This window comes from Myxine glutinosa, chromosome 11 (assembly GCF_964187855.1).
Source record: "Myxine glutinosa chromosome 11, kmMyxGlut1.1, whole genome shotgun sequence".
Classification (NCBI taxonomy): Eukaryota; Metazoa; Chordata; class Myxini; order Myxiniformes; family Myxinidae; genus Myxine; species Myxine glutinosa.
The window spans coordinates 36,558,127-36,846,484 of record NC_136271.1 but is presented as its reverse complement, the minus strand read 5'-3'; the positions used below and the strand labels follow the sequence as shown (position 1 = coordinate 36,846,484).

General features: G+C 44.2%; 1 protein-coding gene and 1 long non-coding RNA gene across 10 annotated transcripts; one reads left to right on the top strand and one right to left on the bottom strand.

Moving 5' to 3' along the window:
• Nucleotides 1-70,754: 70,754 nt before the first annotated feature.
• LOC137436574 (zinc finger protein 704) lies at nt 70,755-229,627 on the bottom strand. Of its 9 annotated transcripts, none has more exons than XR_013624940.1 (11): nt 229,421-229,624; nt 202,814-203,019; nt 136,334-136,437; nt 133,872-134,332; nt 133,600-133,700; nt 117,886-118,159; nt 83,019-83,120; nt 81,184-81,287; nt 76,478-76,592; nt 73,197-73,257; nt 70,755-72,994 (listed from the first exon to the last, which is right to left on the bottom strand). XR_013624940.1 is itself a non-coding variant. In XM_068130487.2 (10 exons), exons 1-9 carry the CDS (start codon nt 229,469-229,471, stop codon nt 76,481-76,483), a joined length of 1,554 nt encoding a protein of 517 aa, XP_067986588.1. In that variant the 5' UTR covers nt 229,472-229,624; the 3' UTR covers nt 70,755-72,994; nt 76,478-76,480. The 9 variants fall into 9 exon arrangements, 7 of the variants coding, with proteins under 7 accessions (XP_067986588.1, XP_078642693.1, XP_078642695.1 ...); XR_010986310.2 differs by having other exon boundaries at nt 72,864-72,994; nt 133,600-133,739; XM_068130487.2 differs by lacking the exon at nt 73,197-73,257 and having other exon boundaries at nt 133,600-133,739.
• A 4,969-nt stretch (nt 229,628-234,596) lies between these two features.
• On the top strand, nt 234,597-247,892 carry LOC137436213 (uncharacterized). Its single transcript, XR_010986203.2, has 3 exons — nt 234,597-234,675; nt 246,792-246,877; nt 247,055-247,892. It is a non-coding gene; the product is annotated as an uncharacterized LOC137436213 (long non-coding RNA).
• The last annotated feature ends 40,466 nt before the right edge of the window (nt 247,893-288,358 follow it).

Genomic DNA, 288,358 nt, shown 5'->3' with positions numbered 1-288,358 from the left:
AAAGCATTCGATAGGGTTCCACGCAAAGTATTGACATGGGCATTGAGGAAGTTAGGAGTGGAGGAATGGTTGATCAGAGTAGTGATGGCAATGTACAAAAGAGCGCGCACAGCTGTAAGGATGAAGGACGGGAACAGTGGTGAGATTGAGGTGAAGGTGGGAGTGCATCAGGGGTCGGTACTAAGTCCACCACTATTTGTAGCTGTGATGGAGGTGCTGGCTCAGAACGTAAAGGAGGGTTGACCGTGGGAGTTGTTGTATGCAGATGATCTGGTGTTGATTGCAGAAAGTATGGATGGACTGAAGGAAAAGATAAACAAGTGGAAGGAATGTATTGGAGACAAAAGGTCTGAAGGTGAATATAGGAAAGACGAAGGTGATGGCAAGTGGTAAAGCATGTGGTGAGGTGGAAAGAACTGGGAAGTGGCCCTGTGCTGTGTGTAGGAAGGGTGTCGGAGTGAACTCCATTCAATGTACAATGTGTGCTGAGTGGGTTCATCAAAAATGTAGTGGTCTGAGAGGGTCATTAACCAGTGTGGCAGCTACATTCAAATGTAAGGTGTGCACAGAGGGTGCTGCAGATGGAGGAAATGTTGAGTTGGATCTTGGAGACGGCGTGAAGCTGGAAGGTGTGAAAACATTTTGCTACCTCGGAGACATGCTGAATGGAGAAGGTGGATCAGACTCGGCAACGGTTGCTCGAGTGAGATGTGCATGGAAGAAGTTTCGGGAACTGAGTGGTGTGCTGATGATGAGGGGAGTGTCGTTGAAGCTGAAGGGAAAGGTGTATGCTGCATGTGTGAGAAGTGTTATGATTTATGGGAGCGAGACATGGGTAATGAACGTAGAGCAGCAACGAAGGTTGGAAAGGGTGGAAATGCGAATGGTTCGATGGATGTGTGGAGTATCGTTGAGAGAGAGAGAGGAAGCCAAATGATGAATTGCGAAAGATGATGGGAATAGAGCCTGTGGTTGCTGCTGTGAAGATGGTTTGGTCATGTGTTGAGGAAGGATGAAAGTGACTGGTTGAGAAGAGTGATGGAAATGAATGTAGAAGGAAGTAGAGGACGGGGAAGACCGAGAAAGACTTGGCTAAAGATGGTCAAAGAAGAAATGCGGGCGAGGGGGTTAACAAGGAGAGATGCAGAAAATAGGGCAAAATGGAGAAAATTGTCATGGGGACCGAAGGCTAACCCCCACTCTAGTAGGGAATATGGCCTTTAAAATGCAAGTTGTTGTTGTTGTTGTGCGTCTGTTTATCCAGGCCATAATGTATTTTTTACTATTCGAGTTTTTGTCATCAAATTTTCAACAAACCTTTATTTTGAGAATATTGAGAACACTGATTAATAAAATTACATTTTTACCCTGCATGCGCGAAGCGAAAAGCACGGTTAAGCAATTGGCTCACGTTGTCTGTCTGTGTGTCTGTCACCAAACGTCAGATTATGATTGAGGAACTACTTATTTTCAATGAAATGTTATATTTTTAACACAAATTGGAACATTAACCTGAGGTTTAGCAGTTCTTCGGCCCTGAAATTGGCAAAATGCACAGAATCTCACCACGATTGCACTTGCGCACAGAGAATTAAGGTGACTAGAGAAATACCCGTGCGACGCACAGGTGGGAGGCCAGAAGCAAACAGGCAATGCAGATACGGCGAATGCTAAAGCATGAAACCAATAAATTCCACATTCCTGCAGCACCTTCAGTCGTACGTCAGACATGGACAGCAAGTTCATGAAGGACTTCCATGAAAAACGTACCCGTTCGCAAACAAACGGGCACGTTCACGTACAGAAACATCGATCGTGGGACCGTGGCGAATCTGCATATGGCGATGGCAAAATATCAGAAATTGAAGGATTTTTTTTATTTTAAACGATTCATACAAACACCCGTTGAATCATATCACACGCAAATCATCAAAATCTAAACAGTATCTTGAGAATTTCAATAAAAGCCACATCACTGTTCATATCGGTAAATATTATTTGATCGTGCTTCAAATCGTGATCGATACGTGATGTCTCTCCGAAAAGACCGACTGGACAACCCTCCCATCTACTTTCTGAATAATCCTCTCCAAGAAGTTCTGTCACTCAAGCTTTTGGGGCTCACTATCTGCCATGATCTTTCCTGGGAAAACCACATTTCCAAGCTGGCCTCCAAAGCCAGTCGCCGACTGGGCATCCTCCATCGTGCGAAGTCCTTCCTTGGCACACCCGAGCTCCTCACCACATACAAGGCTTTCATCCGCAGCTCAATGGAATACTGCTCTCCCCTCTGGGCTGGTGCTCCTGCCTCACACCTAGCTCGTCTTCACGCTGTTGAAACCAAAGCGTTCAGAATCATTGGAATCTCCCGCGATGACGCTATCTCCGAGGGCCTTTCACTTACTCACCGCAGGCAGGTTGGTGGTCTTTCAGTCTTCTACCGACTCCTCTCCGGCCTTGCTCCCCCAGCTCTCTCTGGGCTCTGTCCCCCAAATATTCCTACAGGTCGCACAAGATCTGCCTGCAACCCTCTTATGGTTAAACTGCCAAAATCAAGACTCTCTGCTCACCTTCACTCCTTCATTCCTCTTTTCTCCCGCCTCTGGAACAAACTCCCTCACTCTATTCAATCCCACTCCTCCTTCCAGGTCTTTAAAACGGCTGTTCACCACCATCTCTTATCTTCCCCAATCCAAAACCTTGATCTTTTCTACCCCCGCTAATTTCACCCCAAATCCACTTTTTTGAGGTGACTTTTGACTTCTTCCCTGGAAGTCCTTGGTGTCCTTGCGTTTTATACCTATCCTCCCTCCCCCCAGGCCCTCTCCCTCCTCCCACACATCTCCCGATGTCCCTGCTCTCAAATGTTGTGTTTGTGTGCTTCCTCCCCTTCTCTCCCCATCTAGTCGACCGCTCCCCTTTTTATATACTTTGGTTGCTTGTTTGTTTGATTTGTTTGTTTGATAAATGTTTTTTTTTTTTTTTGTTTGTTTTTTTTGTATACAAGATCGAGGCTCGTGAAAGAGCGAACATTAATCACACAGAAAGACAAACAGACACATAAAACAAATAACATCGGGAGCGGTAGACAAGATGGGGAGAGAGGGGGAAGGACACAAACACAACATTTGAGAGCAGGGACCGAGAGACATGGAGACATCGAGAGATCTGTGGGAGGGAGAGGGCTTTGGGGGGGAGGCATGTGAAGGGGGGGAGGCATGTGAAGGGGGGGGGGGTGGGAGAGGTATAAACATATGGACACTGCCAGGATTTCCAGGAAAGAAGTTGGAATTTCAAACAAGGTGGATCTGGGGTGAATTAGTGGGGGTAGAAAAGATCAAGGTTATGGATGGGGGAAGATAAGAGATGGTGGTGAACAGCTGTTTTAAAGACCTGGAGGGTGGAGAGGGATTGAAGGGAGTGTGGGAGTTTGTTCCACAGGCGGGAGAAAAGAGGAATGAAAGAGTGAAGGTGAGCAGAGAGCCGAGATTTCGGCAGTTTAACCATCAGAGGGTTGCTGGCAGATCTTGTGCGACCTGTAGGAATATTTGGGGGACAGAGCACAGAGAGAGCTGGGGGAGCAAGGCCGGAGAGGAGTCGGTAGAAGACAGAAAGGCCACCTACCTGCCTGCGGTGAGTGAGTGAAAGGCCCTCAGAGATAGCTTCATCGCGGGAGATTCCAATGATTTTGAAAGCTTTGGATTCAACAGCGTGAAGCCGAGCCAGGTGTGAGGCAGGAGCACCAGCCCATAGGGGAGAACAGTATTCCATTGAGCTGCGGATGAAAGCCTTGTATGTGGTGAGGAGCTCAGGTGTGCCGAGGAAGGACTTCGCACGACGGAGGATGCCCAGTCGGCGACTGGCTTTGGAGGCCAGCTTGGAAATGTGGTTTTCCCAAGAAAGATCATGGCAGATAGTGAGACCCAAAAGCTTGAGTGACAGAACTTCTTGGAGAGGATTGTTGAGAAAGTAGATGGGAGGGTTGTCCAGTCGATCTTTTCGGAGAGACATAGTAAGAGAGTGAGATTTGTCAGGATTGAAAGACATGTTCCACTTGTTTGACCAGTCTGTGATTTTGTCCAGGTCTTCAGAGAGTGAGGAGGCTGCAGACTGCCGATCTGAGGGAAGAGGAATGGAGCGGCAGAGAGTGGAGTCATCAGCAAAGAGATAGAGAGGATTTTCCAGAGAGTCGGAGAGATCATTGATAAAGACCAGAAAAAGCACAGGGCCCAGCACACTTCCTTGGGGAACTCCAGCCTGAACAGGAAGGGGAGATGAGAGAAATCCATTCAGGGCCACACGTTGACTACGACCAGAGAGGAAGTCCGCAAGCCATGCATGGAGATTTCCATGGATACCATAGGAGGAGAGTTTGGTGAGCAGAGCTGGGTGCCAGACCGTATCAAAGGCCCGTGATATGTCAAGGGAGACAGCTCTGATTTCCTGTTTGGCATTGAGGACCTCCATCCATTGTTGAGAAAGCAGAAGCAGCATGTCCAGAGTAGAGTGACCTGGTCTGAAACCAAATTGATGATCAGAGATCAAGCCATTGGAGAAGAGGAAAGATTTCATATCCGAAGCAATGATGGATTCCATGACTTTGCTGATAATTGGGAGCAGGCTGATTGGTCTGTAGTTGCAAGGATCTGTTTTTGCACCTTTTTTGTGTAAAGCGGTAATGTTAGCTGATTTCCAGGATGCTGGCAGATGACCTTGAGCAAAAGATAGGGTGAAAAGAACAGAGAGAGGGTGAGATAGAGCGGCAGAGCAGGATTTTAGGACCCGTGGGCTGATGCCGTCTGGTCCAGTTGCAGAATCAGAGTCGAGGTTTGACAAAAACTCCTCCACCTTGTCAGGAGAGAAGGACACAGAGTCCAGGAGCAATTGGGTTCGACTGGGAAAGGTGGGAACAGAGAGAGATGGGTTTGGGACTAAGGATTTTGAGGCGAACACAGAGTTGAGGCATTCGGCTTTGTCACGTGCGATGTCGACTGTGTGGCCATTTGAGGTAAGGGAGGGGATGGAGGGGGAACAAACACCAGAAACGGATTTGACCAGACGCCACCAGGATTTGGAGGAAGGAGACAGGTTTGAGAGTTCATTCTTGAGTGAGGAGAGATAGTGCTTCCTGGCACTCCTGAGGGTAGACACACACTTGTTCTGAGCTTGGTGGAAGGAACTGAGATTTCCTTCAGTTGGATTAGCCTTCCAAGAGGCAAAGGCAAGTTGTTAACTCTTTCACGAGCCTCGACTCTGTATACAAAAAAATAAAAAATGGGAATACCACTACGTTGACTGAAAAACACGGCAGCTGATAGAGAAATGTTGTATAATTTGTCTTTGATACAAAATCCAACGCTGAGAGAGAAAGTTGATAGGTTTATCGTGAAAAAATTGATAAGTGCTAAATTGAGGTTGGGACTTGGGGTTGGTATTCCAGGTGTTTCACCCTCAAAAAACTCTTAAGCTCTGATGATGACATCAAGACTGAGGAGCTTTTGGCTAATTAATTACATAGACCAGTAATCACAAAGTTTGAAAGAAGGAAGGTTTATTCTAAATACACCGACCATATCTGTTCTGCTGATTTAATTGAACTAAATAATGATAAGGGATACAAGTATGCTTTAACCGTTATTGATTTGAGGAGTAGATATGCTTGGGTTGTTCCTTTGAAAAACAAAAGGGGGTAATACTCTTATGTTAGCTTTCAGTGAAATATTTAGTAAAAGTAAAAGAAAACCAAAGAAGTTATGGCCTGATGAGGGAACAGAGTTCTATAACAAAATATTTATAAAATTTCTTGAAGATAATGGCATTAAATTATACAGCACCTTTAATGAAGGAAAGGCAGTTGTTATTGATCGTTTTAATCGCACTTTGAAAGAGAGACTATATAAAAAATTCACACAACTCAGTTCTCAACAATGGGTACCGATAATTCAGGACATTGTAGATAATTACAATAATGCGAGTATGTAGCGGTTACCGCTGGATGTACATAATCGCCTTGCACCGGCCAGAACACGGCCAGACGCGCCTCTCCCGGGCATGCCCGGACTCACTGTTCCCGGGCACGCCCGAACCTCCCGGGCACGCCCGGTCTCGTCTTTCCCGGGCATGCCCGCTCTCGCCTTTCCAGGGCTCGCCCAGAGCGTCCGGGCATGCCCGCTATCGCCTTTCCAGGGCTCGCCCAGAGCGTCCGGGCATGCCCGCTATCGCCTTTCCAGGGCTCGCCCAGAGCGTCCGGGCATGCCCGCTATCGCCTTTCCAGGGCTCGCCCAGAGCGTCCGGGCATGCCCGCTATCGCCTTTCCAGTGCTCGCCCAGAGCGCCCGGGCACGCCCAGCCTCGACTTGCCAGGCCGCAGCCAAACACGCCCGGACAGGTCCAGACTCGCCTTTCCAAGGCTCGCCCTTGATACCCGGGCATGCCCGGTATAGCTTTTGCCGGGCAAACTTCCCGACATAAATGTGTATATATATTGTTGCCCGAAAAACGGGCTTGTCAGAATACCTGAGCTGTTTTGTTTCAATAAAGCAACTCGGACGAATTCCGTCTTTGGTCGCGTCAATTCTTTCGACTCGCGTTGGAGCGCAGTTCCTTCATTGGTGACCTACCGATATGGATACGGCAGTGACGCTTAAACTGCCTACCTTCTGGGAGGCTCACGTGGCTGTTTGGTTCGCCCAGGCGGACTCCCAGTTCGCCCTGCGAGGCATCACCGCGGACGCCACCCGCTTCCACCATGTTGTGGCGGCGCTCGGTCCCGCCACCGCGGCCCGCACCTTGAGCCTCCTCCAGCACCCGCCGGCTGCTGACAAATACGACGCGCTGAAGACGCTCCTCCTCGGCGCTTTCGCCCTCTCACCGGCAGCACGCGCACGGCGCCTGCTTGACCTGCCCGAGCTCGGCGACACACGCCCGTCCGAGCGCATGGACTATATGCTCTCGTTGCTCGGCGAGCACTCTCCGGCATTCCTGTTCCGGGAGCTGTTCCTCCGTCAGCTGTGTGGAAGTGTAACTCAGTGTAACATATTGATTGGCCCTGGTAACTTATTAATTAACCTGGTAACAAAGCAGATACATTTTACATGCAAACTCTGTTAAAGACGAGTTTGTAAATGAGTGTCAGAATGTGTATGAACAATGTAATCTCTTGAAACACCTGGTCAAGGCCCCAGGCTAGAGCACCCCCCCCCCCTGCTGTGTAAATGGAAATCACAGCAGGAGGGGAGCGAGCTGATGCCAGGACTCGGTGCGATGCATGACCTCGGGACATTAGCGGAGAGGAGATTAAGTCCAGTTTGGCGATATAACGAGAGCAAACGTTGAGTAAAAGAGACTTGTCCTCAGAAGCCCTGCCCGACGGAACGATGGAATGAACGAGTACGGCGCTGCGGAAGAACATCAGCCGAACGAAAAGGACCATGGAAAAGAGTTAATCTCAGCCATTGAATAATGCGGTATTATTTGGTAAATGGAATGAAGTGAATAATAAACCAGACCTTTTGTAAACCTGAGTCCGGTCATTGGAGTCCTGTGAGTCATACACGAAATTCTTCCACAATATGGAGGCACCGCTGAAATCAATTGTACAAGCAAGTAAAAGGTGAGTGTGTCTTGTTTAGTCCAATATGATTTACGAACTTGGAAGTTATGTGTACATACATGGGGGAGCAGGTGGTCTGGGGCTTCTTTGCGCACCGATGCCGCGATATAGGTGGCGTGAGCCATCACGAATGGGATTTCGATAAACGACTGTAGCAATTTATTCGTTTTTTTTCTAAATGATTTCTGTAAATACGTATTTTTGCGCTGGTTATTAAAGGGCCTTACTGTGACCTGGAAGCAAACGGAGCAAGTGTGCACCTTGCGACCGCTTGCTTCCAGGACGTGTAAGGCCGGTACACTCGTTTACCCACCCGCACACGTATAAAGTACTACTTTTTTTTTTGCACTTGTTCGAAGCACTTGACTTGCTCGGCGCTCGGCGAGCGACAGGGAACCGGGAAACGGAATTATATTTATATATATATATATTTCCAATATGGTACACCGGCCACAACGATTTTAGCGATTATCCGAGTTTTTTTTAAACGATTTCTGTAAATACGTATTTTTCCTGCGCTGTGTAATTCTTCTGACACGCGCCACGAAGAAACGCACCACTGATGTGCATGAAGCGACTTGTTTGCCGGTTCGGTAAGGTCCGTCCGTACACGTGTACAATCGTGTACACCCGTTTTAAATAAATAATTTTTTTCAGTTTTCCCGCCATGCCTATAAATTCATGACAGACAACCCCCCCTCATGCCGGTCCAGAATTATGATGAAAGATGGCGATGGAGAAAAAAAATTGCATAAAATATAAAAATTGATCTGCTTGATGTTAGTTTAAGGGCTGTTCCAAATTTATCCTGATTATGAGAGATAATTACAGGAAATGTGTACTGTTCTTGTTTGGAGATTATAAGACAAAAACAGCAGAGTGGGAATCGGCAGACAATGGAACAGCTAGCGACGAGTGTTTTGTGAGTAGCAACCACTCTCTGGTCGAGGCTCATAGAAAAAAAATTGATACTTATTGATTTGGCACGCTTACAATAGATATTAATGGCGAGGGTTCTGTGGTCGTTCGCTTTGGCTCTGCGGATGGACCGAACCATTGCATGTAAATAGAAGGGGGGTTCTGTGGTCGTTCGCTTTGGCTTTGCGAATGGACCAAACCATTGCATGTAAATAGAAGGGGGGGTTCTGTGGTCGTTACTGCCACGTGGTTTCAAAGTTTTGTTGTTGTTGTTTGCACGCATGTTTTTTGCAAGCACGTACGGGCGAGCACGTACGTGCGGGCACGCCCTAGTATATATAAATTGAGGTAATATTAAGTTATGGAATTAATTGCTTTCAACAATGCAAAGGGTGACAAAATATGGGATTTTAATGGGATTTTTAAAATGGGATATTGGTTTAGGAATGTTTAGAGGTCATTGCAATGTGATAATGACTTGTGACCACTTGTTGTTGGAACTTGTTGTTGGAACTTGCTGTTGGAACTTGTTGTTGGAACTTGTTGTTGGAACTTGCTGTTGGAACTTGCTGTTGGAACTTGTTGGAACTTGTTGTTGGAACTTGCTGTTGGAACTTGCTGTTGGAACTTGTTGGAACTTGTTGTTGGAACTTGTTGTTGGAACTTGCTGTTGGCACTTGTTGGAACTTGTTGGAACTTGTTGTTGGAACTTGTTGTTGGAACTTGCTGTTGGAACTTGCTGTTGGAACTTGTTGTTGGAACTTGTTGTTGGAACTTGCTGTTGGAACTTGCTGTTGGAACTTGTTGTTGGAACTTGTTGTTGGAACTTGCTGTTGGAACTTGTTGTTGGAACTTGTTGGAACTTGTTGTTGGAACTTGCTGTTGGAACTTGCTGTTGGAACTTGCTGTTGGAACTTGTTGGAACTTGTTGTTGGAACTTGTTGTTGGAACTTGTTGTTGGAACTTGTTGTTGGAACTTGCTGTTGGAACTTGTTGTTGGAACTTGCTGTTGGAACTTGTTGTTGGAACTTGCTGTTGGAACTTGCTGTTGGAACTTGTTGTTGGAACTTGTTGTTGGAACTTGCTGTTGGAACTTGTTGTTGGAACTTGTTGGAACTTGTTGTTGGAACTTGCTGTTGGAACTTGCTGTTGGAACTTGTTGGAACTTGTTGTTGGAACTTGTTGTTGGAACTTGTTGTTGGAACTTGCTGTTGGAACTTGTTGTTGGAACTTGTTGGAACTTGTTGTTGGAACTTGTTGTTGGAACTTGTTGTTGGAACTTGTTGTTGGAACTTGCTGTTGGAACTTGTTGTTGGAACTTGTTGTTGGAACTTGTTGTTGGAACTTGCTGTTGGAACTTGTTGTTGGAACTTGCTGTTGGAACTTGTTGTTGGAACTTGCTGTTGGAACTTGCTGTTGGAACTTGTTGTTGGAACTTGTTGTTGGAACTTGCTGTTGGAACTTGTTGTTGGAACTTGTTGGAACTTGTTGTTGGAACTTGCTGTTGGAACTTGCTGTTGGAACTTGTTGGAACTTGTTGTTGGAACTTGTTGTTGGAACTTGTTGTTGGAACTTGTTGTTGGAACTTGTTGTTGGAACTTGTTGTTGGAACTTGTTGTTGGAACTTGTTGTTGGAACTTGTTGGAACTTGTTGTTGGAACTTGTTGTTGGAACTTGTTGTTGGAACTTGCTGTTGGAACTTGTTGTTGGAACTTGTTGTTGGAACTTGTTGTTGGAACTTGCTGTTGGAACTTGTTGTTGGAACTTGTTGGAACTTGTTGTTGGAACTTGTTGTTGGAACTTGTTGTTGGAACTTGCTGTTGGAACTTGTTGTTGGAACTTGTTGTTGGAACTTGTTGTTGGAACTTGTTGTTGGAACTTGCTGTTGGAACTTGTTGTTGGAACTTGTTGTTGGAACTTGTTGTTGGAACTTGCTGTTGGAACTTGTTGTTGGAACTTGCTGTTGGAACTTGTTGTTGGAACTTGCTGTTGGAACTTGCTGTTGGAACTTGTTGTTGGAACTTGTTGTTGGAACTTGCTGTTGGAACTTGTTGTTGGAACTTGTTGGAACTTGTTGTTGGAACTTGCTGTTGGAACTTGCTGTTGGAACTTGTTGGAACTTGTTGTTGGAACTTGTTGTTGGAACTTGTTGTTGGAACTTGCTGTTGGAACTTGTTGTTGGAACTTGTTGGAACTTGTTGTTGGAACTTGTTGTTGGAACTTGTTGTTGGAACTTGCTGTTGGAACTTGTTGTTGGAACTTGTTGTTGGAATGTTTTGGGAACATTCAAATGTTGGGTTTTGCTAACGTTTCCACAACGTCGCCACAATGTTTCACTTTCGTTGTTGCAACGTTTTGCTCCAACGTTTTGGGAACATTCAAATGTTGGGTTTTGCTAACGTTTCCACAACGTCGCCACAACGTTTCACTTTCGTTGTTGCAACGTTTTGCTCCAACGTTTTGGGAACATTCAAATGTTGGGTTTTGCTAACGTTTCCACAACGTCGCTACAACGTTTCACTTTCGTTGTTGCAACGTTTTGCTCCAACGTTTTGGGGACATTCGAATGTCAAGTGAATCGAATGAGAATTCAGGAATTATTTCATTATTAACGATTAATGAAGTACTTATTTAATTAATTACATTTCTTATTACATTACAGTAATTACATTACAGTAATTACCTGAGGTAATTACAGTAATTACAGTTCCGGTAATTACAGTAATTACAGTAATCATTACAGTAATTGCAGTAATCTTATTACAGTAATTACATTACATTAACTCAGGCACCTTTTGAGTAAGGAAGCTGATATTTGGACATGACACTGACCAAGTGATGTGGCTGTCAAGGAAAATATTGATTTATTGATTAATCATTTAATAAATTAACTCGTTGATTTATAAATGACTTATTTAATTAAAATTCCTGAGAGATACATCTTCGGATGAAATACTTGCAGATTGGTTATGCTATGAGCCAATTGATTAAGGAAAATATTTTGTGATGGCCATATTGGCAATTTCGTGGCCATATTCGTGGCAACTCAGTTAGTGCCACTGCACCTTTAAAATGCATCCCTGCGTTCATTTTTCGATCGATTGAGTTGAAATTTTGAACAATCGGATCTGGACTGTCGTTGTTAACGACTCTAGCACGCACTCGTCCAATCAGGATGGAGCGGTATGGTCCCCGGATCATCACTGCCCGCAGTTTTAATTAATTTTACTTTTTCTCTTGGGCATATAATTTTGAAGACATGCATGTCATGATAGAGGAAATGTTTGTTCTGTTAAACGGAATAAATGTTGTTTATTTGTGTGGGTGTGTATTTTTGTGTATTTGGATATATTTTCACGACTAATTCCAGTTATCGTCCTGCAAAAGGTCTGCTCGTTCTTTTCCTTTGAGTCGTAAATTCCTGTTGAATTCTCATTAAAAAGCGGAATTAAGTACGCTGTGTGATGATGGAGATCCTTGATGACGAATCAGGAATAGTGAATGAGCAGACAAATATCACGGATGGTACACCAGATAGGGAAAATGTAGATGAAACCCCTTTTTGCTCAGGTGCTGTGTAGCGCTGCACAAAGATCCATATGAGCGGGGCCTGGGTGCTGTGTAATTAGTACACAAAGAACCAATTACTAGGGTGCTGAATAAACACAAAGATCCATTTTTGGAGCTGGTTCTCCCGGTGCTGTGATTTATTCAAAGAACCAAAATCTTGTAAGAATTAAGATATGATTTGTCGACATCATAAATACTTTAATATATGTAACGATTTTTGTAACGATCATCCTGCAAAAGGTCTGCTCGTTCTTTTCCTTTGAGTCGTAAAATCCTGTTGAATTCTCATTAGAATGCGGAATTAAGTACGCTGTGTGATGATGGAGATCCTTGATGACGAATCAGGAATAGTGAATGAGCAAACAAATATCACGGATGCTGCGGCTGGAGCAGGGGAAGCGATTTTTGAATTGTTCAGTGATTATTCGATATTGTTATGACTTATTGTCAATAGGTATACTAAGTGGCCATGAGGTAGCCTGTTGCTATGTACAGTTTTATTCTATTGTTGATTATACCACATAGCTGTGGTGATAAAGGAAATGTTCGTTTTAAATAGATGATTATGATAGGACCATGACTATAAAATCATGATGATTATTATGAATGATATCAAAGGGTTCAAATGCAGAATGCTGCATGAACTTGGGAAAGAACTTTCAAGCCCTATGGGATAAATTGGGTATTACAAGCGATGGAGTTTCAAAATTTAGCATGATTGAAGAAATTGTACAGTCTTATTTCAGGAGTTTTACGAAATTTATATTGCCAAGAGATTTTGGATACTATTAAAAGAAAAATGATGAGATGTTTTTCCCAATGAACTTTAATATCTGCCATCCATTTTGGCTGTCTCACGAATGAAGGATGAGTTGCCTTTAGTGGTTGCAAAGAAAATTTGTGGAGACCAGGCAAAATGGGGAAATATGTCAGATATGACCCTAGGACAGGACGGTGATTCATCAATTAACATGAGGTACGAACCAGAGGTGACGGTCAATGGATGGACCTGTCCTGACATCATTGGGGAAAGGGCTTATGCAAGGAGTCATCCAAAATGATTAATTTGATTTATTGATGAATATTGATGAATTAATTGAAATTGAATAATTGATTGAATTGTTAATTGATTGAATCTAATTGATTGAATTTAATTGAATAAATTTAACTGAATAAATTGAACTGAATAAATTGAATTGAATATATTGATTGTTTGATTAATGAAAATGCGGTCTCAAGAAAGAAGCTTTGATATCTTTGCGAGATATTATCAATGTGGAGACAACCTGGGAAAATTGAGCAAGGTGGTGAGTTTATATACAGATATATATGTGCGGTTACCATTGTGTGATTTCCCCGTCAAACAGAGCGGACACCTGAGGATTCACCCATTTCATACTGACCCTCCGGCTCATCTGCAAATACTGATCTGTGAGATTGGATTGTGCAAAAGCCACAGCTGAGGGAGATTCTCTGGAAATCACCGTGTGAACAGGTGGAGAGACCCTTCCTGGAGGTACGAGTGAAGCTTTAGAGGAACAAACTACAACACATCCAACGCTACTTTGATAAAAGGCAGAATGGGAAATGGAGCCTACAAGAATACACAAGGACAACCAGAGATTCCACAAAAAGGTACTTGTACACATCATATGTACGACCGTTATGGTGCCGAAGCTATAAGGCAGGTCGAGAATTGGTATTTGTGGACAAAGGGACATGATGAGGAGTTTCCAAGAGATGGTACATTTGAGCGAAGTCGATTGGAAAGATTAGAACAAAGATTGAAAGCCAGAAAGAGACAGAATCTAACGGTAGACTGGCTTGCATTCCATCTTTGGGATGGTGAATCCAGACAACGGGAACAGCAAGAACAGATAACGGATGTAGAATTTAAAATAAAAAGGATACAGGATACAGTGGAGGAGACAAATGCACAACTGCCCTCGAAATTAGGAATGAAAGTGACAGTTGTCCCATCTGATTTCCAGTTGTCTCCCCAAAAAGGACGGTACAGAGAATTTTTTCGTGTTTCAGGAGATAACGAGAGATTGCAGTGGCAACTCAGGGATGTAGAGATGCAGCCCAGCAATACAAGTGCACAGGTGCACAGCCCAGGTAACGACAGAAGCCGGTGCTTCAACTGTGGAGAGATGGGACACTGGATAAGGAGATGCCCATATCTGAGCAGAAGACAATTTCGACAGGGAAACCAAGGACAAAGAAACCAAGGACAAAGAAACCAAGATCAAGGGTACCAGTGCTGACCGATACCTCAGACAATGATTAGGCCTTCATTGCGACAAATCCCAAATGACGATTGGCCTCAACAAATTAGATTACTGGACAAACATGAATAACTGTCGATGATTCTTGTGTCTGAAAAGTTTTCAGAGCAAGAATGATTCATTTTTCTTTTTGCTTGTTAACAAATTAATAATTAATTGATCAAATGCCAAAATTGGATCTTCTATTTTGGGCACAGCAATTTTAAATTTACAAAGTTTGGAACAATTGCGTTGCAATTGTTGGCAAACCAAGTAACAAGAGTCACATGATGATCAGGTGGGAATTTCGGACTATTGTTCCGCACAATTGATAGGTCAATGGTCGACTGACATGCAAATGGGTGTGTAGTCAAAATTTGGATAGATTATTGTGAAGGCAGAAAGGGTAATTTCAATTTGACATCATAAAGGTTTTCTAAGAATGGACTTTTGGTTCATTTGTCTATAAGCATTTTGAATTTGATTGACAAATTTTATGAAATTGAAATAAAATTGACACCCATCTGATCTGTAAATAATGGTTCCAACGCAAACAAATATGCATAATGCATGTGTGTGTGTGTTTTTGTGTATCAATCTTACAAGATTGTTGACACCGACAGTGTGCCTGTCTGGAAATGGATAGTTATATGTGGATGGGATTGGGATATGTGGATGGGATTGAATATCCAGAGAATCCGTAAAATAAAATAGAAATATAATTTGATTATGAACATTATCTCTTTTGTCAAGGGAAATGGAATATAAAAAATTTGATGTGCTGGGTTATGAGCAGCCATTAATTAATAGTAAAATTGTGAGTAATTTTGGGATTCCATTTTTGATAGAATGTATATGAGAATAACATCTATTTATGGATATGAGCTTCATAAAAGGAAATGAGGAAGTACAAAAACATCCAAATTTGGGAGAGGTCTTACACTGACTTCCCAGAATACTCTGCTCATGGATTTTATATATACTAGGGCATGCCCGTACTATATATAAGCTAGGACGTGCCCGTACGTGGGTGCCCGTTCCTTGCCCAAAAAAAAAAAAAAAAAAAATTTGTGTAGGGGTGTGTGTGTGTAAACATCCTAGGGCGTGCCCGTACGTGGGTGCAAAAAAACATGCGTGCAAACAACAACAACAAAAAAAAACTTTGAAACCACGTGGCAGTAACGACCACAGAACCCCCCCCCCCCTCTATTTACATGAATGGTTTGGTCCATTCGCAACGACCACAGAACCCCCCCCCCCCCTCTATTTACATGCAATGGTTTGGTCCAAAGCGAACGGCTTGCAGTGTTTGGTAAAGAAATCGCCATAGCTCGGTAACTACTTGTCCGATTAATATGAAACCTTGAAAAGGCACATCCTCGGGTCCCCAGCAATATACCTGGCAAGTTTAAAGTATATCGGACCGGTAGTTGTCGAGAAACAGCGGTCACAGACAAACATACACACATACACACATACACACATACACACATACACACATACAAACACACATACACACAGAGATTAATGGAATTATAGATAGATAAACTTGAATTTTATCAGCATATAAATTGTGCTGTATGTATGGATGTGTTTTAGGCATAGATGATATGGGAAAAGAGTAAAGAAAATTTTGCTGGTTTGAACTATTGTGGGTTTTCAGTTCTGGAGTTTAAACAAAGTCACTGGTTAACAGATGAGAAAGGATAGTAAATAAATTATTCCCTGCTGGGCAAATTAAGTACGATATTACTAAGACTTATGAGAGCTATTGTTCCGCCTTACAGCAGTGGAAAATTATTGGAAAAAATTAGATCCAACATAATGAATCTATAAAAGAATGTGATAGGGATAATATCCTCAATTTGTACTAATTATTTGATTGTGGGTAAAGGAATTAAGTCATCGTAGTGGATTGTTAACAGCAGCCTGAAAATGTCCTGAGAGTGTGCATCCATGTAATCAGAAATCCCAGATTTGTTTTTACAAACAACATTTTGGTAGAGGTCTTGTGTGGAACACTTCCTTGGTAGATAAAAAACGGTACTGCATGCTGGCAGCCACTTTTGCGGCCAGTTAGGCCAAACAAATTGAGAGGAAATTGTAGTTAAATACGTAAGTTACACATGGCTATTTGTAAAAAAGGAAATTTGTTGAGATGGGAAACATTTTTTCGAAGGTTTATTAAGGTGTTATAATATGACATGTGGCAAGGCAAACTATTGGATGGGAAAATTAGATCTGGCTATAGAATAAATTTATTGACCCCTTGAAGTTAATCCTTCGAATCATTGTTTCACTGGCATTTTTGTTCAAATTGGAAATAGTTTGGTAGAGCTTTGGTTAAAACCTTTGGTTGCGGTATCTTGGAACGAATTGATAAACCATAGGAGATTGATAAGAATAGAAACAAATATGGACCCAAAATAGAAAGTTGGATTCATGCCTCTCATTGCAAGCAAGCACATGGGGCTAAGGTGGACGATCCCACAGAAAATGAGGCTGCACCTAGCAGCCCAGCAGAACATTCAGTGGTAGAAAAATGATAGTCGTGATTTACAGTCATTTGAATTACATTTTAACACCCCTTGCATTGATAAACATTACATTTTCAACATGTGATATTCCTACTTGGAATAGTGACATTTATTTGCCTACATGACATACAATTATCTACTGATATTAATACAGCATGAGTGAAAAAAATGTATCACAACTACACTCATGATCAGGGGATTTAGTTCAACCCCGGGAGATAGGGGGATCAGGGTAAGACAAATAATCTGATTATGTTACATATTAAGGGATTTTCTTTATTTACCTTTTAGGAAGCTTGTTAGTTTGGTATATAATGTTAAATGTCATCGACATATAACTATGTCATCTATCTATAATTCCAGTAATCTCTGTCTGTACGTTTGTACGTTTGTCTGTCTGTGACCGCTGTTTCTCGACAACCACGGGTCCGATATACTTTTCACTTGCCAGGTATATTGCTGGGGACCCGAGGATGTGCCTTTTCAAGGTTTCATATTAATCGGACAATTACTTACCGAGCTATGTCCAAAAAACGATTCAACCAATCAGAGAGCAGCGAACGATCGCGTGTGCCGGCGTTGCGAATGGACCAAACCATTCCATGTAAATAGAGGGGGGGGTTCTGTGGTCGTTGCGAATGGACGAAACCATTTCATGTAAATAGAGGGGGGGGATTGTCACTGTACTCGCAAGCCGTTCGCCGTTCGCTTTGGCGTTGCGAATGGACCAAACCATTTCATGTAAATAGAGGGGGGGGGGATATAATTTTAGATAGATATATAGTACGGGCATATATATAGTACGGGCATGCCCTAGTAGGTATGAACATATACAAGGAGTAGCAGACTTGTTTGTTGGTTTAGTAGTTATATTGGCAATTGTTTTAGTGGTGGCTTGCTTGAAAGCCTTAGTGACGGTGTGTTTGAATAAGGTAACCAACAACACGATGATAACGCATGAAGTGACAAATGAGGAAAGAAATGTGGAACCAGAAAAGGAAGACTTTTATGGCAACATAAACAGTAGAATTAAGATAATGGCATAACGACAATGTTATGAGTTGTGTCAATTACAATATCAATGAACTCATATCACCACGAGTGACACACTGTTAAAAAAAAAAAAAAAAAAAGAGGGAAAAGAAAAAGTGGAGAGGAATTATGGTAATAATACATTATGCTTAATTTGTTGGTTTGGGAAAATTGTTGTTGGGAATTAGGTATTCCCGTTTGTGATTGTAATCATATACAATGCTATTCTTAGTTTAGTAATAAAATACATACCTGATTGAATATTATTTGTGTGACGCATATAAATGAATATAACTTTTTGAGTTAAGGAAAAACAACAAATTGTTGAATGTGAAACTGTCGGAAGATATACATGATTATGCTGATTTCATGGTAAGATGTACCCTATCTGATTCAGTGTGTGCGGAAAGCAGATTCAGATATGACTGAGCATAAAGATAAGACGAGATCACATTTTGGAGGGATTGCTAACGGAATTGGGAAGAAGTTCGAGAAAGAAAATTTGAGGCTAAAAAATGAAGTTAATCGTGGCATACACCCTCTTTCTCAAAGAATGATGAAGACATTCTCCCGTGTAACTTGGAGATGAATGCTTACCTTCACCAAGGAAATTTATGTGACCATTTGCCTGGATCACACTGCAACATATGAAAGAAAGGCGATCACTTACTCTTGTTCGAAGACTTCGAACATTCACCACATCAGAAGTTGCAGGACAACGACATTTTACCTGCAACCTCTGTGAAATGCGGGGACATATGTTATTACTTCACCAACGTCCGGGGAACCAGCATGGAGCTGCAAAAACGGCTGTGCCCTTGTCACAACAGCTGTGCACGATTCTGCTGGTTGCTCCTGGTAAGGACCATGAATGACCTGAACACCATGGTCCCAACATCAGTGTGGATGCATCCGGCATCCCTGTTCCACATCTTGCTGGCCAATCAACGTCACACCAATACTTGCTGCCCACTCACAATGAGGGAGGAGGCAAGTCGACTACAACTGGGTGAAGGCCTTGTTCAAGGAATCATTATGGTTCACAGCAAAAAGTGGCAAGAATGCTACATGGAGAGAAGGGTCAGTCTATGACTCCGCAGTGTTACCACAACAGCGAAATCCTACACGAAGTAGTGCAGGAGCTATGAAGACATTAGGAGAAAATGTTTCATACCTGGATTCAAACACAAGTGATCAGCCCTTCCTTTCAAACAAAGTCAACATTTGTGTGGAGGCAAACGTTTTTTGCCAGATGGTGCAGATGCTGTACAAAACTTGAAAATGAAGTGAAATTGTTGTATCTTGGTGATGGTGAAGTGTTGTTTTGAAAATATATTTGTGATGCAAATGCAATAGATTGAACGATATGGAAGAAGTCAATGACCAACGAAATGTTTTGTGATTCTTGCAGGATGACGGTGTATGCCTAAGGGAATTTGATTACCAAAGTGATTGATTATTTACTTATACTTGTAATGATGTTTACTAGTAGTGATTGATTGTTTACTTATATTGATGTTTAGATTAATGGTTAATATAAACAAAAACAAAAAGATGAGGGAATTGTGGAAGTGTAACTCAGTGTAACATATTGATTGGCCCTGGTAACTTATTAATTAACCTGGTAACAAAGCAGATACATTTTACATGCAAACTCTGTTAAAGACGAGTTTGTAAATGAGTGTCAGAATGTGTATGAACAATGTAATCTCTTGAAACACCTGGTCAAGGCCCCAGGCTAGAGCACCCCCCCCTGCTGTGTAAATGGAAATCACAGCAGGAGGGGAGCGAGCTGATGCCAGGACTCGGTGCGATGCATGACCTCGGGACATTAGCGGAGAGGAGATTAAGTCCAGTTTGGCGATATAACGAGAGCAAACGTTGAGTAAAAGAGACTTGTCCTCAGAAGCCCTGCCCGACGGAACGATGGAATGAACGAGTACGGCGCTGCGGAAGAACATCAGCCGAACGAAAAGGACCATGGAAAAGAGTTAATCTCAGCCATTGAATAATGCGGTATTATTTGGTAAATGGAATGAAGTGAATAATAAACCAGACCTTTTGTAAACCTGAGTCCGGTCATTGGAGTCCTGTGAGTCATACACGAAATTCTTCCACAGCTGCCTAACCCGGTACGCCTCGCCCTGGCTGGCACGTTGATCACGGATTCCCGCGCCCTCGCCAGGGAAGCCGATAAGATCTCCTCGGCGGGCCAGCACATCGGCGCGGTTACCTGGAGCCCGCCGCCATCCGAGGCGACGCCCACGACGCCCGAGCGCCCTGCGCGGTTGGAGGCCGAACTGCCGGTGCAACTGGCGGCCGCCACGCCGCACCGCCCGCTTCCGACACGACGGCCGGGGCCTCCACCTGACCGGGCGTGGTGTTATTACCACGCCAGGTTCGGACACAAGGCTCGGACGTGCCGGCCCCCGTGCACTTTCGGCAGGTCGGGAAACGGCCGGGCCGGCGTTCATTCCCAGCCATGAGCGCCGGCCACTCGGGCAACTTGCTGTTTATTCGGGACAAAGCGTCTGGACGGCGTTTCCTGTGCGACACCGGCGCCCAACTGAGCGTCATACCTGCCTCCGAGCAGGACAGGCTGGACGCAGTTTGCGGCCCCTCTTTGGTCGCTGCTAATGGCTCGGCCATACGCACTTTCGGCCCACGCGTCGTCACCCTCTGCTTCGGCAGCCAGCGCTTTCAATGGACTTTTGTTACCGCCAGCGTCCCCGTGGCTTTGCTGGGCGCCGACTTCCTCTGCGCGCACGGGCTGCTGGTCGACGTCAAACGACGTCGCCTTGTCCACGCCGAGACCTTCAGCTCCCTGGCGTGCACAATGAGCAGCTCCGCGCCGACCGAACTGGCGTGCGCCCTCCCGGCAACGAACGAGTTCGCTCGCCTGCTCGTGGAATTCCCGGCCCTCACGCGGCCGACGTTTTCGGCCGTCGCGGTGCGGCACGGGATCGAGCACCACATACCCACTACGGGCCCGCCGGTCTACGCCAGGGCCCGCCGCCTCGACCCAGCCAAGCTCGCCGTGGCAAAGGCCGAATTCGACGCGTTGGAGCACCTCGGCATCGTGCGGCGCTCCGATAGCGCGTGGGCCTCGCCACTGCACATCGTGCCAAAGCCGGGGGGTGGATGGCGCCCGTGTGGCGACTACCGCCGTCTCAATGACGCTACCACCCCCGACAGGTACCCGATCCCGCATATTCAGGACTTTTCCGCCCGTTTGGCGGGACGGGTCATCTTTTCAAAAATTGACCTGATACGGGGCTACCACCAGGTACCTGTCCGGGCGTCCGACGTCCCGAAGACGGCCGTCATCACGCCGTTCGGCCTGTTCGAATTTTTGCGGATGCCGTTTGGCCTCAAGAACGCGGCCCAGGCGTTCCAGCGCTTGATGGATGGCGTGCTGCGCGACCTGCCGTTTCTTTTCGTCTATCTGGACGACATCCTCGTCGCCAGCACGTCCCGTGCCGAGCACCTCCTCCACCTCCGAACACTGTTCGGTCGCCTCAGCGAGCACGGCTTAATTGTCAACCCGGTCAAATGCCACTTCGGCGCGACGACCGTTGACTTTTTGGGCCACCGCATCACCAAGACCGGGGCCGTGCCGCTGCCGACCAAGGTCGAGGCCATCACCACGTTCCCGCGTCCCCGTTCCATCAAGGCCCTCCAAGAGTTCCTCGGCATGGTGAATTTTTATCACCGATTCGTGCCCCGCGCTGCTCAGCTCATGCGGCCCCTTTACGAGGCCCTCCGGGGCAAGCCGGCCAAGCATGACATTGTTTGGTCCGCGGCCATGGACGCGGCCTTCGCCAGTTCCAAACAGGCCCTCGCCGACGCAACGCTGCTGGCTCACCCAGTGCAACGCGCCCAACGCCCTCACTACGGACGCCTCCAACTACGCGGTGGGCGCCGTCCATGAGCAATGGGTGGACGGGGTTTGGCAGCCACTCGCTTTTTTCAGCCGGCAACTCCGGCCGAACGAGTTAAACTACAGCACGTTCGACCACGAGCTGCTCGGGCTATTCCTGGCCGTTCGCCATTTCCGACACCTCCTGGAGGGCCGCCCGTTCACGGCTTTCGTCTACCACAAGCCGTTGGTCTATGCAATGGCTAAGGTCACGGAGCCGTGGTCGGCCCGCCAGCAGCGCCACCTCTCCGCCGTGTCGGAGTTCACCACGGACATCCAGCACGTCGCCGGCAAAGACAACGCCGTGGCCGACTGCCTTTCGCGGGCCAGCGCGAACGCGGTCCACCTCGGCGTGGACTTCACGCTCATGGCGGCCGACCAGACCACCGACGCCTCGGTGCAGGCACTCCGCGTGGCGGACACGGGCCTCCGCCTGGCCGACATCCCCTTCGCGGGCACCGTCCTGCTCTGCGACGTCTCCCAGGGCCAGCCTCGCCCCATCGTGCCCGTTTCCTGGCAGCGCCGCATCTTCGCCTCCATCCACGGCCTTTCTCACCCGGGCCGGAAAGCTTCTCAGAAGCTGGTGTCGGCGCGTTTCGTCTGGCACGGCCTTCGACGAAACATCCGCGACTGGGCCAACGCCTGCACGGCCTGCCAGCGAGCCAAGGTCCACCGCCACACCCAGGCCCCGCTGGCACCTTTCGCCGTGCCTGAACGGCGTTTCGACCACGTCCACGTGGACCTGGTGGGTCCCCTGCCCCCCTCGCGGGGGTTCACCCACCTGCTCACCATGGTGGACAGGACCACCAGGTGGCCGGAGGCCGTGCCCCTCACCTCCACCACCACCGCCGACGTGGCGCAGGCGTTCATCGCCACCTGGGTCGCGCGCTTCGGCGCACCAGCGGACATCTCGTCCGACCGCGGCCCACAGTTCACGTCTGAGCTTTGGGGCGCGGTCGCCCGTTCGTTGGGGGTCACGCTGCACCGCACCACGGCCTACCACCCCCAAGCCAATGGGTTGTGCGAGCGGTTTCACTGCTCCATGAAGGCCGCACTCATGGCCGGCCTTCAGGACGACGGTTGGGCCGACCGGCTGCCGTGGGTCCTTTTGGGCCTTCGCACGGCCCCCAAGGAAGACCTCCAGGCGTCAGCCGCCGAGCTCGTCTACGGCCAGCCACTCCGCGTCCCGGGCGAATTCGTGCCTGACGCTACCAGTCCCTGGTCCGCCGCTCGCCAGCGCTCGGACCTCCAGGAGGCCGCCCGACGATTTGCCCCCGTGCCGACGTCCCGCCATGGTGGCCCCCAGTCCTACGTCCCCCCGGCGCTTCGCACAGCGGAGTACGTCTTTGTGCGTCATGACGCGCACCGGGGGCCACTCCGGCCGCCGTACGACGGGCCCTTCCGGGTCCTGCGACGGGGCGACAAGTCTTTCATCGTCGACCGGCCAGACCGGATTTCTGTGGACCGCCTCAAACCGGCGCACATGGACGTCGACCAACCACCACGGTTGGCCCTTCCTCCGCGGCGAGGCCGCCCCCCGTCCACAGTTCCCCCCGCTCGACCACCCACCACCACGTCAGACCCCTCCCCACGACCCTCCAGGGGTCGCTTCGGCTGGGTCATCCGGACCCCCCTTAAATTGACCCTGCCGGTGCAGGTCGATTCTGGAGGGGCGTGTGTAGCGGTTACCGCTGGATGTACATAATCGCCTTGCACCGGCCAGAACACGGCCAGACGCGCCTCTCCCGGGCATGCCCGGACTCACTGTTCCCGGGCACGCCCGAACCTCCCGGGCACGCCCGGTCTCGTCTTTCCCGGGCATGCCCGCTCTCGCCTTTCCAGGGCTCGCCCAGAGCGTCCGGGCATGCCCGCTATCGCCTTTCCAGGGCTCGCCCAGAGCGTCCGGGCATGCCCGCTATCGCCTTTCCAGGGCTCGCCCAGAGCGTCCGGGCATGCCCGCTATCGCCTTTCCAGGGCTCGCCCAGAGCGTCCGGGCATGCCCGCTATCGCCTTTCCAGTGCTCGCCCAGAGCGCCCGGGCACGCCCAGCCTCGACTTGCCAGGCCGCAGCCAAACACGCCCGGGCAGGTCCAGACTCGCCTTTCCAAGGCTCGCTCTTGATACCCGGGCATGCCCGGTATAGCTTTTGCCGGGCAAACTTCCTGACATAAATGTGTATATATATTGTTGCCCGAAAAACGGGCTTATCAGAATACCTGAGCTGTTTTGTTTCAATAAAGCAACTCGGACGAATTCCGTCTTTGGTCGCGTCAATTCTTTCGACTCGCGTTGGAGCGCAGTTCCTTCAAGTATATGTATACGGTAGGTTCCAGGCCAGACCACCCTCCCCACCCTCCCCACATTCCCCTTGACCCCAAACCGAAACTGCCTCAACCCAAAAACAGGAAGTGACTCACCACAAACCGGAAGTGACCAAATTTTTTTTTTTTTTAAAGATTTCACAATTTTATCAAGTTTCTCCCAAATTTCCAAATTTCCATTTTTCATGATTTGTCGAATAGGGGTTCCAGGCCAGACCACCCTCCCCACATCCCCCTTACCCCCAAACCGAAACTGACTCAACCCAAAAACAGGAAGTGACTCACCACAAACCGGAAGTGACCAATTTTCCAAATTTTCAGATTTCACAATTTTCAAAAAATAAAAAGATTTTCAAAATTTCTGATTTGTCAGATTTCACGATTTTCTCGAATTTTTTTGTCAGGGTATATAAAATGGCCGAACCCATTTTCAAAATATTTCAAGATATTGTTGCGGATCTCAGACGTCGGTTCTCCCCTCATCAAGGGGGGGTTAATCCCCTTGTCCTTTTATCTGGCCGACCCGAGTCCTGGAAGCTATAACGTCCTTCCCGGCGCGGCGTTAGGTAGGGTTTGTTAGGCATAGGGGTTCACTACCTAATTAATAACACCGACCGGAAACGAGGGAATAACTCCCGCTCAAACCATGGATATGATGGAAAATGCCGAGCGGATAGCAATCCGCGATCCGAGCTGTTAACAAATGACTAAACCCGATTCTGAGCGGTTCCTAATCGTGCCACTTTTAACCAATGAGAGAAAAGACGGATGTGATCGGATAAGGAGGAAACCCAGAAAATAGGAAGAACAAAGATTGGTTTATTAACAATTTACAAGAAGGAGAAGCGGAAACGAAAGAATGTACAGGATAGGAAGAGGAAGAAGAAGAACACAGGCAGCCTTAAACAGTCTTATTCTGAATAACCAGGACAAACGTACACATTCACACGGGGATTGTAGATGGTTGATGGTCACCAGCAAGTCCAGGCTCCAGCCCGGCACCGGTCCAGGCTCCGATCCAGGCTCCGGTCCAATGGACGAAACCCGGCAGGCAGCTTCGCGTGTAGTTGGAACGCGACCGGACAATTATATAACGGGGGGAGGAGCTGGTGTCCTATGGCGTATGTAATAAATGCACACTCGTGCCAAATGCCCCCTCTCTCCAAGGTCCTTTCTCACAGCGCGTTTCCAACCAGTCCTTTACAACGCCAATCGTACGACACCGTCTTGGACCGTTCTCTCATCAAGCGCGCCGTATATCTCTTCACAAAGGTGCGCTCTCCCGATAAGTCCTCCTTTAATCAGCGCCACTGCCTCAGTCCTCCGGTAAGTTCTCTCATCAAGCGCGCCGTATATCTCATCAGTCCTTTTGCAACGCACGTTTCCCAGTAAGTCCTGTGAAAGGGCTTTGCGTTTGCTTTTATAACTCAACCAAGCAATCACTCTCCGAGCCCAAAGCCACGCCTGTCGGCGATCTTACCTCAGCCCTTATTGGCTGGGCATCGCTTACTAGCCACGCCCTGATCGTGGGTTGACGTGGCCACACCTTCTTCCTGGCGTTCCGCCCCCTTTCTCGGGCCTTGCCTCATGGCTTATGGTGGCGTTGAGCGAGTGCTAAGGCAGCTGCTTATGGCCGAGGTGCTTGGGAGGGGCCATGAGGCAGACTGGAGGGGTGCTCTTAATGGCGTGGCTTGGAGAGGGAGGCTGTTAAAATGGACAAAAGGGCCTACTCCTTATTTGATTGACAACGCAGATTCAAAAAAAACAAAAAACTATTGGAAACACAGCCTTACCTATACACATACTAATAATAATAATAATAATAATAATTCATTTATTTTGTATAGCGCTTTTCCAGAAGCCCAAAGGCGCTTTGACAGAGTGGAAAACATAATGCATAACAATACATGAAAACAACAATTGCAAAAAGACAAGAATCAAGAAAACAAACAGCAGCGATATACGGCATATATATAAGACAAGAATCAAAAAGACAAGACAAGAATCAATAGGGAAATATTTAAAGCAAAAGGAGGGAGAAGGAGAAGAGATAGTCAGGGGTTAAATGCTGTGGGTTGAATGTTGAATGCAGCGTTGAACAGGTGGGTCTTTAGTGATGTTTTGAATGTGGTGAGTGAGGAGGAGTCTCTGATGGTGTGAGGTAGTGAGTTCCAGAGGGTGGGAGCAGCGATGGAGAAGGCCCTGTCCCCCCAGGATCTGAATTTGGTCCGGATGGAGGGGGTCAGGAGGTTGGCACCAGCAGAGCGGAGGTTGCGGGTGGGAGTGTGTCTGGAGAGGAGGTCAGCCAGGTAGGATGGGGCCAGGTTATGGAGGGCTTTGTATGTCAAGAGGAGGATTTTGTACTGGATTCTCTGGGGGATGGGGAGCCAGTGAAGCTTGTAAAGGACGGGGGTGATGTGGTCACGGGTCCGGGAATGAGTGAGTAGACGGGCAGCGGAGTTCTGAATGTATTGGAGTTTATTGGTGATTTTTGAGGGTGAACCATAGAGGAGGCTATTGCAGTAGTCCAGACGGGAGGTGATGAAGGCGTGGATGAGGGTTTCTGCAGCCGTGGAGGAGAGGGATGAGCGGAGACGGGCAATGTTTTTCAGGTGAAAGAAGGCTGACTTTGTGATCTGTTTAGTGTATTTGTCGAAGGAAAGGGTTTGGTCAAAGATGACGCCAAGATTCCGGATGTGAGGGGAGGTGGATACTGGGATACCGTCGATGTTGAGGGCAAAGTTATGGGTGGATTTTGTGAGCGTTTTTGGGCCAATGATGATTATTTCAGATTTATCACAGTTAAGCTTGAGGAAGTTGATTTGAAGCCAGGATTTTATTTCAGTGATGCAGTTTGTCAGGATAGAGTGGGTGTCGGTGGAGACGGACTTGGTGGAGATGAAAAGCTGGATGTCATCGGCGAAGCAGTGGAATTGGAGACCATGACGGCGGATTAAGTGACCGAGCGGGGACAGGTAAAGGATGAAGAGGAGGGGGCCAAGAACTGAACCTTGGGGGACACCTTGGGGGAGGGGAGCAGTGGGGGATTTGCAGTTATTGATGGAGATGAACTGGCATCTGTCAGAGAGGTATGATTTAATCCAAGAGAGGGCAGTGCCGGTGACGTTAAAGGTGGATTCAAGTCGGGTGAGGAGGATAGTGTGATCGATGGTGTCAAAGGCAGCGCTGAGGTCGAGGAGGACGAGAATGTTGAGGTTGCCAGCGTCAGAGGAGAGGAGAAGGTCGTTGGTGATTTTGAGGAGAGCAGTTTCAGTACTGTGGTTGGAGCGGAATCCGGATTGGAATGTTTCATACAAGTTATTGGCAGAGAGATGATGTTTGAGTTGAGTGGCTACAGCGCGTTCCAAAACTTTTGACAGAAAGGGTAGGTTGGAGATGGGTCTGAAGTTGTTTAGGGTGTCAGGACCACACGTTTAGGGTCTAATGAAATAACTGAAGTCCTATGGTGGCCTACGTGTTGCTTGTGGCCTAACTATGGGGTGCAACCTTTAACCTTTTAATAATGTCATATTCACACGTGTGGGTTCTCAAAACCGCAACACTGCACCCCCCCCCCCCCCCCGCCTTTTTCCAGGCTCGTCCCAAGCCGAAACAATAGGACTATCTTTTAATTAGTGTGACACTTAGGTGTGGTTACCTTCTACATTTACCTACTACCCTGAGTGCGACAGTTTTAACACTAGATATGTCCCCCCTGCTGCGTTGCGTCCTACCTAACTCACTCACGCCCACAATTAACCAAATTACGGAATGGTTCTCAAACTACACATTTAAGCCGGTGGGGAGCATTATTTACAAGACGACTATTATTTACACTACAACCCAGGACGTGTCTATTGTGGGAAAAAGCTGAGAAAATTTGAAAAGAGGAAAATGCCATTGCAATGCACTGCACTGATACACTATACCCATATGTACCAAAATGCACCAATAAAAAAAAATGCACAAAAAGCACCAGCACCAAAATGCACAGGAAAAAACATTTCAGAAATAATCCATGATGTCTTCTTGTGCTTCTCTGCTGGGCCGATGTATCTTGGTTTGATCTTCTTGCTTGATGTTTATTTAATAAAAAGGGCACAAACCGCGTCTGCTTTTTATTCATAGCCAGCAGGGCCAACGTAGGTGGTCCGACTGCTGGGCATTGATGCCACTTAAAAACAGTGGTCCGCAAGCCAGATACTGCTGGCAGCAAAGGTTTGTCCCAGCAGAGGTGCCAGGCCACAGAACGTGTGGTCCAAAGGTGCCAGGCCACAGAACGTGTGGTCCATAGGGTGTACCGGTGCAGGCAGGCATGCAGACAGCAAGAGTGCAGGCAGCACAATTCAGGGCACCTGCACACTCCCCTCGGACACAAAAGACCATGGTCCATGAGTGGGGAAGGACGACAAAGCAGAGGTTAGCAGGGGGAAAGGGCGAAAGGGTACACATCAATACAAGGCAATGCGACATGAAGGGCGCGGGAGAGCGAGCTGAGAAAGCTCGTCCCTAGCGTTCGTCACCTCCCATGTCACCTACTCTACCCTTGCCCCTACCCCGTATTTACACAATTTACACATTTACCAATCCGTCTCTACCCGTCTTGTCCCCCATATCTCCCCTAAACCAAATTCGTTACCAATCCCTCCCAAGAAGGAAGGGATGGAATACATACAATGTCTCACCCACGTCAAGATGCGTCTTACATTCCAAATCGTTCACAAAACCTGGTGTGGAGTCCTGTCACCTCGGTGAGTGGATGCGGATGGTGCGAAGAGACTTTCATCCTAGCTATACTTCTAAATGACATTAACTCGTTAAACTACCCGGGGTCTTGCCCTGCTAATCCATTGGCCACTTTACTCTATGCGGTTCTAAAAACCAATTCCCATTGACCATCCCTGTGGTGCTCACCAATTTGGGGTCTCACTCCCCCTTTTTTTCTACCTGTGCCCTCGCACAATTTTGGGGCTGGGTCGTGTGGCTCTCCTAGCAGGTCCTACTTACCTGCGCATCTCCGCCACTGAACATCGCCACCCAAGCTTGCCTAGCTCCTCACCCTAACCTACCTGGGGAAGGCCCTCCCTGGCGCTTACCCCCTCGATGCCCTCTCTGGCATTGGGCTACCCGGGTCCTCTCCTGGGATCCTCGGGCCCCACTGAACTCTACTCAACACTACCTGGCTCCCAGAGCCTACCTGCGGCCTCACCTGGCCGACAGACTACCAGTGGCGGAGTGCTCAACCAACCATACGCACTGACAGGCTCACACGCCCAGCCATTCCATACACTTATGCACCGAACAAAACACTTCTTTACTACTACTCGCACCACAGATGTCAATATCCAACCAATTCACCTACTCCCTCTACCTACTTTTAAACTACCCACCCCGGGTATTCGTGAAGGGGTCCATCCTTCCCCCATCCACTCCTTTGCACCATGCACTCCACTCCACTCATCCCACAATACTCACTCCACACCATTTATTCCACACAACCCTTCTCCACTTGCATACCATGCAAGTCAATCACTCAACACAATGACACACATCCTCAATACTCCATTCATACACTTTTACACACACACACACATCATTCTCGAGCATTGCCTCATCCGCTCAGATTTTCCCATGCTCCAAATCTTCATTTCAACATGCTCACCAGCAAGACTCTCATTCAATTCCTCATTTCATCCTAAACTTCAAGCTCATACACACAGCATCATTTAAACTAACTACTCCCTTCTAATACTGGTGCTTCCCCTGTCATCCCTTATACTACGCACATCCCCCGTCGTTATCATCCAACTACTCTACTCTACGTCCCCACTACCTGTACAAAAGTCACTACTTAAATCTTAGTCACCTATGGTCATCTCTAGATCCTAACATTATCCTAACCCTCCCTGGCTAGTTTGCACCGCCAAACCCCATTAAACTATAGCTCCTCTGCCCCAACAACGATGTGAGGGATGGTAGAGCTACCATCCCTCTACACCGGATACCATTTCTCAACACTACCACTACCAGTCCACTACTCTGAGCCTCTCGGGGTGGAAATACATTCTCACAGCTCGGCTTCGCAAAGCCGAGCAATGTATACGGATGGTCAGTCTCCTGTTGGTTGGGTCCGTCCGGCATTTTCGATTCTGTGGAGGAGGCATACTCTGGCCGAGGTTCCAAGGTCCATCCCGGCGCGGAGCCCTTCATTCTCCGGTCCGATGACCCAACCTCCCCCGGTCGGAACACCGCGCCCGCCAGGGGGCGAAGGTCCGACCTGGCCTTTCTCCCCCGGAATCGTGCTGGTCGCCGCTACGACGCGGCACCGACCATACAGGGCGGGCCCCGGCCCGAATCATGCATGGCGCTCCTTGCAAGAGCGACGCGGCAACGATCCCCGCCGGCCCCCGCAGCACACAAAACGCACCATGCCCCGAAAGCTCGCGTCGGCTATCCATCAGCCTAACCGCTGCCCCGGTCAGCGTCGATGCTCGGATCGCATTTTCACATCCACACCTCGTGACCCTTTCTTTACTCACACATCCCATACACTCCATCAATTCCACCACCACACTCTCGCGTGCACACTCTTCTCTCTTTCCACACTCTCACGCACATCCTTGCGCACTCATTCTACTAGCACACTCCGTTACACACCTTTCTTCCACGCACTCCTCCCGTGCACTCTCCCCCATTACGTACTCCGTAACCACCCCGGGTGTGCACTCTTGCATCCACCCACTCAGCGCACACCTACCCATGGGTGTGCAATCTCCTGTCGCACACCCAATCACGCACTCCGGTGTGCATCCCCACACACGCTCCACAACCAACTCAGGTGTGCATCCTCGCACACTCTCACCATCCATCTCACTCTCTGTATCACACTCTCCCTCTCTATCACACTCTGTTTCACACTCACTCTTCGGCGCACACTCTTTCCTCACACGCACGCCATTCTCTTTCATACAGTGCACCACGGACCTTCCACAAGCGCCCGGGTTACGCCGGGATCCCAAGCACGCGAAAAATCCTTTCGCGCCAAACCTTTTCGCACCATATAAAGCCCGGCTTACCTTCGGGATCCTTTTCTCCTCTCGCACCTGCAAATCTTTATTTGAATTAGGCAGCACGACATCATGATGCGAATACGGACTTTGCACATATTCCATTTCTTTCTTCAACGAGTGCTTTTCTAAGTCCGCTGTCTCTTGAATCCCAATTTCGACTATTTCTTTCATTTCAATCTCTTTTTCCTCGACGACCGCTGGCGCTAATAAGATAAGATTCTCTAATTCAGTGGTCGTGGGCTTTCCCATACCCCGTGTCGCGATTTCTATACCCGTCCACTCGGTTGTGCTTTGCTCAGGCTCGCTTTCCCCGCGCTTCTCAAGCCGTGCTACCCCATCGCATACTAATGTGCCTTTCCCGCTTGACCTGCGGTCTATGTCTTCCCCCAATTTTTCCATATCACACCCGTATTCCTCCCTCATTTTTTAAATGTTCTTTTCTGACTCTGCTATAATTTTTTCCCTTTCACGGGTGGTTTTGTCCGCCCCTTTGTCCATGCGATAAAGTATTTTGTTCGTTTCCTCCTCAACAATTGCTGTTATTTGAGTCAAGAGTAACTGCAGGTCTTCAGCACTTATTTGCACAACGGGGTTGGCCCCCGCCGCCACGTGTGAGGTGCCGCCACCTCCTTTACCAGCTGCCGCACCCTTTTCTGCATCCCTTACCAATTATTGGATCTCTCGGTCCTGGGTCATTAAATTTTTCTCTATCATTACTCCCACCGGCATCCGACCGCCTTGGTTATCCATGGCACAATTTAATTTGGGTTTTCTATTAAAATTTCCCTGGTGTTGGGCTAGCGGCTAGGGTGCCGGCTTTAGGATCCTAGGATCCTGGGTTCGAATCCCGGTCAATCGCTGAATTAACGCCAGGGGGGGTTGACTCAGCCTGTCATCCTTCCGAGGTCGGCAAATTGAGTACCAGTTCACTGGTAATTCCCTGCTTGTCGTTAAAGGCGGCAAAAAGGGTTGGCGTCAGGAAGGGCATCCGGCCGTAAAACATTGCTTCAAAAAGGGGACCGAAAAACAACAACAACCACAGTTCCCGAAAAAGGCCAACCCCCGCTTGCGGGGAAAAATGGCCTCTAAAGGTGGTTTTTTTTTTTTTTTTATTAAAATTTCGGCCGCTCGTAATTTTGACCAAATTTGTTCAGATATAAAAAATTTGGTTCGGGTCCCAAATCCCACTCCCCGACACCAATTGTTGCGGCCAATAGCACAATTGGTGTCCAAAATTGTTTAAAAATTTTTGTCCCAGGTTCCAAATCCCACCTCCTGACTACCAATTGTTGCGGATCTCGGACGTCGGTTCTCCCCTCATCAAGGGGGGGTTTAATCCCCTTGTCCTTTTATCTGGCCGACCCGAGTCCTGGAAGTTATAACGTCCTTCCCGGCACGGCGTTAGGTCGGGTTTGTTAGGCCTAGGTGTTCACTACTACCTAATTACTAACGCCGACCGGAAACGAGGGAATAACTCCCGCTCGAACCATGGATATGATGGAAAATGCCGAGCGGATAGCAATCCGCGATCCGAGCTGTTAACAAATGACTAAACCCGATTCTGAGCGGTTCCTAATCGTGCCACGTTTACCCAATGAGAGAAAAGACGGATGCGATCGGATAAGGAGGAAACCCAGAAAATAGGAAGAACAAAGATTGGTTTATTAACAATTTACAAGAAGGAGAAGAGGAAACGAAAGAATGTACAGGATAGGAAGAGGAAGAAGAAGAACACAGGGCAGCCTTGAACAGTCTTATTCTTAATACCCAGGACAAACGTACACACTCACATGGGGATTGTAGATGGTTGATGGTCACCAGCGAGTCCAGGCTCCAGCCCGGCTCCGGTCCAGGCTCCGATCCAGGCTCCGATCCAACGGACGAAACCCGGCAGGCAGCTTCGCATGTAGTTGAAACGCGACCGGACAATTATATAACGGGGGGAAGCTGGTGTCCTATGGCATATGTAATAAATGCACACTCGTGCCAAACGCCCCCTCTCTCCAAGGTCCTTTCGCACAGCGCGTTTCCAACCAGTCCTTTACAACGCCAATCGTACAACACCGTCTTGGACAGTTCTCTCATCAAGCGCGCCGTATATCTCTTCACAAAGGTGCGCTCTCCCGATAAGTCCTCCTTTAATAAGGTCCTCCTTTAATCAGCGCCACTGCCTCAGTCCTCCGGTAAGTTCTCTCATCAAGCACGCCGTATATCTATCTCATCAGTCCTTTTCCAACGCGCGTTTCCCAGTAGGTCCTGTCAAAGGGCTTTGCGTTCGCTTTTATAACTCAACCAAGCGATCACTCCGCGAGCCCCAAAGCCACGCCTGTCGGCGATCTTACCTCAACCCTTGTTGGCTGGGCATCGCTTACCGGCCACGCCCTGATGGTGGGTTGACGTTGCCACACCTTCTTCCTGGCGCTCCACCCCCTTTCTCAGGCCTTGCCTCGTGGCTTATGGCGGCGTTGAGCGAGCGCTAAGGCAGCTGCTGCTGGCTGAGGCACGTAACACTTGGGAGGGGCCATGAGGCAGACTGGAGGGGCGCGCTTAATGGCGTGGCTTGGAGAGGGAGGCTGTTAAAATGGACGAAAGGGCCTACTCCTTATTTGATTGACACAACTCAGATTTAACTATTGGAAACATGGCCTTACCTATACACATACTAATGAAATAACTGAAGTCCTATGGTGGCCTACGTGTTGCTTGTGGCCTAACTATGGGGTGCAACCTTTAACCTTTTAATAATGTCATATTCACACATGTGGTTTCTCAAAACCGCAACAATATATTTAACACAATTAGATGGTTGGTTGAGACGCTTCTAATATGTATACATAATTATAATACAAACAGGGATAACAACACGCAGGATGAATGATTACCCGCCATATATTTTCAGCCTTATATAAAATGGATGATTTTTTACCCGTGTGGGAAAGTAAGATAAAATTTAATAATCATAAGAACCTCCCAAATTCATTAAGATGCCTAATAGTCGGGTCAAGTGGATGTGGAAAAACCTGTTTGCTTTTAAAGATGCTCCTTACTCCAAAATTTTTCGATTATGAAAATTTAATAATTTTTACAAAGTCAAGTTTTCAACCAGAGTACCAACTACTATCACAAGGTTTTAATGCGGGTCTTCAAAAAGAAGATATAATCGGGTTATTTAAGCTCCAACACGAGCTAAATGAACTCAACATTGAAGATGTAATACAACTATTTTGTGATACTCCACAAAAATGGAAAAAGAAATGAAAACCGTTACGGATTCGGCACTTCCGTTGTTGGGGTTTTCATCCACTGTAAACATTTTTGATTCCATGTACTATTATTGTTGTCGTTTAAGGGAAATAGATATTACTATTTTCAAAAGGTAAAAAAGTTAATGTTTTAAATGAAACCGAAACCGGACGACGACGAAGAGGAAGAGGAGGAGGAGAAGGCGGAGCGAGCGAGTCGGACAAGAAGCCGAGCTGCTTTGAGGTCTGGAGCGAACGTTGGTGAAAGCCGAATGTCACGAGAGAGTCACGAGTGAACTTTGGGTTTCCCAGGAAAGGGATTCCTGCGACAGAGTTGTTATCACTGTGACAGATCAACCTGCGTGTCAGGTTTTGCGGTTGATTCCGAGGAGAATCATCATAGTGCCGTTACGCCTTGAGAACGGGCCGTCGGCCATTTTGACTCGCGCGCTTTGCGCTTCGCTCAAGGTTTTTCACTTCGCTTTAACCATTGTCACCGCATTCAGACGTGAATCTGGGGTGTGTGTGTAACGTGGCTTTTGAGTGCAAAATCTGCGGTTCGCCGGTTGGGAGCCGTGGAGCGTTCATACCCGAGGGTGTGATTTCCCAGTCGCCTTGAGGGCACCTTTGCGCAGCTTTGGCAGCGGGACTGTGACTGTCATCCGAACGGGATTCTGGTCTCGATACGACATCGTACGGACGCTCCATCGTACGGACGCTCCACGTCCACTGGAGTGGATCGGCTTTGGCTTGAAGCCGGATTCAACTTTGGCTTGAAGCCGGGAAAGAGACATTGGGAGTGTTCTTCTTTTCGCTCACTTGGAGCACAGTGAGTTATATTGTACGAACCTGATGGTCCCATCATAGGAAATATATATTGGTTGTACAATTGATTACTATTGTTGTTGTACTGTTATTCTTGTGTGATTTTAATATAATACTTGGTTGTTGGTAACAATTGGTGTGGTTTCACCATTAATCTTTGACATACAGAATAACACATCTTTCTGCCGTGACTCCTCTCGGGGCTCGGAGGTACACCGTGACCGGGGTTTGGGGAGGAGCACGTAACAGAAATTGGGCACTCGTCTTTGCTGACAAAATTCCTACAATCCTCGTCTGGGATTAAATTCCCTAACACTCGTCCGGGATAGAATTCCCTAACATTCCCAAATTCCCAAAATTGGAATTTTTCTAACATTCCCAAATTTTTCAAAAAAAAAAAAAAATATATATATTTTGAATTTTTTTGTGTGAAAGTTAACAGGTGCTAACTAATAGTCACCATGGTGTTTGATGCAGAAAAATTTGTGGCGTCCCCTAATGAGGCACAGTTCCAAGCGTTAAAAAGATCGGAACTCTTGATATTGGCCAAACATTTCAACTTGGAGGTCCGAGCTCATATGAAGAAAGCAGAGATGCAGACATTGGTGGTAGAATCTCTGGTGGGACAAGAAACATGGAAAGAGGTAGCCTTGGATTGGTTACTCGAGGAAAAAGAAAATGTTGAGCTCTGGAAAATGGAGATGCACTGCAGAGCCAGGAAAGGTTAAAAGCAGAGGGAAGGAGAGCTGGAAAGGAACTCGAGGAAAGAAGAGCAGAACAGGAACGAGAACTCGAGGAGAGAAGAGCAGAGGAAAGGAGAGCTGAAGAAGAAAGAAGAGCAGAGGAAAGAGCAGAGGAAAGGAGAGCCGAAAGGGAGTTAAATGAACGTGACATGGAGTATCAGAAGGAACTTAAACTCAAGGAGCTGGAGTTAATGGGAGAACGGAGAGAAGTAGTATCCATGCCGGCTAGTTCGACAACTAGTCAGAACACTTGGGATGTTGGTAGGCATGTGAGGCTGGTTCCACCCTTCAATGAAAAGGACGTAGCCAAGTTTTTTTTACACTTTGAGAAAGTGGCTCAAATGCTAAAATGGCCTGTGGGGTCCTGGACTATGTTAGTGCAAAGTGTTCTGGTGGGTAAAGCTCAAGATATCTATTCGGCTTTACCGATTGACCAATGTGCAGATTATGAGATAGTGAAGAAAACCATTCTCAAAGCCTATGAATTGGTCCCTGAAGCTTACTGGCAAAAATTCAGGAATGCCAGGAAGAGGGAGAGTGAGACCCATGTGGAGTTTGCCAGAATGAAGGAAACTATGTTTGATCGGTGGTGTGACTCGAAGGGGATTGGGAAGGACTTCAACCTGTTGCGACAATTGATCTTGGTGGAGGAATTCAAACAGTGTGTCCACACGGACATTAAAGTACATCTGGATGAAAAGAAAGTACCAGAGTTGTATGAGGCAGCAACCATGGCAGATGACTATGCCTTGACACACAGGATGGGGTTCCACAAACCTAACTTCCCGCCTGGAGTTAGCCAGGGGAGTTATGGTAAATCAGGTGAGGAGAACAAATATTCATGGAGGCGGCCTAGAGATGACTATGGGGACAAATCTGATACCGCGAATTTTAGGGATCAGAAGACTACAGTTCCAAGACAGACTTATCTTCCGGGGGGCCCGAGGCAGACCACGAGTTTTTCCGCCGGGCCTACTTGCGCTTTTTGCAAGAAACCTGGGCATTTGATGTCCCAATGTTATGCCCTGAAAAGGAAAAATCAGGAGCGGAGTCAAACTAGTGCAACTCCGAATGCATTGGCAAATGCGAGAAATCGTCCTTGGAGGACAGTGCCTTGTGAAGGTTCCCATGCCAAAGTTAAGGCATCACAGAACGACCTTGTTCAAGAGGCAGAGGGGTTTGTGTCACTGGATGGAGACTTAACGAACCAGAGACCTGTTAGGGTATTGAGGGACACAGGAGCACATCAATCTTTGATGCTTGAGGGCATTTTGCCACTGTCAGAGAAGACGGCAACTGGTGTTAGTGTTCTTTTACAGGGGGTTGGTGGCTATGTTAAAGCTCCACTTCATGTCATCCATTTGAAGTCTGATTTGGTGTCAGGACCGGTCACCGTAGGTTTACAAGCCACTCTTCCTGTAGAGGGAATCTCTTTTATTATCGGGAATGATTTGGCCGGTGGTCGAGTTTCTGGTAATCCAATGTTGGTTGAAAAGCCCAGTATGGAAAATAACACCGCACAGTTAGAGCAGGAGATTCCGGGTATCTTTCCATCCTGTGCAGTGACTCATGCTATGGGTAGGAAGCGCTCTGAAGAGAAAGAGAAGCAAGGCGATGTGGATTTGGGTTCCTTAGAGGTATTGGAGGAAAATTCGGAAAGAGGTAAAAGGAAAGGGAGTGACATCAAGGAACTTAAGGAAAAGGTGGCATCTGGAACCAAAGAGGAAATGGAGTGTCCGTCGGAGACATTTGGGAGCGGGGTTGAGCAAACGGTGCTGGTCCGAAAGAGACTTGTTGAAGAACAACACGGATATTCGGAGATCCGGAGTTTAATTGGTAAAGCCGTTACAGAGGAAGAGGCTATGAAGATACCTGTTGCTTACTTCATGTAAGGGGAAATTCTCATGAGAAAATGGAGACCACCGGAGGTGCCAGCAAACAATGAGTGGAAAGTTCATCACCAAATTGTGGTGCCACCGCCGTACCGGAAGGAGATATTGAGTTTGGCGCATGAGGCACCTTTGGCCGGGCACCTTGGAGTGAACAAGACCTGTGACAGAATATTGGTACATTTTTTCTGGCCAGGATTGCGACGTGATGTGGCGGAGTTCTGTAAATCTTGCCATTCTTGCCAGCTGGTGGGAAAACCGAATCAGAAAGTCCCATCTGCACCTTTAAAACCCATTCCAGCTTTTGAAGAGCCATTCAGCCGTGCCATTATTGACTGTGTAAGCCCTTTACCTAAAACTAAGGTTGGACATCAGTATTTGTTGACCATCATGTGCGCTTCCACAAGGTTCCCAGAGGCAGTGCGTCTTAGAAAAATTACTGCAGCAGTTATTGCGAAGGCCTTGATTAAATTTTTCACTTTGGTTGTCCTAGCTAAGGTCATCCAGTTTGATCAGGGTTCCAATTTCATGTCAACACTTTTTCAGCAAGTGGTACACCTGTTGGGAGTGGAGCAAGTAAGATCAAGTACTTACCATCCCGAGAGCCAAGGGGCCTTGGAAAGGTTTCACCAGACATTGAAGAATATGATCAGAACGTATTGTTTTGAATGTGACAAGGATTGGGATGAGGGAATACCCTTATTGTTGTTTGCTGCGAGGGAATCCGTTCAGGAGTCATTGGGGTTCAGTCCTTTTGAACTTGTGTTTGGACACGCAGTGCGAGGACCGTTGAAATTGGTGAAAGAACAGTGGCTACAGGAGGAGTAACAGTCAACAGTGGTGGAGTATGTGGCAACGGTTAGGCACAGATTGGCGAAGGCTTGTGAAGTTGCGAGAAGAAACTTGAAAGTGACACAGGATAAAATGAAAGTGAGACATGACAAGAAATCTCAGATAAGAAATTTCAGTCCTGAGGACCAGGTGTTCGTGTTGCTTCCTGTTCCAGGTCAGCCACTCCAGGCTAGGTATTTTGGTCCCTATGCAATCGAAAGGTGGGTTAATGAAACAGATTACGTGGTGACAACTCCTGACCGACGGAAAAAGCGGCAGCTGTGTCATATCAACCGACTGAAGAAATATTATGAGAGGAAGCCTGTGGAAGAAATGGTTCCTGTCTCACCTGTCGTGCCTGTAGTCGGGGTGCAAGAGAATCCAGAGGTTGAGGCCGATGTGAAGTTTGATAACTTTGATGACCAGGCTTGTCCCAGATTGACGAACACGGAAGTGTTGAGTCATTTAGATGAGAAATTAGCTCATTTGACGAGGGAACAACAAGGACAACTATCCAGCCTAATTTGTGAGTTTGCACATTTGTTCACAGATGTACCTGGTCGTACTGACTTGGTATATCATGATATTGAGGTGGGGGGAGCCACTCCTGTGAAACAACACCCCTATCGGATGAACCCTGTGAAGATGGAGTATCTTCGGAAGGAGGTTCAGTATATGTTGGAGAACGACATCATCGAACCAAGCAGCAGTGAATGGAGCTCACCAGGTGTGTTGGTTCCAAAACCCGATGGCAGTTTTCGTTGTTGTACGGATTTAAAACGGGTTAATGCAGTGACCAAGACCGACTCATATCCCATCCCGAGGATTGATGACTGTATTGACAGAATAGGCCCAGCTAAATTTGTAACTAAGTTTGACTTGCTGAAAGGGTATTGGCAGATGCCACTTACGGATAGAGCCAAGGAAATCTCGGCTTTAGTCACACCAAATGGGTTGTATCAGTACAAGGTTCTTCCCTTTGGATTGAAAAACGGGCCTGCTACATTTCAACAGCTGATTAATAAGCTTATTGCAGACCTTGAGGGGGTGGCGGCTTATCTGAATGATGTCATCATCCACACTATGACCATGGAAGATCATATTAAACAAATTCAGGCATTTTTCAAGAAACTGACCGAGGCAGGGTTGACCATCAACTTATCTAAGAGTGAGTTTGTAAAGGCACAGGTGGTGTTCCTAGGCCATGTAGTAGGTCAGGGTCAGGTGCAACCGGTGACAGCCAAGATAGAAGCCATTGATCACTTCCAAGTTCCAAAAGGGAAGAAGGAGCTTATGAGATTCCTGGCTATGGCTGGTTGGTACCGGCGGTTCTGCAGGAATTTTTCGAATGTGGTAGCCCCTTTAACGAATTTGCTGAGGAAAGAGACCAAGTTTGTTTGGGATGACAAATGTCAGGCTGCCTTTGCTCACGTCAAAGCAATATTAATGAGCTCTCCTGTCCTAGCAGCCCCGGATCTCTCCGACTGTCTGGAAAATCCTCTCTATCTCTTTGCTGATGACTCCACTCTTTGCCGCTCCATTCCTCTTCCCTCAGATCGGCAGTCTGCAGCCTCCTCACTCTCTGAAGACCTGGACAAAATCACAGACTGGTCAAACAAGTGGAACATGTCTTTCAATCCTGACAAATCTCACACTCTTACTATGTCTCTCCGAAAAGACCGTCTGGACAACCCTCCCATCTACTTTCTCAACAATCCTCTCCAAGAAGTTCTGTCGCTCAAGCTTTTGGGTCTCACTATCTGCCATGATCTTTCTTGGGAAAACCACATTTCCAAGCTGGCCTCCAAAGCCAGTCGCCGACTGGGCATCCTCCGTCGTGCGAAGTCCTTCCTCGGCACACCTGAGCTCCTCACCACATACAAGGCTTTCATCCGCAGCTCAATGGAATACTGTTCTCCCCTATGGGCCGGTGCTCCTGCCTCACACCTAGCTCGGCTTCACGCTGTTGAAACCAAAGCTTTCGGAATTATTGGAATCTCCCGCGATGAAGCTATCTCCGAGGGCATTTCACTCACTCACCGCAGACAGGTAGGTGGTCTTTCTGTCTTCTACAGACTCCTCTCCGGCCTTGCTCCCCCAGCTCTCTCTGTGCTTTGTCCCCCAAATATTCCTACAGGTCACACAAGATCTGCCAGCGACCCTCTGATGGGTAAACTGCCGAAATCTCGGCTCTCTGCTCACCTTCACTCTTTCATTCCTCTTTTCTCCCGCCTCTGGAACAAACTCCCACACTCCCTTCAATCCCACTCCTCCCTCCAGGTCTTTAAAACAGCTGTTCACCACCATCTCTTATCTTTCCCCATCCAAAGCCTTGATCTTTTCTACCCCCGCTAATTCACCCCAGATCCACCTTGTTTGAAATTCCAACTTCTTTCCTGGAAGTCCCGGCAGTGTCCATATGTTTTATACCTCTCCCACCCCCCTTCCCATGCCTCCACCCCAAAGCCCTCTCCCTCCCACAGATCTCTCGATGTCCCTGCTCTCAGAGGTTGTGTTTGTGTCCTTCCTCCTCTCTCCCCATCTTGTCTTCCGCTCCCCATGTTATATGTTTTATGTGTCGGTTTGTCTTTCTGTGTGATTAATGTTCGCTCTTTCACGAGCCTCGATCTTGTATGCAAAAAAACAAACAAAAAAAAACCCAAAGGAATCACCTCGGACTCTGTATCCACTGGTGCACCGCGACCCAAAAGAATCACCTCGGTCTCTGTATCCACTGGTACACCGCGACGCTCAATGCGTGAGAGAAAAGCACCCGACCGGTTGAATATTTGAACATGCTCTGTTTTCACGTTGACATATGTTTTATTTTCACGATGACACATTACGCACGCTCTCCTCCAAGCTGCCTACCCTGGGTTTGAATCCCGAACCAGCTATAAACCGTCATCTTGGTGTTCCACAGGTCATGTGATTCATCAATGTGTGTGCCGGCCCTCGGATGGATGTTAAACTACAGTACCGTCTGCCGGCATGAGGTGGTGATTGGGCGAGTTATCGCCGGCACCATGAACAAATTACAAATTCCTGCTCCAACAAGCAGAGAGTATATATTGCATCAGCGACACAACCGCACCCTCAGCCAATAATGGTACTCTGTAGCCATGTGCTGCACATGACCGAAGAAGGACTGAAGGACCTTCAACATGGATGGTTCCCCCAGAATACTTTGTATTGTGTGCATTTGATGAGATTTCATTTACTTCACAAGGTGATGTTTTTCTTTTGCCATCTTGGTTTTTATGGATCACCAGAGATGGTTTTTATTGATTCATTTGCAATTACAGAAATACAATGTTCATTCAGTACAGAAAAATCATATGTTCATAAAGCTTTGCTGAATATTTTGAGAGAGGGGGTGGGGTGGTGGGATGTGTGGGGGTGTGTGTATGTGTGTGTTGGGGTGTGTGTGTGTGTGTGTGTGTGTGTGTTGGGGTGTGTGTGTGTGTGTGTGTGTGTGTGTGTGTGTGTCTGTGTGTGTGTGTGTGGAGGGTGTGTGTGTGTGGATATGTGTGGCTGTGTGGGAGTGTATGTGTGTGGAGGGTGTGTGTGTGTGGATATGTGTGGCTGTGTGGGGGTGAGTGTGTGTGGAGGGTGTGTGTGTGCGTGTGGGGGTGTGTGTGTGTGGGGGTGTGTGTGTGTGTGTGTGTGGAGGGTGTGTGTGTGTGGATATGTGTGGCTGTGTGGGAGTGTATGTGTGTGGAGGGTGTGTGTGTGTGGATATGTGTGGCTGTGTGGGAGTGTATGTGTGTGGAGGGTGTGTGTGTGTGGATATGTGTGGCTGTGTGGGGGTGAGTGTGTGTGGGGGGGTATGTGTGTGCGTGTGGGGGTGTGTGTGTGTGGGGGTGTTTGTGTATGAGGGTGTTTGTGTGTGGGGGTGTGTGTGTGGGGGAGTGTGTGTGTGGGGGCTGTGGGGGGGTGTTTGTGTGTGGGGGTGTGTGTGTGGGGGGGGGGTGTTTGTGTGTGGGGGTGTTTGTGTGTGGGTGTGTGTGTGTGTGGGGGTGTGTGTGTGTGTATCGGGGTTGTATGGAAGGGGAGTTGTATCAAAGCATGTCCAATGAAAGTGGGATTACATGAAGGTAGGAAGGCGGAGTAAACCGGTCATCACTGCCAGCAGTTATGAAGTGGCAGTTCTAGTTTATTTTAAAACAGACTTTTGTTTATTTTCGGAGGACCAGAAGTCTCAACATGAGTCGGTCAATGGAAAAGTCTGAAATCAGAGCAATAATCAATCATTGTAACTCCATACGAAAGGTCCAAAGGAAATCCATGAGGACATGTTGGCAACACTGGCAGATGATGCCCCTTCCTTCATTTGCCGATGTAAAACAACAACTGGGCAGCTGAATTTATTTGAGAGAGAAACAGCACTGAGTCTGAGCCAATATCTTGATGTCCCAAAGAAGCCGCCACACCAGAAGAGGTTGACGTAGTCCACAAGCTTTTGACCAATGACTGAAGATGAGCAGATACGTTGGTGAGACTCAGTAATGGATCAGTGCATCCTCACCGAGAATCGGATCCGGATACTAGAATTTTATCTGGCATGAGAAAGTTCTCAGTGAGATGGGTACCCAGGATATTGACCGCTGATTAGAAGAGAGCTGGACTTGACCTCCAGGAAATATTTTGAGCAGTTTCAAGCAAACAGAACAGGATTGTGATTCAGGAAGAGTTGAAATGAAAACCAAGGTGAGAGAAACATGGAAAGATGCTTACGGATGGATCCCCAATTTTTTTGAACGAACCTGCGGGGTTTTTTTCGTTTTTTTTTTAGTCCTGGTGCACTTCCACGGTGGAGTGATGAGAGGCCCATTGCCAAACATTGCATCTTCCTCTCCATTGGGTATTCCTATGATTTTTTCCTCTGCAACATCAACAAAAGCAAGTGAAAACCACTCAATGGCATTGTCATCATCATCTCCATCATCATCTCCATCATACGACAGTAGTAACGAAGTCACGCCTCATTTAGATTGATGAAGTGATGCATGATGTAGTCACAAAGTCATGCATGATGTACAGTAATTAAAACACACAACTAAAGTAATGAAGTCACACATAATGTACAGTACCGGTACGTAATGAAGTCGTCGATGAAATACAGTAACAGTCACACGTGATGTGCACAGTAACGACGTCATGCATGATCTACAGTAACAAAGTCATGCATGATGTACAGTAATTAAATCACACAAGTAAAGCAATGAAGTCACACATAATGTACGGTAATGAAGTCTTCGATGAAATACAGTAACAGTCACATGTGATATGCAGTAACAAAGTCATGTATGATGTACAGCAATGTCACGCATGATGTGCAGTAACGAAGTCACACATGATGTAGGCCTACAGTCATAAGTCACACATGATGTGCAGTCATAAGTCACACATGATGCACAGTAATGAAGTCACACACGATGTACAGTAATGAAGTCACACATGATGTACAGTAATGAAGTCACACATGATGTACAGTAATGAAGTCACACATGATGTACAGTAATTAAGTCACACATGATGTACCGTAAAATGGGGTGAATAGGGACACAAACTGAAAAAAAGTTCGGAAACTTTTTTCCCTGAAAATTGATAACCATACTGATTTGTTGATATTTGGGTTGAAAGTGTTCTCTTGTTTTTTTTAAAAGCAACTTATTGTCCCTATTAACCCCATATATGGGTTAAATAGGAATAAATAGGATTTTTATGGCTGTCCCTATTCACCCCGTTTTACGGGTGAATAGGGACAGTCACTAATACAAAAAAATAATAATCAAGAAACAATCCTGAGTTTCCAACTTATTGCTAAATTGATAGCTCAGATGGATGCACATAATATGCACCCATAATATAAACCACGGTGCCAATGAAAAAAAATATGGGGTAAAAAGTTTCTCCAAACTGTCCCTATTTCTTGATTATTATTTTTTTGTCTTAGTGACTGTCACTATTCACCCGTAAAACGGGGTGAATAGGGACAGCCATAAAAATCCTATTTATTCCTATTTAACCCATATATGGGGTTAATAGGGACTATAAGTTGCTTTAAAAAAAAAAAACAAGAGACACTTTCAACCCAAATATCAACAAATCAGCATAATTATCAATTTTCAGGGAAAAAAGTTTCCGAACTTTTTTTCAGTTTGTGTCCCTATTCACCTTGCTGTCCCTATTCACCCCATTTTATGGAACAGCAATGAAGTCACACATGATGTACAGTCATAAGTCACACATGATGTACAGTAATGAAGTCACACATGATGTACAGTAATGAAGTCACACATCATGTACAGTCATAAGTCACACATGATGTACAGTAATGAAGTCACACATGATGTACAGTAATGAAGTCACACATGATGTACAGTCATAAGTCACACATGATATACAGTAATGAAGTAACACATGATGTACAGTAATGAAGTCACACATGATGTACAGTCATAAGTCACACATGATGCACAGTAATGAAGTCACACACGATGTGCAGTAATGAAGTCACATGATGTACAGTAATGAAGTCACACATGATGTACAGTCATGAAGTCACACATCATGCACAGTAACAAAGTCACAAAAAGGACGCGAGTGATTAAGTAGAGTCCATCGTGTGTTTATCGTACCTTAGTTCTGGAGACTGATGTTCAATGAAAAAATTTTGAATTCGCCATCATCAACAACCTGGCATTTCTTTTTGTATTCTTGGAGCGCTTGCACTGCGGAAAGATGACAGAGTCACTGCCAAGCATTTCATCTTCGTCTCCAGCGGCCATTACGATGACTTCTTTCGCTGCACACACATCAGCAAAAGCAAGTCAAAAGCACTCAACAGCATCGTCACCATAATCTCCATCATCCTGCTGCCTCCCAACACAATCCTGGAATGAATATCTATCGATCTCTTTTTCTGTGCTTCCCCTCTCCCTCGTTTTCTGTATTTGAGTTCATGTTTTATTTCACTTTTCTCTGCAATTTCACGTCTGGATTTTCTTAATCAACAACTCCGACTGGACGAGGAAGAATGTTTAAGTTCTGTCACTTTACAAGGGAATTTAAGCGAGTTGATCCATCATTCCTGTGCCTCATGCTGAGCCCACACATCCCCACTTAGTGTACGAATTTTAAAATATTAAAACCTCATCTGATGGCCGAGAAGCGAACCATGATGAACTCCTCCGCAGAAGGCAGCTCGAGTCACCTGTCACTGATTGAAAGTGGAATTGTGAAAAAATAATTTTTCAAAAACTTAATTTTAATGATCATCCAGGTGTACACTTGACTTCTGTATGGATACATTAACACTCATGCCAGACTTCCACCACATTGGAAGATTTGTTTGGTGCTTGGATGGCTTTGAGTGCAGCAAAATATTCGTTTGTTTTCAACACTTATGAGGCACAGAGAAAATGGGACACGATGGAGGTGAAGAACGTGCAGCGTCGACAAAGTTTGGGATAATTGGTAATGTAAGGCAAGATTCTTGGCAACTTACGTTCTAACTTGTAAGATGGTTTCATGTAGGAGGGTGGTGGAGGAGGGAACGAGCGCCTCTTCTGAGGGGCCTTTGGAAAAACAAAATATGAATGATTAAATACATTGATGCCTTCATCAGTTTGATAACTTGTTCAGGAAAGGACACATGAGAAAATGCACTGATGGAACATGTAATCGATGAAAAGCTTGAATTAGCTGATCCAATCCAATCGAGGGGAGTTAAAATTCTTGGGAATGATCCTTCATGGGGAATGACTAAACCAATAAGTTACACTTTCCCAGCAAAATTATAATTAGGTTTACTGTCCATGAAACGGAGAGTAAACCTATTATTACTGCTAGAGTTTTCTTATTATTATTCTTCCGCCATATTTTGCACCTCCGAAAAATTCATAATTAATGTTCTCAGCATCCGCTGGTCGGATTGACAGGAAATTTTCATCAAATGATCGTATCGGCTTGTAGAATTTTTTAATGCTAATTATGACGTCATAGGTCACGTGATATGGGCGCCATCTTGTAAAACACATTCAAATCTGCCCCTCTGTATCTCCGAAACGGCTCAATGGAAAAATTTGAGGAATGGCTCATTCTAAAGAACTCTTCAATGGGAACAAAAGACACGTGTATCGAGTATATTAAAAATGCTAACGTTAAGAGGTTAGAATTCGTCAAACAAATTTTTTTCTCCCCCGAAAATGAGTTTTTTTTCCCCAGATGCTTAGTTAAAAAAAACTCAGAATGAAAAAAATTTCGAAGTCATACATTACATGGTTCGGCCGCCATCTTGTTTTCCGTGAAAAACCACAAAAAACCCTTTTTATCTGCAACGTCTGAACAGATCGATCCCAAACTTGGCAGGCATGTTCACACACCTATGTCGAACAAAAAAGCCTCCGAGCACGAGGTCATCCGACACATGGTTTCAGAGTTATGACATTTTAAAGCTCAAACTAGAAATGGTATCACCTCCATAATTTGTGAAGATATCAAGTGGAAACTTTACATAAATGTTGTTCATGGGGGGATGTTTCAATGTTACTTGAGACGTTTTGATAAGTCACATGGTTTGGCCACAATAAATAATGGAAGGTAAATTTTTAAAAGCTTCTAACTCTTGAACCACTGCATTAATCGACTTCAATTTTTAAGGCAATGTAGCTCTCATCAAGCGGAACATGTGTGCAAAATTTCAAAATTACTGAATGTACGGTCTCGGAGCTATAAGTCTTTATTGTTGAAAGAAGAAGAAACGCACCATTTTGTCCTGCCAGGACGTGATCACTATCACACGATCTCCCACAGTCATTTGAACCTCAAATAAAATTCCAATTGAAGATTTGTCAATAGGTGAGGTATATTAACAAACGAATAAAACAGATTTGGTCAAATTCTGACTTTTTTTTAACTCGATCGCATTTCACACAAAGTAGTGAGAAACTAAAGAAGAAGAAACCTCATTTCGCTTCTCAGATAAAATAAATAATTCTGTCTGCAATTTCAGGTTAATTTTATTTTAAAAATAGCTTTTTCTGCAAACAGTGCATAGATTGACATGTGTGGATGTGTGTGTGGGTGTGGGGTGGGGGAGGATGTGTGTGTGTGTGTGTGTGTGTGTGTGGGGGGGGGGGGGATGTGTGTGTGTGTGTGTGGGGGGGGGGGGGGGGGAGGAAGAATGTGTGTGTGTGTGTGTGTGTGTGGGGGGGGGGGATGTGTGTGTGTGTGTGTGTGGGGGGGGGGATGTGTGTGTGTGTGTGTGGGGGGGGGGGGAGGAAGAATGTGTGTGTGTGTGTGTGTGTGTGGGGGGGGGGGGATGTGTGTGTGTGTGTGGGGGGGGGGATGTGTGTGTGTGTGTGGGGGGGGGGGGAGGAAGAATGTGTGTGTGTGTGTGGGGGGGGGGGGGTTGGTGTGTGTGTGTGCGTGTGTGTGTGTGTGTGTGTGTGTGTTAGGGATGGGGGGTGTGTGTGTGTGGGTGTGGGGTGGGGGGATGTGTGGGTGGGTGTGGGGATGTGTGTGTGTGGGTGTGGGGTGGGGGGATGTTGTGTGTGTGTGTGGGGGGGGGGGAGGGATGTGTGTGTGTGTGTGTGCTTGTGTGTGTGTGTGTGTGTGTGTGTGCATTAGGGGTGGGGGATGTGTGTGTGTGTGTTTGTGTGTGTATGCATGTGGGGATGTTTGTGTGGATGTGCCTGTGTGTGGATGTGTGTGTGGGTGTGTTGGGTGGGGGGGTGGGGGGGGTGGATGTGTGTGTATGTTGGGGGGGGGTTGGGATGTGCATGTGGAGGAGGGGGGGGTTGGATGTGTGTGTGTGTGTGTGTGTGTGTGTGTGTGTGTGTGTGTGTGTGTATCTGTGGCTGTGCGTGAGTGTGGATGTCTGTATGTGTGTGTGGGTGGGGAGGGGGGGTGGCTATGTGTGTGTGTGTGTGGGGGGGGTGCATATGGAGGGGGGGGGTGGATGTGTGTATTTGTGGAGGTGGGAAGTGTGTGTGTGTGTGTGTGTATGTGTGGAGGGGTGTGTGTGGGGGGGGAGGGGTGTGGGGGTGTTTGTGTGTGGGTGTGGGGGGGAGGGGGTTGGGGTGTGTGTGTGGAGGAGGGGGGGGGTTGGATGTGTGTGTGTGTGTGTATGTGTGTGTGTGTATGTGTGTTTGTGTTGGGGGAGGAGGGGTGGGGGGATGTGTGTGTGTGTGTGTGTGTGTGTGTGTGTGTGTGTGTGTGTGTGTGTGTGTGTGTGTGTGGAGGGGTGGATGTGTGTGTGTGTGTGTGTGTGTGTTGGGGGTGCGGGAGGGGTGGGGGGATGTGTGCGTGTGTTTGTGTTGGGGTGTGCATGTGGGCGAGGGGTGTGGGGGTGTTTGTGTGTGGGTGGGGGTAGAGGGGATATGTGTGTGTGTGTGTGTGTGTGTGTGTGTGTGTGTGTGTGTGTGTGTGTGTGTGTATCGGGGTTGCATCCAAGGGGGTTGTGTCAAAGCATGTCCAATGAAAGTGGGGTTGTATCAAAAGTGGGGTTGTATCAAAAGTGGGGTTGTATCAAAAGTGGGTGCGAGTAAACCGGTCATCACTGCCAGCAGTTTTAAAGTGGCAGTTCTAGTTGTAATTATTTCCACAATTAAGGATATTCCTCTTCATCAAAGGAAGAATTAACAGCAATGTCTGTCAAAGACGAAGTGCCAAATTTATTTCAACTTATCATGTTCATCTTCGGTTGGCTGTGTTTATCACCTGTATGTTCACTCCAACTTCTCCAAAGTCCTGAAGAATGCTTACCTGTTGAAGGTCATGAATATGGTAGGGCACCTCAACACCATGCTGCTGCTGTTGCAGCCCATTATCATGGTGAGGCTTCCGTTCCTGCTGTTTTGGTTGTGTTTGCTGTCCATAATCATGGTGAGGCTTCCGTTCCTGCTGTTTTGGTTGTGTTTGCTGCCCATAATCATGGTGAGGCTTCTGTTCCTGCTGTTTTGGTTGTGTTTGCTGCCCATAATCATGGTGAGGCTTCCGTTCCTGCTGTTTTGGTTGTGTTTGCTGCCCATAATCATGGTGAGGCTTCCGTTCCTGCTGTTTTGGTTGTGTTTGCTGCCCATAATCATGGTGAGGCTTCCGTTCCTGCTGTTTTGGTTGTGTTTGCTGCCCATAATCATGGTGAGGCTTCCGTTCCTGCTGTTTTGGTTGCTGCTGTTGCAGCCCATCTTCACTGTGAGGCTTCTGTTGTGGCTGATGAGTCCTGCCAACACCATGGGGTTTCTGTTCAATTCCCACACTTTTCTTTGCTGCCTGCCTTTGCTTCTTTCTTTGTTTTTTCAACAAGAGTTTTTCCTTTGTTTTGACCAGCTGCACTTCTTCCTGCTTCAGTCGTTGATTCTCCTGCCAATTCCGCGACCACTCATTGGCATTCTCATTCCGTAGTTGCTGCCGACGCAGTTTCCATTCAGCATCCTTTTGCACAATCATTGCTTCTTCCTCCTCTACCCCAACACTTGATTCTTCTTCCTCCACACTAACACTTGCTCTACCTCCTCTACTCCAACACTTGCTTCTACCTCCTCTACACTAACACTTGCTTCTGCCTCTACACTAACACTTGCTTCTACCTCCTCTACACTAGCACTTGCTTCTGCCTCCTCTACACTAACACTTGCTTCTGCCTCTACACTAACACTTGCTTCTACCTCCTCTACACTAGCACTTGCTTCTGCCTCCTCTACACTAACACTTGCTTCTGCCTCTACACTAACACTTGCTTCTACCTCCTCTACACCAACACTTGCTTTTACCTCCTCTACACTAACACTTGCTTCTGCCTCTGCACTCACACTTGCTTCCACCTCCTCTACACCAACACTTGCTTCTACCTCCTCTACACCAACACTTGCTTCCACCTCCTCTTTCATCTCATTAAATTTCTCAAACGGTTTTTTTATTCCCTGATCCGTCACCCTGTGTTTTTCCTGTTCTCTTCGCTTTTGCTGCTTTTGCTCACTTTGCCAAACCTCATGTTCCCGTGCAAGCGCATCGTTTTCCATTTTACAAATCTCTTGCTCCAGTCGATGTGCCTCTTGCTCTCTGCACAACAACTCTTCCTCTTTTCTTGTCTTTGTCTCTACAAATTGTTCTTGCCGCACACGATCCTCTGCTACTCTTTGGTGTACCGCTTTCTCCCTTCTCTCAACTTCCCATTCTCGTTCGCTAACCTCTTCCTCTTGTCGGCGTGTCTCAAGCTCTCTATGCTTTATCTCCGGTTCTTTCAACGCCTTCATTTTTTCGAATTGAGCCTGCAGTTGTTCACACTCCATTCCCTTTTTCCAAATCTTTCTCTAATTCCTCCACCATGCACTCACTCTTTAGAACTTCTTGCTATTTTTGTCGGATCTCAAGCATTCTTCATGTGTGCTCCTGACATACCGATTCCTTTCATTGTACAAATTCCGCATGTTCTTTCTGATCTTCCAGTTGGATTTGCCTCCACTCTGCCACCTTTCTTTTCTTTAGCTTTTCATCATGCCTTTTCATCTGCTCTTCCTCATCTGTTTTCCTAATTTCCTCTTCCATTTTTCATGTTCCTTCTTTGTTCCTGTTTCCTGTTTCCTGTTTCCTTCTTCCATGTTCTTCCTCTATTTTCTTCTGCTTTTCTTTCTCTTTCATCCATACCTCTTCCTCATATCTATGTTGCACATCTTTTTCCTGCACCGCCTGCTCTCTGAGCTGAACTAATCGCTTTCTTTCTTTCAGTTCTTCTTCTTTTCGTGACAACTTTTCATGCCTTTCCTGCACTTTTTCTTTCTTCTCTCAGCCACAACTTTTTTGGCTCTAATTGTTGTTCCTGCAATTCTTGTTTAGCTAACAATGCATTTCTTTCTTTTATTATTCGATCCAGCTGTTTCTTTAATTCCTGCATCTCCATTACTTCCTTTTATTGAACCTCCTCAGGCAATGGCTGCTCTTTCTTCCCCATTTTTTTCTGCAAATGTCTCCGGCCACATCGAAAACTGCAAGAAACAAAGACGTTACTTGTCAGTTTGAGCTAAAATCAAGTGCGGTATCTATTATATTGTTACTGACGCGGCTAGGATGTTGTTTGCCGAGCAGATGGCCGCCGCGCCCGAACAGTTACCCCGACTAACCCGATTCCTGAACGTTGGCCAAAATCGCGCCACAGATATTCAATAGGGAAAAGACAAAGGCGACACGGATGTGAAGAAGAAGAAGAAGACAAAAAGGGTTTGCAATACGAATATAATTTATTTGCTATTTACAGGCCCAAAGAAACCAAGGAAGAAGGAAGGATAATAAAACAATTTACAGAAGAACTCAGAGACACAGTGAAAATACTAGCTTATCTAACAGGCTTAACTTATTCCCTGGACAGAACAAACAAAGACAGACTCACATGGGGAATTGCAGAGTGGATTGGCTGGAAGGAGGTGGGTAGCTGGAGGGGGAGGAAGGCACGGAGCTGGCTGGAGCTTGATCCCGCACGGGACGTCGGGCTGGACCTCGACGGCCGCCGATGCCACCGATCCTGTCGTGTGCGCGGGATCACGGGCCGGAGCTGCTTGGTGGAGCCGACGCGCTGGTGGGGGGTCTGGCGTGACGGGTTCTCTCCTCTCTCTTTCTTAGTCCAACCCAGTCCAACAACTTCCTCTCTTGCTTAGTCCAACAACAACTTCCAGGCTTTTCGGTGTTCTGTTCTCCTCCCTCCTCGACTCTCTCTGGGGGCCTCTGCCTCGGGTTATATAAGCCCCACCCTTGACCCTTTTGCGAACCTCCCCCAAACGTTCTCTCTCCGCCCTCTAAAGCCAACCCCTCGTTCTGGGTTGGTCGGCAAGGGCTGGTTCACTCCTCCCCTCTATGACGAGGTGGAGACACGCCCTTCTTCCCTGACCTTGCCTCGTGGCCAATGGTGGTTTTGGGGGCGATTCGCGCTAGCCCCAGCCAAAGGGCAGCAATGGCAATGAAGAAAACCGCCCAAAATGCAGTTGGCAATTGCATCAAAGTGGACGGCAGATGAAATGCAGCAAAGTGGACAGCAGATGAAATGCAGCAAAGTGGCTAAACCTGGCACTTGGAAGATGCCATGATGGAGGGATCTACTTTATTTAATGCAGTGCAATGGAGTGTCAAATTAATGGAAGACAAATCCTTAGCCTAATACACATAATAAGGATATAACTACTGAACATGGATATATGGTGTCCTTCGTGTATGCTTTATGGAATTAACTACGGGAACGCCCTTTGACCTTTATACAACACTGGAGTAAGGAGGGCGATATTTTTACAACTATTTACACAACAACAACAACAACAACAACAAAAAAAACCATTCTCATATCCACAACAATATAATGTGAAGTGTGGCGTCTGCCCATGTATTTATATGGTCGCATGTTCAACTGTCCCCCGTTTCCGGCGGGAGCATTCCACGCTGCGTTTGAAAAGCTCTGCATGCAGGTAAAGTTCAACATTCAACCAGAAGAAATGCATGATACCAAACGAGATACATTACCTTCAGAAAGTATTCACACGCCTTGACTTTTTTCACATTTTATGTTACAGCCTGAATTCAAAATGGATTAAATAGAGATTTTTTTGTCACTGATCGACACATAATACCCCATAATATCAGTCATTTTAAAAATAATTTAAAACGAAATATAGAAATATCTAATTTACATAATTTTCAACTGAGTCACTACTTAGTAGAAGCTCCTTTGGCAGTGAATACACATTCAAGTCTTCTTGCGTATGTCTGTATCAGCTTTGCACATCTGGATTTGTGGAGTTTCTCACATTCTTCCTTGAAGATTTGCTCAAGCTCTGCCAAGTGGGATGGAGAGCGTCGGTGAACAGCGATCTTCAAGTAATTCCACAGATTCTCAATGGGATTCATGCCTGGGCTTTGGCTGGGCCACTCAATGACTTTCATCAGCCACAATAGAAGCCTCACGGTGAAGATGGGCTGCAACAGCAGCACCCAAAACAGCAGGCACAGAAGCCTCACCATGATTATGGGCATCAAACACAACCAAAACAGCAGGAAGGGAAGCCTCACCTTGATTATGGGCAGCAAACACAACCAAAACAGCAGGAACAGAAGCCTCACCATGATTATGGGCATCAAACACAACCAAAACAGCAGGAAGGGAAGCCTCACCTTGATTATGGGCAGCAAACACAACCAAAACAGCAGGAACAGAAGCCTCACCATGATTATGGGCAGCAAACACAACCAAAACAGCAGGAACGGAAGCGTCACCATGATTATGGGCAGCAAACACAACCAAAACAGCAGGAACGGAAGCGTCACCATGATTATTGGCAGCAAACACAACCAAAACAGCAGGAACAGAAGCCTCACCATGATTATGGGCAGCAAACACAACCAAAACAGAAGGAACAGAAGCCTCACCATGATTATGGGCAGCAAACACAACCAAAACAGCAGGAACAGAAGCCTCACCATGATTATGGGCAGCAAACACAACCAAAACAGCAGGAACAGAAGCCTCACCTTGATTATGGGCAGCAAACACAACCAAAACAGCAGGAACAGAAGCCTCACCTTGATTATGGGCAGCAAACACAAGCAAAACAGCAGGAACAGAAGCCTCACCATGATTATGGGCAGCAAACACAACCAAAACAGCAGGAACAGAAGCCTCACCTTGATTATGGGCAGCAAACACAAGCAAAACAGCAGGAACAGAAGCCTCACCTTGATTATGGGCAGCAAATACAACCAAAACAGCAGGAACAGAAGCCTCACCATGATTATGGGCATCAAACACAACCAAAACAGCAGGAAGGGAAGCCTCACCTTGATTATGGGCAGCAAACACAACCAAAACAGCAGGAACAGAAGCCTCACCATGATTATGGGCATCAAACACAACCAAAACAGCAGGAAGGGAAGCCTCACCTTGATTATGGGCAGCAAACACAACCAAAACAGCAGGAACAGAAGCCTCACCATGATTATGGGCAGCAAACACAACCAAAACAGCAGGAACGGAAGCGTCACCATGATTATGGGCAGCAAACACAACCAAAACAGCAGGAACGGAAGCGTCACCATGATTATGGGCAGCCAACACAACCAAAACAGCAGGAACAGAAGCCTCACCATGATTATGGGCAGCAAACACAACCAAAACAGAAGGAACAGAAGCCTCACCATGATTATGGGCAGCAAACACAACCAAAACAGCAGGAACAGAAGCCTCACCATGATTATGGGCAGCAAACACAACCAAAACAGCAGGAACAGAAGCCTCACCTTGATTATGGGCAGCAAACACAAGCAAAACAGCAGGAACAGAAGCCTCACCATGATTATGGGCAGCAAACACAACCAAAACAGCAGGAACAGAAGCCTCACCTTGATTATGGGCAGCAAACACAAGCAAAACAGCAGGAACAGAAGCCTCACCTTGATTATGGGCAGCAAATACAACCAAAACAGCAGGAACAGAAGCCTCACCATGATTATGGGCAGCAAACACAAGCAAAACAGCAGGAACAGAAGCCTCACCTTGATTATGGGCAGCAAACACAACCAAAACAGCAGGAACAGAAGCCTCACCATGATTATGGGCAGCAAACACAACCAAAACAGCAGGAACGGAAGCCTCACCATGATTATGGGCAGCAAACACAACCAAAACAGCAGGAACAGAAGCCTCACCATGATTATGGGCAGCAAACACAACCAAAACAGCAGGAACAGAAGCCTCACCATGATTATGGGCAGCAAACACAACCAAAACAGCAGGAACAGAAGCCTCACCATGATTATGGGCAGCAAACACAACCAAAACAGCAGGAACGGAAGCCTCACCATGATTATGGGCAGCAAACACAACCAAAACAGCAGGAACAGAAGCCTCACCATGATTATGGGCAGCAAACACAACCAAAACAGCAGGAACAGAAGCCTCACCTTGATTATGGGCAGCAAACACAAGCAAAACAGCAGGAACAGAAGCCTCACCTTGATTATGGGCAGCAAACACAACCAAAACAGCAGGAACAGAAGCCTCACAATGATAATGGGCAGCAAACACAACCAAAACAGCAGGAACAGAAGCCTCACCATGATTATGGGCAGCAAACACAACCAAAACAGCAGGAACAGAAGCCTCACAATGATAATGGGCAGCAAACACAACCAAAACAGCAGGAACAGAAGCCTCACCATGATTATGGGCAGCAAACACAACCAAAACAGCAGGAACAGAAGCCTCACCTTGATTATGGGCAGCAAAGACAACCAAAACAGCAGGAACAGAAGCCTCACTATGATTATGGGCAGCAAACACAACCAAAACAGCAGGAACAGAAGCCTCACCATGATTATGGGCAGCAAACACAACCAAAACAGCAGGAACAGAAGCCTCACCATGATTATGGGCAGCAAACACAACCAAAACAGCAGGAACAGAAGCCTCACCATGATTATGGGCAGCAAACACAACCAAAACAGCAGGAACAGAAGCCTCACCATGATTATGGGCAGCAAACACAACCAAAACAGCAGGAACAGAAGCCTCACCATGATTATGGGCAGCAAACACAACCAAAACAGCAGGAACAGAAGCCTCACCATGATTATGGGCAGCAAACACAACCAAAACAGCAGGAACAGAAGCCTCACCTTGATTATGGGCAGCAAACACAAGCAAAACAGCAGGAACAGAAGCCTCACCTTGATTATGGGCAGCAAACACAACCAAAACAGCAGGAACAGAAGCCTCACCATGATAATGGGCAGCAAACACAACCAAAACAGCAGGAACAGAAGCCTCACCATGATTATGGGCAGCAAACACAACCAAAACAGCAGAAACAGAAGCCTCACCATGATTATGGGCAGCAAACACAACCAAAACAGCAGGAACAGAAGCCTCACCATGATTATGGGCAGCAAATACAACCAAAACAGCAGGAACGGAAGCCTCACCATGATTATGGGCAGCAAATACAACCAAAACAGCAGGAACAGAAGCCTCACCATGATTATGGGCAGCAAACACAATCAAAACAGCAGGAACAGAAGCCTCACCATGATTATGGGCAGCAAACACAACCAAAACAGCAGGAACAGAAGCCTCACCATGATTATGGGCAGCAAATACAACCAAAACAGCAGGAACAGAGGCCTCACCATGATTATTATGGGCAGCAAACACAACCAAAACAGCAGGAACAGAAGCCTCACCATGATTATGGGCAGCAAATACAACCAAAACAGCAGGAATAGAGGCCTCACCATGATTATGGGCAGCAAACACAACCAAAACAGCAGGAACAGAAGCCTCACCATGATTATGGGCAGCAAACACAACCAAAACAGCAGGAACAGAAGCTTCACCTTGATTATGGGCAGCAAATACAACCAAAACAGCAGGAACGGAAGCCTCACCATGATTATGGGCAGCAAACACAACCAAAACAGCAGGAACAGAAGCCTCACCATGATTATGGGCAGCAAATACAACCAAAACAGCAGGAACGGAAGCCTCACCATGATTATGGGCAGCAAACACAACCAAAACAGCAGGAACGGAAGCCTCACCATTATTATGGGCAGCAAACACAACCAAAACAGCAGGAACAGAAGCCTCACCTTGATTATGGGCAGCAAACACAACCAAAACAGCAGGAACAGAAGCCTCACCATGATTATGGGCAGCAAACACAACCAAAACAGCAGGAACGGAAGCGTCACCATGATTATGGGCAGCAAACACAACCAAAACAGCAGGAACGGAAGCCTCACCATGATTATGGGCAGCAAACACAACCAAAACAGCAGGAACAGAACCCTCACCATGATTATGGGCAGCAAACACAACCAAAACAGCAGGAACAGAAGCCTCACCATGATTATGGGCAGCAAACACAACCAAAACAGCAGGAACGGAAGCGTCACCATGATTATGGGCAGCAAACACAACCAAAACAGCAGGAACGGAAGCCTCACCATGATTATGGGCAGCAAACACAACCAAAACAGCAGGAACAGAAGCCTCACCATGATTATGGGCAGCAAACACAACCAAAACAGCAGGAACAGAAGCCTCACCATGATTATGGGCAGCAAACACAAGCAAAACAGCAGGAACAGAAGCCTCACCTTGATTATGGGCAGCAAACACAACCAAAACAGCAGGAACGGAAGCCTCACCATGATAATGGGCTGCAACAGCAGCAGCATGGTGTTGAGGTGCCCTACCATATTCATGACCTTCAACAGGTAAGCATTCTTCAGGACTTTGGAGAAGTTGGAGTGAACATACAGGTGATAAACACAGCCAACCGAAGATGAACATGATAAGTTGAAATAAATTTGGCACTTCGTCTTTGACAGACATTGCTGTTAATTCTTCCTTTGATGAAGAGGAATATCCTTAATTGTGGAAATAATTGCAACTAGAACTGCCACTTTAAAACTGCTGGCAGTGATGACCGGTTTACTCGCACCCACTTTTGATACAACCCCACTTTTGATACAACCCCACTTTTGATACAACCCCACTTTCATTGGACATGCTTTGCCACAACCCCCTTGGATACAACCCTGATAAACACACACACACACACACCCTTCACACACACACACACACACACACACACACACACACACACACACACACATATCCCCTCTACCCCCACCCACACATGCGCACCCACACACAAACACCCCCACACCCCTAGCCCCACATGCACACCCCAACACAAACACATGCACACATCCCCCCACCCCTCTCCCGCACCCCCAACACACACACACACACACACACACACACACACACACACACACACACACACACACACACACACACACACACACACACACACACATCCACACATACACCCCTCCACACACACACACACATATACACACACATACACACACACACACACACACACACACATCCAACCCCCCCTCCTCCACACGCACACCCAACCCCCCACATACACACATATCCACCCCCCCCCCCCCCCACACCCACACACACGCACATCCACACACACACACAAACACATCCCCACATGCATACACACACAAACACACACACACACACATACCTACACACACACACACATACACACATCCCCAGACCCCCCCCCCCCCAAACACACCCCCACCCCCACACAAACACATGCACACATCCCCCCACCCCTCCTCCCCCAACACAAACACAAACACACATACACACACACACACACACACATCCAACCCCCCCCTCCTTCACACGCACACCCCAACCTCCCCACACCCACACACAAACACCCCCACACCCCTCCCCCCACACGCACACCCCTCCACACATACACACACACACACACACACACACACACCTTCCACCTCCACACATACACACATCCACCCTCCCCCCCCCCTCCATATGCACACCGCAACCCCCCCCCCCCACACACACACACATAGCCACCCCCCCCTTCCCACCGTACACACATACATAGACATCCACACTCACGCACATCCACACATCCACAGATACACACACACACACACACTCCCCCTCCCCCAACACGCACACCCCTCCACACACACACACACACACTCACACACACACACACACACACACACACACACACACACCCAACCCCCCCTCCTCCACACGCACATCCCAACCCCCCCCCCCAACATACACATCCACCCCCCCCCCCCAACACACCCACACACACATCCACACAAACACATCCCCACATGCATACACACACAAACACACACACACACACACACATCCCCCCACCCCTAACACACACACACACACACGCGCACACACCAAACACCAACCCCCCCGCCCCCCACACACACACATCCCTCCCCCACACACACACACACACACATCCCCACACCCACACACACACATCCCCCCACCCCACACCCACACATCCCCCCACCCCACACCCACACCCACACACATCCCCCCCACCCCACACCCACACACACACCCCCATCCCTAACACACGCACACACACACACACACACAACCCCCCCCCCCCACACACACACACACACATTCCTCCTCCCCCCCCCCACACACACACATCCCCCCCCCCACACACACACACACACACACACACACACACACATCCCCCCCCACCCCACACCCACACACACATCCACACATGTCAATCTATGCACTGTTTGCAGAAAAAGCTATTTTTAAAATAAAATTAACCTGAAATTGCAGACAGAATTATTTATTTTATCTGAGAAGCGAAATGAGGTTTCTTCTTCTTTAGTTTCTCACTACTTTGTGTGAAATGCGATCGAGTTAAAAAAAAGTCAGAATTTGACCTTTGTTTAAATTAAATTTAAAATAACACACGTTTGTTAATATACCTCACCTATTGACAAATCTTCAATTGGAATTTTATTTGAGGTTCAAATGACTGTGGGAGATCGTGTGATAGTGATCACGTCCTGGCAGGACAAAATGGGGCATTTCTTCTTCTTTCAACAATAAAGACTTATAGCTTCGAGACCGTACATTCAGTAATTTTGAAATTTTGCACACTTGTTCCGCTTGATGAGAGCTACATTGCCTTAAAAATTCAAGTCGATCAATTCAGTGGTTCAAGAGTTAGAAACTTTTTAAAATTTACCTTCCATTATTTATTGCGGCCAAACCATGTGACTTATCAAAACGTCTCAAGTAACATTGAAACATCCCCTCATGAAGAACATTTATGTAAAGTTTCCACTCGATATCTTCACAAATTATGGAGGTGATACCATTTCTAGTTTGAGCTTTAAAATGTCATAACTCTGAAACCATGTGTCGGATGACCTCGTGCTCAGAGGCTTTTTTGTTCGACATGGGTGTGTGAATATGCCTGCCAAGTTTGGGCTCGATCCGTTCAGACGTTGCGGAGTAAAATGGGTTTTTGTGGTTTTTCACGAAAAAGAAGATGGCGGCCGAACCATGTGACGTATGACTTCGAAATTTTTTTCATTCTGAGTTTTTTTTAACTAAGCATCTGGGAAAAAAAAATCTCATTTTCGGGGGAGAAAAAAATTTGTTTGACGAATTCTAACCTCTTAACGTTAGCATTTTAAATATACTCGATACACATGTCTTTTGTTCCCATTGAAGAGTTCTTTAGAATGAGCCATTCCTCAAATTTTTCCATTGAGCCGTTTCGGAGATACAGAGGGGCAGAGTTGCATGTGTTTTACAAGATGGCGCCCATATCACGTGACCTATGACGTCATAATTAGCATTAAAAAATTCTACGAGCCGATACGACCATTTGATGAAAATTTCCTGTCAATCCGACCAGCGGATGCTGAGAACATTAATTATGAAGTTTTCGGAGGTGCAAAATATGGCGGAAGAATAATAATAATAAGAAAACTCTAGCAGTAATAATAGGTTTACTCTCCGTTTCATGGACAGTAAACCTAATTATAATTTTGCTGGGAAAGTGTAACTTATTGGTTTAGTCATTCCCCATGAAGGATCATTCCCAAGAATTTTAACTCCCCTCGATTGGATTGGATCAGCTAATTCAAGCTTTTCATCGATTACATGTTCCATCAGTGCATTTTCTCATGTGTCCTTTCCTGAACAAGTTATCAAACTGATGAAGGCATCAATGTATTTAATCATTCATATTTTGTTTTTCCAAAGGCCCCTCAGAAGAGGCGCTCGTTCCCTCCTCCACCACCCTCCGACATGAAACCATCTTACAAGTTAGAACGTAAGTTGCCAAGAATCTTGCCTTACATTACCAATTATCCCAAACTTTGTCGACGCTGCACGTTCTTCACCTCCATTGTGTCCCATTTTCTCTGTGCCTCATAAGTGTTGAAAACAAACGAATATTTTGCTGCACTCAAAGCCATCCAAGCACCAAACAAATCTTCCAATGTGGTGGAAGTCTGGCATGAGTGTTAATGTATCCATCCAGAAGTCAAGTGTGCACCTGGATGATCATTAAAATTAAGTTTTTGAAAAATTATTTTTTCACAATTCCACTTTCAATCAGTGACAGATGACTCGAGCTGCCTTCTGCGGAGGAGTTCATCATGGTTCGCTTCTCGGCCATCAGATGAGGTTTTAATATTTTAAAATTCGTACACTAAGTGGGGATGTGTGGGCTCAGCATGAGGCACAGGAATGATGGATCAACTCGCTTAAATTCCCTTGTAAAGTGACAGAACTTAAACATTCTTCCTCGTCCAGTCGGAGTTGTTGATTAAGAAAATCCAGACGTGAAATTGCAGAGAAAAGTGAAATAAAACATGAACTCAAATACAGAAAACGAGGGAGAGGGGAAGCACAGAAAAAGAGATCGATAGATATTCATTCCAGGATTGTGTTGGGAGGCAGCAGGATGATGGAGATTATGGTGACGATGCTGTTGAGTGCTTTTGACTTGCTTTTGCTGATGTGTGTGCAGCGAAAGAAGTCATCGTAATGGCCGCTGGAGACGAAGATGAAATGCTCGGCAGTGACTCTGTCATCTTTCCGCAGTGCAAGCGCTCCAAGAATACAAAAAGAAATGCCAGGTTGTTGATGATGGCGAATTCAAATTTTTTTAATTGAACATCAGTCTCCAGAACTAAGGTACGATAAACACACGATGGACTCTACTTAATCACTCGCGTCCTTTTTGTGACTTTGTTACTGTGCATGATGTGTGACTTCATGACTGTACATCATGTGTGACTTCATTACTGTACATCATGTGACTTCATTACTGCACATCGTGTGTGACTTCATGACTGTACATCATGTGTGACTTCATTACTGCACATCGTGTGTGACTTCATTACTGTGCATCATGTGTGACTTCATTACTGTACATCATGTGTGACTTCATTACTGTGCATCATGTGTGACTTCATTACTGTACATCATGTGTGACTTCATTACTGTGCATCATGTGTGACTTCATTACTGTACATCATGTGACTTCATTACTGCACATCGTGTGTGACTTCATGACTGTACATCATGTGTGACTTCATTACTGTACATCATGTGTGACTTCATTACTGTGCATCATGTGTGACTTCATTACTGTACATCATGTGTGACTTCATTACTGTGCATCATGTGTGACTTCATTACTGTACATCATGTGTGACTTCATTACTGTGCATCATGTGTGACTTCATTACTGTACATCATGTGTGACTTCATTACTGTACATCATGTGTGACTTCATTACTGTGCATCATGTGTGACTTCATTACTGTACATCATGTGTGACTTCATTACTGTACATCATGTGTGACTTCATTACTGTGCATCATGTGTGACTTCATTACTGTACATCATGTGTGACTTCATTACTGTACATCATGTGTGACTTCATTACTGTACATCATGTGTGACTTCATTACTGTACATCATGTGTGACTTCATTACTGTACATCATGTGTGACTTCATTACTGTACATCATGTGTGACTTCATTACTGTACATCATGTGTGACTTCATTACTGCACATCGTGTGACTTCATTACTGTGCATCATGTGTGACTTATGACTGTACATCGTGTGTGACTTCATTACTATGCATCATGTGTGACTTATGACTGTACATCATGTGTGACTTATGACTGTAGGCCTACATCATGTGTGACTTCGTTACTGCACATCATGCGTGACATTGCTGTACATCATGCATGACTTTCTGCATATCACATGTGACTTTTTTTTTTGTTTGTTTACTGAATCGAGGCTCGTGAAAGAGCTAACATTTACTTCACAAACAAATCGACCAGACAAACAAAATACACAAAAAGAGGGAGCGGTAGACAAGATGGGGCGAGAGGGGGAGGAACACAAACACAACCTCTGAGAGCAGGGACATCGAGAGATCTGTGGGAGGGAGAGGGCTTTGGGGGGGAGGGAGGCATGGGAAGGGGGGTGGGAGAGGTATAAAACATATGGACACTGCCGGGACTTCCAGGAAAGAAGTTGGAATTTCAAACAAGGTGGATCTGGGGTGAATTAGTGGGGGTAGAAAAGATCAAGGCTTTGGATGGGGAAAGATAAGAGATGGTGGTGAATAGCTGTTTTAAAGACCTCGAGGGAGGAGTGGGATTGAAGGGAGTGTGGGAGTTTGTTCCAGAGGCGGGAGAAAAGAGGAATGAAAGAGTGAAGGTGAGCAGAGAGCCGAGATTTCGGCAGTTTAAGCATCAGAGGGTCGCTGGCAGATCTTGTGCGACCTGTATGAATATTTGGGGGACAAAGCACAGAGAGAGCTGGGGGAGCAAGGCCGGAGAGGAGTCGGTAGAAGACAGAAAGACCACCTACCTGTCTGCGGTGAGTGAGTGAAATGCCCTCGGAGATAGCTTCATCACGGGAGATTCCAATGATTCCGAATGCTTTGGTTTCAACAGCGTGAAGCCGAGCTAGGTGTGAGGCAGGAGCACCGGCCCATAGGGGAGAACAGTATTCCATTGAGCTGCGGATGAAAGCCTTGTATGTGGTGAGGAGCTCAGGTGTGCCGAGGAAGGACTTCGCACGACAGAGGATGCCCAGTCGGCGACTGGCTTTGGAGGCCAGCTTGGAAATGTGGTTTTCCCAAGAAAGATCATGGCAGATAGTGAGACCCAAAAGCTTGAGCGACAGAACTTCTTGGAGAGGATTGTTGAGAAAGTAGATGGGAGGGTTGTCCAGTCAATCTTTTCGGAGAGACATAGTAAGAGTGTGAGATTTGTCAGGATTGAAAGACATGTTCCACTTGTTTGACCAGTCTGTGATTTTGTCCAGGTCTTCAGAGAGTGAGGAGGCTGCAGACTGCCGATCTGAGGGAAGAGGAATGGAGCGGCAGAGAGTGGAGTCATCAGCAAAGAGATAGAGAGGATTTTCCAGAGTCGGAGAGATCATTGATAAAGACCAGAAAAAGCACAGGGCCCAGAACACTGCCTTGGGGAACTCCAGCCTGAACAGGCAGGGGAGATGAGAGAAATCCATTCAGGGCCACACGCTGTCTACGACCAGAGAGGAAGTCCGCAAGCCATGCGTGGAGATTTCCATGGATACCATAGGAGAGTTTGGTGAGCAGAGCTGGGTGCCAGACCGTATCGAAGGCACGTGATATGTCAAGGGAGACAGCTCTGATTTCCTGTTTGGCATTGAGGACCTCCATCCATTGTTGAGACAGCAGAAGCAGCATGTCCAGAGTAGAATGACCTGGTCTGAATCCAAATTGATGATCGGAGATCAAGCCATTGGAGAAGAGGAAGGATTTGATATCCGAAGCAATGATGGATTCCATGACTTTGCTGATAATTTGGAGCAGGCTGATTGGTCTGTAGTTGCAAGGATCTGTTTTTGCACCTTTTTTGTGTAAAGCGGTAATGTTTGCTGATTTCCAGGATGCTGGCAGATGACCTTGAGCAAAAGAGAGGGTGAAAAGAACAGAGAGAGGGTGAGATAGAGTGGAAGAGCAGGATTTTAGGACCCGTGGGCTCATGCCGTCTGGTCCAGTTGCAGAATCAGAGTCGAGGTTTGACAAAAACTCCTCCACCTTGTCAGGAGAGAAGGACACAGAGTCCAGGAGCAGTTGGGTTCGACTGGGTAAGGTGGGAACAGAGAGAGATGGGTTTGGGACACAAGATTTTGAGGCAAACACAGAGTTGAGGCATTCGGCTTTGTCACGTGTGGTGTCAACTGTGTAGCCATTTGAGGTAAGGGAGGGGATGGAGGGGGAACAAACACCAGAAACGGATTTGACCAGACGCTACCAGGATTTGGAGGAAGGAGACAGGTTTGAGAGTTCATTCTTGAGTGTGGAGAGATAGTGCTTCCTGGCACTCCTGAGGGTAGACACCCACTTGTTCTGAGCTTGGTGGAAGGAACTAGGATTGCCTTCAGTTGGATTAGCCTTCCAAGAGGCAAAGACAAGTTTATTCAGGACAACTGCCTCACCACAAGATTCAGTGTACCATGGATGGCAGGAAGGGTAAGATAACTTAAGACGAAATGGGATAAATCTGTGCATGAGAGAGAGCAGTTTGCCAGCAGTTTGCCAGTTTGCCAGTAATCCTGCCAGCCCGGTGTGCCACACCATCAAATGGTTTTGCAAATTCAAGGTAAAGTATGTCATAGAAATGGCCTTCACCATGCAGCTTAGACCAGTGTTGCATGATCTGAATCCCGACTAGTTATCATTCAGGAGTTTGTTTGATTCCAGGTGCTTCACAACATGGACTCTGATGATATTCCATTATTTATACAGACACAAGATGCCAATCATACTGACCTGGAGTTTCCTGGTACACTGGTGCTCCCTTTCTTGTGGAAGGGGATATTTGCATCTTTCTAGTCTTGGGATACATATATCCTTCTTCCAAAGTCTGTAGTAACATCATTTGTCGTGGGATCGCAGTTTCATCCTTCACCTCCTGGAGCACTTTTGAATGCATACCATGTTGTCCACAAACCTTGCTCTTATTCAGATTTGGCAGCCTTTGGCAATGCCAACTGCACATTCAATGATATCGGTTAGTTGTGATTCAACAGCTGCACCGTGTTGGAATATTATATATTGGAATATTGGAATGTTGGAATATTGGTATCAAGGAATACACCTTTGTTTTCTATTTCCACTCACTCTGCTTTGAGTGCATGCAGCTAATTCCCTTCTGAAACCTGCTGATCCATGCTTTATCTTATTGTATTACACATTTACCCTTCAGGCTTGGTCAAAAACATTATTTTAGAGTGTGACTCGGTGTTTGATTTATTTTCACACTATCCTCTCTGCTTATCTAACATATGACAAGAAACAGGTGCTGTGAACCAAGACCTCCACATTCCAATGGAGTGACCCTCAAGTAACGAGTGCGGTGCATTGCGCACGAGACTCGCCCTTGAGGGGAACTACCTGCGGAGATAGTTATCTCTGCTGCGCTGGACTTTGCCTATAAAATGAAGCTCACTGAGTATTGTATTTTGAGAAGGGACCTGGCCAGTTTCGAGCTGATCCCTCTCTCCTGCATGTGTATTTACTCCACTATTAAACAGCTTGTATTATATCAGCCTTTATTCTCAGTGCAGTGTCTTTCGTGTCTCCAGACATCCTACATCGGACATCGTCAACCGTCAACATCTGGCATGTTCTGTGTCCTCTACTCCAAACACACTTGATGAAGTACCTGTTAGTCCATAAAGGTGCTCAACTTGTACGAATACAGCTCTCTACTTTGCACCGTAGGAGTTAATGTGTGAAGAATTCCTCCCTCCTATTTTGGTCTGCTCGCTCAGAAAGTCGATTTTACAATGTCAGAGTTTGTAAAACAGTACATACATGTTTAGAACGTCCGCTGTAACTCATGTACATGAAATTAGCTCCCCATTTCCATCAGCTACTTGTTATCTCCAACACGAATGTGGACGGAAGTTATGTTTTCACCTGTATTTGTCTCTCTGTGAACAGGATATCTCAAAAAGTTATGGACAGATTCTGACAAAACTTGGTGGATGAGTTGGGTAGGTGACAAGAACCAGCCGATTCGTTTTTGGTTCAGGTCCGAACCCAGGTCCGGCCTCTCAATGGGATACAACATGTACTGCTCAGCCTGGCAGAGGTACGTGCTCTATTGAGAGCTGTTCCAGTCTTACTGTTGATCATGTTTTGGATTTCAATCTGACATTTTCTAGAAATACACATATGGAATCCTTTTCCACATTCTCGGCCAGCTACACTTTCCTTGAATCTCCAACCATGTTTCTTACTCACTTATACAACAGCCAAGTCGAAGCACGAGGTCTTTCCTTGGATTTCCTCCATGCATTCTCCTTCACCTTCACAGGGCTGGAGGTTTTTACAGTCATCCAATTTGGTTTTGACCTTTGACTTATCTTGCTGCTGGAAACATTCTGACTGACCAATGAGAATGCTTTCTGATTGAACGTGATCCACTTCTCAGTTACACTGTTAGCATTGAGTGTAGCCTGCTCACGATGCTGATTGTAGACTATGCCCTGCTCACCATGCTGATTGTAGACCATGCCCTGCTCACCATGCTGATTGTAGACCATGCCCTGCTCACCATGGTGATTGTAGACCATGCCCTGCTCACCATGCTGATTGTAGACCATGCCCTGCTCACCATGCTGATTGTAGACCATGCCCTGCTCACCATGCTGATTGTAGACCATGCCCTGCTCACCATGCTGATTGTAGACCATGCCCTGCTCACCATGCTGATTGTAGACCATGCCCTGCTCACCATGCTGATTGTAGACCATGCCCTGCTCACCATGCTGATTGTAGACCATGCCCTGCTCACCATGCTGATTGTAGACCATGCCCTGCTCACCATGCTGATTGTAGACCATGCCCTGCTCACCATGCTGATTGGAGACCATGCCCTGCTCACCATGCTGATTGTAGACCATGCCCTGCTCACCATGCTGATTGTAGACCATGCCCTGCTCACCATGCTGATTGTAGACCATGCCCTGCTCACCATGCTGATTGGAGACCATGCCATGCTCACTATGCCTTTTTACTTGTCATACACCTGCTAAGTTTCAAATTTATGATTAACGTCTATCCTTTCACTCTGTATGAATAAAATTAAACTTTCAAAATTGTCACGAAAATGTTACTTACTGTAATCCAGGCAATAACCCTGAGGACTTCCTCCCTCAAATCTCCTTTGATGACCTCATGCATTGTGCGATTGTGTTGCCGTCGCCAGTAGGACCGAGTTAACATTTTGGTTAGTGCAATCCCAAACTCCCAATTAATTGTGTTAATAAGACTACCTTTAAGAATACAGATGCAGTGGCTCGTTTTTAGATCTGTGCGGAATTTAAACAAACTTTGGATCACCTTTCAAACTTCCTTTATGGACCCCCAGGAATGTGCGTGGAATCGGGCTTGAAACGTCACAAACATTTAAAATATGAGATTGTAAGGGTTTCAACCTGGGATCTCAGCTTCATGAGCCAAGTGCTCAGATGGGAATCACAAACAGGATATTTGTAAGATATTTTAAAAAGTTATTTGGCCACTAAACACTCTCATGATACTCGTCATATTAAGAGTAAAACAAAAGGAACAAGAAAGAGCAATCAGAGATTGCAGACCCTCGCCAGGATGTATTTTTCAGTGGTTTTTCAGGCTTTTGTGTTAAAACAAATATGGCGGCCGAACCACGTGACCGAGGACGTCATCATAATTTTTTTTCTCCACCAATTTATTCCAAGATTATGCTCAAGAAATTTCATCTTGATCGGATGAAGTTTTGTACTTGTCGAATTATGACGTCATAATGGAGAAACCTATGACATCATCATTAACATATTTGATTCCACATGGAGAGTTCTTTTCAATGAGCCATGTCTAAATTTTTTCTATTCAGCGCTTTCGGAGATATAGAGGTGCAAAGTTTTTCGATTTTTCCAAGATGGTGGCCAAACCACGTGACCTATGATGTCATAATTGTCATAAAAAATTATACAGGTGAAGTTGCACCTGTGGTGAAAATTTCCTGTCAATCGGACCAACGGTTGCAGAGAAAATCATACTTATTCTGTGCGAACAAACAAACAAACAGACAGACAGACAGACAAACGGACTCAAATGCAATACCCTCTCCTCAGGTGAGGGTAACTAGAACGGCACTCTTCGACATCGCCCGATATACCTCCGATCACACTAATACATCATTATAAATACTTGTACCAAGTTTGATTTAAATCCCATCAACTATTCTCAAGTATCACATTTTTACCTGACATGACCTCTGACCTTTGACCTCTGACGTCAAAATCGAATCAGTTCATCTTTACATCACAACATAATTATACTTATACCAAGTTTTAGTCCAAATCCCATTACTGGTTCACAAGTTAGTGCAGTAACAGAATTTTTACCGAACGGGACCTCTGACCTTTGACCCCATAACCTACTAAGTTTATCTTTACATCATACATACTTGTTCCAAGTTTGACTTAGTTCCCTTCAGCCGTTCTGAAGTTAACGCTGCAACAAAAACCTATCACAGACGGATGAACGGAAAGACAGACCGAAAACAATGGCTCCGGCGACTTCGTCGGCAGAGGCATAAAAACCTTTGAAGATCCGATAAGACTCCTTCAGAATTATGACATCATAGGTCACGTGGTTCGGGTTTTTTTTCCTACTGGGTTCCTTCGGACATTTTGGTAAGGGATCATCTACCAGCATAGCTGAACCTCCAATTTACACTTCCAGCAATCTAGAACAAGTTTTGCAAAATTAGTTAAGCATTAGCATTTTTGCACTTATTTTCATTGCTTTACTTCTCATTACTTATGTCAATCAATCAAATGCACACCACACTCTAGAGTCTAGACTGAGTGTCCATGCTGCCGATGGAGTTCCTAGCAGTCAATGAACCACCTTTAGAGGCCATTTTTCCCCGAAGAGCGGGGGTTGGCCTTTTTCGGGCACGTTGGTCCCCTTTTTTTGAAGCAATGTTTTATGGTCGGATGCCCTTCCTGCCGCCAACACTGTTAGTCGCCTCTTGCGACACACAGGGAATTACCAGTGAACTGGTACTCAATTTGCCGACCTCGGAAGGATGACAGGCTGAGTCAACCCCCCTGGTGTTAATTCAACGATCGCCCAGGATTCGAACCCAGGATCCTATGATCCCAAGCCGGCACCATAACTGCTAAGCCAACACCAGGCTCTCAGCAGTCAATCAGGTCAGGAATTTATCATTTGCTTCGGGTGCCGGCGATAACTCGGCTACCCTTCGTGAAAGACACCTTGGTATCTTTAATCTCCACCAACGAAGGGTCCTCTGGCTTAAAGTCTTTCCAATGGGCGGCACACACATTGATGCATCACTATACATGCAAAACACAAGGGTTTTGCTCACCAGAGTTTACACCTGAGAGTGGATTCAAACCCAGTGCAGTCAACTCAGAGCCCTCAATACCTGTATACTTTCATTTAAAAATGAAAAAGCACACAATTTCAGACTTCATTTTGTATTACATGGCACATACTTGCATGAAAAATAACATTTGGGGGGTGCGGAGGTCACAAAAAAGAATATAATGAGAATATGATGTAAAATACACAAATGCTTGCGCAGGAAAGCTGAAAATTGGTAAAAAGCGACAAAACAAATCAGCGAATGCTTTTTAAAAGCCATATCATCTCTGTGCTTGTACGCCCGCGTGTACAACGCACAAAGCAAGAGCAGTGCATACCCCCCACGTTCCTGCAAACCACAAACATTATTCTGCAGGCCTGTACAAATACAAAGATACAGTAGAAAGCTATTTACAACAGTTCTTATAAGGGAGTTTGGCAAGCGGACCACAGTACCCAGTCCGAGTTCGTACAGCCTCTGAGCATTGCATCGCTTGCTTCACAGTACAGGTACAAAGTCATGGACACATGAAGAAATAGGGTAATTATAACTTCAACGAATCTTTGCCAACGAGATCATTTCAAATCGCTCATCAACGAATCTCGGGCGCTCATCAATTGCTTACGCAGTACAAAAAGGTAAAAATCCGTGTGGTATCCGAACTTGGAGTTAAACCCAACAGCAAGTCATGTAATATTACTGGCAACAGGAAAAAGTCCATAAAACGATGGTCCCTGTACCCATAGGATCCGCAACAGAATGGAGGCAACAGGGTAAAAATCGTTAAAAATGTAGAAATTTCCTGTTATTCGACACATTACACATTAATGCAAGGCAGGTAACACTTTATGTTCACACCTTCCGAAACAGGTCTTCTTTAAAATGAGAAAAAAAAAAATCCCAAGATAGGTATGAAAAGAGGAAAATACACTTTAAAATGCAGAAAAACAGCACAAGTGAGAAACTACTTTTAGCTTCTTTTTTCGGTTGAGTGCTATTTATGCAAAATAGTGCCCTGCCAGGATAAAATGAACACCGCTGATTGTAAACAAACTTCACTTTATGGTGGTAATTATTTAAAAACACATTGCATTTACTGTGGGGAAGATGGAGCCACATAGCGTACGTCCAGAACCATCTTCCTGTAAGAGATGTAGTGGGGTGGGCACCATAGAGTCTTGACATGAAAGCCCTCAAACATGTTGGGGAAAATTCAGATCATGAGCTGCCAAAGGCCGACCTCGACCAAGTACTACCCTAGAGCTGCAACAAAATCTACCCTATATTTGGTAAAATATGGATCAGGCTGTCCTACGGAAAATCATTGATTCGAGGCCTACATGGACGGGTTCAAGCAACGTATGATACAAAAGGATATAATAATATGTGCAGTACTACCAGATACTAATATGTGTATTACTGCCAGATAATAATTTGTGAAGTACGACTAGATACTAATATGTGTATTACTGCCAGATACTAATATGTGTAGTATTACCAGATACTAATACGTGTAGTACTACCAGATACTAATATGTGTAGTACTACCAGATACCAATATGTGTATTACTACCAGATACTAATATGTGTAGTACTACCAGATACCAATATGTGTATTACTACCAGATACTAATATGTGTAGTACTACCAGATACTAATATGTGTAGTACTACCAGATACTAATATGTGTATTACGACCAGATACTGATATGTGTATTACTACCAGATACTAATATGTGTAGTACTACCAGATACCAATATGTGTATTACTACCAGATACTAATATGTGTAGTACTACCAGATACCAATATGTGTATTACTACCAGATACTAATATGTGTAGTACTACCAGATACTAATATGTGTAGTACTACCAGATACTAATATGTGAAGTACTACCAGATACCAATATGTATGTAATGTATTTGAATATTCCTCTTACAAATTGTTAAAATAAGGTATGTTTACAATCAGTAGTGTTCATTTTATCCTGGCAGGGTATTGCATTAATAAATGGGGGTTGGAGGATTTCAAATCACAGGGTTGACAACTCTTAATGGTTGTGCAAAATAATTCAAATGCAAAACATTTCAACTTTTACCCTTTTCTGGCGCAAACTCCAGACAATCACGTTTTAAAATTCGTTCCATTGGAACCTTCATTAAAAAATAAAAACTTCCAAGTTCCTCATGGATTTCACATTTACTTTTACGTCGACCCATTTACCCGCATTGATCGTCGAGTTTGCTCCGTTTGTTGTGCATTCACTTTTGCGCTCTGAATGCCACGACTCTCCATGGAAATGTCAGAATGCAGGAAAATGGATCCTTAGATGTTCTGAAGAAAAACCATAAAGTATAAAACACGATAATGCATATAAAGGATTAAGGATGATGAAAAGCATGCATTTATTTAATTGTACAAAAATACATCGAAAAAAAAAAAGCGCCGATTTTGAATTGCTATCTTTGGTGCTTTTAGAAATGCTGTAGTTCCTAAAAGCAGGATTAAAAATTCTGCATAGATGCAAGGCACTGACCTCGACCTCACAATCTCTCTCCATCATCCTGCCACCCCTGCCTCCTCCCTCCGCACCAAATCTAAAAATCATAAATCCACTCAAAATGCTTCTCAATCTTATGGCTAGTACGTAACAATCAGTTATTTAAAAGCCCGACAGTACTCATACCTCTCAAACCAAAATCCCTAAGAGCAGTCAGTGTACGTTTGCTGGTGATGCCAAATTTGAAGGCACATCGCTACAGGTTATCAGAACACAAGTGTAAGAGGACTGGAGTCCGAGAACCCCATATTTCTTGCCATTTGCAGGTTTTCACTATCGAGCAGAAAGTGAAATCCAACAATTCCCATAAATTCCCCTCCACACCTCGTTTTGTTAATTAAATGTGAATAAAGCAAACACCTAAATGATGTAGACTTCAGCATCATGTTGGCAAAACAAACAAACACGAGCAATTTAAAACGTCCAATGTTTTAGGCACAGGGCCCTTCATTGCGGATGAAGACCATTCATTATCTTTGTGACAACATCGATTTCAATCCGATTTCGCTTAACCTCACAATCTCTTTTTCAACAACTATGAGTCGATATTGAGGACGCAACAGCGCCAGGGCTGTGATACGGCCCAGGAGTCCTGGGAACCAATGGCCCCTTGCTGCTGTTTGTTATTATCTAGTAAGGATATCGATGTGCCCAGATACACAACATAACTATATAGTATCAGATGAGACATCCAAAATGAAGAAATCGCACTTTGTCTCCGACTGAGGCTAAACAGAGGCAGCTACCTGTGTAGGTCGCTTATCAAACAATCAATATGTTACGTTGCATTTAAAACATAAAGTAACGATGAAATCATGTATGTTAATCATCGATGGGGAGGCTTTAGAGATGTAAAATAATTTCCAGATTAACCACGATGAATTCTGCAGTGCTGGTGGTGTAAACAAAAAAAATACAGCTCATGAAAATCCACAACTCAAAGCCTGTGTGATATTAACACGACACCGAATGATGCCACCACCAAAAAATAATAATAATAAAATAAAATAACGAATGCATATGCCTTTACAAACCTAAAAAAAACCTTTACAAGCCTCAAAAAACATTATATCCCCAAACCGCAATCAAAGCACCAACCCCAAGGCCAAAAAGAAAAGAAAAGTCTGTTTCCAGTTACCTGGTCGAGTTTAAATAAATCATGCAACTCAATATTTCGATTTACGATGACATATAATTTTTTTCCAATTTTGTGACTGCCCTTAATACTTTTGAAATAACTGCAATTGATAGAAAATATGATAATCAATTTACATGGAAACCAATACACTGCTAAATTAACTAGAAAGATCATATTAATAAAGCAGAGCCTCAATGGGGGATAAAGATTACCCATCGAAGAATGGACAATTAATACTACAGTAGATCTGCGTACGAGCGGCCATGGACAAGCATGACAACAGCATCGGGTCAGTCACCGGGAATGGCTGAGAATTGCAAGATCTATCTGACCATGTGGGGTTACTTCCCCATGAGGAGACACAAACTAAAATCACCAATAGGACTGAGCAATGCAATGCTACAACGCTGCCAATCGGGGAAGTGTCGTTTTGATGGTGAGCAAAGAATGGTGGCTGGCTGTCGGTTGGAAACAAATACCGTATACTTGCCGTCCAGATGAGATTTCAATTTAGAAAAATGTCAAGTCAGTATAATTTAACGTGCGGAGGGAATGTGCGGAGTGCCTGCAAGAATAGAGTGCATAAAAGGTACTTGTGCAAGTTATCACATGCTTTTGGGATGGCAATTCTAACCTTCAAATGTTTTGCTCATGACAACAAAAGTTTGCATGATCTTCTGCTTCATTTGCTTGTATGACATCCTGTTCGGTTCAGTGTTCTAAAAGCGCATTTTGGTACATCATTCCGTTTTGACCAATCGCAAGCAAACTTCGTGAACATTTCCAAAGCGGCAAATTGATCAGAATGTTTTTGGACAATTTGTTTTTACCACATAACTTAAATTCCATCAATAAACAAAAATAGTCTTTGACTAATGACAAATGCCTATCTGTAGCCCTGCACATGATGCAACACTGACATGTAAGTACAAGCATTAGACAGACAAGCGGTACATTCATTACATCATGGGGAAAAAATTTGACAAAATATTTTTGCCCCCGACCCACCGTATTTAGTTATTTACTTCCTTTTTTTTTAGCACGTAACTGGAAACCGACTTTTTTTTGGGGCCCAATTTATATTCCCAGTGCGAGCGCATACTTTTATTCAAATTACCACAAAGAATGTTTTTTATAGTTCTTTGTACTGCGGAGTGTTACCCCCTAAAAGCAACACCAGACAATTAAAGGGGATACAATCATCAAAAGGGAAGTGCTCTAAAGCAAAGGTAGATTGCAAACTTGATTTGTTGACCATTTTTGTCAATATCGAAGTTTCAATAAACAGATAACAATCAAAAATCTCTTTGAAATAACAAAAGTTTTTGCAATTGCAGAATAAAAGAAAAACTACAATAAGCAGTGTTTGTCGAGGGAATGGTACCAGCCTGCATTATATATAAAAAAATAATTACCACCTATTGTTTGCAGTAACCAGCAAGTAACGGTACAAGATGTTGATAAATGAATCCCATTGCTTTCATACGAAGGCAGAACAAGAGAATCGGGGTAACTACGACAGTCACATTTGACACAATAAACGAACTTGTTGATGTTCATACAATATCTGCAGTTTGGCATAGGATGCGCAGAAAATTTGGGGATTGTCAAAAATACAAGGCCGATGCAGCTCGAGAAGCCTCAGTCCACCACGATATAAAAAGTTTACAAATGCGTCGAGCACTGTTTGAGCAAAAATCAAACAGAGGTGCTTTGTACTGTTATGGTATATAAAGTTAATAAACAGCAGTGCAAAAAAAATGTTTTTTTCTCTAAAATCAGATCCTCTTATAAAGGGTATCCGACTCAACCCGCACATAAGACGATGTTGAAGAACCTTTGTACAACGTGCAAAACGTTCCAAGAAGCATGATACGGATAAAGAAGAGGCATAATCGATGGCCAGCCACCCAAAAATATCTTCCGTTCAAAATGGGGAGCAGTCGAGTAGGTCCAACATAGGGGAGGCCATTCTAATGTGTCTACACTTAGCAAAGCAGACAGTAGGTGTCCACGGCCTCAAGCGTATCAGAATGTAGCATGAAAGCAGGCTCCGGAGAGATTCTAGAAATGTGTCATCATCCTCATTCTTGTCGAGGTATTCCATTATGGTCCTCACGATTCAATCGTTGAACCGCTGGCAGGCTTTCTTCCAACGGCAGGCTGTGCACCAGAGATCTTTGTTTTCCATCCCATAAACTTTACGGCACTTCTTGGCATCTCCTCGGCTCCTCCTATATAGGGGATGAACAAGATGACAGTATGGGACTACATAGAAAATAACGTGTAATAGGTTAAGCAGCAGGTTACCAGTTAATAATACCAGTAACAATATGTAATGTAACAATGTGTAACAGGGACTTGAGGTAAGATCAATCGCTCCATCTGTGTCCTTGAGAGCAATACATTCTGGATTCTTCCAGGACATATACACAGGGCATGCATTACCGCCAAGGTCATAAACAACAACAACAACAACAACAACAACAACAACAAATGTTTTAAAGATTGATCCGAGGCTCATTGTGGAGCATGTACAATGTACATATATCACATTCAGGAGGAAGATATTAGAAGACATCAACACCGAATGACCTGAATTACAAGGATATTAGTAGATCATGGGTAAACACATATGGTATAGGGGATTTTAACCTTTGTTCCACACATTATGAGGCTTGGGATCAGAATGGTACAAAAAGCATTGATTCAGATGTGGGCAGGACCCCTCTTCTCGTTGAAGCTGGAGTGGCCCATTCCTCATCTTCAATTTGGATCAGAGAAAGGAAGTCGATGTTGTTTTATAAAAGGAGATTTGATTGCACTTGGCCAGTGAGTGAATTTGTGTTACCCAATATATTGTTGAAGAAAATTCTTATGTTGCAGCTTCGAGAAATAAAGGCATGTCATTTTATAAAATTCGGTTGTCAACTTTGGTGATCTATCTTCTTTCTTCTTCTCCTCCTCTTCCCTTTATAAGGGTTGATGCACAATGGAAACAAGCATCTGCCCTGCCACACAATCCTCCCATTTCAACCGCTATCTACCTCTTCTCCTCCTACCTTGTTCCCTCAACCTATCCTCTCTCTTTGCCATTCTCTCTTCCCACATCCACACCAAGTGTCCAGAGCATCTCAACCACCATTTCACCAATCTCCCCATCAAGCTCATCCACATACCAATCCCCTCCCTCATTTCATCCATTCTCCTTCTATCCACCCTCTTCACTCCTGCAATTCTCCTGACCCAGTTGTTCTTGCAAACTTTCAGCCTCTGTTTTTGTCTCTGTCAGTGCCACCATTTGCAGACCGTAAAGGTAGGCCGGCATTATGTATTACATCACAATCTTTCCTTTCAATCTCCTTTAAATCTTTCTGGCTGCCTTTACTCCCTCCACCCTCTTCCAAGCATTCGCCCCCACCTGAATCCTCCTCCACATCTCTGCGTCTGACTTACCATCCCCGGTCACTGTTTCCCTTGGATACCCAAACCTATTTCTTCATCTGATCTCCTTCCCCTCTAATCTGATATTCATTTATTTTCTCTGCTGCCCAGCCCACATCACCTCCATCTTCTTCATGCTCATATTCAGCCCATGTTTCTCAAATGCCCTCTTCCACTCCACCAGTACTTCCTGCATCTCCCGTCCACTCTCCACTACAACAGCCAGATCAGCCATATACAATATCATCCCCAGCATACCTTTCATGTTCACCCTCCAACCCACCTCCTTCAAATTCCCCGTTTTCTTTCATGAAAGCCCCTGTAGTGTCCATCTTGTTTATCCCGTGTTCCCCACCCCAGCCCTCTCTCTCTTCCACAAATCTCCTGATGTCCCTGTTCCCTACTATTGTTGTGCTTCCCTTTCTCTCCTCCTCTTGTCTCCCACTCCCTTTAATATATGTTCTATGTGTTAGCTCTTATACGAGCCTCGACTAAGTATATATACACAAAAAAGCAAGAAAGAAAAAAAACAACCTTCCTGCTTACCAGCTCCATCGACATGATAAACATGAGTGGGCTGAGAGTGCTTCCCTGCCTCAAACCGATGTTCACACTAAACTTGTGACATCCCAGGACAAACCAAAACTCTCCCCTTCGTTCTCTTGTACATCCCTTCCACCAACCTAACTTCTGCTTCCAGCACTCCTATCCATCTCAGTGTCATAGGCCTTTTCAAGGTCCACAAATCCCAATGCCATTCCAACTTGCAGCTCAGGCCTGTTCTCCAATAGCTGTCTCAGCATGAACATCCCATCTGCCGTTCCCCTACCCTTTATAAAGCCCTGATGCTCTTGTCCGATCTACTTCTCCACACTCTTCCTTATTCTCCCATCCAGAACCCTCTCCAGCACCTTCATGACATGACAAAGGAGTGTAATGCCCCTGTACTTCCCTGGGTCCTTCTGGTGCAACTTCTGGTTTTCCCACTGTACTGTCAGTTGTGGTGGGAACATTGGATAACAGTATTTTGCTGCGATCGAGAACCAACCTGGGATGCTTGTTGCAAGGTGGAATCATTGGGAACATAAAAAGGAGGATATTACAGAAATTGATAGGGCAAAGAAATGTGCAGCAAATGTGCTTCCCTGGGCTACACTCGCCTCCACTGGTAAAGCAGATGAGAAAATTCCATTGAGTGATATGTACTGGTCATGGGTATGGAGTAAGTCTGGAATCCCTGATTTAGAGAGACTTGAATACCATAGGCAGAGAGAGGAGGAAGCAAGGCAGGATATCAAACAGGTTGAAGGGTCAGGGTATGTCTCGAGATACTGCCCTGACCACCTGATACAAGTTCAAGAACTCCATCCATCTTTGTGAGAGTAGCATATGCAGAGTTGAGTGACGAGGGGCAAATTCCAACGAGGTACTAAGTTGATGTTGGTGAAAATTATGGAATGCATGACCATGCACACAACTGGAAGCAGACTGACTGGTCTGAGTTTAGAAGATGGGTTTTGGTATCCTTGTGGCAGAGTCATGATAATGGCCAACTTCTAAGCAGATGTTAACCAGTCTAGCTGGGTTGAAGATGTAGCTCCCAAAATATAGTCACAGTCATAGAAACCTTATGTGATTGTTCAGGAAAGATTGGCAAGAAAGTTTGTTCTAACCAGGCCCTCAAGTGAAGATGTCCTCTTCATGAAGATCCAGGTTGGGAGAACTCACTGAGTGGGCCAGGTCTGCTGATTAACAGAAGGCATTGGCTGCTATCGTTCATTCATTTAGTATGCAGCACATGGCAGCTGGGTTGCACCATTGCAGGCGATGTGATGAGTCAGGAATGTCATGTGCGAGGATCAGGTTGAAGGCAGACAGTACCAGAAAAAATGGATGAAATCAATAGGACGTAGATCGAGGTATGCCAACCACCGCGGAAAGCAAAAAGAAACTGACATTTCGGTGTTTCGGTCGTTAATCCTTCGTTGGAGCAAAAACGTTTGCTGCTTTATTGCTCAGACGAAGGGTTAACGCTCAAAACACTGGCGTCTCCTTCCCCGTCCACCAAAGCAGATCGACACTCGTCTTCGCCAGCAAGACTACTTCTTCGTTCAAGCACCAGAAGCAATAGTGATCTGTATGAGGCAATATGGAAGGTTAGAGCATCATACGTTTTGGAAAGAAAGAGATTTTAGGAATGGGGAATATGACAGTACGAGGAAGGGTTGTTGCAGCACGAGGTAGGTGAGCAAGAGAACAGGGGAGGGATGATAAAGCTTAAGGTAAGAATGCAAGAGCACAAGGTGTGTGAGTGCCCAAAAGCCTCCCTCACGGGGGGATAAGAATGTGGAGTGGGTTGTAGGGTTGGAGGGGAGAGATGGATGAGGGAGAACAGGGGCAAGGCAAATGGGGGAGTGGAAAAAGCAAGTGAAGAGAGAGTATGAAGAGGAGCAAGAACCATGTACTGACCAATCTCTTATTTCTGAACATACAATTCCTCAAACAAATACACAAATATTGTAAAGGGGTGGGGGGGAAATGTTTCAAAGCGTGCAGAAAGACCACGCTATTTGTGCATGACACAATACTGTGCATGCTGGGGCATCAAGTAGCCAGAAAAGACAGAGGGTGATGAGGGAATGAACCACATCGGTGGAAGTAGGACATGAGGGAATGATGGAGGTGGGACAGAAAAGACAACACAGGTGGGCAATAAAAAAAACAAAGAAACAAAACGAGACATGTATGGACAGAGACGGGACATTATCAAAGCAGAATACGATAAACACAAGTAAATGTGAAAAGGAATCTCAGCTTTGGACGAGGATTGTCGACCGGAAACGGAAGCAGATGTAGCACATTCATTGTAGTAACCCACTAAGAATTCCCCAAGCCCCAGATTTTCACTCATCTCCCAGATGTCTGCCAAATCCTTCCCTTCCCAACTTTCAAAGTAGAATCAAAGGCTGTTCTCCATATCCATAACATCTTTATTCCAACAGACGTTCATATGCATCTGTTGCCTTCCAATCCACTGTCAGTGCATTATACTCCAATTCTCTGTTTAGCTCTTCCATGAGCCTTCGTTTATGTCCTAATTTGTTTTTTTTACGTTTCACCAACAGCTTAACTCGTGTCTTTACACATTACTAAGTTAACCTTTTATCATTTAGTAGTTCAATTCCCTTCTATAATCCAATCTTTAGTCATTTTGTATACATTATGCCAAAGTGATATCCTGGATGTGGCACAGGAATTACTGGCCAAATGGCCTTTTGAGGGCAAGTATTTTGATACACTTATGTGTGTCATTATGGATCTGTTACAGAATAGTACATAGTTTTTAATAGCTCTTGTTATCAAGGCGAGGCTTATACTCACCGCCCAGTGCTCAGTGACCTGGACACAGCTGCAGTCCCCCCGAGCGGTTTTCCCGAGGCACCTTGTATCCGAGCGTCCGGCACGCTGAACACACGAACTCGGGACTGAATAAGCAATGAGTAGGTATTATAACAGAGATGTGAATAGAAAGGAAGACAACAATGGGTTATATTAGTTCATCAGACTTAAGGTAGACTTCTTGGTAGAGCTAATTTAGACAATAACTCAGAAACTACGACACCTCGTAGAGCGCATACCCCCGCCAGGATGAAATGTTTACGTTTTGTATCCCACTGATAGGCCAGATCTGAGACCTGAACCAAAATCGAATCAGCTTCTTGTCACCTAACCAACGCATCTACCTAGTTTTGTTATAACTCATCCAAAACTTTGTGAGATGTCATGCTATATATCGATTTTGGCCCATCTCTCAATGGTCAAGAACCACTTTAATTTTTTTTAATTTCTCATATCTGTATCCTGATCTTCATTCACCTAACTCTAATCATTTCGTCCTTGCCACACAGCCAACATCTCCAATAAATTTTGTCCGAATCCATCCACAACCATTTGAGATATCCTGTTCACAGACAGACAAACAGACAGGGGTGAAATCATAACTTCAGTCCACCTTCGGGGGCAGAGATAAATATAAGGTATATTGTTTGGTGTAACATTTCCAAAACTGGTCTCATTGCAGTCATGGCATATTTACACTGAGCTTTTGAGTTTCATTAGGTATTTCAGAGTAATTGTGTCAAAAGAAAAGCAAAATAATAAAACAAGAAAGAGCAATCAGAGATTGCAGACTCTTGCCAGGACGTGCTTTTTAGTGGTTTTTAAGGCTTTTGTGTTAAAACAAATATGGTGGCCGAATTACATGACAGATGACGTCATCATTATTATTTTTTTCTCCACCAATTTAGCCCTAGATGACACTCAAGAAATTTCATCTTGATCGGATGAAGTTTTGTACTTGTCAAATTATGACGTCATAATGGAGGCACCTTATGACATCATTAACATATTTTATTCCCCATGGAGAGTTCTTTACAATGAGCCATGTCTCAATTTTTCCTATGCAGCCCTTTTGGAGATATGGAGGTGCAAAGATTTTCGGTTTTTCCAAGATGGTGCCCGTACCACGTGAGCAATGAAATCACAATTATCACTAAAAAAAAATTCTACAGGAGGAGGGGCACCAATGGTGAAAGTTTCCTGTCAATCGGACCAACAGTTGCAGAGAAAATCATAATTATTCTGTGAGGACAAACAAACAAACAAACAGACAGACAGACAGACAAACTGACTCAAATGCAATACCCTCTCCTCTGGTGAGGGTAATAAAAACAAATTCTGATTCAGCTTCCCATTAATTAAATCATTAATATTTTTGGTTTGTCTTCATGTGGCTCTAATTTCTTTTTTTTGTAAATTTGAGTGAATAAAAAAATGTTTAAATGTGGTCAATGTGATCACATTTACATGGTACAAGAACTTCCCACCTGCATATTGCAGTCAGGTGATGCACTACCTCCCAGCCTCTCCCCTTGGGAGGATGCAGTACATACGCCAAAACATTTAACAATCTCATTTAAGAATATATATTCCCTATTAATTAATTTCCTCATATCATATCGAAAGTCAAAATATCAAACAGATTGGCTGTGTTTAGTGAATAATGAAAGTCACCTGATTTCAGGGAAGAAAAATAGACAGTACCGGGACAAAAAACAACCATATCTCATTCACTGACAACATCTTCCCTCTGAAAGTCAAAAGAGTAACTGTGACTCGTATTAAAGAGTAATGCTTGCATCACGTGTCTTACTCACCGGAGTTGTAGTGATAGGCTGGCACTGCATTAAAGGATAACTGCAATGATCGTCTGAGCTGGGAGGACTCGGAGAGAGAGGGACACTGTTTTGAGGGGAGGCCTGGTGTGTCAAATGAGTATGTTTGAGGATTGGGGAGGGGTGAGGGTGTGAAAAGAGAAAGTAAATGAGCAAAATTCATAGCTTACTCCTTTTGGATAACAGCAACATCCTGGAAAAACAACATCATAAACAGAGTTTATTCGATAATAAAAATCTGGTATTATTTTATTAAAGTAACAAGACCAAAAGTCTAACAGCAGTGGAGCCGGGCTTGGAAAATATTACAAACCACAAACATATATGATTAGCTTTTCAAACCGTCACTAATGCTGTTTATAACATTAAACAAAGAAATTTGGAGGAATCTCAACATCCATGAGATAGGTTTTACTTGCAGAACTGAGCGAAGATCTACTGTAATCTAGATTATACCCCACAAGGGTTGGAGGTGTGCTCATTTACCAAGCAGCTAGCTAGTGCTTGCCAAGCCAGCCGTTCCTTAAGGGTTTTGAAGGGAGTGCTTGCTCGAATGCTTAAACAACTTGGCGATCTCTCCACAAGAAACTTGGTAAATGAACGCACACCCAATGTTCTTGAGACCCGACCATAGATCGACTGTAATCTATATACCCCAAAGATGAATGACCCTTCCTGCCACTCCCGTAGTGAGTGGGTGTACTTGTAAATTCAAATGTCAGTCGGTGGAGTCAGCCGTCATAATGACATCATACACGTAATGACGTAACAGACACAAAACTGATATATTTTAACTTCCAGTAACTTTGCAGTCACTACGAAGGGATTAGTGTTATGATTAGATTTACTAGATTAGATTAGATTAGATTTATTTGTGTGATTAATGTTAGCTCTTTCATGAGCCTCGATCTTGTATACAAAAATAAATAAATAAATAAATAACGATATTAATGTTACGTTATCATTATTTCGAAAATGATATTACTATCAAAAATCCAAGGTGAATTCCTTACTTCGTCAGTTATTAATATTAGTGCCGAACAACGCTCATCACTGATCATGAACCAAACACCGCTTCAATCCATAAACCTTCAATTCACGACATTGGGATTAAAGTATTATGGTTATATTTACTATATTATTATTATTACTATTACGAAAACGATACTACTGAAACGATACAAACGTATTAAGAAACCTGGGCTTAATTTGTCTGAAGCAGTCCGAAGATGAGGCATAGCACCTAAGGCCTATATGTACCGTATTGTTGGAAGAGACATAATGCCGATGCTTTCGATATATTTGATGATCATTTTAACAATCGGTTTGGTTGTGTTTCACACAGAATGAAAAACGTAAAGGTAGAGCATGGCGATTGTGATATATGACAGGTTCGGCATGAACGGCATATAAATCAAAATGGCAGTGCGTGGAGAGTCAGCAGCCACACCGCTGTAATGACATCAGACGTAAACACATCACCCTGTCATGTGACTAGATTCTCAACTCTGATTGGCATACGTTTGAGGGGACATACATACATACATACATACAGACATACATACATACAGACGGACGGACAAACATTGTTGTAGACGGCACTGCCCGATGGGCTACGCCATAAAAAGGATTGCTACAACTATGTACAATATATATATATTTTTTTATAAACAGGAATCAAATTCCTGCGTGGGGCTAAGTGTTAAAAATTCTGGCTCAATACGGGACTCGAACCACAGACCTCCATTGATTACGCGTCAACAGCCCACTGTGCTATTGAGCCAGCCGTAATCTCCTCAGAATTGGCATTGGCATCCTCAGAATTGGCCCATCTGGCATATATATATATATATATATATATATATATATATATATATATATATATATATATATATATATGTACAGTGAAACCTTGACTTACGAGTGCACCAACTTACGAGTTTTCCGAGATACGAGCCGTCGCTCGGTCGATTTTTTGCTTTGTGATGCGAGCCGAGATCTGAGTTACGAGCGAGCGAGCTTACGCCACCCGCCACTAGGTGGCCCAGCGAGCGTTCAGTTCACGTGGTTATCTTGCCGTGCAAGCATCTCTGCCGTATCGCTGTTGCTTTTTTTTCGCATTTTGTTTATTTTGGAAAAATTCTTAGTTTTAACCATGGGTCCTAAGAAATTGAGTGCCAAGGGCAGTGCTGAGAAGAAGAAGAGGATGATGTGCTTGGATATAAAACATGTAATCGTCGAAAAACATGAGCGAGGTGTGCGTGTTGTCGACTTGGCGAGGCAGTACGATCGTAGTACTTCTACGATATGTACGATTTTGAAGCAGAAGGAGTCGATAAAGGCTATAATGCCAGCCAAGGGCGTCAAGATTATTTCAAAGCTCCGGACCTTTGTCCATGAAGAGATGGAGAAGTTGTTGTTTGTGTGGTTGACAGTGTCAGTAAATACAGTGAGTAAATACAGTGAGGAGTGTGAGTAAATACACTTAATAAAACCAGTTTATTTCTTTACATTCTCTTTTATTATGTACAGTATATACGAGGTCGTGCTTGTTTATGCATTATTTGTTATTTATAAAGTACATTTTTTCTTATTTAAAAACACGTAACAAAAAAATTGGTGTGGTTTTTGGGGGGCTGGAACGGATTAATAGCATTTCAATTCATTTTAATGGGGAAATTTAATTTGAGAAACGAGCAAATTGAGTTACGAGCTCGGTCACAGAACGAATTAAACTCGTAAGTCAAGCTTTCACTGTATGTATGTATATATATATATATATATATATATATATATATATATATATATATATATATATATATATATATATATATATATATATATATATATATATATATATATATGCCAGCACTACTGATTCTACCTGGAGAATCAGGTTTTGAGAAATTGTCTCCGTCACAAGTTAACTCTAAAATTCACCACGTTTAGATTCATGACCTATTTTTCTTTGTAAGTGAATTTTGACCGGAGTTGGCTTTTAGCTTTAAAATGCCGGCAAGCATTCATAATATAATCATTGAGTAAAAATCACTTAATTTGTTACGACATCGTTTTTAATTGGATGAAAACAACCAATTACAATCGTTCGTACTTGAAGATGAACCACATTTTTGTAGACCCGTGTGTGGTTAGAATTGTACGTTGAACCAACGATGTCGTCTGTGACAAAAAGCCCAATTTTTTTTGTATTTTTTCATCTAGCTTGACATAACAGTACTGACCCATATGTGATCATTGGTGCAAATGACCTTTGTTAAACAACTGTTTGCAAATTATTTCTGTGGTTCCAGTGTGAAAATTCAGTCAGAGCAGACTGCAAATCTCTTCTTTTTTTTTTTTTAGAAATCCAATGTTGGGATGTATGACTATGGTAAATTACTTACTGGTTCTACACGACACCGATTCTACAACACCTTTTGTGCTCAGATCAAGTCAAATTTGTATTTTACTTTACATTGAGCAATCATAGTATGTTTCAAGGCAAAAGAGGGCGCTGCTCCCTATTTAAAGAGTGATATTTAAGACGCCATTTTGAAAAGAGCAGTTTCTGTGGCTTCAACAATAACATCCAACATCAAATTTCCATTACGGAAATAAACATCACAGGCTAAATGAAAGGCAATATTCGATGCACTTCTGATTTTAAAAAGGTACATTTGAACTACTTCATATATATATAAACTTTTAGTAAGTAAACAAACTTTTACATACTCTTCCCGTTTGTGTAAGTTTTAATCTACTGTCCAAGAACAATAATTTATAAAGTTACACCAAGAGCGGAGATGTTTGAAAACTAACAATAAAGCAAACTTTTACAAACTTTTCACGTTTGTCCAAACTTTTATAAAGTGTACTTGAAGCTTCACCAAGAGAAATGTTTGGAAACTCGAACCATAAAGCAAATATTTACAAATCCTCGTCAAGTAAGAAAATGTTTACCAACCGTTACCAAGAGAGCAAGCTTTTTAAAAACATTAAAAAGCGTGCAAGCTCTTGCAAAGTTTTACCACAAGCAAGTAAACCGTTACTAACTTTCCCTAAGAGAACATTATCACACTCTCACCGAGTGAGTTAACTTTTTACAAATGTTTTCCAAGTGTGCAGATCATTACTGAAGTGTGCAAACATTTACCGACCAAACAATACTTCATGTACACTCCAGGAGGGGACAGCTAAAGGAGGGCAATTACCCTATTGACACAGACAGAACTCAGTAATGATGAGAAGAAATGCAAGGCCCAACTCAGTATACACTTAATCTTAAAACTTTTAAATCACCAGCCTCGATAATTTAGTACTTTTATGGCCTTGCTTGCAGCTTTACGCCACCCCCTCTTGCTTCCCTCATTGCCCACAAAGCCTTTTCTGTGACCGAACCATAGGGTACAGGCAGCATGGCTCTTCAGCTCTTGGTATTGCAGATAATGCGGCCATTTCCCTACAACACAAATCGATTGAAAAAAAAACAAAAAACTTTATCACATCTTCAGAGCAAACAAATTGCTCCATCGTAACAGGCGGCACACCCACGTCAGCATTTGGCCCAACATTGTAAAGTCTGCAGACAAGTTAGAAGCACCACACAAATGCAGCTTTGGCCAACCAGTCCTGCTGCAGGGTTTCTGACATCACAAGCCAGAATTGTATGCACAATACTTCCTAACGGGCCCGGGAGGGTGATTACCGATTACGTTGGAGCCTTTTTACATCTCATGTGCCAGAATAACTCATAGCCACTTCCATAATTTCAGGAATTGCTGCCGAGATCATTTTTGGTTCCCTCCTCCCCACCCCCATTACTGATTGCAACTGCAGCAACAGCCTGCACAGATGCACAAATCCCCACTGGTAAAACAAGCAACTGGCATTTCTTGAGGATAAAGTCCTGGTCCTGCTCCTGGCTCTTTCATGAAAACCTCAAGAGATACACACGACATTACCAAAAGTATGCGGACACCCCTTCTAATTAGTGGATTCGGCTGTTTCAGCCACACCCATTGCTGACACGTATATATAATCAAGCACACAGCCATACAATCTCCATAGACAAACATTGGCAATAGAATGGGCTGCACTGAAAGCTCAGTGACATTCAATATGGCACCGTCACAGGATGCCACCTCTCCAATAAGTCAGTTTGTAAAATTTCTGCCCTGTGAGAGCTGCCCCGGTCAACTGTAATTGCTGTTATTGTGAAGTGGAAACATCTAGGAGCAACAACAGCTCAGCCGCGAAGTGGTAGGCCACACAAGCTCACAAAATGGGACCGCCGAGTGCTGAAGCACGCGGCGCGTTAAAATCATCTGTCCTCGGTTGCAACACTCACTACCGAGTTCAAAACTGCCTCTGGAAGCAACGTCAGCATAACAACTGTTCGTCGGGAGCTTCATGAAATAGGTTTCCATGGCCGAGCAGCCGCACACAAGCCTAAGATCACCATGCACAATGCCAAGCGTCGGCTGGAGTGGTGTAAAACTCGCCGCCATTGGACTCTGAAGCAGTGGAAACATGTTCTCTGGAGTGATGAATCACGCTACACCATCTGGCAGTCTGATGGACAAATCTGGGTTTAGCGGATGCCAGTAGAACGCTACCTGCCCAAATGCATAGTGCCAACTGTAAAGTTTGGTGGAGGAGGAATAATGGTCTGGGGCTGTTTTTCATGGTTCGGCCTCGGCCCCTTAGTTCCAGTGAAGGGAAATCTTAATGCTGCAGCATACAATGACATTCTAGACGATTGTGTGCTTCCAACTTTGTGGCAACAGTTTGGGGAAGGCCCTTTCCTGTTTCAGCATTACAATGGCCCCGTGTACAAAGTGAGGTCCATACAGAAATGGTTTGTCAAGATCGGTGTGGAAGAACTTGACTGACCTACACAGAGCCCTGACCTCAACCCCATCAAACACCTTTGGGATGACTTGGAACGCCGATGGCAAGCCAAGCCTAATCGCCCAACATCAGTGCCCGACCTCACCAATGATCTTGTGGCTGAATGGAAGCAAATCCCCGCAGCAATGTTCCAACATCTTGTGGAGAGCCTTCCCAGAAGAGTGGAGGCTGTTATAGCAGCAAAGGGGAGACCATCTCCATATTAAGGCCCATGATTTTGGAATGAGATATGTGATGTTCGGGTGTCCACATACTTTTGGTCATGTAGTGTACATGGTAAGGTAAGAGTGAGTTATGGATAAAGGTTGTGAAGGTAAACTTTATTTATTCCAATAGATCCCAGTGATATGTTGGATATATATATTGTTGCGGATATGGGATTTGGCCTCCATCCATATCCGCTTGTAAATATTCCCCTATTTCCCCAATACTCCCCAACTATCCCCAATCCCCCATTCCCTAGACCCATTGTCTGTAAACAACACTCTGTAGCCCCGACCTTCCCCTTTTTCCCCCATTAAATGTCGTGCCCAGGTTCACCGCATCTCACATAGACAACTATAGGACATCTTGCTAGTTATTCTTAGTCTATGTCAGTTAAGGACTCGTTTCCATTAATTCTGACTCTTCGTTGCACCAGAATGTGATTGTATGGCACCGTTAGTAAGTTTAGGACCTCCCAATACCTCCCCGCATCTCTTCCTCATGAAACAACAACACCAACAACAACAACAGCGGCGCGGGGAGTGCGCGTCCTCACTCCGGCTTGGTTAGCCGCCATTGACCATGTGCTCCGACGGGGTTACCACGCAGGGGCTGACTGTCAGCTCCTCGTCAAGGGCGGAGCCCGGTAACCCCCCGCACCCAATAAGAAGCGGCGGACCGATTCCATCTGGGGCGGAGCTAACGAGCCGAGGGCGTGTCACTCCCCGCTGGACATGCGCAGGAAGACGGAGGTGACGTCAGATGCGCCTCAGCTACGAAGAAGAAAGGACGCCACCTCCTAGTGCTGAGAGATACCTCCCGCATCTCTGGACCGGACCGAGTCGATTCTGCCCCTGAGCCAAGGTGCACCTTGAGCCATCGACTACCTGCCCTTCCTTGCCATCAATCCCTGTGTGAGTCAGTCTTGTCCCGTTTGTCTGTGGTCTGTCGGGGCTAAGATAAGACCGTGTCTAAGTGCCCACCTTTCTGTGCTGTACCTCTTGTGCCGTGTAATCTAAACGTTCTGCATACCCAATATTATATCCTCCTCCGGAGGTCTTGAGAACTGTACCCCTGGTGTCGTGTCATTTAATCCCAGCCGTTGTGTCATTTCCTTCATTGATTTAGCATAGCGCGATTTGGCCAACGTTCGAGTGTAATCGGGTAAACTGTGTGAACACGGCGGCCATTCCGCTCGGCCCAGCATAACATCTTAATAAGTCGTGTCCGTAACAATTGGCGTCGGGAAGTGGGATCGGTCCCGGAGCGCGTTTCACGCGCTCAAAATTATAACGGCGAAATTTAATTGTGTTTTACAAAAAAAAATAAAAACCCGAATTTTGAAAGTCGCGCTATGGCAGACCAAGACGGCTGGGTTCCGGTAGAGGAGAGTGAGGCAGGGTCGATCCAGGACCAAATTGAGGGACATGAGGAGAGCGAAGCAGTGAGGGTAGCAGGGTCGCAAAATGGCGTCGTCGCGCACGAGGTTGCGGGCGCGCAAAATGGCGCCTCGCACATAGCCACGGCGACCGCGCCCGTAGTAGCGCCACCGGTGGTTTTGAACCTTTTTCTTATGCAAATGAAGGCCCTTATGGACAAGAATAATGAAGAAATGAAAAACAGTATGGGGGCAATGAGGGACGAATTGGGGGTAATGGGAAACCAAATGGGGGTAATGGGGAACCGGATGGATGCTCAGGGTGAGCGATTGGAAGGCCAAATGGGGGTAATGAGGGACGAAGCGAGGGGTACCGGTGAGGGATTAGACAAGAAATTAGAGGGGTTAGACAATGGGATAGAAGGGGTGAAACATGGGTTAATGGGGGTGGAAAATAGAATGGCTGCCCAGGAGAATCAGATAGAGGGAGTGAAAAATGGGTTAGAGGGGTTAGAAAACAGTATGGAAGGCAAATTGAGGGACATGAGGGACCAAGCGGAAAGGGAAGTTAAACAAATGGGGCAGCAGATAGAGGGGGTCAGAATGGGGGTAGAAACTAAACTGGATGCTCACAGGGAGGAAATGGAGCAGATGAGGGTGGCATCTGGGCAGGAGATGCAAGTGATGGGAGAAGAGATCAGAAGAGGTGTGAGTGAGGAGATCGGAGGAGTGCGCGAGGAGGTGAGGCACTGTAAGGAGCGCATGGAGAAGGAGGTGAGAAAGGGGACTGTAAAATTGCAAGGGGGTATAGAGGAGTTGACGCTGGGAGTAGAACAACTGACAGTGGGACAAAAGGAGTTGGGGGACCAGGTAAAGAAGAACACAGCGGTAATAGAGGGTTTAAAATCGACACAGAAGGAGATGAAAAAGGACGTAGGGGTAATTAAAAAAGAGTGTCAGACGGTACATGAGGACCTGACGAGGAAAATGGACAAGGTGGTAGAGGTGATGGAGGTTAAAGAGCGGGAGGTGCGGGAGCACATAGAAAAAAATAAAGTGGAGTTAGAGGAAGAACTTAAAGGGGCGCACGAGGAGATGAAGGAGGTGAAGCAGAAATTAGAAGAAGTGGAAGAAGGGGTGAGCGAAATTAAGAAGCGACGGAGAGAGGATCAGAAAGAGATAAAGGAGGAAGTAAAAGAATTGGTCCAAAGTCTGTGTTCGGATCGTGATGATGTGCTCATTAACCGGATGAGGGATTCGCAGGTGATGGAGGAGAAGCAAAGAGAAAGAGGACCCGGTGTAAGTGGTGACCAATATGGTCGTGCGTATGATGCGCCAGGTGATTTAATAAGCTTGGGGGTCGAGATAGACCCGGATGTTCGTGAGAGGCCAAGAGTGAGGTGTATGGCTGGTCCGGAGGGTATGGAACGAGAGGTGCGAGGTGTGGGTGAGCAAGGTTGTGGTGGTATGGAATGGGTAGCGGGTTGCGGAGGTGTGACCCATGCATCGACACCAACAGGGGTAGTTGTTGGAGGGACCGGGGAGGCACGAGAGCCCCTTGGGGGTAATGTACTGTGGGGGCCCGGCCGGTTCGGCCCCGCGCTGACCCCGCAAGGGGCGACGCACGGGGTCCGGCAGGCGGGCAACGACTCGCATACGAGGTGGTCCCACAAGGTCCCACTCGCGCCGTATGACGGCAAGAGTGATCTACGCGCGTACCTGGCGCAGTTTGACTGTGTGTGTAAGGGCAACGGTTGGGGTGAGGACGAAGGTGGAGTACACCTGGTGGCCGCATTGCGCGGCGCGGCGGCGGAGGTGCTGACGGCATTACCAGCGGGTGCTCTCACCCTGCCAGCCCTCCGCGACGCCCTAATTAATCGATTCGGCATTGAACAGCAGAGCGAGCTTGTTAAAGCTCAGCTCGCGCTGCGAAAACGCAAGCCCCAGGAAGCCATCGGGGAACTTGCCCACGACATTCGCCGCGCAGTGGGGATCGCACATGCTAGCATGGCAGCGGATTCCCGGGAAAGCCTGGCGCTGGACCATTTTATCCAGGCCCTCCCGGATATTGAGCTCCGGCAACAGCTCGCCATGTGGCGCCCGCAGACTCTGAGCCAGGCGGCTGACGCTGCGGCCCGTTGGGAAGCAGCGAGGCCCCTGGCCCGGGGGGGCGAGCGTCTCGCAATGGCGGTCCGCCAGGTGGGACCCCCGATGGAGGGCGGACCCCTTAGGGCCCGCCCCCGACGTGAGTCCTGACCTGGCGGGCATGGTCCGGAGGCTGGTGGACCAGCGCCTGGCGGGACCTGGACCATGGCAGGCGGCCCCGGAGGTGGCCCGCAGTGGACCACGAGCGGGTAATCCAATTCGGACCTACAGGGGGGGAAATTTGGAATTCCGGAGACAAGCACCTTATCAGGTGAGGTGCTATACTTGCAACCGTCTGGGTCACCTGGCGCGGCACTGTCGAGCCACGCGCCGGGATGATCCCCGGCGGTTGAGGTCCTCAACTCCGCCCAGAGGGGAGCGGGTTAGCCGACCCCAGACACCCCCCCGCCAGACCCCGGGAAACTAGAAGGTGTCGGGCACGTAGGGCGGTGTTCGGCAGAAGAGGATGGAGGAGAGCCCTCATTGACGCGACAGGTCATTTATTGTGGCCAAATTGGAACCGGTAGCTTGACAATCAGATGCAAAATTGCCGGCGTGGGGGTAGACGCCGTAGTGGACACAGGAGCTAGCGCCACGATCATCAGCCCTGTGGTCCTTGATTCGAGCGCAGGTGGCTGGGATAAGATCCAGCGCCTGCAAAATTATAGTTTGCAACTTGCTACCGGGGTAACGGCCCCGATCATAGGGCGTGGTTCTGTGACCCTCAAGTTAGGGTCGGTAAGGAGGGAGATAGATGTTTGGGTGGCGGAGGTGTGCGACCCATGTTTAATAGGGTTGGATTTGTTGACTGCCAGCGGTTGTAAAATCGACTTGTGCCGGGGGATCCTGCAGGTGGGAGTAGAAGAGCTGCCGTTAGGGGGAGTGAGCACGGCCGAGAGAGCGGAGCTGGAGTCTTCCGAGGCCGTGACCATCCCCCCAAGGGCCGAGGCGATAGTGCCGGCCCGGTGGGCAGCTCGCCCAACGTGGCAGGAGTCCTGCGGCCTGGTCGAACCGGTGGCAGCGCAGTCCATACCGGGTTTAATCGTGGGCCGCACCCTTGTGAAAACGGACGGACCGGTAGTGGCCGTCCGAGTAATAAATATGAGTACAGAACCACACACTATAGTAAGGGGCACGAGGGTAGCTGGCTGCACCCCAGTTGAGGAAGTCGCGACAGTGAGGGGCGAGAACGTCCAGCCGAGCCGACCCCGGGGGGAGCCTTCAATAAGGAGTAGGAATTGGCGCGATCCCATTTGCGAGATGGTAAATCGTAGTAGCGTAGAGTTGGGAGGTACCCAGAGGGAGGCCTTACACAAACTGGTTGGGTCCCATTTGGACCTCTTCTCCCTGTCCACCGAGGATATTGGACGTACGGGCCTGGTGAAACATCAGATCCACACCGGTGAGGCCCGGCCTATTCGTCAGGCCGCCCGACGGCTCCCTTGGAGCAAGAGGGCGGAAGCTGACGAGCAGGTTGAAAAAATGCTCGACGCAGGCGTGATCGAGCCCTCGGGAAGTCCTTGGATGTCACCTGTTGTGCTGGTCAAAAAGAAGGATGGGACCACGCGGTTCTGCGTGGACTATCGCCAGCTAAACAACGTGACACTCAAGGACTCATATCCCCTGCCAAGGATTGATGACACCCTCGATGCCGTTGCGGGCTCAAATTGGTTCTCAACTTTGGACCTCAAGAGTGGGTATTGGCAGGTGGAGATGGATAGGGCAGGGAAGGAGAAAACGGCATTCTCCACAGGTAAGGGACTGTATCAGTTTACTGTGATGCCGTTTGGTTTGTGTAACGCCCCCGCCACCTTTGAAAGATTGATGGAACATGTACTAGGCGGCATGCCATGGCAATCATGCCTGGTGTACCTGGATGACGTCCTAGTACATGCCAAAACGTTCCCCCAGGCAGTAGCTAATTTGGACCAGGTGTTCGGGTGCCTCAGACAGGCAGGGTTGAAGCTGAACCCGAGTAAGTGCACTTTGTTTGCAAGAGAGGTGGCCTATCTAGGTCACGTGATCGGCCGCGAGGGGGTAAAAACGGACCCAGACAAAATTAAAGCGGTAGAGGAGTGGCCCGCACCACGTACCATCAAGGAGGTGCGGGGATTTTTGGGACTCTGCTCCTACTACCGGCGCTTTGTGGCGAAATTTGCGGAGTTGGCCCGTCCCCTCCACCGGCTTACGGAGAAGGGGACGCGATTTAATTGGACACGGGAGTGCCACGAGGCCTTCCAAAAATTGAAGGGGTGTCTAACATCCGCACCCCTTCTAGCTTACCCCACTAGTAACGGGGCATTTACCCTGGACACGGATGCGAGCCAGGAAGGATTGGGCGCAGTTTTGTCTCAGACACAGGAGGGCGTGGAGAGAGTGATTGGTTACTATAGTCGGGCCTTAAGTAGGCCCGAGCGAAATTATTGCGTCACTCGCAAAGAGTTATTGGCTATGCTGGCTGCCATGAACCATTTCCACCCGTACCTGTAATACGGGCGGAAATTTTTGGTTAGAACTGACCATTCCTCCTTGCAATGGCTCCTTCGGTTCAAGGAACCGGAGGGCCAAATTGCAAGGTGGTTGGAAAAGTTGCAGCAGTACGATTTTGATGTGGCCCATAGGGCCGGGAAGGCCCATGGTAATGCGGACGCACTCTCTCGGCGTCCTTGTCTGGGGGAAAACTGTAAATTTTGTGCGAGACACGAGGAGAGGGAGCAATTGGGCGATTCTGCCCCGATTCTCGTCGTCCGGGCAACCCGGGTGAGAGGGCCAATTTTGCCACTAACCGCGGACGAGGAATTTGGAGATTTGGCATGGAGCACGGCCCAGCAGGAGGATCCTGTCCTGGGGCCAGTGTTCAATTGGGTCAAATTGGGGCAAAGACCAAAGGGGGAAGAGGTCACCCCCCTCGGGGCGCAAACAAAGGCGTATTGGGCTCAGTGGCAGACCCTGGAATTGAAGGATAACATCTTGTATCGCAAGTGGGTGGAGGTTCCCTCTGATAAAACTTCCTGGCTGGTGGTTGTCCCAAATAAATTTAAGACCGATATATTGCAACAGGTGCATGGTACCCGCCCCGGCGGCCATTTGGGCAGGACAAAGACGACATCGCAGGTACGCCGGAGGTTTTATTGGGTGAATATGGGGCGCGACATACAGGACTGGTGTCGGAGATGCGACGCCTGTACTGCCAAAAAGGGACCAGCACGGAGGATGAGGGCCCCCCTTCAATTACACCAGGTGGGGGCCCCCCTAGAGCGGGTGGCCATGGATATCCTAGGCCCACTACCCCGCACCCGCCTAGGTAATAAGTACATCCTCGTTGTGATGGACTACTTCACCAAGTGGCCGGAGGCCTACGCCCTCCCCAACCAAGAAGCAGGGGTGGTAGCGCAGGCCTTCGTGGAAGGATTTGTGTGCCGGCATGGGATTCCACAGGAGTTGCACACCGACCAGGGACGAAATTTTGAGAGCAAATTGCTAAAAGATGTGTGCAGTCTCCTGTCAATTCGGAAAACCAGAACAACGCCTTTAAGACCTCAATCTGACGGGATGGTGGAAAGATTCAACCGAACTTTAATCCAACAACTGGCACTGTTCACCGCCACCCGTCAGGATGACTGGGACGAACATCTCCCTTATTTGCTCATGGCCTACCGAACCAGCCAGCACGGGGCCACCGCATGCAGTCCAGCGTTGCTTATGTATGGGCGGGAGTTACGGGCTCCCGCCGACTTGCTATGCGGTCCCGTGCCAGACACAGTGGTTAACCCGCCGAGGGAGGGGTACGCACGTCACCTAGAGGAAGGCATGGAGCTAGTCCATGCCTTCGCCCGCCGCCAACTCCATCTGGCGGGGGAGAAGATGAAGCGCAGGTACGACCACCGGAGCCAGGGGAGTCAGTACACTCCGGGGATGAAGATTTGGTTCTTCAATCCCCGGAGGAGGAAGGGTAGGTACCCGAAACTCACCTCTCCCTGGCAAGGCCCGGGGGTCGTCCTGTCGCAAGTCTGTGACGTGGTAGTAAAAATCAAAATGGGGCCACGAGCCCTCCCTCGGATCGTCCACGCCGACCGGATAAGGCCTTACACCGGCGAGCAGGCGCCCCCGTGGATTGCCTCGGCTTTAGATGCCGAGGCGGGACCCAGTACCTCTGAATAAGGGGGGCTTATTAGTGCCAGAGGACTGGGGAATTGATGAGCGATGGGCCCGGTGGGTAAGGGTGGCATCCCTGCCACCCTTCCCATGTGGGGGCAAATGCGCAATAGATTATGGGGTGTATGGCAGTGAAAACTAGCCCGGGTGGGTGAGGTTATATTGTTAGGGATCTAGCGAAGATGACACTAGGTGATGTTAAGGTTAGTTAGTGACTGATACCTGTAGTGGGGACGCAGGTAGATTAGTGTGGATTATAATGACGAGGGAGCGCAATAGTTTAAAGGGACGACTGGGAAGCGCAAGTTTCAGAAGGGAGTAGTTAGCTGAGATGATGCCGTGTGTTTGAGAATTGAACAGGTGTGATTGCACAGGTGTGCAACTGGACAGGTGTGTGGAGCAGTGTATGAGTAGTGAGTGTTGTGGATCAGCGCGAATGCGCTTGGGGAGAGAAGGGTGCAGGTGGCACCAGGTGTGAGAGCACAGGTGTGCAAGTACAGGTGTGTGGAATACATGGAGTAAGTGGTACGGAGTGGTGTGCATGGTGCGAAGGTGTGAATGGGGGAAGAGTGGACCCCCATCACGGATACCCGGGGCGGGTAGTGTAAGTGTTAGGTAGAGGGTATAGGTAAATTGTGGTTGGATATTGGCATTTGTGGTGCGGTTGCAGAATGGTAATTGGATGGGTGCATTAGTGTTGTGGAAATGGCTGGGCGTGTAGCCTGTTAGTGTGTGTAGTTGGTTTGGGCACTCCACCACTGTGAGGATGTCGGCCAGGTGAGGCCGCAGGTGGGCTCTGGGAGCCGTTAGTGTCAGTGGGGCCCGAGGATCCGGAGGACGGACGCGGGTAGCCCAGTGCCAGAGAGGGCACCGAGTGGGGAGAGCGCCAGAGGGCCTTCCCCAGGTAGTTAGGTTAGGGTAAGGAGCAGGTAAGCTCGGAGGCAACTGCAGTGGTGGAGGTGTGCAGGTGGGTAGACCTGCTGGGAGAGCTACACGTCGCAGCCCAGAAATTGTGCGAGGCACCGGGAGATGAATCGGGGGAGTGAGACCCCAAATTGAAAAGCACCACAGTTTGGTCAATGGGAATTGGTTTTTAGAACCCATAGTGTAAGAGGGCCAATGGTTTGGCAGGAGAAAGACCCCGGGTAATGTAAAGTTGTTAAAGTCATTTAGGAAATAGTTAGGATTGATGAACCTGTCGCACCATACGCAGCCACTTACCTGAGGTGATGATGATGACCACACCTGTGTTCCTTTATTCTGTGTTGCAGGAAATAAGAATTGCTGGTTGGATTGGTGAGACGCATCACGACGTGGATGAGACATTGGGGTGATTCCATCTCTCCCTCCTTAGGAGGGACTGATGATGAATTGGTGATGGCAAATTTGGATGTTGAATTGGAGATGGCAAATTTTGATGTTGAGTTGGAAATGGCAAATTTGATTGGTTAGGAGGGAGAGAAGACGAATTTGGTTTATGGGAGGAACGGGGAAGACAGTAGGGACGTTTGTTGATTTGTAAAGTAGATGTTTATGGGTAGTGTTGTGTTTTGTGGATACAGTAAGGGGTAAGGGAGGGGCAATGTAGGTTACCTGGTTGGGGGGGGGGGGCGTACGGTAGGAACGTACCTGTCTCACCTGGTTCCCATGTGCCCCCAGTGTGCATCATCTTGTATTGCGTGCACTTTTGCGCCCTTACCACCTTACTCACTTGTCTTCTTCTTTTGTCTCCCACCTCCGAGGATCTGGCTTTGGGGCAGAGAGAGAGGAGAGAGAGGTGCTGGCTCCGCAGTTGTGGGCCTGCACTTTCGCTGCTTGCTGCCTGGATCGATACACCATATGGACCGCAATTTTTGTGGCCGCCCACCATGGACCGCAGTTCTCTTGCGGGCAAGCACCACCCGTTGATGGACCTATGGGTCAACGTGGCACCTATGCCATACAGGTGAACCACTTTTAGTTGGCCCCCTGACGGCCACAATAAAGAAATGGACGCGGTTGGCGCCTTTCTTTATTTTTGAAAGAAGCCAGAAGGCCAAGTGCACCACATGAAGGCAAGACCAGCGGCAGAACATCGGCCGGCTGCGACACCACCGGTGATTATTGAACACTTTATTGGTGCACCGGATGGTGCTGACTGTGTTATGGGGTGGTGCTTTTGGTGCTTGGATGGGGTGCTCTGCACATTATTAAAGGCCGTAGGGCCACAGGGCACTCGTGGGTTGGTGTATCGATGCTGGCATGCGTGCTCTCTCTATGCATAACATCTGCATGTGTTCCTCCAAAAACAGGTCCTGGATCGTAGTGTAAATATCAGTGTAGTCTTGTGTAAATAATGCTCCCTACCGGCTGTATGTTTAGTTTGAGGATTCTTTCCGCGATTCGGTTATCCTGTGGGTGTGTTTCTGTGAGGAGAAGGGTGCAACGTCGCAGGGGGACATATTTACTCATTTGTGAACATCTGTAAAACTGTCGCACTCAGGGTAGAGTTAATAGTAGAGGGAACTACATCTGAGTGCCACACTAAAGTAGGTAAAAATTTATCGGGTCGGGACGCCCCGAGGTAGAGAAGGGTGCAATGTTGCGGATATGGGATTTGGCCTCCATCCATATCCGCTTGTAAATATTCCCCTATTTCCCCAATACTCCCCAACTATCCCCAATCCCCCATTCCCTAGTCCCATTGTCTGTAAACAACACTCTGTAGCCCCGACCTTCCCCTTTTTCCCCCATTAAATGTCGTGCCCAGGTTCACCGCATCTCACGTAGACAACTATAGGACATCTTGCTAGTTATTCTTAGTCTATGTCAGTTAAGGACTCGTTTCCATTAATTCTGACTCTTCGTTGCACCAGAATGTGATTGTATGGCACCGTTAGTAAGTTTAGGACCTCCCAATACCTCCCCGCATCTCTTCCTCATGAAACAACAACACCAACAACAACAACAGCGGCGCGGGGAGTGCGCGTCCTCACTCCGGCTTGGTTAGCCGCCATTGACCATGTGCTCCGACGGGGTTACCACGCAGGGGCTGACTGTCAGCTCCTCGTCAAGGGCGGAGCCCGGTAACCCCCCGCACCCAATAAGAAGCGGCGGACCGATTCCATCTGGGGCGGAGCTAACGAGCCGAGGGCGTGTCACTCCCCGCTGGACATGCGCAGGAAGACGGAGGTGACGTCAGATGCGCCTCAGCTACGAAGAAGAAAGGACGCCACCTCCTAGCGCTGAGAGATACCTCCCGCATCTCTGGACCGGACCGAGTCGATTCTGCCCCTGAGCCAAGGTGCACCTTGAGCCATCGACTACCTGCCCTTCCTTGCCATCAATCCCTGTGTGAGTCAGTCTTGTCCCGTTTGTCTGTGGTCTGTCAGGGCTAAGATAAGACCGTGTCTAAGTGCCCACCTTTCTGTGCTGTACCTCTTGTGCCGTGTAATCTAAACGTTCTGCATACCCAATATTATATCCTCCTCCGGAGGTCTTGAGAACTGTACCCCTGGTGTCGTGTCATTTAATCCCAACCGTTGTGTCCTTTCCTTCATTGATTTAGCATAGCGCGATTTGGCCAACGTTCGAGTGTAATCGGGTAAACTGTGCGAACACGGCGGCCATTCCGCTCGGCCCAGCATAACATCTTAATAAGTCGTGTCCGTAACAATATATATTTTTTCCCCATTTATTGGGAGGGGGGTTAGAGATTACCTTAGAAGATATAGAGCTGTATAGATTAGGATGATCTGTGTGCAAGTAGGAAGCAAATCTCAATGTAAGGAAGTAGGTACCTGTCTCCTTAAGGATTGTGTTTGAATGTGCATGATATGAGGGTCGTGCTTGCGATAAGATAGAGAGGGATTAAAGTTAATTAAACTTGTGTAACACCTCTTGTAAACATCCACCGGACGTGCCAGGTTACAGCTCTGCAGAGCAGATGAAGAACAAGGCAGAAAGCAAAGGGTTTCTGCCAGGAAAGGGAAGAGAGGGGGCGGAGCTACAATCGTCCCCTGGAAGGGGTGGAGCCCAACACCTGGAGGGGTGGAGGATTGTCAAGGGAGACAAGGGGGGAGCCGACAAAAAGGCACAAGAGGATTTGCACTGGTCCTGAGGAGAAGGGGGAGGAGCCTGGAGGAGGGGAAACAGTGTGCTGAGGATCTTACGAGTCCCGTGAGAAAACTACATGAGATGTGAGGAGAGCTTGTTTGTTGTGAGGATAACTGAGAGGTCTGAGGGGATTGGTGGTGTTAAGAAGGTGAGCTAAAAGTAGGTCGTCCTGCCTGCCTGCCTGCTTTGGCACTATTCTCATCTCCCTCTCGTGCCTGTTAATTGTCCTGTTTGTCTCATCACACTGCCCATCATCTCATCGCCTGATCCATGCCCATCTCCCTCCCTTCCCCACTTTAGAGATAAGTCGCCCGGTTTTGTCCCTCTTTGTCCTCTTCCCCATCTGTGACTGTGACTGGAGTAAGGTGCCTTAGTTTTTATTTACCTCATTGTATATAGTTATTATCTATATAATAATAGCGTAAGGACTCGACTTTGTTATCCCTTTTACGCCGCACCCAGTGACCCGATGCCCACAGCACTAATGGATTTACGATCTACGAACCGCGCTCTTTGTTTATCACCTACAGCCACACTCGAAAAATCTGAATTAGCCGACGTTGGGGCCCAAAAGCATCCGATTAACTGCCGATACGACGCCATCTTATGACGCCATCATATTGGCGTCTGCTGGGCGAAGGCGAAGCAAGCCGTCCGCTGATTGGACAGGCGAAGGCGAAAGCAAGCCGTCCACTGAGTGGACAATCCAGAGCATGCATTTGTGCCGGTGTCAGCGATCGTTGTTCATATACGCACTCTTCATTCTCATCTTGCTTCCTAACTCTTACTCGGACAAGCAAATCCCCTATGCCATCCATAATGGTACACTCTATCCATACACCACATCCTCCCTTCCGTGGATGTTCCACGGGTTTCGGCTAGTTCAATTTGATTTATCTGCTTGTGTTTCAGGGAATAAACGCATTTGGTTATAAAAGCTATAAGGTCCTCGTGATTCTCCTCAGGTCCGCGTGTGCAATGTGCATATACCGCCAATAATTGAACAGAGCCTCGGAGATAAGTCCGTTTCGGTCCATCTGTTCAGGAGCGGTGTTAACCGGCCTGTGAACAAGCCAATTGTGCGCAACACGATATATCGTGCAGGAGAGCGCAATATATCGCGTTGGAAATTTAAAAGAGATTTTGCTGTTAATAAACCAAGCTCGTGTGGGAAAAGGCCGCTGCACATAATGGCAGATGTGCATGACCTGACTCATATCGTGGCGCGAGGAAGGAAATGAGCCAGGCTTGGGAGTTAATGAAGAAACTAGTATAGGAACCGCCCCCCCCCCCCCCCTTCCCTACCTCATTCCTAAGCGATCAACACAGGAACCGGGCACGATGTCCAACCAGGTCCTGTTTCAATTATTATTAATGGAACAATTAATAAAAATAAAGGCAAATTGAAACACTAATTGAAAAACAACAGAAATGAAATGGATGAACAAAGGAATAATGGATGAACAAAGGAATGATATTAATAAAATCATTGAACGAATGGAGGGTAAAATTGATAGTGAACAAATGAGTATTCAACTCCCTGAGTCAATACATCGTAGAAGCGCCTTGCGGCAATTACACTTTCGAGTCTTCTTGTGTATGTCTGTATCAGCTTTTTGGATTTGGGGAGGTCCTCCCATTCTTCCTTGCACATTTCCTCAAGCTCTGTCAAGTTGTATGGGGATAGTCGGTGAACAGCAATCTTCAAGTCTTTCCACAGATTCTCAATTGGATTCAAGTCTGGGCTTTGGCTGGGCCACTGAATGACTTTCATGTTCTTGTTCTGAAGCTATTCCAGTGTTGCTTTGACTGTATGCTTTGGGTCATTGTCCTGTTGGAACGTGAGTTTTCGCCGCAGTCTAATGCCTTCTGTGTTCTGAAGCAGGTTCTCCTCAAGGATTTGCCTGTATTTGGTTCCATTCATTGTTCCCTCTATCCTTACAAGTCTCCCAGTCCCAGCCACTGAAAAGCATCCCCATAGCATTATGGTGCCACCACCATGCTTCACGGTAGGGATGGTGTTAGATGGGTGATGAGTTGTGCTCGGTTTCTGCTAGATGTAGCGCTTTGCATTCAGGCCAAAGAGTTAAATTTTCGTCTCACCAGACCACAGAATCTTTTGCTCTCTCAGTCTTTCACATGCCTTTTTGCCAACTGCAGGCATGCTGTCATGTGCCTTTTTCTCAGGAGGGGCTTCCATCTGGCCACTCTCCCATAAAGCTTATATTTGTGATGTGCTGCAGAGACTATTGTCCTTCCGGCAGATTCTCTCATCTCAGGCAAGGAAGTTTGTAGTTCTGTCAGAGCGGTCATTGTGTTCTTCGTCACCTCCCTGACTAAAGTCCCTCTTGCCCGGTTGCTCAGTTTGGTTGTACGGCCAGCTCTAGGAAGAGTTTAGGTCGCTCCATATTTTTCCCATTTCCTAATGATGGAGCTTTTTTTTCTTTTTTTTTTGTTGTATACTGAATCGAGGCTCGTGAAAGAGCTAACATTTATTTCACAAACAAATCAACCAGACAAACAAAATATACAAAAAGAGGGAGCGGAAGACAAGATGGGGAGAGAAGGGGAAGCACACAACCACAACATTTGAGAGCAGGGAGAAGTGTGGGAGGGAGAGGGCTTGGGGGCAGGAGGCGTGGGAAGGGGAGGGGGGAGAGGTATAAAACACAAGGGGACCGAAATTAGCGGGGGTAGAAAAGATCAAGGTTTTGGATGGGGGAGGATAAGAGATGGTGGTGAACAGCTGTTTTAAAGACCTGGAGGGTGGAGTGGGATTTAAGAGAGTGAGGGAGTTTGTTCCAGAGGTGGGAGAAAAGAGGAATGAAGGAGTGAAGGTGAGCAGAAAGTCTTGATTTTGGCAGTTTAACCATAAGAGGGTTGCAGGCAGATCTTGTGCGACCTGTAAGAATATTTGGGGGACAGAGCCCAGAGAGGGCTGGGGGGGCAAGGCCAGAGAGGGGTCGGTAGAAGACTGAAAGACCACCAACCTGCCTGCGGTGAGTGAGTGAAAGGCCCTTGGAGTTAGCTTCATCGTGGGAGATTCCAATGATTCTGAACGCTTTGGTTTCAACAGCGTGAAGACGGGCTAGGTGTGAGGCAGGAGCACCAGACCAGAGGGGAGAGCAGTATTCCATAGAGCTGCGGATGAAAGCCTTGTATGTGGTGAGGAGCTCAGGTGTGCCAAGTAAGGACTTCGCACGACGGAGGATGCTCAGTCGGCGACTGGCTTTGGAGGCCAGATTTGAAATGTGGTTTTCCCAGGAAAGATCATGGCAAATAGTGAGACCCAAAAGCTTGAGTGACAGAACTTCTTGGAGAGGATTATTCAGAAAGTGGATGGGAGTGTTGTCCAGTCGGTCTTTTCGGAGAGACATCGTAAGAGTGTGAGATTTATCAGGATTGAAAGACATGTTCCATTTGTTTGCCCAGTCTGTGATTTTGTCCAGGTCTGCAGAGAGTGAGGAGGCTGCAGACTGCCGATCTGAGGGATGAGGAATGGAGCGACAGAGAGTAGAGTCATCAGCAAAGAGATAGAGAGGATTTTCAAGAGAGTCAGAGAGATCATTGATACAACATGCATTTTAACAACAACATGCATTTTAAGGCCATGTTCCCTGCTAGAGCGGGGGTTAGCCTTGCGGTCCCCATGACAATCTTCTCCATTTTGCCCTATTTTCTGCATCTCTCCTTGTTAACCCCCTTGCCCGCATTTCTTCTTCCACCATCTTTAGCCAAGTCTTTCTCGGTCTTCCCCGTCCTCTACTTCCTTCTACATTAACTTCCATCACTCTTCTCAACCAGTCACTTTCATCCTTCCTCAATACATGACCAAACCATCTCAACCTGTTCCTCTTCACAGCATCAATCACAGGCAATATTCCCATCATCTTTCGCAATTCATCATTTGTCTTCCTCTCTCTCAACGATACTCCGCACATCCATCGAACCATTCGCATTTCCACCCTTTCCAGCCTTCGTTGCTGCTCTACGTTCATTACCCATGTCTCGCTCCCATAAATCATAACACTTCTCACACATGCAGCATACACCTTTCCCTTCAGCTTCAGCGACACTCTCCTCCTCATCAGCACGCCACTCAGTTCCCGAAACTTCTTCCATGCACATCTCACTCGAGCAACCGTTGCCGAGTCTGATCCACCTTCTCCATTCAGCATGTCTCCGAGGTAGCAAAATGTTTTCACACCTTCCAGCTTCACGCCGTCTCCAAGATCCAACTCAACATTTCCTCCATCTGCAGCTCCCTCTGTGCACACCTTACATTTGAATGTAGCTGCCACACTGGTTAATGACCCTCTCAGACCACTACATTTTTGATGAACCCACTCAGCACACATTGTACATTGAATGGAGTTCACTCCGACACCCTTCCTGCACACAGCACACGGCCACTTCCCAGTTCCTTCCACCTCACCACATGCTTTACCACTTGCCATCACCTTTGTCTTTCCGATATTCACCTTCAGACCTTTTGTCTCCATACATTCCTTCCACTTGTTCATCTTTTCCTTCAGTCCATCCATACTTTCCGCAATCAACACCAGATCATCTGCATACAACAACTCCCACGGTAAACCCTCCTTTACGGTCTGAGCCAGCACCTCCATCACAGCTACAAATAGTAGTGGACTTAGTACCGACCCCTGATGCACTCCCACCTTCACCTCAAACTCACCACTGTTCCCGTCCTTCGTCCTTACAGCTGTGCGTGCTCTTTTGTACATTGCCATCACTACTCTGATCAATCATTCCTCCACTCCTAACTTCCTCAATGCCCATGTCAATACTTTGCGTGGAACCCTATCGAATGCTTTCTCCAGATCAACAAACCCAAAAAACAACTTCTTCCTCTTATCCATGTACTTCTCCTGCAACTGCCTCACAATGAAAAGCGCATCTGTCGTTCCTCTTCCTGGCATAAATCCAAACTGCATTTCGTCGATCTTCACTTTCTTCCTTATCCTCCTCTCCAACACCCTTTCCAATACCTTCATTCCATGCTCCAATAACTTTATCGCTCGGTACGAGCCACACTCCATAGGGTCACCTTTCCCCTTGTATAGAGGGACGAGGGTACTCAGTTCCCAATCCACTGGAATGCGGCCTTCTTTCACCACCAGATTACAGATCTCTGTCATTCTCTTCACACCCCAACTTCCTGCTGCCTTCAACATATCTCCCACAACTCCCGTCGGCCCTCCCGCTTTTCCACTCTTCATTGCTTTTATCGCTTCCTCAACTTCCTTCTCAGTTATCTTCTCTGCCGGTCCTAAAACTGGGTTACTCTCTATGTTGCCATCCCATTCATTCTCTGTATTCAACAGCATTTCCATATATCTTTTCCATCTTCCTTTAATTCCATCTGGGTCGACAACGATTTGTCCCACTTCATCCTTCAAGCAACTCACCCCCATCACATCACACCTCTCTTTCGCTATGTGCTTTGCAATCCTGAATACTGCTTTCTGACCCTCTTCCGAATCCAAGCGTTCTCCGAACATTTTCCTACATGCCTCCTGCGCCTTTGCTACCTCTTTCTTTGCAGCCTTCCTGGCTGCCTTATAACTTTCATGCTCTGCTGTTTCTGCTCCCGTACCCTTCGCCTTCTGCCACACTTTGAACTTCTTCCTCTTCTCGTCAATCCTCTTTCCAACCTCAACATCCCACCACCATGTTTCCGAGTGCCTCGGTGGTCCTTTTGTCCATCCACATACCTCACCAACGGCTCCCAACAGACTAGCTTTCATTGACATCCAACCACTTTCAAGCTCAACCACATCATCCTCTATCCTACTCAGCCTCTCTTTTAATGCCTCCATTACTGTCACCTCTTTCAACCTCCACACCTTCATTCTCGGTTGGTACTTCACCCGCCGAGCTCTCCTCGCACTCGAGGCTCTCCTCGCAAGAGAGATCATTGATGAAGACCAGAAAAAGCACAGGGCCCAGAACACTACCTTGGGGAACTCCAGCCTGAACAGGAAGAGGAGATGAGAGAAACCCATTCAGGGCCACATGTTGACTACGACCAGAGAGGAAGTCCGCCAGCCATGCGTGGAGATTTCCATGGATACCAAAGGAGGAGAGTTTGGTGAGCAGAGCAGGGTGCTAGACCGTATCGAAGGCACGTGAAATGTCAAGGGAGACAGCTCTAATTTCCTGTTTGGCGTTGAGGACCTCCATCCATTGTTGAGAAAGCAGAAGCAGCATGTCCAGAGTAGAGTGACCAGGTCTGAAACCAAATTGATGATCAGAGATCAAGCCATTGGAGAAGAGGAAAGATTTAATATCTGAAGCAATGATGGATTCCATGACTTTGCTGATAATTGGGAGAAGGCTGATTGGTCTGTAGTTGCTGGGATCTGTTTTTGCACCTTTTTTGTGCAAAGCGGTGATGTTGGCTGATTTCCAAGCAGATGGCAGATGACCTTGAGCAAAAGAGAGGGTGAAGAGAACAGAAAGAGGGAGTGAAAGAGCGGAAGAACATGATTTTAGGACCCGTGGGCTGATGCCGTCAGGACCAGTTGCAGAATCAGAGTCGAGGGTTGACAGAAACTTTTCCACCTTGTCAGGAGGAAAGGACACAGAGTCCAGGAGCAGCTGGGTACGACTGGGTACGGTGGGTACAGAGAGGGATGGGTTTGGGACACAAGATTTAGAGGCAAACACAGAGTTGAGGCATTCAGCTTTTTCACGTGCGGAGTCAGCCGTTAAGCCGTTTGAGGTGAGGGAGGGGATGGAGGGGGAACAAACACCAGAAACAGATTTGACCAGACGCCACCAGGATTTGGAAGAGGGAGACAGATAAGAGAGTTCGGTCTTGAGAACGGTGAGATATTGTTTCCTGGCTCTCCTGAGGGTGGACACACACTTGTTTCAGGCTTTGTGAAAGGAAATGAGATTTCCTTCCGTTGGATTTGCTTTCCAGGAGACGAAAGCAAGTTGTTTCAGGGCAACAGCCTCACCACAAGATTCCGTGTACCATGGACGGGAGGAAGGGTATGACAACTGAAGACGAGATGGGATAAATCTGTGCGTGAGAGAGAGCAATTTACTTTGAAAGAATTCCCAGGATGAGTTGATGTCAGAGGCGGTAGAGATGGGAGACCAGTCCAGATGATTGATGGCTGCTTGAAGCCCGTGCCAGTTGGCCTGAGTGAAATGCCAGACTCGTCGACGCTGAGGAGGCTCTCTGAGAATGGTCAGAGAGATGTCCACTTTGACAAGCACATGATCAGATGAGCCGATTGGAGCAGAAGAAGAGCAGCAGACATTTTCAGGGAAGTTTGTCATAACCAAATCCAGAAGAGAAGATGCTCCGTTGACTGAGATCCGGGTCGGGAAATTGACAGATTGTGTCAGTCCCAGTGAGTCGCAGAAGTCCTTTGCTGAAGAGCCATGGCTGGTGAGAGGGGTACCCACACCCAGCCAACTGGCATGGTGACAATTGAAATCACCACATATGAGGAAGAGAGAGTTGGGATGGGTAGATAGAAGTTGGTCCATATTATCAGACAGCGAGATGTAGATGGAGTCATCGCTGTTTGGTGGACGGTACAACACACATATGAACAAAAGGTGGGAGCGAAGGGGAAGCCGTAGCCAAAGGTATTCCTGGGGGTGAAGTGGAGAGAGGGCAGTGGAGGGCGAGTGAGGAAGAGTTTTTTTATAAAGATAGCAACCCCACCTCCAGGACGAAGCTCAGGTCTATCATACCGGAGGAGGGAGTAACCTGGGAGAGATACCAAGGCATCAGAGACATCATGAAGGATGAAAGTTTCTGTTAAGCAGATCACATCTGGTTTGTCAGAAGCAACCTGTATGGAGAGATCAGTCAAGTTTGAGCGAAGGCCCCGGATGTTTGAGGTCCATACCGTTAATGAAGAGGAAGGGGGAGCATCGGGTCCAGAACAGGGGGGGGGGGAGGGGTAGGGTAAGATGTGGAAGAGGAGGAAGAGGTAGGGAGAGCTGTTCAAGGTGTGTCAGAGATTTCAGAGATTTCAGAATAGCTTGGAGAAAGGGAAGAATGGGGCGGACAAAAGGTTTGATGGAGATTGGGTGAGGCACAGTGAGGTGTTATTTGAGGAGGGGGAAGAGCGAGGCAGAAGGTTGGGGGAGATGAATGTGAAAGTTGGAAGGGGGAAGAAGCAGGGAGGATGCTTTGAGGAGGAGGGGTGAGAGGGGAGTCTAGGAGGGGAGGAGCGAGGGAGAGTCTCGGAGGGGAGGGGTGTGGGGGGAGTTTAGGAGGGAGGGGAGGGAAGGGGCAAGGGGGGAGATTTGAAGGGGATGGGTGATGGGGAGGATTTGGGAGGGGGAGGGGTGAGATTGGATTTTGAAAAGTGTACGATTCATGGGAAACGAACATTTTTTGCAAAATGAGTTTGAGACCTTCGAGTCAAAAATACGTTTGAGGACACTGAAGGAGGGGTGGAGTTCTGGATAGTTTAGGGAATGTAGAAAGGAGGAACTGTAAGAGATGGTATTATATATATTTTTTGGAATGAATAGATTTGGTGAGCAAGACGAAAGCATCCTTTTGTAGGAAAAGAAGAAAAGGGTGTTATAATATATGAGAGAAAATAGTTGTTCAGGGGAGAGATTATGCATTTCTAACCACGTGATCGCGTGATCGCGAACGAAGAACGATTGAACAAATAAGAACAAATAAACGAACAAGAGCTGACTGTGCTCTTGGGAGATTTCAACACTCTAGAAATTGTTTTATACCCTTCCCCAGATCTATGCCTCCTCACAATTATATCTCAGAGTTCTACGGACAGTTCCTTGAACTTTATGATGGAGTTTCTGCTGGACTTCATGATGGAAAAAGGCATGTTTCTTTCTAAATCATGTCCAATCAATTGAATTAGCTACAGGTGGACTCCAATCAAGCTGTAGAGATATCTCAACGATGATCAAAGGAAATTGGATACACCTGAGCTCAATTTGGAGTGGCATAGCCAAAGTGGTTGAATACTTATTGACTCAAGACATTTCATCTTTTCATTTTTAATTATTTTGCAAAAGTTTGTAAAAAAAAAAAAAAAAAAAAAATTCCACTTTGACATTATGGGGTATTATGTGTAGATCACTGGAAAAAATCACAATTTAATCCATTTTAAATTCAGGCTGTAACACAACAAAATGTGAAAAAAGTAAAAGGGTGTGAATACTTTCTGAGGGCACTGTATGTTTACTGCTGTAGGTCATGGGGAATGAGGTGCAAGTGACTAATATGAGTGCTCACCCCTTGGCGGAGAAATTATTTAATGCTATGAAAACACTCGTTCCTTCCGGGAGCGACTGGAGGGGATAAGGGGATGGGGCAAATATATTTTGTGCCGTGGGTAGTAATCCCCCCCTCTATCCTGCAGTGGTCAGTAAACATTCAGAGGAATGAAAAGCATTTTACTGATGAAGAAACCATCAATGGATATGATCGATCTATGTTGCCAGAACAAGAATGACTGCACTGTGGTCACAACCTGTGACACAAAATGTATATTTTTTGCCTCCACTGTCCACTCGACTCCCTCATCCTTGCTGTTGAAGTTCGTGTACAATTAGTCTCTGTGGGGTTTCATGGCTTGTTTCAATATCAATTAAGAAACTGACAGACTGCTGGGTCTGGTTTCAGACCCCATAATATATTACATAACACTTGAAGACACTGCCCCCCACCCCCTTTCCAATAAACACTCGACCCAAACAAAGCCAGTGGAAATATGATGCAACAAACCCGGGCAGTGTATAATCAGCAGAGGCCTACAGGACTGATGTCTTCGGCCCACCAAAAAACCAACGATGTCCGCCATATTTTGTCTGGGTGCCATGGTGGGTAGAGTCGAGCGACAAATGTGAGCGGGGTCCGGCAGTTGTCCAACCAATGGGAGCACATTTCAAAAATCGATCCCCAACAAGAACCACAACAACAACAACAACAACAATGCAGAGCTCTTTTTACCTGCGACATGTCACAGGTAAAAAGAGGCAGCTCAAGAGTGCATTCATAAGGGTGATGCAGTTTAAAGTCATCAGCAAACAGAAAGGGATTTTTAAGAGAAAAGGACAGATAATTAATGTAAACAAGAAAAAAGTAATTGGAAGAAGAGGGAAGGAGCAACCATGAAGCACAATTTTCTGTTGGCATTTGGAAACAAAGAAGGAAAGTCAATGATGACGATGAACACAGATTTCCATAAAGAGAAGTTTACAGAAAAAGGGCAGGAATCCAGACAGATAGAGAGGTGCAAGCAGAGAAGAGCATATTTTGAGAAGTCAGCCATTTATACAATCAGGACCAGGAGTGGAAGAAAGATGAAGAATAGATGATGGAGATAGTCGAGACACACCTCTTACTGACAACGAGGTTGGAAGCAAAAAAACACCTCTTGAAGGAAAAAGAGGTTGTCAAAACATTCATGAAGATGACTGGAAGATGTTGCCATTGCGCACAAGGAAAAGAAAAGCAGAGGATGATATGCTAGAAATAGTACAGACAATACATCACCATGTATCAGTGTATCACCATGTTTCAGCTGAGCGATGGAATTATGGTAATCAGAGAGGAAGTTGCCAGGAATAGGACTTGTGAGTCATGCAATGAACGCTTGTATTTTGTCGCAAAACTGATACCACATGCTTCAATATACCAGCAGCATGGAGTTGGATTAGATACAATTAGACGGGCTGCAACAAAACCAGAGAGCAAGCTGAAGAGGATGACGTGAAGAAGACAACGCCTTTGAAATAGAAGAAATAGAAAGTAGGGAGCAAACAGCGGCAGATGGCCGAATGCAAACCAGATCAATTGATTCAGTAATAAAGCCAGACTTTGCACTGCATTGGAGGTTCACAGAAGGAGACGACAGATATTGTAATGGTGAGCCGGGTGGACACGGGATCAAATCTCAACCCGGAAGGTCACCAATCTAGCAACGGGTTGTCCTTGAGACTGTACATCATCCATCAGGAAAGCCCAAAAGACCTTTACTTCGGTTTCCAAAAAACAGTAACTCCAACTCGATATCTGCGATCACAAAGTGATAGCCAATGGTAAGCCTCCCCATGATCCAATGATGGCCATATTTTTTTCAGCCTACCATAAGACCTTGACCTTCAACATTTAGGGATAGAATGTGAATTAAGAAAATGTGTTCCAGCTACAATGTTTCCATAAATCTCAATATTATGAAAGTTGGAGGAAAATTATTCAAGTTATGATCAAAAATACGTTTATTTTGTTAATTACGTCACAATCCAAAAAAGTAGGTCAAGGACACAAATTAATATCAGGTACTTCAATGCAGACTAACATGATCCAATAACATATTTTTGGGATCTTAACGCTTAACGAGCCGGCCGCCTCCAATGCGTTCGTCGATTTGAAAGGATGGGGGCTAAGCAAAGACCCATGACAAACCACCACATTTGTACCCTCCTAACGAGGGGTTTTGGCACCAACTTCCAATGGCCGTGGATTTACTCACACTGCAGTTACTTGTCCCAAATCCTGACTGCACGCCATACCAACACGTCAATCAATGGTGAAAATGGGGTTTATTAAAAGAAGGAAGGGACAACAGAGGAGCAACTCTACAACAGAGTCAATTCTGTATGGACTATAACTCTCGTATCCACAAATAATCCTGTAGGCTGATATGATGTCTTATGGCCCACGCACTCACAAATAAGAGACAGCAAGAGAAGGACAAGACTGAAATAAACCTGTATTTGTGCTATATGGTGAGATGCTTTACAGCTCATGGTGGTTGTGGTTACGACGGGAGTGGTGGGCTCAGTTTGGACGTGACGCACCAGCTTCTGCTGGGTCTTTTGCCAGGTTGCGCGTCGCTCCGGTCCGGTTAGGTTCGCCCTTGCAGGGCTGATGCTCCTCTTTTGACTTGTGTCCACCCACTGACTCGCTCCATCACTCACTCGTTTGACTCACTCACAAGCAGCTCTATGTCACAACTCAATTCGCGCACTGACTCCGTACGGCTGTTATACTGTTATACTGTTATAGTCTCTTGCGACCGTGACTAGTTGGGCCCACTCACAGGCTGCGAGCTGGCCCTCGAGGTTTTGAACCCATGAGGACATTCCCCCACCTCTGGCACAGCCACTGAGGTGCCATCCTCCTCTCCCCCTTTTCTTTGTGATCTTCTCACCTACTTGAGTTGAGGGGAGGGTGGTTCTCACACAGTTGCTGCTTACCTTTCCAAAATAACACATTTAGACAGACAGAGACGATTTAGAGGATTAAGGTGGGGGAATGGTACGTGCTTGGAGACATACATAATGGTGGGAGGACTTTGGATTCCTTCAAAGACACTCTTCGACACGTGACCTACCATTTCACACAGAAACCAAGCACTTATGCCATACGTTTATAAATGAAATATCTTACTCTATCTTACTCCCATTAGGCCCACTAGTGAGATACCCGTGGTACGCAAGGGTGGGAGGCCAGGAGCAAACAGGCAATGCAGATACGGCGAATGCTAAAGCATGAAAACAATAAATTCTACATTCCTGTAGCACCCTCAGTCGCACGTCAGACATGGACAGCAAGTTCGTGAAGGACTTCCATGAAAAACGTAACCGTTCGCAAATAAACGGGTACATTCACATATAGAAACATCGATCGTGGGTCCGTGGCGAATCTGCATATGGCGATCCGCAAAGTTCACGATTAGAAAGTAGAAACCATCGCGGATTGTCGTCATTTACTTGAACTCGATATCTCTTTTTTCATTCCAAACAACATAACTCCAATCACAAAATAAACTTTTAACAACATTGTTAATGTTTCCTTCATTGTAAAAACTACCAAGTCAACAGTTAAAAGGATTTTGAGCCGATAGGTGTTACGGCCTTGGCAAGATCGATGGAGACAGCGATCTGTTAGCGTATACACCGCCCAAATAGCTATGTGGAATTCTCTCATGTTGAGATTAAACTCACGTCCTTTGAACTTTGGCAGAGGTCATTATTTACTTTTAATGATGGTTTATATACGAATCAAAAAGAAGATAATTGGTTTTGGGTCATCCTTTCCGCATATCTCGTGGGATTGTGAGTTGGAGAGACGACCGAGATGGCGGGGAGGGGGTTGTCATTATCTCAAGCAGGGATTCAACCCTTGTCCTTATAAAAGGTCTTTGTCCGAGGTCACCGAGTCCGATCAGTACTGCCGATCGGTACAGCCGTGCAGCGATCGGTGCAGCCGTTTGTGCGGCACCCGGGAAAGTAACGTTATGTGGGAGTCCAAACCTGAAAATGCTGGAGGCCAAAGCTGAAATTGGAAAAACAATATAGCCTATTTTACTCCAGGAGATCCCAGGATTACCCACCCAAAATATCGTTGCGATGGGTTCAGCCGTTTTTGCGGTACCTTCGAATGGACGGACGGACAGACAGACAGACGGACGGACGGACATTTGGTGAATTATAGTAAGATGGCCATCTCCACAACACTATTATGAATGTTTCAGAAGGTGATCATAAGTTCATAGTTTGAGAGCAAGAACAAACCCACGAGCAAGAACAAGCACGGATATCTCACTAGTGGGCCTAATGGGAGTAAGATAGAGTAGATTTTTCATTTATAAACGTATGGCATAAGTGCTTGGTTTCTGTGTGAAATGGTAGGTCACGTGTCGAAGAATGTGGAACTCTTCCTTATCCCAAGGTCAATCATCCCACCAACTTTCATCCAAATCCGTTCCCTACGCACAAACACCAGCACAAACAAAGCCCCAAAATGGAAAAGTTAGAAGACAAAGGCCAAACTACAAGTTCATCAGCTGCTTAAGTCAGGGATGTCAGTTTCTGAGTGAGATTATGAAAAAGGGCTTTTGCGGGCTCATTGTCTATCCGTCATACATGCATGGATGTGCAGCTTGATCGATACAATGACACACACCCCATTTCACAAATAATTAGGGGGCCATTATTAACTGCAGTACTAAGACCACAGTTACATAAACAGCAAAGAAAGCAAGAGCAAGCTGAAAGCAGAAAAACGTTGTGCAGCCACAACACCACCTTCGAGCAACACATTCGTGCACCACCTTCGTGTATCACATTCGTGCACCACCTTCGTGCATCACATTCGTGCACCACCTTCATGCAATACCCCAACACAACATCTGATCCCCACCTCATTCACCCACTCCCAAAAGCACCACTACATTCCTCGATTCCAAGAACCACCACCCAATCACCATCAACATGAAGTGTTGATGCTTCTGAAAGAAGTTGGTAAAAGTGTTTTCATTTTTATTCCAAACTACAACAAAGAAGATAGCTTTTGAGAGCTCTACTTAAATTCTGAGATCTGAAGATATCATGTGTGTTCTGGCATCACGAATGATTTTGAGGGAAGACTGTAAATAGGCAGGCTGATGGGAATGACAGTTAGAATAAGAGAGGGACTATAGAGAGACATTTTAAAATAACGCACGGAGTTTGAATTATTTTCATCAATTGGTGGACTTTAGGATAGCTGCCTCCGTCCTTCTTCTTCTTCTTCCTGTCTTGATGGGATTAGGAATGGGTGAGGAAGGAATAAGGAGTTGATAAGGTGAATGAGGCGAGTGAGTCAAATTTGTTGAATCATATTGAGATTAAGTGAATGGAGCAAAGAAGGTGTGTGTATATGTGAAGAGGAGGAAGCACACCCCCATGTGGAGAAGAATCCCTGCTCTGGTTAGCATTAGGTAGATAGAGGGGATTCAGCTGTTTCAAAACGGGATGTCATTCCGGTGCTGGGTGAGGAAAGTTAATTTAGAGTTGGTGCAAAAGTGAATTTATGGGCTGCGGGTGTGGCTCATTGGGTGTAGGTACTGTATTTGGGGAAGGACATGCAGGGTGCTGGGTGTGCACTGGCCCAGAGTCTGCCATGGGCCTTGAGGTGCGACTCAAATTTTTGCGGTAAGCCAGAGTACCCGGGGAGATGACTCGTGGCGCTTTGTGCCAGGAAGGGCACTTGGGGGTAGCCAGAGAGAGCTCCTCAGAATTCGGTACGGAGCGGGTAAGCTCGGCGGTGACACCAGCGGCCCAGTTTGCCACATTTGAAGAAGGCATAGGCCTGCAGAAGCAGCCACATCGCCCAGCCATGAGATTGTGCAAAGGCACAGGGTGAAAATTTCAAGGCCAGGCCCACACGTGACGGAGCACCAGCACGTGGGACGGCGGGTAAATTGGTTACATAGAACCACAGTAGAGGGGAGTTAATGGTAAAGAAGAGAAATGTGTTTTGATGATGTTAGGTCAGTTAGATATGCTTCCCCATCACACCATTTTTGATGTCTGGGGCTGCTGGATAAATGGAGAAGGGTAATTGGATTATGTGAGTACCCATTTCGTCCCAAATTGTTAGTATAAAGGAAGGCTCCCCTGATGTTGTAAAGCCCATATGGGCATGGGTGAAACTGCAGAAGTTTAGAAAAAAGGAAAAGTACTTGTTTGTAGGTTGTCCGGGGGCATATTCCCCAGGAATTTTTTAAAATATCGATGTCAAAATATGCATTTTGGGGGTGATCTTGTCAAAATTGTAAAGAAAAAAAATGCAAATAAAAAGGTGATATTTGGGGGAATTTTTTTTATTTCACCTCAACATTCATTGCTGGGAAGATTATCTTCAGTTAATACAGCATTTAATTATCATAAAATAAATGAATACTGCATACTACATACCTTTCCACGAATTTTGATACACTAGCGGGCACGTTGGTCCAAATTTTCATTGGTCTTCACTGTCTTGTGGCATACCTGCCTGCTGTACTGCTTGAGCATTAACTTACCTTTCATCAAGCCCCTATGTATTTGTATTTGGGCCAGGGGAGGGGGGGAATTATACGTTCATTAATATTATTGCCAAATAATGTTACTCTTATTATTGTTGTTAATATTATTAATATTAATTAATAAATGCTTTGTTACAATGTTATCACTCTGTTATTTATTTTGTAATTGTAATGCCATGCAGTGGAAGGACACATTAAACTGCTCTATACACCTTAACATGGTGTGCGTTTAAAGCATGGGAATTCTTCCGGATTATTTGTCATTTTGGTGTATCACATTCCACATCAGAAAGCTCCAGTAGAACTCCACAAAAACATGACATTCACACACTCACACCTCCTTTTATACCATATATACATACACACCATTCATTTCATGCTGTGTGGCGCATAGGGCTGCTGAGGGAGTTTCATTGGCTAATGAGTACAATCCTGAACGGGTCGCCACTCCAACACAGAATACCCGAGTGACTTACTATCCCAGTAAGCTGGTACTCATTTTGCTGACCTCAGAAGGACGACAGGCTGTGTTAACTCACCTGGTGTTATTTCAAAAGCAACAACCGGGACTCTAACTCAAGATCCTGAGATCTTAAACTAGCCACCTTAACCGTTAAACCAACATCAGCTCTATAAATATATTCAGTATATATCAAATGGAAAAAGTACACAGATCCGAACAAGACAGACAACAAAGAAAGGAACATGACACCTTTCCTCTCCAATTCAAAAAGAGCGTTCAAAATGCACATCGGCACATTCTTTACAATGCATAATGGGATGCATTCGAGAGGAGCACACACTGTATGCAAAACCTCTGTGAGATCATTTGAGATATTTATCACTTGTTATCAACACTGTAGAAATGGTGTTGAAGGAAGCAGTGCAAATCCGAAGACTGGAGTACAGCAGTAAATACCATGGAGTAAAGTCATTCAAGGAAATATTTTTTAAATACCATTAAAAATATAAATTCAGCAGTGATAAGTGAACATTTCAAGCTGCGTCTGTAATAATGCCCGTGTTCAACACAAAGTGAAGTTAAAACCGCAAGGGTCACCTCATTGCTTTCACTCAGATGTAAAGAAGCAAATAAACAGCAAAGAATAAAGGAATGAGATAGTAATACCTGGTAAGCATGGTCAGACTGTACGGAATTCCAGAAGGCAGTAGGAGCCGAGCGGCTAAGTAACAGCGGAGGGGGTGCTGACCGCCGGCCGGCCAGGCTGTGGGACCGACAAACGCCTGCATGACGACGAGTGGGAAGGCCAGGAAAAGTGACCGTCGTCGGTGACACTGGAGCCAAGCTGCTGAGGCCATCAGTGACCGAATCAACATTGACCTCAATCTCAGTGTAGTAAAAGTCCTCCTCACCATCGCTCAGATCAGAGTCACTGTTACGCCTGCGGCGCACAAACACACTGTTGTTCGACATTTGTTTTTCTCACGTACTCCCCTGACAGTCTTTATTCTTTTAGATGGCAAGTGAATTAAATATCCGCTCCCTGGAGGAGTGAATTATGGTGTCAGTGAAATATCTGGCACAATGCCAGGTGTACAATCCTCCTTTATAAAAAAATTGTTGCACACCTTCTCTACCTTTATAAACATTATTGTTGCTCATCTTCTCTACTTTCATTAAAAAAAAAATCTGGATTCCATCCCCCCTTCTGCCTTTATAAAAATGGTGGATATGCCTCCACACGCCCATCCCCCCACGCATTATAAAAATGTACTTATGCATCCTCTCTCCCTTTATAAAAATTCTAGTTGCACACATTCTATCCCTATATAAAAAATTATTGATGCATACATTCTATCCCTATACAAAAAATTCTAGTTGCACACATTCTCTCCCTTTATAAAAAATTATTGTTGCACACCTTCTCTCCCTATATAAAAATTCTACTTGCACACATTCTCTCCCTTTATAAAAAATTATTGTTGCACACCTTCTCTCCCTATATAAAAATTCTACTTGCACACATTCTCTCCCTTTATAAAAAATTCCAGCTGCACACATTCTATCCCTTTATAAAAATTTGGTTGCACACCTTCTCTCCCTTTATAAAAAATTTGGTTGCACACCTTTTCTCCCTTTATAAAAATTATTGATGCGTACATTCTCTCCCTTTATAAAAAAAAATTTGGTTGCACACCTTCTCTCACTTTAGAAAAATTCTAGTTGCACACATTCTCTCCCTTTATAAAAAAAATGGTTGCACACCTTCTCTCCCTTTATAAAAAAAATTTGGTTGCACACCTTTTCTCCCTTTATAAAAATTATAGATGCACACCTTCTCTCCCTTTATAAAAATTCTAGTTGAACACATTCTCTCCCTTTATAAAAATTGTAGTTTCACACCTTCTCTCCCTTTATAAAAATCCTAGTTGCACACCTTCTCTCCCTTTATAAAAATTCTAGTTGCACACCTTCTCTCCCTTTATAAAATATTTGGTTGCACACTTCTCTCCCTTTATAAAAAAATTAGTTGCACACCTTCTCTCCCAATATAAAATTTATAGCTGCACACCTTCTCTCCCTTTATAAAAATTCTAGTTGCACACATTCTCTCCCTTTATAAATATTCTAGTTGCACACGTTCTCTCACTTTATTAAAATTATAGATACACATGTTCTCTCCCTTTATAAAAATGTAGGTGCACATCCTCTCTCCCTTTATAAAAATTCAAGTTACACACATTCTCTCCCTTTATAAAAAAATTGGTTGCACACCTTCTCTCCCTTTATAAAAATTCTGGTTGCACACCTTTTCTCCCTTTATAAAAAAATTTGGTTGGGCACCTTCTGTCCTTTTATAAAAATTCTGGTTGCACACCTTCTCTCTCTCTTAACAAAAATTCTGGTTGCACATATTCTCTCCCTTTATAAAAATTATAGTTGCACACCTCTCTCAACAAAAATTCTGGTTGCACATCTTCAATCCCTCTCTAAAACTTCTGGTTGCACACATTCTCTCCCTTTATACAAAATTTGGTTGCGCACCTTCTATCCCTATATAAAAATTCTGGTTGTGCACTTTCTATCCCTATATAAAAATTCTGGTTGCGCACCTTCTTTATTTCTAATAATGTACTGTATTTATATAAATATGACATGACTAATATTTTTACTATTCATATTGTATTTTACCAATTCGATTTGGTGTCGTTTTGTGATATTAAAGAAAATTTGTTTTAATCTGCCATCTGTAGCTCCCTGTGCTAGCATACGTCTGACTAATTGTTTTAATTTATTGATAAATACAAACTAACAAAATATACACACACACACACACACACACACACACACACACACACACACACACACACACACACACACACACACACACACACACACACACACACAAGGAAAATGGGGGTTCTGAAGCACAAAAAATTGAACGTTGAAGTCAATGGAGAAAATTAAGGTTAATTATTGACTCACTGGATTTTCAAATAGATTTTATCCCCGAGATTTCAAGATGTTCAACAGACATTCACTGATGCTCATTCTCACTCACTATGTTTGTTTGCTGTTAGTCGGCACATTCAAGACACCCCATTCTCCGACTACTTGTGGTAGAAGGGAAAATTTGGAAGGGGACTGCATTTGATTATACTCACTAAGTGGACCAATTAATATTTGCTTATGTTTTATTTTAGTGAATAATTTAATTTTCTTACAACACTCATCACCATCAAGGTTCTTGGTACAAGTATCTTTGTTGAGCAGAGTGGCTAAATGAATGGCTAAATCATCAAGAAAATTTTATTTCAAACAAAGAAGCATCTATAAATATTACCTTATAAATGGAGCACTGTTATAATATGGAGAAACCCCTAACAATTATGAAGTCAAAAAAGTTTGTTAATAAACCTAAATCTATTCAGGAGCATGTGGAACAATGTGATAGATACTTTAAAACAGCTCTAAATAACTCCTTTAAGAAATCAACGCCACTAACTATTCGACTTGGGTGCTCAATACAAGGTGAAAAGAAGAACCCATTTCTAAGAACAACTCTTAGACTTCTAAATAATTATGAAGAGTTTCTTCTTGAGAGCGGTCTCATAAAAGAGCTACTCAGGATTGAGGAGGATTGTAGTCCAATAATAAGGTATATTTTTATATTCCTAACCCCCAAACAACAACATTAATCCTCCCATCCCCGTATAGTAGTGGATTGTGAAGTGTCTACCTATTGCTTTCAAGGATATTAACTGCATACCTGTGTCTTTTGTAATTCCTGTGAATAAAATGAACCTAAAATCTCTTCTCCTTTTAAATCATATAATTTGTAAGTCCAAGGAATTGTATTCATTACATCAACAATTTTAGAGTTCATTAGTCCATCTCTTTGTATAACCTTTTTCAAAATGGCTTTTCCAACTATATATTCTTACAATATCACCAACTTTGAACTTTGGCTTTCTCGGTTTAATCTCCTTTTCGTATTCTAATTTTGTAAATGTTTCCGATGGTTTTGATTTTGTTGATGATTGAACGGTATTATTGTAATTATCTACAATGTCTTGAATTATAGATACCCATTGTTGAGAACCGAGTTGTGTGAATTTTTTATATAGTCTCTGTTTCAAAGTGTGATTAAAACGCTCAATAACAACTGCCTTTCCTTCATTAAAGGTGCTGTATAATGTAATACCATTATCTTTAAGAAATTTCATAAATGTTTTGTTCTAGAACTCTGTTCCATCATCAGTCCATAACTTCTTTGGTTTCCTATTGCTTTTACTAAATATTCCACTGAAAGCTAACATACGAGTATTACCCCTTTTGTTTTTCAAAGGAACAACCCATGCAAATTACTCCTCAAATCAATAACGGTTAAAGCACACTTGTATCCCTTATCATTATTTAGTTCAATTAAATCAGCGGACCAGATGTAATCAACACCTTTAGAATAAACCTTCCTTCTTTTGAACTTTGTGATTACTGGTCTATGTAATTCATTAGCCAAAAGCTCCTCAGTCTTGATGACATCATTAGAGTTTAATAGGTTTTTTTTGATAACCAAGCCCAAGTCCCAATTTAGCACTTATCAATTTTTTCACAATAAACCTATCAACTTTCTCTCTCAATGTTGGATTTCGTATCAAAGACAAATTATACATTTCTCTGTCGGCTTTGTGTTTTTCATCCAACGTAGTGCTATTCCCATAATCAATATCATGCTTCATACACACTTCATTAACCCTATTTAGAGGTTGAGACCAAGGTTTAGGATTGTCAGCCTCATCTAATCTTTTATCCAAGTTTGTTCCTGGGCCACAGAAAGAATACCCTGGAAGGTGTAATTCCCCTGGAATTCCAGTTGTTGTAAATTTACTCCCTGACAACTTTTGTACATCTCCCCTACCTTTATGTTTAGAAATGAATTGACACTTTTTAGAGCCACACACTAAACATATCCCCTTTTGATAAACTCTATTATTTTTTACTTTTAACATAAGGGATATTTTTAGTTTTAGTTTTCTTTTTACACTTAACACAATAACTCATTTATTTATGAGAAAAATTCATACAGAGTGTGAAACCCTTTTTGGTTTCCAACATATACATTTCTATCTTGATTTCTAAAACATAAAGAATCCTTAGGAATGTCTTCACTCTCTGCTCCATTTATTTAGGGAAAAAATATATATGTTAAACTTTAAATATATAACTTTAAACTTTAAAAACTTAAAAACTTAAACCTTTAAAAAATAAACTTTAAAGTTAAACTTTAAAAATATATATATGTTAAACTTTAACTTAAGTCAATAACACAAACATCATCAACTCCCTGAAATGTCGGTTATGTCAAACTCTTAAAGCTAATATTTTCATTAGACTTTTAATTTCTTTATTTTCCTCCTCAGTGCGTTGAGTTTGATTTATTTTCTGTAATACCTACAATTTTTATTAATCTCACTGGTTTCCATATTTTTATATTTTCCTCCCTCTCTCTTTCCTCCCTTTACTCCCTCTCTTTTTTCTCCCTTTCCTCCCTCTCTTCCTTAAACCTTCTCACTCTTTCTTCTTCAACTCCTTCCTCATCCCTTACTATCCCTGATCCATCTCCCCATAGAATATCAAACATATATTCATCAGCATTTCTTGATATTCCTGTATCCAAAATATATATATATTTACAACAGGAAATCAATAAAATTTCTTCTGAATTTTTAAAAGAGCTTTGTATTTTATCAACTTTAAAACCTTTTCATTATTTAACATTTTAATTAAATCTACATTTGTAGGTTTATTAGCATTAGTATAAAGCCAATCTTTTATTGAAAAACTCCCCTTCTTATGTTGAATAACGTATTTATTAAAATACTGAATACCCCTTTCTTGTAGGTATGTTTGGATACAGAAATTATAATTTTGGATACAGAAAAAGTCTTCTTGTTGTCATTTATGTATCAGAAATATATGACAGGATAATAGTTTTTTGAATACAAGATAATAGTTTATTAAGATCGATTTCATTAATATATACTCAAGTTGTTTCTCTACTACTCATTTATTTATTAGAAAAATCTATGTGATATTAATCATAACACCATTATCTGTATTAATCTGCAATTCTGTTTCTTCCAAAAGCAAACAATAAGCATCAACTTCTTCATTCTCCACTCTTTCAATGTAGAGGGAAGTATCCACTCTATTAGACTTTATAGTTTCCTTTTGAGAACTCACGTCAATTGCATAGATCGTATAAAGTGTTTGAAACGCAACCATATCCAAAATAGGATCATTATTACCGTTACTTTCACACACCTTTTGGTAAGACTTGTAGGCTTTCGCATAATCGTTTTTTCCCAATCAATTTCCAATCTATCGCGCGGATAAAATGTGCCATCAAGAGAAACCCGAAGTTGTTTCACCTTAGCGTTATCACTCAGCGCATTATTCTTATCAGTACCTTCATCTCCATCTGGTTTCTTAAAAATGAGCCTTAGGTATCGTGGCTTTCCTTGAAGAACACCTAAATTCCAAGTGTAGGTAGTGTGTTCCAGTTTAACGTGTTGACATCTTCTTTTAAGGTATGATACATTTAGCTGTTTCTTTGAGTTAAGTCTTCTATTCAACATCTCTTCCGTTTTAAGATTAGGAGTATATTCACTAGTATACCAACACATTTCATCAATAACAAATATAATTTATCACCAAAAGCATTAGCAACACCAAAAAGCAACCTATTTACATTATCATTCCTTTGTAGTTGAAATCTAATTTGAAGTTCATACAAAACTTTATCATAATCACAAAATCCAAATATACCCTTAAGGGGAACTGCTACGGTAAAACTATTGTCTGTTTTTGTATCATCGTTGTACATTGACTTTTGACTTTCATTGTGTATAACCAGGGTCTATGTTTGTTCCCGTTGACATATCAGGAATAAAACCTTCAACAGCTCCCTTACTCATTCTATCACTAAACGAATATAGTGTAAATTTCATCATTTCAGATGTAGCAGAGACATAATCAACCGCTTCAACCTCTTGTGTTCCAATATACAGGCGAACACTATCAAACATTTTCCAGAAGAAATCATCTACGAGTGTAGCATTAGTGTTATTCGCAGCCTTAGTGAATTTAAATTTACACAGCAAGAAACTATCAGCTATATTCAAGTAAGTTTGTTGATTATTTATTTCAAAACTTTTTGTTCCGTTTGAATTCCAGGCTGTTCCTGTTGTAGCATTTACTTTAAAATAGTCTTCCTTTTTAGTAGAGTTTGAGATGATAATCAACAACACACAACAACAGGCATTTTAAGGCCATTTTCCCTGCTAGAGTGGGGGTTAGCCTTCACACATACACACACAGACACACACACTCACATATGTTCCTCACAATTCTATCACACACATCCAGACACACACCCAGACACACACCTGTTCCTCACAATTCTATCACTCTCTTACACACACACACACACACACACACACACACACACACACACACACACACACACACACACACACACACACGATCGAATGCATTACTCCCTAGCGGGAGTAATAAAGACTTCCCATATGCCACTGACAAGATGAAACCAAAGAACGAATGGTTTGGTGATTATCAAAAATCATTTTCTACTCAAGGAAAGCCTACAGAGAAACTACTTACGATGTTATATGATAAAGAAAATTATGCTCTACATCAAAGGAATTTGAGACAATATTTGGCTGCTGGTTTGAGAATAAAGAAGATTCATAGAGTTCTACAGTTTAGCAAAGTCAATGGTTGAAAACATATATCGATTTTAATACAAAGAGAAGAACAGAGGCAAAGACAGATTTTGAGAAGGACTTTTATAAAGCGATGAACAATGCTGTGTTTGGAAAGACAATGGAGAATGTTAGAAACACAAAATATAAGACTTGCTACATCTTGGAAGCAAACATCTAAATTAATTAATACACCCAGTTTTCAAAGAGTAGAGGTGTTTCAGAGAACTTTTGTGCGATTCATATGATTAAAGAGAGTATTGAAATGGATAAGCCTATTTATATAGGAACAACAATTCTTGACTTGTCAAATTATTAATGTATGCCTACAACAACAACAACAACAGGCATTTTAAGGCCATTTTCCCTGTTAGAGGAGGAGGTTAGCCTTGCGGGCCCCATGACAATCTTCTCCATTTTGCCCTATTTTCTGCATCTCCCCTTGTTAACCCCCTTGTCCTCATTTCTTCTTCCACAATCTTTAGCCAAGTCTTTCTCGGTCTTTCACATCCTCTACTTCCTTCCACATTCATTTCCATCATTCTTCTCAACCAGTCATTTTCATCCTTCCTCAACACATGACCAAACCATCTCAACCTGTTTCTCTTCACAGCATCCATCACAGGCTCTATTCCCATCATCTTTCGCAATTCATCATTTGTCTTCCTCTCTCTCAACGATACTCCACACATCCACCGAACCATTCGCATTTCCACCCTTTCCAGCCTTCGTTGCTGCTCTACGTTCATTACCCATGTCTCACTCCCATAAATCATAACACTTCTCACACTTGCAGCATACACCTTTCCCTTCAGCTTCAACGACACTCCCCTCCTCGTCAGCACGCCAATCAGTTCCCGAAACTTCTTCCATGCACATCTCACTCGAGCAACTGTTGCCGAGTCTGATCCACCTTCTCCATTCAGCACGTCTCCGAGGTAGCAAAATGTTTTCACACCTTCCAGCTTCACGCCGTCTCCAAGATCCAACTCAACATTTCCCCCATCAGCAGCTCCCTCTGTGCACACCTTACACTTGAATGTAGCTGCCACACTGGTTAATGACCCTCTCAAACCACTACATTTTTGATGAACCCACTCGGCGCACATTGTACATTGAATGGAGTTCACTCCGACACCATTCCTGCACACAACACACGGCCACTTCCCAGTTCTTTCCACCTCACCACATGCTTTACCACTTGCCATCACCTTCGCCTTTCCGATATTCACCTTCAGACCTTTTGTCTCCATACATTCCTTCCACTTGTTCATCTTCTCCTTCAGTCCACCCATACTTTCTGCAATCAACACCGGATCATCTGCATACAACAACCCCCACGGTAAACCCTCCTTTACGTTCCGAGCCAGCACCTCCATCACAGCTACAAATAGTAGTGGACTTAGTACCGACCCCTGATGCACTCCCACCTTCACCTCAAACTCACCACTGTTCCCCTCCTTCGTCTTTACAGCTGTGCGCCCTCTCGTACATTGCCATCACTACTCTGATCAACCATTCCTCCACTCCTAACTTCCTCAATGCCCATGTCACTACTTCGTGTGGAACCCTATCAAATGCTTTCTCCAGATCAACAAACCCAAGAAACAACTTCTTCCTCTTCTCCATGTACTTCTCCTGCAACTGCCTTACAATAAAAAGCGCATCTGTCGTTCCTCTTCCTGGCATAAATCCAAACTGCATTTCGTCAATCTTCACTTTCTTCCTTATCCTCCTCTCCAACACCCTTTCCAATACCTTCATTCCATGCTCCAATAACTTTATCGCTCGATACGAGCCACAGTCCAGAGAGTCACCTTTCCCTTGTATAGAGGGACGAGGGTACTCAGTTCCCAATCCACTGGAATGTGGCCTTCTTTCACCACCAGATTACAGATCTCTGTCATTCTCTTCACACCCCAACTTCCTGCTGCCTTCAACATATCTCCCACAACTCCCGTTGGCCCTCCCACTTTTCTACTCTTCATTGCTTTTATCGCTTCCTCAACTTCCTTCTCAGTTAAAACTTATGACTACTACTACAACAACTTAAAAAGGAAATATGTGGATGATATTAATTTACATTTTGTGGATACAGACAGTTTTATTTTGAAAATCAATACGGAAGATATTTATAATATATGTCTCAAGATGTTAATACTTACGATACAAGCAATTATAACCAAAACAACAAGTTGTTTTCTACAAAGAATAAAAAGGTTATTGGAAAGTTTAAAGATGAATTGGGTGGAAAGCTTATGAGTGAATTTGTGGGATTGAGAGCAAAGGCTTATGCGTATAAATATATTGATGGGGATGTTAAAAAGAGTGATAAAAAGTTGAAGGGAATAAAGAAGAATGTAATTCAAGAAACTATAAATTTTGAGCATTATTATGATTGTTTGATGTTGAGAAGGGAAGAGTATAGACAGATGAATACAATAAGAAGTTATAAACATCAATTATATACAGAGGAGATAAATAAAAAAGCATTAGGGGCTTTTGATGATAGGTTTATTTTAGATAATGGAATTCATAGCATCCCTTATGGATATAAGTGTTAAGCAATAAGATAAATATAAGTGTTAAGCAATAAGATAAGTGTTTAGATAAACACAAGAATTAAGATATACATAAGTGTTAAGATATTTAAAATAAGTACAAGTGTTAAGATATACATAATAATTAATATTTAAAAAAGGGAATGGGGGGGGGGGGGGGGGAGGTTAATGGGCTACCGCCGCCTTTTTTTTTACTGGGATATAAATGATAGAACCAAGCAATAACCAAACCAAAGAGTGGAGAAAAACACAGCCTTGGTATTTTAATGGAAAGCATAACGAATGTGAAAAATATCAAATGTCTTAATGAAGAAATAACCAAAAGAAAAGTAAATAAAACAAATAAGCGAATAAATTTAAGTACAAATAAGTTAGAGGCTCCTCCCAGAGGAGTCAACATCCTTGAATGGACAGAAAATTTTGATGGTTGCCAAGAAATCAATGGGAAAATAATTTACTACAATCTTAAAATGATATGTGGCTCAGGAGGTGCTCAAACAAGAACATTAAGAGAGGTCTATCATTTCATCTCTGCTCAACAAAGATACTTGTACCAAGAACCAAGTTCCATCATATTGTTTGTTAATATACTTGATGGTGATGAGTGTTGTAAGAAATTTAAATTATTCCCTAAAATAAAACATAAGCAAATATTAATTGGTCCACTTAGTGAGTATAATCAAATGCAGTCCCCTTCCCAATTTTCCCTTCCACCACAAGTAGTCGGAGAATGGGGTGTCTTGAATGCGCCGACTAACAGCGAACAAACGTAGTGAGTGAGAATGAGCGTCAGCGAATGTCTGTTGAACATCTTGAAATCTTGGGGATAAAATCTAGTTGAAAATCCAGTGAGTCAATAATTAACCTTAATTTTCTCCATTGACTTCAATGTTAAATCTTTTGTGCTTCAGAACCTATGAGTAGTCGTTAGGTCTATTGAGGATTTAATATTTGTCAATAGGTTGTCCCAAAAGAGGATGAAATCTGGTTGAAAATCCAGTGAGTCAATAAGTTTTTCCCTTTTTCCCCATTGACTTCAATGTTACATTTTTTGTGCTTCAGAACCCCCATTTTCCTACTACACACACACCTAACCAAATAGAATCTAACGTTCTAACTAAACCACAGAATGTTCACATCAATTCACCAACACACAAATCAATACACAGGCCCTCTATTTATAATGAAATTCCCCTTTTCTGTAAACACAAATGACACACTTCCAGTTTAATTAATTATTTACAAAAAGCTAATGAAAGGTGTAGAAGAGAAATAAATACAGATCAAAGACAAAGGAGAATAACGCAGGACCTAGCCTTCAGCAGTTATACTCCACCAATCTCAAATGCTGCAACAGGTAAGAGCTACCAGAGGTTTGTGAGACATTTATAAACTGAAAAATAAGTGGCTGACGGCAAATCAAAACAATGTACAGGTGAGGAGAAAGTAAAGACTGTGGTATCAGGTATGGCAATAAATGGCATTGAGCTGATAAAGTGTTAAAAAGTTACTGGAAAAGTTTAGATATAGACACCTTCCAGTGACAGGAAATAAAGGGGTCAAAGAAATGGAGGTTTGAAGAAAGCTTGAAAGCATTAGAACACAGGCTCTGTGCATGGGCCTCCTGATGAGCAATCCCAATGATTCCCAGTAAATTAGCCTACACACCATCCAGTAATGCAGAGCAAGATGAAAATCGCCTTTGTCCCAAAAGGAGAAATACTCCATTGAGGTTGAGTACAAAGTAAGTAGTGAGAAGTTGAGAAAAAAATGCTTGACCTGATGTAGTATATAGAGCTTGTATGAGGCTTTGATGGCCAGCTTGAAACATTGTCTGCTGAATGTCATGTCTGACTTCCAGTCCCAATAGCTCATATAGTTAAGTTATTCTTACCCTCTCCATACCCTCTCAATCTCCACCCATAACTTTGCCCTCAACATCGACGGTTTCCCAGTATCCACCTCCTCTCACATCCGGAATCTTGGCATCATCTTTGACCAAACCCTCTCCTTCGACAAATACACTAAACAGATCACAAAGACAGCCTTCTTTCACCTGAAAAACATCGCCCGTCTCCGTCCATCCCTCTCCTCCTCTCCTCCTCCATCACTTCCCGTCTGGACTACTGCAATAGCCTCCTTTATGGTTCACCCTCAACAATCACCAATAAACTCCAATACATTCAGAACTCCGCTGCCTGTCTACTCACCCATTCCCGGACCCGTGACCACATCACCCCCGTCCTTTACAAGCTTCACTGGCTCCCCATCTCCCAGAGAATCCAGTACAAAATCCTCCTCTTGACCTACAAAGCCCTCCATAACCTGGCCCCATCCTACCTGGCTGACCTCCTCTCCAGACACACTCCCACCCGCAACCTCCGCTCTGCTGGTACCAACCTCCTGACCCCCCCCCCCCCCCCCATCCGGACCAAATTTAGATCCTGGGGGGACAGGGCCTTCTCCATCGCTGCTCCCACCCTCTGGAACTCGCTACCTCACACCATCAGAGACTCCTCCTCACTCACCACATTCAAAACATCACTCAAGACCCACCTGTTCAACACTGCATTCAACATTTAACCCACAGCATCTAACCCCTGACTATCTCCTCTCCTTCTCCCTCCTTTGTGCTTTGAATATTTCCCTATTGATTCTTCTTTTTTGCAATTGTCTTTATGTTTTGCTATGCATTATGTTTTGCACTCTGTCAAAGCGTCTTTGGGCTTCCTGAAAAGCGCTATATAAAATAAATGCATTATTATTATTATTATTATTATTCTGGAGGCTAATCTCAGAAGAATATAGGAGAATAACAATAGTCTCTCTGGAATGGAGGATTAATGACTTGAATTTTCCAGGATGGAATACCATGCTACAAGTGACAAGCAAGCTTCTGTACTCTCTAAAGCTTGAAAGGGCTACAGGATGTGTTGCAGAAATTAGGAACTTATTGACAAAAGATGATGCGTTTTCCTTTGTGTATTATTACCTCCGCCACTGAAGGTGGATGGAGGTTATGTTTTCACCCCTGTCTGTCTGTTTGTCTGTCTGTTTATAAACAAGATATCTCAAGAAGGCGTGGACGGATTCGAACAAAATTTGGCGGAGAGGTTGGGTCGACATCACGGATGAGAAAGACATCACGGTCAAACTTCCTCCCGAATGTTTTGTTCCCAAACTCTTCTGCATATCTCCAGAGGGAGAGGTTGAAATCTGTTGTTTTGGATCATTGTGTTGCAAAGATTAGAGCCAGTAATTTTCCATTGAAAAAGTGCCTTTCCCGTTTCCAAAAAAACTAAATTCAGTTTTGCGTTAATGATGGGGAAAGAAGCATTTATTTGTGCACTTGTATTGAAAAAAAGAATTTTCCTCAAGCCTCCACCCTTCAAATCCTCCACAGTGCCCCTTAGTGGTGTAATTTGTCACTAGGGTGACGTGTAAACACAAGGGATAATAAAATCAAAATCAAATTGTAAACATCAGGTGGGAAAAATATGGAAACTGGATACGTGAGACGTGGCACTCTCAACTAAATTCATCTTAATTACGATGTCTATGTATGCTCATCTGCCAATGACGTGCGCAGACATCCAGAATAAGAGTTCATTTTTAACTCAACTGGATGGTCGTCCAGTTGAGTTCATCACAAACTGAACCCTCCGGCGTCTATTAACTTTTCGACGTTAACACTCCAGCGTCCACAAATATCAACCGATTCTGATCAAACTTGACATGCAGCATCCTTACTCCAAGGACCAGGTTGGTATTACATTTCAGCCCGATCCGTTGAAAAATGGCGGACTTAGGCGACCATTTTGTTTTTGGTCATGAAAACGATGTCAACACTCTAGCGTCCACAAATATTAACAGATTTTGATCAAACTTAGAATGTTTAACCCTCACCACACAAGGTAGGATGATATTGCATTCCAACCCGATCTGTCACAAAATGGCCGCCATAGGCCGCCATATTGTTTTCAGCTCCGAAACGACGTTAAGACTTTAACGTCCACAAATATTTATGGATTTTGATCAAACTTGGTGTGTGAGTTCAGTTGAGTTCTGCTTCCCTGGAAGCTCTAGCTATTTACCGTACCATGAACCAGCCTTTCTGATCTGCCAGAGATTTACACCTAAGATTACACTTTAATCGTGTGCAGACCAAAGGAATCATGAGACTTAAAACTGAATAATGGATATATAATTAAATAATCACTTGCTGCTCCAGATGAAAAATATATGATAACATAATTATGCACCATGTGGAGGGTTTGTGACTGTCTCTGTGAGCTAGTGTTTTTCCTTAAACAGAAAATACCAACAATGTTGGGGGTCCATGGGTGGGTGGGGATGGTTTATGCCATGAAAAACCACGAATAGCCAGAGCAGCGGGGCCGCAAATGTAGTAGCAGGTCACATTTTATAAACCGCGAATGCATGGGGTCCGTGAATGTCGAATCCACAAATGTAGGGGTTTCACAGATACTGAAAAAACAACAGGAAATATTGAGCTTCGATGACACCATCAGCCTAATATTTGACACCATCACCATCAGCCATCAGCCATCAGCCCAATATAAAACCAATTTAATGTAGGAGATCCCTCAGGATGAATAGGATGAAATCATACATTTATAAATTTTCTAGATTTATTTGAGAGGATCAGGAAATATTGAGCTTCGATGACACCATCAGCCTAATATTTGACACCATCACCATCAGCCATCAGCCATCAGCCCAATATAAAACCAATTTAATGTAGGAGATCCCTCAGGATGAATAGGATGAAATCATACATTTATAAATGTTCTAGATTTATTTGAGAGGATCATTAAATGATGCAGAATTGAATTATTTTTCTTTAGCAACCATATAATACAACTGAAAATTTTAAAGCAACGTCGATAACAATACTTCAGTTATTACCTCCGCCACCAAACGTGGATGGAGGTTACATTTTCACCTCTATCTGTCTACCTGTCTGTCTATGAACAAGATATCTCAAAAAGTTGAGGACGGATTCGGACGAAATCTGACAGAGCTAGTGTATGTGACCCGGACGAAACGATTAGATTTTGGTGAAGATTCTGATTCGGATCCGGCGACTAGAATTTTTAAAGTGATTCTTCACCATTGGGAGATAAGGCCAAAAACGATACATAGCAGGATATCTCAAAAAGTTAGGGACTGATTTGGACGAAACTTGGTGGAGAGGTTGTGTGTGTGACAATGACTAATCAATTCGACTTTGGTGAATATCTGAATATGGATTCAGATACAAGCGTTATTATTTTTAAGTGATTCTTCACCATTGAGAGATAGGGCTAAAATCAATACAGAGCACAATATCTCAAAAAGTTAGAGACGAATTTGGACGAAACTTGGTGGACTGGTTTGGTGTGTGACACGGACTAATTAATTATATTCTGGTGAAGATCTGAGTATGGATTCGGATACGAGAATTATTTAATTTTTAAGTGATTCTTTAACATTGAGAGATCGGGCGAAAAGCAATATATAACATGATATTTAAAAAAGTTATGGATGAGTTATGAATAAACTTAGTGAATGAGTTGGTTGGGTGACAAGAACAAGCCGATTAGATTTTGGTCCAGGTCCGAATCCAAATCCGGCCTATCAGTTGGCTACAAAACGTAAACTGTTCAGCCTGGCGGAGGTATGCGATCTACTGAGTGGCGTTCTAGTTTAACTCTATAATCGACCAATTTTGCAATGAGACTCAGAAATCTGCTAATTTGTGGAAACTTAAAGTACACCAGAAAACTGGAATGTCTGCAATATCTGCAATATCAACACTGTTGGTTTGATTTGTTTGTACGAATGTACAGTATACATGTATGTATGTATGTATGTATGTATGTATGTATGTATGTATGTATGTATGTATGTATGTATGTATAACCAGTGTACAATTTTAAGTATGGCTGCCAATATTTAGCCCAACACTTTGATATCGTTGCATGCAGGACCAAGTTGGTCCTGCCATATTCTAGTGCTTGCACCATGCTCACCCAAGGTGGAATGTCCGAATATGCCGCTGCATTCCTGAAGCCGTGCTCAGTACTTTATCGCAGTTAGGCCACATGCACTTGAACATCAGCTTCAGGGAATTCTGTGCAGTGCAAGAAGTTTGTGTATGAACAATCTTCAACTGATTTCCGCATGTGTAGGAAAAGGAGACGCCATAAAAGTGATAAATAACAATGACTGTTTACGCAGAAAGTGTAAACGAATGATTATTAAAATTGGTGAACTAAATTAGCCTGTAGCACCAAGATCATACCTTTCTCTTCCTCGGTGAAGGCTCTTCTACCAAAGCACCGTTGGTATCTTTGCCTTCTATTGATTGCTCCATTGTGCAGCCACTAAAATTTGGCAGGATGGGATGTGTGGAGGGCAGGGCCTTTCCTGACTCAGCCAAAGCAGAACTTCCATTCAACATCAACAGTCCCTTTTGAGCTCTACAAGAAGCACCAAGAACTACCAATCCATTTGGGGGAGGTGCATCTCCTTTTGTTATTGGCTCATGGAGAACATCACAATCGGTGCTGTCCATGAGTGTCAGAGGGTTCATAGTTGTGTTATTAGCAGAACACAAGGTGTCAGGTATTGGTGGTGTTGTGGAACCGCCGGTCAAAGGTGAGGGTGGTGTTGGGGGGCTCCAGCAATCCTTTTGGGTATTCCTTCTCCAACCGTTATCACCGTTGCATGCAGGCACATCAGGCCATGAGCCGCGGCAAGGAACTGAAAGTTAAATGACAAAAGTCACACCAAGGTCTACAAAACATGTGACTTCCAATCACTGCTCAATAATAAGGGCAAAAAAGGCCCAAAATGAAAGCACTAAAACCTAAAGATAACGGATCCATGATTGAAACTTGTACTAGGAAAACCTTTGCCGTTCAAAAGTCATTCTTCTCACAAATGGGATATTGAGGAAATACACACATACACTACATGACCAAAGGTATATGGACACCCAAACATCACACATCTCATTCCAAAATCATGGGCATTAATATGGAGTTGGTCCCCCCCCTTTGCTGCTATAACAGCCTCCACTCTTCTGGGAAGGCTCTCCACTACATGTTGAAACATTGCTGCGGGGATTTGCTTCCATTCAGCCACAAGAGCATTAATGAGGTCGGGCACTGATGTTGGGCGATAAGGCCTGGCTCGCAGTCGGCGTTCTAATTCATCCCAAAGATGTTTGATGGGGTTGAGGTCAGGGCTCTGTGCAGGTCAGTCAAGTTCTTCCACACCGATCTCAACAAACCATTTCTGTATGGACCTCGCTTTGTGCATGGGGGCATTGTCATGCTGAAACAGGAAAGAAAGGTCCTTCCCCAAACTGTTGCCACAAGGTTGGAAGCACACAATCGTCTAGAATGTCATTGTATGCTGTAGCGTTAAGATTTCCCTTCACTGGACCTAAGGGGCGAGCCCGAACCATGAAAAACAGCCCCAGACCATTATTCCACCTCCACCAAACTTTACAGTTGGCACTATGCATTCGGGCAGGTAGCGTTTTACTGGCATCCGCCAAACCTAGATTTGTCCGTCGGACTGCCAGATGGTGAAGCGTGATTCATCACTCCAGAGAACGTGTTTCCAATGTTCCAGAGTCCAATGGGGACGAGCTTTACATCACTCCAAGCAACGCTTGGCATTGCACATGGTGATCTTAGGCTTGTGTGTGGCTGCTCAGCCATGGAAACCCATTTCATGAAGCTCCCAACGAACAGTTGTTGTGCAGACGTTGCTTCCAGAGGCAGTTTTGAACTCGGTAGTGAGTGTTGCAACCGAGGACAGACGATTTTTACGCGCTACGTGCTTCGGCACTCGGTGGTCCCGTTCTGTGAGCTTATATGGCCTACCACTTCGTGGTTGAGCTGTTGTTGCTCCTAGACGTTTCCACTTCACAATAACAGCACTTACAGTTGACCAGGACAGCTCAAGCAGGGCAGAAATTTGACAAACTGACTTGTTGGAAGGTGGCATCCTATGGTGGTGCCACGTTGAAAGTCACTGAGCTCTTCAGTACGGCCCATCCTACTGCCAATGTCTGTCTCTCGAGATTGCATGGCTGTGTGCTTGATTATATATAACTGTCAGCAATGGGTGTGGTTTAAATAATCAAATCCACTAATTAGAAGGGGTGTCTGCATACTTTTGGTCATGTCGTGTAAATATATATATATAATATTTTTATGGTCATAATGTGAAAGATCCCATGACCTTCCCTTATTCTAAACATGCAGGTCTGCCAATGGTGTCTGTGGGAAGAATCCATCGCTGCTAGCAATTATCTTGGGGTCGGTAATGGCCCCGATTATCTACAATGATAGATTTGTGACTGACTGGGCCTAAACTAAAGGGATAATTTTCACTGGCTTTTCTCCCAGCCATATAATAAATTGTGTTCTGTGTGAATGTGCTTGGTGGTTCGTGATTGGAGTAATACAATCCCACATTTCCTTTCACAAATGTAGGCCTGAGAGTCATGTGTGAGGATTATGTAAACCATACTTTTCAGCCCATTATAGTCTATTGCCTGCGTAGTTTTCAGCAATGTGACATTTGTAACGAGGAATCAAGATACATTAATTGATTGTACTTCATTTATTTGTCACAGGACTCTGTTATGGTCATAGCTGGATGAGATGCCCGACATACATTGTCACATGCGTACAAAATGGTCAAAGTACAAATTGAACAAAAAACAAATTCAGCCTGTGTATGTACCGTTGTCCAGCGTTGGGCTACTGGGAGGACGGAGTACATTGGCAGGGCTGGTGGAGAGACTGGTCAGCACCATCGCAGCTGCTACGTCATCCATACCAGAGTCCCTGGAGAAGGAAGATAATTTGAGAACAATAAATCAGCAAGTTGGTGTGATATTCTCACCATGTTATTAATGACAAAACCTGCCATTTTCCGATCAACATGTCATACTTAATGACATTGTCATTTATCATTAGTTTAAAATGTATAGTGACTTTAATTGCCCATCACCCCAGTCCGCTCTCCCCTTCCACGATATAATAAGCTTCCTGCTCATCTCCACTTCTTTTGTCCCCAGTCTTATCTCATCTATGGAATAGCCTCGCCGAGTTGGTCCAGTCTTTTCATGCAGTCTTCCAAGATGGCTGCCAAAAACATCTTGTTGTTGTCTCCCAAACCTACCCACGACCTTTTCTATTTTCATTCAAGGTATTCATATATCCACAATTGTCTGTACATCCCATGTCGACCTCTTCCCCTTTACCCCCATCATCACTGCATTCGTCATTTACCTTCCATCGCACAGCTCTTGCCTGAGCCCCGGCCTCTGTATATTTAAAGAAAAAGAAAAAACAAAAAGCAGCTGCCTGTCTCTGTAACCAAATAGGTGTCCACATTAGACTAGGACTGCACTCAACCTCTTAACAGAGTGTACGTGTGCACAAACTGCTCACTACATCACACCTCATGTTTACAAATCAAATCTTAATTTCCTCGTGCGTACACCTGCATGGATGAATCGCTCTCGACCTCTTAATCATGTGAACATCTGACTATCTCTTCAGTAGAATCACTGGTGTTTTAACCCTCAATGTTGGCAATGCCTTACAAATAAGTCCAAATTATACAACCTGAAGCCTCACTGAAGCCTTCCCAATGCATTTCACTACTGGCTTGCTTACTTGGTATTCAATTTTACCTGTGACATGTCACAGGTCTACAAGTTGTTGCGTTGTTGTTGTGGGTAGATTTTTGAAAAGTGCACCCAATGGTCAAACAACTGCCGGACAAAATTAAATGGCCGCCATCTTGTTTCCTGGTATGGCCTAACACATTAGGCCTGTATATGCCTCTGATGAATATACACTCTCTGGCTTTGTTGCGTTCGATTTCCATTGGCTATGTTTGGGTCCTGTGTTAAATTATTAGTAAGGTTTAATCAGGCCTGTACACGCCTCCCTAAAAAATAGCATTATGTAATTTTTGAACGGCGCCACATCCGCCTTTCCCAATCAACCCATTACCGGATTGTTAAAGCCTATTCATTTTTAATTTTTTTTGTATACAGAATCGACACCCGTGTAAGAGCTAACACATTGAACATGAAAACATGCACAGACACATAAAACATGCAATGAAGGGAGCGGGACACAAGATGGGGAGAGAGGGGGAAGCACACAAGTACAACATTTGAGAGCAGAGACATCGGGAGATCTGTGGGAGGTAGAGGACTTGGGGGGAGGAGGCACGGGAAGGGGGTTGAGGGGTGGGTGAGATAAAAAAAAAAAAACACACGGACACTGCTAGGACTTCCAGGAAAGAAGTCGGTATTTCAGAAAAGTGGATCTGGGGTGAATTAACAGGGGTAGAAAAGATCAAGGTTTTGGATGGGGGAAGACAAGAGATGGTGGTGAACAGCTGTTTTAAAGTTGTGCGTAATGGCAAAGTTCCATACCACGAATGACCACATACAGGTTTTTATAAACAAAAGGTTTATTGCCACAAGGAGAGCAGGAGGGCTGAAACCTGGTAACTGAATACACCTCTGGCATTTGAGGCCCAAGCCTAGATCTACTGTAATCTATATATCCCATAGAGGACAAATAATAACATAACCCTTACTGCCGCTCCTGTTAGGAGTGGGTGCACTAGTTGCGTGAAACCAGACCCAGCTGTCCGTCAGATTCGTAATTGATATTGAACCAAACCATGAAGGCCCTCGAAGATCAATTGTATCATACCTTCAACAGGAAGCATGGGGTACTCGGGTAGTTAAGTGGACAGAGGAGGCGAAAAATATATATTGTGTGTCGCAGGATGTGACCACAGTGCGGTCATTCTTGTTATTGTACACATTGATATAAGGCTTCTTTTTTTTTAGTATACAGGATCGAGGCTCGTGAAAGATCTAACATTTATCACACAAAAAATCAAACAGACACACAAAACATATAAGGGGAGTGGTAGACAAGATGGGGAAAGAAGGGGAAGCACAAACACAACATTTGAGAGCAGGGACATCGGGAGATCTGTGAGAGGGAGAGGGCTTGGGGGGAGGAGGCATAGGAAGGGGGGGGGGGGGGGGGAGAAGTATAAAACACAAGGACACTGCAAGGACTTCCAGGAAAGAAGTTGGAATTTCAAAAAAGTGGATCTGGGGTGAAATTAGCGGGGGTACAAAAGATCAAGGTATTGGATGGGGGAAGATAAGAGATGGTGGTGAACAGCTGTTTTAAAGACCTGGAGGGAGGAGTGACATTGAATAAATTGTATTGGGATTTGATTTAGTGGGATTTAAAGGCTCATAGTGAATGGAGCTTTAAATAAATTGCATACAGGACAAAGTTACAGTATTCGGAGACATCGTTGTACTTTAATGGGAGTTACAAGGGCATTAGCAGACAATGGACAAATACATGATACAGTATTTGGGATTTGAACCTGAGTTCCCTGCATCATGATCCATCAGTTTAGATTAGAACGTTAAACAGGCCAAGCCAATCCAGGTTGATACACGATATTTCGTTTTCATTTTTAAAACCTTCATGATTCCCAAAAAAAATTCTGCCAGGTTCTGTCTCTTCAAAACCAGGTCCTGTGGAAAGCGAACATCATCAATTGAACAAGACTTCACAGGTCAGGATGACATTTCCAAAGTGGATATGTATGTCTTCCACTCATAAATGTGAAAATTTGTATAAAGCCAAAATTCCATCTTTGAAGATCAGAGTGAAGTTCACCATTTTTGGGAGGTGGTTGGGGGAATTCAACTGTAGCTGTCAGGTTTTTTGACAAATCTGATTTGTGGAGCACTCAAGGTACAGTGCAATACGTGTAACGCATAATTGACACGTGGTTGTTTGAATTTAGATCAAATAATTCTCATAAACCTCAACAAGTTTATTTTAAAAAGTTTTAACGTTTTAGTTTAAAAAAAAAAATTAATTTATTTTTATTTTTATTATTTTTAATTAATTTTTTTAAATTTTAATTTATTAAATTAAATTTTAATTAAATTTTAATTAAATTTTAATTTAAATTTAAATTTAATTTTTAAAGACAACAAGTTAAAAAAAAAAATTCCAGAAAAAAAAATTAACATTCCGACCACAGCTTTACTCAATTAGGTTTGGACGTCACAGAATAATCACCGAATCAAGATTGTGGAGCAATCAAGGTACAGTATGTGCAACTCACGAGGGCTAACAAGCCCAAAACACGTGTTCGTGGATGTTTCTTCTCTGGGGTGGACTGGTCTATAAAATTGGGAATGAAATTCGCTCCCGGTATTGGCTACAGTTCAAACCTACTGAGATGTAGGGGGCTGCAGCTCTGCTAAGCTCGTGCCTAGTAGGAGGAGCCTACGCAACAGTTTAGCCAAACAAGCCTTTTTAAAACACACACCCAAACACACACACACAGGCCAAGTGAAAGTTCTTGAGTGGCCCAACCAAAGCCCAGACTTGAATCCCGTTGAGAATCTGTGGAAAGACTTGAAGATTGCTGTTCACCGACGCTCCCCATCCAACCTGACAGAGCTTGAGCAAATCTGCAAGGAAGAATGGGAGAAACTCCCCAAATCCAGATGTGCAAAGCTGATACAGACATACCCAAGAAGACTCGAAGCTGTAATCGCTGCCCAAAAGCACTTCCACGAGTTATTCACTCAGGCGTTGTATGTTTGCGTAAATTAGATATTACTGTATTTAGTTTTAAATAAATTTGTAAAAATTTCTAAGAAAAAATAATTCCACTTTGTCATTATGTGTAGATCAGTGACAAAAAAAATCTCAATTCAATCTATTTAAAATTCAGGCTGTAACACACCAAAATGTGAAAAAAGTCAAGGGGTGTGAATACTTTCTGAAGGCAATCATGTGGAGAATGTACATCACATAAAAAGCAAGTGGCATAATAACTCTGGTATGCCATGCATGTGTGCGCATACATGACGTACTTGCATGCCCGGTTTTAATGAGAGCTGCAAAAATGAGCAAACCGTCTTATCTTTTCTTACAATTCAAGTAAAGCACTGAAGCAAATACAGGAGCGTTTAACACCGGACGTGGTTCGAAGAGTGGAATAAAGGCGACTTGAGGAAACTTTCAGTATGGCTTTGTATCGGGATTGCACCAGCAACATGAACCTCATGTAGTGTTCTCAAAGCTATATCCCATGCCTCGGCAAGGTATGTCAAGCATGTACAACCAGGCCTTGGGTCATGCTCCTGCTTTTCATGGCTATACTGAACAGAAGCTTCTCCCCAAAACACTCATTTGGTTTTTATAGATTAAGTTTATTTTCCTCTTCTTCGCTGCACCGTTCAACATCACATCCGATGTTTCCTCCCACCCCATCATCGAGCCCACGATCATCTCACGCAGCCCATCTTTCTTACCTCTCTCCTCCCTGTGCATTTCCCGAGACGGTACATAGCACGCACACTCCGATTCGGCATCACTCTGCGATGCAGACAATATCACACTTCACCAAACAAATCAACACACCCAGTCACATGTGACGCTCAATGAAAAATAAATAAATAACTCGAGCGAAGTCAATGGTAGGCCATCGCAAATCCCCACACTTCCCACCAAAAGCAAAGATTAAGGTTTGCAAAAAGTTCCACCAAGAATGACCCGATATCAAATTTTGACCCCTGTGACCCCCACGTCCACACTTCCTGGGGCACGAACCGAAGGTCAAATCCAAAACTTTGTTACATATTTCATGTATCCCCCAATGTTAATTGCATACACAAAGTTTTAATTTCAAAATGTTTAAAATTCATGTGCCCATAATTGCACTTTTTTTTATATATTTGACCTTTTGACCCCGCTGGAAGGGGCAGGGGCAAATATGTTACTGCGGTCGCATCTTCATGACATGTGGTGATCATAAGTACCAAGCTCAGTTAGGATGTGCGCCCATCCCCCCACACCCGTTTTTTTACCAAAAAGTATGAGAATAACAGCATTGCTCTGACAACAAGCATTCTGAGTATTGCGCTGCAATACATGTCCCCTACCAAAGTTCAAAGTGCCATAACTTTGTCAAAAATGATCGAATATGCAAATGTGTGCACGGCTGATGCTGGTTTTCAAACTTGATCTGAGGTATGCTGAGACACGTGTGTGTCACGCCTCACCTCGTTTATAAGCCCGCAAGGTCGCTCCGTGCAGCGGCCTGCACGTATTGCACTGTGTGAATTATATATACTAGGGCATGCCCGTACTATATCTATATCTAAAATTATATCCCCCCCCTCTATTTACATGAAATGGTTTGGTCCAAAGCGAACGGCTTGCGAGTACGGTGACAATCCCCCCCCTCTATTTACATGAAATGGTTTGGTCCAAAGCGAACGGCTTGCGAGTACGGTGACAATCCCCCCCCTCTATTTACATGAAATGGTTTGGTCCAAAGCTAACGGCTTGCGGAGTTTGGTAAAGAAATCGGCAATCGCAAATCGCATCGCAAAGCGAAAGAATCGCAAATTAGTTTTAATTAGTTTTAAAACATAGTTTAACGCCAACATAGCGCCAACATAGTTTGCCGACGGGAAATAAATGAATACGCTCTCAAATGTGCCATCCGAGGCAGAGTCTGTTCGCCACGTTCGGCACACGTGATAGCTCGCTGCTCTCTGATTGGTTGAATCGTTTTTTGGACATAGCTCGGTAACTACTTCTGCGATTAATTTAAAACCTTGAAAAGGCACATCCTCGGGTCCCCAGCAATATACCTGGCAAGTTTCAAGTATATCGGACCGGTAGTTGTCGAGAAACAGCGGTCACAGACAGACAAACATACAAACATACATACAAACATACATACATACAAACATACACACAGAGATTAGTGGAATTATAGATAGATTACTAGCAGAAGTACACGGCATTGCCGGGCGGGGGAGGGGAGGGGGAGGAGGGAGGGGAGGGGAGGGGGAGGAGGGAGGGGAGGGGAGGGGGAGGAGGGAGGGGAGGGGAGGGGGAGGAGGGAGGGGGGAGGGGAGGGGAGGGGAGGAGGGGGAGGGGAGGGGAGGAGGGGGAGGGGAGAAGAGGGGGAGGGGGAGGGGAGAAGAGGGGGAGGGGGAGGGGAGAAGAGGGGGAGGGGGAGGGGAGAAGAGGGGGAGGGGGAGGGGGGGAGAAGAGGGGGAGGGGGAGGGGGGAGAAGAGGGGGAGGGGGAGGGGAGAAGAGGGGGAGGGGGAGGGGAGAAGAGGGGGAGGGGGAGGGGGGAGAAGAGGGGGAGGGGGAGGGGGAGGGGGGGAGAAGAGGGGGAGGGGGAGGGAGAAGAGGGGGAGGGGGAGGGGAGAAGAGGGGAGGGGAGGGGAGAAGAGGGGGAGGGGAGGGGAAGAGGGGGGAGGGAGAAAGAGGGGGAGGGGAGGGGAGAAGAGGGGGAGGGGAGGGAGAAGAGGGAGGGGAGGGAGAAGAGGGGGAGGGGAGAAGAGGGGGAGGGGGAGGGGAGAAGAGGGGGAGGGGGAGGGGAGAAGAGGGGGAAGGGGAGGGGAGAAGAGGGGGAGGGGGAGGGGAGAAGAGGGGAGGGGAGGGGAGAAGAGGGGGAGGGGAGGGGAGAAGAGGGGGAGGGGGAGGGGAGAAGAGGGGGAGGGGGAGGGGAGAAGAGGAGGAGGGGGAGGGGAGAAGAGGGGGAGGGGGAGGGGAGAAGAGGGGAGAAGAGGGGGAGGGGGAGGGGAGAAGAGGGGGAGGGGGAGGGGAGAAGAGGGGGAGGGGGAGGGGAGAAGAGGAGAGAAGAGGGGGAGGTTTGTGACGCATGACGCATGACGTCATGCTCGCTGACGTTTTTGTTCGTCATGGGTATGCGATTCTGCCTGAAAAGTTTGGCCTCGATCTGTTCAGTCGTTGCAGAGAAAAAGGGGTTTTCGTGTTTCCACGAAAAACAATATGGCGCCCGAACCACGTGACCTGTGACGTCATAATTACCATTAAAATATTCTACAGACCGAGTTCCTCCTACGGTGAAAATTTTATCTCAATCGGTCCAATTATTGCAGAGAAAATCTTTTTTAAAGGAAATTAAAACTTAAATGGCACTGAGTTAAGGATCATCAGAATTATCAGAATTCCCAAAGTTCAAAGTGCCATAACTTTGTCAAAAATGATCGAAACCTCATGAAGTTCGAACTTGATCTGTAACTTATCATGAGAAACCATGTGCCAAGTTTGAAATCATTAGCATTAAGCGTTTAGAAAAAAGGTCCGGAAAACTGTTCTTTGTGTGACGGACTGACGGACTGACAGACTGACAGACTGACGGACTGACAGACTGACAGACTGACGGACTGACGGACGGAGGGACGGCGTGCAAACCTATAGTCCCCTCCGGTGTACACCGGTAGGGGACTAATAAGCAGGTCAGGGGATTTGGGGGTGGCGGTGTTAAATGTTACAGGATACCTTCATCACAAAACTCTTTAAAACAACCTGACAGGTGAAAATATACCATTACACAAGCTATCAGGCACTTCGATGCATCTACTCGGTCAGACAATGTTCTGGATGCGTCAGTACATGTCAGTCAGACACGCGTCAGTACATGTCAGCACAAATCACAAGCACATGCAGATGGAGGTGTGGCACTTCGACCGTGACAGCACAAAATGATTGCGGTTGAAAACTTTACAAGAGAGCAAATTGCTCCTGAAAAGGCAGAGAATGCAGCGCTCTGTATGTCTCTCTGCTGGCAAAATGTGCTGATGGTGCAGAATGATGAACGTACTGAAGAGGGACCAGTACTCAGCCAGAAAACTGCAACGCTCAGAGGTCGTGACCTTTAAAATGGAGGCAGGTCATTTTCGTTTGTTAAGTGAAGTTAGGGTTGGCGACAAACGACAAACAGGGTTGGCGGCAGGAAGGGCATCCGGCCGTAAAACATTGCTTCAAAAAGGGGACCAAAAAAACAACAACAACCACGGTGCCCGAAAAAGGCCAACCCCCGCTTTGCGGGGAAAAATGGCCTCTAAAGGTGGTTATTTTTTATATTTTTAAGTGAAGTGATGGAATGTTGTGACCATAGAAATGGTGAAAGAAAAAAAAAATCTTCACATAAAGCTCTTCCTCACAATAATTATATATCGAATTTATTTAACAATAACAGCTATTCCTGATGCACGAAATTGATATTTGAAAGACTGGTACACCCGCTCACTACGGGAGCAGAAAAAGGGTCATTCCTCTTTGCCCTTTGGGGTATGTAAATTACAGTCGATTTATGGTCGGATCTCAAGAACATTGGGTGTGTGTTCATTTACCAAGTTTCTTGTGGAGAGATCGCCAAGTGGTTTAAGCATTCGAGCAAGCACTCCATTCAAATCCCTTAAGGAACGGCTGGCTTGGCAAGCGCAAGCTAACTGCTTGGAAAATGAGCACACCCCGGTCTTCCTCCCCTTCCAGTTTCGTGTCAAACAGCAGGAGCGAGTTTCAAAAGTTCGCTACGAAAAATGCCATGGTAGCGGCAGAAAGGGCCATGTTATTAACCCAACATCTGTGGGTTATATATAGAGTACAGTAGATCTTCGCTCAGTTCTGTAAGTAAACAGTACTTCACGGATGTCGGGATTCCTCCAAATTTCTTAATTTAGTGCTATAAAGAGCATTAGCGACTGTTTAAAAAGCTAAGCATACATGTTTGTGGTTTATAATATTTTTACTTCCTGTAGAAGCCGTTGCTCACACGGAAACGCCATTATAAGCTATTTAAACACGTTATCACTGCAGGAAAAACGCCTTGGGGAAGTGGGACATTATTAGTATTAATATTGTTTTGTAATAACATTAACAATATGCGATTATCATTAATTTTGTTATTAAAAGCGTCTTTGGAAAAACACCACGATAAATCTTCTTTGGACAAACGCCACGATAAAGCTAATTTAACATTGATATACACCTCAACACGCAATGCCATTGATGGCAATGGCGGGGAAAACCCACTCGGGAAAGAAAACCCCGTTGGGGAGGGGGGCAAATGAATGCGCTACAACATTCATTATGTAACCCTTCGTCATCCCGTCAAGTTTGGTTGAGATTGGATAAGTAACGACGGAATGTATTGGCATCAAAAATTCATCAGACAGATGGACAGACACACGAAATGGCATATTTTAGTATGATATAAATTATACCGATTGTACAATATCCGGGGGTACTTGTTACGTATTACCTCCACAAACTCCGGTTATGGTGCACCTCAGAGTCTGGAGCGGGAACACGGCAGAAACATTTGTTATTTTGAGTGTTCTAATATACCATGGTAAAACCACACCAATGCACTTGTAGAACAAAACAAGTAATTGTATTAAGAACTCTCACATACACAATAATAACACTATTAAAGAAAGTACAATGAAAATGTCACTTGCATCAAAAAAAAAAAAAAAAAGAATTTTTTAAAATCATATGATTGTGATGGTACCATCATTCCCCAATGCTCTCAAAGCAATGAAGTCACGATACGCCAAACGTGAGTGGATTGTAACATTTCCCCAAAGTCCGTGCACGGATCCCCACGCTAGTTGGAGATCGAGGTCGTGCAGAACGACAAATCAATAGGCAAGTATTGGCGCGACTGTGGATAAGGAGTTACGAGGTGAGAGGTCGATATGGGAATTGAGCCGATAGGTAAACCAACGGCAATCAACATGATGAGGTCGATATGGAAATCCCAACGACAAAACAAGATGCACCAAGCTGACAGCCTCTTCTTCTTCGATGACAAAATGGCATATCGGCCTGTAATGGAGGCGCTTGATTTCTCTCCAACAATACCTCCCACTTGGTGATAAAACCTGAGACGCAGGTTTAATTGCACTCGCAATAGATGACGATGTCGCAGGCAATCCCTTTCACGGGAAGCCTCAACTCCTTCGCAACCGATATCAAAAAAGTCCGCTTCCAGCCTCAACGCGATTCACGGCTGTATCTCTATCATGGCCGTACTCCTCCTCCTCCTCCACCTCCACCTTCAGGTTCTTTGCCGCATTTTTATTTTTCCTTCACAAACATTTATTTTTACCCTTTACTAAAGTCATCTCCATTTCACAGAAAAAATCTTAACAACAAAATTACCTGACACTAAAAATCCTACAAGTATATAATAACAACAAAGGCGGAAGTGACGAATCCGTAACAGTACTTCACTTAACTTTGCTTGAAAGCAAACCTCAAAACAGTTAATGGAGGCCAAAAGTAAGGACCTTAGTAAGCTGTAAGCGATTGACTAATTTGCTTTCTGGATCATCATCCGGGATCCGTTCTTCATCGAGGTTTTCACCCATTCTGCACAAAACCTTTCCAAAATGTGGGTCCACAACCTCGGTCGTGGGACCACATCAGTCGGTTGTGTCCTTTATTGCACAATCCATTATCTAAACACACACACATACATCAAAACACACACACATACGTACATACAACCACACACACACATACACATACATACAAGCACACACACACACACACACACACACACACACACACACACACACACACATACAAGCACACATACAAGCACACATACAAGCACACATACAAGCACACACACACACACACACACATACAAGCACACACACACACACACACACACATATACATATACAAACAAGCACACACACATATACAAACAAGCACACACACATATACAAGCACACACACGCATACACACATACATACAAGCATACAAGCACACACACACATACCTACAAGCACACACACACATACCTACAAGCACACACACACATACCTACAAGCACACACACACATACCTACAGGCACACACACACACATACAAACAAGCACACACACACACACACACACACACACACACACACACACACACACACACACACACACACACACACACACACACACCAGCCTATAACCATACCACCCTGAATACGCCCGATCTCATACAATCTCGGAAGCTAATAAGTTTCAGGCCCGGTTCGTACCTGGATTCGTACCTGGATGAGAGACTGCCTGAGAACACCGGGTGTTGTTGGCTTGCGGCGACGAAGGAGGCGGCATGACTCCCTCTCGCCTGGGATCGAGAGGATCAGGAGCAGTAAGGAATAAATCCGTTTCAAAGAGAGTAAAAACTTACCTGAGAATGGCAGCTTTAATGGGACGAGATGTTGGTGAGTGCCGCGCTGTTCGACGTGTTTGGGCGGCCTGGGTCTGGGGCTTGGTGGGACTTGTGGGACCCGTGCTGACAGGTGGGAAGGCCCAGGCTTTGACGGACATCCTCCTATAGAGCTCCGTCCATTGCAGATGTGAGAGTGAGGTGAGTTTGAGGATTTGTGCCGTGTGCGGCGGCTTTGGAGTGCACGGTGGCTTTGGTGGGGCGGAGGACCATGCACGTGGCGCCCGGCATCACACGGATCCTCTGGGACGTGGCCTGGCAGCTTGCTGGGTTTCTCCAACCTCATCAATCTGGGAGTGAGGGCCCGGGACCTGGCGACTCCCTTTTGCCTGTTTTGTCTGCAGGGAACCGAGCTCCGTGAGATCCAGTAACATGCCGAATACAACAGCTTCCTAGGTGACTTTGGTGGAGGGGGTTGGAGGGGGGATGGGGAGATGGAGGGGAGGTGGGGGTGGAGGGGGTTTGGGGGGTGGAGGGTGAGGGAGAGAGAGGGAGAGGGAGGTCTTAATGGGTTTTGCCGACTCTAACCCATCGAGGACACTCACGCACAGGGAGGGGGGCTGAGATTTGGCGGACTTGGGTGGAAGGGGACCCTGAGAAAGATGAGTACTGGTGGCTATGACACACACACACACACACACACACACACACACACACACACACACACACACACACACACACACACACACACACACACACACACACACACACACACGGCATGATTTGCATGTACACATGGACGATTAGGGTTTATACACATGTTCGGCTTTGGTTTTGCTTTGGCATGTTCTGTTTGTATTTTGTATTGTATGCGAATGCTGTGTATTGTATGCACACATATTTTTTTATTGCAAATGCTGTGTATTGCATGCACACATATTAGTATTGCATGCACACATATTAGTATTGCATGCACACATATTAGTATTGCATGCACACATATTAGTATTGCATGCACACATATTAGTATTGCATGCACACATATTAGTATTGCATGCACACATATTAGTATTGTATGCACACATATTAGTATTGTATGCACACATATTAGTATTGCAAATGCTGTGTATTGCATGCACACATATTAGTATTGCATGCACACATATTAGTATTGTATGCACACATATTAGTATTGCATGCACACATATTATTTTTGCAAATGCTGTGTATTGCATGCACACATATTAGTATTGTATGTACACATATTATTATTGCAAATGCTGTGTATTTCATGCACACATATTAGTATTGCATGCACACATATTAGTATTGCATGCACACATATTAGTATTGCATGCACACATATTAGTATTGCATGCACACATATTAGTATTGTATGCACACATATTAGTATTGTATGCACACATATTAGTATTGCAAATGCTGTGTATTGCATGCACACATATTAGTATTGCATGCACACATATTAGTATTGTATGCACACATATTAGTATTGCATGCACACATATTATTTTTGCAAATGCTGTGTATTGCATGCACACATATTAGTATTGTATGTACACATATTATTATTGCAAATGCTGTGTATTTCATGCACACATATTAGTATTGCATGCACACATATTAGTTTTGCATGCACACATATTGGTATTGCATGCACACATATTAGTATTGCATGCACACATATTGGTATTGCATGCACACATATTAGTATTGCAAATGCTGTGTATTGCATGCACACATATTAGTATTGCATGCACACATATTCGTATTGCATGCACACATGTTCGTATTGCATGCACACATGTTCGTATTGCATGCACACATGTTCGTATTGCATGCACACATGTTCGTATTGCATGCACACATGTTCGTATTGCATGCACACATGTTCGTATTGCATGCACACATATTAGTATTGCATGCACACATATTAGTATTGCATGCACACATATTGGTATTGCATGCACACATATTGGTATTGCATGCACACATATTAGTATTGCATGCCCACATATTGGTATTGCATGCCCACATATTGGTATTGCATGCACACATATTAGTATTGCATGCACACATATTAGTATTGCATGCCCACATATTAGTATTGCATGCCCACATATTGGTATTGCATGCACACATATTAGTATTGCATGCACACATATTAGTATTGCATGCACACATATTAGTATTGCATGCCCACATATTGGTATTGCATGCCCACATATTGGTATTGCATGCCCACATATTAGTATTGCATGCACACATATTATTTGTATGCGTTATCTACCCATACGCATATTATGCACATGTTGTGTTGTATACACTACACACACGTTATGTTGTATACACTACACACACGTTATGTTGTATACACTACACACACGTTATGTGTGACATGGTGTACAGTGCTATGTTGTGTACACACGTCTTGTACATGACATTTTGCACATATTTTGTGTGCACACACACGTACATACGTGCGCAATCATAAACACGCTAACAGACGTGGATACTTTTGAGACCGGGGAGATGTCCATGCCATCTCCTGAGACCCACCCACGTGTGTGGATATCAGGCAAAAACAACTTACATACATAAACACTTACACACGTACCGGTACACACACAAGATGGCGTCGATGATGGCACGGACTTGTGCTGCTGCACCGCGTCACACCGATTTCCATGCTTGGCTCTACCTACCTACCGATGTGAATCTGAAGAGTCAAATTTAACGCCAAGAGGAGGGAGATACTCCTGGCTCTGGGGGGTTGCTTGTGTACATCTCTCTTCTACGGCAAAACTTTTGATTTTCCTGTTCTATATGTTGAGACCCTTGGAAAAAATCTGGGTAACACTCCCAGATCAAGTACGTTTTTTCTGCACACCCCAATACGTGATTATGACTTGAGGCCAATTAGCCGAAATAGCAAAATTCCGTTTTCATGGAATAATTCAAGAGTAGGCAGCTTTAGATTCAAATGTAACATTTATTTATCATGTTTAGACATAACTAACACATTTTTAGCATGGTTCAATACTATAAACTGTCTTTTTTAGAAAAAAAAACCGTCATTTAGCTTTTTTTTCTCCAAAAATCACTTTCAGTTTGAAAGGCGCTCAAAATCCGATCACCTCTCATACACCCAATTATGTAGATAAAGCAACCAAAATTTGTCAGAAGCTTCCTTATGAAGCCCTTTAATAGGGATAAACATGGGTTTCTTTGTGGCTTATCAGTCTTTCACATTTTATATTTTCAGCATATGGTCCGACCTTGCCGATTTTTACAGCCGTACAAACGTAACTAATATCCATTTTTTGTTTTTCAGGCGTGGCCGCTGACGATGGAGTCTGTTACTCTCTCAGGACCGCCCGAAGACAGTTCGTTTGATGCGACTAACTGCATCATCTGCCAGAAAAGCGCGGGGGATAAAACTGTGAGCACAACTAATGGTTGCAAAAGGATACGAGAAGCAAGTTACATCCACAATGATCAAGTTTCCAAACGGCTTAAGCTGGTTAAAGGAGATGGGTTTGTTTATCATGTGACCAATGACTGTTACAAAAAATACACCATGACTTCAGTTCTCAATAGGAAAAGGAAGAGTCTCGCTGTATGCCAAGACCTGTCCCGTTCTGAGCAGGAAGAAGATAGAAGTACTCGTTCTAAGGCCGTCCGACATCCACCGAATACAGAGACGTCCACAACAGCCTTACGTCAAGTGAAGTGTATTATCTGTGACAGTAAATCACACAAACAACAGTACACGAAATATCGCATTAGTGAATCAGGCCGTGCTTCAGCCTTTCTGGCTGCGACAAACTTCTTTCAAGATGATGTGTTCACCCGAACGTGCGACCTTCAAGATGCGCATTCTGTGTTTGGAGCAGATCTGTACTACCACAGGGACTGCATGACTAAATACTTGTATAAGTATGACTCTCGTGATAAAGCTTCCATACCAAAAGTGTCTGAGAAACAGCTTGCTTGGAATCAGGTTGTTAAAGAGTTAGAGCAAGGCCTAAAAGAAGGGAGGGGTTATGAACTTAGTGCTATCAGAGACTCTTTGAACAATATTGATGACAAATGTAACTTTCGTAATAGAGATGTAAAAGTTTTCTTGTTGAACACTTTTGGTAATGAGATTGATTTTACATATCCCAGTTCGTTCAAAAACTCAATGATGGTATTCAGTGTTCCAAAGAAAGTGTTAGCTGAGCGCATTCGTTCCCTTGATCCTGTTCAGGTATGCGCTGGTGTGATTAGGAAGGCTCTAGATGAGTATGATTTTGGCCTTGACGATAGCTTTTGTGATGCGCATGATCTAAAGCATTCCTTGAGCGAGATGAATATCCCTGAACCTGTACTACGTTTTTTCAGTCATTTGTACAATTTCAATCCTGACACATATGCAAAAGCAGCCGAAGCTGTCATGACAGAAAGTGATGAACCAGTTGATGAGGATGAAGAAGATGATGATGACTACGATACCGGTAGCAAGCCATCAGGTAACAGCCTCTCCACACAGCGTTGCAGAAAGATACAATCTGTCTTCCAAGTCATGTACTATATCCATCACTGCGGTAGAAAGAGAACTCCAATGCATATTATGAATGCGGAATCAGTTCATGGTCTTGGGCGTGGTGGCAAAATTGTAACTACAGTTCTAAACCACGGAGGACTAGCAATCAGCTACCCGGAGCTGCGTAGGTACCAACATGACCTTGCCACGTTTACAGCACAGCACAACAACGATCGCGTTTCACTGCCGTCACACTTTGATCCTGGGCAATTCACCTCCGGTGCAATTGACAACTGGGACCATGAGGGGGCAAATGTATCTGAACATGACACTGTGACTGTTCTCTACCAAGACAAACCCCCGTCGTCGACCAGTAAACCAAAGATATCTGACACGCAGGTCACACATGGTCCACAGTCATTCAGTTTAATATTAAAATGCCAGGTACTGTCCGACTTTCACAAGCCTGCATGCCGTGCTGACATCCCAGCAACTTACAAAGTGGCCAAACTGCCTTACACTTCCTCCGAAGCCGATGCAGCAAAACTGAAGGATATTTCTTGGTCCCTCGCACGCTTGAACGTCATGCATGATGAAGTGTCCATCTACCCCGAGTCACAAACAATGCCATCTTGGAGTGCTAGCAACTCTGTTTGGACGGAGGAGGCCATCCCATTAAAGAATCTTGCATTTGTGCCTGTTCTGCCGCATCCAGTTACAGAGTACGCGACAGTTTATACGGCTATGAAGAACTTTATGGACATTGGTTCTCAGCTGACTCAAAATGAGATACCAATGTATTGTGATGAAGGTGTTTATTGCATCGTCCGTGATATACAACTGCTGAGACCAGAGGAATTCAGGACCCTGGTTCCATGCCTGGGAACGTTTCACTTAGTGAAAACTGTTTTGAAATGTATTGGCAAACTCCTGGATGGAAGTGGCGCGGACATCACATGGTTGCAGGCTGGTGTTTTTGGTCCAACTGTCATCGATAATTCTGTTCTACATGGAGGTCACTACAGCCGCTGTCTTGAGGGTATGCAGCTCCTTGCTGAAGCCTTTGAACGCCTCCAGTACAAAGAATTCTTCTCCGAGAAAGGCATCGACCAATATACACATGAGCTTGCCATCCTGACGAACCTCCAGTCTAGTGTCAAGGAGAAATGCATCACAGATAGTCAGAAGTATATGGTTCAGTTTGCTGATGCATCAAAAACGTTGGTCGAAGATTTGAACAGATTCATCCAAACACGGTCTGATACCAATGAAAACTTCAAGTTCTGGACTCAGTTCTTGCAAATGATGGATATTGTCCGTGATCTGTTGAGAGCTGATCGTGAAGGGATTTGGGAACTGCATCTTGACGCTGTCCAGCGTGCATTGAACCTGTTTGCGGCATTCGATTCGACCAACTACTTGCGATGGTGTTCTCTCTACCTTGAAGACATGCGACGTCTACCTGAGACCGCACCATCAGTTCATGAACAATTTGCCAAAGGCAATTTTTCAATCAGAGAGATACCCGGCCGATTCACCGCTGTTGGAGGAGACCAGAAATTAGAGCAAAGCATTAACCTTTCATCTAAGTGCAGCAATGGAGTCATTGGACATGCAAAGCAAAAACAGTATGTCGCCCAGTGGGACCTAATATACCATGAAATGATGGCAGTGAAGAACCTACATCGGCAATACAGTGATGTGATTGACAGGACACATGAGACTTACAGCCACCACGAATCATCTCAAGCCACAATGAACCGCAAAGAAGGACATATTCAGGAGATGATGAGATTCATTGAAGAGAAGGGGTCCCCTCTGTCTCTAGACGCTTCCAAAACACTACAAAACTTTGTGACAAAAGAGGTTATGTCCGATGATATAAAAACTGACATGCTCAATGCCTTTTCAAAAGGAAAAGAGAAGTACCTGAAATTCAGAAAGGAAAGGTTTGTCACCAAGACTGAACGAATAAGCAGTACCATTCACCGCACAAACTTGAAGACGATGAAAACTCTTCGAAAGAAGCCACAGAAGACTACCAAGATGACAGTGAAGGAGATGAACATCGCTGAGAGAAACATAGAAATAGCTCGGGAGCGTGGCCTCACCACTGATGATCTCTTAAAGTACGATGTTGTTCCCTCCCCAGTGTTGTTTGATGATGCAGGAATGATGACTAAACCAGCAAAGAGCCAGCTACTGAAGGAGTTGGAGACGCACCTAAAACCGGAAGAATTTACATATAGTCATCGGAAAGACGCATCATTTGTAGTTGACATCATGGCCACAATCCGAAAGGTTAATGTTACGAAACTCTCCAAATTCAATGACCTTCTATCAAATTTCACGTCATTTTCGGCCATATATCATCGGTTTGGGCGGACTGACTATGTCTTTGACATGTATTCTGATGACCCATCAGTGAAGGACAGCGAGAGGAAAAGGCGAAGTGACACTCTACCCATCGAATATACTTCAATAGAGCCATCAACACCACTACCTAAGGATATGAACACATTCTGGCCTTCCAACAACAACAAACTTCTCCTTGAAAAACTGATCTACAGCCATGTTCGTTCAAATATTGCAAATACCGGTCAGTACCCAACTGTACTCGGACAGGTGACCAGAGAGAACGAGGATTGGAAATGTATGAAAATGCACAACGGAGATGAGAGCGCACTGGTACACCTTCAATCCACATTTGAAGAGGCGGATCTTCGCATACTCCTTCATGTTTTGGACGCGCTCAAAGAAGGACACAAAATATGTGTTGTCATCTCCAATGATACTGATGTAGTTGTTGCCTTGCTCCACCACATGCCTGTCTTTCTCCAACATGACCTAGAGGAGCTGTGGGTACGAGCTGGAGTTGGAGATAGCACTCGGTATGTGCCCCTTCATACCTTGTTCGAGCGCATCGGATGTCAACTCTGTGCTGTTCTTCCTGCCGTACACAGTCTTACAGGATGTGATATCACTAGCAAAGTTGGGACCAAGAAAGCCGCCTTGAATGCCGAGCCAGAAAAGTTATTGAAGCACTTTGGAGGGTTGCCGACCCTTTCTCAGCCTTTGATCAAGAATGCAGAATCCTACTTGGTCAAAGTACTGAAACCAAAAAGCGATGCGAAGAAATTTTCGAACTTGCGTGCGGAGATCTTCCATCATGTCAAAGGGAGTTCTCATCACAACCTGCCACCAACCAGCCAAGGTCTCCTGCCACATATGAAGCGTAGCTTTTTCAATGTCTACAATATCATGCATGCTTTGGAGCTTCATCAAGATTCTGAAAATGTGATCGCACTTAAGCCAGAGGATTGTGGTTATACGCATGACAAGGAACAGCTGATACCTGAGACAACGTGGAAAACTCTAGAATCACATTGGACAGTTGTCTGTTCATGCACTAAGTGTGCCAGGTCAACATGCCCCTGTAGGACCGCCATAGTCAAATGTGTAAATTTTTGTCATTGCAAAAAGGCTTCCCCTGATGCCTGCAAGAATCCTGTCGCTTGATAAAGAGTACATGTATTGAAGTTGCACGGGTGGTAAATGGTGGTAATTGACAGCATGCGCTTCCTTGTTATGACAGTTATATTGGGTTTGTGGACATGTTATGATTTTAATTCATGAATCCTTAAGCTATGTAAGTGTAATAGTTTTGCTTAAGCTGAATTTTGAGCGAAATTTAGTCAACATCATTGCCAGGAGGTGTTTGGCGGCCATTTTGAAATTATGCAAATTAGGTATATTCAAAAGGGGTTGATTATGGTTCCAATGAATAGCTTGCTATCAAAAACCCATACATAGACACCAAAATCAGCCGAATATCACACTTACTTCTAAAGTTAGACCAATTTAACCAATTTTGGTTTACACCGCTTTTTGGGGTAGGGGTAACCTTTGTTAACATTTGACCCCACTGTCACTATTAGCCCAGCAGATATGTGAAAAAATTGTGCTTTTGGTGATACAAGCATGAAATTTTGAACACTGATAGAGCATACTACTAGGAAGATTTTTGGATATAGGTATAGGGGCATTCAAATCTTTTCCTAGGGACAAAATGGCGGCCATTTTAAAAATGGCCGTTTACGGATAATAACATACACAGTACCGATGTCTATAAAACTAGATTTACTTATTGCTCAAGCACACCTATGATGTTTTTTTCATGTAAACAGGTTGTAAGATCATAATTAAATGTCAACAAACTCACATAACATTTATTTGGTCCTTATTCTTTACAAAAATAATTACTTTTTGAGCTATTTTGAGCAAACTCCAGAAACACAATGGAAATGAAGTGAAAATGCCACATTAACGCTGTGGAAGTGACTTTCACTATAAAACAGTCTACAAAACAGGCTTCCACATGTTTGTGTATATGTAACAGGTGTGTTATTCCTCCTGTATACTATCGTGTGCACTCCCCTGCACAGTGACACAGAGCTGAGCACTGGAGTGCGGCCTTAACACACTTGCACTGTTTCCTGCAACCCTTCTTGCATCCACATCTAATCAATTGTCGGCATGCCTCAGTTGCCTCTGTGAGGGTTGTCCAATATATCCCCCAGCCGTTATTACTCTGTTTCCAACCCCATTCACTTGGCGATGGGAGCTCAGGTGCGCAAATCATCATCTGGCCCCAACAAAAGCCGGCTTGGTAGGCAGCTCTCTTGATGTGTTGTCTGAGGGCTTCTTGCGTTGGTGGGATAGCCTCTATTGATCTACCAGTCTGGGTGAAGAGATGCTTGCGGGCATCGTTAACATGTTCCTGGCTGCTTGTTCGATCGTAGAGCAGAACAACAAAACGCTCCAGTGGATCCATGTTGTCATTTGCAGTTGAAATGGTTGGTGTGGCAGCCAGTGCGCAGAAAGCTGAGGTGACCTCATCATAGGCTTTCCATGTTTCCCATGCTGTTTTCTTCCCCCTTCCGCCGAAGCAGGACACGGTGTCACACCCAGTGAAGGCGTGGAAGAATGGCAACCCTCGGCACTTGTTTGGTCCCAGTGCCACAGCCATCTCGTGAGCTGCCAAGTGCCTGAAATTCTTCCCTGTGCCAAAAGCAACCCAGAGTTCATCGATGTCAAGATATCCAGTTGCTGCCACTGCAAGGATCAAAACATCTGTGTCCACTGTGCGGATTGACACCTTGGTATAGCCCTGTCTGACTGCATCTTGGACATGGAGTAGTATCCTTGTATCTGCCTCCTCGTGACTACACGGGGAAAGACCAGTAACATCTCGTGGCTGTGTACAAAAAACTTATTTGTGGTTTGTGGTGACGATTTGCTTGTCAGTCTCAATGTTTGCTATCCTCGTTGCTAGAAAGTCAAACAACTCCACCTTGTTCTCGTCTATGCGAAGGAAGGCCTGCCAGTTTCGAGGGATGGAACTAGATGGCTCAACTCGTCTCCTGGTGCCTTTACCCCTCGTCTTCCTGGTGTCGGCTTTCAAACTGTCTGGGAAATATTCATCCCAGATAATATCAACCCTGCTCTTATTTTGTATCTGAGATGTGATGTATGGCAAGAATACTAGTGATGCATACTCAGAGAAGGTCTTCGCATTACGAGGTGCCAGCATGTTCACGATGGCTGCTCCATCCAGGATCATGACTTCAACAGGGGGGCTTACATCATCATTTTCCCGTGAGGTGATCAGATCTTCTAAGCACCCAACCAGATCAGACTTGGTTCCAAGCCGGATTTTGCCCATTTGTGACAATGCAGGGGGACAAGCTTGGTTTTCATGTGCAAAGAATTCATCAAGATCTCCATTCCGTGTCTGGGATGCAATAAACAGCCTGGAGAACAGAACGCAGTCATTCTTCAGAGATACCACCTTCAACTCTGTTCTTGACTTCTCTCTGACTGGGGGTCGGCTGAAGAGAGGGAGATTGTTTCTTTTTATTGGGTCAGTGATAGGCTTTGTCTGATGTACAAGCCTCTCGTTCACATATGTGTCATACTGTTCTTTTCCCAGCTTCTCGATCTGGTAAAGGGTGTTGATGACTGCTGGGTCTGCCAGGTCTCTGCTGTCTAGCACCAAGAGATCTTTGCTGTCGTCACAGAATGGGTTCCCCATCTCTCCTATGACACGGGTGAGTGCTCTCACATCTCGAGCAAAGGCTACCTGCGTGTGCTTTGTCTGTTCATGGTGTTTTAGTTCAGTTTTCCTAATTCTTTTTTCTGTTGTGGCCTCGAACTTATAGATCAGTTTGGCCATCTCTGGACCAGACACCATCCATCCACCACAGATTTTGCCTGGTCATAGAAGAGAGGCAGCAATGAAGTTAAGGCCACACTACACTCTGGTTCTTCTGGAATAGACTGCTTGCTGGCATGGTATCCAGCCCATGATACTGTCTCGTCTCCCTTAAGTGGTGTGTCAGATAGCACTGTCTTCTCTATCTGCTCCAGCCACCTGTCAAAATGCAAGATAATGAACACAATTAAGAACAAACAAGTCCACACAAGTTAACAAGTCTTGGTTATTTAGGTACACATATAACTGTCCACAGTTCAAACACAATAATCAGTTACCTGTACTCAATCTGCATTGCTTCAGGGATGAGTTGGCAGTTGCTTTTGTTGGGACCCGCTAGCTTGGGTACAGGTGGGTCACATTTACCCAGAACAACAGGAGGTACGATGGTGTATGACTGTGGCAGGTGTGCATCTGTTGTTGATGTGTCATCTGGGTTTACCCGTTGAACTCCACGGCTATCGCTATTTGGGTGCTGGAAAAGTGAAATGCCAGTGCCATGGAAGGAGTCGTGGGCACTTGTTGAACTGGGGTTATGATCAATGTTATCCACTGCCCCAGTTGTGAAGAGGTCACTTTTTAGCTCAGGGGGGCAAACTGTACCCTCATTTTGGAAGAAACGGCAGATTCTGTTCCCCAAGTCCGTGGAGATGCTAAGCACCCTGTCATAGGAGATCGAGAGACCCAGGTTGAACATAGTATCAACCAGGTCTCTTTTTCGAGTCTTTGTGTGGATAAGGGTGCCCAGGTACACAGGCAGGGGAGTCTCCCGATTGTGACTGTGCCTCGTGGACGTGGTAGTACTGCTACTCTCTCTGCGGCGTGAGTAACTGTTGAACATAAGGAGTTGTGAGATTGTGAGAGTAGGTGTTGATACCGACGAGTGGCTTGACTGCTCTTGGATGTTAGGACCATTCAAGATCATAGAAACTAGTGATACAAGCGAATTAGGTACCGAATGTTCTTGGCAGTGGGCTTCAAATGAACCACTAAATGTTGAGTTCATTTTCAACATGTCTCTACGAACTATATTTGCGGCTCTAGCAAGACAAACTCCATCACTGTCAGTGTCGTGATCACATGCCTTCTGAAGGGCTGAGCCAACATCCTGGTTGAAAGCAAGCAGAATATCTCGACCGGACATGTGCTCCTCTAGGTCTGGAAAATATGTCATGATTCGATCTTTGAGTTTGGTGGAGTGGACACGCCTGGTCAAGACTGTTCCAAGCTGTTCCAGCCTGGTGGTGTATAGTCTTGCTAGGGCTACCAGCTTGAACACTGGTGTCACAAGAGCATCTGTGCGGGCATCATCGATGTAGGACACTAGCTCTCCAAGTGCTATACCGTGATTGATATCATCTTGTTCATTCAGTGTTGTGCTTGTGGCCCTTGCTTTGTTATAAAGTGACACCAGACACTTCACGTGGTACTGTGCATCTTGTGCTATAAGGTCACCTGCACTCAGTTTAGCAAGAAGTGCCTGATCTCCTAGTTTCAGGGCAGCTGTCCTGACATGTTTATCGAGGTCGAAGGTGGAAGCTTTTCGCAGAGAATTAGTACCCGCTGGTTTGTCACAAAAGAAACACTTTTCAGGCTGTGGCTGTGTGTGGTCTACATGTACTCTGTGACGGGTGTACTTTCTTGAGACACTTGCGGTTTCTTCACTAGACGTTTCTCTTTTTGTGCCCGATGCAGTTCAGTTTTGTTGTATTTCAGTCTGCATGAATCATGCCACTTAGCCTTGTGGCTCTGGAAGGTTGACTGGATACCTTCACCATCGTCCAGGCGGGACAGTTCTAGAGATTTTGGCAGGCAGCCCATCTGGCTGAAGGTGAGGAGATAATCTGCAAGAGTTTGGTATCCGGACCCTGTGGTTCGCTTGGAATCAGCTGGACAGGCAAGGGCCTCATCGGTGACCTCCTGACATAACACACACTTCTCCCAATCTGTCAGATAAGGCATGTTTGTTCCAGATGTACTAGGGCTTTGGGGGTCTAATAGCTTGAAATTTTTGTTGGCCATTGTCAATTAAGCATTATCCACCACCACCATTCAATCAATATACAAATTGGGAACCAAATCTAGGTAGCTACTACAGTCAATGAGCGAAGGTGCAGTGCAGTCGAGTTATCATCTGAAAAAGAAATACATACATTATTATCATAAATATAGTAATTCGCTTTCGTAACTTTTCACTAGCCTTGCATTGTTCCTTATAGTCACCTTGTCTATGATAGGAAAGTTCATAAAGCTACATCAAAGTTGTTCATATAAAGGTATTGAACCAAAATTACACCCAGGAGAAATCAGATAGTCATGCAAAGTTAAATAATTAAACCGCTAGACCAGTCCTGTCTATTGCAATGGTAAACCATTTGTTCTGCCCCTTATAGGCCACCGTAGATTCCAATTTTGAACCCAGTATGAAGGTATTGCATAGCATGTACATGACAATTTATAATATGCTCATTACATTGTGTTTCAATAGCAGCACAAATGACAAGTCTGAAATAATAGGTAAATATGTCCTTCTTAGCCGCCATTTTGGGCCAAGGAGAAATCTGGAATGCCCCTACATCCAAATTTCACTGTAAGGGTATGCCCTAACTGTGTGCCAAGTTTCATGCTTGTATCATCAAAGGCACAATTCTACCACAATTCTTCACATATCTGCCGGACTATATACAATATAATGAATCATAAATATGATGCATGGAATTATTAAAGGGCTTCATAAGGAAGCTTTGGTTGCTTTATCTACATAATTGGGTGTATGAGAGGTGATCGGATTTTGAGCGCCTTTCAAACTGAAAGTGATTTTTGGAGAAAAAGAAGCTAAATGACGTGTTTTTTTCCTAAAAAAGACAGTTTATAGTATTGAACCATGCTAAAAATGTGTTAGTTATGTCTAAACATGATAAATAAATGTTACATTTGAATCTAAAGCTGCCTACTCTTGAATTATTCCATGAAAACTGAATTTTGCTATTTCGGCTAATTGGCCTCAAGTCATAATCACGTATTGGGGTGTGCAGAAAAAACGTACTTGATCTGGGAGTGTTACCCAGATTTTTTCCAAGGGTCTCAACATATAGAACAGGAAAATCAAAAGTTTTGCCGTAGAAGAGAGATGTACACAAGCAACCCCCCAGAGCCTATACGAAGAGGGGTAAGAGGGCAATATCGACGGAAGATTGGCGACCTAGCCAAGGTGGTGAGGCTTCTACGGCTCGTTTCTCACATGGTACTTGTGAGGATCTCTAAGGGAGCAGAACTGAACGTTTAGACCCCACTGATGATTACGTATTGTGCGTATGTAGATTGTGCGATTACGTATGTAGATTAGTGATTGATATCGCCTTGAATGCTTTATGTAGATTACTGTATGTAGATTAGTGATTGATATATGCTTGGGTGCTCTATGTAGATGTGTGTAGATTACTGTATGTAGATTTATTGATTGAGATATGTTTGGTGCTTTATGTAGATGCATGTAGATTACTGTATCTAGAAGAGTGAGTGATATATGATTGAGTGCTTTATGTCGATGTATGTAGATTACTGTATGTGGATTAGTGATTGATTATATGCTTGAGTTATGGATGTAGATGTGTGTAGATTACTGTATGTAGATTAGTGATTGATATATGATCGAGTGCTTTATGTAGATGCATGTAGATTACTGTAGGCCTATGTAGATTAGCGATTGATATATGTTTGAGTGCTTTATGTAGATGTGTGTAGATTACTGTATGTAGATTAGTGATTGATATATGCTTGAGTGCTCTATGTAGATGTGTGTAGATTACTGTATGCAGATGAGTGAGTGATATTTGATTGAGTGCTTTATGTTGATGTATGTCGATTACTGTATGTATATTAGTGATTGATATATTCTTGAGTTATGGAGGTAGATGTGTGTAGATTACTGTATGTAGATTAGTGATTGATATATGATTGAGTGCTTTATGTAGATGCATGTAGATTACTGTAGGCCTATGTGGATTAGCAATTGATATATGTTTGAGTGCTTTATGTAGATGTGTGTAGATTACTGTATGTAGATTAGTGATTGATATATGATTGAGTGCTTTATGTAGATGTATGTAGATTACTCTATGTAGATTAGTGATCAATATATACGATTGAGTGCTTTATGTAGATGTATGTAGATTACTGTATCTAGATTAGTGATTTATATATGATTGAGTTATGTATGTAGATTCCTGTATGTAAATTAGCAATTGATATATGATTGAGTGCTTTATGTAGACATGTGTAGATTACTGCATGTAGATTAGTGATTGATTATTATATATGCCTGAGTTGTGTATGTAGATGTATGTAGATTACTGTATGTAGATTAGTGATTGATATATGATTGAGTGCTGTATGTAGATGTATGTAGGTTACTGTATGTAGATTAGTGATTGATATATGATTGAGTGCTGTATGTAGATGTATGTAGATTACTGTATGTAGATTAGTGATTGATATATGCTTGAGTTATGTATGTAGATGTGTGTTGATTACTGTATGTAGATTAGTGATTGATATATGATTGAGTGCTGTATGTATATTACTGTATGTAGATTAGTGATTGATATATGCTTGAATGCTCTAAGTAGATGTATGTAGATTTATGTAGATTACCGTACATCGATAAATACACTTACGTTTGTGGGGGTAGGTTATGAAATACCTTAGTCCAGGTAGAATTGTATAGATTAGCGTGCTCCGTATGCCGTGTAGACACCTCGATGTAACTGAGTAGGGCCGGATGTCGTGTTAGTGTATATTTGTCTCCATGCAAGGGGTGGAGGTATGCTAATTAGTGAGGGTATAAGGGTAGATTCCCTGTGTGTAGTCGCCTCTGTATTTTTCCCTTTGTCCTTATGACACGTACACCACCAGCCATGCGATCAGCGCCTAAATTAAATAAAGCGATCGCCGACCGGATCCGAACACTACCACTGACGCCACCCAGCCGTGTCATCTCAAGGGGCGTCAAGAAGGGCCATGAGGCCCCGCCCCGAAAAAAATGATTGGTCATGGCCATGGAATGAAGCGACTGCGCTCGGTGATTGGAGCGCGGGTGACGTCAGAGAGAACATTACAGAGCCATTGTCTCTCTCTCTCCTTGGACCGGCTGGCAACGGACGTGGCTGTGCGCCATCCTGAGTATTCCCACGCAAGGACTCGGGGACCCAATCGACGACCGCCGGGGTTCGAGGGCCGTTTGAGGAGACCAGAGCTGGGTGAGCTAACGCTACACACCACATTTTTTACTTTCGTTTATTTCTCCCTGTGTCTGTATATGAGTCAGTGCGTAGGGTCCCTCGGTGAGGAATTTTAGGTTACTGTGCGTTAATTTCTTTGTTGCCTGCATTATTTTTATTAAACCTATTACTTGTTGCATTCCCAATCTCTTGTCCTGTACGTTTATTTGTTTGTGGTTCGCAAAAACCCTCGTCACGTCCTCCTGTACAGGTAAGCACCTCGCTGCCCTCCACTACCCCCCGCTGCCCTCCACTACCCCCCCCCCCCCCCCCCCCCCCGCGCGTGCACAAGGTACCGCCATAGTTTGGGTAAACGCCTCGGAGTTAAAAGCTCATTTGGTCATCTGTCGCCCTGAGGTCTTCACCACAGGGTGGACATTTTGACAGTCGATGTACTCAGAAACTAAGCCATATAGAGCACAATAATGGATAACTGCCCAATATGAATGGTACTTAAAGCTTACAGAGAAACTATTTTCAAGGTCGTCAGTGACCATATGGTAACATAATGGCTGAAAGTGACCTGTTATTCACCTTGATAGTACTGTAGCGACATGCTTGCGACTTTCAAGCATGTGCAAATCTTTCCTGTCCGTACATCACGTGACCATCTGATGGTCAGTGCGTATTGGTTACACTTCACAACCAATGAGGTAGTTCCTTCTTGGGCACTCTCGCTGAGAGAAGTTTCTGGAGGTCGCCGCCATTTTGAGAAAGGCTCAATGGGATTTCCTCCAGATTCCATGTATCGTTGAGTTGTTCTTATGAAGCGAACAATGCCTGAACTTCATGTGCCTGGTTTTAACATTCCGCTCTACCTATAACCAAACTAACATTTCGCACATATTTGTTTTCTCGAACACTCGGCGGTTCTGGTTTGACTTTTCCCCCGCCTTTTGACATCGAGGATACGCTAAAAAGAACCATTACGTACTTTGACTTATTTTTGCCGCCTGCTTTCGGCGACCTGGACGTCATATTTGCGTATCGAGATCCTTTTTATCTCACCTGGAACGTAGTTCTGCTTTTGGGATGGTGCATAGTCAGTCCGTAAATACTTGTCACTTCTTCTCTGATACTGCTGATGGGATTGTGACCAAACTTGGCACTAATGATATTTGGTATGTTGCAACTCAAGCATGTTCCCGGCATTAAAAAAAATCTGGGTCTAAAGGAGTCTACGGAGGGAGAGGGGGGGGGGGGGGGTCAAAGTGGGTCCAGGTTTGACCTCCAAAAATAGGAATTTGCTTCCTTCTCTGAAATATTCAAACCTACACACAAGATTCCGATGAAACTTGATCACAACCTTCATCACCTATGATGTACAAAACGTTTGTTCACGGCATTAGAAAATATATTTATACAACCCATGGGTATTGCCCCAATTTTTATGCCTCCATCCCCGAAGGTGGCCGGAGGCATTAATTATGTTTACGGGTTGTCCGTCCGTCCGTACGGGCTAAACCTCGTTTTTCTCAGCAACCACATGTCCGATAGAGACAAAACTTTCAGGGTAGGCGTGACACCTATGCAGAATGTTTCTATTCTAATTGTGACGTCATAGGTCACGTGGTATGGATTCAACGCAAATAATTAAAAACTTATTTCTCGGAAACCACTGAATGGAAAAATGTGAAAATTGGCACATTGTGAAGTCCTCCCAATGGGGAACAAAAGCATGATAATGATATCATAGGTGAAGTGGTATACCAGCCAAAAATGTTTTAATCGAATTCCTTATTCTAAAAATCTGAAATTGCATGCACATGATCTACGACGCATTTGTATTGAAATATTAAATTTATGACATCATAGGTCACATGGTTTGGCAGCCATGTTGGATTTAACCTAAAACGTTAAAAAAACACCTCCTCCCAAACCACCAAATCGATTGACTCAAAACTTTAAGTGTGTGATTGACTTGGCATTGAGATTAAAAGATGATCACGTTGGTCACATGGTGTGGCAGCCATATTGAATTGAAGGAAAATATGAAATAATTATATCCCTTAAACCGCTTACCCTATCGATGCTAAATTTTACAAATATCATCGAACACCATTGTTGCATATCGTTTGAAAATGATGATGTCGTAGGTCACGTGGTTTGGCAACCATCTTGAATAGAAAAACGAACCTTATCCGATCAACAAGAAACTTCACAAAAGTGAACCCTACTCATTCATATGCAGAGTGTACATTTTTAAGGTCATATGTCACGTGGTGTGGCAGACATATTACCTTGAAAGCCGATATTTAAAAAAATCCCTTCTCTGAAACCACTTCACCGATTGATGTGAAACCTGTCATGGCTGGTGAAAATGTGATAATTGAAAACAGATGAAGGGATTTAAATCAAACTTGTTTATTTTTAGGACAGTGAACGAGGGCATCTACCCATTGTGGGACTATGCAAAGGCACATTGGCGACACAGTCGCATTGCTCTAGTTTGTATGTCGACGAGTGCCACGCAGACAGAACTCAACTCATTGAAGTACCTCTGTTGGATATCAGCGGCTCTGTGCTTCTCTCATGCTTGGGCGCAATCTTAGGCTATCGGCTAGCTGCACTACTGAGTTATGATGAGTTGAAATATTTGGGCCGGATTTACAAAAGGCGTTTAAGAGTTAGACAAGTGTAGAATTGCTAGTAGTGCGATGATTGCCCGTTCAAAGTTAATCACGTATCACCGAAGAGTGTTTATCTAATGCGCGATCAAAACCCAATCGCAAGCTTTTAAATAACAAAGAAACTTTTACACATGGGCGAGGGCATGTTTAAAAGTGAATTTAAGGCCTTGAAGAAGAATTAGGCAAAAATGGTAGAGTTAGAACTGCAGTTGTACTCTCATATACTTCTTGGCAGTTTAAGTTAACTTTAGAATCACTACAAGGGTCTGGAAGGAGTGGCAAAATGTCACCAGATCTGAATACATAATAAATAGAGAGCCAATAATTAATTTTATACTGTGTATACAACCCAAACATAAAACATGATAGGTGTTTCAATAACCATCATGTATCGCTTCAATCCAGATTACCCAGAGTGGCATACATGTGGGAATCATAGCTCGGGTACAGAGATTGGACACATTCACAGATTGTCTTTTCCGTGATCAACAATTGGAGGGATGGATGGATGAGTAGAAGGAGGGTTGGATGAGTGGAAGGAGGGTTGGATGAGTGGAAGGAGGGTTGGATGAGTGGAAGGAGGGTTGGATGAGTGGAAGGAGGGTTGGATGAGTGGAAGGAGGGATGGATGAGTGGAAGGAGGGATGGATGAGTGGAAGGAGGGATGGATGAGTGGAAGGAGGGATGGATGAGTGGAAGGAGGGATGGATGAGTGGAAGGAGGGATGGATGAGTGGAAGGAGGGATGGATGAGTGGAAGGAGGGATGGATGAGTGGAAGGAGGGTTGGATGAGTGGAAGGAGGGATGGATGAGTGGAAGGAGGGATGGATGAGTGGAAGGAGGGATGGATGAGTGGAAGGAGGGATGGATGAGTGGAAGGAGGGATGGATGAGTGGAAGAAGGGTTGGATGATTGGAAGGAGGGATGGATAATCTCGAAGGAATCATTCATTTTCTTGGCTGCTGAATCTAATGCAAGATGAGCTGGATCAACTTACGATGAGGATCGAGCTATGTGCCGAATCCCCTCCAACAATTGTCCGTGGTGCTTTGATTGTTTATGCAAATGCATCATTTCAATTGGATGTTGGAGATATGGGCGGAGTTTCACAGGCTAATCGACTGTTTAGACGCGCACAACGAAATGTCCGTTTATCTCCCTTCGTAAATTGCTGTTTAGACGTGCATTTTGCTGTGCGCTTACAACGATGTTTTTGTCAGGGTTTAAAGATTAGATATGTGTTAGCAAGACGCTCCTCGCTAAATGCCTTTCCTAAGAGTACAACAATTCGCACAATCAAATTCCTACAGTACAAAAGCATGACATCAAGAGTCGATTTACATAGAAACTAAACCAGTTAGAGCAAACTAATGTATTACCGACTAATATGAACCAGGTACCTAAGGTTTAGAGAAACTATTTTCAGGGTCATGAGTGACCATGTGATGACTGATGATGTCATTGGTTGTATTATGTCATCCAAAGGGGCATTTTGAATTTTTCTCGAACATAGGCGAGTGAGGTGTCGGATGAAAGCCAACGAAGAAAGAAGGTCAATAACTACAAGTAGTTTCATTGATTCAAACAATGCTTTCTTCTTCTTTGCTGCAATCACGATCCTCGCTCCATGCGTTGTCTGAATCACCATATTCCGTAGTGGTCGCTTTGACACTGTTCTCGTCTTCCTTCGGAACTGAGATTGTGAGGGACTCCTGGACTGAATTGCCCAAGTACCATTTTATTCCCAGTCCATTTCCTGTTTCCTTCCAACCGTACTCTGCTGGGCTTGCCCCACCAGTAAGATCCATTTGGTCGGCCCTCTTCCACGTTCGCTTCATAAATATGGCCCGTTTGAGGTGATTTTCAAGCGTTGTGGGGCAAGGAGCTAGGGATGATCTTTTTATTCTGTCCAGTGGCTTTTCCCTTTTCCGCCACTCATGCACATGAACGTCTGGTATCGCGCTTCATTTATGTCGGAGGTTTTGAAGCCATACATCGAACATGCGTATGACGTGACAGCTAGAACATCCATCTCATTGGACATGAGTAATGACAATGCCATAACATGAACTGCTTCGGCCACAAGATGCTCCAAGGACTTCACCTTGCCTTTTTTAAAGAATGACGATGTGAATTCACATCCAGTCAAGGCATGAAGCCTAATCAGGGCTTCAGTGAAACGGGGTTGTTTCTCCTCGAGACGGGCAGCAAGGTGACACACATCAATGTATCTTCGGTTGTAGCCAAAGCCATAGTCCATGATTATAGACAGATCATCCGACCTTCCTACGAGGCCAAGAAGTATGATGAGAACGTCAGTATCGGAGGATCTCACCAGAATGTTGCCACCAGTAATGTTGCTTACGTGGAAAGCAATGAGACTATCGGCTTCCTCACGCCGAACTTGAAAGCGATCTGGTTCTTCGAATTGCAGCACGTCATTCTCATCCTTCTTCATCTCAATACAATTTCCACCATTAGTGTAGCAGCATAGCAAACCTGTTGTGCATTTTGTGATACAAGCACCAAATTTGGTACACTAGTAGACTATCATATTATGAAAAGATCTGGATATTGGGCCATCTCAGATTCAGAGATTTGATTTTTGCAAGATTTCGATTCGATTGGGATCGAAGAGAACACCTTCTTCGTCTTCTGTACAGTGAAGTTGCCAGCCCTGAATTCTCTGGCTACATCTGGGTGCTTCATTGGGAGTGCAACCGTGTCCCTCAGGTGAACAGGGACCCACCTCGCATAGTGTGTGTGGTCTAAGGCATGGAACCATGGGACCAGTTCCGTCAGGGCATCAAGGTACGTCGTGAATGAAGCCTGCCGCAGAGAACGCACGTAGACCAGTACCAACATCTCTAGTTCCAGCACAGTTGCCCAGTACTGAAAGTTGGGAATGTCTTCTCCTCTCTGGTGACACCAGTCTTCGAACTCAGGCAGGTCTTCTGCATCATCAGCATATGTCATACAGTGGCGTTCATACGCACGGTGTTGCAGGATGTGCAGTGCCGCTGCAGTGATTTGATGAGCTCTTCTTGTGCGGGTGACGTGGGCAGCTCGTAGGAAGGAGTCGGCCGTCCCTGGCGTTGCAATCTCAGCTTGCAAAATCTGCAAATCTTGCAAAAATCAAATCTCTGAATCTGAGATGGCCCAATATCCAGATCTTTTCATAATATGATAGTCTACTAGTGTGCCAAATTTGGTGCTTGTATCACAAAATGCACAATTCTTTTGAATATTTGGGCTAAGCCGCCCCACTACATGTGAAACGTACACACTTTTATCTCCAACAAGCGTTACGCCTAGGTCCCCCGTCGGTGAAGTGATGCGAGTTGACAAAGTGGAAGACGCAAGGTGGCCATCTTGGATTTTGACGTGGCGACCCAATTTTCAATAGTGTTCTCCCTTATGCGTAGATACACCCACACACCAGATTAGAAGTTGGTACTTGGCTTATTTTTCAAGATATTCCGCTCACAAGGTTCAGTCATACATGGTGGTGGCCATCTTGGATTTTAACGTGGCGACCCAATTTTCAATAGCGTTCTTCCGTATGCGTAGATACACCCACACACCAGATCAGACGTTAGTAGTTCGTTTATTTTTCAAGATATATCGCTCACAATGTTCAGACATACATGGCGGCGGCCATCTTGAATTTTGACGTGGCGACCCAATTTTCAATAGGGTTCTTCGTTATCCCTAGATACACCCACACACCAGATTAGAAGTTGGTACTTCACTTATTTTTCAAGATATTCCGCTCACAAGGTTCAGACATACATGGCGTCAGACATACATGGCGGCGGCCATCTTGGATTTTGACGTGGGTTGCACCCACACACCAAATTCGAATGCGGTCCTTCGCTTACACATGCACGCACGGACGGACAGACACACGGGCGGAGGGGAAAACCATAGTCCCCCTTTCGCTCCGTGGTGCGACTGGGGACAATAACTGACCCGTATTGTGGGTTCCTCCATTCCTGCATGAGGAAATAGGCAAACTCTTCCTTGAAGGCACCGTTCTTGAGGAGCTCTGTTCCACTCTGACGTTGAGTCTCACCTTGCCCAGTGATGACGAATACCCGCAATACATAGAGGAAATTCCCCCAATTATAATTGGAGGAAAAATTTTAAAAAAAAACTTGCAAAAATGCCAAACTTTAATAGTGCAGGACTGGATGGAATTCCAAACCTCTGGCTAAAGCAACTAGATGCTCTCCATGTTCACTACACTCAAACTATCAACAAACTTATCCAATGGGAGGAAGTAATAGATGAATGGCTCACAGAGGATAACACCTTCCTCATCCCAAAATCTGTAGAAATGCGACTACCTCACAAGTATAGACCAATAACACGTCGACCAACAACATAAAAACTTCTGATGGAAATCATCACAGAAATGATGTACCACCAACTAACACAAGAAGGACACCGAGAGGCAGAACAGAAGGGATGCAAGAGAGGTTGTTATGGAACAATGGACCACTTAATACTAAACAAGGCCATACTCAAAAACTGCAAACCAATTGTCCATAGTCTGGATAGACTATGAAAAAACTTTTGATAGTGTCCCACATTCATGGATGATAAAATGCATGTGATTGTACAACATCAATCCCCAAATAATCAAACTGATTGACCAAGCAATGGAACTATGGAACACCACATTGATACTACAGCACTCATAAAGAATCATCAAAATACTAGGAGTGAAGATACATTGCAGGATCTTCCAGGTTAACAGTCTTTTGGCCCTCCTGTTTGCCAGGCCCTCATCCCACTGAACAACCTCATTAATGAGCAAAGCCATGGATACACCATAACATCCGACAAGAAAACTTCCAAAGAGACAGGAAAGGTGATACATCTACTGGACATGGATGATCTAAAACTCTTAACAAAAAACGACAAAAAATTGACAGAACAACTGAAATTAGTGAAAAGGTAATCCGCCGACATTCAAATACAATTTGGCCTAGATAATTGTGCCAAGTGCACATTTATACAGGGTCAATCAACAAAAACGGATTACATAAAAATCGACCTAGATACAACAATACAGGAACTAGGCAACAAAGTATCATACAAATACCTTGGAGTAGATGAGGGCCACCAAATACATCACAAACAAAATGTGCAAAACAATTGGCAAAGAATACCTGTGTAGAACGATGCTGATCCGGACAACATATATCACCACGAGAAACAAAATCAAAGCCATAGACCAACTAGTAATACCAGTATTTCAATACACCTGCAGAATAATAAACTGGCCACAAATGGAAATCAACAAACGAGATACCAAAACAAGGAAACTCCTCACTATCCACAAAATGTCCTACAAAAATCAATGCGTCCTGAGAATGTAGCTACCAAGATGAGAAGGAGGTAGCAGCCTGATGGAGCTCAACCAAGTGCACAGAATGACAACTGTCGGACTGACTGAATACATGGAAAGTTCAACACACTACAAAATCCCATTTGTATGCAAACACAAAGACATCAAGCCAGAGAAGGTATCCCTAACACACCTAGCAAAATTCTTCCAAAGGCAGATGTGAATGGAAGATGTCACACAAGAAACTGAAACAACAATGAATACAGCCCCATCAATTGCAAAAAAGTCGAAACAAAAATATAAAGCAAAATATCAACAGATATACACTGACAACTGGGAAAACGATAAAAGAGCAGGAAGATACGAAAAAAGAGTTGAACAGATTGGGCATAGACAAAGAAGGCTCATTGGAATGGCTAATAATGGTCAGCACAACTGGGATGGAGAATGAATCATTATATTAATGTCCAAGACCAGGTGTACTATACGGATGAAAAGAAGAACCACCTTTAGAGGCCATTTTTCCCTGCAGAGCAGGGGTTGGCCTTTTTCTGGCACCATGGTCCCCTTTTTGAAGCAATGTTTTACGGCCGAATGCCCTTCCTGCCACCAACCCTGTTAGTCGACTCTTGCGACACACAGGGAATTACCAGTGAACTGGCGCTCGATTTGCCGACCTCGGAAGGATGACAGGCTGAGTCAACCCCCCTGGTGTTAATTCAGCGATCGACCGGGATTCAAACCCAGGATCCTAGGATCCCGAGCCGGCACCCTAACCACTAAGCCAACACCAGGCTAGTATACTATACGAATGGCTGAAATATACTATACGAATGGCTGAAACAAAATGGCAGGACTGAGTCAATTGGACAAGTTTAGGTTTTGTAAGGAAGAAACAGAAATCACGAGCCACCTCCTATCGGGATGTAAAAAAAACTCATGTCAGAACAGCTGTACACACAAAGGCACAACAAGGATTGTGGAGTACATCTGGAAAAAACTTCAATATCCCAGTCCCAGGAAACTCATGGAAACATGAACCAGAAGCAATAATTGCGCACAAGGAAGTAACTAACGCTCATGTATGACCTAATGATCCCATCAAGTGTGAACATAGAAAACAAAGCATTGCGACCGGATATAGTACTGAGGTACAAAAAAGAAAAGATGGCTTTGCTAACTGAGGTGTCATCGCCCAGCGATTTTGGCATATACAACGCAGAAATCAAGAAATGACCAAATATGAAGACCTCAAAAATGAAGTGAAAAGATCCTGGAATCTGAAGAGCACTGAAATTGTACCAGTGATGATAGGAGCAATGGGAATGATGAAGACGAACCTTAGAGAGATCTTAAAAATAATTCCTGCGAATATTAATACAAACATATTTTATTTGGAAGTTGGCCGGGGCTTTGTGACGATCCTGAAAAGAGCCCTTGGAACAAACTTTGAGAATACGAAAACTTCACAGTTTGTTCATGAATCATGATTCCCCCACCTTTACCGAAATGGAGGTGGATACTTTGAGACCTGGGAGGACGCTGTCCCACCTCCTGAAACCCGCATATGGAGATAACAACCAACGACACACACTCCATGCATGTGGTGTAATTCACACCCCCAGATTTGTCAGAAATTGTAATCCCATCTTTTAATTGGGTAATGATGCTGTGAATTGTGTGTAGATGTTTAGATTCCACACGAAGAAATATTCTCGCAATTCTTTCTGAACGGTACGTATAATATGGAAGCACACACCACCTGATCGTGTCCACCACCCTTAGTTGTTTGTTTGTTTTAGTCCCCCGTCGCACCGCAGAGCGAAAGGGGGACTATGGTTTTCCCCTACGTCCGTGTGTGCGTCCGTCCGTCCGTCCGGGCGTGCCTGTGTGCATGCGTGCGGACATGCATGAGTGTGTAAGCGAAGGACCGAATTCTAATTTGGTGTGTGGGTGCAACCCACGTCAAAATCCAAGATGGCCGCCGCCGTGTGTCTGACGCCATGTATGTCTGAACCTTGTGAGCGGAATATCTTGAAAAATAAGCGAAGTACCAACTTCTAATCTGGTGTGTGGGTGTATCTAGCATAAGGAAGAATGCTATTGAAAATTGGGTCGCCACGTCAAAATCCAAGATGGCCGCCACCATATATATATATGTCTGAACATTGTGAGCAGAATATCTTGAAAAATAAGCGAAGTACCAACTTCTAATCTGGTGTGTGGGTGTATCTAGACATAATGAAGAACACTATTGAAAATTGGGTCGCCACGTCAAAATCCAAGATGGCCGCCACCATATGTATGTCTGAACCTTGTGAGCGGAATATCTTGAAAAATAAACGAACAACTAACTTGTAATCTGGTGTGTGGGTGTGTCTCCAACCCACTCGCAAATATTATCGACTCTTCCATGTCTTCTGCGTCTTCCACTTTGTCAAATCACATCACTTCACCGACGGGGGACCTCGGCGTAACGCTTGTTGTACCCCGTCGCACCGCGGAGCGAAATGGGGACGATGGTTTTCCCCTCCGTCCGTGTGTGCGTACGTGCGTCCGTGCGGGCGTGTGTAAGCGACGGACCGAATTCTAATTTGGTGTGTGGGTGCAACCCACGTCAAAATCCAAGATTTCCACCGCCATGTATGTCTGACGCCATGTATGTCTGAACCTTGTGAGCGGAATATCTTGAAAAATAAGCGAAGTACCAACTTCTAATCTGGTGTGTGGGTGTATCTACACATAAGGAAGAACACTATTGAAAAATACCATATATATGTCTGAACCTTGTGAGCAACCCACGTCAAAATCCAAGATGACCGCCGCCATGTATGTCTGACGCCATGTATGTCTAAACCTTGCGAGCGGAATATCTTGAAAAATAAGCGAAGTACCAACTTCTAATCTGGTGTGTGGGTGTATCTAGGCATAAGAAAGGACGCTATTGAAAATTGGGTCGCCACGTCAAAACCCAAGATGGCTGCCACCATATATATATATATATATGTCTGAACCTTGTGAGCGAAATATCCTGAAAAATAAACGAACTACTAACTTCTAATCTGGTGTGTGGGTGTATCTACTCATAACGGAGAATGCTATTGAAAATTGGGTCGCCACGTCAAAATCCAAGATGGCCGCCTTGCGTCTTCGACTTTGTCAACTCACATCACTTCACCGACGGGGGACCAAGGCATAACGCTTGTTAGCCTTGGGATTAGGCTGCTGCACATATCCATTCTCAAGCAAAATATCCTGCATTTTTATTTCATAAAAGTATCAGCCTGAAATTCCTGTATGACAACACAATCCACACCCGGGAAGTGTGCTAGCAATACTTTCAATAGAATCCTGATCAAAAGCAAATGTGTCATCAACATCCTATCTTTTCCAACTAAATACCGTTGCAGCCAATACTCTTTCGTCTCAAAAACCTTGCATTCCGTTACTTCCTTGACCGTGTCAGCTACAACTGCGGAAGCCAAGGATCCAACAGCCGTACCAAAGGTCTGTTGATGGTGTGCTCCGTTTTATGTGACGGTTGTGCAACTGAGACATATCTCCAGCAGATTTGAGACATCAGATGGTGTTCTTGCAACACATTTTCCGTTCCCTAGACTACTTGCGATTTTGACTTCAAATCAACCGAAATGTTTACGAGTGAAACCACATCGGAAGATACTTTGACTTCCATCATGTCAGATTTTACTTCCTTTTAGCCTTTCTACAAATTCACCACTGTTTTCAACTCCTTTCAGTTGTTCCCTTCAATCTGACACGTGTATCACAAAGAGAACCCACTTCCTCTAGCAAAGTCTATATTTATTGGCAGGAAATCAATTTCTCCATTGCTGCCACTACTCGAGTCTTTTCTGCTGGAGCAAAGACCAAATCATATCTATCCTTTAGATTATTATTAATGACTTTGCATTCTGGTTGGTTTTTGCTTAAGAATTGCTGGTTGGTTTTGCTTGTTGGTACACTCACCTTTGGACCATCTAACCGTGGGTTTGAATCCTGACCCAGCTGAAAGAAAGTCATCCCCAGTGTTTAACGAGCAGTGTGATTAGTCAATGCGTGTGCTGTAACCTCAGATGGATGTTAAACTGGGAGTCCCATCTGCTGCCATCAGTTGGTGTCTTTGGAACCCACGGTGTCCTTCGCGAAAAGTAGGCGATCGATCGCCGGCATCCCGAACAAATTCCAAATTCCTGTCCTAACCTACAAAGGGTGTTGCATCGGCAACACAGCCACGTCCACAGCCAATGATGTTATTCGTAGCCATGTGCTGCAAACAAAATAAGTTGTTTTTTTCCATTGCCCCAATTGCCTGAGACACATGGTTGTTAGTAATGTTGATTTTATCCTCAACTAGCAGCTGCACCCGGCATTGCCCGGTGCTGTTCTAATCCTGTTGGCATTTTCAAAAAATCGAATTTTGTTTTTTTTTTGTTCTATTTATTTTGTGTGGGCCTAAAACACTTCCCTACCCCCACTAAGGAATAGGGTTGGGGATTATTTGATATCACCTTTGACGCAGCTACAAAGAAGCACGATTTAAAAAAAAAATTCACTCACTGAAAAACACAATACACAATAGCACTCACTGATAAAACTCTGAACATTTCACGAAGATCCATTTGGCCATCTTTGAGAAACATGGCGACACACAGACAAACGGCTCTATTATAGTACAGACAGGCAGATTAGTAACAGCAGACTCGACATTGGCTACAAATCTAGCTACAGGTATGAACCCTAGAAGTACAGAGCACAATTCTTATACAACTGCTCATGCACATCCGTATATAACAACAGGTCACGCTGATTGCAAACGTGGATTGAGCAGACAATAATGATTGTGTTTATGGTTTAATGGAATTCTAAATAAAAAGGCATTGCACTGAAGACTGTTGAGAAAGAGGAAACAAAATATGGCCATGTGCCAGAGTGCAGGGACTAAAGGTGTGAGGAAGTTCGTGCGTTATGGATGAAACATTGCCCGAGTCTAGGTCTGATCTATCCTGTTTGTCACAACATTGGTGGAGTGGTAGTTACCTAGTGCAATTCTTGGTTGGTGGCATCTTTCTTTTTACTTATTTCATTAATGGTCACAACTTAATGTCTGACATATACATACGTATGTACGCATGCACACACAAATATGTGACATTCAAAAGCCATGGGAAAATAGAGAAAGTAGGGGCAGGCCGACTAAATGGGAAAATAGAGAAAGTAGGGGCAGGCCGACTAAATGGGAAAATAGAGAAAGTAGGGGCAGGCAGACTAAATGGGAAAATAGAGAAAGTAGGGGCAGGCCGACTAAATGGGAAAATAGAGAAAGTAGGGGCAGGCCGACTAAATGGGAAAATAGAGAAAGTAGGGGCAGGCAGACTAAATGGGAAAATAGAGAAAGTAGGGGCAGGCAGACTAAATGGGAAAATAGAGAAAGTAGGGACAGGCCGACTAAATGGGAAAATAGAGAAAGTAGGGACAGGCCGACTAAATGGGAAAATAGAGAAAGTAGGGGCAGGCCGACTAAATGGGAAAATAGAGAAAGTAGGGGCAGGCCGACTAAATGGGAAAATAGAGAAAGTAGGGGCAGGCCGACTAAATGGGAAAATAGAGAAAGTAGGGGCAGGCCGACTAAATGGGAAAATAGAGAAAGTAGGGGCAGGCCGACTAAATGGGAAAATAGAGAAAGTAGGGGCAGGCCGACTAAATGGAGAAATAGAGAAAGTAGGGGCAGGCCGACTTAATGGGAAAATAGAGAAAGTAGGGGCAGGCAGACTAAATGGGAAAATAGAGAAAGTAGGGGCAGGCCGACTAAATGGGAAAATAGAGAAAGTAGGGGCAGGCCGACTAAATGGGAAAATAGAGAAAGTAGGGGCAGGCCGACTAAATGGGAAAATAGAGAAAGTAGGGGCAGGCCGACTAAATGGGAAAATAGAGAAAGTAGGGGCAGGCCGACTAAATGGGGAAATAGAGAAAGTAGGGGCAGGCCGACTAAATGGGAAAATAGAGAAAGTAGGGGCAGGCCGACTAAATGGGAAAATAGAGAAAGTAGGGGCAGGCCGACTAAATGGAGAAATAGAGAAAGTAGGGGCAGGCCGACTTAATGGGAAAATAGAGAAAGTAGGGGCAGGCAGACTAAATGGGAAATTAGAGAAAGTAGGGGCAGGCAGACTAAATGGGAAAATAGAGAAAGTAGGGGCAGGCCGACTAAATGGGAAAATAGAGAAAGTAGGGGCAGGCAGACTAAATGGGAAAATAGAGAAAGTAGGGGCAGGCAGACTAAATGGGAAAATAGAGAAAGTAGGGGCAGGCCGACTAAATGGGAAAATAGAGAAAGTAGGGGCAGGCCGACTAAATGGGAAAATAGAGAAAGTAGGGGCAGGCCGACTAAATGGGAAAATAGAGAAATGCAAGATACGTGCTTGGAGCAGATATGGGGGAAGTTATGTGGCTGTCAATATTTCTGCTGTATTGGTGGAACTAATGAATAAGTACATGGCTGCTTACATGCCACAAACTCAAAAATGCTTCTACTGGGCCTCTCAATTGGAACTAGACCGGCACTCGTTAGAGCGCATTCCTCCGCCAGGCTGAACAGTTTACGTTTTGTATCCCACTGATAGGCCGGATCTGGATCCGTAACTTAACCAAAAAATTGGCTTGTTCTTGTCACCTACCAAACTCATCCACCAAGTTTCGTCTGAACCTGTCTAACTTTGAGATATTGTGCTATATATCGGTTTTGGCCCTATCAATGGTGAAAAATCACTTTAAAATTGTCATATCCAGATCTTCACCAAAATCGGACTAATTCTTCCATGTCACACACTTAACATGTCCACTAAGTTTCGTCTGAATCCGTCAATAAAGTGTTGAGATATCCTGCTCACAGACAGACAGAGACAGACAGGCAGGGGATGAAAAGATAACGTCCGGGTCCAACGTCGGTGGTGGAGGTAAACGTCTCGTTTTATAGGGCGGAGCGTGGTACCAAAGACACGTTCTAAAAATGTTGTTGGTGCAAAGATGTATTTGCTCATGTTTACACAAACTCAAATTATCCGAATATTTGCCTCAGACCATGAAAACCTACTGAAGGGGCATGTGGAGGTTATGTACACAAAGACTGCAGATTTTAACCACACACCCATAAACCCAAACCTTATCCTTATGCACTGTCACTTATTAAGATATAGAAAGGTTGTCAGTTATTTCACCGAAGCATGATTGCTTTTTTTGTGGAGAGAACATTTGTTGCCCACCATGTGGGGTTGGGGAGGGAGCTAAAGCCATTTGCATAATTCACCTGCATTTTCACAAATCCTCTTGCTCAGTGTTGCGAAGGACAAATGGCGATGTTTTCCCCATATGGCGATGCTATACTGAACAATGCAATCGCAAGTGCAGTTTGCCAATTATTTAAACTCTGAAATGGATTTTTTATTTTTTGTATACAAGATCGAGGCTCGTGTAAGAGCTAACATTAATGACAAAAAAAAAACCGGACACATAAGACATAATAAAGGAAGCGGGACAGAAGATGGGGAGACAGGGGGAAGCACACAAGTACAACATTTGAGAGCAGTGACATCGGGAGATCTGTGGGAGGGAGAGGGCTTGGGGGCAGGAGGCGAGGGAATGGGGGGGGGGGGCGGGGGGGGAGGAGAGGTAAAAAAAAAAAAACACATGGACACAGCTAGAACTCCCAGGAAAGAGATCGGTACAGTCGGTCCAGGAAAGAACATACGAATGAACCTTCTAACAAACCCCAACGCGCAGAGTGTTGGAGCTGCCGAAGTAGTTTCTTGGCAAGGGTTATACTGGGCGGTTTGCCATTGCATTCCCCGTTTAATGTTCATCCGAGGGACGGCACACACATTGACCAATCACCTTGCCAGTGAAACACCGGGACGACAGTTTATATAGCTTGGTCGGGTTTATATAGTTTATAGTTTATATAGTTAGACAGGTTAAAGGTGAATGTGGGTACCTCTAGGTCTGCCAGCCCAGCCCTTTAATACAGCAAATCAATTGCTGAGCCTTTTCAAGTCGGAAATACAGGAGAATGGGAAGACACATAGTCATGCAGAACAACCTCCTGTAACAAGGAGATGGAATTGAAGTCAACCACGCTCATTGGACGAGCATCGATCCATGTAGAGAACACCAGGTGGTGGCAGGCAGACTGTTTCCACCCTAAATCTTACTATAATTCACCAAATGTCCGTCCGTCAGACAGACGGACAGACAGACGGACAGACAATCTGTCCGTCCGTTCGAAGGTACCACAAAAACTCCTGAACCGATCGCAACGATATTTTGGGTGGGTAATCCTGGGATCTCCAGGAGTAAAATAGGCTATTTCGTTTTTCCAATTTCAGCTTTGATCTCCAGCATTCTCAGGTTTGGACTCCCGCATAACATTCGCGTTCGCATAACGTTCATTGTGATGATATTTTCATTGTGACGATGTTGTTCTCCCGGGTGCCGCACAAACGGCTGCACCGATCGCTGCACGGCTGCACCGATCGGACTCGGTGACCTTGGACAAAGACCTTTTATAAGGACACGGGTTGAATCCCTGCTTGAGAGAATTCCAAACCCTCTCCCCGCCATCACGGCCGTCTTTCCAACTCGCAATCCCACGAGATATGCGTAAAGGACGACCGAAAACCAATATAAACATCATTAAACATCATTCTTATATAAACATCATTAAAAGTAAATAATGACCTCGGCCAAAGTTCAAACAACGTTTAATCTCTACATGAGAGAATTCCACATAGCTATTTGGGCGGTGTATACGCTAACAGATCGCTGTCTCCATCGATCTTGCCAAGGCCGTAACACCTATCGGCTCAAAATCCTTTTAACTGTTGATTTGGTAGTTTTTACAATGAAGGAAACACGTATCGGGAGTACATACGACATCGGGAGTACTAACTGCACGCGTCTTCAGTATCAAGCTTAAATCTCTCATGGCGGATCTGAAGAGCGGAATGCTTGGAGAAGTGGTGGGCTACTTCGGCATGAAGGAGGATCAGAAACGTGGACTCCCACACTGCCACATCCTGCTGATACTTGCTCCCGCATAACGTTATTTTCCCGGGTGCCGCACAAACGGCTGCACCGATCAAGATTTAACGGATGTTTATATAAATCTTTTAAAAGAAAAAAAAAGCCTTCAATTTCTGATATTTAGCCTTTTCATTTGGGCCTCCCAATTGAAGCCCCGCCCATAGGGCGGGTACCGTTGCTAGTGTATTTAATTCATGAGCCTACATACCAAGAAGGTAGTTGCGTTTTTTACCAACAATTCAAAAGTGATATAAAAGTTCTGAAATTAACACAACTTACTGAAACTACAAATACCTAATACTGCTGTCTTCAGCTGGATTTAAACCCACAACCTGTAGGTTGCCAGTCAAGTGCACGCCCCAACAGGCTACTGCAGTACTACAATTAATGAAAGTGTATACTATACGATATCGATCCGTGGTTAATAATAACAACTTGACCATATCACACGTCCATGACCATTATTCTCATCTGAGGGCAGCTCAAGGTTAACATGCATTAATTTGTCTACTTTTAAACCTCTTGCACCACTTAAACATACGTAAGTGCCAAAAAAAAAACCCTGTACAGCTCATGGGTAAATTTCTGCTTGTTTGACATTTACATTCACCAAAACCTCATTACACAATGCTGACACCCATGACAGTTTGGCACCATCTTGGAAATACCCAGCATGCTTTGCACAATTGTGCCATCACTTCACACATGAATTGGCAGATGTTGCCACTTCCACTCTGCAAACCTTTATCAATCCGTCCTCCTTTTAACGTTGATCAAGGTTACTTTTCAACTTCTGATACGCAAAATCACCTGAAAAGGGTCGACATCATGGGATTTGTAATCGACATGGTGTGAGAGCAATGTGTGTGCAGGAGTACAAAACGTGAATGGGGTCAAAGAAGAGTATCACATAGATAATTCATAGGAAAGTTGCTTTTAACTTTGTTCAAAGAAAAGAAGAAGAAAAGAAGAAGAAAAAACAACTTATTGAAACTATTCCCAAAAGGGCTTGCAAGTCATAACTTGAATCTCAATGGAAGCAGCCAGTGCTGTGTGTGGCACAAAATGTCATCCAGAATGGAGTTTGGGCTTCGTGATGTAACAGCTGCGGCACAACCCTAGGCAATGGCCAAATAACATTGCTCCACCGTAGATCGGCATGCGCGGCGGTTGTGCATTTGCGGGTAGTGCAACTGTTGCATTCTTGGCAGCATACCATCATGCCAACGATGAAATGCGTTGTGCAATCGAGTAAGGAGGTGAAGGTAAAAGCTCAAAACTTTTGACGTCATAACAACACAAATCATTCTCACAAACATGGCAGCCACGGGGATAGCCCCGTAGTGCATTACTAAGCTGGTATGTAAAAAGTTGGACATGAAAATTCAAAGCAGATTTGTTTGTTCAACTTAACAACCTGAAACGAGGTTCACAAAAGAGTAAAAATCAAATCGACGAACAGGTTGTAAAAGCCACCTTGAATCTTCAGCTCATGCGACACAAATGGTTAGCATGCCATTAAATGGGGCTGGTTTGTCCAATATTTCCAACCACAAATTGGAACCATATTTATGACTCGAATAAAGTTGTACAAAGTTCACAATAGGCACAAAATGTAATATAACTTCAATCTTCTGCCTTCCCGGCCTGACCGTTCAACCTCGGTAATTTACTTTGTGGCATGAAACAAAACTCAGAATATTCCATTAAAGGAGCTCTAAAACCTACTCTAAGACTGGCAGGTTAGCTTTGAGGTATGCACACTTGCTGTTTGAGGTATGCACACTTGTTGAGCTGTTTGCACTGGGTTTGATTCCTGACACGGCCACAAACTGCCGAACGGCAAGGTGCTTCACAGACGGGGCTTTGCATCACAAAGTGCCCTGTCCCTCGGACAAACGTGAGCAGGATGTCCCGTCTGCTGGCATTACTTTGTGGACGGCACCCTCGATGAATTAATAATTCCAGCTCTGAAAGATTCCATGGAAAGGCAATGGCAAACCACCCACCATAACCCTAAGCTTAACTCATGCCAAACTGGCAAGAGGCTGGCAAGATAGCCTCGATGTATATGTACACTTGCCATTGAGCGGTCTCGCCTGGGTTCCAATCTTGAACCAGCTATAAACTGCCACCCTGGCATTTAGCATCAATGTGTGTGTCATCCAGTGGGAGGATGTTAAACCAGAGGACTCGTCTGCCAGCACTGGTCCTTGGTGGACGTTAAAGATCCCACGGTGTCTTTTGCAAAAAGCAGGCAAGTTATCACCAGTACCTGAAACAAACTCAAAATTGCTACCCTGACTGATTGCTGAGAAAGCAAAGGGAAACCACCCAGAATAACATTTGCCAAGAAACTGCTTTGGTAGCACTGACATGGTACATATAGTGCCCTCAAAAAGTATTCACACCCCTTGACTTTTTCACATTTTGCTGTGTTAAAGCCTGAATTTAAAATGGATTAAATTGAGATTTTTTTTGTCACCGTCTCACAATCCCTGTTGCTGAAAAGCATCCCCATAGCATGATGCTGCCACCACCATATGGATGGTGTTAGATGGGTGATGAGCTGTGCTCGGTTTCCACCAGACATAGCGCTTTGCATTCAGCTCCAGATGTATGCCTCACAATTCTATCTCGGATTGTTCCTTGGACTTAATGGTGGAGTTTCTGCTCTGAATAGCCAAATTGAATTGGCTACAGGTGCACTCCAATAATGTTGTAATAATAATAATAATACATTTATTTTATATAGCGCTTTTCAAGAAGCCCAAAGACGCTTAGACAGCTCAAGGATGATCAAAGGAAATTGGATGCACCTGAGCTCATTTTGAAGCGTTATATCAAAGGGGTTGAATACTTATTGACTCGAGACATTTCAGCTTTTCATTTTTATGTTTTATTCTGTAAAAAAAAAATTCTGGAAAAAGATTCCACTGACAGAAGAATGGAGTATTTTGTGCAGATCAGTGCCAACAAATTCTCAACCTAATCCATTTTAAATTTAGGCTGTAACACAAAAAAATGTGAAAAAGGTAAGGAATGTGAATACTTTCTGAAGGCACTGTACTTTGAGTATCGTACATATATTGGTGGATTGATTGATGATGTACTGCACTCTCATATTGGGTAACGTAAAATGCAAAACTCAAAATACCTCCACGGATTGGTTTCAGTTCACAATTTATATTTTTGAAATCCAAAAACAGGATTTGTTTTAACTGCAGACTTCAACTCACTAAGGTTTAAAAAAAATTAAGAGCAAAGACCTTTAAAAAGAGAATTTGACTTTTTAGATTTGGTGATGGGAACACACCAGAATGGAAAGCCTTCCATGCTTTGCTGTGGAATTTTGCACTGGACAAACAGTAACACACATCAGTTCAAATTTTCTCAATTCCGCTACAATAAGAAACCTGTGAAAAGATGACCTATCCATTTTTAGGTTAATCTCTATCCTCTGTAAGGAATTTATCAACCTCTGGCCCTCAAACCACCACCCTTCATTACCCACCCCATTCCCTGCACCACAGCCCACTCTACATTGAACTCAAACGTCCAATTCATTCACCATTCCTTCTCTCCGCTCCTTAATTATCTCACTCTCATACCACACTCAAAGTGCTGCACATAAGTTATGTAATATGTTCTTTATTATTCGGTTCTTCAGTTTCATATAATCATCGGTTCTTTCCCATAAAGACCAAAAAAGAAAGATGTCAAAAACTGTTCTGGAATAACGGTAAGTAAATAGGAAAGTGATAAAAATGAAACTCTCCTCGTGGTTATGTTTACCTGTGCCACCGAAGGTGGGTGGAGGTTATATTTTCACCCCTGTGAAACGGAAGCCAAACAGTTCAATCTTGGTTTCATCAGACCACAGAATCTTGTTTCTCACAGTCTGAGAGTCCTTTAGGTGCTTTTTTGCAAACACCAAGCGGGCTTTCGTGTGTCTTTCACTGAGGAGAGGCTTCCCTCTGGCCACTCTGCCGTAAAGCCCAGATCGGTGGAGTGTTGTAGTGATGGTTGTCCTGAAAGTTTCTCCCATCTCCACACAGGATCTCTGGAGCTCAGCCAGAGTGACCATCGGGTTCTTGGTCACCTCTCTTATCAAGGCCCATCTCCCCCGATTGCTCAGTTTGGCCAGGCGGCCAGCTCTAGGAAGAGTCCTGGTTGTTCCAAACTTCTTCCATTTAAGAATTATGGAGGCCACTGTGCTCTTGGGAACCTTCAATGCAGCAGAAATTTTTTTGTAGCTTTCCCAGATCTGTGCCTCGACACAATCCTGTCTCTGAGCTCTGCAGGCAGTTCCTTCGACCTCATGGCTTGGTTTTTGCTCTGATATGCATTGTCAGCTGTGATACCTTATACAGACAGGTGTGTGCCTTTCCAAATCATGTCCAATCAATTGAATTTACCACAGGTGGACTCCAATCAAGGTGCAGAAACATCTCAAAGACGATCAAGAGAAATGGGAGGCACCTGAGCTAAATTTCAAGTGTCATAGCAAAGGGTATGAATACTTATGTCAACGTGATATTTCAGTTTTTTATTTTTAATAAATTTGCAAAACTTTCTAAAATCCTGTTTTCTCTTTGTCATTATGGGGTATTGAGTGGAGATTGATGAGGGAAAAATGAATTTAAACGATTTCAGCAGAAGGCTGCAACACAACAAAATGTGAAAAAAGTGAAGGGGTCTGAATACTTTTTGAATGCACTATATATATATATATACATATATACAGTCACGTGAAAAAGTATGTACACCCCATGTAAAGTTTTGACTTTTTCAACATATTTCAATATACAGCTATTTGATCTTCACTTCAACAATATTTACAGATAAAGGTGATATAATATAACAAATATCATGAAACATTTACATTTTGTAGTCCATTGTATAATTTAAATAAACATAAATGCAAATTTCGCATGTGGAAAAGGTAAGTACACCCTTGGCTCTAATAGGTGGTATTGCCCCCTTTGGCAGAAACAACCTCAAGTAGGCGTTTCTTATAACTGTCTACCAGTCTCTGACATCGACTGGGAGAAATTTTTGCCCACTCCTCCATGCAGAATTCTTTCAGCTGTGCGATGTTTGAGGGGTTTCTTGCATGCACAGCTCGTTTCAAATCCCGCCCACAACATCTCGATGGGATTTAGATCCGGGCTTTGACTTGGCCATTCCAGAACCCTCCATTTCTTTCTTTTCAGCCATTCCTTGGTGGATTTACTGGTGTGTTAGGGTCATTGTCATGTTGCAAGGTCCACCTTCGGTTGAGCTTCAACTTTCCGACAGATGGCCTCAAATTATCCTCAAGCACCCTCTGGTACAATGAAGAATTCATAGTGGATTCTATGATGGTGAGCTGCCCAGGCCCTGATGCAGCATAGCTGCCCCAAACCATAATATTTCAACCACCATCCTTTACAGTTGGTATCAGGTTCTTGTGGTCAAATGCTGTCTTTGGTTTTCGCCAAACATGTCTTCTGGTACTGTGGCCAAATAGCTCTACCTTTGACTCATCTGTCCAGAGCACATTGTTCCAGAAGTGCTGGTCTTTGCCTAGGTGTTCATTGGCAAACGTTAGTCTTGCCCTGATGTTCTTCCTGGACAGCAAAGGTTTCCTCCTGGCACACCTCCCATGTAGATCAAATTTGTACAGCCTCTTTCTAATGGTATACTCGTGCACTTTGACATCAACAGTGGCAAGAGCTTCCTGTAGGTCCCGTGATGACATTCTGGGGGTTCTTAGAGACCTATTTCAGCATCTTGCGGTCTTCTCTCGGGCTGAACTTGCTGGGGCGGCCTGGCCTGAACAAGTTGGCAGTTGTTTGGAATCTTATCCACTTGTAGATGATCTTCCGGACAGTCGAATGATCGATTTCAAATTGTTTGGAGATCTTTTAAAATCCCTTCCCAGACTCGTAGGCATCTATAACCTTCTTTCTGAAGGCCTCAGAGAGCTCTTTTGATCTAGGCATGGTGACGCCGCACACTTGAACAACAAAGAGTAAACCAAACTAAATGTCTGAGGTTTAAATAAGACAGGTTCCTCCAAGATCCTCTCTAACGATGTTCTAATCATTTGCACCTGAGCTGGTGCACCTGATTCTAATTTTAGGTATTTGAAGTAGTGATAAATGTAGGGGTGTACTTACTTTTTCCACATGCGAAATTTGCATTTATGTTTATTTAAATTATACAATGGACTACAAAATGTAAATTTTTCATGATATTTGTTATATTATATCACCTTTATCTATCAATATTGTTTAAATGAAGATCAAATAGCTGTATGTTGAAATATGTTGAAAAAGTCAAAACTTTACATGGGGTGTACTTACCTTTTCACATGACTGTACATACATATATATATACTGTATAATCCAATGTCAAAGCATGGCAAAAAAATTTCTCTATTTAATCTGGTTATTATTTGATTACATAGATCAAAAAGTAAGAAAAGAGTATTGCTTAGAGCTTTACAGCAAATGTTGTGGTTTAAATGTGCAAAGCCACTGGGCAGACCACAACACTGTGGATGCAAATCGTTTCCTCAAAACCTTATGAGGTAAACTCTTAAGTAAGGTTAAACACAATTTCCACTGACTCCATCTCTATCTGTATCACGAACAAAGCAATTTGCTGATGCATTTCAGGATAACATACGTGTTTGCAGGAACCTTAGCAAACATGCCCTGGATGCTGCACCACCTTACACACCTCCTCTTACACATCTACTACCTCCTCCTCATTGGATCACTTCTTACCTGTCTGACAAGATGCATTCCAAGCAATCACATATGAGAAAAGGACATCTCTACTTGATCCGGTTCTATCATATTCGGTTGTTTCCTTATTTATTAGATATCTCTCCACTTGTGACAAAAATCGTCAATAACTCCAATCTACAGCTCCATCCTTATTTATACAAGACAAAAATAATTTTCATCTTGGAAAAAAAATTCACTGGATATAAACGACCTTTAAATATCACCTCTTTCTCCCTTACCTTTTATTTCAAAGATTCTAGAATATGGAATTGACAATCAGCTTCTGAAATACCTGCACCAGTCTTATCTTTTGGAATCCTCTCAGTTTGGATTCAAACGGTTACCTGGTGACGAGATTGCCCTCCTGAAGGTCAGAAATTATTTTTTTGACAAAGTGAGCCGGCGATCATTTACAATCCCAATACTTGTAGACCTATCAGGTGCTTTTGACACCGTTGACCAAAATATATCACTTGACAATCTTCAATCCTGCTTTGGCATCTCTGGATCTGGTTCTTCAATGGTTTGAGACTTTAAGTCTTAACTTATAGATCATAAGTCTACTGTAAACATTGTTGATATTCATCAGACCCAACTAATTGATGTTTTGGTGTCCCCCAAGGATCTGTTATTGCTCCACTGTTTATTTTCTTTTAACTGCATCCACTTGGTGAAAATCTTAAGGCACTGCGATATCAGCTTACCTAGCCTGGTGTTGGCTTAGCGGTTAGGGTGCAGGCTTGGGATCCTAGGATCCTGGGTTCGAATCCCGGTCGATCGCTGAATTAACCTCGCGGGGTCCCTCTGTTAACCTGACCTCGCGGTCCCTCTGTGCTGTCTTTCCCTCGTGGTCCCCCTGTGCTGTCTTTCCCTCATGGTCCCTCTGTGCTGTCTTTCCCTCGTGGTCCCTCTGTGCTGTCTTTCCCTCGTGGTCCCTCTGTGCTGTCTTTCCCTCGCGGTCCCCCTGTGCTGTCTTTCCCTCGCGGCCCCCCTGTGCTGTCTTTCCCTCGCGGTCCCTCTGTGCTGTCTTTCCCTCGTGGTCCCCCTGTGCTGTCTTTCCCTCGGGGTCCCTCTGTGCTGTCTTTCCCTCGCGGTCCCTCTGTGCTGTCTTTCCCTCATGGTCCCACTGTGCTGTCTTTCCCTCACGGTCCCTCTGTGCTGTCTTTCCCTCGCGGTCCCTCTGTGCTGTCTTTCCCTCGCGGTCCCTCTGTGCTGTCTTTCCCTCGTGGTCCCAGGCTGTGCTGTCTTTCCCTCGCGGTCCCACTGTGCTGTCTTTCCCTCGCGGTCGTCAGCTCTTTCACGAGCCTCGATTCAGTATATTTAATAAATAAATAAATAAATTAAAAAATGCCAGGGGGGTTGACTCAGCCTGTCATCCATCCGAGGTCGGCACATTGAGTACCAGTTCACTGGTAATTCCCTGTGTGTCGCAAGAGGCGATTAACAGGGTTGGCGGCAGGAAGGGCATCCGGCCATAAAACATTGCTTCAAAAAGGGGACCACGGTGCCCAAAAAAGGCCAACCCCCGCTCTGCAGGGAAAAATGCCCTCCAAAGGTGGTTCTTCTACTGCAATATAAGCTTTAAATGTTGCGATGGTGATTACGCAGATCCACCTGTCCAATTAACATGATGATAATAAGGTGTTCTCTTCTACAACTCTGAATTCCTGCCCCTCTGAAATTCAAGCACGGATGTCCATGAACTTTCTCAAACTAAATGCTGTTAAGACTGACATGCCGGTTTGTGACCCCTTATCCATTCTTTAAAATAAATCTTCAATCCCAGAAAGTTTAACTTGGGGATCACCACCTGACCTCTTCGACCTCTTCTTTCACCGTTTTCAATCTCGGTGTCACCATGGACCTATTTCTTTCCTACATTCCACGCGTTGCTAAAATCTGAAATCTATTTTCTTCCATTAGCAAGTTTCCGGAATTGAAGAACATGACTGTTGAGAAAATAATTTGCTTTCTAGCTTTGGACACAAAAAGGCTCCCTTATGGTGGTAAATGCAAAATAAACAGATGTGCCACAAAGATACAAGCAGCTGATTGGCCAAATTATCACAAGCATTCCACCAAGAGAATACATGTAACATCACCTGGGTTTTGAGTCTTGAATAATGATCCCAGACAGCATCAGTATCACGACTTAAAAAATAAATAAAACATTGTTTGAAGAAGCTAGAGCATGCGTGTGGTTTTAATTACCGGCACAAGAATCCTTGAGCATACGCTAGTAATTTACTAGCAGTTCGAAAGACCTGCAGAACCTGACCAATACAAAGTGACTCGCCAACTTCCTGATTTTTAAGTTTCTGCCCAAGGATTTAGAAAATAACCATTTCACGTAAACCAATGGCCTTTGGTGACATCAACACTACATCCATTGTCAAAAGGCGAGAAACAAAACTGCATTCCAGCTTGATAGATTTCCAGACAATTACGATTCTCAAAATAAAATTAATTCCATGATAAAGTTGTGGCTTTCTTTCATAAAACTCTAACCATTGATTGCAACTCTGTTCGAGAGGCTGTGGGATTTCTATCTGATAAAGTAAATTCTTCTCTGCCAAATTGTAGAGCCATTCTTGCCTGATGTGCCGCTTTCTCTTCCTTTACCAGCATCCGTCTTTAATCGCCTTACTTGCTAGTCAATAAGAATGTCTAGAATGATACACCTAACATCTGTTACATCGTTTCTAAAGTTATTTTGGGAAGCATAGCCCAGTGCTATTGGTTTCCGATTACAAGTTTATTGTTTTGTGGTTATTTTAGAATCTGCTGAATGCCATGGTGGCCAAGTGAAGGATTGGAATTTTGTTGTTTTACTGTGCAAGATGTGTGTATATATATATATATACAGTCACGTGAAAAAGTAAGTACACCCCATGTAAAGTTTTGACTTTTTCAACATATTTCAACATACAGCTATTTGATCTTCATTTCAACAATATTGATAGATAAAGGTGATATAATATAACAAATATCATGAAACATTTACATTTTGTAGTCCATTGTATCTATCTATAATTCCAGTAATCTCTGTCTGTCTGTCTGTACGTCTGTACGTTTGTCTGTGACCGCTGTTTCTCGACAACCACGGGTCCGATATACTTTTAACTTGCCAGGTATATTGCTGGGGACCCGAGGATGTGCCTTTTCAAGGTTTCATATTAATCGGACAATTACTTACCGAGCTATGTCCAAAAAACGATTCAACCAATCAGAGAGCAGCGAACGATCGCGTGTGCCGAACGTGGCGGGCACACTCTGCCTCGGATGGCACATTTGAGAGCGTATTCATTTATTTCACGTTTGCAAACTATGTTGGCGTTAAACTATGTTTTACAACTAATAAAAACGAATTTGCGATTCATTCGCTTTCCTGCGCGTTTGTGCACGCGATGGCGATTTCTTTACCAAACTCCGGAAGCCGTTCGCTTTGGACCAAACCATTGCATGTAAATAGAGGGGGGGGATTGTCACCACTCGCAAGCCGTTCGCTTTGGACCAAACCATTTCATGTAAATAGAGGGGGGGGATATAATTTTAGATATAGATATAGTACGGGCATGCCCTAGTAATTTAAATAAACATAAATGCAAATTTCGCATGTGAAAAAGTAAGTACACCCCTACATTTATCACTACTTCAAATACCTAAAATTAGAATCAGGTGCAGCAGCTCAGGTGCAAATGATGAGAACATCATTAGAGAGGATCTTGGAGGAACCTGTCTTATTTAAACCTCAGACATTTAGTTTGGTTTGCTCTTTGTTGTTGAAGTGTGCGGCGCGGCGTCACCATGCCTAGATCAAAAGAGCTCTCTGAGGCCTTCAGAAAGAAGGTTATAGATGCCTACGAGTCTGGGAAGGGATTTAAAAAGATCTCCAAACAATTTGAAATCAATCATTCGACGGTCCGGAAGATCATCTACAAGTGGAGAAGATTCCAAACAACTGCCAACTTGTTCAGGCCAGGCCGCCCCAGCAAGTTCAGCCCGAGAGCAGACCACAAGATGCTGAAAGAAGTCTCTAAGAGCGCCAGAATGTCATCACGGGACCTACAGGTAGCTCTTGCCACTGTTGATGTCAAAGTGCACGAGTCTACCATTAGAAAGAGGCTGCACAAATTTGATCCACATGGGAGGTGTGCCAGGAGGAAACCTTTGCTGTCCAGAAAGAACATCAGGGCAAGACTAAAGTTTGCCAATGAACACCTAGGCAAAGATCAGCACTTCTGGAACAATGTGCTCTGGACAGATGAGTCAAAGGTAGAGCTATTTAGCCACAGTACCAGGAGACATGTTTGGCGAAAACCAAAGACAGCATTTGACCACAAGAACCTGATACCAACTACAAAGCATGGTGGTGGAAATATTATGCTTTGGGGCAGCTTTGCTGCATCAGGGCCTGGGCAGCTCACCGTCATAGAATCCACTATGAATTCTTCATTGTACCAGAGGGTGCTTGAGGATAATGTGAGGCCATCTGTCAGAAAGTTGAAGCTCAACCGAAGGTGGACCTTGCAACATGCCAATGACCCTAAACATACCAGTAAATCCACCAAGGAATGGCTGAAAAGAAAGAAATGGAGGGTTCTGGAATGGCCAAGTCAAAGCCCAGATCTAAATCCCATTGAGATGTTGTGGGCGGGATTTGAAACGAGCTGTGCATACAAGAAACCCCTCAAACATCGCACAGCTGAAAGAATTCTGCATGGAGGAGTGGGCAAAAATTTCTCCCAGTCGATGTCAGAGACTGGTAGACAGTTATAAGAAACGCCTACTTGAGGTTGTTTCTGCCAAAGGGGGCAATACCACATATTAGAGCCAGGGGTGTACTTACTTTTTCCACATGCAAGATTTGCATTGATGTTTATTTAAATTATACAATGGACTACAAAATGTAAATGTTTCATGATATTTGTTATATTATATCACCTTTATCGATCAATATTGTTGAAATGAAGATCAAATAGCTGTATGCTGAAATATGTTGAAAAAGTCAAAACTTTACATGGGTTGCACTTACTTTTCCACATGACTGTATATGAATGTATATGAATATATATATATATATATATAATAACTATGCACCATGTTAAAAGTGAAAAGTGTTTGCGTTTTCTGCCCATTTTCTACCCTCGGGTTACAAATGGCAAATTAAGGAAGATCCTGTGACATTACATTGATGTGTAAATGCTTTCAAAGAAGTATAAAATGTTTTCACACAAAAAATAGCAATAGCAAAAATAGCCATGTACATAGTTGCAGGCCACGTCAGGCCTATCATGAGGATGAAAAGATGTAGAATTTTTTTTTTAAATCACACCACAGACTTGGTTTGCATACTTTGATAATGACTGAAGCAACGTTACAAGATGGACGACAATCTTTCAATTTTTTTGTGGTGTTCGTGAAGAAAAGTATAATTATGTGAAAAAGAGTACATCAGTGAAGTGACGCTGCCACATGTTACAATGGCCGTGAAGGAGTTCATTAAAAGAAAAACCCAGGCCTGTTAGAGTGCTCACAGCTTGGGGCAGGCTGAAACACATTCACTCGTCTCTCGTAAAGGCAGCCTGCGGCCTCTTTGTGCATCTGGCAAGCATGGTGCAAGCGGTTTTCCCTCTCCAAGGCAAAGCCACCAGGAAAGATCATATCAAAACGAGTTCAGTAAGCCGAGCAAGCTTGCGTCCCGAGTCAGGTGCTCCATTATTAAGCTTCGGAAAGTGAGATGTTCACATATGTTCACAGTGCAAGCGACACATCCCGCACAATTATACCCAAGCACCAACTTGGCAATGCAATGCTCTCTTTGTGATGCTATTCATGTGGAAAGGTCACTGTTATTGTCAATCGAAACCAAACCATGTCATGTCATTACCCTCGCCAAAGGAGAGGGTAATATGTACAATTGGGTCCATTTGTCTGTTTCTTTGTCTGCACATCATGTGCAACATGTGCCAACGTAGACCACAAATTTTACACGTTATCTTTTTGCAACCGAGTACCTCTATAAAACCTGTACAATTAGAATACGAGTACGTCTATAAAGTATGTACAATTAGAATGTCAATACGTCTATAAAGTATTGTTACGTTTATTGGGGGTAGGTATACCTTAGTCCAGGTCGATTGCATAGGCAGTGTGTGTGCTCCAACTGTTGTGAAGAAGAAGAAACCTCGATGTATCATAAGTAGGAAATTTGTGTAGACCGGATGTCGGGTAAGCTTGTATCTTCGTCCCCATCAGAGGAGTGCGGCTTGTTAATTAGCGAGGGATAATGGGTAATTCATTCCCTGTTTGTAATTGCCTCTGTAATCTTTTCCTGTGTTCCTTATGACACTGCATGACACGCATTTAGCCACATATCGGCCATTAACCACACTAATTAAAAACCAACTGGAAACCAGTACCGTACAATTTGAATATGAGTTCCTCGATAATTTACAATTAGAATGTAACTACGTCCATAAAGTATGTACAATTATAATGTGAGTACATCATAATGTATGTACAATTAGAATGTAACTACGTCCATAAAGTATGTACAATTATAATGTGAGTACATCTATAAAGTATGTATAATTAGAATGTGAGTATGTCGATAAAGTTTCTACAATTATAATGTGAGTACGCCCATAAAGTATGGACACTTAGAATGTGAGTACATCTATAAAGTATGCACAATTATAATGTGAGTACATCCATAAAGTATGTACAATTATAATGTGAGGACGTCTATAAAGTATGTGCAATTATTATGTGAGTTTGTCTTTTGAGTATGTACAATTATAATGTGAGTTAATTGAGAAAGTATGCACAATTATAATGTGAGTACATCATAATGTATGTACAATTAGAATGTGAGTACATCATAATGTATGTACAATTAGAATGTGAGTACATCATAATGTATGTACAATTAGAATGTGAGTACATCATAATGTATGTACAATTAGAATGTGAGTACATCATAAAGTATGTACAATTAGAATGTGAGTACATCATAATGTATGTACAATTAGAATGTGAGTACATCATAATGTATGTACAATTAGAATGTGAGTATGTCCATAAAGTATGTACAATTAGAATGTGAGTACATCATAATGTATGTACAATTAGAATGTGAGTACATCATAATGTATGTACAATTAGAATGTGAGTACATCATAATGTATGTACAATTAGAATGTGAGTACATCATAAAGTATGTACAATTAGAATGTGAGTACATCATAATGTATGTACAATTAGAATGTGAGTACGTCCATAAAGTATGTACAATTAGAATGTGAGTACATCATAATGTATGTACAATTAGAATGTGAGTACGTCCATAAAGTATGTACAATTAGAATGTGAGTACATCATAATGTATGTACAATTAGAATGTGAGTACATCATAATGTATGTACAATTAGAATGTGAGTACATCATAATGTATGTACAATTAGAATGTGAGTACATCATAATGTATGTACAATTAGAATGTGAGTACGTCCATAAAGTATGTACAATTAGAATGTGAGTACGTCTATAAAGTATGTACAATTATAATGTGAGTACATGTATAAAGTATGTACAATACGTATGGATAATCAAGTACATCTATAAAACCACACAAACACCACATAAAACAAGTCCTGACGAGGGCCCGCAATCTTTCATTGCCCTTTCTAGTTTGACTGTGTATGGGCGTGGGGTTATGACAGAGGAAGGGCAAACTCAGTCTTTGTACACAAAGCATTGCTCGCTCATCCAGTCGGACAAGAGCTGTCGTTTACCGACAGGGATAAAGCAGCAAAAGTGTGCGCTCATGTGTTGTAATTATCGACCACCCCCCGCGGCCCCAGAGGCACCAGAGGCACCAGGGGCACCAGAGGCACCAGACCCCTTTTTCTGTTAAGAAGATATGAATGAATCAATGAGAGGATTATGAATCAAAGAAAATTCATTCATGTCAAACTTACACTTATGCTTCATGTCAAACCCAAATCGTTATGCTTGCTCTACCGAATTAAGCGAACATAACCATTATACGATACATGGACATTCATGTCAGTGGTGCCTCACAGATCAATGGTGAAAAAAAGTGCATTTCAGCCTGAAAATTTAATGACTTGTCATTGCACAAATGATAGTACTTTCAAATATAGCAAGACCGATGATGGCCCAAATTAAAAGTTAGAAATAGTCGCAATGAAATGTTAGTTGCTTTTATTAAACTAGAAACACCCACTCGCCTATGGGAGCGGCCAGGAGCAGGGAGAGGGGGGATGGTGGTGACGGTGTGTCGTGCGTGTCATGTGGATGGCGATAGGTTAATATCCTTTGACTTTAATGGTCACAATTATTCCCACGTTCTTGCCGAGTTGGCCGTAGGAAGTCTTTCAAGAACTTTCCCAAGTCTTTCACGAACCAGCTGCCCAGGCTTCACGTTCGGCTAAGATTTGAGCAGGAATTTGGAATATGTTCATAGGTCGCCTACTCTTCAAGAAGGATACGGTGAGATCTGTAATGTCTACCAACTTATGCTGGCAGATGGGACGCCCATTTTAATGTCTATCCAAGGGATGGCACACACATTGATGAATCATCCTGCCTGTGAAACACCGGAATGACAGTTTATAGCTGGGTCGGGATTCAAAACCAGGCTGGACAGCTTATAGAGGTTATGAATTTGTGAGTGGGGCTTACGAATTGGTCATGCGTTGAATAAATGTCAAAATTGGGCTGTAAGGCGTCAGGGGCAATATTGCACATCATACTTGAAGCCATAACTTGAAGCCACTAGGAAGTGGTGTGAGAATGGTGAAGGGTAGGCAGGGACAGAAATAGAAGTTTGTGTGGCAAGGGTGCCCGGGGGGCGTGAATGGTGTTGGTGTCCTGTTTTCTGAGGAGTTTGTGGACAGTGTGGTGAGTGTGAGTAGAGTGAGTGATAGGTTGATGATGGTGAAAATGATGATTGGCAAGCTCTTGGTGAACGTCATCTCAGGATATGCTCCGCAGGTTGGTCGGAGCGATGGAGAAGGACAAGTTCTGGTGTGCGACAGAGAAGCTGATGGAAAACGTGAAAGATGAGGAAGTTGTTGTGGTAGGAGGAGACCTAAATGGACATGTGGGAAGGAGTATGGACGGTTTTGAGGGAGTTCATGTGGGTTACGGATATGGCGTGAGAAATGGAGAAGGTGAAAGGATTTTGGAGTATGCTGATGGAGCTGATTTGTTGATTTGTAATACTCAGTTCCAGAAAGAGGATAATAAGCTTGTTACATACACGTCAGGTGGGTCGACGACAACCGTTGACTACCTGATGGTCGACGACAACCGTTGACTACCTGATGGTGCGTAGGCGAGATAGGGGGCACCTCCGGGACACAAAGGTGATCCCGGGGGAGGAGGCTGTTTCACAGCACCACTTGGTTGTCTGCGACATAACGGTGAAAGGTGCAAGGAGAGCTCGGCGGGTGAAGTACCAACTGAGAATGAAGGTGTGGAGGTTGAAAGAGGTGACAGTGAGGGAGGCATTAAAAGAGAGGCTGAGTAGGGTAGAGGATGATGTGGTTGAGCTTGAAAGTGGTTGGATGTCAATGAAAGATAGTCTGTTGGGAGCCGTTGGTGAGGTATGTGGATGGACAAAAGGACCACCGAGGCACTCGGAAACATGGTGGTGGGATGATGAAGTTGGAAAGAGGATTGACGAGAAGAGGAAGAAGTTCAAGGAGTGGCAGAAGGCGAAGGGTACGGGAGCAGAAAAAGCAGAGCATGAAAGTTATAAGGCAGCCAAGAAGGCTGCAAAGAAAGAGGTAGCAAAGGCGCAGAAGGCATGGAGGAAAATGTTCGGAGAACGCTTGGATTCGGAAGAGGGTCAGAGAGGGGTATTCAGGATTGCAAAGCAGATAGCGAAAGAGAGGTGTGATGTGATGGGGGTGAGTTGCTTGAAGGATGAAGTGGGACAAATCGTTGTGGACCCAGATGGAATTAAAGGAAGATGGAAAAGATATATGGAAATGCTGTTGAATACAGAGAATGAATGGGATGGCAACATAGAGAGTAACCCAATTTTAGGACCGGCAGAGAAGATAACTGAGAAGGAAGCTAAGGAAGCGATAAAAGCAATGAAGAGTAGAAAAGCGGGAGGGCCGACGGGAATTGTGGGAGATATGTTGAAGGCAGCAGGAAATTGGGGTGTGAAGAGAATGACGGAGATCTGTAATCTGGTGGTGAAAGAAGGCCGCATTCCAGTGGTTTGGGAACTGAGTACCCTCGTCCCTCTATACAAGGGGAAAGGTGACCCTCTGGAGTGTGGCTCACCAAGCGATAAAGTTATTGGAGCATGGAATGAAGGTATTGGAAAGGGTGTTGGAGAGGAGGATAAGGAAGAAAGTGAAGATTGACGAAATGCAGTTTGGATTTATGCCAGGAAGAGGAATGACAGATGTGCTTTTTATTGTAAGGCAGTTGCAGGAGAAGTACATGGAGAAGAGGAAGAAGTTGTTTCTTGGGTTTGTTGATTTGGAGAAAGCATTCGATAGGGTTCCACGCGAAGTATTGACATGGGCATTGAGGAAGGTAGGAGTGGAGGAATGGTTGATCAGAGTAGTGATGGCAATGTACAAAAGAGCGTGCACAGCTGTAAGGACGAAGGACGGGAACAGTGGTGAGTTTGAGGTGAAGGTGGGAGTGCATCAGGGGTCGGTACTAAGTCCACTACTATTTATAGCTGTGATGGAGGTGCTGGCTCAGAACGTAAAGGAGGGTTTACCGTGGGAGTTGTTGTATGCAGATGATCTGGTGTTGATTGCAGAAAGTATGGATGGACTGAAGGAAAAGATGAACAAGTGGAAGGAATGTATGGAGACAAAAGGTCTGAAGGTGAATATCGGAAAGACGAAGGTGATGGCAAGTGGTGAAGCATGTGTTGAGGTGGAAAGAACTGGGAAGTGTACGTGTGCTGTGTGCAGGAAGGGTGTCGGAGTGAACTCCATTCAATGTACAATGTGCGCTGAGTGGGTTCATCAAAAATGTAGTGGTCTGAAAGGGTCATTAACCAGTGTGGCAGCTACATTCAAATGTACGGTGTGCACAGAGCAGATGGAGGAAATGTTGAGTTGGATCTTGGAGACGGCGTGAAGCTGGAAGGTGTGAAAACATTTTGCTACCTCGGAGACATGCTGAATGGAGAAGGTGGATCAGACTCGGCAACGGTTGCTCGAGTGAGATGTGCATGGAAGAAGTTTCGGGAACTGAGTGGCGTGCTGATGAGGAGGGGAGTGTCGTTGAAGCTGAAGGGAAAGGTGTATGCTGTATGTGTGAGAAGTGTTATGATTTACGGGAGCGAGACATGGGTAATGAACGTAGAGCAGCAACGAAGGCTGGAAAGGGTGGAAATGCGAATGGTTCGGTGGATGTGTGGAGTATCGTTGAGAGAGAGGAAGACAAATGATGAATTGCAAAAGATGATGGAAATAGAGCCTGTGATGGATGCTGTGAAGAGGAACAGGTTGAGGTGGTTTGGTCATGTGTTGAGGAAGGATGAAAGTGACTGGTTGAGAAGAGTAATGGAAATGAATGTAGAAGGAAGTAGAGGACGGGGAAGACCGAGAAAGACTTGGCTAAAGATGGTGGAAGAAGAAATGCGGGCAAGGGGGTTAACAAGGAGAGATGCAGAAAATAGGGCAAAATGGAGAAGATTGTCATGGGGACCGCAAGGCTAACCCCCGCTCTAGCAGGGAAAATGGCCTTAAAATGCATGTTGTTGTTGTTGTTGTTGTTGTTGTTGTACACTTGAAGCCGTGCCTGGGAGACATGACATATGAGGCCCCAATATAAGTTATAAACAATCCATGTACAGTCCACAAAATCGTTTGGCTAGAAAAATCAGAGAGGCAATGGGAGTCATCATTCATGCGTAAAGACTAATTTGCATAAAAACATGTGCATGCCAACTTATGGGGGTTTATTTCCATGTTCTATCCTTCAAATGCTGAGCGTCAACCAAGGAAGCGGCTCGCCTGTTCATACTTTGTAGACATACTCACATTCTAATTGTACATACTTTACAGACGTACTCACATTCTAATTGTACATACTTTGTAGACATACTCACATTCTAATTGTACATACTTTGTAGACGTACTCACATTCTAATTGTACATACTTTACAGATGTACTCACATTCTAATTGTATATACTTTACAGACGTACTCACATTCTAATTGTACATACTTTGTCAACATACTCGCATTCTAATTGTACATACTTTGTCGACGTACTCACATTCGAATTGTACATACTTTATCGACATACTCACATTCTAATTGTACATACTTTACAGACGTACTCACATTCTAATTGTACATACTTTGTAGACATACTCACATTCTCATTGTACATACTTTAAAGACGTACTCACATTCTAATTGTACGTACTTTGTAGACATACTCACATTCTCATTGTACCTTGTACAAGTATTTGGTATGACTCGGCCGGGGTTTGAACCACCGACCTCGTTGACTCGGAGAGGACGCCCTAACCATTACACCATCAATCCTGGTTTGAGGGCTGAACATCATTAATACATCTGGAAGGTTCTTCAAGAAAATGCAAGAAGAGACAATTGATGAATAGATTATGGATGTCAACGTCAAACACATTTTCCAAGCTTTTGAGTCCAGCACCAATTTCCGTTCAAGAAGCTGGCTGCACATGGCAGTCAACTTGTGTCCCCTTTTTTGTTTATTTACCATTTACTTATTCCATTTAATTCCCTCAATCCTGCAAGTTATTTTACATACTTGCATTTTACATGCTCGTCGTTTTGTTTTTCTTGTGGGCCACAACAAAAATAAAAGTCCTCATCTAAGGTCTCCAGGGTCCTTTATCATCCGGAAGCAAACAGCATGTTGTTTTCTCTCTCTCCTGCTCCACCTTAAAAGTTGGGAGACCGCAAGGCGGAATCCTGAAACATCCTCTCTGCTTCCTGAAAAATTATCAACACCTCTTCATAGATCAATTGCATGTTGTTTCGGCCAGTTCAATCACCCCTGCGAGAATTGAATTGTAGCTCGACTCCCTGGAGGCTGGTGTCGCTCTGCGTCAGCTAACAAGTTAAACAATGCAGTTTATCAACTGAAAGGCAATAAGAGTAGGTCAAATGCTGTGGGAAGCTAGGTGTAGATAACGTCTCGAGCATTAGCCCTTCGTCAGAACAAGACGGGGGACCTACTGTGACAGGCAGGCTGCTGCTGCTTATCTGGATGCAGATAAGAATAAGAAAAGAAGAGAAAATACAGAAAATACAAAAATCTACAGAAAATAAGAACCACCTTTGGGGGCCATTTTCCCCCGCAGAGCTGGGGTTGGCCTTTTTTGGGCACCGTGGTCCCCTTTTTGAAGCAATGTTTTATGGCCGGATGCCCTTCCTGCCGCCAACCCTGTTAGTCGCCTGTTGCGACACACAGGGAATTACCAGTGAACTGGTACTCAGTTTGCCGACCTCGGAAGGATGACAGGTTGAGTCAACCCCCCTGGCGTTTATTCAGCGATCGACCGTGATTCGAACCTCGGATCCCAAGCCGGCACCCTCACCGCTAAGCCAACACCAGGCTTAACAGGTCTACAGAAAATGAGAAACTGAATTATTAAATACCATTAAACACCTCAAAACATGGAACGGTGGCACAATTTGACACGTGACATCTAACAAAACGTGTGGCAAAGTGCGAGTGATGGTGTCCCCACAATGCTTGTTGCTGAAGAAGACCTCATTACCTTCGCAAAAGCGGAAGGTTATGTTTTGATCGCTGTGTATTTATTTGTATGTCTGTCTGTGTGTATGTTAATCGCATAACTCAAAAAGTATTCAACCGAATTGCATGAAATTTGGTGGGATGATTGGTTATTATACGGGACACATTTGATTAGATTTTGGGAAACAGATTTGCTCAAATTCTGACTATTTTTAACTCGATCGTATTTCACTCAAAGTTATGAGCGACTGAAGAAGAAGATGTCCATCCAGGACGTCATCACTATAACGCGATCTCCCGCGATCATTTCAACCTCAAAAAAAATTATAATTGCAGATTTGACAATAGATGAGGCATATTAACAAACGAATGAAACAGATTTGCTCAAATTCTGACTATTTTTAACTCGATCGTATTTCACTCAAAGTTATGCGCGACTGAAGAAGAAGATGTCCATCCAGGACGTCATCACTATAACGCAATCTCCCGCGAAGGTATGCGCTCTACCGAGTGCCCGTTCTAGTTAGAAATAAAATAAACGCTTGTGAATAACTAATCCAGCAGGGTATTTTTTTTACTGTAGAAATACTTTTTTAAGACAGCATGAAACCAGGTGTGGACAATTTGCTGATGATATTACAGTATTCATCATCAGGAATGACAGGATGGCCTCGAGGGGGTCCCACTCACCTATATAAGCTGTCTAGCCAGGGTTCTAACACAGCTATAAACTGTTATCCTGGTGTTTCACAGGTAGGGTTATTCATCAATGTGTGCCGTCCCTCGGATGGACGTTAAATGGGCCAGCATTCGTTGGTGGACGTTAAAGATCCCATGGTGTCCTTCACGAAGAGTAGGCGACCTATCGCCGGCACACTGAACAAATTACAAAATGCTGCTCTATCCAAGATCAGGGACATGGAAATAAAACCAACGAGAAGGGCACTCAGTACCAGTAGAGAGTATACCTCCACCTGGTTGGCCATATCACTCAATGGTGAAGAATCACTACAAGCTGGATCCGGATCCGGATCTTCACCAAAATTGAATCGATTCTTCCTCGTCACACACACAACCTGTTCACCACGTTTCGTCCAAATCCATCCACAACTTTTTGAGATATACTGCTATGTATCGTTTTTGGCCCCATCTCCCAATGGTGAAGAATCACTTTAAAAATTCTCGTAGCCGGATCCGAATCCGGATCTTCACCAAAATCTAATCATTTCGTCCTTGTCACACACACTACATCTCTGCCAAATTTCTTCCGAATCCGTCCACAACTTTTTGAGATATTGTGCTCACAAACAAACGGACAAACAGACAGACAGACAGACAGACAGGGGTGAAAACATAACCTCCATCCACCTTTGGTGGCGGAGGTAACTAGAAAGGCTTGCCTGTTGCGAGGAACATCGATGTTTGATGATACGGGCCGTATGGGGTCTTGTCCAACATCGGTAATAAAGCCGCCCGTCGTTTCCAGGTCTTCATCCTCTGCTCGGGGAGCCAAGGGCCCAAGGCTGGTAGCAGAACCCAGGTCAGAAGTATCGACAGATACTCCAGTTCCAACAAAGGCAAATGTGCAGCCATTCGGTACTGATACCTAGAACATGGGGGAGTTTGGGTCAAACTTGGCCTAGAATCCTGCATATAAAATGTAGAATATTTGATGTAGATTAATTTTGAGGAATTTGTCTTTATAGTATCAGTTGTCGCTACCCATAAGCGGTTTTTATGCTTTAATGCAAGAGCTGAATCAAAATGGTGGCAAATGCGATCACAAAAAGGTGAAACAGGAAATAATTACGAAATGGGTTGGCAGGACAACTTTTAAGGCATTCACATTTGCATTGAGATGTGTAGCCTGGGTTAGAGCCTTGGCCCAGATCCAAACTGTCACCCAGGTGTTTGGCAGAGCAGGTCAATGCATCAATGTGTGCGTGTCGTTCATCAGAAGGACGTTAAGGATCCCATCGCTGGCATCCTCAACAGATTCCAAATTCCTCTTGTATCCTAAAGGAGCATTGCATCAGCGGCACAACTGAATTCCCAGCAATTATGGAAAGCAGCAGCCACGTGCTGCACACAAATGAATTGTGAAGTTTCCGCTAAAAATGACAAAAAAAATCAAACAACGCCTGTTTAAATTTACACATAATTGTCTCTATATTATCGTGATGATTGTCAGTCAAGAGGAAGAACATCAGTACATGACTGATGATAGATAGACAGTGTCCAGAATGTATGTCTTGCTCCAATACTGGAGTTCTCAATCAACAATGTACACACCAAGCGATTAGAGCATCTCATTTTTATCAACCAACATCATCCAAAGCTGGAGAATGCCTTTAAAAAGAATGCAAGAGTTGTATTTTTGTACACCGCTCCTTTCCTATTCCATCTCTAGGCGCTGCATGGCGTCATCGCCGGGCGCCAGAGGGGGCCCGGCGATGACGCCCGCTGAAAGGGAGTACTCAGTTTTCACTCTGGTTTCTTTCTTATTTGTTTGTTTGTTTGTTTGTTTGTTTGTTTGTCCGGGCGATATCTCAGCCAACCTTTGAGCGAGGAAGCTGAAATTTCGGCACAATAGTGAGCAAGTACTTTGGCAAAAACATTATTTTTTGTACAAAAACATTATTTACTTAATTATTGTATCGATTAATTAAGTACTTATTTATTTCTTCTCTTCTGGGCATTATCTCAGGCACCTTTTGAGCTAGGAAGCTGATATTTGGACATGACAATGACCAATTGATTTCACTGTAAACGCTATGTTCGATTTATTGATTAATCAATTAATCGATAATTTAATTATTCGATTAATGAATTAATTAATTATTATTTTTTAAGCTACAGATGTGGATGAAACGGTGGTGGTTTAGTTATTCCATTAGCCAATTGATTAATTATTTAATTATTTAATTATTTTACGATTACACTGGTCAACAAGATTTTTAAAGGTTTATGGTTCTAGTATATTTCGAGGTGATTCTAACCACATGAACCTGTCGATTTCGATTATGATATCCAATTTTCACTAGCACATCCAGTTTTTGAGAACCAGTATACCATAGGAATATCAGCCACAGCTGAAATTCGGGTCAAATTCGTCTTGTACTCACGAATCAGGACTTTGTAACGAGACTATCTGAGCTGGAAAGCGTTGCTTGGGATAGCTTTGTGGCTCTTGCCAACAATTACCTTGGAAATTTTCGAGCACCAAATAATGAAGAGCTTGTGGACGAGATGTTGAAGAGTTACCAGGTGCTCGGTGCTCGAATGTCACTCAAGATACATTTCTTCCATTCTCATCTGGACTTCTTTCCACAAAATCTTGGCGATGTCAGTGATGAACATGGAGAAAGGTTTCACCAGGAAATTGCCATCATGGAGACTCCATATCAATACCGATTCAATCCAAACATGATGGGCGACTACTGTTGGACTTTACAGCGTGAAAGTGATTGCTCCTACAAACGCAAAAGTAAAGTTCAGAAGCACTTTTAATGTGATGTAAATAAAAACTTAAAGTTCATATTTTTTTTGGAGATTTACGTTTTTTTATGTGATGTAAATAAAAACTTAAAGTTCATATTATTTTTTGTGATATTTTATAAAGTTCATATTTTTTTTGGAGATTTATATCTTTTTATGTGATGTAAATAAAAACTTAAAGTTCATATTATTTTTTGTGATATTTTATAAAGTTCATATTTTTTTTTGGAGATTTATATCTTTTTATGTGATGTAAATAAAATAAAAACTTAAAGTTCATATTATTTTTTGTGATATTTTATAAAGTTCATATTTTTTTTGGAGATTTATATCTTTTTATGTGATGTAAATAAAAACTTAAAGTTCATATTATTTTTTGTGATATTTTATAAAGTTCATATTTTTTTTGGAGATTTATATCTTTTTATGTGATGTAAATAAAAACTTAAAGTTCATATTATTTTTTGTGATATTTTATAAAGTTCATATTTTTTTTTGGACATTTATATCTTTTTATGTGATGTAAATAAAATAAAAACTTAAAGTTCATATTATTTTTTGTGATATTTTATAAAGTTCATATTTTTTTTGGAGATTTATATCTTTTTATGTGATGTAAATAAAAACTTAAAGTTCATATTATTTTTTGTGATATTTTATAAAGTTCATATTATTTTTGGAGATTTACATTTTTTTATGTGATGTAAATAAAATCTTTAAGTTCATATTATTTTTTGTGACAATAAATAGACTTATTGAGAATTAATCAAGAAATTTGCATGCTCTAAAGATTTTTTTCCACACTTATGATGTACTACGTAAACATTACGTGATAGCCAAATTTTAAGGTCAGATTCGGATTCGTGGGCACCAAATTAGTTAGAAACAGTTGAAAATAAGTCAGAACCAATTTGGCTGTTGACCAGTGTTATTATTTACCGTATTTATTTTCATTATTAATCATTTATTTCTTTTCTTTCTCATCTGGGCAATATCTCAGGCACCTTTTGAGCTAGGAAGCTGATATTTTGGACACGACAGTGACCAAGTGATATGGCTATAAAGGATATTTTTGATTTATTGATTAATCAATTCATCGATTATTTAATTTTTTCGATTAACGACTTATTTAATGAATTTTTACAGCTTCGGAAGAAGCACTGGTGGTTTGGTATGCTATTAACCAATTGATTAAGAAAATATTGTATGATCATGATTTGTTGATTTTAATTATGCAATCAATCAATCAATTATTGTACACCTCTCCCTCCCAATACAGTCTCTATGAGCTGCACGGCGGTATTGCCGGGCGCCGAAGACGCCCCAGGAATACATTAAATTGCTGGAGGATATTTCTTTATTTGGCATGGGGGCGGTGTACTTTGAATGTATCTGTACTTGTTTTCCTTCTTTCTTTTCTTTTTTTTTACAGTATCTGAGGCTCATAGTGGAGCTGCCACACACACACGGACACGGACATACAAACAAAAACTTGAGACACAACACAGTCTGTTAAATGAGACAAAGGCAGCCACTGAGCTTGGGGGAAATACCGTCACTTCCCTAGGCACTCTGGGTAACAACGACGTCACAACAATGGCATCGCCTTTCTCACCGCACTCAGTGGGGCATTTTCTCCTCCCCATGGATAGATGTCAGCCTATGGTTGTTTATCCGTGCTCTTGTGCTTTCAAATGCTGAACGTCAAGTAAGGAAGCAGCATGTCCTGCAGGCTTTGGTATGACATGGCCGGGGGTTGTACCACTAACGTTTGAGACTCATTGTGGACGTTATAACCATTACACCACTGAGTCTGCTAAATTTACGTAAACGTTTAGGTCAAAACAAAAATCCAGGTCAAATTTGAATCACCCTCCTATGCGAAGCAACTGTATGATTTATGCTGTAGAAGATTGGAAGATTCTAATCACAGATCATGGTCTTGCTTTTTTGGGGTTTCATTAATAAAAAAATTTAAAAACCACCTTTAGAGGCCATTTTTCCCCGCAAGCGGGGGTTGGCCTTTTTCGGGAACCGTGGTTGTTGTTGTTTTTCGGTCCCCTTTTTGAAGCAATGTTTTACGGCCGGATGCTCTTCCTGACGCCAACCCTTTTTGCCGCCTTTAACGACAAACAGGGAATTACCAGTGAACTGGTCCTCAATTTGCCGACCTCGGAAGGATGACAGGCTGAGTCAACCCCCCTGGCGTTAATTCAGCGATCGACCGGGATTCGAACCCAGGATCCTAGGATCCTAAGCTGACACCCTAGCCGCTAGCCCAACACCAGGGCTTCATTAATATGATATAATATTCCCTTATATAGTTTCTGTGCTGGTAATGGTGATAAAATTCCACTGGTTCAAATCGTTATTGACCTAATAGGACCTCATGTATCAGCTATTTTATAAAATCATGTGGATTGCCCAAACTACCGGCCATTACAACAGGGTCAGCCTGGCTTATCGAGATGATGTTCAGAAAGGAGTAATCTCCATTAAACTCACAGCAGAAATAAAGGCCGCCCTCTCATCTTCCTGGAAAGCGCTTTGGTCATCACTCACCATCATTCCTTCTCGTCCCCTCGGGCATTGTAAAGTTTGAGGGTGTGTTCTTTGGCTGTGGGAGATAAACTGGCTGTGCAATTGTACAAGATTTCTAGTGATGCTTTTTACTTCCGGCTCCCTGTTGGGGGCTTTACCAACAGCGAGGAAGAGTCGCAGTTACATCTAACATTTTCCGATACCTTGAAATCCAAGATTTTGGGTGCTATTCGCAATTGTTGTCAGGATTCAGAAACACCGGGCCTGGTAATTGCCCAGTTGCTAAAAAAAAAAAGAAGAAGCTTTCAAAGAGCTTCCCTTTCAGACTTTCCTCGAGCTGACATTTATTTGCTTTGATTCTTCCCTGGTTATGCTTGGTCAGATGATGCAGGTAACCCTGTCAATACCTACACCCTATAGCCTATACTATCGACCAATTTCCATTCGTTTGCTCATGGTCTCAAGATAATGCTCCTCACGTTATAAATTTGCAGTTTGTTCCTGATGCAGTCTACCTTTTCTATCTTCTAATGTTCCTTTCATTGGTTTCTCATGTTTAAATTTTTTTTTAAGGTGAGCATTTATTAAATTCTCATTAAAAATATCTGGCATTGCATGAACGAAGCAGCCAAGAGTCCACTCTCAAAACACAAATCTATTCCACAGGACAAGTCAACACCTCCTCCTAGACCTAGAGCAATTACACTCTATTCTCAAAATAACTGATATGGTGGGAATATCATTGTCAAAGCCATAATCCCATCCTGCTGTTTCAAATACCACTCTGAAATGTTTCCACTTTTGTGAGCAACATTACGCATCTTACAGGGCTGGCAGGATCGCAAGTTATCCCCTGGACAAATTACAATTTCCAGCCTGGACTGCTGGTTTACCAGTGGTTTGGTCTTCTTGGAGGTTTTGACACCAGGTTACACTACTTACTATCCCAGAGTGTTATTCCTGTCCGGGCAGCAGCTTTTGCCACTATAAACAAGCTGACCAGCTCGTTCGCATGTTTCATGTGAACGGCCTTCAGATACAAAGGGCAACTTACATGCTTGTCATTTAATTACTGAAAAGTAATCCTGTACTAGAGACGACCAACAGACCATAAAACTGGAACCAAAATCCGGTATCCTAAATTTCTAACAGTCCTAAGGTTTGTCAAATGTAGCTGCGTGCTCAATGCCAGGCCTCTCTGAGCAAGCACTTTTGAACTATTGAGCAGTCAGGCAAACGCAAGTTCGGATGAAGTTTGGGAAATCTCCTGAGTAATGAGTGAGTGGAACCAGTTGGTGACGACAGAGCTAAGAAATGATCATATCAATGCAGCATCGGGCCTAGATGACCTCACAAAAGAACAATCAATGTGTCCGTATCCTAAAAGGACAATGTACAATGGTCACAAGTATTTTCACAAGTTCATATTTTTTTAATGGCTTCATCAGGACCTAAAATGGTTTGTGTGAAACTTAAAACACCTTCGCAAGGCTCCATAGATGCATGGGTCCTAAAACAACATGGAAAAGAACGAAATAAGGAAAGAAAAAGGCAGAAATCAATTGTAGCCGATGGAACGGCTGGGAACCCATCACAGGCCCATGGCACGGCTAAACTCACAAACCAGAGTCTAGGCACATGAAAAAACCCAAAAGGAATTGCTGATCATATGGGATCGCTCCTTTAATGCTCAAAATCATACAAATCAAGAGGTTGATCAAGTCATGCAATGCAAGCCTCCAATGCTTCTTTCAAACATTCCATTTTTGACATCACAGCCAAAAGGAATTATAGGATGTTTTGTTAATGCTTCTGAAGGCTCTTATCAAAAATATTCTTCCTGTGCCTCCATTGTAAAGCCACAAAGATTCCACTACAAACCCATTTTAAGCAAGAACCCTTCACCCGACCCATTTTCAGCACGCAGCGTGTTCGAGTGACAAAATAAAATAATTGTGCTTCTTATCATGTACTGAAACAAACAGCAAGGGCAAGAGGTGCTGCAAGTTACATTTTGTTCTCCATGCTGTTGCTTGTGTGGTCGACTTAGGACTCCGAGTTAGGGCGGTACTGCCATGCCAGTCACATGTCCAACCGGGACTGTCATGAGGCCAAGTATGGAGTTGCAGCCAAACCACAAGCGCCGCAGAAGCCACACACAGAACAAAAGCTTTCCCTCTTCAGGATGCACTTAATGGTGTACTGCAGTTACATGTGGATTACACACCAAGCCAATTGTACAAACACCGCGTGTACTTGCACACATGGTCAATTCCTCCTTCACACCTCAGTAAATAGCACACCTTTATATGAATACAATTGAATCACATACTGTTTACGCTGACATCAAGCAAGACCGCTGACCCCTATGAACTCCTAAATATTCTGCAGATAATATCAGCAGCATAGGCTCGAGATGTTGCCAGTACCACAAGAAAGGACCACGTCCCTAGGAACGAGTACACTTTGGAAGGAGCAGAAAAACATGTCACATTTCTGTAAAATAAATAAACTGGTGGTTTAAGTACATCTACTGAGCATGACGCCACCACCTGTTTTAGCTGGAATTTTAAAATAAGTATAAAAAAAAGTTGATTCTATCTTTTGTATGTTTGGGAAAAAGCAGTTTACTAAACTGTTACTGAGGTCTAAGCATTTTCCGTTAACTTTCACACGATCTATTAAACGGATCCTTAGGAGAGCTACTCGATCGTGATTTGGTTCACTTTCTCGCAATCCTGTAGGGTGCAATATATGTATTTGCAAAACAACAAATTAAACAAGAAAGAGCAATCAGAGATTGCAGACTCTTGCCAGGATGGTGTTTCTAGTGATTTTTAAGGCTTTTGTGTTAAAATTAATATGGCGGCAGAACGTGACCGATGACGTCATCATTATTATTTTTATTCTTCAACAATTTATCCCAAGATGACGCTCGAGAAATTTCATCTTAATCGGATGAAGTTTTTTTACTCGTCGAATTATGACGTCATAATGGAGGCACCTATGACATCATCATCAACATATTTTATTCCCCATGGAGAGTTCTTTACAATGAGCCATGTCTCAATTTTTTCCTATGCAGCGCTTTCGGAGATATAGAGGTGCAAATTTTTTTCGGTTTTTCCAAGATGGTGGCCGAACCACGTGACCTATGACATCATAATTATCATTAAGAACTATACAGGTGGAGTTGCACCTATGGTGAAAGTTTCCTGTCAATCAGACCAACGGTTGCAGAGAAAATCATGCTTACTCTGTGCGGACAAACAAACGGACTAAAATGCAATGCCCTCTCCTCTGGCGAGGGTAATGAAAAATCCTTGAGTTAAATGGAAACGGGACTTTTGCCACTCTGCCCCTGACCACAAGCCACTTGCCTGATGAACATGATGAACAACTGTCTGCAGATTGGACGACTCGAGCGAAACAGCTCAGACATCGCACGCTAGGTGGAGACGCCCATCGTTCATTCAATCAGACACACTCGTTTCACAAGTGTTTCACAAGCCCTGACATTGGTGGTGCGCACGTGTTTGGTGTACACGAGTTTGTTTGGCAACCCATCTGATGCGTTCACCTATATCCCCATCTTACACCCATCTATCCTCCGTTTCACGCACGCTCCAATGATTTACCATCTCGGGCTGCACTGAAATGTGGAAATGGGTCAGGGAATGCCCACCAATTTGGTCTTCCGATCTATAAAAGGATGGATGAAAAGGGATCAATAAAAAGTGTCGTACAGGACACTTAGACAAGGGACAAAGTGAAAATAAGACTTTTTGATGGATAAGTTCCATAGGCAAATTTAGTACGGCACAACTACTTCGTGGCAGTGCAAGCCAAACCATTGTAACATGGTCTAGGTAAAGGTATCTGGTCTAGTTAAAACATAGTTGTAAGAAAAAAAAAGTTTTCATTGTGGGATAGTATTTTGTTTGTATTTTTGGCTCAGAAATGTTCATGATCCAGCTCCAATTTTCCGTGGAGGTGCCCAATGTGACGTCACAAGCGAATGCAGACAATATTGCATTCAATCGATCAAATGTTCCATCCTCTCGATAGAGCGGTGGTGTTGCGGGGCAGTTTCTTGGCACCAGTTATGCTGGGTGGTTTGTCATTACCTTGCCAGCAGCTAATCAGGCCATGAATTTGGAATTTGTTCCGGGTGCGAACAATAACTCGCCTAATCTATAATGTCTGCCAATGACTAGTACTGGCAGGCAGGTCCCCAGGCTCAACATCCGTCTGAGGGATGGCACACACTTTGATGCTTCACCCTGCATGTGATACACCAGAGACTCTGGGTCTTTGTACCAATCCCAGGTTCACCAGCAACTCTCTTCTAGTGAAAATCCAAAAATCCAGAACCAATCCTCACCTCCACTCATTCATTCTTCTTCTTTTCTCCCGCCTGTGGAACCAGCTTCCACAGTCTCGTCAATCCCATTCTTCCCTCCAGGTCTTCAAGCCAGCTGTCATCATCATCTCAGATCATCCCCAATCCAAAACCACGATCTTTTATACTCCTATTAACCATTCCCAAACCGACCTCTTTCCAAGTCTCCACTTTTTCCTTCCTGGGGTTTGCATCTGTATCAATCTTGCTTACCCCGTGGTCTCCAGTTCTGTGTTCTAGTTCCTCCATGAGCCTCGATCCTATATGAAATAAGAGAAAATAGCTGGCCCGGGATTCAAACCCAGGCTGTACAGCTCATAATTGTAGGGTTAGGGCCTAGTTCCAGGGCCTACGAGTACACATACATATAGAGTATAGGGCCTAGGCTATCCTGCCAGCACCAATATCAAATTACCAAGCCTTAAGATAAATGTACTACACCTTCAGTGTAATAAAGATAATCATCAGGATTAATATTTTATAACCAAAACTTACAAGGCAAGACTTAAATAGCCTCTTCAAGGAAAGTCTGTAAGAGTGGAAGGGTGGGGTGGGGGGAAGGCGGGGGGGGGGGTGGGGGGTAGGGGGGATGGAGGCGGGGGGGTTATAATTTTTTTGTTTGGAGTTTTTTTAATTCTTATTTATTTTAGCAAAGCCAAGATGAGAAACTTTCTGCAAATTAATGGATAAAGCTCAACAATAGCAATAAATTACAACCTGCTTGTCATGTGAGCTTCACTTCTTTAACTCTCACAGATATAGTACTTTCCGTGCGCATTCACAGTCGGTTTGTTCAACATTTATTTATCCCGAGTATACCAGGATTTATTTGCCCCTTGTTTTGCTCAATCACCGTTTTGCAACATTATTTCCACACTGCTCGTGCCTGGAAGCCTGTCCGCACGTACTATTGCCGTCTTATCTCTACTCAGTATAAAGAAGGATGGTGTGTGTGTGTGTGTGTGTGCTTATGTGTGTGTGTGCTTATGTGCGAACTCAGAGACCACTCGACCTAGAGACATATGTAATACCCTTACAGAAATGTCTCAAACATGGGAATGTCATGTTAATAATTAAACTTTTCTTTCTGGTGGAAGTGGGGTGTGGGGTGAAAGTGGTGGGGAGGGAGAACTTCATGTAGGTTTTAAATAATTTTAAGGTTTGTCAAACGTAACTCCACAACTACAGCAAAGTCGATGGCACCCCATCGCAAATCTCCATATTTCCCACATGAAGCAAAGTTGAAGATGGCCAAACGTTCCACCAAGAATGACCCAATATCAAAATTTCATTAATTTTTTTTTCTGCTTTGACCCCTGTGATCCCAATTCCCCACACCCTGAGGCATGGACCAGAGGTCTAATCCAAACAAGACAGAAAGTCTAACAGCGGAGTTGCCGGGCTTGTTTGATACTTTCGTTGAAGGGGATAGTATGACCTGGGTGGGGATACCAGTTAGCAAATATGCAAGCATTACATTTTTTGAAGTACTGTAAGTCTCTGAGGTGTCTATCAACATCAAAGTGAAGAGATTGCATTGACACACTGGTTTATTCTATGTTTTGAGTCAACAATGAACCAACCATACACCGCTTCAATCCAATAACTTTGCAGTCACGACAAAGGGATTGCAGTGTTATAATTATCTTTACTATATTATTATTATTATTATTATTATTATTAACGTTATTATTATTACGAAGACAATGTTACTGTATTAATAAACCAAGGCTAATTCCTTACTCCCGCGATAATTAGTACACTCGCTTCTCATTGAGTCAACTATGAACCAACCATACACCACTTCAATCCAGTAACCTTGCAGTGACGAAAACGGGATTGCAGTGTTACGATTAATATTTACTAAATTATTATTATTAACTTTATTATTACGAAAACAATACTACTGTATTAAGGAACCTGGGCGAATTTTTCCGAAGCGGCCTGAAGGTGAGGCATGAAGCCTAAGGCCTATACGTACAGTGTCTTTCGAAGACCCTAACACCGATGCTTTCGATATTTGATGGTCATTTTAACAATCGGTTTGTTTGTGTTTCACGCTGAATGAAAAACGTAAAGGCCTGAACAGATTGTGATACATGCCAGGTTCAATGATATGTCCGGCCTGAACGGCATAGGAATCAAAATGGCGGTGTGTGGAGTCAGCCATCGTACTGCCTTAATGACATCACATCACCCCAGTCATGTGACTAGATTCTCAGCTCTGATTGGTGTACGTTTGAGGGGACATACATAAATACATACATACATACATGCGGACAGACAAACACTGTTCTAGACGGCTTTGCCCGATGGGCTACGCCGTAAATATCATTACTCCCAACGTGTGATCGTGATTGTCTCCTAAATTTAATGCGTCCCCCCAACGTTGATTGCATATACAAAGTTTCATTAATAATGTTTTAAAATGTGCCCATAATTGCATTTTTGTTGCTTGACCTTTTGACCCAGTCCCAGGGAGCAGGGCCAAAATTATACTGCTCCTGCACCTTCTTGCCATGTGGTGATCAGAACTACCAAGTTTGGTGAATTTCTGCACAACTGTTTCGGGAGAGATAGCGTGACGGGTGGACAGACGGAGCCAATTACAATATCCCACTGTTTTTTTTTTCAAAAGGCGTGGGAATAACAGTACAACACATACTGTAGTCAGGTTCACTATGTTAACAAAAATAATTTCGTTCAAAATTTTGGGAGATCAGCAAACCTGTACATTTTTGGAATCATCAGAGCATGGAGACTCCGAAAATCAATGTTGGCATTTGCACAGACACCTGCATGGCCGCCATTTTGGATTTTCAAAATGGCCACCGTAAAATACATATTTTGCGTTATCTCGGCTTCTAGTCAACCTAGAAACTTATTTATATATGCTAATCCTATGTTTTCTGGGAAAAGGAATCCAATAAAGGCCTCAAAATAGTGCTCAGGGTGAAAGAAAAGCAACAAACAAAGGGAATTGTAAACGTGTTTTTTTTGTTTTTTTTGTATACTGAATCGAGGCTCGTGAAAGAGCTAACATTTATTTCACAAACAAATCAACCAGACAAACAAGATATATAAAAAGAGGGAGCGGAAGACAAGCTGGGGAGAGAAGGGGAAGCACACAAACATAACATTTGAGGGCAGGGAGATGTGTGGGAGGGAGAGGGCTTGGGGGGAGGCGGCGTCGGAAGGGGGGGGGGGGGTGGGAGAAGTATAAAACACAAGGACACCAAGGACTTCCAGGACAGAAGTTGGTATTTAAAAAAAGTGGATTTGGGGTGAAATTAGTGGGGGTAGAAAAGATCAAGGTTTTGGATGGGGGAAGATAAGAGATGGTGGTGAACAGCTGTTTTAAAGACCTGGAGGGTGGAGTGGGACTGAAGAGAGTGAGGGAGTTTGTTCCAGAGGCGGGAGAAAAGAGGAATGAAGGAGTAAAGGTGAGCAGAGAGTCTTGATTTTGGCAGTTTAACCATAAGAGGGTTGCAGGCAGATCTTGTGTGACCTGTAGGAATATTTGGGGGACAGAGCCCAGAGAGAGCAGGGGAGGCAAGGCCAGAGAGGAGTCGGTAGAAGACGGAAAGACCACCAACCTGCCTGCGGTGAGTGAGTGAAAGGCCCTTGGAGTTAGCTTCATCGCGGGAGATTCCAATGATTCTGAACGCTTTGGTTTCAACAGCATGAAGACGAGCTTGGTGTGAGGCAGGAGCACCAGCCCAGAGGGGAGAACAGTATTCCATTGAGCTGCGAATGAAAGCCTTGTATGTGGTGAGGAGCTCAGGTGTGCCAAGGAAGGACTTCGCACGACGGAGGATGCCCAGTCGGCGACTGGCTTTGGAGGCCAGATTTGAAATGTGGTTTTCCCAGGAAAGATCATGGCAGATAGTGAGACCCAAAAGCTTGAGTGACAGAACTTCTTGGAGAGGATTATTCAGAAAGTGGATGGGAGGGTTGTCCATTCGGTCTTTTCGGAGAGACATCGTAAGAGTGTGAGATTTGTCAGGATTGAAAGACATGTTCCACTTGTTTGACCAGTCTGTGATTTTGTCCAGGTCTGCAGAGAGTGAGGAGGCTGCAGACTGCCGATTTGAGGGATGAGGAATGGAGCGACAGAGAGTAGAGTCATCAGCAAAGAGATAGAGAGGATTTTCAAGAGAGTCAGAGAGATCATTGATGAAGACCAGAAAAAGCACAGGGCCCAGAACACTGCCTTGGGGAACTCCAGCCTGAACAGGAAGAGGAGATGAGAGAAACCCATTCAGGGCCACACGTTGACTACGACTAGAGAGGAAGTCCGCCAGCCATGCGTGGAGATTTCCATGGAGACCAAAGGAGGAGAGTTTGGTGAGCAGAGCAGGATGCCAGACCGTATCGAAGGCACGTGATATGTCAAGGGAGACAGCTCTAATTTCCTGTTTGGCATTGATGACCTCCATCCATTGTTAAGAAAGCAGAAGCAGCATGCCCAGAGTACAGTGACCCGGTCTGAAACCAAATTGATGATCAGAGATCAAGCCATTGGAGAAGAGGAAAGATTTCATATCTGAAGCAATGATGGATGCCATGACTTTGCTGATAATTGGGAGAAGGCTGATTGGTCTGTAGTTGCTAGGATCTGTTTTTGCACCTTTTTTGTGCAAAGCGGTGATGTTGGCTGATTTCCAAGCAGATGGAAGATGACCTTGAGCAAAAGAGAGGGCAAAGAGAACAGATAGAGGGAGTGAAAGAGCGGAAGAGCAGGATTTTAGGACCCGTGGGCTGATGCCGTCAGGTCCAGTTGCAGAATCAGAGTCGAGGGTTGATGGTTGACAGAAACTTTTCCACCTTGTCAGGAGGAAAGGACACAGAGTCCAGGAGCAGCTGGGTACGACTGGGTACGGTGGGTACAGAGAGGGATGGGTTTGGGACACAAGATTTAGAGGCAAACACAGAGTTGAGGCATTCAGCTTTTTCACGTGCGGACTGCGGAGTCAGCCGTGTAGCCGTTTGAGGTGAGGGAGGGGATGGAGGGGGAACAAACACCAGAAACAGATTTCACCAGACGCCACCAGGATTTGGAAGAGGGAGACAGATAAGAGAGTTCGGTCTTGAGAACGGAGAGATATTGTTTAAATTGTGTTTATATTTGTGATATAACTGTATTACATAATACATGATATTGCAAGTCCTTTGAAGTTATAGGTATGGGTTTATAAAGCAAGAAAACAGCCTTGTTAGTATCAGATTGAACTATAAGTCCTATACACAGGATCTACCAGGTCTATACCGTTCAGGAATATGCTTTTACAGATCTTCATCACTGTCCTGTCATTTTCGGCAAAATTAATTCACAAATGCCAACATAAATTTTTGGATTCCTCATGCTCAGAATATTCCAAAAATGTATAGTTTTGCTAATCTCCAAAAAATTTGAACGAAAAAACATAGTGAACCTGACTACTACCACAATATGCTATAAATGAAAGGAATTGCCACAAGGGTGGGGGATATTTGAGACAAAATGATGTAAAAGTTGGTGTAAGTTTGAGGGGACATACATAAATACATACATACATACGGACAGACAAACACTGAATATTACATAAATACATTCATACAATGAGAATATTTTGTCCAAGTATTGCTAAATGGAAGGGTTTTGAAAATGCCAACAATGCGATTTGTGTTCTGCAATGTTCAAGTACGTAAAAAAAATATATTAAAAAACCACCTTTAGAGGCCATTTTTCCCCGCAAAGCGGGGGTTGGCCTTTTTCGGGAACCGTGGTTGTTGTTGGTTTTTTTGGTCCCCTTTTTGAAGCAATGTTTTACGGCCGGATGCCCTTCCTGACGCCAACCCTTTTTGCCGTTAGAAGTTTGACGTTCAAGTACGTAATTCAGTTGAAATAAAATAAAGATTTTAAAAGTGATTTAAAAAAATTGAGAGTTTTCCACCGTTGATGTAGCATCTTTTACACCAATTTATTTTGCACGTTTTTTTTTTTTTTTTTTTTTTTTTTTGTGTACTGAATCGAGGCTCGTGAAAGAGCTAACATTTACTTCACAAACAAATCGACCAGACAAACAAAATACACAAAAAGAGGGAGCGGAAGACAAGATCGGGAGAAAAGGGGAAGCACACAAACACAACATCCGAGAGCAGGGAGATGTGTGGAAGGGAGAGGGCCCGGGGCGAGGAGGCATGGGAAGGGGGGGGGGGGGGGGGGAGGGAGAAGTATAAAGCACAAGGACAACAAGGACTTCCAGGACAGAAGTTGGTATTTCAAAAAGGGGAATTGGGGTGAAATTAGCAGGGGTAGAAAAGATCAAGGTTTTGGATGGGGGAAGATAAGAGATGGTGGTGAACAGCTGTTTTAAAGACTTGGAGGGTGGAGTGGGATTGAAGAGAGTGAGGGAGTTTGTTCCAGAGGCGGGAGAAAAGAGGAATGAAGGAGTGAAGGTGAGCAGAGAGTCTTGATTTTGGCAGTTTAACCAAAAGAGGGTTGCAGGCAGATCTTGTGCGACCTGTAGGAATATTTGCGGGACAGAGCCCAGAGAGAGCTAGGGGGGCAAGGCCAGAGAGGAGTCGGTAGAAGACGGAAAGACCACCAACCTGCCTGCGGTGAGTGAGTGAGAGGCCCTTGGAGTTAGCTTCATCGCGGGAGATTCCAATGATTCTGAATGCTTTGGTTTCAACAGCGCGAAGGCGAGCTAGGTGTGAGGCAGGAGCACCAGCCCAGAGGGGAGAGCAGTATTCCATTGAGCTGCGGATGAAAGCCTTGTTTGTGGTGAGGAGCTCAGGTGTGCCAAGGAAGGACTTCGCACGACGGAGGATGCCCAGTCGGCGACTGGCTTTGGAGGCCAGATTTGAAATGTGGTTTTTCCAGGAAAGATCATGGCAGATAGTGAGACCCAAAAGCTTGAGTGACAGAACTTCTTGGAGAGGATTATTCAGAAAGTGGATGGGAGGGTTGTCCAGTCGGTCTTTTCGGAGAGACATCGTAAGAGTGTGAGATTTGTCAGGATTGAAAGACATGTTCCACTTGTTTGCCCAGTCTGTGATTTTGTCAAGGTCTGCAGAGAGTGAGGAGGCTGCAGACTGCCGATCTGAGGGATGAAGAATGGAGCGACAGAGAGTAGAGTCGTCAGCAAAGAGATAGAGAGGATTTTCAAGAGAGTCAGAGAGATCATTGATGAAGACCAGAAAAAGCACAGGGCCCAGAACACTGCCTTGGGGAACTCCAGCCTGAACAGGAAGAGGAGATGAGAGAAACCCATTCAGGGCCACACGTTGACTACGACTAGAGAGGAAGTCCGCCAGCCATGCGTGGAGATTTCCATGGACACCAAAAGAGGAGAGTTTGGTGAGCAGAGCGGGGTGCCAGACTGTATCGAAGGCACGTGATATGTCAAGGGAGACTGCTCTAATTTCCTGTTTGGCATTGAGGACCTCCATCCATTGTTGAGAAAGCAGAAGCAGCATGTCCAGAGTGGAGTGTCCAGGTCTGAAACCAAATTGATGATCAGAGATCAAGCCATTGGAGAAGAGGAAAGATTTCATATCTGAAGCAATGATGGATTCCATGACCTTGCTGATAATTGGGAGAAGGCTGATTGGTCTGTAGTTGCTGGGATTTGTTTTTGCACCTTTTTTGTGCAAAGCGGTGATGTTGGCAGATTTCCAAGCAGATGGAAGATGACCTTGAGCAAAAGAGAGGGTGAAGAGAACAGAGAGAGGGAGTGAAAGAGCAGAAGAACATGATTTTAGGACCCGTGGGCTGATGCCGTCAGGTCCAGTTGCAGAATCAGAGTCGAGGGTTGACAGACACTTTTCCACCTTGTCAGGAGGAAAGGACACAGAGTCCAGGAGCAGCTGGGTACGACTGGGTACTGGGTACGACTGCTGGGTACGAGCTGGGTATGACTGGGTACGGTGGGTACAGAGAGGGATGGGTTTGGGACACAAGATTTAGAGGCAAACACAGAGTTGAGGCATTCGGCTTTTTCACGTGCGGAGTCAGCCGTGTGGCCATTTAAGGTGAGGGAGGGGATGGAGGGGGAACAAACACCAGAAACAGATTTTACCAGACGCCACCAGGATTTGGAAGAGGGAGACAGATAAGAGAGTTCGGTCCTGAGGACGGAGAGATATTGTTTCCTGGCTCTCCTGAGGGTGGACACACACTTGTTTCGGGCTTTGTGAAAGGAAATGAGATTTCCTTCCGTTGGATTTGCTTTCCAGGAGACGAAAGCAAGTTGTTTCTGGGCAATAGCCTCACCACAAGATTCCGTGTACCATGAACGGGAGGAAGGGTATGACAACTGAAGACGAGAAGGGATAAAACTGTGCATGAGAGAGAGCAATTTACTTTGGAAGTATTCCCAGGATGAGTTGATGTCAGAGGCAGTAGAGATGGGAGACCAGTCCAGATGATTGATGGCTGCTTGAAGACCATGCCAGTTGGCCTGAGTGAAATGCCAGACTCGTCGACGCTGAGGAGGCTCTCTGAAAATGGTCAGAGAGATGTCCACTTTAACAAGCACATGATCAGAAGAGCCGATTGGAGCAGAAGAAGAGCAGCAGACATTTTCAGGGAAGTTAGTCATAACCAAGTCCAGAAGAGAAGATTCTCCTTTGACTGAGATCCGGGTTGGGAAATTGACAGATTGTGTCAGTCCCAGTGAGTCACAGAAGTCCTTTGCTGAAGAGCCATGGCTGGTGAGAGAGGTACCCACCCCCAGTCAACTGGCATGGTGACAGTTGAAATCACCACATATGAGGAAGAGAGAGTTGGGATGGGTAGATAGAAGTTGGTCCATATTATCAGACAGCGAGATGTAGATGGAGTCATCACTGTTTGGTGGATGGTACAACACGCATATGAACAAAAGGTGGGAGCGAAGGGGAAGCCGTAGCCAAAGGTATTCCTGGGGGTGAGGTGGAGAGAGGGCAGTGCAGGGCGAGTGAGGAAGAGAGTTTTTTATAAAGATAGCAACCCCACCTCCAGAACGAGGCTCAGGTCTATCATACCGGAGGAGGGAGTAACCTGGGAGAGATACCGAGGAATCAGAGACATCATGAAGGAGGAAGGTTTCTGTTAAGCAGATCACGTCTGGTTTGTCAGAAGCAACCTGTATGGAGAGATCAGTTAAGTTTGAGCGAAGGCCCCGGATGTTTGAGGTCCATACTGTTAAGGAAGAGGAAGGGGGAGCTTCGGATACAGAACAGGGGGGGGAGCGGTAGGGCAGGATGTGGAAGAGGAGGAAGAGGTAGGGAGAGCTGTTGCAGGTGTGTCAGAGATTACAGAATAGCTTGGAGAAAGGGAAGAATGGGGCAGACAAAAGGTTTGATGGTGTTTGGGTGAGGCGCAGTGAGGTGTTATTTGAGGAGGGAGAAGAGTGAGGCAGAAGGTTGAGGAAGATGAAGGTGAAAGTTGGAAGGGGGAAGAAGCGGGGAGGACGCTTTGAGGAGGAGGGGTGAGAGGGGAGTCTAGGAGGGGAGGAATGAGGGAGAGTCTCGGAGGGGAGGGGTGTGGGGGGAGTTTAGGAGGGAAGGGGCAGGGGGTGAGATTTGAAAGGGATGGGTGTTTGGGAAGATTTGGGGGGGAGGGGCAAGGGGGAAGATTTGACAGAGATGGGTGATGGGGAAGATTTGGAGGGGAGGGGTGAGATTGGATTTTGAAAAGTGTACGATTTATGGGAAACGAACATTTATTGCAAAATGAGTTTCTTGAGACATTCGAGTCAAAAATACGTTTGAGGACGCTGAAGGATGGGTGGAGAGTTTATGGAATTCTGGAGAGTTTAGGGAATGAATGAAAGATGCACTGTAAGAGATGGAATTTTTTTTTTGAATGAATAGAATTGGTGAGCAAGTCGAAAGCATCCTTTTATAGAAGAAGTAGAAAAAAGTGTTATAGAATATGACATAATAATAAAGTTCTTCAGGGGACAGATGAAACATGTATTAACAACTTGATCACGTGATCTCGAACAACGTGGTCGAAGAACGAAAGAACAAATAACGAAGAACGAAAGAGCAAAAGAACGAAGAACGAAAGAACAAATAAGAACGTACAAGCGGATAAGAACAGGGAAGGAAAAAAAATTTTTTTTTTTTTTTTTGAGATTTTAAAACAAGGGAGTATGGGTGAAAAGACCGTGAAAAACAGAGACCGACAGTAGTTGCAGCGCGATCGAAGAACCGCTGAGACAAAAAACAAAAGCCTCAAGCCAAGGTCTGAGGACACGGTAGCCTACTACTACTAGCACTACACTAGGCCTCAGAATACACGATACGAAGAAAACCGACGATTCTGTACACAGGTATGAAAAACCAACACCGAGAAACCTATTAAAGTCACCCCAATAGGTACATACACCGAAAGAAAGATAAAGATACGCCAAAAACACAAATTTGAAAGATCACTTAGCTTCGAAAGCGTGAGCGCATGGAACAGCTTCGAAAAGACGTGACCTCGCCGTGATCTCCAAGTGCGGGGAGGTATTGGAGATACGTTATATTAGTTATTCATGTCTTTTGTTTGTGTCCTATATGACATCCTTATAAACAGTAAGTTTCCTATAATAATGCTACAAGTACATTATAGAAAGAACAATGCCATGAATACGGGGCATCCTGATAGTTTTACTTAATTTGTTCATTCAGACATTTGGCAAATTATCTGGGTCAACACCTTCTTTGCACAAGTTGTCAAAGCGCCAAGATAAATAAAAAGAATGATCAACATCTACAGGGGTCTTTCTTCACTTCATCACCCATCAAGTTATCCGGTCTTCTTCAACACATTCGGCCTCATAAATATAGTTTACTTGCCGAACCGTGGCCAAGGCGCAGACAATTTGGTTAGGCAGAAATATTTCAGAATTGGATCCAAGTTTGAGAATAATTAATTGCAACAATGCAAAGATGGCGAGCCATGAAGCTTCATAACACAATTCCTCCCCAAATCACCAGTCAAACGTTCTACTTTCTCAACAATCCCCTTGAGGAAGTTCAGTCATGCAAACTCCTGGGTCTCACTATCAGCCATGATCTTTCTTCGGCAAACCACATTTCAAAAGTTGGCCTCCAAAGCCAGTCGCCGACTGGGCATCCTCCGTCGTGTGAAGTCCTTCCTTGGCAGACCTGAGCTCCTCACCACATACAAGGCTTTCATCCGCAGCTCAATGGAATACTGCTCTCCCCTCTGGGCTGGTGCTCCTGCCTCACACCTAGTTCGGCCTCACGCCGTTGAAACCAAAGCGTTCAGAATCATTGGAATCTCCCGTGATGAAGCTGATTCCAAGGGCCTTTCACTCACTCACCACGGGCAAGATGGTGGTGTTTGCCTTCTACAGACTCCTCTCCGGCCTTGCTGCCCCTGCTCTGTGTCTGCTGTGTCCCCCAAATATTCCTGCAGGATGCACAAGATCTGCCTGCAACCCGCTCTTGGTGAAACTGCCAAAATCAAGACTCTCTGCTCACCTTCACTCCTTCATTCCTCTTTTCTCCCGCCTCTGGAACAATCTCCCTCACTCTCTTCAATCCCTCTCCTCCCTCCAGGTCTTTAAAACAGCTGTTCACCACCATCTCTTATCTCCCCCCATCCAAAACCTTTATCTTTTCTACCCCCGTTAAAACACCCCAAATCCACCTCTTTCATTCTCCAACGTTTTTCTTGAAATTCCTAATAGTGTAAATTTGTTTTATATAGTGTACACCCCCTCTCTCCACTGGCCCTCTCTTCCACAGATCTACCGACGTCCCTGTTCTCTACTGTTGTTGTGATTGTATGTTTTCCTCTCTCTCCCCTTCTAGTCTCCCGCTCCCTTTATTATATGTTTTATGTGTCCGTTTGTTTTTTTTGTGATTAATGTTATCTTTGTGCCTGTCCTCCTGTGAAATGTGTTGGCACTTACACTAGCCTCGACTCTGTATACAAAAAATAAAAATAAAAACAATATCGTATTCGTGGCATCAAGGGTCAATTTGTCGAATTCTAACTTAGTAACGTTAGCACTTTTAATATCCTAAACAAACATATTTTAGGTCCCATTGCAGAGCTCTTTAGAATGAGTCATGACTCAATTTTTCCATTGAGCCGTTTCAGAGATAGAGAGGTGCAAAGTTTTTCGGTTTTTCCAAGATGGAGCCCATACCACGTGACCCTATGACGTCATAAATAGCAGTAAAAAATTCTACAGGTCTAACCAATCACTTGTTGAAAACTCCGTGCCAATTGGGCCAAGTTTTCGGATCTTGAAATGGGGGGAGGAGGGACGGAAGAATAAGAAGAACTTTGGGAAAAACAATTGGTATTCCTCCACATTGCATATGTAGAGGAAACCTAATAAAACAAGTTCCAGGCAGCTTCTTGTATCAAAGTGTAGAAAATGAATTACAAAGTTTGAATCGAGGTAATCAATTATTTTTTGCATCCACCTTCAGGAGTTTTTAATGAATTGCACATTTTATGATATTGATAAACTCTGATCACTCAACTCAAAATATGCAACTAGAAAATAGCACAACTCTATTTCTTTCCATAAACTATATTTTTCAATATTTATCACAATCCACGAGATGAAACGATTTTTTTTGTATATGTCACTGTACAATGTGCATGGTCGAGGCTCGTGGAACATCAAGAGCAGAATGGAAAGGAACAAAATGGAAAAGGGGAAACACCAATGGCAGAGTAGAAGTGAGAGCGAGATCAAGGGGCGGGAGCGGAGGACATATTGGGGCTACACAAGCTGAATGAAACACAGCAAGAAGAGGAAAGGGAAAGCAGGGATGAAACAGAAAAGGACCAAACCAACTGACAAACGAAAAGAGATGAGGGAGAGGGAGGGGGGGGGGGGGGGGAAATCAAACTAGTTTTAAAACTTTTTCCAATCTCAAAAAGTTGTCTTTTAAAAAATGTTTCATAAATTCTGGCTCCAGTAACCGAGTTTTTGACTGAACAGCCCTCGCACTCCCCTTTCCAAGTGAAGAATAAATCAAATAAATGAAAATATAAAGGAACTGATAAGGATACTAGTTACATCCTTAACCAGATGAATTTATATGAACTACATCCTAAACTAAAGGCACCACCAAACTGAAGGTGCCAAAAGCACAGCAAAGCGCAATGCCAGGCATGGCATCGAAAGGCCAGACAGCCATGCCACTCTGTGCCACCAAAGTAGGAAAGGACCCATACAGCTGCTCTGAAGGAAAGGCTCAGGTTGGGTTTTTCAACCATTGAGTGGTCTTCAAACACCGAGCAGGGATCATGTGCTAGCTGCCAAGTACCCTCCGAAGGGTCAAGGCGGAGGTGAGGGGGGTAGCGGAGGTCACATGACTCCAAAGATAGATGGTGAAATCCAACGTCGTTTTCACCACCAGTACAGTGCTTTCATCAAGGTTCTAAAGATGTTTTCGAGAATCGACTTAAATTCACTCAAAAGCCAATCAGCTTTTGGTGGCGAAAGAGCATAGAATAAAGGGCAGGTGACAGGTTTCTGTCAGGTCAAACCTTGATAGGTACACCCCTTACAATCATAATGCGTTCGGATATGCAAGTCTGCGATTAATTTCTGAGATAAGCTTTGATTAAGTTTGAAATATTTGAAAATTATCATTCCCGTAAATGATTCACTATCAGCAAAGTTTGCTCAGTTAAATACCAAACACCGCACCCCTTCTTACACCATACCTGGAGATGGCATTCCTGTGCTGCAAAGCAAGTGGAAAAAAATCCAGTTTGTGATGAGGAATTGGTATTATTCATTCGGATTATAAACTCATCGCATCCCCAGTCAAAAACAATACACCTGTTTCATCCAAGAGGTAAGGGGTACCAACAAGGATGAAACAGAGTCCGCAAACAAATGAATATGCCTTCCGCAACCTGCATCAGACATTTAGAAAACGCATTGCAAACTACATAAGCGGGCACTAATGTAACGTCAGAGACAATTTCCTGCCACAACTTGCATAACAATCAATTTACCCCTTGACATGAAGGTGTTGCTTATTCATTTGGAGAGAAATCAAAGGTTTCTCATCCAGGTACATGAAAAAGAAAATATTTCAACCAAACCCAATCGTTCAAATGGCCACAAATTGTCAAAATCTATGACCCCAAGAGGTCAAAACTGGGTTATTCAACTGTTGCATGAAAGCCAAAGCAAAGAGAGTTTTTGTTTTGAGATGTTGACACTCATGCATTAACCTACAAGTTTACAAAAGATTGACGTTATCGTAAAGATGGTTGACCTGGACCAGGTAACAATGCCATCAGAGTGAACGCAATCACTGCATCGTTCCTTCAACATGTACCCACAGTACATATTGGTGATCAACATGGACACATCTGCCTCACTGTATGATTCTGCTGCTGTAACACTGCACTGTACAGATTGATTTGACTCTAAATTTGGTGTTGCACTTGCATCCACAAACTTGCACTGCAACGCATAACGAGGTATTGTCGTAGCGAGCTGCTGCACAGGTCGCGCTGTCCCAGGTCGAGGTACCTGAACTAAGCCAGACTGGGCCGAACTACCACGCCAGACTGGCCAGCCTGGCTGCTATGCCAGATTGGGCCTGACTGCCATGCCAGATTGGGCCTAACTGCTGGGGGGCTTCACTTCAGTGTTGCTCAACATTGCAACACGACAGGCTGGTTCTCTACAGGACCGAATGCTGTAACCACCACATGCCAGACTGCTGAAATTGGCGACATAGCCCCAGACCAAGCATCCCCGGGCAGAGTGGCACTTCCACACCATTCTGCACATCCCTGGGCTGAACTGTCCAGGCAGGGCTAGACTGCCATGTGATTCTGTCATGTGATTACCCAGGACCAAACCTCGATGAGCCGCTGCAAAGCAGAACCATACAGCACTATGCCAGGCCTTGGCTCTAAGGACCAAACGACTACACCACTCCATTCTACCCCACACTAACTGGGTCACCTATGGCAGTATTGCTGTGCTGCCAAAAGCGCAGCAAAGCACAATGCCAGGCATGGCATCAAAAGGCCAGACAGCCATGCCACTCTGTGCCACCAAAGTAGGGTAACAATGGCCAGGACTAATTCAACATAGCTCACTGCCATGAACTAGATTGTACTGCAGTGCCACATCAGGCCCATCCTAAATGCACTGGGACAGACTGCCATGATGCAACACATCGCCAAGGGCCAGCATGGTTGCTCAGGGCTAGGCTGTCAGAGGTTAGACTGCCACGCTGCTCAGTGCTGCTCCGGCCTATTCTGCCATGCTGTTCTGTGTTGCACCAGGCTGGATCTCAATGGGCCAGACAGCCACGCAGGATAGGGTGCTGCACAACTACACACCGCACCAGGTCAAACTACCAAGGAGAAGCCAAACCACCACAGGCAGACAAGAGGCAGGCCGCTACATTGACTGCCACCTTACTCCATGCCTATATGTGCTGGAATGCAGTGTGGCACTGCGCCATCTCAGTGTTCGTTGCCCTGTGCTTGACTGCCATCCCATTGGCTGGACTGCCTTCACAGGCTGGATTGTGCTCCACTCTGTCCTAACCCGAGCTGGATGACTGCACCAGCCTTTACAGGATGGAATACAGGTCAGGGAAGTGTTAGGTCTGTACCTCCCCTGGCTACCATTTTGCACTTAAGGGATTTGTGGTGTTTCACTTCACTGCTGCACTTTGTGCACATATTACAAATGTATCTGGTGTAGGACAGTCTGCTGCAGCAAACTTGACGAGTGTGCACATCGCAATAAGTAGTCACCACACAACATATCACTGGGTAGAAGGAAATGGGAAGTGAGGATTTCAGGGACATGGGAGGGAATACAGAAATGGAGGTGGATGGTAGGCTGACAAGTTACGGAGGGGTTGCATCCCTTCTTGCACACACTGATGGAAGAACCCCTGTTTGCCCAAACACCACTGCAAGAACCGCTGTTTGCCCAAACACCATTGCAAGAACCCCTGTTTGCCCAAACACCACTGCAAGAACCCCTGTTTGCCCAAACACCACTGCAAGAACCCCTGTTTGCCCAAACACCACTGCAAGAACCCCTGTTTGCCCAAACACCACTGCAAGAACCCCTGTTTGCCCAAACACCACTGCAAGAACCCCTGTTTGCCCAAACACCACTGCAAGAACCCCTGTTTGCCCAAACACCACTGCAAGAACCCCTGCTTGCCCAACCACCTCTGCAATAACACCTGCTTGCCCAAACACCACTGCAAGGACCCCTTCTTGCTGACACCACTGCAAGGACCCCCTTCTTGCTGACACCACTGCAAGGACCCCCTTCTTGCTGACACCACTGCAAGGAGCCCCCCCTTGCCGACACCTCTGCAAGGACCCCCTCCTTGCCTACACCACTGCAAGGACCCCCTTATTGCTGACACCTCTGCAAGGACCCCCTCCTTGCCTGCACCACTGCAAGGACCCCCTCCTTGCCTGCACCACTGCAAGGACCCCCTCCTTGCCTGCACCACTGCAAGGACCCCCTCCTTGCCTGCACCACTGCAAGGACCCCCTAATTGCTGACACCTCTGCAAGGACCCCCTCCTTGCCTGCACCACTGCAAGGACCCCCTTATTGCTGACCTCTGCAAGGACCCCCTCCTTGCCGACACCTCTGCAAGGACCCCTCCTTCCCTACACCACTGCAAGGACCCCCTCCTTGCCTACACCACTGCAAGGACCCCCTCCTTCCCTACACCACTGCAAGGACCCCCTTCTTGCTGAGACCACTGCAAGGATCCCCTTCTTGCTGACACCTCTGCAAGGAGCCCCTTCTTGCCGCCAGCTTTGCAAGGATCCCACCTCCCCTTTGCCCATTCTTCCGCAAGGACCCCCTCCTTGCCCACACTTCTGCAAGGATGCCCTCCTCACCCACACTTCTGTAAGGACCTCCTCCTTGGCCACATCTCTGCAAGGACCCTTCCTTGCCCAATATCTGTACTCGGTCTTCCTTGACCCCCAACTCTGCACACAATCCATCTTGCCCTCACATCTCCTCGTCATGCACCTCTCCTTACTCCCAACTCTGCAAAACCGCTCTTTGCCAGAACTTATTTATGCACCTGTACTTGGCCCCACCACTGCACTAACCTGTCCTGCACCCACTTCTATGCGCACCCCTTATTCCCCCCACAATTGTACACACCCCTTATTGCTTCCATAATTGCACACACTCCTTATTGCTCCCACAGCTGCACACACCCCTTATTTCCCCCTGTGCACATACCTCACCTAGCCGCTATCCCTCAACATATCCCTCCTTACCAAAACCTATGCACACACTCCTTGCTCCCGTCCCACTTATGCACACCCCTTATTGCCACCAACTCTGCACATACCTCTTCCTACCACCCCACACGTGACGCACCTCTTTCCCCTACCTCTGTATGCACCCCATTATGGCCCCCACATCAGCACACCCCTTATTGCCCCTACCTCGATCTGTACACCCCAACCTCTGGACGTCCCTTCTTGCCCCCACTTCTGCATGCACCCCTTATTGCCCCCACCTCTGCATACACCCACCCCTCCTTGCTCACGCCTCTATCAGCACGTAACGTACCTGGCAGGAGGGCCAAGGGAGCTGCGAGCCGACGCGCCGGCAACAGCTCATGGTTGCGCCTTTTGCATTGACTCGGTCGCCCCGGGTGGAAAGGGGCCAATGGGGCAGATACGCGGGGGATCGCCCCTATCCCGCGAGCCTGCGGCGACGATCTCGCGCTCCGGGGTCGTGCCGCGCCCGGTGCTTCTGCCGCTGCCTCGCTCTGCCGGAAATTCGCAAAATCCGGACCATATCACCGGCAAACCGGAACTGGAGCGCGAAGAGCCGGTACGTGACGGACAACACGTGCGTTACGTGCTCCGTCCAGGACGTGTGCACGTTGTTCGCGGTGTCCTCGTGGAGGTCCGCATGGTATACAGTATCGCAGTATTCAAAATCAATTCGTAGCTGCAGATGGACGTTCACGAATCGTGCGTTGCTCTTTGTGGTGGAGGTAATGAGGTACAGGTACAGCTACTGCTCAATCAGCAACACCGCCCTGAGGTAGCAAGCAGTGTCACCTGGCGTCAAGGGATGTTCCAGGACACGAGATCTGTTGCTCCCCGAAGTTTACCCGGGAATTTGTCATTTATTCGGAGTGCCGGCGATAGCTCACCTCCTCTTCGTGAGGGACACCACCTAATGCTCGCAGACAGGACACCCGGCTTAACGTCCATCCGATGGATACATGCGCCATATGTTGCCCTAAAGGATCTTGCACATTGACCCTAAAGGATCCTGCACATTGACCCTAAAGGATCCTGCACATTGACCCTAAAGGATCCTGCACATTGACCCTAAAGGATCCTGCACATTGACCCTAAAGGATCTTGCACATTGACCCAAAAGGATATTGCACATTGACCCTAAAGGATCTTGCACATTGACCCCAAAGGATCTTGCACATTGACCCCAAAGGATCTTGCACATTGACCCCAAAGGATCTTGCACATTGACCCCAAAGGATCTTGCACATTGACCCTAAAGGATCTTGCACATTGACCCTAAAGGATATTGCACATTGACCCTAACGGATCTTGCACATTGACCCGAAAGGATCTTGCACATTGACCCTAAAGGGTCTTGCACATTGACCCTAAAGGATCTTGCACATTGACCCTAAAGGATCTTGCACATTGACCCTAAAGGATATTGCACATTGACCCTAAAGGATCTTGCACATTGACCCTAAATGATCTTGCACATTGACCCTAAATGATCTTGCACATTGACCCTAAAGGATCTTGCACATTGACCCTAAAGGATCTTGCACATTGACCCTAAAGGATCTTGCACATTGCCCCTAAAGGATCTTGCACATTGACCCTAAAGGATCTTGTACATTGACCCTAAAGGGTCTTGCACATTGACCCTAAAGGATCTTTCACATTGACCCTAAAGGATCTTTCACATTGACACTAAAGGATCTTGCACATTGACCCTAAAGGATCTTGCACATTGACCCTAAAGGATCTTTCACATTGACACTAAAGGATCTTTCACATTGACACTAAAGGATGTTGCACATTGACCCTAAAGGATCTTGCACAATGACCCTAAAGGATGTTGCACATTGACCCTAAAGGATCTTTCACATTGACCCTAAAGGATGTTGCACATTGACCCTAAAGGATCTTTCACATTGACCCTAAAGGATCTTTCACATTGACCCTAAAGGATGTTGCACATTGACCCTAAAGAATCTTTCACATTGACCCTAAAGGATCTTGCACATTGACCCTAAAGGATCTTTCACATTGACCCTAAAGGATGTTGCACATTGACCCTAAAGGATCTTTCACATTGACCCTAAAGGATGTTGCACATTGACCCTAAAGAATCTTTCACATTGACCCTAAAGGATCTTTCACATTGACCCTAAAGGATCTTGCACATTGACCCTAAAGGATCTTGCACCACCCTCTTCATTGGAAGAGTTGTCCTGAATTTCCGTGAAATGATAACTTATTTTCCTTGTTAACCTTCATTGAGATCTCGGGCGTGATCTGATGAGTCTCAGTGGAGGCGGACGAGCTTGTAGATTGCGACAAGGATTTGAGAAGACCACCGCAGTGTATTTTTACATGAACTGGTGATGTCCTTGTGGACAACAAGGACATCAAACAGTATAATGGACAAATCAACACCTGATCATTTTTACACTGGGCACATTATGGTGGTCATATTAATGTGATTTATTGTACACAACATCTCATCAAAAGTTATGGTTATCAATAAGGGTGGACACATTAATTAAAATGTAATTCAACTTAATTAAGTATTCGTAAAAAATTGCAATTTACCTAATTAAGATTAATTGAAAATTTTTGGAACTACCTCTTGTAGATAATATGTAGTTCTGTGATTTTTATTGATAGTTGAACATCCCAAATCCGATATTAAAATTTATGGCACATTTTAGCAAATTTTTTTTTTTTTTTTTGTATACTGAATCGAGGCTCGTGAAAGAGCTAACATTTACTTCACAAACAAATCAACCAGACAAACAAAATATATAAAAAGAGGGAGCGGAAGACAAGATGGGGAGAGAAGGGGAAGCACACAAACACAACATTTGAGAGCAGGGAGATGTGTGGGAGGGAGAGGGCATGGGGGGAGGAGGCGTGGGAAGAGGGGGTGTGGGGGGGTGGGAGAAGTATAAAACACAAGGACATCAAGGACTTCCAGGACAGAAGTTGGTATTTCAAAAAAGTGGAATTTGGGGTATTTTAACGGGGGTAGAAAAGATCAAAGCTTTGGATGGGGAAAGATAAGAAATGGTGGTGAACAGCTGTTTTGAAGACATGGAGGGAGGAGTGGGATTGAAGAGAATGTGGGGATTGTTCCAGAGGCGAGTTAAAGAGGAATGAAAGAGTGAAGGTGAGCAGAGAGTCTTGATTTTGGTAGTTTCACCAGAAGAGGGTTGCTGGCAGATCTTGTGCATCCTGAAGTAATATTTGAGGGACAGAGCACAGACAGAGCAGGGGGTGCAAGGCCAGAGAGGAGTCGGTAGAAGACGGAAAGACCACCAACCTGCCTGCGGTGAGTGAGTGAGAGGCCCTTGGAGTTAGCTTCATCGCGGGAGATTCCAATGATTCTGAACGCTTTGGTTTCAACAGCGTGAAGACGAGCTAGGTGTGAGGCAGGAGCACCGGCCCAGAGTGGAGAGCAGTATTCCATTGAAATTTTGGCGGCCATTTTGAAAGCAATGGGCGCCATGTTGAATTTCCAGTTGGCTAATTGACTGGATTTAAAGAGTATCTATATGGGAACATCACTGCCGGGTTTCATGCTTGTATCACAATGTGAACGGTGTTCTGTGTTCATCGCCTAACTAAGTGTAATCATCCTACTCATCGGCACCTGATTGTTTAGAACTTTAGATGGATCAGGGATATATTTGCTGGTTTCCCAAGACAAGACTTGTACAAAACACCCTGCTGCAATCTTGTCTCGTGATCATCATGATCATAACACTGTCCTCATGAAGAAGTCCTGTATGATGATTATTTGTACATTTCATACTTATTGATTAAACGTGACGTCACGAATTAAGAATTTGAAATCAACCGTTGGGTGCTAATTGCTTCCTCAAGTGATTGAAATGTAAATGCTTTTACCTGTTAGCGATACCGAAGGTGGATGGAGGTTATGTTTTCACCCCTGTCTGCATGTCTGACTGTTTGTCTGTGTGTCTGTCTGTAATTGTCTGTTTCTTTGTCTGTTAGTTTGTCTGTGTCTGTTTGTCTGTCTGGTTGTCTGTCTGTCTGCCTGTTTGTCTGTCTGTTTATCTGTTTTTCTCTGTTTGTCTGACTGTCTGTATGTATTTCTCTGTTTGTTTGTCTGACTGTTTGTCTGTCTGTATGTTAGTCTATTTGTCTGTCTGTCTGTCTGTCTGTCTGACTGTCTGTCTGCATGTTAGTCTATTTGTCTGTTTGTCTGTTTGTTTGTCTGTAATTGTCTGTTTATTTGTCTGTCTGTTTGTCTGTCTGTCTGCCTGTTTGTCTGTCTGTTTATCTGTTTTTCTCTGTTTGTCTGACTGTCTGTATGTATTTCTCTGTTTGTTTGTCTGACTGTTTGTCTGTCTGTATGTTAGTCTATTTGTCTGTCTGTCTGTCTGTATGTTAGTCTATTTGTCTGTTTGTCTGTTTGTTTGTCTGTAATTGTCTGTTTGTTTGTCTGCCTGTCTGTTTGTCTGTCGGTCTGTCTGTAATTGTCTGTTTGTTTGTCTGTCTGTTTGCCTGTCTGTCTGTCTGTCTGTTTGTCTGCCTGCCTGCCTGCTTGCTTGTTTGTTTGTTTGTCTGCCTGTTTGCTTGTTTGTTTGTGAACAGGATATCTCGAAAAGTTGTGGACCGATTCGTACGACACTTGGTGGACAGGTTGGGTGTGTGACAAGGAAGAACTGATTAGATTTGGTGAAGATCCAGATCCGGATCGTAGAATTTTAATTATTTAACTGATTCTTCACCATTGAGTGATATGGCCCTACGATATGTGGCATGATAGGCCTATTTCAAAACGTTGGGGATGACCCATAACAAAACTTGATGAATGAGCTGGTTAGGCGACAAGAACAAGCCGATTCGATTTTGGTTCAGGTCCGAATTCAGATCGGATCTATCAGTGGATACAAAACGTAAACTGTTCAGCCTGGCGGAGGTGTGCGCTCTACCGAGTGCTGGTCTAGTTTCAATATACAGTTATCAACACGTCTTTATTTACATTAATCGTTTAATGCAACTGTGATTATACTTGGGATCTATTCCATCTGGTCTCAATAATCGTGAGGAAACCGTAAGGATTATTTTATGAAATCGTCACTCCAATGAGAACCATCTCAAGTGCTGTGGCAGGCGGTGGTTTCAATGGCGGCGCCGAGCTGTGGCAGGTGGCGATGTAATATTACTTTCAGGTCGACTTGTTTGAATCGAAAATGCGAACGTCGGACAGGGTTTACGACTAGTACCGTTTTAATGCTAATTAGAGCGCAATTTAAACGAATAGGGAAAATTCAAAACGTGTGCGATTCGATGCGATCCTTACGGAGTAGGAAATCCAGTCCGTGGTTTACGGTTCGCTCTGCTCCACTGGCTGCGATCGCGATGTAAACACGCTGCGACCCTCCCGACTTGTGACGTGACCACGTTTAGCCATCAGTTGGCGCTCGAGCCCGCACCTATTAAAGCACCACACCGGCCTCAGCTTGGCTCTGCACAGCGTAAACGGGAAGGAGAGGAACCGCGGACGAGTCAGCAGAGACAGGCATCATCATCATGGTAAAGACGAAACACTGCGCATTTACACCTTCTCCGACCCCCTCATTCACGGGCTTCACTTCGTTACAACTCGGTCGGCTTCGTCTCCCCTTGAGAGCATCGATGCAATCCTTCGTGTAACGTGCACATTATTTACCTGTAAGGGTCAAAGACTGATCAAGGTGTGCGTTTCACCGCTTGTTGCGCCCGGGGTGTTCAGGGGTCGCGCTTCGGTAGGTCACGTGGTTACAAATTGCCCATTGGAGGGGCAGAAGATGACATCTATTTATTATATGTTCCGCAAAACTTTACTCGCATATAAACAGGTTTAATAACATGGAATGAGAGAACTATTCAAACTTGGATAATTAGGAGTTTTAGGACGAATGGAGGGAATGTTGGGGAGGTGGGAATAATATTGCTTATTGGGAATACCATTGGGAAAGAAAGAGACGAGAGCTTGACAGGGGATAGGAAAGAGGGTGGGAACGTGCAGTTGGAGAGGGGAGAGAATGGAAATGTGTTGGGAAGTGTCAGGAGAGCAAAGGGATAAAGAGCTTGGTGTTGGGGTCAGGAATGCCATCATATTTGCGTACATAGTAAATAGACGGCGCACATTGGTGGACGTTAATTATCCCACGATGCTTTTTGCGAAGAGTGGAGGAGTTATCACTGGTATCCTGAACAAATTCCCCCAAAAGATTGGATAAATCACCTCCAATCGAAAGGTAGACAGGGAGATCCAACCTGTTAGTGAAAGACGAGTGAAAACTGTTACCCCCGGAGGATCGACCCCAAAATGTGGAAATTATCATCGGTGCTGTTGGAGGAGAAGAAGAAGAAGAAGAAGAAGAAGAATGAGAGTAAATAGGTGCTCGAGGCTCTCACACTCACAATTTCTATTTCTATTCGAGCCTCGATGTTCGATATTGCCGAATGTTTTGGAACTTTTCTACACGTGATAACTTTTTTTAAAACATAGGGGCAAAACCCCTGGCGCTCACCTGGTGGAATAAACAGTTTACTGCACTGACTAAAGGTATTTTAAACCAATTTCAATGTTTGCTGGAAGACAGGGCAGCATGAAGAATCACACTAACATAATCATAAAACTTTAAACAAAGACAAAAAATGCCTATTTCGGGGGGAAACCCCCTCGCCCCCCACCTCCTCCCACCCCGTGTACCTCCTCAGACAGCAATTTTTCCAATGTCTTGAACAAACATTGGTACATCACAGATGATGAAGGTTGTGGTGAAGTTTCATCGAAATTGCAGGTGTAGTTTCTGAGAAGAAAGCAAATACCTATTTTGGGGGGCAAGTTGTTGTTTGAACCTGGATACACTTTGACTCCCGGTAAACCCCCTTAGCCCCCGATTTTTTAAAATGCCGTGAGCAGTCTTTAGTCACAACACAACAAATATAATTTGTGCCAAATTTGGTCGCAATCCCATCAGCGGTTTCGGAGAAGAAGTTCCAAATGTTGACGGACGGACGGATGGACCGCCATTGCATAAGCTCACCTGAACCTCTTTCCAGGTGAGCTACAAAACCATGCCCCGTACCACAATATGCTCCCTCAACGACTATTCGATCCAACCATATCAACGCCCCCATCGCACGCTCGGATTTTTTAGACACTGGAAATTTGGGAGGAGGAGGGATTTGGGTGGGGTAGGGGTTAACGAGGGTATAAAATATTATGGTTTCGGATTCGTGATGATCTCTGAGATGGTGGTGAACACCTGTCGTGAAGATCTGGAGGGAAGAATGAGATTGAAGAGGATGTCGAAGTTGGTTCCACAGGTGGGGAAAAAAGTGGAACAAAGGAGTGGAGGGGAGCAGTGACTCTAGATTTACGTAGTTTCACCAGAAAGGGGTTGATGGTGGACTGTGTGTGCCCTGCAGAAACCTGGGGGGAGGGGGGAGGTGGGAGAGGGACAAAGCACAGAGAGGGCATAGGGTGCAAGACCAGAAAGGATGTAGTAGAAGGCAGAGAGACCACTGACCTGTCTGTGATGTCGAAGTGATAGGCCCATAGACTCAGCTTCATTGTGGGAGATTTCAATGATCTTGAAGGCCTTGATTTCCACTGCATCAAGCTGAGCAAGATGTGAGGCAGGGGAGGCAGATAGGTAACGGAGGATGCCCAAAAGGCTGGCTTGGGGGGCCAACTTTGAAATGTGGTTTGCCCAAGAAAGATCATGGCTGATCGTGAGATCCAGGAGTTTGAATGGCGCAACTTCCTCAAGATGATTGTTAAGAAAGTAGATAGGAAGGTTTGCCTGACGATCCTTTTTGAGAGAGAGAGTGTTTGTGGGATTTCTCAGGGTTAAAAGACATGTTCCAAGTATTTGACCAGTTTGTGATTTTTGTCTAGGGCTGAAGCTGCTGCCTGTCTGTCAGAAGGATGAGGAATGTCATGGCAGATCATTGATGAAGATCAGGAATAGGACTGGGCCCAGAACACTGCCTTGGGGCACTCCAGCCTTGACACTGGGCACTCCAGCCTTGACAGGGAGAGGAGATGAAAGGGTCCCGTTGAGAGCCACACGTTGGCTACGAGAGTAAAGGAAGTCAGTAAGCCATGTGTGGAGTTGACCTTGGATGTCATGGGCAGAGAGTTCGGAGAGCTAGGCGGATGCCAGACTATCAAAAGCACGGGATATGTCCAGAGAGACTTCCCTGATCTCATGTCTGACATTGAGGGCCTCCATCTATTGTTGGGTGAGTTGGAGCAGCATCTCCAAGGTGGAGTGACCTGGTCTGAAATCAAATTGGTGATCTGAGATTAGGTTGTTGGAGAAAAGGAAGGATTTCACATCAACTGTGATGATGGATTTCATGATCTTTTGATGACTTGAAGTAAGCTGATATGTCTGTATTGAAGGGATCGGTTTTTGCACCTTTTTCATGTAATGCAGTGATGTTGGTGGATTTCTAAGGAGATAGAAGATGACCTAGCACAAATGATAGGGTAAATATGGCAGAGAGAGGATGTTCAAGAGCAGTAGAGCAAGTTTTTAGGACACTTGAGCTGATGTTGTCTTGTCCAGTTGCAGAACAGAGTTGAGGATTGAAAAAAACCTGCTCCACCTTCGCAGGTGCAAAAGAAACAGAGTCCAGGGCCAGTTGGGTACAACAGGGAAGGATGGGTACTGAGAGTGAGGGGTTGGGGACACAGGATTTGGAAGCAAACACAGAAATGGGGCATGCTCCAGAAAGGATAGAAGGTGCAATGAGATACTCCAGAAAATATACTCCAGAAATATTCTAATACTCAATACAACAATAATACAACAATACAATACTCCAACACTCCAGAAACAAACATAACAAGGTGCCTCCAGGTGTTAGAGGAGGGAGACAAGTTTGAAAGTTCATTTTTGAGGTTAAACCGATGTTGTTTCTGGCTCTCATGAGTGTGGACACACATTTGTTGTAGACCTTTTGGAATGCACTGAGATTGAAGGAATGCACCTGAAGAGAGATGGTTGCTTGCAGTCCCTACGAATCTGCTTGAGTGAAATGTCAGACTTACTGGCATTGAGGCAGCTCCCTGAGAACAGCCAGAGAGATGTTGACTTGCACAAGCATATGATCAGATGAACCAATTGGAGCAGAGGAAGAGCAGGAGACATTTGCTGGAAAGTTGGTCATCACCAAGTCCAGAAGGGAAGACTTGCCATTCAGAGAAATCCGGGTTGGAAAGTTTACAGATTGTGTCAGTCCCATTGGTTCAGTCTAGAAGTCACTTGCTGAAGTGTCATGGCTGGTGAGAGGTACCAACATTCAGGCAATTTGCATGGTGATAGTTGATATCACCACATATGAGGAAGATAGAGTTGGCATGAGTGGTTAAAAGTTTGTCCATGTTGAGAGAGAGAGAGAGAGAGAGAGAGAGAGAGAGATATATATATATATATATATATATATATATATATATATATATATATATATATATATATATATATATATATATATATATATATAGATGTAGAGAGATAGATGTAGAGAGATGTAGATGTAGATGGAGTCGTCACTGTTTGGAGGACGTTATAACAGTTAGTGGATGGGAAGTCGCAGCTGGAGGTACTCTTTGGGGTTGTGAGGTGTAAGATACATACAAGGGCAGTGAGAAATTGAGTTATTCATGTAAAGTGCAAATCTGCAGCCAGGTTGTCATTCAGGCCTCTCACATCAGAGAAGACAGTAACTGAAAAGGGACAATAAGGAGTCAGGGATGTCCTGTAGGCGGAAGGATTCTGTTAAACAGATGATGTCTTGTTTATCGGCAGTGGCCTAGATTAGGTCTGGACTGTCAGGTTAGAATGAAGACCTCAGATGTTTGAGGTTCACACAGTTAGAGATAGGGGGAGAGGAAGCATTGGAATGGTGGAGGATGAGAGGAAGGCTTTGTGGGGGCAAGGTGAGGCTTTGGGTTGGGATGGGGGTGAGGGGGGATGTGTGAGTGTTCACCCTGCTGGTTGCATCGTTACCGAGGCCCATCTGTGCCTAGGCACGGCAAAGTAGGAAATTGGCCGTGGTACTAGTACACAATGGCCTTCTCTTCAGATAGTATTATGATAGCATTTTCTGATGGACCTTAAATATAACAGATGAGCCAGTTGGTCACAAGTCCACGAAGAAGTACGCCAAGCGTAAATGCAGAGGCGGCGTTCGGGCCATGAAACCCATGCAATTGCACGGGGCACCGAGGCATCACGGGCTCCCACAGGCGGCCCATTTTAGTTCACAATCTTTCGAGATGGGGTCCCCAAGGGTGGTGGTGGGGTGGGGATCTCATTTTGCTGACAAAACACATCGACTTGTGAGTGGTGTTAAAACACAGTGCAAAAAGAACACTCCAACTCAAGGAAAACATGCATTGGGTGGGATGGAGTGAGAATGGGGGCAAACAAAGTAGCTACAACCTTTATATAATGACACAATTAGTCCCCCTGGTAAGTTTGATTGAGAATGGATAATTAACTACCGAATGCATCAGCCACATACATGCAGCAACAGACAGACAGACACCAAATTGGGTATTTTAGTAATAATGATGATGGAGGCCCCCACTGGACTACTTGTGTTTTGCACGGGGTCTCCAAATGACTAACGCTGCCTCTGCGTAAACGTCCCCCTACCCATGAAGCATGAAGGGAGCTGCCAATCTGATTCTGTCATCCGATCGGAAATCAAACCCAGAATTGACAGCTTAAAGGTGAATACACTACCTCCGACTAGTCATCCTGCCAACTTCGTACCCTCGACCTCAGTATTATACTATCTACATAAAGAAGACTCTGAGGAGCTACAAGTTGCACACAGTGCGAACGAATGTGCATTTGACATCGGCGAACATCACTGCATCAGATCTGCAGAACCGATGTGAGCAAAGTAAAGAAAAATCAAACAAGCCTGGTAGTCAGGAATGCGTGAAACAAAATAACCCGACTTTTAAACTTTTTGAAGAACTTACTTGCTTCAGGTAAGAGGAAATTATTAGGATAACCTCTCAATGGGAGATCAAGAGAAAAATGGAAATATTTAGGATTATTTTCCAAAGATCTCCTTTCAGGTGAAGTTGGGTGGGTGGGTTTGCAAAGCAATTCTCGCTCCTCTTGTAATTACACTAGTCACAATAAGTTAGGGATATTGTGGGAGTGAGTTTTTTTTTTTTTATAGGGGTAAGGGTTATGGTATTGAAATCAAGAATGCTGTGTTTTTTCACACTTATTAATAACCATAGAATTAGGACCAACAACTTTTTTCAACATAATTAATACACAAAATCAACTACACCGAAGAACCTGCCAATATCTCTAACTTATTGTGAGTAGTGTAACTTTGACTTGGTCTCGGGTAAATTCTGGTTATCCTGTTGGCTTAATTTGGCTCTTTCCATAAGTACAGTCAAGGTTGTATTGGTCGCGGTCCACTACGAGACAAGATCGCATTACATGACTCAGGTTGCTCGGCCTCATTACACCAATCATATGATCGCCTATCGGCGTAGGGCTTGTAGGCTCATGCATATTTTGAAAATTCCCATTATTTTAGGAGCTGATGGCAAATTTGAGGAAAAGTTGGCAAATGGTCACATCTTTTGGTTTTTGAGGTGCTGAATCTATTTCTGCCACATGTAAGTTTGTATCTGTCGTGGTTAACCTATTACAGGCCAAAAACAAAATGTCCGCCAAGTTAATCTGAATCTACTGGCAATGTCTTCAGTACAGTTGTTCTAGAGATGCTATGAGTATGATTTCACCTTGTGATTGCTATGTTGTCACAAACTTTCATGTTCGTGACAGGTTAAGCCTTTGATTTGCATCCAAGATGTCTGCCAAAAAGGTGGGACTATTAAATGAAAGAATAAACAACAGCACGAAATATGTTTTTGACCTATAATTAAATTGCAAAAGGGATTCCTCAAAAACTACGTTGATGGTAATAAAATAGTGCAAGGTATTGTCGTGTCGCCGTTGATTAAGATCATGGGCGGCAGATAGCGAACAGTTTGCTTTAACTCCGAGGCGCATAGCCAAAACTGGCAGATGGTCCATCGCACGTGAGTGAGGGGACCAAAGTTCTTACCTTTACGGACGGCCGCCGCACGGGTTTATTCCGCGAACCCACAAACACAGAAACGAGACAAGAAAAATCAACAATACAACAAATGAATTGCAACAAATAATGGTTTCAATGAAATAAAGCATGGAAATAAAATGAATGGTGAGGTAAATCTATAATCCTAACTTGAATGATTAAAGCAAATAAATAGAAAATCCCCCACCCCCTTTTATTTGTCGGCACTCAGCTCTTGTCTCGACAAAGTCGTTGAATAACGTCGGCAGTCCGATGTGGCTCGCAGCCACCCGCACGGGAAACGCACAAGATGGCGTGAAGTTCCTCCTCACTGCGCCACGAACATGAAGCAATTCATGCAGCCGGCCGGTCCTGCCTCACTCTCCACTCCCTCCGAAATGCAGCACGGCTCCAGCTCCCACGAGAAACAGCACAGTTCATGAACACCCCTTCCTTTATGATGAGAGAGATCCCAAAGCTCCGCAGAGTTCTCCACACGAGCCACCCGAGAGACAAAGGACAAAGCGTGGCCGCCCAATCCAACCACCAGCACCAGAGAGATAGAGATAGAGATAGAGATAGAGATAGAGATAGAGATAGAGATAGAGATAGAGATAGAGATAGAGATGGAGAGAGAGAGAGAGAGAGAGAGAGAGAGAGAGAGACACTCTTATTCCTCCTCTCCACGATCGCACACGAGTCAGGAACAGCCAAGCCAGGGACAAAAAGGCGTCCGCCCACCACGAAGCAAAATCGCACCAGCACGAACAAAGGAAAATGGCGCCTTCCTTGTTCATGCCAAGAGACCGAGAGAGCGACTGAGAGGGATTCTTCCTCTTCTCCGGCCCGACCGAGCTTGCTCTGACATCAGCCCTGGCCAATTGCCCGTGCTCGGTCCATCACCCCATGTCTCCTTAACCAATGACGAAGCTCAAGGCATGGTCTTTCCATTACGATCCATCGGGGGGCGGAGTTTTGTCTCTTCGAGAATGTTTGCTTTACATTGGCGGTAATTGGGCGGGGTTTAGCCCGATCGGAATGTGCTGGGTTTCCGTCGGGTTTGTCAGTGTTGTTGGTTAATGGGGCCGATTGCATGGCTGGCCAAGTGAATGTAAAAACATAAGGGAAAATCACAGGGAATTATCCTTAACATACTGGGAATTATCCTTAAGCCCTATTTAACTAACACAAACCCACCCTCCGTTTCTGGGCACATAAACACTCTTAAGCTCACGGTTTCCCTGCTTATGTACATCAGATAGGCTTCCTACTCGCGTAGGGCTTGTAGGTCCATGCTAATACGACACAATCCTATCTGTACTAGAGTATGTCATCACCTACCCCCACAAACGTAACAGTATATTAGATAAGGTCTGTCACATGTTAGCAATCCTGCTACAAGGTTAACGTGCAAGTTTGCAACAAAAAATTCGCAGTTTTCTGATGTTTTCCAATTGCTACAACAAGTGCTAGTCCATCGATGGTCAAAGTTGGGTTTTCTTGGAGATCTGTTGCTTCAAGCACAGGGGGACAATGGATTTCAGCAGTCAGGACTTGAGCGAAGACTGCCTTGGATCCAGACTGAAGATCAGCATTTATTTCTGCCAAAGCATGTGGGACAAGCAGCAGCTCATGGTTGAGGATCTCATGGAGATTTACATCCCGCCCAGATTCATAGGCCGTGATAAGACGTTGGAGAGTATTATGGTCTGCTTTGACAATTATCACTGCGCCACCTCGAGGATCTGTATGTTGTGATCCTAACAGGGATGAAAAGGTAAGAAACTTCTTCTTTGGAAAAGTGTTTCTGAATTTTGTGTTTCTCTTGTCACAAGGCAAAATGACTGTCTGTATGAAAGGCATTTAGTTGTTCTTGTCCTTTCCTCTCAGCTGCCAGCAGATCTTCAATCCTTCGGTCTTTATCTGCAATATTTTTCAAAATTGGAGGCATGTCGCTGGAGAACATGGTGAAGCTCTTCAACGTCGTCATTTTAGACGATCTTCATCTTTGTTGGCTTGCCATTGTCTGCCTTTCCTGGATTCATTGTTCATGAGGGCATCATCCAATCGAAGGCCAAAGGCTTATCTTCTTTCAAAAGCCAGGTGAGATCTGAGATTGCATGAGAGTATCTGCTCAGAGCTGAAGACATCTTTGTGCCAATGCTGCCTCCACCCTTTTTGCCTGTTCCATCCAGCCATTCCTGAATGGTCAGGATACACTTGGTTTAACTGTGGAGTCCCACGTTTCACGACAAAGTTTCCGGTATCAAAGTCAGCCTTCATTTCTGCATGAAGCTGGTGCATCTCATTGAGTGAGGTAGACTGTTCCTCAAAGAGCATTGTGTGTGTGGTTGTATCTCATGAAGAAAGGTATCACAGCATGGAAAGCATACAGGTGTAGTTCGAATGTTCTGTCTCTTTGAGCTCTGGGGAAGAGAAGAATCTCAACCATTTGAATCACATATAATGCAAATGGTGCCCCATAAGAAAGGGCAGTGTTGCCTGGTTTACAGAGACCATATGATGATAAACGCTAAATGATGATCTTGGTAGGTATGCGGAAACGTTGAGGGTGGGCGACATAGCCTTTGATTGGGTAAAGATCATGATGCCACACAGCAAACATACTCTGCTCCAATGATGCCACACAGCAAATACACTCCTCTACTCTGCTCTGCTCTGCCACACTATGCTCCAATCGGTTCATCTGATCATTTGCTTGTTAAAGTGGACATCTCTCTGGCCATTCTCAGAGAGCCTCCTCGGCGTCCATGAGTCTGGAATTTCACTCAGGCCGACTGGCACGGTCTTCAAGCAGCCATCAAACATCTGGACTGGTCTCTGGACATCTGGTCACCTGGACAGCCATCTCTACTGCCTCTGACATCAACCAATCCTGAGAATTCTTTCAAAGTAAATTGCTCACATCTCGTCTTCAGTTGTCATACCCTTCCTCCCTTCCATTGTACACGGAATATTGTGGTGAGACAATTGCCCTGAAACAACTTTCCTTCGCCTCTTGGAACGCAAATCCAACTGAAGGTAATCTCATTTCCTTTCACAAAGCTCGGAACAAGTGTGTGTCGACCCTTAGGAGAGCCAGGAAACGATATCTCTCTACTCTCAAGACTGAACTCTCAAACCTGTCTCCCTCCCCCAAATCCAGGTGGCATCTCGTCAAATCTTTTTTTCTGGTGTTTGCTCCCCCTCTATCCTCTCGCTTACCTCAAATGGATCTACAGCTGACACCGCACATGATACAGTAAAGCCGAATTCCTCAACTCTGTGTTTACCTCAAAATCTTGTGTCCCAACCCCAACTCTCTCTGTACCCAACTTACCCAGTCGAATGTATCTGTACCCAGCTGCTCCTGCACTCTGTGTCCTTCTCTCCTGACAAGGTGGAGAAGTTTCTGTCAAACCTTGACTTTGATTCTGCAACTGGACCAGACGGCTTCAGCCCACGGTTCCTACAATCCTGCCCCACTGCTCTATTGCACCCTTCTCTGTTCTCTTCACCCTCTCTTTTGCTCAAGATCATCTACCATCTGCTTGGAAATCAGCCAACATTACCGCTTTACACAAAAAGGTGCAAAAAGAGATCCTTGCAATTACAGACCAATAAGCCTGCTCCCAATAATCAGCAAGGTCATGGAATCCATCATCACTTCTGACATTACATCCTACCTCTTCTCAAATGGCCTGATCTCAGATCATCAATTTTTATTCAGACCAGGCCATTCTACTCTGGACATGCTGCGTCTGCTGTCTCAACAATGGATGGAGGTCCTCAATGCCAAACAGGAAATCAGAGCTGTCTCCCTTGAGATATCTCGTGCCTTCGATACGGTCTGGCACCCCGCCTTGCTCACCAAATTCTCCTCCTATAGTATCCATGGAAACCTCCACACATGGCTTGCCAACTTCCTCTTTGGACAAAGTCAACTCAACGTGTGGCTCTGAATGGAATTCTCTCATTTCCCCTTCCTTTTCAGGCTGGAGTTCCCCAAGGCAGTGTTCTGGGCCCTGTGCTTTTTCTGGTCTTCATTAATGATCTCTCTTCCGGTGTGTACCCCGGTTTAGAATAGGTCCCCGTATCCCTGCACATCGTCAGAGGCGACTAAGGGTTGGCGCCAGGAAGGGCATCCGGCCGTAAAAACATTGCCTTAAACAGGGAACCATGATTGTCATGGGGCCCGCGAGGCTAACCCCCGCTGTTGCGGGGAAAAATGGCCTTAAAATGTTCATTCATTCATTCATTCATTCATTAATGATCTCTCTGACTCAAAATCCTCTCTATCACTTTGCTGATGATTCCACTCTCTGCTGCTCCATATATCAACCCTCAGATCGGCAGGCAGCAGCCTCTTCACTCTCTGCAGACCTGGATAACATCACAAACTGGTCAAACAAGTGGAACATGTCTTTCAATCCTGACAAATCTCACACTCTCACTTTGTCTCTCTGAAACGATCGTCTGGAAAACCCTCCCATCTACTTTCTAAACAATCCTCTCAAAGAAGTTCTGTCACTCAAGCTTTTGGGTCTCACTATCTGCCATGATCTTTCCTGGGAAAACCACATTTCCAAGCTGGCCTCCAAAGCCAGTCACTGACTGGGCATCCTCCATCATGTGAAGTCCTTCCTGGGCACTTCTCAGCTCCTCACCACATACAAAGCTTTCATCTGCAGCTCAATGGAATACTGCTCTCCCCTCTGGGCTGGTGCTCCTGCTTCATGCCTAGCTCGGCTTCACGCAGTTGAAACCAAAGCATACAGAATCATTGGTATCTCCCGCGATGAGGCTGATTCTGAGCACCTTTCACTCACTCACCGCAGGCAGGTTGGTGGTCTTTCTGTCTTCTACAGACTCCTCTCCAGCCTGGCTCCCCCATCTCTGTCTGTGCTCTGCCCCCTATATATTCCTGCAGGATGCACAAGATCTGCCAGCAACCCTCTTCTGGTCAAACTGCCAAAATCAAGACTCTCTGCTCACCTTCACTCTTTCATTCCTCTTTATCTCGCCTCTGGAACAATCTCCCACATTCTCTTCAATCTCACTCCTCCCTCCAGGTCTTTAAAACAGCTGTTCACCACCATCTCTTATCTTCCCCCATCCAAAACCTTGATTTTTTTCTACCCCCGTTAAAACACCCCAAATCCGCCTCTTTCAATCCCCAACTTCTTTTCTGAAATTCCTAGTAGTATTCATTTCCTTTGTACTGTGTACCTCTCCCTCCTCCCCAAGCCCTCCCCCTTCCACAGATCTACCGACGTCCCTGTTTTCTACTGTTGTTGTGCTTGTGTGCTTCCCTCCCTCCCTTCATTGCATGTTTTATGTGTCTGTGCATGTTTTCATGTTCAATGTGTTAGCTCCTACACAAGCCTCGATTCTGTATACCAAAAAAACAAACAAAAAAAAACAATAGAGTAACGCCCAGTACCTTGCATATACCGGCAAGATGTCAGTCTGTGTGTAAATCCTTGCGAGCGGAATGGAAGTGAAACATTGTGTTTTTGAAATTGTTCATATTTTCTGTCCGATAGGTGAAGACCAGACTAAGATGGGTCCATGGGTTTTTGGCAATAAAACGGGTCCAAACCACATAATGCACATCACTTGCCAGCCGAAGGTAAGTAGGCTACTGATCTTTATTGGGACTTCTACTATGCATATAGTACAGATGACGTCAGCAAAACTGGGGGGAGTGAGGGAGGAGATAATGGCATGACCCAGCAAGTCTGTACCAACTGCCCAAAGTTGTCATTTGTTTGATTCACTTTGTTTTATAAGTGGCATTTTTTCACAGTGGAATTAAAGCGTTTCTGAAATACTCAGGAGAGTCCCTTTAATATCCTCATCAGCAAGACAAGCAAATCAGACACATGTAATGCACAACCTCAGACGCACACAACAGCCGAGTACACCATAATTTTTTTGTGTTATCCAGTTTGTGATGCGAGATATTAATTGAGGTTTTTTTTTTTAATGTACGCATTTACGGTTTTATACGTGCATTTTCATTTACGGACGCTTTTTCTTTTTTTCATTTACGTACATTATTGTCATGTTTATTTTACAGTTTACAGTTTTAGAAATTACAATTTTCAAATGCTAGATATTGATTGAGGTTTTAAAAAATGTACACATTTACGGTTTTATACGTGCATTTTCATTTACGGACGCTTTTTCTTTTTTTCATTTACGTACATTATTGTCATGTTTATTTTACAGTTTACAGTTTTAGAAATTACAATTTTCAAATGCTAGATATTGATTGAGGTTTTAAAAAATGTACGCATTTACGGTTTTATACGTGCATTTTCATTTACGGACGCTTTGTCTTTTTTTCATTTACGGACATTATTGTCGTGTTTATTTTACAGTTTACAGTTTTAGAAATTACAATTTTCAAATGCTAGATATTGATTGAGGTTTTATTTTTAACGTACGCATTTACGGTTTTACACGTGCGTTTTCATTTCCGGATGCTTTTTCTTTTTTTCATTGACGGACATTATTGTCATGTTTATTTTACAGTTTGCAGTTTTAGAAATTACAATTTTCAAATGCGAGATACTGATTGATGTTTTTCTTCTCATATGCATTTACGTTTTTTTCAAGTAAATTTACATTTACGGATGCTTTCCGATGGTCCTGTGATGTTTCTCGGTGTACCAACTTCGATGGCCGTTGGCACGCCAAATTTAAGCTTTTTACGACACCCGGAAGGTACCAAACATTAATATCAGTCAGTCCGTCAATCAGTCAGCGAGTCCGTGGTTAGAAAAAAGCAATATATATTAGATGATTAATCACAGCGAAATAAAAAAAAGGAAAAGGAGACAGAAAGAAGAGCAAAAGGGGAAATGGTGATTGTAAAGAATCTGAAATGAACTTGAACCGAATTAGAATGTGATATCGAGCCAGACTTTCAGAACTGGGCCTTCATTTTCAAAACTCTCCCGCGATTTCTAGATGTGCCTGGAATTTCCCGCCAGATTCGATTTAAATACGATGAGAATCTCAAGATGAATATTTTCGTTCGGGTTATCTTGATAATCCAGGACCTTTAAATGAGAGTTGCTGCCGGAGTTTGTTCTGCCATTGTGTAACATCATTGCACGGAATGTGCAGCAGTTTGCGCATGTGGACACTTTCAGCTCCTGCGCACGAATGTCTTGGCACCGGTTCTTGGATGTAAAGTGAAAGATTGATCGGCCTAATATGAATTTTATCAGTCGCTGCCATGTCACAGCATTTTAAAGATTTGCCACAAATGTTTTCACTAATGCTGTCCAGCAGGACGCTGGCTTTTGGTCCATTACAAAGAGAACCACAGTGTGAGGCCAAACACAGTGAGGAAGGCACGCACAGGAAGGATGTGTGTTCATAAATCTCCATGCAGCTTGCATTCCTAAAAGCAGAGGCAAACAGACCGACATCTGTAAGCTTGAGACTGCGAGCAGCATATTATGGCGTGGAATTGCAAAAATACCCTGCGGAGGAATTGAAACAGAGGAAATTTAACTTGGCTTATTTCGACATTCTATGCAGTGTGTGATGCTGGGGCGTGCAAGGAATTTCCCTTTAGACATGTGGGTGAAAATGATGCTCATGTCCCGCTAATTAACCTGACCATGAAAAATGAACACGTGACCAAATGACGTAACGTTTAGTGGGAGGGGGGTTCTGGAACCCATGAACACGTAAGGTGAAGAATGTCTTGTTGACAGAGTTAAACACGAAGGGTGATCACAATGTTCCCGGGATGATCATAAACGCCAATGTTTATATAAACAGTGGGGAGCAAAAGTATGATTTCACTGAAATCGATGCCAAGCTTTCTCAAATCACAATTTCAAATTCGAATTCGTCATTATTACCTCCACCTCTGAAGGTGGGCCGACGTTGTTTTCACCCCTGTCTGTTTGTTTGTCTGTGAACAGGATATCTCAAAACGTTATGGACGAATTCGGACGAAACTTGCTGGTGAGTTGGGGTGTGCGACAAAGACGAATTGATTTGATTTTGGTGAAGATCCGGATACGGATGTGTAGCTGCGATTTTTAAAGTGATTCTTCACCATTGAGTGATAGGGCCAAAACCGTTATATAGCACGATATCTCCAAAAAAAAAAAAATAGACAGATTTGGACGAAACTTGCTGGCGAGGTTGGGTGTGTGACGAGGACGAATTGATTCGATTTTGGTGAAGATCCGGATACGGATGTGTATCTGAGATTTTAAAAGTGATTCTTCACCATTGAGTGATAGGGCCAAAACCGTTATATAGCACGATATCTCCAAAAAAAAAAAAATAGACAGATTTGGACGAAACTTGCTGGCGAGGTTGGGTGTGTGACGAGGACGAATTGATTCGATTTTGGTGAAGATCCGGATACGGATGTGTATCTGCGATTTTTAAAGTGATTCTTCACCATTGAGTGATAGGGCCAAAACCGTTATATAGCACGATATCTCCCAAAAAAAAAAATGGACAGATTTGGACGAAACTTGCTGGCGAGGTTGGGTGTGTGACAAGGACGAATTGATTCGATTTTGGTGTAGATCCGGATACGGATGTGCATCTGCGATTTTAAAAGTGATTCTTCACCATTGAGTGATAGGGCCAAAACCGTTATATAGCACGATATCTCCAAAAAAAAAAAATTGACAGATTTGGACGAAACTTGCTGGCGAGGTTGGGTGTGTGACAAGGACGAATTGATTCGATTTTGGTGAAGATCCGGATACGGATGTGCATCTGCGATTTTAAAAGTGATTCTTCACCATTGAGTGATTGGGCCAAAACCGATATAGAGCACCATATCTCAAAAAAAAAAAATTGGACAGATTTGGACGAAACTTGGTGGACAGGTTTGGTGGGTGATACAGACGAAATGATTCGATTTTGATGTAGATCCGATTTCGGATCTGGATATGAGAATTTTTAAAGTGATTCTTCACCATGAGAGATGGGGCCAAAAGCATGATGTTTCAAAAAGTTGTGGATGAATTATGACAAAACTTGGTGGATGAGTTGGTTCGGTGACAAGAACAAGCCGATTCGATTTTGGTTCAGGTCCAAATCCAGATCCGGCCTATCAGTGGGATGCAAAACGTAAACTGTTCAGCCTGGCAGTGGTATGCGCTCTACCAAGTGCCGTTATTGAATTGAAGTTATGTCTCCATATTATTATTTTACTATAGATATTACTGACTGACACTTTTTGAGTTTGGTGGTGAGGTTTGGAAAGGGTGGGGTTGTGAGGGGCGTGGAGTGTTGTGGTGGGGGAAAGTCAAAGTGCAAAACCATTCTGGAGGAATGGTCACTTGATGTAAATTGAGAGATCAATGGGTCAGATGGTGTGGCCGGAGAATCAGAATACACACACACACCTGGGTAATATGAGTTTTCACAGCATGTATCGCATCAGTCAGCCAACCCTCACGTATGGAGAATACAGTGCAGAGGGGAAGAGGGGAATTCTGCCATTATTGCTTACATGATAAATAGATGATATAATAATATAATGCTTTAACCGACACGTTTTCAAAATATTATCCTCTGCCCCCCTAGCTTCTTCCCCCCCCCCCCCCCCAAATCCTCCCTTCCTTCCCTACCCCTTCCCTCCCCCACCCCATCCCCTCCTCTCTCCCTCCCCATTTCCATAATTTAGAGCCTTCACCATTTACAGCTTTCGACCACTTAGACCTTTTTTCAGCAAGTAATGGGCAAACTCGACCCATCCACTCTGTTAATGTCAAAGTGGTCCAACTCTGGTGGTTACTCCACCAGTGGTGGTTACTCTGGTGGTCATGTGACCAGATCCTCAGCTCTGATTGGTATACGTTTCAGGGGACATACGGACAGACACACTGTTCTCGACGACTTTGCCCTATGGGCTACGCCATACAAATTGACCCCAGATAAAACCAGATAATTGGCCTTCCCTCCTCAATCGGGTGTTGTGCCTATACACTGCCTGAATTTTTTTCCCCGGGAGCGATCAAGTATTATGTATTGTGAAGATCGTATGTTGAGGTTGTATATAAAGTGATTTTGTTGTCAACAACAAAAAATTAATTGTTGGAGTATTTCATTGAATTTTCCTGGTACTTTAGTAATTCAGCTAGTACAGAATAAAAATCAGTGGTGAATGAAAATATTCTTGTGGGGACCCGGTGTCTTATCTGTCTGATATAATGTTGTTCACTTGTACCCATCCAGTCTGATCCTGGAGGAAGTTGCTGATCCACAGAATGAGAGATGGATTGACATTTAGGTTTTGCATCTTCTCCAATAATCCGTGTGGTTGAAATGTGTTTAATGCGGATGAGAAGTCTATGAAGGACGAAGGTAGCTCGTGCATAACACCCGATTGTATCAAGGTGTTGTTGTATGGGGTTCATCCCGCACAAGACTGCGTCATTGACACATTTCCTTAGTTCATCGGCAAATTGAAATGTGTCTATGTGATTCACTAGTGGCTGGAGAAGAAATCTGATGACAATTCTTTCCAAATACTTCATTACCAATGAGGTTATATTAATGCAATCGGCCGGTAGTCATTAAATTCAAGGGGTTGCGCTCGCTTAGGGCCTTGGTCAACGATAGCAAATTTCCAGCTGGATGGGATCGAATGTAAATCCACCGACTGCTGGAAGAGAGCAGAGTGGGGGCACTGCCAGCTGTTTGGAGCATTCTTTGAGGAGTCGGGTGCATATCTTACCCGGACAACTGCAGTTGTGAAGATTTAAATTCTTCAACAGTTTTTCCACTTCAATGACTATACGCTGGCCTTCTGTTTCACAGAGAGCGGAACACCGTATAAAATTGATTAAATCAATTGGCTCTCAACATTGGGTTTCCAAAATCAAGGAACGAGTCTTTTTTTTCCTTTTTCTTTTTCCAGAAACCTGTGATATTTTGCAGTCCCTGCCAGGCTTCACATGGGTTGTTTGTCTTGAGGCCGTTTTGCATTCTGTCTTTGTAGTCTACCTTGGCATTTTTGACTGTTAACGAGAGTTTTAATTGTACCGGTACAGAGTTTTAAGTTTACTTCATTTTTCAGGTCTTTCATTTGAAAAACCTGTTTCCTTTCAAAAAAGGATCTCTTTTAAGTCCTTTGAAACCCAGGGTTTGGTGTTGGGATATATATTTTAAAGTCTTCACCAGGATACGAAAGTCTAAACAAAAATTCACCCATTTCTTTTGATTGATTATATTGGTGGCCTCATCAATATTTTCCGTTTCATTCAAAAGCGCTTCCCAATCAGTGATTTCGAAACATGTTCTCAACATTGAGGACTTGTTCCACACCCTGGTGTCCTTTTTTTGTGGCGTCTCAGTTTTAAGTTTTTGTCTATATTTAGATAGAAGATGAACAATGTTATGGTCAGAACGACTCATACCTGGTCTTATGATTGGTTTATTAGTGTCCTTCAATGAACTGTAACAGTGGTTGAGGATATTATTTTGCTGCGTAGCCTCGTCGACATATTGAAAATAGTGGGGCAAGATCCCATCCAATTTTCAGTCCTTGAAATCGCCCAGTATGAACTTTGGTGAGTCTGGTGATGAGTCCTTCATACATTGGACCATGTCACAGATCACACCAGGTGCCTCCGTGGCATCAGCATCCGGTGCAATGTACGCAAGAAACGTGCGCTTGGCTAAATTGTCTGGGCAAGTAATACGGTCTGAAGGACACACAAAGTAGTTCGATGTTCGAATTGCAGAATGCTGCCCTTACTGTGAAGTCATTGCACCAAGGTTTGTTGAGGTACATGCACATTGCACACCCTACTACAGGGGCTTTTATCTGGATTTTTGTACGAGCGATCAAGCCGAATCAAGTGAAATTCATCGACTTCTACAGTTTCATTGGGGATGTCCAGATGTAACCATGTGTCTTTGAAACTTAAAACGCTGCAGATCCGAACGTCATTGAGATATCTGACATGAGGTTGGATTTCATCCATTTTGTTGTTAATGGAACAAACATTTCCAAGGGCAAGGCATGGAAGAGGAGGTCTGTTTTCTCTCCTTCTTACCTGTTGTTTGCCTCCTGTGCGCTTGCCATGCCGTCGTCGAGGTACAGTAGGATCTGGTGTGAATCTGGATCCAGTAGGATCTATTGTAGGTATGATCTGGATCTATTGTAGGTGTGAATTCGGGCAAGGCTGCAGGTATGAGCTGAGATGTTGATGCATCGGTGAGCAGATAGAGAAAATGGAGATCGTATGTAATCGGCAGTGGTGAGCCACTTAGGCCTTCAAAACTCCAGCAAACTGGTAGGAGCACGAATTATGCAGCACACCATATCCAAATGATGCTGGTAGATTTAAGAATCATGTTGAACAAACTAACTCTCATATCTCTCATAACTTTCATATGTGAAATTTTTTAAAAAGCAGAATAACGAAATATAAACAGATGTCTAAGAGCTTTGAGCAAAGTCGACAGGCCTCCACAGACCGGTGCCCCCTAGATTATATATATATATATATATATAGTTACGAATCCTCCTCGGGGTGGATTATAGGGTGAGCTCCTACAATCAATTTCCCCGATGGTGGTCATGAAGCCGCCGTCATACCATGGATACCTCCAAGGTGCAACGGGTTGGTAAGTCGCAGTCTGAGATGTTTAATTTTAGTGTCCAGTGCCCAAATGCTGCTTTACCTTCCTGGCAAATTAAACACCCGAGATAGGGATCTGTGCTTCACAACCTGTCACTTAGATCAAGATATAACCAAGCATTACCGTAGGTGGGCACATTGGCTACCGACTGCTTTTGACGGAACATGAGGGGAAAACTCCCTGTTTTACAACACACTACGCCTAACCAATGGAATCTGACAACTGGACAGTTTGGAAAAGGGTTGCTATTTAACAAAAGGCACTATGTACAGTACAAGCAGTGTCACAAAAGGAAATCTTTATTCAAAGCACAGAAGCCCCTTACTCATAAAACTTATCACAGATACAGTTTCAGTCTAGGAAAAAGGACAGATGTAATAAGATAGATAAGAAAGGTGATGGGGTGTGGTTTTAAACCCCTCACTCAACTGCATGTAAACCGGGCTTGTTCACGTGTGCCTGAATAGGGGAGGCGGGGGTGGGGGGGGGGGGGAATGCATGTTTTGAGAGGTGTAGAGGGTGAATGCACAGGTATTAGATATTCAGGGTGTGAGGTGTGAAAGTCAGTTACCCCTTAAAAGGTCAGTTGGCGCTTTGTTGTTTGCTCTGCATTCAAAGGGAACAAGGTGGAGGTAGAGATAGTAAGAAGAAAGTGTGTGAGTCAGTGTGTTCAATGAGGGTTCAGCGCTCCCTCCAGGCCCCAGCCTTCTTTCCAGGCTTCAGCTTTCCCCATCTCCCAGCTATGGCTCGCTTCCGAACTCTAGCTCAGACCTTTATAGCTGAAAATGTCCTTCCACCATGCCCACTTGTCTCTTGATCGGACCGCAATCCAGCAAAGTCCATCGGCCGCCTTTAAGCCCGGCAGTGTGGCAGGTGGGGGGGGGGGGGGGGGGGGCGGAGATCCAGCGGCATAGTGGCGAGTGCTTGGTCCTGCTTGGTCCTTTTGATGCCGTTTTGTTGTTGCTTCATTGCCGTTGTTCAGCCCCACTCACACTATTTGTGCCGCCGTGTCTATTCAGCCTTTGTTCTGTAGCTAATGCAGGCTTTCACATTGGAGTGGTTTGATTTGTGGTGTGGTGTTGTACAAAGTGTGTTGTAAAGTGTTTGGATACATGGTAGAGGTGGAGAAAGCAAGAAAGAAAGAGAGATAGAAAGAGAATGACTGGGGGAATGCCAATACAAACACAACACATTTTCCCTTCCATATGGAACACTGGATTCCCAAATTAGCTACACAATATACTACAGAATAACTTTACTAGGGTTTTTATGTGCCTCAATATGTGCCACCCCAGGGGTCTCCAAAATCCATAACAATATTATATATTGTTATAGCTCGCAGTGTTAGTGTGAGAAATCTCTGAGGATATCCTTTATTTACTATAGGAAAGTACTTACTTTTTCCACATGCGAAATTTGCATTTATGTTTATTTAAATTATACAATGGACTACAAAATGTAAATGTTTCATGATATTTGTTATATTATATCACCTTTATCTTTCAATATTGTTGAAATGAAGATCAAATAGCTGTATGTTGAAATATGTTGAAAAATTCAAAACTTTACGTGGGGTGTACTTACTTTTTCACATGACTGTAAGAAAGCCCGACTGGAGTTTTCCAAAACGCACCTGAACAAGCCAAAATCCTTCTGAGAGAATGTCCTGTGGACAGATGAGACCAAATTCGAGCTTTTTTGTAAAGCACATCATCTCTATGTTTACACAAAACAAAATGAAGCCTTTAAAGAAAAGAACACCTTTCCCTACAGTTAAACATGGAGGAGTTTCAGTAATGTTTTGGGGTTGCTGTGCTGCCTCTGACACTGGGTGCCTTGAATGTGTGCATGGCAACATGGAATCAGGAGATTACCAAGGCATTTTGGAGCACAATGTTCAACCCAGTGTCAGAAAGCTTGGTCTCCATCGAAGGTCATGGGTCTTGCAGCAGGACAATGACCCCAAACACACTTTAAAAAGCACCCAGGAATGGTTCAAGACAAAACGCTGGACTGTTCTGAAGTGGCCAGAAATGAGTCCAGATCTAAATCCCATTGAACATCCGTGGGGAGATCTGAAAACAGCAGTTGGGAGAAGGCACCCTTCAAATCTGGGAGAACTGGAGCAGTTTGCACAAGAAGAGTAGGCCAAACTGCCTAGCCAGTAGAGATGTGTAGGAAGCTCATTCATGATCTGCATCTGACAATTCACAAATGACAGTTGGTTTATATGGTTTTATGTGAAGATCTTCTTTTATTGTGCGACGATGAATAAGAAACACCCAACGCTGCATAAAGTTTCCGTTATGATTTTTTTTCGAGATCTGAGATCGGATGATTTCACGTTTTGAATTCCCAAATCACGAATTTTTGGTCATCCGCTGTGCTTGCTGTCGAGTACACTTCCAGTCTGAAATTCATTTTTTTCCCAAAGATGAAGATTTGTTTTTGACGATGCTGGCTTTCCAAAACACTCCTCAAAGTCTTCTTGCACCTGTTTCATCATCTTGCTTGTGTTTCTCCTCTCGTGGTACCACATCACTGCTACAACCCTCTCTTCCACTGTAAATGGACTGGTATCTGCCATCTTGGTTTAATGTATTATTTGTCTTATCTGACAAAAAAGAAAACTATAAATACGAGTATAATACATGGTATAAACAAATCTTGGATAAGCAGCTAAAACGGTGTCCTGGGACCTATGACTCACCCTGTACAATGCATTCGCAACAGGATCTCTTGTTCCACTGTAAAAAAAAAGAAAAAAAAAGAGGAAAAAAAACCAGGAATGGTTGAATGCCTGGTCCACCGAATTCTCCATCCATTAGAGCAATGAATACACTTTCTGTCACTGTTACTACATTCACATTTATTTGTCTCCGGGATATCGGCGAATCTCCTTCAATTCACAAGTCAATATCGTTAGCCATATGTGTGCAGAAGATCTCTCTTTCTAAACATCCTTATGGCAAAAACGAAATTATAGCAAATGCATTCATTTATATTTGAAAATAGCCTTCATTCAGGCTGAAACATCCTTCAATTTCACTGTATAAGTGGTGAACAGATTCCTTGTCCTGTCGATCAATCAGATCTCATTTTGCTGTCTGAACAAAACCTTGCCAACCTGTTTTCCCATGCTCCATTCATGGTGCATTCACTCCCAACCCTCTGCAATTCAGCTTTTCCAAGCGCCGCAAAACCTTTCTCAATCGATCCGTATCCATGTGCTCTGTGCCCACATTGCTCACTTTTCCCAGTAGCCCTTTAACGATGTGGTTTGTCGCCCTTTCAAGTGTGGTTAGGGTTTTCTGCTCCAGTTTAATTAGCTTGTTGTCTGCCTGGCACACAATACCCTCAGCCTCAGGTCTTCCAATGTAAGTCATATTCACATTTTTCATTATCTAGGGAAATAGATTGTAGAAGGTTTCATTCCGCAATTACAAATTAGAAAGAGCAATCAAAGATTGCAGACCCTTTCCTGGGCTTGTTTTGTCTGGTGTTTTTGTGGTGTTTGGGTGGTGTGTTTTTGTCGTGTTTGTGTCCTGGTGTGTTTGTGCGGTGTGTAGACAATGCATTCGCAACGTAGGTTTATGTTCATACAGCGGAAAACAGCTTTTCGGTGACAGGTGAGAGGCCCAAAGCAAACAGACATTGCCTAAACGGTGAATGCTAAACCATGAACCAATAAATTTCACGTTCCTGTTCTACCTTCAGTCGAACATCAGGCATTACCAGCTGGTTTGTGAAGGGCTTGGGCGAAAAATGTACTGCAGCTGAATGTTTCTACACGCGGTCAATGGCAAAACTACAAATCGAAAGTCCGCAAATGTCATGGGAGGAAACCCAAGCCTAATTTCCCCATTCCCCAATAAACTCAATCTCTCCATATTTTCTTTCTGAACAGCATCATTCCAATCACAAACTCGTAAGCATCTGAAAATGCAAAGCCCGTCCGCATCCGTTTGGATTTAGATGTCTTCTTCTTCGTCCGTGCCTCAACATAACAAAAACTGTTTAAACTAGAACGGCACTCAGTAGAGAGCATACCTCCGCCTGGTTGGCCATATCACTCAATGGTGAAGGATCACTTAAAAAAATTAAATAATTCTCATATCCGAATCCATATTCAGATCTTCACCAAAATCGAATCGATTTTTCCTTGTCACACACACAACCGGTCCACCAAGTTTCGTCCAAATCCATCCATAACATTTTGAGATATTCCGAAATGTATAATTTTTGGCCCTATCTCTCAATGGCGAAGAATCACTTAAAAATTAAATAATTCTCATATCCGAATCCATATTCAGATCTTCACCAAAATCGAATCGATTATTCCTTGTCACACACCCAACCTCTCCACCAAGTTTCGTCCAAATCCATCCATAACTTTTTGAGATATTCCGCAATGTATAGTTTTTGGCCCTATCTCCCAATGGCGGAGAATCACTTAAAAATTAAATAATTCTCATATCCGAATCCATATTCAGATCTTCACCAAAATCGAATCGATTATTCCTCGTCACACACGCAACCTGTCCACCAAGTTTCGTCCAAATCCATCCATAACGTTTTGAGATATCCTGCTATGTATTGCTTTGGCCCTATCTCCCAATGGTGAAGAATCACTTGAAAATTAAATAATTCTCATATCCGAATCCATATTCAGATCTTCACCAAAATCGAATATATTTGTCCTTGTCAGACACCCAACCGGTCCAACAAGTTTCGTCCAAATCCGTCCACAACTTTTTGAGATATCCTGCTATGTATCGTTTTTGGCCCTATCTCCCAATGGTGAAGAATCACTTTAAAAATTCTAGTAGCCGGTTCCGGATCCGAAAGGCCCAGAGGATCCAAACGACTCTGAAGACCCGAATGGCCCTGAAGACCCAAAACACCATGAAGACCCAAAAGACACCGAAATGGTCAAAGATGCCTATCCCTCTGAAACGACGCGTGGTGATGCACGCGGAGCACGCCGTCCCACTAGTATATTTATTTCGTGAATTCCAAGCCTTCCATCATCCTTTAGCTGCTCATGTTTTAGTGTGGTGTGGAATGTTTCTAAAATAAGTTAATTTTGTTTTCGGGTTGTTATTTATGACATTATCTTGGTATCATTCCACTGCTGAACCCTCCACTTAAATAGCTATTGTAATATGTCACTATCATGTGGAAATGGTGAAGGACACACCCCCCCCTTCCCACGCCTCCTGCCCCCAAGCCCTCTCCCTCCCACACTTCTCCCTGCTCTCAAATGTTGTGGTTGTGTGCTTCCCCTTCTCTCCCCATCTTGTCTTCCGCTCCCTCTTTTTATATATTCTGTTTGTCTGGTTGATTTGTTTGTGAAATAAATGTTAGCTCTTTCACGAGCCTCGATTCAGTATACAAAAAATAATAATAATAAAAAAAAATAAAAAAAAGTCACGTGACAAACATACTAAACTAGAGGGCTGGGATCAGAGGTCGCTGATGGTTCTCAGTCGAGCCAACTCGTCATATTGCCAATTTGTAGTACTTGTACTTGATATTCTGCCTCATCATGAAAACAAACTTTTTTTTCTCTCCAAAAAGCGGGACACGGCGGACACCTAAACTAATGCCTCCCTCCGGGAAACATAGTCCTGTAATAAATAAATAAATAAATAAAGTTGGAAATGAAATAATTAAAAGAAAAATTAAATAATGGAAAATTGTTCTTCAAAAAGTGGAACAAACGGATTCCAAGACTAATCACTTAATGTCTCCCTGCTGGCACCATAATGAGTATTTATAACCGCAAATGTTAAATTGGCGTATTGCTGGAATTCCCCACCAGTGTTAGTTTGATGATCTGCTGAGGGTGAGGTGCACAAGCACGTGGTTACCACGTGCTCCTGGTTACCACGTGCTCCTGGTTACCACGTGCTCCTGGTTAGCACGTGCTCCTGGTTACCACGTGCTCCTGGTTACCACGTGCTCCTGGTTACCACGTGCTCCTGGTTAGCACGTGCTCCTGGTTACCACGTGCTCCTGGTTACCACGTGCTCCATCAAGTGTTTCCCTTTTCTTCGTGTTCCCTTTCTCCCTCATGTCGTTCCTTTCCGACAGTAGTAACATCTATCTTCGTGATTTTGATGATGTGTTCGAGGGTGGCCGCCATTTTCCTTTCTTGTTAAACTGTATTAATTATACAAAACGTTCAAAGAGTGTCATTTCAATTAGACGGTGTCCCATTAAAATTCCCACGGTTTTAAATAGGTTTGACTTGTTTTTTCTTCGTCCTAAGATTATGAAACCGATATCATTAGAAAGAGCAATTCAAACCTTTTTATCATCAGGGAGTTTGGTCCCCAATAGGTCTGAAAACGATAATAGTGGAATTGTTCTTATTAAATTGTATTTTTCTACGATGAACACTTGGTTCTCCACTTAGGTATAAGAATAAGACGATGTCATTGATCAATGAAAGCAGAAAATACAAAATAATATAATGAGAACCTTTTTGAATTATTGTCCTTTGTAATTATGCCAGTCTCATAATCTTAAGGCAAAACATATGAGAGTTATAAACATTTCAAATTGTTTAACGTTTTATGGGACACAATATCGTATTTAATAATTATATTAGAGGAAGATGTATATGTTCAAATCCAGTCCCTAATAAATTGTTCTCTCCATGAATTAATATGAACACACTATTGGAGAAACCTATTGCTTTATTTCTAATTAGACGAAGTTGAAATGCTGAATATCTATACATGTTACGTGTGCCGGGAGTATGTATACAAAGTGCTGGGAGTAACAGAATATCTATACAAACCCAGCAAGTGTACCGGGAGGACAAGTGAACTGAAGAGGAAATGAAATCAGGACAAGGGTAGAAAATTGGAGAGGGAAGGGAGAGGGGGTTTGAAAGAAAGGCGGACAGGTTGGTCCATTTCACCAAATTTGCATTGGTCTTTACCGCCTTGTAGCATCCCTGACTGCCCGACTTCGGGGAGGATCTTTTGGGTCCTCGGAGTCTTTTTGGGTGCTCAGGGACTTTTGGGTATTTTGGGTCCTCGGGCACTTTTGGGTCCTCAGGGACTTTGGGTCTTTTGGATCCTCGGAGTCTTTTGGGTCCTCAGGGACTTTGGGTCTTTTGGGTCCTCAGGGACTTTTGGGTTCTCGGGCACTTTTGGGTCATCTGGGTCTTTTGGGTCCTCAGGGTCTTTGGGGTCTTATGGGTCCTCGGGGCCTTTGGGGTTCTTTGGGTCTAAAAGATCTTAGGGGTCTTAAAGGGTCTTCAAAGATCGAAGGGAGTTTAAAGGTACATTTCAAGAGTATGTAATTAATAGACACAAAAACTATGTCTCACACACACACACACACACACACACACACACACACACACACACACACACACACACACCTCATGCATTTATAGTACATGTAAATTCAGGAAAAATAAGGAAGAGGCAAGTAATATGGCCGAAGGCCCATTGCTAACTAATGACGTCACCAATCCATGCACACTACATTGGTGGCCATCTTGCATGGCATGCAAACCAACAGCAGGCTGAATAACAAGTTATTTCACAAATTTTGGAAAATCAAAACAAGGGCCAGTGTAAATAATTTTTGCAGAAAAAGTCGAGGCTCGTGGAAGAGCCAGAACACAGAACGGAACATGGTATGTTATATCAGAATATTGGAACTTTTAGTTCCTGAATTTCATTTTTACTGGGACTGTGTCTTTGGGGAGAGCAGAACAGCAAGGAAAAGGTGAACAGACTCTCCCCTTACTCTGTCATTCTTCCCCTAAGCCCCTCGTCCTCCAAGTGCACTCTGTTGTTTCCCTCCACCCTGATGTTAGGTTGCTTCCCTCTACCCTGATGTTAGGTTTCTTCCCTCTACCCTGATGTTAGGTTGTTTCCCTCTACCCTGATGTTAGGTTTCTTCCCTCCACCCTGATGTTAGGTTGTTTCCCCCTACCCTGATGTTAGGTTGCTTCCCTCTACCCTGATGTTTGGTTGCTTCCCTCTACCCTGATGTTAGGTTGCTTCCCTCTACCCTGATGTTGGGTTGCTTCCCTCCACCCTGATGTTAGGTTGCTTCCCTCTACCCTGATGTTAGGTTTCTTCCCTCTACCCTGATGTTAGGTTGTTTCCCTCTACCCTGATGTTAGGTTTCTTCCCTCCACCCTGATGTTAGGTTGTTTCCCCCTACCCTGATGTTAGGTTGCTTCCCTCTACCCTGATGTTGGGTTGCTTCCCTCTACCCTGATGTTAGGTTGTTTCCCTCTACCCTGATGTTAGGTTGTTTCCCTCTACCCTGATGTTAGGTTGTTTCCCCCTACCCTGATGTTAGGTTGTTTCCCCCTACCCTGATGTTAGGTTGTTTCCCCCTACCCTGATGTTAGGTTGTTTCCCTCCACCCTGATGTTACGTTGCTTCCCTCTACCCTGATGTTAGGTTGCTTCCCTCTACCCTGATGTTAGGTTGTTTCCCTCTACCCTGATGTTACGTTGTTTCTCTCTACCCTGATGTTACGTTGTTTCTCTTTACCCTGATGTTAGGTTGTTTCCCTCTACCCTGATGTTAGGTTGTTTCCCTCTACCCTTATGTTAGGTTGTTTCCCTCCACCCTGATGTTAGGTTGCTTCCCTCTACCATGATGTTCGGTTGTTTCCCTCTACCCTGATGTTAGGTTGTTTCCCTCGACCCTGATGTTAGGTTGTTTCCCGCTACCCTGATGTTAGGTTGTTTCCCTTTACCCTGATGTTAGGTTGTTTCCCGCTACCCTGATGTTAGGTTGTTTCCCTTTACCCTGATGTTAGGTTGTTTCCCTCGACCCTGATGTTAGGTTGTTTCCCTCTACCCTGATATGAGGTTGTTTCCCTTTACCCTGATGTTAGGTTGTTTCCCTCTACCCTGATGTTAGGTTGTTTCCCTTTACCCTGATGTTCGGTTGTTTCTCTGTACCCTGATGTTAGGTTGTTTCCCTCTACCCTGATGTTAGGTTGTTTCCCTTTACCCCTGATGTTCGGTTGTTTCTCTGTACACTGATGTTATGTTGTTTCCCTCTACTCTGATATTAGGTTGTTTCCCTTTACCCTGATGTTAGGTTGTTTCCCTCTACCCTGATGTTAGGTTGTTTCCCTCTACCCTGATGTTAGGTTGTTTCCCCCTACCCTGTGTTAGGTTGTTTCCCTTTACCCTGATGTTCGGTTGTTTCCCTCTACCCTGATGTTAGGTTGTTTCCCCCTACCCTGTGTTAGGTTGTTTCCCTCTACTCTGATATTAGGTTGTTTCCCTTTACCCTGATGTTAGGTTGTTTCCCTCTACCCTGATGTTAGGTTGTTTCTCTCTACCCTGATGTTAGGTTGTTTCCCCTGTGGAAGTGTAATTCAGTGTAACTTATTAATTGGCACTGGTAACTTATTGGTTGACCTAGTAACAAAGCAGATGCATTTTACATGCAAACTCTGTGGGGGACGGGTTTGTAAATGAGTTAGGAATGTGCACGAACATGATGGTCTCTTGAAACACCTGGTCACAGCCCCAGGCTGGAGCACCCCCCTATTGTTTGATAAAAGGAACTCACAGCAGGGGGGGGCTAGCTGGCGCCAGGAAGGCGACCGGTGACGTCGGCGGAGAGGAGATTACGAGTTCAGCGGACAGAGGATTAAGTCGAGTTGGTCCATATAAGCGGGAGCTGCGGCTGGAGTCGAGAGGACTTGCTGCGAGGAGCTCTGACGAACGGGACCATGGCGGAGGAACATCAGCCGAACGAAAAGGACCATGGAAAAGAGTTAATCTCAGCCATTGAATAATGCGGTATTATTTGGCAAATGGAATCAAGTGAATAACCAGTTAATAAAGTTGTGACCTTTTGTAAAACCTGTTTCCGACCATTGGCGTCTTGAGTCTCACCCTCCACTTCCGCGACAAGATGGAGGCACCGCTGAAATTTCGAGTGGACGTCGCCAAGGTGAGCATGTAAGCATGACGTCTTGGGGATCTGTCCATTATGAAATATGAACTCTGAAGATGGAGGATTTGGTGTGTGGGACTTGCATTCCGTAGGTAATCCAAGGAGTGTAAAAGTATTTTTGTCACGACCGTCCAAGGTAAAAGTCACGGATGGAACGGTTTAAATGATTCTATTATTCGTGTGCTTGCATATGCGTACGGTATACGCTGGGTGTTAAGAGCCTTACTCTGGTCTGCGGGCAAGTCGGCTCATGAAGTGCACCATGAGTAGATTTGTTTGCCGGTTCGGTAAGGTTCGGTAAGGTCCGTATACGTGTACAATTGTGTACACCCGTTTTAAATAAAGAAATAAATAATTTTTTTTCAGTTTTCCCGCCATTTCTAAAAACTCGTTCGATCGACTAATAAATTCATGACAGACAATCCCACCTCATGCCGGTCCAGAATTATTGTGAAAGATGGCGATTGAATGAAAATTGCATACCAATTGGACGAAACTTGGTGGACCGGTTGTGTGTGTGACAAGGGCGAATCGATTCGATTTTGGTGAAGATCTGAATATGGCTTCGGATACGAGAATTATTTAATTTCTCAGTGATTCTTCACCACTGAGAAATCGGGCCAAAAGCGATATATAGCATGATATTTAAAAAGGTTGAATGAATATGACTAAACTTGATGGACGAGGTGGTTAGGTGACAAAAAAAAAACACGCCGATTCCATTTTTGGTTCAGGTCCGAATCCAGATCCGGCCTATCAGTGGGATACAAAACATAAACTGTTCACCAAGGCGGAGATATAATAATAATAATAATTCTGTATTATTTAGTTAACCAGTTTGTGTGAAACCTCAACCGATATATAAAAATTTATCCTGATTATGAGAGATAATTACAGGAAATGGAATTATTTAAAGTGATTCTTCACCATCAAGAGATCGGGTGAAAAGCGATATATAAAAATTGATCTGCTTGATGTTAGTTTAAGGGCTGTTCCAAATTTATCCTGATTATGAGAGATAATTACAGGAAATGGAAAGATGGTGTAAATGGTGGGATAAATGTAAATGGTGGGATAAATGTTTGATAATGGTCCTGGTAATTTTAGTCTGGTAAGGTAAGGTAAGGTTAGTCCTGGTAAGGTATATTGCTGGGGACCCGAGGATGTGCCTTTTCAAGGTTTGAAATTAATCGGACAAGGGGGTCCCAAGGTATGGTCACCGTACTCGCAAGCCGTTCGCTTTGGCTTTGCGAATGGACCAAACCATTCCATGCAAATAGGAGGGTGGTTCTGTGGTCGTTCGTTTTGGCTTTGCGAATGGACCAAACCATTCCATGCAAATAGGAGGGTGGTTTTGTGGTCGTAACTGCCACGTGGTTTCAAAGTTTTTGTTGTTGCTTGCACGTGTGTTTTTTTGCAAGCACGTACGTGCGGGCACGCCCTAGTATATATAAATAGAGGTAATATTGAGTTACGGAATTAATTACTTTCAAGAATACACAAGGACAACCAAGAAGTTGAATGATATGATTGGATATTCTTCACACTTATGGAAGAAGTTGAATGATATGATTGGATATTCTTCACACTTATGGAAGAAGTTGAATGATATGATTGGATATTCTTCACACTCAGGAAGAGGTTGAATGATATGATTGGATATTCTTCACACTTATGGAAGAAGTTGAATGATATGATTGGATATTCTTCACACTCAGGAAGAAGTTGAATGATATGATTGGATATTCTTCACACTCAGGAAGAGGTTGAATGATATGATTGGATATTCTTCACACTCAGGAAGAAGTTGAATGATATGATTGGATATTCTTCACACTCAGGAAGAAGTTGAATGATATGATTGGATATTCTTCACACTCAGGAAGAATTTGAATGATATGATTGGATATTCTTCACACTTATGGAAGAAGTTGAATGATATGATTGAATATTCTTCACACTCAGGAAGAAGTTGAATGATATGATTGGATATTCTTCACACTCAGGAAGAGGTTGAATGATATGATTGGATATTCTTCACACTCAGGAAGAAGTTGAATGATATGATTGGATATTCTTCACACTTATGGAAGAAGTTGAATGATATGATTGAATATTCTTCACACTCAGGAAGAAGTTGAATGATATGATTGGATATTCTTCACACTCAGGAAGAGGTTGAATGATATGATTGGATATTCTTCACACTCAGGAAGAAGTTGAATGATATGATTGGATATTCTTCACACTCAGGAAGAATTTGAATGATATGATTGGATATTCTTCACACTTATGGAAGAAGTTGAATGATATGATTGAATATTCTTCACACTCAGGAAGAAGTTGAATGATATGATTGGATATTCTTCACACTCAGGAAGAGGTTGAATGATATGATTGGATATTCTTCACACTCAGGAAGAAGTTGAATGATATGATTGGATATTCTTCACACTCAGGAAGAAGTTGAATGATATGATTGGATATTCTTCACACTTAGGAAGAGGTTGAATGATATGATTGGATATTCTTCACACTCAGGAAGAATTTGAATGATATGATTGGATATTCTTCACACTTATGGAAGAAGTTGAATGATATGATTGAATATTCTTCACACTCAGGAAGAAGTTGAATGATATGATTGGATATTCTTCACACTCAGGAAGAGGTTGAATGATATGATTGGATATTCTTCACACTCAGGAAGAAGTTGAATGATATGATTGGATATTCTTCACACTCAGGAAGAGGTTGAATGATATGATTGGATATTCTTCACACTCAGGAAGAAGTTGAATGATATGATTGGATATTCTTCACACTTATGGAAGAAGTTGAATGATATGATTGGATATTCTTCACACTCAGGAAGAGGTTGAATGATATGATTGGATATTCTTCACACTCAGGAAGAAGTTGAATGATATGATTGGATATTCTTCACACTCAGGAAGAAGTTGAATGATATGATTGGATATTCTTCACACTCAGGAAGAAGTTGAATGATATGATTGGATATTCTTCACACTCAGGAAGAGGTTGAATGATATGATTGGATATTCTTCACACTTATGGAAGAAGTTGAATGATATGATTGGATATTCTTCACACTCAGGAAGAAGTTGAATGATATGATTGGATATTCTTCACACTTATGGAAGAAGTTGAATGATATGATTGGATATTCTTCACACTCAGGAAGAGGTTGAATGATATGATTGGATATTCTTCACACTCAGGAAGAAGTTGAATGATATGATTGGATATTCTTCACACTCAGGAAGAAGTTGAATGATATGATTGGATATTCTTCACACTCAGGAAGAAGTTGAATGATATGATTGGATATTCTTCACACTCAGGAAGAGGTTGAATGATATGATTGGATATTCTTCACACTCAGGAAGAAGTTGAATGATATGATTGGATATTCTTCACACTCAGGAAGAAGTTGAATGATATGATTGGATATTCTTCACACTTATGGAAGAAGTTGAATGATATGATTGGATATTCTTCACACTTATGGAAGAAGTTGAATGATATGATTGGATATTCTTCACACTCAGGAAGAGGTTGAATGATATGATTGGATATTCTTCACACTTATGGAAGAAGTTGAATGATATGATTGGATATTCTTCACACTCAGGAAGAAGTTGAATGATATGATTGGATATTCTTCACACTTAGGAAGAGGTTGAATGATATGATTGGATATTCTTCACACTCAGGAAGAAGTTGAATGATATGATTGGATATTCTTCACACTCAGGAAGAGGTTGAATGATATGATTGGATATTCTTCACACTCAGGAAGAAGTTGAATGATATGATTGGATATTCTTCACACTTAGGAAGAGGTTGAATGATATGATTGGATATTCTTCACACTCAGGAAGAAGTTGAATGATATGATTGGATATTCTTCACACTTATGAAAGAAGTTGAATGATATGATTGGATATTCTTCACACTCAGGAAGAAGTTGAATGATATGATTGGATATTCTTCACACTTATGGAAGAAGTTGAATGATATGATTGGATATTCTTCACACTTATGAAAGAAGTTGAATGATATGATTGAATATTCTTCACACTCAGGAAGAATTTGAATGATATGATTGGATATTCTTCACACTCAGGAAGAGGTTGAATGATATGATTGGATATTCTTCACACTCAGGAAGAAGTTGAATGATATGATTGGATATTCTTCACACTCAGGAAGAAGTTGAATGATATGATTGGATATTCTCCACTCAGGAAGAAGTTGAATGATATGATTGGATATTCTTCACACTCAGGAAGAAGTTGAATGATATGATTGGTTATGCTATGAGCCAATTGATTAAGGAAAATATTTTGTGATGGCCATATTCGTGGCAACTCAGTTAGTGCCACTGCACCTTTAAAATGCATCCCTGCGTTCATTTTTCGATCGATTGAGTTGAAATTTTGAACAATCGGATCTGGACTGTCGTTGTTAACGACTCTAGCACGCACTCGTCCAACCAGGATGGAGCGGTATGGTCCCCGGATCATCACTGCCCGCAGTTTTAATTAGTTTTACTTTTTCTTGGTCATATAATTTTGAAGACATGCATGTCATGATATTAGGAAATGTTTGTTCTGTTGATCGGAATAAATGTTGTTTATTTGTGTGGGTGTGTATTTTTTTGTGTATTTTGGATATATTGTCACGGCTAATTCCAGTTAACATCCTGCAAAATTTGCTCGTTTTCTGGCCAAGTCGAAATTGCGTTGAGTTCCTATGGCAGGCGCCATTAAAAGCGCTGTGTAATAGTTGAGCTCCCTTTATTTCGTTTTGGTCATGCGGATGAGCAAACAAAGTGACAAATGCTGCGGCTGGAGCAGTAGAAGCGATGTTTTTTAATGGAAACGATGTAATGAGGAATTAAAAGTGGGAGGGGGCAACACCACGCATACCTCTTTTAAGGTGTGTATAAACCCTGGAATATTTCAGCAATCAATACAATGCTGAAACTATGTAAGTTAATTTAATGAGTAATTTAATGAGTAATTTAATGAGTAATTCAATGAGTAATTTAATGAGTAATTTAATGAGTAATTTAATGAGTAATTTAATGAGTAATTTAATGAGTAATTTAATGAGTAATTTAATGAGTAATTTAATGAGTAATTCAATGAGTAATTTAATGAGTAATTTAATGAGTAATTTAATGAGTAATTTAATGAGTAATTTAATGAGTAATTTAATGAGTAATTTAATGAGGAATTTAATGAGGAATTAAAAGTGGGAGGGGGCAACACCACGCATACCTCTTTTAAGGTGTGTATAAACCCTGGAATAAACGTGGGAGGGGGCAACACCACGCATACCTCTTTTGAGGTGTGTATAAACCCTGGAATATTTCAGCAATCAATACGATGCTGAAATGATGTAATTTATTGTGTAATATGGTCGACCTTGGGTTTGTTTGGGTTTGTTGTTTATTTTTGTGGGTGTCTATTTTGAGTATTTTGGATATATTTTCACGACTAATTCCAGTTATCGTCCTGCAAAAGGTCTGCTCGTTCTTTTCCTTTGAGTCGTAAATTCCTGTTGAACTCTCATTAAAAAGCGGAATTAAGTACGCTGTGTGATGATGGAGATCCTTGATGACGAATCAGGAATAGTGAATGAGCAGACAAATATCACGGATGGTACACCAGATAGGGAAAATGTAGATGAAACCCCTTTTGCTCAGGTGCTGTGTAGCGCTGCACAAAGATCCATATGAGCGGGGCCTGGGTGCTGTGTAATTAGTACACAAAGAACCAATTACTAGGGTGCTGAATAAACACAAAGATCCATTTTTGGAGCTGGTTCTCCCGGTGCTGTGATTTATTCAAAGAACCAAATCTTGCAAGAATTAAGATATGATTTGTCGACATTAGAAATACTTTAATATATGTAACGATTTTGTAACGATCATCCTGCAAAAGGTCTGCTCGTTCTTTTTCCTTTGAGTCGTAAATTCCTGTTGAATTCTCATTAAAATGCGGAATTAAGTACGCTGTGTGATGATGGAGATCCTTGATGACGAATCAGGAATAGGGAATGAGCAAACAAATATCACGGATGCTGCGGCTAGAGCAGTGGAAGCGATTTTTGAATTGTTCAATGATTATTCGATATTGTTATGACTTTTTGTCAATAGGTATACTAAGTGGCCATGAGGTAGCCTGTTGCTATGTACAGTTTTATTCTATTGTTGATTATACCACATAGCTGTGGTGATAAAGGAAATGTTCGTTTAAATAGATGATTATGATAGGACCATGACTATAAAATCATGATGATTATTATGAATGATATCATAGGGTTCAAATGCAGAATGATTGCATGAACTTGGGAAAGAACTTTCAAGCCCTATGGGATAAATTGGGTATTACAAGCGATGGAGTTTCAAAATTTAGCATGATTGAAGGAATTTGACAGTCCCATTACAGGAGTTTTACGAAATTTATATTGCCAAGAGATTTTGGGTACTATTAAAAGGAAAATGATGAGATATTTTTCCTAAAGAACTTTAATATCTGGCATCCATTTTGGCTGTCTCACGAATGAAGGATGAGTTGCCTTTAGTGGTTGCAAAGAAAAATTTGTGGAGACCAGGCAAAATGGGAAAATATGTCAGATATGACCCTAGGACAGGACGGCGATTCATCAATTGACATGAGGTACGAATCCGAGGTGACGACCGATGAAATTCGATCTCAGTCAATGGATGGACCTGTCCTGACATCATTGGGGAAAGGGCTTATGCAAGGAGTCATTCAAAATGATTAATTTGATTTATTGATGAATATTGATGAATTAATTGAAATTGAATAATTGATTGAATTGTTAATTGATTGAATCTAATTGATTGAATTTAATTGCATAAATTGAACTGAATAAATTGAATTGAATATATTGATTGTTTGATTGATGAAAATGCGGTCTCAAGAAAGAAGCTTTGATATCTTTGCGAGATATTATCAATGTGGAGACAACCTGGGAAAATTGAGCAAGGTGGTGAGTTTATATACAGATATATATGTGCGGTTACCATTGTGTGATTTCCCCGTCAAACAGAGCGGACACCTGAGGACTCACCCACTTCATACTGACCCTCCGGCTCATCTGCAAATACTGATCTGTGAGATTGGATTGTGCAAAAGCCACAGCTGAGGGAGATTCTCTGGAAATCACCGTGCGAACAGGTGGAGAGATCCTTCCTGGAGGTACGAGTGAAGCTTTAGAGGAACCTGGAACAAGCTACAACACATCCAACGCTACTTTGATAAAAGGCAGAATGGGAAATGGAGCCTGCAAGAACACACAAGGACAACCAGAGATTCCACAAAAAGGTACTTGTACACATCATATGTACGACCGTTATGGTGCCGAAGCTATAAGGCAGGTCGAGAATTGGTATTTGTGGACAAAGGGACATGATGAGGAGTTTCCAAGAGATGGTACATTTGAGCGAAGTCGATTGGAAAGATTGGAACAAAGATTGAAAGCCAGGAAGAGACAGAATCTAACGGTAGACTGGCTTGCATTCCATCTTTGGGATGGTGAATCCAGACAACGGGAACAGCAAGAACGGATAACGGAACTAGAACTTAAAATAAAAAGGATACAGGATACAGTGGAGGAGACAAATGCACAACTGCCCTCGAAATTAGGAATGAAAGTCACAGTTGTCCCATCTGATTTCCAGTTGTCTCCCCAAAAAGGACGGTACAGAGAATTTTTTCGTGTTTCAGGAGATAACGAGAGATTGCAGTGGCAACTCAGGGATGTAGAGATGCAGCCCAGCAATACAAGTGCACAGGCGCACAGATCAGACAACGACAGAAACCGGTGTTTCGAGTGTGGAAAGATGGGACATTGGAGAAGAAGATGTCCGTATGTCAACAGGAAGACAAGGTCATGGGGCAAACCAAGATCAAGGGTACCAGTGCTTACCGGTACCTCAGACAATGATTAGGCCTTCATTGCTGCAAATCCCAAATGATGATTGGCCTCAACAGATTCGATTACTGGACAAACATGAACAACTGTCAATGATTCTTGTGTCTGAAAAGTTTTCAGAGCAAGAATGATTCATTTTTCTTTTTGCTTGTTAACAAATTAATAATTAATTGATAAAATGCCAAAATTGGATCTTCTATTTTGGGCACAGCAATTTTAAATTTACAAAGTTTGGAACAATTGCGTTGCAATTGTTGGCAAACCAAGTAACAAGAGTCACATGATGATCAGGTGGGAATTTCGGACTATTGTTCCGCACGATTGATAGGTCAATGGTCGACTGACATGCAAATGGGTGTGTAGTCAAAATTTGGATAGATTATTGTGAAGGCAGAAAGGGTAATTTCAATATGACATCATAAGGGTTTTCTAAGAATGGACTTCTGGTTTATTTGTCTATAAGCATTTTGAATTTGATTGACAAATTTTATGAAATTGAAATAAAATTGACACCCATCTGATCTGTAAATAATGGTTCCAACGCAAACAAATATGCATAATGCATGTGTGTGTGTGTTTTTGTGTATCAATCTTACAAGATTGTTGACACCGACAGTGTGCCTGTCTGGAAATGGATAGTTATATGTGGATGGGATTGGGATATGTGGATGGGATTGAATATCCAGAGAATCCGTAAAATAAAATAGAAATATAATTTGATTATGAACATTATCTCTTTTGTCAAGGGAAATGGAATATAAAAAAAATTTGATGTGCTGGGTTATGAGCAGCCATTAATTAATAGTAAAATTGTGAGTAATTTTGGGATTCCATTTTTGATAGAATGTATATGAGAATAACATCTATTTATGGATATGAGCTTCATAAAAGGAAATGAGGAAGTACAAAATCATCCAAATTTGGGAGAGGTCTTACACTGACTTCCCAGAATACTCTGCTCATGGATTTTATATATATAAACTTGAATTTTATCAGCATATAAATTGTGCTGTATGTATGGATGTGTTTTAGGCATAGATGATATGGGAAAAGAGTAAAGAAAATTTTGCTGGTTTGAACTATTGTGGGTTTTTCAGTTCTGGAGTTTAAACAAAGTCACTGGTTAACAGATGAGAAAGGATAGTAAATAAATTATTCTCTGCTGGGCAAATTAAGTACGATATTACTAAGACTTATGAGAGCTATTGTTCCGCCTTACAGCAGTGGAAAATTATTGGAAAAAATTAGATCCAACATAATGAATCTATAAAAGAATGTGATAGGGATAATATCCTCAATTTGTACTAATTATTTGATTGTGGGTAAAGGAATTAAGTCATCGTAGTGGATTGTTAACAGCAGCCTGAAAATGTCCTGAGAGTGTGCATCCATGTAATCAGAAATCCCAGATTTGTTTTTACAAACAACATTTTGGTAGAGGTCTTGTGTGGAGCACTTCCTTGGTAGATAAAAAACGGTACTGCATGCTGGCAGCCACTTTTGCGGCCAGTTAGGCCAAACAAATTGAGAGGAAATTGTAGTTAAATACGTAAGTTACACATGGCTATTTGTAAAAAAGGAAATTTGTTGAGATGGGAAACATTTTTTCGAAGGTTTATTAAGGTGTTATAATATGACATGTGGCAAGGCAAACTATTGGATGGGAAAATTAGATCTGGCTATAGAATAAATTTATTGACCCCTTGAAGTTAATCCTTCGAATCATTGTTTCACTGGCATTTTTGTTCAAATTGGAAATAGTTTGGTAGAGCTTTGGTTAAAACCTTTGGTTGCGGTATCTTGGAACGAATTGATAAACCATAGGAGATTGATAAGAATAGAAACAAATATGGACCCAAAATAGAAAGTTGGATTCATGCCTCTCATTGCAAGCAAGCACATGGGGCTAAGGTGGACGATCCCACAGAAAATGAGGCTGCACCTAGCAGCCCAGCAGAACATTCAGTGGTAGAAAAATGATAGTCATGATTTACAGTCATTTGAATTACATTTTAACACCCCTTGCATTGATAAACATTACATTTTCAACATGTGATATTCCTACTTGGAATAGTGACATTTATTTGCCTACATGACATACAATTACCTGCTGATATTAATACAGCATGAGTGAAAAAATGTATCACAACTACACTCATGATCAGGGGATTGAGTTCAACCCCGGGAGATAGGGGGATCAGGGTAAGACAAATAATCTGATTATGTTACATATTAAGGGATTTTCTTTATTTACCTTTTAGGAAGCTTGTTAGTTTGGTATATAATGTTAAATGTCATCGACATATAACTATGTCATAGATATGAATATATACAAGGAGTAGCAGACTTGTTTGTTGGTTTAGTAGTTATATTGGCAATTGTTTTAGTGGTGGCTTGCTTGAAAGCCTTAGTGACGGTGTGTTTGAATAAGGTAACCAACAACACGATGATAACGCATGAAGTGACAAATGAGGAAAGAAATGTGGAACCACAAGAGGAAGACTTTTATGGCGACATAAATACTGAGATTAAAAGACTAAATCAAGTGATGTTGCAAATGAATACAGTAGAATTAAGATAATGGCATAACGACAATGTTATGAGTTGTGTCAATTACAATATCAATGAACTCATATCACCACGAGTGACACACTGTTAGGAAAAAAAAAAAAAAAAAAAGAGGGAAAAGAAAAAGTGGAGAGGAATTATGGTAATAATACATTATGCTTAATTTGTTGGTTTGGGAAAATTGTTGTTGGGAATTAGGTATTCCCGTGTGTGATTGTAATCATATACAATGCTATTCTTAGTTTAGTAATAAAATACATACCTGATTGAATATTATTTGTGTGACGCATATAAATGAATATAACTTTTTGTGTTAAGGAAAAACAACAAATTGTTGAATGTGAAACTGTCGGAAGATATACATGATTATGCTGATTTCATGGTAAGATGTACCCTATCTGATTCAGTGTGTGCGGAAAGCAGATTCAGATATGACTGAGCATAAGGATAAGACGAGATCACATTTTGGAGGGATTGCTAACGGAATTGGGAAGAAGAAAGAAAGAAAATTTGTGGCTAAAAAATGAAGTTAATCGTGGCATACACCCTCTTTCTCAAAGAATGATGAAGACATTCTCCCGTGTAACTTGGAGATGAATGCTTACCTTCACCAAGGAAATTTATGTGACCATTTGCCTGGATCACACTGCAACATATGAAAGAAAGGCGATCACTTACTCTTGTTCGAAGACTTCGAACATTCACCACATCAGAAGTTGCAGGACAACGACATTTTACCTGCAACCTCTGTGAAATGCGGGGACATATGTTATTACTTCACCAACGTCCGGGGAACCAGCATGGAGCTGCAAAAAACGGCTGTGCCCTTGTCACAACAGCTGTGCACGATTCTGCTGGATTGCTCCTGGTAAGGACCATGAATGACCTGAACACCATGGTCCCAACATCATTGTGGATGCATCCGGCATCCCTGTTCCACATCTTGCTGGCCAATCAATGTCACACCAATACTTGCTGCCCACTCACAATAAGGGAGGAGGCAAGTCAACTACAACTGGGTGAAGGCCTTGTTCAGGAATTACTATGGTTTACAGCAAAAAGTGGCAAGAATGCTACAAGGAGAGCAGGGTCAGTCTATGACTCCGCAATGTTACCACAACAGCGAAATCCTACACGAAGTAGTGCAGGAGCTATGAAGACATTAGGAGAAAATGTTTCATACCTGGATTCAAACACAAGTGATCAGCCCTTCCTTTCAAACAAAGTCAACATTTGTGTGGAGGCAAACGTTTTTGCCAGATGGTGCAGATGCTTTACAAAACTTGAAAATGAAGTGAAATTGTTGTATCTTGGTGATGGTGAAGTGTTGTTTTGAAAATATATTTGTGATGCAAATGCAATAGATTGAACAATATGGAAGGAGTCAATGACCAACGAAATGTTTTGTGATTCTTGCAGGATGACGGTGTATGCCTAAGGGAATTTGATTACCAAAGTTATGATTATTTACTTATACTTGTAATGATGTTTACTTGTAGTGATTGATTGTTTACTTATATTGATGTTTAGATTAATGGTTAATATAAACAAAAACAAAAAGATGAGGGAATTGTGGAAGTGTAATTCAGTGTAACTTATTAATTGGCACTGGTAACTTATTGGTTGACCTAGTAACAAAGCAGATGCATTTTACATGCAAACTCTGTGGGGGACGGGTTTGTAAATGAGTTAGGAATGTGCACGAACATGATGGTCTCTTGAAACACCTGGTCACAGCCCCAGGCTGGAGCACCCCCCTATTGTTTGATAAAAGGAACTCACAGCAGGGGGGGGCTAGCTGGCGCCAGGAAGGCGACCGGTGACGTCGGCGGAGAGGAGATTACGAGTTCAGCGGACAGAGGATTAAGTCGAGTTGGTCCATATAAGCGGGAGCTGCGGCTGGAGTCGAGAGGACTTGCTGCGAGGAGCTCTGACGAACGGGACCATGGCGGAGGAACATCAGCCGAACGAAAAGGACCATGGAAAAGAGTTAATCTCAGCCATTGAATAATGCGGTATTATTTGGCAAATGGAATCAAGTGAATAACCAGTTAATAAAGTTGTGACCTTTTGTAAAACCTGTTTCCGACCATTGGCGTCTTGAGTCTCACCCTCCACTTCCGCGACACCCCCTAATAATAATAATAATAATGCATTTATTTTATATAGCGCTTTTCAGGAAGCCCAAAGACGCTTTGACAGAGTGCAAAACATAATGCATAGCAAAACATAAAAACAATTGCAAAAAAGAAGAATCAATAGGGAAATATTTAAAGCACAAAGGAGGGAGAAGGAGAGGAGATAGTCAGGGGTTAAATGCTGTGGGTTAAATGTTGAATGCAGTGTTGAACAGGTGGGTCTTGAGTGATGTTTTGAATGTGGTGAGTGAGGAGGAGTCTCTGATGGTGTGAGGTAGTGAGTTCCAGAGGGTGGGAGCAGCGATGGAGAAGGCCCTGTCCCCCCAGGATCAAAATTTGGTCCGGATGGGGGGGGGGGGGCCAGGAGGTTGGTACCAGCAGAGCGGAGGTCGCGGGTGGGAGTGTGTCTAGAGAGGAGGTCAGCCAGGTAGGATGGGGTCAGGTTATGGAGGGCTTTGTAGGTCAAGAGGAGGATTTTGTACTGGATTCTCTGGGAGATGGGGAGCCAGTGAAGCTTGTAAAGGACGGGGGTGATGTGGTCACGGGTCCGGGAATGGGTGAGTAGACGGGCAGCGGAGTTCTGAATGTATTGGAGTTTATTGGTGATTGTTGAGGGTGAACCATAAAGGAGGCTATTGCAGTAGTCCAGACGGGAAGTGATGAAGGCGTGGATGAGGGTTTCTGCAGCCACGGAGGAGAGGGTTGGACGGAGACGGGCGATGTTTTTCAGGTGAAAGAAGGCTGTCTTTGTGATCTGTTTAGTGTATTTTTCGAAGGAGAGGGTTTGGTCAAAGATGATGCCAAGATTCCGGATGTGAGGGGAGGTGGATACTGGAATACCGTCGATGTTGAGGGCAAAGTTATGGGTGGATTTTATGAGCGTTTTTGGGCCAATGATGATTATTTCAGATTTATCACAGTTAAGTTTGAGGAAGTTGATTTGAAGCCAGGATTTTATTTCAGTGATGCAGTTTGTCAGGATAGAGTGGGTGGCGGTGGAGATGGACTTGGTGGAGATGCAAAGCTGGATGTCATCGGCGAGGCAGTGGAATTGGAGACCATGACGGCGGATTAAGTGACCGAGGGGGGACAGGTAAAGGATGAAGAGGAGGGGGCCAATAACTGAACCTTGGGGGACACCTTGGGGGAGGGGAGCAGTGGGGGATTTGCAGTTATTGATGGAGATGAACTGGCATCTGTCAGAGAGGTATGATTTAATCCAAGAGAGGGCAGTGCCAGTAATGTTAAAGGTGGTTTCAAGTTGGGTGAGGAGGATGGTGTGATCGATGGTGTCAAAGGCGGCGCTGAGGTCGAGGAGGATGAGAATGTTGAGGTTGCCAGCGTCAGAGGAGAGGAGAAGGTCGTTGGTGATTTTGAGGAGAGCAGTTTCAGTACTGTGGTTGGAGCGGATTCCGGATTGGAATGTTTCATACAGGTTATTGGCAGAGAGGTGATGTTTGAGTTGAGTGGCTACAGCGCGTTCCAAAACTTTTGACAGAAAGGGTAGGTTGGAGATGGGTCTGAAGTTATTTAGGGTGTCAGGGTTTAGTCCAGGTTTTTTCAGAATGGGGCAGCAGAATTTTTCAGAATGGGGCAGAATTTTTTCAGCAGCAATTTTGAGGGATGGTGGGACGATGCCTGTAGACAGGGAGGAGTTTATTGTTGCAATGATAAGTGGAGAGAGAGCAGGAAGGGAGGCCTTGACAAAGCTGGAGGGGATGGGGTCAAGAGTGCAGGTGGCAGTTTTCATTCCTATGAGGAGTTCAGAGAGGTCAGTAGGGGAGACTGGGGAGAATTGAGACAGGGGATGGCAGGATAAGGGGGGGCAGGTGGTTTGAGGGGGAGCGGGTGCGGCGGTGGTCAAGCTGTTGTAGATGTTTTCAATTTTGCGTTGGAAGAATGAAAGGAAGGAGATGCAGTTGTCTATTGTGAATGACTGGGTGGTGGTGTTCAGGGGGCTGAGGAGTTTGTTTATTGTAGAGAAGAGTGCTTTTGGGTTTCCGGAGCCAGAGTGGATAATTTGAGAGTAGTAGGCGGAGCGGGCGCGGGAGAGGGCATCTTTATAGTGTTGTAGGTGGTCCTTGTAGGCCTGGGAGTGAACTGTGAGACCTGTTTTATTGCGGAGTAAAGTTGGCGAGCACGAGTTTTCATCAGGCGGAGTTCAGGGGTAAACCAGGGAGCAGATTGGGTGAAAGAAACTGTTTTGGTTTTTATCGGCGCAAGTTGGTCAAGGCAGGAGGAGAGAATGTGGTTGTAGTAGTCAGTGAGGTCAGAAGGGGTGTGGAGGTCAACGAAAGGAGAAGTGGACATTTTTTCAGAGAGGGTGGATGAGAATGAGGTAGGTGAAAGAGCGTTTAGCTTACGGAAGTTGATAGTGCGATAATGCCTTGGTGTTGGGGCGGGGATGTTAATGGTCATAGTGATGGCTAAGTGGTCAGAGAGAGTGAGGTCGGAGCCAGAGAGATGGTGCAAAATTAGTCCAGTAGAGCAGACAAGGTCCAAAATGTGACCATGGTTATGGGTAGGAAAGTTGACATGTTGAGTGAGGTTAAAGCAGGTGAGTAAATCAGTGAAGTCAGTGGTTATCGTGGAGTCAGTGGAGTCCATGTGGATATTGAAATCACCAAGGAGGAGGATTGAGGGGGAGAGGGAACACAGCTGGGTCAGAAAGTAGGAGATGTCAGACAGGAATGATGGGTGTGGTTTGGGAGGGCGGTAGACAACAGCCATGACTGACTGTGTGTGACCAGAGAGTTTAAAAGCCAGGTGTTCAAATGATGGAGCAGATGCGATGGAGATGAGGCTGGTCCTGATGTCTTGTCGGTGAATAACGGCAATTCCACCACCTCGGCCCTCCGAGCGTGGTTTATTGATATAAGAATATCCATTGGGTGTGGTGAGGTTGAGTGCGAAGTAGTCCAGAGGTTGTTGCCAGGTCTCAGTGAGACAGAGAAAGTCCAGTTTATTTTCCAGGATGTAGTCGTTCAGGATGAGGCATTTGTTGCTGAGGGACCGGGTATTGAACAGGGTGAGCTTGATGTTGTTTTGTACGGTGGGTATGAATTCAGGTGATTTGGCCAGGGTTCGCAGACAGGAGGTGCGATTGTGTGCGTTGTTGTGACCAGGTGCGTTGGGATGTTGAGTGGGAGTGCGCTGAGCCGACCAGAGGACGGGGATGGAGTGACCTGATTGTAAATAAACAAACTTACGACCGGAGCCACGGTGAATGTACCTGGGTCGACGCAGGAGTCCATTTGATTTGATTGCAGAGATGCATGATGGGGTGGAGCGGGTATTAAGCAGGAGAAGCCTTGCGGCGGAGTACCGCAGAGCCATGCCAGGCAGGAGCGAAGAGACGAGCACGAGGCCAAGGTTGAGGAGGCGAAACAATCGTCACAACCCACGGGAGCGGGCCCGAGGAAACAGCGAAGGAGCCGGGCAGGTGAAGCAGAGCCGGGACCGAGCAGAGGGCAGACAGGAGCGAAGAGACGAGCACGAGGCCAAGGTTGAGGAGGCAAAGCGGCAAATGCAGCAAACCGCCACCACCACCGCTACAAACAATGGGCACATCCCACGGGAGCGGGCCCGAGGAAACAGCGAAGGAGCCGAGCAGGTGAAGCCAGGAGCAGAGCCGGGACCATGCAGAGGGCAGACAGGAACGAAGAGACGAGCACGTGGCCAAGGTTGAGGAGGCAAAGCGGCAAATGCAGCGGCAAACGACCGCCGCCGCTAATCAAGATCACGGCGGCAAACCGCCATCACCACCGCTGCAAACAATGGGCACAACCCACGGGAGCGGGCCCGAGGAAACAGCGAAGGAGCCGAGCAGGTGAAGCCAGGAGCAGCAGAGCAGAGCCGGGACCATGCAGAGGGCAGACTCAATGGCCAAAAATCCGCCACGACCACCAGAAAAGCAAGATACGGACAATGGTCCAGTCAGAGAAGCGGCGAGCAAGTGACGCCAGCGTCCTCTCCAGACCGGACCGGAAGCGGGGGAAAAAAAGAAGAAAAAAGAAAAAAAAGAAAAAAGGGAGAGCAGTATTCCATTGAGCCCAGAGGGGAGAGCAGTATTCCATTGAGCTGCAGATGAAAGCTTTGTATGTGGTGAGGAGCTGAGAAGTGCCCAGGAAGGACTCCACATGACGGAGGATGCCCAGTCAGTGACTGGCTTTGGAGGCCAGCTTGGAAATGTGGCTTTCCCAGGAAAGATCATGGCAGATAGTGAGACCCAAAAGCTTGAGCGACAGAACTTCTTGGAGAGGATTCTTGAGAAAGTAGATGGGAGGGTTGTCCAGTCGATCTTTCCGGAGAGACATAGTAAGAGTGTGAGATTTGTCAGGATTGAAAGACATGTTCCACTTGTTTGACCAGTCTGTGATTTTGTCCAGGTCTTCAGAGAGTGAGGAGGCCGCAGACTGCCAATCTGAGGGAAGAGGAATGGAGTGGCAGAGAGTGGAGTCATCAGCAAAGAGATAGGATTTTCCAGAGAGTCGGAGAGATGATTGATAAAGACCAGAAAAAGCACAGGGCCCAGCACACTGCCTTGGGGAACTCCAGCCTGAACAGGAAGGGGAGATGAGAGAAATCCATTCAGGGCCACACGTTGACTACGACCAGAGAGGAAGTCCGCAAGCCATGCATGGAGATTTCCATGGATACCATAGGAAGAGAGTTTGGTGAGCAGAGCTGGGTGCCAGACCGTATCGAAGGCACGTGAAATGTCAAGGGAGACAGCTCTGATTTCCTGTTTGGCATTGAGGACCTCCATCCATTGTTGAGACAGCAGAAGCAGCATGTCCAGAGTAGAGTGACCTGGTCTGAAACCAAATTGATGATCAAAGATCAAGCCATTGGAGAAGAGGAAAGATTTCATATCCAAAGCAATGATGGATTCCATGACTTTGCTGATAATTGGGAGCAGGCTGATTGGTCTGTAGTTGCAAGGATCTGTTTTTGCACCTTTTTTGTGTAAAGCGGTAATGTTTGCTGATTTCCAGGATGCTGGCAGATGACCTTGAGCAAAAGATAAGGTGAAAAGAACAGAGAGAGGGTGAGATAGAGCGGCAGAGCAGGATTTTAGGACCCGTGGGCTGATGCCGTCTGGTCCAGTTGCAGAATCAGAGTAGAAGTTTGACAAAAACTCCTCCACCTTGTCAGGAGAGAAGGACACAGAGTCCAGGAGCAGTTGGGTTCGACTGGGAAAGGTGGGAACAGAGAGAGATGGGTTTGGGACTAAGGATTTTGAGGCAAACACAGAGTTGAGGCATTCGGCTTTGTCACGTGCAATGTCAACTGTGTGGCCATTTGAGGTAAGGGAGGGGATGGAGGGGGAACAAACACCAGAAACGGATTTGACCAGACGCCACCAGGATTTGGAGGAAGGAGACATGTTTGAGAGTTCATTCTTGAGTGAGGAGAGATAGTGCTTCCTGGCACTCCTGAGGGTAGACACACACTTGTTCCGAGCTTGGTGGAAGGAACTGAGATTGCCTTCAGTTGGATTAGCCTTCCAAGAGGCAAAGGCAAGTTGTTTCAGGGCAACTGCCTCACCACAAGATTCAGTGTACCATGGACGGGAGGAAGGGTAAGACAACTGAAGGCGAGATGGGATAAATCTGTGCATGAGAGAGATCAGTTTGCTTTGGAAGAATTCCCAGGAAGAATTGATGTCAGAGGCAGTGGAGATGGGAGACCAATCCAGACGATTGATGGCTGCTTGAAGACGGTCCCAGTCGGCCTGAGTGAAATGCCAGACTCGTCGACGCTGAGGAGACTCTCTGAGAATGGCCAGAGAGATGTCCACTTTGACAAGCACATGATCAGAAGAACCGATTGGAGCAGAAGAAGAGCAGCAGACATTAGCAGGGAAGTTTGTCATAACCAAGTCTAGAAGAGAAGATACTCCATTGGCTGAGATCTGGGTCGGGAAATTGACAGATTGTGTCAATCCCAGTGAGTCACAGAAGTCCTTTGCTGAGGTGCCATGACTGGTGAGAGAGGAACCCACACCCAACCAGGTGGCATGATGACAGTTGAAGTCACCACATATGAGGAAGAGAGAGTTGGGATGAGTGGATAGAAGTTGGTCCATGTTGTCAGACAGTGAAATGTAGATGGAGTCATCACTGTTTGGGGGACGGTACAGAACACATATGAACAAAAGGTGGGAGCGGAGAGGAAGCCGTAGCCAGAGGTACTCCTGGGGGTGAGGAGGAGAGAGGGCAGTGCAAGGAGAGTGAGGAAGAGAGTTTTTGATAAAGATAGCCACCCCACCACCAGGACGAGGCTCAGGTCTATCATACCGGAGGAGGGAGTAACCAGGAAGAGATATTAAGGAATCAGAGACATCTTGAAGGAGGAAAGTCTCTGTTAAGCAGATCAAGTCTGGATTGTCAGAAGCAACCTGTATGGAGATCAGTCAGGTTTGAGCGAAGGGCCCGGATGTTTGAGGTCCATCCCGTTAATGAAGAGAGAGGGGGAGCATCGGGTACAGGACAGGGGAGGGGAGGAGTAGGGTAAGATGAAGGATGAGAGGGGGAGTTAGGGAGAGCAGTTGATAGTGTGTCAGAGATTGCAGAAGAGTTCCAAGAAAGGGAAGGATGAGGAGGATGAAAGGTTTGATGGTGAAGAGATGAGGCACAGTGGGGGGTTGTTTGAGGGGGGGCAGAGGAAAGTAGAAGGTTGGGGGGCGGTGGAGGTATGAGATAGAAGGGAGACGAAGTGGGGAGGAGGCAGCTTTGAGGAGGAGGGGGGAGGAGGGAGAATTGGAGATGAATAGTATGGGGGGAGATTTGAATGGGAGGGGTTGGGGGGGAGTTTTGAAGGGGAGGAGTGAGGGGGGAGTTTACTAGGGGAGGGGCAAGGGGGGAGTTTAGGAGGGAAGGGGCAAGGGGGAAGTTTAGAAGTGGAGGGGCAAGGGGGGAGTTTAGGAGTGTAGGGGCAAGGGGGGGGATTTGGAGGAGAGGGGCAAGGGGGGAGTTTAGGAGGGCAAGGGCAAGGGGGGAGTTCAGGAGTGGAGGGGCAAGGGGGGGATTTGGAGGGGAGGGGCAAGGGGGGAGTTTAGGAGGGGAAGGGCGAGGGGGGAGTTCAGGAGTGGAGGGGCAAGGGGGGAGTTTAAGAGTGGAGGGGCAAGGGGGGAGTTTAGGAGTGTAGGTGCAAGGGGGGGGGGGATTTGGATGGGAGGGGCAAGAGGGAAGTTTAGAAAGTGGATGATTAATGAAAGACGAACATCTATCTATAATTCCAGTAATCTCTGTACGTTTGTACGTCTGTACGTCTGTACGTTTGTCTGTGACCGCTGTTTCTCGACAACTACCGGTCCGATATACTTGAAACTTGCCAGGTATATTGCTGGGGACCCGAGGATGTGCCTTTTCAAGGTTTGAAATTAATCGGACAAGTACTTACCGAGCTATGGCGATTTAGCCGTTCGCCGTTCGCTTTGCCGTTGCGAATGGACCAAACCATTCATGTAAATAGAGGGGGGGGGGGGGGGGGGGTTCTGTGGTCGTTCGCTTTGGCTTTGCGAATGGAGCAAACCATTCATGTAAATAGAGGGGGGGGTTCTGTGGTCGTTCGCTTTGGCTTTGCGAATGGACCAAACCATTCATGTAAATAGAGGGGGGGGTTCTGTGGTCGTTGCGAATGGACCAAACCATTCACATCGAATCATCGAATCACATCGAATGGACCAAACCGTTCGCTTTGGACCAAACCATTGCATGTAAATAGAGGGGGGGGGGGGGTTCTGTGGTCGTTGCGAATGGACCAAACCATTTCATGTAAATAGAGGGGGGGGGGGGGATATAATTTTAGATATATATATAGTACGGGCATTGGCAAGGAACGGGCACCCACGTACGGGCAATGCCCTAGTTGATAACAAATTGGGTTTGTTGTGATTTTCAAGTTAGCAATCCGATTCAGAACGATGGAGGAGGGATGGAATGAATGTGAATTTAGACCATGTAGTGAGGGGGACGTATAAGATATTGAATTTCTTTTTTTTGAAGTGGAATGAGTTGGAGGGGAAATTGAGAAAAGCCTTTTAAATAGGAAGAAAAACAGCGTGTTGTAATATACCACTGAATAAAACACTGAAGGGGAAAGGTTCAACATATTTAAATAATATTTAAACAGAACCGTGAACAATCTTATATGCACAAAATACCAACGGGGGGAGAGCCGAGAGGGACCACCACGAGTCACGTGAACAGGGCAAAAGGTGGATGGCAAGGAGATAATGGGGGCGGGGCGAACAGCACACCTGGACAGAAAATACAGGATGAGACAACAGTACACATGGAGAAATGAAAATAAATGTTTTTGGTTTTTTTGGGGGTTTTTTTTTGGGGGGGGGGGGGGAATTAGAACGTTAGACAGAGTATTATGTTCGGGGTAGAAGGGAAAAAACTAAGAGCCAAGCAAAACACGCTTAAGTTAACAAACACCGACGGGGGTACAACTACAAGGCCGCACACGAAGAGCAGAACACGATTAATTAATTAACATGATGTTACGTTGTTTCTCTCTACCCTGATGTTAGGTTGTTTCCCTCTACCCTGATGTTAGGTTGTTTCCCCCTACCCTGATGTTAGGTTGTTTCCCTCTACCCTGATGTTAGGTTGTTTCCCTCTACCCTGATGTTAGGTTGTTTCCCCCTACCCTGATGTTAGGTTGTTTCCCCCTACCCTGATGTTAGGTTGTTTCCCCCTACCCTGATGTTAGGTTGTTTCCCTCTACCCTGATGTTAGGTTGTTTCCCTCTACCCTGATGTAAGGTTGTTTCCCTCTACCCTGATGTTAGGTTGCTTCCCCCTACCCTGATGTTAGGTTGTTTCCCTCTGCCCTGATGTTATGTTGTTTCTCTCTACCCTGATGTTAGGTTGTTTCCCTCTACCCTGATGTTAGGTTGTTTCCCTCTACCCTGATGTTAGGTTGTTTCCCTTTACCCTGATGTTACGTTGTTTCTCTCTACCCTGATGTTAGGTTGTTTCCCTCTACCCTGATGTTAGGTTGTTTCCCCCTACCCTGATGTTAGGTTGTTTCCCTTTACCCTGATGTTACGTTGTTTCTCTCTACCCTGATGTTAGGTTGTTTCCCTCTACCCTGATTTTAGGTTGTTTCCCCCTACCCTGATGTTAGGTTGTTTCCCTCTACCCTGATGTTAGGTTGTTTCCCTCTACCCTGATGTTAGGTTGTTTCCCACTACCCTGATGTTAGGTTGTTTCCCCCTACCCTGATGTTAGGTTGTTTCCCCCTACCCTGATGTTAGGTTGTTTCCCTCTACCCTGATGTTAGGTTGTTTCCCCCTACCCTGCTGTTAGGTTGTTTCCCCCTACCCTGATGTTAGGTTGTTTCCCGCTACCCTGATGTTAGGTTGTTTCCCTCTACCCTGATGTTAGGTTGTTTCCCTCCACCCTGATGTTAGGTTGTTTCCCTCCACCCTGATGTTAGGTTGTTTCCCTTTACCCTGATGTTATGTTGTTTCCCTCTACCCTGATGTTACGTTGTTTCCCTCTACCCTGATGTTAGGCTGTTTCCCACTACCCTGCTGTTAGGTTGTTTCCCTCTACCCTGATGTTAGGTTGTTTCCCCCTACCCTGATGTTAGGTTGTTTCCCTTTACCCTGATGTTAGGTTGTTTCTCTCTACCTTGATGTTAGGTTGTTTCCCTCTCCCCTGATGTTAGGTTGTTTCCTTGCTTTCAACTGTGGTTTTGCTGTTTTTATACCGAAGGTGGATGGAGCTTATGTTTTCACCTCTGTTTGGCTGTTTGTGAGCAGGATATCTTAAGAAGTTGTAGATGGATTATGACAAAACTTGGTGAATGAGTTGTTTCGGTGACAGGAAGAAGCCGATTCGATTTTGGTTCAGGTCCGAATCCAGATCCGGTCTATCATTGGGATACAAAACGTAAACTGTTCAGCCTGGCGGAGGAATGCTCCCTACCAAGTGCAGTTTTAGTTTTCTGTTCTGTTCTGTGTTTTCGCTCTTCCACGAGCCTCCACTTTCTATGTCAAAAAAGCATAAAGTAGGGGAAGGGGGACAGGACATCCAGAAGGAGGAGAGTAGTTGCAGGTGAAAGGCGGACAGGGGTTCAGTGGGAGACTTACATGGCACTAACATCAATACAAAGCCTACAGTTGAAAGTTGCTGGCGATCTCTTTTTGTCAATGCAAGCCAGCTTCATCATGCACATCTGGTGAGTGTGTATCCAGATGAAGGGAAAGCACAAAGGATCTCTGGAACTCCTGGTGTTTTGAGCTTGGAATCACATCCTCCATATTGTGTGAATATAACAGCCGTTCGTGCCACGTCAGTTAAGTTAGGTTGAAATGTCAGGTCTGAAATCTCTTTAATTTCATACTTGGATTGCAAAGATCAACACAGCAAAACAATGTGTTAATTTGCTGTGTCGGTTCAACCTTTCCATTGGTGTCGTGGTGCACGGTTTCCATTTGGAAGCAAATTGTTGCTTCAGCTAATTAGTCTTTCTGGTTGAGCTTTAAGGATGAAGATGTGTGATCTTAATTGTTGATGATACTTGGAATGTCACAATGATATTTGGAATGATCTGATTGTTTGTCGTATCGAATGCTTATTGTGCCTCCGAAAAACAGCCCTCAAGACCACAATATTTGCACCTTGAAAGAAAGCTCACACCTGGATGGCCTGGCTCTAATCCCATTGTTGAAAAGTACAATGATTTACCATAATAACCAGTTATAGTCCAATTAATTGAAGCATAGATTCAGAAATATTGTTCAGAAATATTCAGAAATAATTGAAGCATAGAATTTCGAGAAAGCTCGAAAAACATTTTCCATAAAAGAATAATTATGTCTCTTCCATTGGAATTGTAGACGGTGGCTTGCAAACGAAGCATCAAGGGTGGTGTACAGAAGAGTAAAAAAAAAATCCAAGAGTCAGGGAGGTAAAATTCGCTGTACGTGATGTGCAACACACCCAGACTTAAATAAGTGTTCATTTACATCCGTAGGATGTCTAATGAATAAAAAAGATACAAGGACACCTGAGACTAGGCCAAGGCTTCAGACTTTGGCATGCTGACAAGATCTACTGTTGAATAAACTTTCCCAACCTGTCATTTTTGACAATCTTTTCACTATTACTTCCATAAAGATCTAAGCAAGATAACAGAATCCATTCAACTCTACAGTTTCCTGATCGTTTGTGGTGACATCAAGGCAAAGATCCCAAAATCATTGGCATCTCACGTGATGAAGATCATTGCGTAGCCTATTTTATTTATTTATTTTGTATACAAGATCGAGGCTCGTGTAGTAAGAGCAAACATTAATCACAAAAAAACAAACTGACACATAAAACATAAGATAAAGGGAGCGAGAGACAAGATGGGGAGAGAGAGGGAAGCACACAAGTACAACATTTGAGAGCAGGGACATCGGGAGATCTGTGGGAGGGAGAGGGCTTGGGGGGAGGAGGCATGGGAAGGGGGTGGGGAGGGGTGGGTGGGAGAGGTACAAAACACATGGACACTGCTAGGACTTCCAGGAAAGAATTTGGAATTTCAAAAAAAAGTGGATCTGGGGTGGATTAACGGGGGTAGAAAAGATCAAGGTGTATATATATAATATATAATTATATATATATATATATATATATATATATATATATATATATATATTTATATATATATATAAATATAATTTCAATATATTCCAATATAGTTAGTCTGGCATCGCAGGCAGGTTGGTGACTTCTCTGCATTCTACCGCCTCCTTTTTGGTCTTGCACCCTCTGGCCCGAACCACTCTTGA

Excerpts from the sequence above, each read along its gene's own strand:
- LOC137436574 (XM_068130487.2), bottom strand. The coding sequence starts at position 229,471 with ATGAGCTGTTGCCGGCGCGTCGGCTCGCAGCTCCCTTGGCCCTCCTGC. Across the intron at positions 134,333-136,333 it reads TAGCCCAACGCTGGACAACG|TTCCTTGCCGCGGCTCATGG; the intron begins GTACATACACAG and ends TTTAACTTTCAG. Across the intron at positions 133,740-133,871 it reads CTTCACCGAGGAAGAGAAAG|TTGAAGATTGTTCATACACA; the intron begins GTATGATCTTGG and ends TGCGGAAATCAG.